We start from the raw sequence: 246871 nt of genomic DNA, 5'->3' as shown, positions 1-246871 counted from the left end.
TGGTTACACAGTACATTAACTACAAGTTGGGTTGATACATGGTGCATTTTCGTAATCATTCACATGTTCATACATTTAGGCATTAACTTGTATGGGTTAGTGCATCATGTAAACAGGTATTAACACATTCAACGCGGGCACAATTTTCATTAAATTTGTCAAAATCGGCCGTTAAAATAAGAAAAAAAATAGAGGGAGGTTTCCGCACCATAACTTCCGTTCAAATACTGCTTTTTGCAAACAGTGCACATGGTTCGAAAGACAGAAGCTTGCTGAAGGCCATACACACAATCGGAAGACTCTAAAGAGGATATTAATCACGTACAGAGGCAGAGAAAGGGCTCCCCGCCCGACCTGCAGAACACGTCAATTGGCATGCTCCGCACTGAATGTATTAAGCCTTTATGTAAATGACATCTGGGCATTTCTAAAAAAATCAATTTGAAATCCCAAGCCATTGAATGTCTTCTTCAACCCTAGTAATGCCACTGAATCTGGCGGTTGGTATCTTCCAGCCAGTTCCTTTTCGTGGACCACCTCGCACTTCAAGCATTTTGATGGGGGTGTCTTAAGGCTTTCGCGGAAATTTGAACTTGGGACCATTTTATCAGTAGCAAAATGCTCCTCTCACCCTCCATGCTCCCCCTTGTGTCAGATTATTGAGTTATCTACTTGCACATACTACCCCCCAAGCCACCTAAATAGGTATGTAGTTATGGGGTGTTAGGACACTAGCCATTTACTCATAGAAGGAAATGCCCAAATGATATTACGCCTAGCATTTATTGAAGTCCTTGCCGGGATAAAGTCAGTGCAGGGGAAACTAATTCCCATATCTATCCATTTGGCAAAATGCCTCTTTTAATTTATCATTTCTGTCAGACCTGGAAATTTAGTGTGGTTATGATATGATGTTTTCCGTGTCACCCTTAAAGATATACTCAATTACTCAAGCAGTCTCAGCCTAGCGTGCATCGTGATATCTAGGTGGAACTCTGAAAGGCAGAGTTTCACCAGAGGTGGGAACAGCCCACAAATCTTGTGTGTGCAAAAAGCATGTTTGTCTGAAATTTTATGACCTAATATTCTACACACGTTTGGAATTCAAAACAAATATTTTTCAATCTATCACCCTCTTCAAAAATTTTTCTAAAAACTCATTAAGATTTTAACTTTAACCGTCTCATAATCTCCATAGAAAACATTGTGATAATCTGAATTTCTCATACTTCAAAATGTCTCAATACAATTCGTATAAATATTACAAATTTGAGTGCAAGTACCTACTGTTAAAAGTACAAATACTTTTCTATTTGGACGTTAATTAACTGAATGAGGGTGCATATTTAATAGCATTAAATTTTAATTATGAATCTACCAAATGAACTTCATATGCTACTTTCGTAACTTATTTACGAATGGAGTAGAGACCCACATTATCAATCTGAGGACAATTAACTAATCAAAATGGTGACGCTATGCATGAACGAATATTTGGCTGTGAACAAATTTTCACTCATGAAATGATCTTTTGACATTTTGCAACTTGTAATAAAGTTTTAGGAGGGTAAAAATAATCAAGCCTCAGTTTCATTGTTGAAACAATGTAAAAAAATTGAAAATGGTTCTGACCGGACCCAATGGTGGGATGAGGAGTAGCAAGAATTGCAGTAGTTCTGGTTTTAAATTTCTATCATGAATGTGTATCTGCTATGGGGAATTCTCAGAAGTATGCTCATATTTTACCATGAATCATTGCGCGATAGTGCATCCACTTATAGAACCAGTTGGTAAAGCTTTGAGAGCAAATAATTTGAGTTAATGGTCAAAAGTACAAGTATAGCAAAGTGACTATATTTTTTTTTGCTCATAAAATCAAAACTGATCCATCATTAAGAATATCAGGAATGTAATAGCAATGATAGAAGCAGTATTTATGAATACAAAATATTTGGTGATCTGATTAATTGTATGTAAATGCAAATAAGAAGCTGGCTGGTCCTTCAAGAGGAAAGGAGAAGGATGACATAAAGCTGAAGGCATGCCTTATGTGAAAGAGGAGGATGATGGAGACTTTTTAGTACTTATAGATGTATAGAAAAATAAATTAAGTGGTATATAAGTTGGATGAGTTGAGAAAACTGCTGGGAGCCATAATGAAAAGAGTGGGTTCCATGGAGCATGTATCAAGGCAGCTGATGATGAAATTCATGTTCTAAGGAACAGAGGTTGATTAAGGTTGGGTGGGGGTAGCTCTCGAAAGTAAGTTTTACTTCACCAGCTTAGCAAACAATGTCGAAGTGAAAAAAATTCGTAAAATTTCCAATGTATGTTTAATGCAAAATGTCATGTCTTTGATATCACAGAGAAAAGTATTGAATTTACCTATCAATTTTAGAAAATATATTTTCCCAAATTTATTATAATAGTTGTATACATTAAAGCCACATCTCTATCCTCAGACGCACTATCACCAAGGGTATTGCATACCACAAAGGCATCATGAAAAGCAATCACCCACCTCTCCAAAACAACAACCTTAATTCGATAAGTCTGCCTGTGACTGCAGTTAGGGTGGCTCCTACGTTTTCCAACTGATGCTGGTCGTTTTTTCAAAGGAATAAGATCAGCATCAGACAGGAAATTTTGTGGTCATCCAAATCAGTAATGCAGAGATTTAAATATAATGACAAACACTAGCAAGTAGGCATGTAGCCAGAAATTGCTTTATGAGCGGCTTGGGTAGTGTGCAGCTGGCATACCGTATATAGTCCCCCCTTTTTTTCCAAAAATGCCTGTGATAAAAGTAAAGGGGGGGACTATATTCAAACGCATTTTTTTAATTTTTCCCGAAACTGAAGCCTCAAAATTAGGGGGGGGGACTATATGTGGAGAAATACGGTACATAGCAAACTCCCAAATATCTGGGCTTCCTTCTTCTTCTGCCTTCCTCCCCACTTTGAACTTAACTAGTCGCAGTATAAACATGCCTGAGTGCAACGAAATCTCCAGTTCCCTTGTGCTGTATTCAATGACATGCGGGACCCCGGCAGTAATTGTGCATTTGCAATATGAAAAATAAATTTAGAGATCGTAGATAACATTTTTCTTGATTTACAAATGGTTAACCATTATAGAGTATTCTAAAATATATCGAGAGTTTTTTCCCGCCACTCATTGTATACCACAATGCTAGAGCAGACTTCCAAGTAAACTTGAAACATTCTTTGTCAGCAATTACGTAAAATAATTAAGAATCGAATAGAAGAATAAGCCAGGTTTAGAGTTGCATTAAAAAGTGCTTTTTCCATCCAATTACATATTTTATAACGATCGCAAAAAACATCGAAACTGATGCATGGGTAATTTACAACACAAATGATCCGCAGCCGAATAATCAGGAATCTGCAGTACTCGTGTTGTCATTCACATGCACTGGAAAATCATGCATTTATTAAGTAAAGATTTTATTCCAATGAAGAATATAATCTCCTATAGTTGCATTAAAATGCAATTCTTGCACATCTATATACAGGCATGTAGCCAGAAATTTACTTAGGGGGAGCTTGTGTGTTATGCAGGTCGCCTATACTAATATATTTCTTTCAATTCGTACATTGAAAAACAATAAATTTCATTAAATCGGCTATACATTTTGCATACATAATACTGAGAATTAAATTCAGGGTTGGTTTGTGGCTGACTTTATGAAATGTATCGAAATATTGAAAATAATGGAGTGTCAGAGGATAGTTGCTCTTTGATTCAGAAGATGTATTGTGGGTTGTTATTGCAAGAGAAAAAATTGTGGGAGGCTGGAGGCCCCATTGCCAGTATCTAGTGCCTGCCTTCAAAACTTTGGACGAAGAGGCTTCGCCTCCATTACAAATGACATAAAAGGTAGAAGCACTTTCTGTGACAAAGATGCCTCCTGTGACAGAGAAAAAACGTTTGTCAACCATGGGAACCAAAACATCTTACGGCTTAGAAAAATCAACAATGATGCTCAGCAAATGCAGGGGAAGGCCTTCACTCCAAAACTAAATACATAGCCTAAAAAAGTTTTAAATGAATTACACATTATGGAGGAGGCAAAATGGCTTTCATCGAAGTAAAGGATGTTCAACTAACAAAGACTTAAATATAGGAGGAAATATCAGTATGTCTTCGATTCTTGCTTGCACATGACTTTTCAAGAATTATTTATCATTTTCCAAGACATTCCATAACTTTCCAGGCACAATTAAATTCAATGAATTTCCAGGTTTTTTCTGAATACAAGTCACCATGTCTACAATATATCTACTAAAGGAGATTCTAATCATTCAATGCAAGCGTAGGGATAATTTTACGTTTGTATCAGTGCTCTTTCAACTAGCATTCAAACTTCCTGGAAAGAATCATGAAGTCTCCGAAAAATAGGCAAAGTAGCAACAAATTTCTGATTTCAAGTAAACTTCCCCGATTTTTCTAAGGTGGCTTTCAAAAACTTTGGACACTTCAATTTAAAAAAAGCAAATAATAAAGTATAATTCGCTCTAGAAATTTGAGAGGGAATAATACTTTCTTGAGAAAGATATCCAGTTACTGAAGTATTAACCATGGGATAGAAAAATATCCCAACAAAGTTAGAGCCTTTTGGTCAGCTAGAGAACCCATTTCCATTCTAATGGCACATTATTCTAATGTCAATATCATGATGAAATAAATTCAAATGCATCATATAGCGTTCCTTAATCATTACACAACTCAAGAGTCACCAGGGATGCCAACTTACAAAAAATATTGGGGGGCCCAAACCGGGGATCTTGCCCCGGGAAATTTTATAAGTAGTGAGTTTTAAGTTTTCTAAGTATTTTAGTAGATTCATATGATCAACATTAGAACCCAGATAACTCAAATCTCGATAACTGGACACTCCGGAGAAAATCGACAATCCTGACACATTTTTTTCTTACACCCATAACGAATTTTTGAGGGGGCTCAGGCCCCATGGAGCAGGCATCACTGAGATTCACAATACCCATACCTTCCCTGCTCCAAGAATAATCAGCACTGGAAACAAGAATGGGAGTCTATTAAGTAATATTTATATGATGCCTTTGAAACATTATACATATTATGTATTTTAAGCCGTAGCAGAAATGTCCAGCAGTTATCTCCTTTATTATATTTTTCCTTTACTCTCTAGCAGGGTCCATATTTTCACTGACAACCTTGGAAGAGTCATCCTTGTAATTAGAAACCTAGGAACATTAAATTCAAAACATGAAAGGTGCTAGCGTTAATTGACGTTTCAGCATTCTGCTGATATTGCAGCTTTGACTTATACACTGAAATAAGATAGGATTATGCATTTTGTTACACTTTCCCTCATAGAGAATTCAGTCTCAGTATAAAATTCAACGAAACTTATTTTCTTGTAGGTAGATAATGTAGGCAAAAACTTATTCAGAATACATAACCTCATCCCCCCCCCCCCAATAGAACATCCATAAGGTCAAACAGACACAATAAAAGTGTGACAGTTGGATAAATGAATTAATGTGCTCACAAAAACAGAAAAAAAGTCATAGGTATTTAGTTTATGCATTTATGTATATGAAAATAAATTCCTGATAACAAGTGAGTGCACTAGCTTTCATGTCATCAACAAAATGTGCATTCTATACAATCTTCAACTCTATAGTATTTAATAAATAGTTTTCAAGTTGGTCAAAAGAATACTATCATTTATCACTAGTTTCATTTAGATAAAAATATTTCTATGAATGTTAAAAACTAGACACATAATTTATTTCGAAGTTGACGCTTCCATTCCATTTCTTGCAAATAAGTTTCGGCAGAAGGTATCGAGAGTTAGTTATGATATGTATTTCAAGAAGCTGGATTTCTCTTCTTAAATCTTGAATTTTCCAATCCATTATTTTCCTTAGAAGGGGAGTTCATAGGGTCTCTCTCCATTCCAAATCCAAAATGGATGTTAACACTTTGAAAAAGCTGTAGTGCATACCAAAAAAAATGTCAGCTTTATCATCAAGACTGTGCTTAAGCCTGAGCATCAATATCAGTAATTGTTTGTAACATGGGTCATGGAGTATTGTGAAAATCATTTTTTCAACCAGAGATTGACTTATCTCACTATGACACAGATTACAGAGCACTAGAGTCATCACTGTCATGCAAACTTGGTGAAAATTTATCTTCAGTAGGATCTTTGCATTCCTACCGATGTTAAAATCATTGATGAGATGATATTGTACTATTAAAAAAATCTTGTATACATTGAAACTGGACAATAGTTAAATTACCATTCTAGATAACATTGTTCAGGTCCAAATTTCTTTTTACAGAACCAAATCATATGTATACAATTCAATGTTTATTTGCAATGTTTTTAAAATTCATGGTTTTGTGTCCACCCTGCACAAAACACAACAGATATTTATCCTGGCATTTTCTTAAATAACTTAAGAGATATTCACGTCGCATGTCATGTAGAGGACCTTATCTACATCAAAAACATGTTGGAATCCAAGTGATTTGTGACAAAACAAATATCCATTATGAATGATCTTCTGATATCAACCTAGAACACTCATGCCCAAAATATGTTTTGAGTTCAACACATGTAACTTTCAAAATTCAATTTCTAACGTGAAATGGAAATAGGAATGTTTTCTGATAATTCTCTAGGACGTCGTGATGAATAAAGGTCTTTTTGAATGATTATTGATGAAAAGCTCACGGATAATTTTGGCTAGTACATCTTCCATCAACGGGTGATAATACAATAAGTGAATTTGCAAGTGTAGAAATTTATTATTCTTATACATTGCACCTTTTATTGAAAAGTCCCATGCAAGAATTATTTCCTTCCTGGGAAAATAAGAGAGTCGATAGAATTGGTACACCATCTATGTGAGGTGATTTGTATGAACAAATTATAGCACATACACACATTCACAAAATGCCTGAGACTTTTTTTGGGACTGAATAACTGTTTACTGTGACTATAATGAAAAATATTCAAGGAAATGAATTACCTAGTCAATTTTTTCACAGTTTAAAACAATAGTCAATGGTTACAATATATTTATGGTTAAGATTAACATTTTGGATGGAGGTAAATAGGCACAGATTAATATTTTAAGGTAACATTGGGGACACACTATACAATATCATGATCATATGTATGAAATGGAAAGTTATGGAAAAAGAGGAAATTTGCATGTCAGATAACATTTTCAGTTTTCATTTCTTGTGCACCAGAAACGGAAATGAAAAGTCAATTTACTCTGTATTTTAGCTCAGAATAATATCTATTTACAGTTAGTACACCACAGAGGATGCTAGTTAAGTGAAAACCAGCAATTTTAGTCCCTAACTCCACATGGCATACTAAAATATGTACTGGTGATTGACCTATCCTTTGTGTTTTACATATCTACTGTCACACACACATTTTTATCTTTAATTTACAACAATAATTTTTTAATGTTTTTTACATACGTCCAAATCCACATTCTTCAAAGCATGTGAATAACACTGACCATTTGAACTGTTATAACAGCGGCCACATCATCTGCCAAAACAGTGGTTCAAACTTGACAGAGATCAAATTCAGGGCCTATCTTCATTTTGAACCATAAAGACTTCCCATTCCACGGCTAATGCACACACACATGAGAGTGTTGTCTGACATAATCTACTTTCAGAAATAAATCTACAAACGGACAGGAAAAGAAAAGCTTGCCATGAACGTGAGATAAACTTAAAAAAAGTCGTAATGAGCAAGCACCACCCCATCTCAACAGGATTATGAGCACCATTAGTATAAAAGGAATGACATCACCCTGCAGATGCAGTATTTTACAACCATCTCGCAAGGTTTCAACAACACCTTAGAAAATCTGGAGAATATACATTAATGAACGGCAGTGTTTTTCTAATTTCAGTAGTTTTATAAACCATTTATTCTCTGTGAAACTTAGGAAAATGCCCTCTAACGATGAGCAAGTAATTTTGGCATCTTTGTAGCTGTATAGAACATAGCCAAGGTGTACAAAGGGGTGCACAAGGTAATATGGCAATCAAATAAATTGCCAATTATAATTTAGAAACACCTACAGATGCCCAAAGATGCATCTATTTTTTCTTTTGATCAACATAACGACAGAACATACAACAACAATATTAATGGTTTTTACTTGATCTGAAATAATTAACCATTTAATATTAGAATCATTATTGCATAGAGAATGTGACAATTATCAAAATAATAAATAACTAATGCATTTAAGCACACTTTGAGCAACCAAGTAGCCACTCATTAACAGTCACATTTTAGCAATCACTAATTTTCAAAGTACATATACGGAGACTCAACATAATTACAGTTGCATTACTGAGAAAAAACAAATCAGCAGAATGCTTTTGTCTTGAATACAAATTTTGTTTGAGAGAGAATTGGAGGACAAAAGGTAGTAAAAAACATGAAACAGTAACAAAAATAATAAAAAGTACAAGCCAACATGATTCAATCTAAAAAAAATAACCAAAATAGCCAAGTTTTATGGAAACAAGCTATATATAAAAATTTCACATGCACACCACTCATTAATTAAATTATTCCACTTTTTCCTCATTAAATATTTTAGCTTTGCATTTTCAATATATCCTAAGTCCTCATGCACCTATGGAAAAAATATTTGCATCCTATGAGTACTTCTGTACAGGTTCTTTTAATTGGATCCATAATACCAAGAACATGATAACAAAAAGTATCAATCAAACACTAATTTACAGTTTCAAAACATAACACCTTACTTAAAGGTGGCAAGAGGATAGGCCCACTTGCATGCCAGCCACTCTAAATTGCAGAAGAGCCAATACACATAGCATGGTAAGAAATGCAGTACAGGTCCAAGTTTACTAAATTATCCTCTTCATAAGAGAATTTTTTTCAATGGTATCCACCACATTCCTCATAGGCCGAAAGAAGTACCATGGAAAATAACTCAGCAACCAATGAATATATACATCGACCCATATGTGGGCCGAATAGGAAAGATTGTTACTTTGCTAAAATTGGGAGAAAATGACAAACTCAATTAGATACAAAAATATATATACGTAGATCCTTTTTAAAAGATAGATACAGTTGAGTATCCAACGGAAGTAGGTGGGATGAAATGAGAGTAACAATGGCAAATCTTTGAAATCATATTTCCTTAATAGAATTTCATATTGACCTAAAATATTTGGGATTTCTGTAAAATAAAAAAAAAACTTTGTGAAGGGAAGGTACAATAATGTATCTTGTCATAATAAATTACAGCCCTAACTATTATATACAAAAACAATTAACCATTCAAAGAGCACACCTATCACTTAATACACACTGGTAATGCTCAATTTCTCTTTCCCATAATTTTGTTGTCTCTAGTCAATTAAATTAAAAGGATAACCTGAGTCCTCCTTCAAGAGTCCACTTAATGAATTATACACAATCGAACTGTAATTCACCAACTTGACATCACCACTGCAGAATCACAACCAATGTACTTCAGAGTTCACTCCCATGAATGTCTTGTGAAATAACACGTAAAAGGACACCGTGACATCTACTAACAGCATCAGCAACATAGCTGATCACAAGTCCAGAGTCATTAATTTGAATTGCCAAAACACAATTTCAACTGGGTTACACCTTGGGAAATGGAGGAATCCATCTTCCCAATTTTCCCCAAACATTCAGGCCCCTCTCTCCTTTCACTTTCCACGTATTTTCTTAACATACTGACTCAATTTCCTTGTACGCTACTAGGCTTAAGCTAATGCAACAAATAGGCACCAGTATTCCAAATTGATACAGACACGGTTTTTAGGAATCAAATTGATGCAACTTGTACCATTAAAGAAACAAATAAACAGCAAAAACAATGTATGGAGAAGAGCCCAAAACCAAAAAATTAAATGAAAACTTAAAAATTACAGAAAACAAATGTGACTGCAAGGCCTCCACACCAAAATTGTATCTTACATTAATAGTGATGGACGTTCCTCGTTTGACAGGAGGGCTGGCACATAGTTTTGACTTGACCCCCCTTTTCTTCCTTCTCTCCAAATGCATTTCACCACACACTAGCCAAAATTTACACAAGCACTCATTCACGCACATTCACACGTCTTTTCTCTACAAAGCTTAGTCCCATGACTGGGCAAAAAGACGCCTACTTTCCCACTACCCTTGGCAGATAGCAGACCCACAGTTCATACACTTACAAAGGTCTCTGCTGGGGAAAAGTAAGGCTCATGACCATATTCACTTGTGATGGGAGGAACACTCGGGCAGGTACCAGGCTTGGGGTAAGGAGAGTGGTCAGTCTTTGAACCATTTACACTTTAATTATTTCCACGTGACCATTTAAGTCATTTTTACCGAAACAAAGGGCGCGATAACTATCTGACTTGAATGAAGGAGAAAAGAAGAATCCACTTTGTGCCACCAATATGGATGGCCTTTCTGCATCAAGAGAATCTAGTCCATCCATGACAGTAGAAAAATAAGTCTTAAGAGTCAACTGCACATGGTGATGAAGCTACAGGGATTCTTCAAAAGCAGCCATCAAGTCACTCTGCAAATTCATATCGATTTGGCTGGCCATCTGAAAAAAAGAGATAATTACTGGTAAGTTACGGGCATCATATTAATTATAGATGAACACCCTGGGTGGGTCTTCTGTATTTCTGAATAAAATTGACCACATTTGGCCATCAGTGGCCATCGTTGAATGTCTCATTTATTGCTCAAGGTTACAACCATGACATGATGGAAATCAACTGTTCCCGAAGAAGTGAGTCCTTTAAGTGAGCCACCACAAGCCGCCAACTTATTTGTACAATGTCAACATTGGGCTAAATTTGTGATGCCATCCAAATTTGAGCTCAAATTCGAAAATACAGATTAACCCCCTTGCTACCTTTAGGTAAAATTTCCTCACATTATTACTTGCTTAACCACTATGATCCAATACAAAAATTGTATCACCTGAATTAGAAGACATATACAGTAGAAGTCCGGTATAATGAGTGCTCATAATCCCTAGGATATAACTCTCTAAATAGAGCGTTTGTTATATCCCATGTTGAATTAACCCATCCAATATAAAAAACAATAGCTAATATTTACTCAGCAGTGCATCGCCCTCATGAGACATCTATCGTAATACTCAGTGTATGCCAAGGAAGGAACTTTTTGGCCTCACTGTATCTGATTTAATTTACATGTAAAACATAGGCCATTTGGTGGCACAAAGGCTAACACTTGCCATAACTTGATTCTTGCAATATGCTGTACTCCCTATACCAGACTTCCACTGTATCTCCAAGATTGATAGTTCAATTTTAGTAGTATAGCCAATAGTATAACCAAGTACATCAAATTAAAGCTCATTTATCTTTATGTTTCCTGATTGCATTAAAATTTGTTCAATGTTAATATTAGTTCCCTCAGAACCAGAATTTCAGTGTATTATTCTGGCTACCCATATGCATCAAATTGCATGAGTGGCAAAGACAATGAACAAGAAACAGTAAGAGGCTGACTCAAGTTTGTTTTTGATGCTAAAAATGTGCAATTTTTACATAAATCGGTACATAAATTATTATTCTGGGATGAAATCATTTACAAAAAAGTAATGACGCAATTCCATTTTATTTGCCAATTTCTCAGTTTAATCACATAACTGAAGTAGTCTTTAATATGGATTAAATAACAGCTTCAAGTAAAAATTATCTTATTGGGTCCCCTATTCATGTACAGGTATGATTACCATACCTGTACATGAATAGGGGTCTTTCACAAAACAACTTCTCAAATTAAAGTGCAATATAATACATAACAGGTATGGTTACCACAATTACAAAACCAAAAACAATTAACTCTTCCATATGCCATAGCACTGTATAGTCGCCGGTTTAATGAGTGAGTGCACTTTCACCAAGTGATCATAACATCATGATCAACAGATCATTTAAACTTGAATTGCACAATCCTTTTTGCCACCTCTTTCTAGCAGTAACGAGAAAAAAATATTATTTTTTTAGATGGGTGAAAGTATCTTCCTTCATCATTTCTGGCTGATCAGACCATAGTGTTACATTATAATAAGAACTTGTGAATATATATACGCAGCTGCTCCGGTCAGCAATGCCAACCATATGATAATTTTTTTATCAAGGCCAACACACAGATTTGATTGGGAGGCTGGATGAAATTATGTGTTGGGCTGGATGTGGCCTGCGAGTAGTTCTGTACGAGAGTCTCGTCTTGATATCTTGATCGTCAAGACGAGACTTGAATCTCTCAGCATTGCTGGGATAAGACTCTTGGCACGCCTAGAGTTTCGCCTAAGTCAGGAGCCTGGACAAGATTCAAGAAGTCTTACCCCTTCGACACTTCTTGACACCCCGACGAGACTCAATAGTCATATGAGCATATAATTTTGATATACAGATATTAAGGGGCTACATCAATGTTTCTTACTATAGTAATACAGTAGAACTTGTTTAGTACGTTTCTGAAGGGACCACAAAAAATGAACGTACTATCCAGGAAAATGTGCTAACCAGGCAAGTAGATAATAACAATTGGGGTAATTGGACTCCGTGGAAAAGTCGTCATAATTACTATTACTTCCCGAAGTTCTCGTAGGATCGCCTTCCTGAACTCTTTCCACATTAAAAATTAAGAAAATGAGCATCGCATTGCAAAAACAGTACCATGTGAATGAAAATAACAATATTTCATAGATTTCCCTGAGACACTTACATAAAAACAGCATCATTCTCCCGTGATTTGTCATTTCTATGTTTTAAGAGGACAAGTTAAGCTATGTAATTTCTTCTTTCTCACAGCTTACTCGAAAAATATGATGATAACTCAAGAGTATATCACATGGTTATTTTAAAACATCATAAAAATTGGCAAAACTTTATTTACCATAACTCCGGCCAACCACCTCTATAAGTACCTTGTGACAAAGGATTTAAGGTCTTGTGTGTTTCTAATAGATTGGCACAAAAACCTTCTTTACAGCACTTGAAAGTCATACTTACAGCTTCTCGTCTTCTCCTTTCCTGCTCCCTTAATCGCTGCCTTTCTCTCTCTGCCGCAGATTTGTCTGCCCCACCAGATGGTGTGTTTGGCATTGGAGGACCCACGGACCCAGGAACTGGAACTCCTGTAGCCCCAGGGATTCCAGTACCGGCCACAGACACAGGACTTGGAGCCTCCTGATTTGATGGTGTCAGAGATGGAACGGAACTGACAGAAGGAACAGTGGACAATGAAGATGGTCCTTTAGCACCTGACGACAGATCATCAGACCGGGATGCCTGCTGTTCGGCCACAGCTTTCCTGCGAATAGAATTTAAACTGTTGGGGGCCCAACAACATGTGCCCAAGCTTCTTTTAACAACAAAATTCATCACCCGTCCATTTTTTTCTTCCATGCAAATCTCAAAAAAATTACACGAATCCACCAGAAGTAACTCTGCTGAAACAACTTAAAATTACGAGGAGGAAATAAGAAATGCTAAAATTACACTGGTCAACAAAAACATATATTTTGGTAACATAAGTAAAAGACACTTTCCTGAATGTAATTTTTGCCACTGAATCCAAGTGTAACCATATAAACTGCAATTACTCATGCAGTTAAACTTACTAGAATAAACTTACAATACTCATGCAGACCCTTAATCAAGGAGCTAGGCCTTCTGCCACTGCCTTGCATTTATATAATGATTACTGTGTTGTACATCAAATCTAATATCATCAGCTTTCCCCTTAATAGTGACCATCACTCCCATCACACAAGATGCAAGCAGGACATACATTACACTACTACAAGGACAAACTTAAACAAACTGGGCCCGAGGGAAATGGGGGCACGACTTTATAATAAACTCCCTGCTGATGTAAAAAATATTAAAAAATTTAATGCTTTTAAAATACAATTAAAAAGGTTCCTTCTTTCAGGTTCAGATTACTCTTTGGAGGAATACTTACATGAGTTAAGGGCTTGATGGAATGTTATACAATGTGATTTTTTTTCCTTTCTTTGTAATGAGTGATTATTATATGTGATGTATATGTACACTGATTTTATGCTTTGTGAAGTAACTTATGTTTTTGATGGACGTGCCTTATACCTGTGCAAATGTACCTTGTCTTTTGGGCAAATAAAACATATTATTATTAAAGAATTAAGAAAGTTTTCCTCATTTGATTCCTTATTACTAACACAAAGTCAGAATTTCTTTTTTAATTCCAGAATGGCCGTGAGAATTTTCTTTCATTTATTGTTATCTTTTGCGGGTTGCTGACTTCTTTTTTTAAATATCAGCGGAAAATCTTGATCATACAAGGATCCTAGCAACCAAGAGGTATCAAAAATTAATACATTTTTATCTTTGTGAAACTTCTCCCTCTGCTCATTACTGCCCCAACTGCAAAGATTTTGGGCTTCCACATGCAGAATAATTTAACTGATCAGCTGTGGTAGATATACCACAAGCCTTCCACGCTGCGTGGGAAAGTTTGCCAAGGAGGCCTTAGCTTCTTTTCTCCTAGGGGGGTCAGAGTGGTTAAAAGACCCTTGCAATCCCCTCCCAACCATTTTACCATGGACCCACAGGGAGGACCCAACCCACTAAGGGAAGGATTAGAGGAATTTCAGATAATTTAGTGACATTATTTCATGGGCCATAATTTATACAACTAATATGAGGTGAGTTCAATAAGTAATGCAACACATTTTTTTACAACCACTGTTGGTTGAAAAAAATTTGGCATTTCTTGTGGAACATTTTCAAGCATTGCCGCTTCTTCTCGTATAGTTGCATTGACTTCCAATTGGTGACTGCACTATACGAAGCTGTTAAAATGCCGTCTGTAACCAAAATGCGTTCCAAACAATGTGCAGTGATTGAGTTTCTTCTGGCGGAAACCAGGGTAACTCACATATTCATAGGTGCTTGCAGTATGTCTAGAGTGATCTGGCAGTGAACGAAATCATGGTGAGTCATTGGGCAATGAACGATTCATCATCGCAGCTACAGGGATGATGAAGAAGTTATTGATGCAGAACAACGTTGGCTCTGGCATCGAACAGTCGAATCGATACCTCCACTACATAAATGCTCAACAATCGCCCACCGAATCAAATCCGCTCTTCTAGGAGCCCAACAATGAAAATCCGTACAGTTGGCAGTAGCCGGAGCAACAACACTCATCTCTGAAGCTTGAAGAATTGGAGGTGAGTGTTTGTGCTCTGGCTACTGCCAGCTGAGCAGATTCGTATTGTTGGGCTACTAGATGAGCGGATTTGATTCGGTGGGCGATTGTTGAGTGTTTCTGCAGTGGAGGTATCAAAAGGTACAGGCATGCAGGCCCAGCCTTCAAGGTGTCCTCAAGCCATAGCATTGAATGGAGATTATGTTGAAAAATAGCATCATGTAGCTAAATCACTGGGAAATAACATGGTGTATTTGAATGCTGAATAACACAATCCCCGTTTCAGAAAAAAATGTGCTGCATTACTTATTGAACTCCCCTTGTAATATTTGAAGTTTAATTGTAATCTTCTATTTACTTTGTAGCCAAGGAAAATCAAGAACATTAAATACCAAGGAAATCGTTAACATTTATTCATATTGCTCAAAAGATTTCTATGCACCTGGAAGGACAGGCTTGTACCGCCAATGGTATAGAATGCGGCCTTGTGAAGTGAAGTGAAGAAGTGAAGATCTAATTTGGGTAAGTGGGGAGGGTTGACAATAGCTCTTCTCATGAAAGAAGGTGAAAGATGTATGATGAGTTTAAGCAATACAGATAATAGGGGCCTGGGAGAAGAAAAGATGGCCAAAGATTCTTATGTGTTTTCCTATAGTCACCGGTACACTCCTAAATGTATGTTTCCCACAGCTGATGGGTTAAAAGAAGTACAGTGGAACCTCGATAAAAGGACACCCCACGGTGCACCAATAAACACTCGCTATAGCGAATTGTTGCTTTACCGGAGGTGGTGCAAATAATAGCCAATATACCTCATATTACTCCTTTATTTTTACTTTCTCGCTTGGACGTGTTTGGTGTTTTTTTGGACATGGTGTGTTCCATCAAATGCTTTCTATTCATGCAACTCATGGACGTGCGGGTATGCTGACAACTGCTTTCTGCCGCCCGAGGAACAAAAGAAGATCAAGCATTCGCGAATACTAATGCCACAATATTTTCACCAAAATTAACTACTTATTTATCGAACGACAGTTTACCACATAAATTTGAGACTGAGCACTCCATTAACTCCATTTCTAACAGATCGCTAGCGATTACAGAGATTAAGGAGTCTTGGTGTAAGTTTTTCCGGCGGTGAAACCCTCGCTATGGCGAGAGCCAACACCAAAAGGGCCTCGTAAAAACGAAATTTTTAACATGCTCATTATAGGATCAATTGACGGTGCATCGGCTATCTCTCGTAATAGCGGGGGTCTCGCTATAGCCCGTACTCGCTTTAACGAGGTTCCACTGTAATCGAATTTTGAAAAATAGATTTTTTATGATTGATGCTAGCTTTTAATTTAATAGTGAAAAAGATCTTAGAGAAAAATGGTATGTGGTGGCAACTTCATTTTTAAGTTGTTGACTACTTTAAAAAATAAATAATCCATTTATGCTACGAAAAATGTGTGAACTATTACATTTATGTATCAAAGGCACCTAGAGCACATTAAATAAACCTGACAACAGGAACAAGGTTATTAGTAGTGATGGGTCGGTTCGATTCCTCGATTCTCGGCCAAGAACCGGAATCGAAAACGAGTACTTGCCAAGGCGAAAAATCGATTCCGATTCCAGTAGTACTTCAAACAACAAAATAAACGACCGCGTTTCCAACAGTCATTTGAATTTTCGCGCCACGTAATCGTAATAACAAAACACATATCTTCTTGGGATGTGCGAGTACTCAAAAATTCAAGTCGATCGAGTAGTTAGTACTCGACTCGAGCGTTTCGAGTCGCATTACGAATGTCGAGTCGAGTAGTTAAGGTTACAGTGCTTTCGAGGCTAGTAAATCCAGCAATCTGCCGACAGGAAGCGCTATCATGAAACTCATGTAATAATGCAGTTTTTAAAGCCGATAAGTCATTCTAATGCCTTGGCCTGGTAGTTTCAGCTTGCCGAATACACTATAGTTGTCGACGTGGGCGCCGAATACCTTTACGCCAGCCGCGGCGGCCGATCGTCTTCCTACCCGGAGCACACTGGTCTGAAATCGGAAAAAGCTGGAATAAAGTCCAAAATGACCTTTTTGGGGATAGAGACTTGAAACTCAGCATAAATACTCATACATCATTACCAAATATTGCTTTATATGCCATTTCACATAAATACGAACCTTTAGTGAGATACAGAGGCCCAAGCATGACCAATTTTTCAATGCCACGCGAGATATCGTTTTTCCTCAAAAAATCTTTGAATTTATCCAAGTGGTTTTGCGTTGGTGTGAGTTTTATGGAATATAAAACGCAATATTCCTTTGATCTGGTGCTTTGCCTATACTTTCAATGACTTTCGAAGATTTTGGCTCTCATCTGTCGGGTTTTACAACGCAAAATGGCCGACCCGTTTTTCACGTGAAATTTGACATAAAGTAGACATTATCTTTCGTTTACGAAAAATATAACTCGGAAAATTTGAACCACAATATAAAGTAGAGATTTATAAAGAGTACTAATAAGAAATCTTGAAAAAAAAGTTTGCGACGAAGGAAATAAGAGCGATTTTTCAATCGCGCGTCAAGGCTGAGCTACACGTTGCGGAACTTTAAGGCTCGGTAACTGAGGCCGATTTTTCAAGTTTTTTAAAACATTAGTCTTGAAAATCGTCATTTAAAGCATAGATAATCGTCTTTATAGACTTAAAACACTAAACTGAGGATGTTAAAAAGGATTATATATAGATCGACTTGACCATTTAGCGCATTACTCGAGTGAAAATACTAAGGATTGGGTATTTTTTGGAACCATCCCACGCATAAGAAATATGCCTCGGGTATTGAAGTAAAGTGAAGAGATTAAGTCAGCATGCTTAAGAGAGAGAAAAAAGAACTATTTCCGTGAAAGGCAACAACCGATACCCTTTTTCCCTTTCCACCTTCGCCGAGGTGAGTCGCGCGGTAGGGGGAGTTTTCACACCACAAGGCTCTTTTAGCCTTTTTTATTACTGCGACCGTCCGATGTGATATTCATTTGTAGCGTTTAGTTTCTTTATTGAACTTAAAAAAAGCAAGAGATTTTAAGGTTGATTAAATGACGTGAGAAGTATAGCATTTTTTTTGGCTCTACAAAACTAAAGTTTAGTTCTATAGTTGTTCGCTTCGACCACTTGAATTCCATGAAGATTCAAGATCCAAAAAATCGTTGATATAATTTTTAATAAAAATTCCAAAGTCTCCGAAATCTTGCAATTTTGGTGGGAAAGTACTTGCCCAATAACACACATGTGTAGCAAAAGGCAATTTTCAGGCAGGCAGTAATACTGTAACATGGAGACGTCAAAACCTGCTGGCTGAGCATGTAGAATAATTGGTTTTTCTGCTTGAGAATTTGAAAGGGCCAAATATTACATGATTCATATACGTAGTATGTAATCTTTATTACAGCTATGAAAATTTCTGTACTCAGGTATGTTCTGTTTTGAAATTAAGCTATTAAATTTTAATTACATAGTGATTATTTGAAAGATGCTTTTGTCAACTGACTCTTTCACAGAGTAATATTTTTAGAAGTGGTTTTCTTGTTGCCTGGAATTAAGTGATATTTTTCTTGGAGCCTATGGCATCAGAATCGATGGAATCGGTATCGGTAGAACCGGAATCGAAATGTCAGAATCGGAATCGGGATCGGAATCGATAAAATTTTGGAATCGACCCATCACTAGTTATTAGGTTTTAAAAGCTTCAATTATCTCCTGATTTGTCTGGGATATCATGTCAAAATTATCCCAGGAAAGAGTTGTTCACTTCATCTCAGTAATATATTGTCCAACAGAAGGTTGAAAAAAAAAATTGCTCAACAGAAATAGAGAATTGAATATGTAAGTTTCTCATCAATTCATAAGGTTAATTTCATCTTTTCCAAGGACGACAGAATTATTGACATCACCCACCTTGCTTTCTCCAGGGCATCTTCCTCTTCTTTTTCACGTCTCCTTTCATTTTCCATCCTCAGTCTCTCTTTCTCCGCTTGTTCTTTCTGATGCCTTCGCAATTCCTGTTGCTCAATGAGGGCTCGTTGCTATAAAAATCAAAAAAGATCAAAATGGAATGCTGTCACACCTTAAAATTTTACTTAAATAAGGCACACAAATATTATTGGTAACTTCATTACAATAATCTCGAATGAATACAGGGAGGACTGAAAGAAGAAGAGAAATACATGATGAATGCATTTATAAAAGGGTTGAGGTTTTTTTGACAATTACAAATAAAAGTAACAAAACTACGGATTTCTCTAAGTTTGATACACGATTACTATTTGCAGTATAAATGCAGCGGGATGCCCACTCATAGCAGTTAATTTAGCGTGCCCTTTGGAGCGAAAAACCCCATGAAATCTTTTCCATGTTCACCTCTGAGGTACCAACGCCATGGCACGATGCTTAAGAGTAAGAAATGCAAACAGAGGCATTGTTAAAATACGTCACTAAGGAAGAAACTCCCCTGCCTTCCACTTAATTTGTGACCTGGGGTTTCAGATGACTGACTCACACTGAAAACCAATGCCATTCAGTTCCCCTTGGACTTACAACCGGGATAGAGGGGGGAGGAAGGGGGGCTGATGCTAACGCGTGTTGAAAAAAGAAAAATCCTGTGTTGCCTACATCCAGGTAACTGATCTATTCACTGGAAATATTGTTCATCCGGAATGCGTCTGGTCCAAAGCTTTCCAGATTATTGATCTTCTACATCAGAATGACTGCACATCTTATCATCAAAAGGAATGCAAGTGCTGGTCCAAATTGAAGAGGCCTTCAACTTCATAATACACTGTCAGCTGAGCTTCAGGCTCAAAGAAAAGCAGCTGCATTTCAGACTAATCTACCAAGGTATATCATATTAACATTATTTTATTCCACTGATGAATTTTTAAACATGTTTTTGCACTGTATCCACAATACGTATTTGGTTTCTTTCGCCTGACGTGTGGTATATCAGTGTAACTTTGTAGCTAATCTCTGAACAAATCTAGATCTCTGGACAAATAATCATCATTATTGTTATTACAAACAATGCATACACACCCTGTGAGCTTTCTCCTTGGCTTGCTTCTTGAACTGTTGAAAGCTTTCCATGGCAGATTTTAAGGTAGACGTAGGAGTGGGATTTGATGGGGAGTTAGGCCCCATTGGCGTAGAAGGGAGGGAGGGAGCAGACGATGCATTAGTGGATGATGATGTCACTGAGGAAGCTACTGCTGCTGCCAAGGCAGGAGCAGCCGCAGAGGAAGAGGATGCAGAAGTCGGCGCACCAGTGACAGAAGATGAAAGTGATGAGGCAGACCCTGTGCTGTTCGTTGATGCTTGGGCAAGCGATGACCAAGAACTGGCATTTCGTAGGTTCTGCAAGGAAAACAAACCATGGAAGGACATTTTGTGAGATTCGGAAAAAACAGGATCCACCAATAAAGTGTGAAATTAAAAATGTTAATAAACTAACCACCTTGTACAAATAAAGATTATGATTGGAAATGATGTTACAACTAAAGCATTGAATTTGCATTGAGTATTGTAAACTTTTACCAACAATATAAGGGTATTTACAACACTGACAAGGCAATCATTTTGCGAACATTTCATCTAGTTTGTACATGGTACTTCAATTTGTACACATAATTTCATAAACATAAAAATTATTCACAATAAGCCATCTAGTAATCTTTAGAGCAAGTAACATCAGCTAACCAGCAATTCATCCGCAGATGACAAAATTAGCCAAGGCTAAGGATTCCATTTTTATTAAAACATGACTAAGAGTTAAATGGACAAATAAAACTGGACCTAATGAAGCATTTAAAAAAAAAATAATTTTGTCAAGAAAAACTGTATTCACTTGGACCATCATTCTCCTTCCAGTCTCATTCTTAGCAATACTCGTATTTATAAGGATTGTAAAAAAAAAACTTGACTAAAACAGCTTGATAAGTACATAAAAACCACAGGAAGATCAACAGGAATCCTGCATAGCTCTCCATTATTCCCTATTATTAAAAATGATGATTTAATCATTTCAGTAAAGAGTAACTCGATTTTCTCCAACAAAATTCTAGAAGTTATAACATAAAAAAATCTGCTTACATAGCAATTAACAAGTGAACAAACTGGCAACATTAAAAAAGGAAAATTTAAACCTTTTGTTATAATTTTCTTCTGCTTACAGAATTAATTTCATTGAATACTTAAGAAAAAGTATACCTTATTTTTGAATGCTGATGCAAAATTAGCAGCTGGATTTGGCTTAGGAATCTCAGGTGTAGATGTGGGCTTTTTTTCAACCGCCACAGAGTTGTTCATTAGGCCTGAAAAATGTAAGAATAACATCCTTATTAGTCAAATTATGACAAGGTAATTATAACAATCATGCAACTTGGAGATAAGGAATCTAAATTTCACTTCCTCAGAAGGATTACTTCACATAAGGTCCAAGTAGGATATTTCCACAGCAGTCTAAAACATGTTATATCAGTCTAACAGTTTTTACAATTTCCAACATTTTTTTATTTCTGATGCATGTATCTATTTATTTTCAGAAAATAATGAAATTTCATACATATCAATCTTGAACACAGTGCAGATTTACTTGATAGATGACGAAGATAGTACCAAAAAGAAAATACACCCACTTACAGATAGCATTCACAAAATGCCAACAAATAAATAGATGACGAAATGACATGCCAATCCATAAATGTCGATGCAAAGTGAATGCAATGCTTAAGTATGAAAATTTGCCACTAAGAACCTGGAAATTTACTCAAATATAAACCTATACATCCTTAGCTTTTTTAAAGCTACTTTTGGATAGTTAAAAGCATGTGAATATATATTACTTTATCTTCGCAGATGAGAAAAATACTTTTATTCTCAATTATATATGCATACAAAAGCAAAGTAAACAAAATAATGATATCATATCAAATGGGTTGGTAAATTTGAATCCCCTAAGAGACCATTTAGAATGAGATGCTCAAATACCAAAAATACAAAAATGCATACGAAGGGTGAGGAAAAACCTCCATTTGACTCATGCAGTAAGGACAGCTTTCCCAGATTTATTTGACAGTTTCCCTTTTACAATCCTCAACAGTGGCCACCCAATGCAATGATTTCATGGAACTCTAAAGGAAATGCATCAAAAGAAAAACTAACCTTCAGTCTTCGGTGCCGAGGGAATGGGAGGTGGAGTGGGTAACGCAGGCCTATCTTCCTTTTTCACCAATGGAGCAGTGCTGTTGGTTCCTAAGGAGAGTCCAGTGGTTGGTGCTGATATTGCTGGAGAAGGGGCTTTAGGCAGTAGAGGTGCTGGTGATGATTTTGGGGGCAGAGACACAGGGGAGGACGTGGCAGGAGGGTCTGGCGGCTCCACTTTGATGGGATTCGTTGGTGCTACATGGTGTATGGAGTTGGCGGGGGGAGGTATGCTGCCCTGCGGAAGGGATGGAAGGGGTGCTGCTGCACCCACAGGAGGTGATGGCACCTGGTCACCAGCACCTGCCTTGCCAATTGGTGTGGGGGGAACTGTTGGAACGGACGCCACTGAGCCGACTGTTGCTGCTGCAACATGAGGCACAACTGGATCAACAGGTTCCTTCTTCATTGGAAGATCTTAAAGAAAAAAATTTTCATGGATTATATATTAAACAAGGTCAAGAAAAGGAAAAAAAAATAATAATAATTTTCATGGATTGCAATTAAGGCATATTGCTGTATTAAGAGGACACATGCCTCCAGCTTGATCAGTCTTTTTTGGTGACAAAATACTCGCTTAAAACTTACTCAATTACCATGAAAATTTCAGGGCATGTAAAGTATAAGTATAGGTATACATTTGCTGGTATCTCAAATTCGGTAATTTTAGTTTTTTATTATTTCATCAGGCAAAGATTAATATTTGAGATGCAGGAAAATATTGAAAGGGTCAACTCTGCTCACCCAGAAAATGTCAAGCTGATAGCTTAACTTTTACAAATGACAGAATCTGTAAACTAATAAACTGAGCCACCTGCATGTTAAACGATCCACGGTCCAGGGAATTTAACCCGCAATTATGGGTTTGGCAGGCAATCATCTCATAGCTTTACCAAACAGACACAGAGATAGAGATTCAACTCAGCTAAAGCACCTCCAGATATCCATTTCACATAACTTGACTTTATTTGGAAATGGGAAGAGCAATATTACACAGTGCATCAATATTTATAGCTAATACAAATCCAGCTGATTGTGCTCTAAAATACCAAAAAGAAACTTGAAAATGTATTGTTGCAGCATAAGTTTAATGCCTTCACATATGAGTTTCACTCTCCAAAGGATGGATATTGAGTAATCTCTGATATAGCATTATAATGTGATCCAATAGCTCCATATCTGCAGATAGATAGCCATCAATGCCATTAACTTTGAACAGATGGACAAAGCGTGAAAATAGTAAAACACAGTTTACTGCCTCACTTCACAGTCTTTTTCAGCAAAATCTGACACTAAAAAGGCTTTCGTAAAGCAACCTCAATACATAGCTTAAGGGCCGTATTCTTAGTCGACCCTGGATACGTCATCAGCCCCTACATAAACCGATCTCGCCCTACATACGCCACATCAAGCCTTACATATGGCCGTTTTTGGAACTAAACGGGCCCTACTTGATGTAGGGTAGATGAACCAGTCCTACACCCTACAAAAACAATATGCTCCGTCATAAATTTTCGGTCGTCTTTTCTTATTTCGTAGTTAGTTCCATTACACCACCAGAGTGTAAAATTAGCACTGCGCCATCATCTACGTCATCTCAGAGAATTTGACGACGGAATTACCCCCCACCACTTATGTAGGGTCGACTGAGAAACGCATGTAGGGGCCTTTTGTTATGTAGGGTCCACTAAGAATACGGCCCTAAGTCTTTTCTAGTTCAACTGCTAACTATAAGTGATTATAGTTTCACTAGAAACATCATTAAGATTTTATCAGAAACTAGGGATGGACGGATCCAGTATTTTTTTCGGATCCGGATTCGGATCGGATCCTTGATTTTGGAAGCGGGATCTTTCCGATCAGATATTTTCGGATCCAAATGCATTTTCAAATTCCTGCTATTAAAAGAAGTAATTATTCAAGTTTATTCTGGTTATATGAAATCAAATGAATGCTTTTAAGATTTTCATGCACATTTTAATATTTTTATAAATTAAAAATTATTTTTATAGGCTTTAAAGTTGTTTTTTTAGAAACATCTTTACATGCTCAGGACCTAAACTGTTACGCTTGGATTTGGAAATGAAAATAGGAAAAATCTGCTGATAAACCACTGACCAGTGGCGTAGCGAGAGGGGAAGTCTGGGGGCTCCGGAACCCCCAAAATATAAAAATGCAATTACTTTCCTTCGTAAAAGGAAACAAAATATTGAAAAATCATGAATTTAAAATAGAATTCTTTGAAAAATGAAGTTTTTTATTATTATTAAGGGTGTTAAAATTAGTTTGAAACCCTCTACTTTGTACCCTGTTGTTTAAAAATTTTCCCCCTGGTTTTGGACCCCCCTAATGAAATTCCTGGCTACCACACTGCCATCGACTGAATTCAAAATTTCCTCACGCATATTTCCCCGGAATTTTGTGTTTTTCTCATCGCAAACCGACTTGCGTTTCACCCGAAAATGCTTCAGTTGCGGTGAAGTGGATTTAGCACTTCCTTGCGATAATTTCATGCCACTGTGCACGCACATGGCATACATTGGTTCTCCTTATCTCAATAGAAATGTTTCTACACAATGAAAGACATTTTTACCAGTATATCATTAAATAAAATTGCAACTGCGCAAGCAGCAACACAATTAACAGTATTTAAAACAGCATAAACGTCATGTGCGATGAGGTGCTCAACCGCTCAGCATGAGGAAGGGGTGAGCAGCAGAAGCACGTAAAGGAAAGGTGGAGGGGAAGGAGCGTGTTCCCTCCGTATTTCAAGCAATGAGGCTACAAATGAGGGAGTCAAGGACGAATAAGTCAGATCTTGCTTCAGTGACGTCGTTGCCTTCAAAGCTAAGCCAGGCGAGCTACATGATATATGCAGTTGGCGTTTCCAATCCGTCTCTACTTGTTTGAGGGGCTAATGCTGCGCTTGTTTCTTTGAAAACTGCTGTTTGGACAATGTTGCATATAGTCTAGTCTAATTGTAAATAGAAAACTTAGTGGTAATAAATTAGAACTGAAAAATAAACAGAAATATTGCCAGGAATGTGTCGCGTGTGGTCCAATTCTTTTTTAAATCTTGTGAATGTCATCTAATTGTTGAAGATTTCGACACATCTTCGGGCCCAGAAAGTCACTCAACTTGCATTTGATGTCTAGAAACAGAATTGAAGCAGGTAGGCCAAAAAAAGGTCAGTAGTTGAGACAGGGTAGGAATGAAACAAGCTTTATTTGTTCTCGTGTAATTTGATATTTTCCTTAGAAGACAATGATTTATGGTCTGTGTGATTTCGGAAAAAAAAGGCACGGGCTGATGGACGGCCGAGGGTGGTTTTCTGAAATCTGCGACATAGTTACTTTTGACGTGGTTATTATCCTATTACGCTGAGATTCCCCCAATGATAGTTCAATCTCTTGGGAAGAGTCAAACTATGTGCCAGTCGTATTTTGCCTTTTGCTATTATTTAAAATTTCGGATCCAGATCCGATGCCTTCCGCAACTTTGAATCTGATGTATCCAATGAAGGGCAATATCCGTGGATATTTGGATCCGAGGTATCCGATCCGACCATCCCTATCAGTAACCAAAATAAAATACCACTAACTCTATCAAAACCACTCATACCCTAACATAATCACAGATAAAAGTTTGTATGGCCCACAGATTTTTTGTAAATTCAACAGTATACAGGGATAGTATGGCCATTCTCTCGTACATAGGTCATTATCTCCCAGTATCCTGTATTTGAACCTGACGATGTCTCTCAGTGATGAAACCATTTGTTACTAAAATCATAAGTGAAATTTACTTAAATTTTTATTTAACATGAAACAAGCCACGCTGCAAACCATCAATTTTATCCTGTCCTCGATAAACTGCTTACCTGTCGAATCTCCACTAACATTTCCAGGAGCCACACTGTTTTTATGGACTTGAGACGCAGGTAGGGTAGGATTAACATTTGGTTGCACAGGAGTTCTTTTAATTGGAGCAGCTGTCGCTAGATTCGACGGCCGAGCGGGTTGGGGAGGTAGTGCATGTCCACCAGGAATGGTCCCACCATTGGCTGAGGGCTCTTGAGCACTTGATTTCCGCCTAGTGACGGGAGCAGTGGGCAAAGAGGCAGCAGGTGCAGCGGCGATTGTTGTAACGGCTGGATTTTTGTTGATAATCTGTCCAGACGATGACACCGTTAGACTGGGAACTTGGTTATTTTGAGGCAGGACACCAGGAGGCAGTGATGACTGCTGAGGCAGGGAGGATTGGTGCTGGGCTGCTCCTCCAGGCAGACTCTGGATAAGTAACACCACCATAGGTTTACTTCAGAGCACAAATGTTTATGCAAGCTAAGAGTTTATCAAGAGGTAAAACAATCATGTTAGAAGAAGATTAGAAAGTAACCATGTTTGTTGAAGCCATGTACATGAGTACTAGGTGACTACTCAAATATGAGGCTAAAATTCCAAGACTTTTCTACCTAAACTTTTCCAAAAACTATATACATTGACCAAGACTATTTACATTAGGATGCCTTTGAAATGATGTTTGGCGATGCACAATATAACTTTCCTTTAAAGCTACCCAAAATCCACACTGGAAAGAAAGTCCACCATACCCTAAGTGCCTAAAACTCTACATTATTACACAATCATACTCTTAAGTTAATGCATCAAGAAATCCGGTTTAAGACAAATAAGAATTATTATAAAAAAAGGATCTGAAAATATTTTAAAGACAGGACTTGAAGTTACTCTGCTACTTTTCAATTTCAATGAGGACCAAAGAGTGAGAAATTACCAATCAATTAAATATTGTACTTCTCGGAATATAGTCTACCCCTTTCCCCAAATTCTCTGGGAAGAAGTAATTGAGGGACTATATTTGCCTGAAAGACGGTATTTTTTGCAAAATTATAATCACAAATATTAGGAGGGACTATACCGAGATAAATATAACCTTTTGGGAGGTAAAAGTCCTTAGTATTGCCAAAAGTAATATATTGTTCATCAGTTACTATAATTAAGAGAAAATTACCCTGACTTGAAGCCTGAGGATTTGGTAAGATGAGTTATGCCAGCCAAAGTCATCGTAAGCCCAGCAAACTTGATTAATCTTTAAGTTCCATGCACCATGTTAAGCAAATGTATGCTATAAAAATGGAAAACTAAATACCAAAAATCAGGGAAAAATTTGGACAATATAGTTTTTGGAAGAAAAAAACCAACAGGTCTACACATACTTGAATCAGGTAGTATTATCATCAATACACCATTCTCCTACAGACAATGCTAGCATTTGACAGCTCTTAAATTATTTCCTTTTTGGAAAATGAAGTTGCTTGTTTAGCGTTGTTAAAATACAAAATGTTCATAACAAACCAGATAAGGGCAGGAAAGCTACAGATTGCTCACATATTGTCACATTAAAGTGCAATTTTGAAAGCGCTATTTCATTTGTCAGTAATCAGTTCCATATAAATAGGAGTGAAATTTCCTAAAGTACTTAGTTACGCACAACTTAATATCCTCTACCATCCTATGAACTGTTATTTATGGCCACTCTTGTCGTTCTCATACGATTTTTTAAGCATTAATTTTAACATCACCTGAACTAAATTTATGTACAAATTATAATGGTTCCATAACTAAAGCAATTCAATGAAAGACCCTTAATTGTTAGTATGTCATCCAATCCATCAATTCTTTTACCCAGATTCAATGCAAAATAAGAGCTTTTTTTTATTGGATCATGTTAGAAAAATATAGTACAAGAATACTAGTTATTAGAATGCAGGAATACAACTACTTTGTTAAGGTAAACAAAATAGATTTCACAGATTAAGATTATTGATAGCTGAATTACATCATCAATGATAGTGCGATACTTTGTAAGACTAAAATGAGATTTTAAAAAAACTTTCATTTATGCAAGAAACAGTTTCTAGACAAAGTCAATGAACATGATACAAAATTTTGTGCTCCATGATAATTCAAAGTTAACAGTGTGAATGCCACACAAAATTTTTTTAAGATCAACTCAAAAATTTGCCTAATAAAAATACGTAAAAGGTTAACTTGTTTGGCCCTTTCAGCACCAGCAAAACCTATGTATGGGTAAGGGAAGGGTGATAGATCTTTTCAATGCCTTTCAGCATTTAGTGTCAAGGTAAGAAATTATCAGTAAGAAAAAACTTCCAACTAATCATAGATTTGTCATTAAAAATTCATGATAAAATGTAATAAACAAAAAAGTTAACAGGCAACTCCGTAAATGACTGAGTTCCAACAGAAATGTATAACATACATGAACAATTCAGTACAAAGACAGTCAATATCATTATTAATAACCAGATTATGACTTTAACTGCCTATATGTATCTATAATTGAGTCATTTAAGGCTAATCTAAAAATGGATTTACATATCTAAATTTCTGATGTGATCTGGTGTATTAATAGATGCCAGTACAAGTAGTCTTAACTAAATAGCTCATATTACTGATAAACCAACACTTATGATATAATTCCTGATTAAACTGAGTAATTAACTACTTCCTCCAGCACTAAAGCTAGCAAATCAAGATTGATTCACTATCAACCCAAGCATTTAAATGCGTTGATTAATATTGAGTCTTGGCCTTCCAAAGAGAACATGCCATTTTGGCATCTATGATGCTGAATATAAAGTATTTTATTGCTAGTAGCCACTTCGAGATGGATAAAAATATGGTCATGAAAGAAATTAGTCATGAGAACATTCTTCATTTCTACGAAGTAAGACTGTGTGGTAAATCTGTGACATGACAGGCTAGTATAACTAAAAATATTCCTTCTCCATGAAAGAGAGAATTCTTCAAACAACTAAACCAGTTTATATTTTTCATTTTATAGTTTATATTTTTCAGTTTATAGTTTACATTATTTCATCATCGCACTGTCAATAATATGTAATTCAACCAAATTTTATACTAACTTTAGCATGATATGATCGGCATCAAAGTTCTACAGGAGGTACAACGGGACTGAGCCAGCTAACTTAGGGGTTAATGATGCCTGTTCGGGCATCTGTGCCAATGAATGGACAGCTATCCACCACTGCTAATACAAAATTGGCATCACTAACTACTAACAAGCTCTGGATTCCAAAGTTAGAGAATAACCCCTATGGACAGATATTAAGCTAACAATGAAGGGGAGACAATTCCACAGATCAAGTTTAACTTTTTTTACTCCTTCTTTTCAAAAATATCACCACTCATTAATGATTTCTTCCAATAGTCCACAGATATCCAACCAATCTCATATACTACAAACCTGAGAATAATGAGATACAAGATCCTAGAGATATAATCCTCAGAAGCACTATTTCCAAATACAATGCAACACCAATTTTAACCCCCCTGACCACTTGGTATTCACTGCAAACATTACGATTGCCATTTTAGGATTCGATGTTACTTTAAAAGAATAAATTTTCAAGTAATTATATGTATTTGTTATATTTAATTGCATGCAACAGTATATTTACCTTTAGATTTGCTTGATATACTTTTTAAAACCTTGCTTTGTCATGCTACCCATTCACATCTAGATAATCTAACACAATTGGTTATATATTTGGCTAGAATATCATATTCTCAGGACTCCAGTAGACCATCAAGGACAGTCTTACATTGGATTCAATTTCATACTCCCAAAGAGTAAATTAAAATACATACACATACCCTGTTTTTCATACTTCCTAGTTAGGTTTCGATAATATAAGAACTGAACTGTTTCAAAGAAAAACTTCCCTTAAAAAAAGAGACCGTAAAAATAAATACATTAAATCATTGACCTTAAATGCTTTCTTCTCAAACCTTGTTAATTTGTACAGCACTACCATAAATTTACAAATGAATAACTACTCAGATGAAAATTCCTACATTGGTTCAACCAGGTTGACAAGTAACAGCAAAGGAACACACTTCACCAGACAAGACTGCCACCACAATAGCTCCCTACTTTTTATTGATAACCCACCTTTAAGGACCACTTAGATAGAATGAGAGAACCATAAGCCAACCTATAATACGGATATTATGGGTATATTTCTGTCTGACCAGCTTATAAGGCCAGACCTTATGTGCCCTAATGCCCCCTTACAAGATTCTAACATGATATTGACCCTGGTGACACCCATTAGCTAAAAATATGAGGTGGGAATGGGTTTTAAAACACCACTACAAGTGATTCGAGGAGACTAAAAAATAGAAAAAAATATGGAATAAAATTATACGGAGTTCATTTGAACTATCAAGATTTGCTTCAAGAGGAATTAAAAATAAAGAAAAAAAATTTATAACAGCTTCCAGCAATAAGACCATAGATTGACAGTCATAAGACAGCAAATTGCAAATTAGGGGTCTACATTTTTATTATTAGGAATTTTTACCTAATGATTACCTCATCACAATTCTTAGTCAAAACAAAATTAAAATAAAGACATTCTGTAATTTACAAAGGTCATTCAATAAGTCCTTACTATGTCAAGGAAATGGCTTTCTTAGAATAAAAAATTAATTTTTCTCAGTAGGCAGCAATTGTGAATAGTTAGCTCTTTTGAGTTTCAGCAGTGTCCATCTCGCAATTTCATAGTTGGAGTCAAATAAAATAAACAGCTTTCATTAGTTCATAAAATGGATGTGAGTTTCAAGACGTGATCAAACACTTGAAAGGGTTAACGCTGAAAGGAATCAAAGCTAAACTGAGTGAAGGCTATGGAATATTTGCTCCGCTGTTATCAACTATTTGCAATTGGGTAAAGGAGTTTAATCGTGACTGTACATCCAAAAAAGATAAACATTGTTCCAGATACCCTGAGGAAGTGTATTCCTTGAAATGATGGACAAAATCCAAGACAAGGTTTAAAGTGACAGACGAATTTATGTGTTCAAAATAGTTGAGACCACTGGCATATTGTGAGCCACAATCACTTGAATTTTGCATGAAACATTAGGACTGAAAAACTCTGCATGATGGGTGTCATGTTTGCTAAAAGAAGGAAAATAAATGCAACTGAGTATTCAACTCAGATGCGGTTTTGGCAAGGTGATCAGGCTCCAAAGCAGAAGAGGATGGTGAAATATGCCGTCTTTTACCAACATCAATTACATGGATAAGAGAAAAATGATAACAAGAGGTTATTAAGCATTGTTTTTGAACAGCTTGAGAAAAATTATCAAGGAAATCATCCTCATCCGAAATGGAAAAAAGAATCATTTTTAGGGAGGCCTAAGCATGGGTGCCCACCAGTGAAGTTGCAATGACCTAAATTATTGTTCTCATTCTTCAAACATTCATCGTATTGGGCCCCCAGTGACTATTTCTTATTTAACAACTTGAAGCAGTCCCGTGGTGGGCAAGGTTTTATTTCTGATAAGGTAATTGCCCAAACATTTGGAGCCTTGAGGAGCTTCAAAAATTATACTTTTTAGACTGCTTAAAATGCTTAGAAAAATGTTTACCATTGAATGAGAGATTACTATGAAAAATAAATCATCAAAAATAATTTTTTTCTAGACTTATTTAACAACCCTTGTAAATATCTTCTTCAGCTAAAAAGCATCAACAGTGGATATACTTGGGCAAGAAGAAAAAATTGATACTTGAGATATTTTCTTTCTCCAAGCAAGAGAGAGAAAGACCGATGGACTAATTTTTAATTTTATCCATGCTAGGAAAAAAGTGAGTAACTAGAACATCATGCGGTACTTTTTACTAAGGAGAGACTGACACAAGATACCATCACCTGAGAGACAGCCAAAAATTTTCTGAAATTACCTGAGCACCAGGAGTACGGTGATCCTTTTTCCCTTTCTTCCTCTGCGTTCTGCCACTACGACCTACAAATGAAACATCGAGCACATTTTGATATATCCCAGATTAAAATCTGGATACTCAATTCCAGCAGATTATTTAAAAATGCTATAACAATTCTACTTGCATGACTAGGGCAATTTGTTTCACCATTCATAATGGAAACTACTAGGAAAAAGAACTTAGAAGTTATTGCCTCAAAAGCTATTTAAATCAAAGGGTTTCCTATCTTGAAAGAGCAAAACAATAATTCAAACAATCAAGTTCATATTAGTGCAATAAAAAGCCTGCTGGAATGTGCTCATGGTGCTTCTCTTACCTTTCAATTCTTTCTCTTTATAATTGTCCTCCGTTATCAAAGCCCTTGTGAACAGTCAGTTAGGATTTTTTTCCTAGAGTGAATTCTAACCACATCTTTTATTCCATGAAGAAAAGTGACTTACTAACTAGAAAAGTTATCTACTGTGAAACAAGTCTAACACCACAGGATGAGAATGCTCCTGAATTCTTCTTTAAAAATGCAAAACAAAATACCAACAACAAGAGCCAAAACAACAAACAACATGAGAAAAACAATCGTCAAAAGGGCTATGACAACTACGGAACAACTTCAGTTGTTTAATATCCTTTTCAACTTTATTTTTATTAGTGCAGAATGTGTTTTGATGGGGTTTGGGGTACACAAAACCAGAATCAAAGAAATTTTAATGCAAAAACAAGGCATTTTTTACAATCGATTCTATTGATATATTTTATTCATAGAATTTCACTGTGTACAACAAAGTTTGTATTCATCAGTTTTGTATTTTTTCTTTAGATATTTCTATTTTATCAATAAAAAAAGTACAGAGGTGCGAGTTGTATGTGTGTGCGGGCACAAGACTTTTCAAGTTTGAGAAGGTAAGGATTTTATAGGTCAGGCCTGATGAGGTCAGAATAGATCACATCAATGCCACGAAAAAGGGACAATTAGGAATGCGCACACATAAACCCCACAGATGCACATTTAAATGCAGCAGCAGCAAAGAAATCTTTCTCCCCATTGTTTCAGTTCAGGAGTTGGGATGGGCAGAGGGAAAAGAGGAGGACTGGTAAAAGGAATTTACATGGCAATAAACATGGCTCCAAGATAAGGGGGGAATGAAAATAAAGAAATATCAAAACAAACAGAGTCTCAAATCATAGGGTATACTTGGAAGCCAACGAAGCAAAGTAAAAATATAAATTTTACGCAGCACACAAACACACAGTTACTCTTCTTTTGTTTATAAAAATTTCAATTTATATAATTTTCAATCAACAGTGTCCACTCACTCTCAAGGCATTGTTACCGTAATTTGAAAGACCTTAACCTGGCAATATAATGTCCACCAATTTCAGACCAGTGCCTAAGTCAATGTGCATATGAAGAGATAATAATGAAATAACATCAATGAATCCAATGGCTAATTTTTTTGAAATACAATTAAAGAGGGTGGTGTGACCGTGATGACTTCCATCAACATTACAGAGCAGAGATCAACACTTAAAAATGACATTCACCATCAAAATGCGCCTCTTTTTTTATTTCTGTTATATAGGCACTGTATGATTAGTATAAAAAATTATTCTAATTACATCATACAACCACAAATAGCTTTTCAATATGGGTTGCAATTTATGTTATTCTTTAATAAATTAACAAGCCTGCAGAAATGAGAATGCTTGAGAAAAATAAAAAGTTCTACAAATGCACAAAGACGTTATCTATATATTGAAACTTCATTTTGGACATTAAACTACAAATTAAACATCAAACTGTCGAAAGTCTATTCAATAATCAGTCACGAAACAATAATATATTGGACAAAACATTTAAATAATTCAATGGTTGCATCCTACACATGAGTTATTTTAAACTCTTAGGCAATTGGACTAGACTAAATGGAGCAAACCTGTCTTTGTGTATGTGGGTGTGTGTGTGTGCATAGCAGCTGCAGCAAAGAAAGCAAGACTATGAGGTAGCATATAGTATGGGATATAAGGTGGGATTTAGATTCAGGAAGATAAATATTTCCGAAGGTAAAAAATAAGCAAACCAGATCACATTTTCTTGAATAATCGCTTCAACATGTCTATCATCATTTTATTTTATACACAAAACCATTGGAATTGACTTTCTATTAAAAGAGATTTATATAAATAAATAAAATTTCATTGCAAAAGCCATGGAGTGCAAACAATGTGCTTGGAGGCCAGCGAGCCGAAAGTACGAACAAAAAAAGGAAAGAAAACAATACTGCTTTATTTCGCTTGGTAGAGAATTTTTAAGTACTTCTCAAGAACAATTCATCAGCCTTCGGTTCAACTTTGCTTCACAGCACATCGACCATCTTGCACTCTGGCAGGGATTATAAAATGTGGTCCATAATTAGTTAACTGCTTATTCATTTGCCTGAGAAGTATATTCTAGGAGTTCTAATTAGATGATTCACAATTCTCAATTTAGCCTATCTTACTGTGAAGTTTAAATAAATGCAAAATCAAATTTAAAAACAGACTTGAATTAGATTCAAGCTCTTACTTTCTTAAATAACATTAAGAAGCATCATTTCAATATATTAAAAAGATTATAACTTTCTTAACAATGCACATAGACTTGACTGCACAAAAAAGGTCAGAAAACCCCAGATCTATTCCCTTCCAATATATTTACAAGCCTGCCACCATTCACATTGTCTGCAATCAAACTTCATTACCTATTTTATCAATTCTCAATTAAATTATTAGAGAGAAAGTACTTTCAATACATTTCGTTCTTGAACAGATCATACTTGTATTTGCCAGCATATGGAACACTTTCAATTCAGTAAGATACATATATAAAATAGCTGACAAAATGAGTGTAATAGACCTGCTGACAAGAGATGATCAAGAATTAAGAGAAGGATGGCAAGGGTAGGGTAGCTCAGGAAAAACTGGGGAGAGGAGAAACTTCTGCCTATCAACTTTCATAAATATATATACACAAATAATGTATATAGATGTTTATATAATTTATATAATACATTAATAGGAATGGGACATGATTTGAACACACCAATGGCTGGCTGACCCCAAAAAAACACATTCTGCACTCTTGGCTAAGTGAAAAAGACAAAAATGTTCATATTTTTGCACACCCCAATCCATGAACATCAAGATTGTATGGGGCTTACCTCTTAACTTTTTACCATTCACACATTACATTCCAGGCTTATTTATAAATATATACACACTTCCATAACCCTTTCCTAAATTCAAACCATCACTGAAATACAAAATACCAGGGTGACACCATAACTCATGCTTCAAAGAACTGATGCAGTCTGTGGGTAGCACACATGGGAGAGGGAGCTGATAAGAAGATGAGGAATAGATCCTGTTACGACTGAAAACAATTTCTCGCATTGCCTACTTTCTCAACTTGAAGCTGTGCACACTTTACCACAAATGCCAGATGGAAAAGACGGCAAGATAATGCCTTTCTCTTTGATTAAGGGACAAAGAGGATAATGTTCCCCTTCCGTAGCACCTCCCAATTTAAATGACTGGTTTCAAGTGCCACATTTATAAGTCCTTGCTACACATTTTCAAAGTCAAAGAAGCAATCTGCTATAAAGTTCCTGACAGTTTCCCCATCATCTCTTTAATGCCTAACAACTAACATCACATTGCATGAATGACCCACAGCGATTTCCTTTAAGGGAATGACACACCTGGGCATTCTAATACTTCCCTCAACCTAAGACCATGTGAACCGCCTGAGATTGTTTATTTTTGTTACTGTAAAAAAGTGAAACAATTATTCACAGGCTAAAGAAGATATAAAGTAAATTTAAAAGAGGGATGCACAAACACTTCACAGAAACACACCACAACACTACACTTCAGCAACTGAGTTTATAGTTCCCTTCAGTGACAATGTAGTGGGCTCCTAATCTGACTCAATGCCACTGAATACTAAAAATTAAAAAGCTCACAACCGACGTGTTCTATCCTCTCAGCATACTACACAGTAGAGTTGAGGGTCTGAATTTCTCATCATCCCTCAAACACAAGCACCACATTTACACGCATAGTCCCACAGAGCTCCTCTCCTCAAGCTCATTGTTCAGCACAAGGAGGTCCCCCTCGATGGGGTAGCATGGGTCCAGGAGAGAAACGGGACCTCGTCACACGAGGAATGCATTAATATATATGTCCCCCATCCCCTCCTAATAAACAATTGCACACAACTTTTTCACTGTGTTTCGAGGAGCAATTTACAACGAAAGAGACCTGTACATTCTAAGCCCACATTCCTTCCTAACACACACACATCACAGTGCCTCTCTTCTGTTTAGAGTTCATGATTGCACCACACATCGGTGGGAATACTCATTTGTATAAAATTCAAATAAAAAAAGGGATAATTTTAATAAAAAATGGCAGACATTCATGGGGAAAGGTGAGGTCTGGTGGTTGAGCAGTAATTATACAAGGGATATAAGTTTCACAAATAATGTTCTTTTCATCCCTTATGGCTAATTATCAAAATAATGATGAAGGTTAAATTAACCAGCTTCTCAGGGGGAGAGTTTCAATGGATACATATTCAGGTAATCACCGAAGTAGGCTTAAGGGAGGTAAAAACAGCTGATGAAGCAATTGTCAAAACAAACCTAAATCTTACTGAAAATGTGATGGTTTCCAAAATACTGACTTAAATATCTTAAATATAAGAGATGAATTTAGGAAACATTATGATGATTGGGATCCCTGAAAATTTATTGAAGAAACCTTCAATAGTCAAGAAAGAGAGACAGTATAACGAGATGACAGTTTAACGTTTATAATAAAACCTAGGACTTGATCATGAAAAAAATTAAATACCAGCCAACAAAAATGTTTTGCATTACTGCCAATAATCAGGTAGTAAACGCTATCTCCTCACTCATAATTGAGTCCAAGAATAATAAATTTAAAATTCGACTAGCTACACTGGGATCTAATGTGACATGAGCTTTTGAAATGTTTTCACCAAAAAATTCTCCCCCTGATCTCTGCAAGAAATTCAGTGGCACATCATTTCCCATCAAATTTGGCATCCAAAAGATGGGTGAAAAAGTCACAAGAAGCATATATTTGGGGAAATGCAAAGCATCATGCCCCTACAAGTAGCATGGCAACTAGGCTGCCAAAAATCCCCTCAAGTTATTAAAATTTGCCTGCATTACACCCATAGCTCTCATGACTACTTCCATCCCATCCATCTTGAAATATCTCAAAAGATAAATGAAGCTTGACACGATCCCTTCAGAAAACACAGTAGATTCCTGCCCCTAACCTGCTTCCGAGTCACTGGAGTCAGTCGAACTAGAGGAGATGCTGGAACTGCTAGAATCAGAATCGGAGCTGCTTGAACTGGATGCAGAGAGCCTGGATGGACCACCCACAACATCAACACACTTGTTCTCTTCTGGAAAAGAAATAAATAAATGACTGTCGAGTGCGAATATCATTTCAAGAGAATTACAATAAATACATAAAAGAGAGTAACACAATATAATTCAACTCCCCTAAAATCCTCATGTCCATTCAAAATTAAGAAATTGTAAAAATAAATTAGATTAGGCTTTAATTTGTAAGGGATGGCTAAAAGAAATTTATGTGGAAAAACATCTTTTGCCGGGTCAGCTAGAAAGTATATACACCCATGCCTCGCTTAGTGCAAGGGATGCGTTCCTTCAGGTCTTTGCACTAATCAAATTTGCATTATTCAAGACCATTTTCACACAGGGAAGATAGGCATGCATTACTGGTAGCATACATGTTGGGTACCGAATTTCCTATAAACCATACATATTCCTAATAATTAGCCTTAGAAAACCTTATTCACAGAAACATTTATAGTTTAAATATCTTTAAAGATTGTAAGTAAGCATTCCCAAACGTTTTTTTCTGGTTAAAAAAAATTCGTACGTGCTTTTGAAATTTCCTTCTTGTAAGCGGGTGTGCTAACATCTAGGAAAATAACATGCTAGCTCAGGGGTTTGCAATGAATTACCGGCAGGTGACGAATTTTCGAACCAGTCTTAAAACAACCCTTGTGTAGGCTATTCTGTCTTGAAGCTTCCACGCATGTCTCGGAGCAATCACCACCCTTAACTTCTTTTATAAATTCAAATAAAGCCACAGATTTTGCACAAATAATTGCCTGCGATATGGGAACATCATTTGACCATTTATAATAAATCCAGGTAATTAGAAGTCTTTCTGTTTCATTCCAGTAAAGAACTTCGTGTACGTGCTGACCGCTTGGCTGCAGTTGGTGTGGCTAATCTCACTCACCTTTTAACTGAGTCTCTATTTGGAAAAATAGTGCGGACTGTCGTGATCATGAGCTTAAACTTACACGCAATATTGCTTTGACGCTCTCAGTTTAGAAAGCAATATATAACTTTTAATTTCTCCTCTTGGTTTATGCTTTTCCCTGATAACTTCTTTATTTTTCTACCCACATTTCTATTTTTTTGCCATTGTTCAATTGGTTTTCACTCCGTATGGCTCTATCAAAATCACCTTCTACAGCTGAACAACTGTAGCACTGTATTCCTGAGACGCAGAGGGCTTACGACCGCTGGAAGGGAAAGAAGCCAATGTGTTTGAGAATCTCCCTCGGACCCTTTTACGTGTTGACGCTATTCATATGCAACTCGGCCCCCGCTCCATATCTCTGCCGCAAATACCCATAATCTTGAAGACTTTCAGCTAGACCCTTTACGTGGAAGTCAATTCGCCCGTTAACGCAGGACAGTAAAAAATACATCTCAAACCGTATTGTTAAAAAAATCTCATTTCCACTAACTCTTTAACTTAAAAAAATTAATGATCTAAATTAACTAATGTAATTCAGTAAAGGAGACGAGATAAATTACTTCCGTTGGTCAGCTACTCGGACCACATGACGAATAATGTTTTCGGCCATTGCGCGGCAATGGATTTTTGACAAATATATAAACAAAGAATAAGATTTGAGGCAAGAAATGCTAACATGCGTAAAATGAGAGTAATATGATAGTAATGAGAGTGTACATAGTGCAGGTTCACGTTTTAATAAGAGAATGTTAAGGTTATTTGATTCGGCAGAGCAGCATTCGGAAGTTTCCCAGAGGAATGAATTTGCGCTGTATCAAAATTTTGCTAGTCGAAATTGCGCTAAGGGAGGCATTGGTGTAATTACATATCATAAATTTAGGACAGTTTTCCATTCATTGTTATGATTATCCAGGACCATTGAAGAGTAATGCTTTTATGATCTTAAATGCTGTTCATGCGGACTCAATCAGCCTAACACAAGTCAGATGTTGTCATAGAAGACCTAGGCCATTTAAAAGGAGGCAATTTTTCAGCAAAAGAAAGTTACCTTTATCACAAATGACTACCTCAATTTTACCGAAGGACATGAGAGAGCTAGTACAGACTATCATTATTGGGATCCTTCCAAATAAATGGAGGATATGATTCTGAAAATTAGCATGATACTTTTTAAAATCTTCCATTTCATGGCCTTGAATATGAGAATTTAAATCAAGAGAGGGATACACTTTCAGCATTGCATGTTGCAAAAACTCAATATTTTTCTGCCTTCCACAAACTTTCCCATGGGCTACTTTCTTGGAAATATTTACATGACTGCAGTCCAGGAATTCACCTTAAGAGACTTCCCTGCTACCCTCCCATGCAGTGGGCACGAGAGTCGCTGGACAATGTCCACTGCTTGATGAGTGATACTAAAAAAAGGTTAAACTCCTGAAGGAGACTAATTTCCGCAGAAGGATTGAGTTTTCTCTGGGATACATTTGGTCTTGCCAGATAAGTGAGCTTTTTTCATTACAATGAGAAAAGTCATCCAAATAAATTGAACTTAAAAAGCAACGGTAACTTTTCATCAAAATTTATTTACTTAACAGAGGAAGGTTTAATCCCCTAGTGCCATTATCAAAATACAAATATAAAATTTCAATTTTTATGACCAATATGAATAATATTTTAAAAGTAAATATGATTAACTGCTCCATGCTATAGGATCAACCAGGGCTCATACGGTTATGTAATCTGACGAGTGAGAAAAGAACTAACCTTTTTTTGGCGCTTTCTTGGCTGACCCTAACTGCCCGGTAACATCCTGTAACCTCTTCTCCAGCTCTTGCTTTTTCTCTGCCATCTGCTCATCCTTTGATTTACCAGATAGTTTTTTATCTTCAAGTCGGAAGGTCATCATCAAGGCCATAGTAAAAAAAAATGATAAATTGAAAATCAAAGTTAAATTATGACATTAATTGAGATCTAGACACTAAAAATTATCATAATACATATATCCAATCAACTAGCTCAGTGTCACTTAACTAACATATCAACACCGGATGAAATGAATCATTGATTCAACAAAAAGAATGGCCAGGTATTAGAATAACTAATTGCCAACACCATATTTTTTTCATCCAATTACAATTAATCATCCTGAATCACCTCAATCAAATTTTTAGGCCTTCACATAACTTCACGGGCAGATTTTCCATTAATTGTAATAATTGAATTCCAGGAGGAATAGAGTATCAGCTACTCCTAAGAAAAATAGTGAGCCTTTGATAAAAAAAATACAGATTTCTAAAGAAGATATAATCATTCCAAAAAGATACACTCACCATAGTGTAGTGATAAGATTATTAAATTCTTTATTTTTTGACATTATCACAATTCTCTCCTAACACAGGTAATGCTTTCGGAATAAATTTTATTCCAAAGGCATGTTAAAAAATGAAAACAATATTAACTGGAGTTTGAAGCTGAAAATATCTGAAGTAGTGACTTCTTTATACACAGTGCAGAAAGCAGAAATTAGCGAAACACCATTTTTCATTAACTTTGTATTCCGACTTTGCAAAAAAAGTGAACAGATCTGGCTGTTTAGCAAGAAATAAGAGGGAACATAAAACAGAGAAAATTGAACACATGGAAGGCGATATTACAGGGGAATTTGATAAGGGAATAATATTGAGTTCATTACTCTTTATGTGGCCCACCATCGAATCACAGTAATTCATGGTGGAAGTAATTCAAGTTAACAGATGATAATTTTAGAATATAAATAACTATGACAAGATAAGATTTAGGAAAGTATATATGGATGCAAAAAATGAAAGATAAACGAGGCATTTGCAACCAGCAACCATTTATTACCGTGGATCTAGCGAGGAAAGAGGAATGATTTGAAACATATTGCCTAAGGATTTCAAGTCAAGTTTAAATCAATATCGAATGGTGATGAATTAATTTAATTCAAAGGTGGAACAATTTGTCCTGACTATCAGCCACACAATGATTGATTCCATTAATTAAGCGACATTTAAATCCTCATTATGGATCGGTTGAAAAATTTTCCCACTTTCAACTAATTTAAGAGACAACTAATACAGCTAACTTGAGTATTTTTCCAGATATCAACAGAAAAATAGGTCAAGGAACACAGTCATCACTAGATTATTGCATTTTCCTGAGAGATCTGAAGACAGGCTCAAGATGAGGCAATTATGAACCCCTTCACCTACCTACACAAGGAAGGCAAATTTGCTAATGGTTCATACCGTATATTGATCAATTTTAATTCCAATATTCATAGCTCAGAGGCTCAACAAATTATTCGGCACATTTCAAAGGGTTGTCTTCTTCAAAAACACAAGTACTGATAAAACAAATGAAGTTGATATCCCTCGCACCTAGTAATGTGTCCATTACCACTTAATATGGAAATTATCATCTACATAAAATGGGTTCTAAAAGAGTTGACTTGAATAAACTTTAGTAGACATGAAAATAATTCTTACTTAAGTTAATCAAGAATAACTACTATGAAATTATCTGAAAGCATATAGCTTCTTAAAGGACAGGGAATGACAAGAGCAGCAACGACCATGGATAATCTAAAAGTAACTATGCACCAAAACTGTGTATTTGATTTTAGTCTTTCCCAAAGAAACAATAACTTAGCATTTGCTGTGAACACTTTCAGAGAGCCACCTGCTTCAAGTTAAAATTAAATTAAACGAGAGGTTAGTTAAATGGCTGACATAAAATGACATAAGGTAGCATTAAGCAAACTAAGCACCTCATCACAAAATACCGTGATTGGTGAAATTACATTATTAGAAACATACAAAAAAGTTATTAATGAGAACTAAACATTAAATTGATTAAGGTAAATCACAGAATTTAAATGTTACACTACGGAATAAGACTCAATACAACTAATACACAGCACCTACAAGAGGCTAGGCAATTGTGACACAATGACAGCGGTAAATAATACCCACGTTTAAAGTAGAAGCTACTTCACACTCAAGGTCAGCAAGCTGATACTTGGAAACCAACACAAAACACTAATGAAATCCAAATTAATAGACACCTGGAGACTTACAGTAGGGCTTACGTGGCTTTTTCCGAAGACAGGAGGCCACATATGACTCCAGTTCCCTAAGTGTGGAAGGCTTGAGCGTCTCAAAATCGATTTCGATCTCATCTGGATTAGAGTCCCTTAAAGAAGGCTCCCTTGACTGGATAATGTGAACAACCCTACCCAGTTTGTCACCTAAAAATGAATAAAAAACATTAACATTAGATTCAAATTAAATAGAAAGACACATTTTACACACTTTTATTTCCTTTGCAAATGGGTACACAGCTTTTGACCACATGAATATCATGAGCATAGAAAAAATTCATTTGAGGCATAAGAAAAATACCTTGTGATGAACCAAAAATATTCTCCCAATAAGTCAAAATAAAATAATACAGTAAAACCTCACCTTAACGAACTCCCGCTAAATGAAGAACTCCGTTCAACGAACAAATGCTATTGGTCCGGCCAATTGCCTATGTAAACACATTAGTGAAAAATCCCGATGAACGAACTCCTTTTTTACGAAAACTCCCGATCAACGAAATGAAATTTCGGCACGATCGAGTGAAATTCACCTCCCAATAACCAATTTTTCCGGTTAAATTTTTATTTTCATATGAATAATTTAATATTCGTAGCGTTGGAGGGCAAATCAGACACTTCCACTGAATAAGCCAATCAGAATCGTCATTATTAACCGTAACCATAGCCTTCCGTCGTGTGTTTCCGCCGACCCCAACTCGCGGCGAATTGCGAAAAATGTTAATGCTGACTTTCGTAAATAACTCAATGTTCCAATATTTACACGCTCAAAGATATGATATCTAGAGCTATGTACTTCGATCGCATTCTTTTGACGGTTGTTTAAGATACTTTACAGAATTACAACGCGTAAATTCCGAGAAGCATTTTTTTTCACTCGCCGCCATCTTGGATAACTTCTTTAAAATTTAACTAAATTACGGAAGATACAATGTGCGCGCTATAAGATGAAAGCCAAAATTTGCATCTCTTAATTATCTTGAATATATGACTCAGTAGTTACTCTTGTTTCATTCACATTGTTTATTTCAACATCATCTAAAAAATAGGAGAAACTTTTGCATTTGCCGCAATCTTGGATAAAAAATATTCTCACTTAAGACACGAAAGCCAACATTTCCCATTGATCTAGACGTTACTTGAATTGAGTGCTTTATACTAAAGGTCAGTTTCTGTCTGTCGGCGATTGTAGCGATGTCCTAACGTGATGTGAAGCGGTGTTGATTTTCTCCTGAGAAAAAGGTTTGCGACGGCCGTCAATTGTTGCATGAAGAAGACGACACTGTCTAAACATGCCATGTTTAGACTGGGCCAATGGTGATGCCTCACCCCTGTGGTAGCAGCAAAAATCCATGAATGACAGCGGGATTAATTCAGCGGTGGTTGGCGGGAGTTGATGCACTCACGGGGAAAGTAGATTTCTTCCTCGATCGCTGCACAGGCCCAAACATAGGACTAACAATAAAAAATGTGCGTGTTACTTTCTTCCCCCCAACTGCAATAGCTAAGTTGCGACCTCTCGACCGAGGGGTCATTTCTGCGGCAAAGCGGCATTACCGTCGGATTTTAGTGGAGTTTTTGGTTTGTCGAATGGATGTATAAGGGATCGGCGAAATTGAAGAGGACCATTTTGCAGGTAATGCAAGGGCTTTGCAAAGCTTGGAAGCGTGTCGCACCTGTCACCATATTTAGTTATTTTGCAATAACCGGGTTTGCAGTCAACAGCATCATTATCGTGACTTATTTTACTTCAAGAACTCCTGCATGAGGCCTTCCAAGCTGTTTTCTTATCGGGAGTTGTCAATCCGGTTTGCAGTCAATCTGCGACCACGCGATGGAGAGTGATGACGAAAGCCGTGAATCCTGGCAGGGTCCGTCAAAAGTCATGAATATTGAAGGGTCGTTTGATGAGTTCACTAGAATAGACTCAAATTTCGTAATCCGCGAAGCCAGCGAACTGAGGGTTGCAGAATATAATTTCTCGAAAACTCATTTTTCAAAATCGTGACGTATTTTACTTCGAGAACTCCTGCATAGGGCCTTTCAAGATGTTTTCTTATTGGCAGTTGTCTATCCGGAATGCGATGGAAATGATGCTAGTACAATGAATTATTTACGAAGCCTGCGACCGCAAATATTGCTATTGAGTATTCTAGATTCGACTACTATAAAGAAATGCTGCCACCCACTGCACTTTAATGGGTCGACGAAAGTCGCACTCGCACCGTTATGGTAGAGCGATCTTAATTTCATGATGAAGCTATAATTGGCGCTGTTACTTTAACTTTATATTAGTAATGGTCAAATCTATCGAATTCTTAATTTTTCAGTGTAAACTTCGCGAATACATGTACTCTATTTCAAATATTGAGAATAAAGGGATGGCCTCGCACTCACCGCTACGTTGCATACTTTTTTGAAAACCGATGAAAAAGCACGCGAAGTGATTGAATAATACGAACTGAGGCTTCCTAAATGTGGTCTATTGCCCGCGATTTGCATTGCAGCTGAAGAAATACGCACTGTTTTGAAGTATGCGAAGGTAGAATGAAGATAACGCATGCAGACTTGCTTCAATTTCAGAGCCCCTAGAATGATGCAACGTGCGCATCACCTCTGGGGAACGAACTCCCGATCAACAAAACGGCAAAATTTCGGTCCCTTGAGTTTCGTTTAAGAGAGGTTTTACTGTAACTATAAAATAATTAAATCAACGAGAACTACTATGCAGCCACACTAGCTGAAGAACTAACATAGAATTCACGTTGTGCCCAATCTAAATTACCAGTAAAATAGGATATGTCAAATTGGCCAGCACGAAGGAGAAAATTTGTATGATAACAATACCTGGGAGTTTATTGATGTCCAAGCTCAACTGCCGCTTTTCATCGTACGACATAGGCTTTGCACTATCTTCATCCTCGGAATCAATGCCACTATAAACCGACGGCAATGTTCCTGCGGCAGCCGCTGCCGCACTACCAGCACCAACACCACTGGCGTTTCCAACGCCTCCCACCACACCACTAGCAGCAGCAGCAGCTGCTGCATTCGCAGCTGCACCAGCTTTCCGCCTTCCACCGGCAGACGACCGAGAATTAACTTTGGCTCTCTTAGCAGGGGCTGCTCCAGCATTTCCAGCACTATTTGATCTCGTTGCTTTCCCACCTTTACTCCTACCACCCGCCCCTTTCCCAGTTCCTGACGCTCCTCCTGAAAATAAAAATAAGACAACATGAAGTACCTGGCACAGAAAAGCTTAAGCTTGGAAATATAGGAAAGGCAAAAAAAATATCGTGAAATGCAATACCATGTCAGGTCACTCAATAATATTTATCTCCACTATTGCGCAGCAGGCTTTAAGAAATTTTTGGTCCTTCTCTGGCTACGGAAATAAACAGTTAATTGAGCTCATTATTGCATCTTCACAAAAATTTGGTGCCACCAACTGGGATTGTTACAAGAAGTAAATTCCGGCACAGGAGTACAATGAATAGGTACCCATAATGATGTTAAACAGACAATGAAGTAACAGATCCAATATACTCAAAAATTTTAATTTATAAATGTCATTACTGTTTCATGATTACCTCCTTTGCATCATTTTACTTCATTGGTAAGACTACCACAATACAACAGAAATTCAAAATTTCAACCCCAGAGGATAAGTACGTAATGTGACTAATGGAATGACACACAAATACTACACCTGAATATAAAATATGAGCTCAAATCTATCCTGAATACTTTTCATTTCAAAAGTAACAGTCCTAAGGACATAATAATATAAGAAACTTACATTGAGTAAGATATGGCTACATATGAATATATATTCACCAATACAATAAAGGTTTTACAATTATTAAATGCTTGTCAGGGCCAAGGTGAAAGGGAGGGGCAAGAAACCACCATCAATAAAAATTTATTATAATTTTTAACATCACTATCAACTACATTGAATACATAGAACTAAAACGTTTCAAACAGTTTGCCAGAGCATCCAATTTTTATTCCAGTTTTAAGTTTATCACTAGCCATTCATAAATTTTAACAGGGTCTTACCAGCAGAAACAGCAGCTGCAACAAGTGGTTTCGAGTCCACAAGACCCATAGGTGGTTTCACATCCATCGCCGCAGCTGCATTAACTCCTGGCATCATAACATGAAGCATCCCCATTGCACCCATCCCGTCCGAAAGGCCAGCCATACCAACACCACTTTTGCCAGGATCCTTATCCTTATCACCTTTCTTCTTTTTGTCTTTCTTCTTCTTTTTCTTCTTAGTTTCATCAACTAATTTCTTCATTTCTTCTTGCATAGCTTTGAGCTTGAATGATATAAACAATATACTTCTTAGAGCTACTATTTTAAATTTAAATTGATGTGAAGCATGGGTCATGTTTGTAAAAAGATGACACTTGAACTCCCAAAAGGTTTGGTGAACTAAATTTGAAAGAAAATCTCATCCTTCAATAAACCATCACGGAGGGCATAATTACTTTTTTGTTGGAATTTTGTTAGTCTAATAAACTTGGGAAAGGTATAATCAAGGAAAGACTACTTCAAATGAACATGAGGTACCAAAATGAAAAAAAACTAATAGCAAGTATCAAGGGTATTCAAACAATGATTGACTTCGTAACTATTTAACTAACTTATTCTGACCTTAAAACATTCCACAACATAGGAAGTTGAATATTTAGCAAGATTATTCCTCCAATATTCCATACTATAAAAAATTAGGAGAGCAATTCAAATAAAACCAAGGTTACGCACACCTTACGTTTCTCAGATTGCATTTCTTTTAAGGTATTTTCTACCATTTGGATGGATTGTGGTAGCAGCTTTTGAAAATACTGCCAATATATTCCTAATACACACAAATGTAATTTCCAAATTCCCAAGCCAACAAATAAGGTTAGCCAGATTAACAAGTGAAATTTAAACTTACACTAAATGAAAATTCAGGGCAACTTCAAATAACAAGAGATATACAAGGGGGTGACCAAGGAAAATCAAGAAAGAATACTTCTACAGAAGTACTTTAGACAATTTTACAGTATTTTTTCCAGAAGCGCTTTCAAGTCCCTTTGCTTACCAAATGGCAAAGTTTTGTGAGAGAGGTAACTGCCTTGTATGTACCTTGAAATTAATTACATTTAATACTCCAAACACATCTCTACATTTAACAGAATATAAGACATGGTATGAATATACACAAAGGCTTGAGAAGTTCAGACAGTAAGGGCATGTGAGGACAGAATATTGGGTAATGTTTTCAACCATAAATCCTATCTGTTAGTTGCAAAATATATTGCCAATTGTTAATTGACTTCAAGATTTTTTCCCGATTGCCATCCCCGAAAATTTAAATCAACCCTTCACTTGAGCTTCACTCAATATTGGAGACTCCAAAATTCCAAGGAAACTAAGTTTACCTGCTCCTGAAGGAAAATAAGCTTTCGTTCTCGTTCTTCCTCAGAATCCTCAGACTCTGATGAAGAGCTTGGGCTTGAACCAGACTCTGAATCACTGGATGACGTTTTGGTGGTTCCCTCAACCAATGCTCCAGCACTAGCTCCGGCACCACCAACAATGGCTCCATCTCCAACCATTGGAATGGGCTCATCAGGAATTTTAGCATACCTTATAAGCATAAATAAGTCATCATTAAAACAACAAAATCCAATCACATAAAAATAAAGTAAAATACATGCCAATAATAACGCAAAAAAGATTGAGACACTACTCTCAAAAGTACTATAGAAAATACTTACTCCATGTGCCATTTCAAATTTATCTATCATGGACTAATATCTGGCAATTTGAACAACAAGAACCAAGTCATCAACGATCTTGTACTATAAACATAACCACCATCCAGCATAAAGAGTACTGATGACCAAATAAAAGCATTGCGCAAAGTACCAAATTTTACACAGCCTTCTAGTCAAAGAGAAAAATCAGGAATTCATTTCCATACATGAGGGGCCGATGAGTTACATTAGGAATGAAAATGAAAGTTGATGGATGTGGCATTAGTGGAATTTATTTGAAGATGCTGCAATAACCTACCAAAAATTGCTAATTTGACTCATGTTGCTAAACAGAGAGCAAGAGTGGCACTGCCATGCATGACAGTATGAAGTATTTGAGAATCGATATGCCCATTCCTTTCACCAGCGAACAAAATTTGTATTCGCTCTACCCCCAGGTCAATGTGGAATAGAAGGTTTGCAGAATAATGCCATAGGATGAGATAGGTTCTGGGATCTCCTTACCCTCTGTGGTGGCAAAGCATTATAAAAAATGCAGTGATTACTAAAATCTACTATTCAGGTCAATACTTGTCAAAACCCAAACTTCTAGGAACATACAGAACACAGACAGCTAAAATTGCCTCAACAGTGTAATAGTACAAAACGATCTAGCTGCCATTGAAATTTCACCAATTACTTCTCCTATACACAACAGAGGATGCAAATGAAACTCATGTTCGACAGTTTTGAATTGGAATGCATCAGCTGTTTTCCTTTGTATATCATTTGGATACAAAAAAATATGAATGATGGAGAAAAAAGGGAAGATTCTTGAATCTAGAATCCTTCTTTAAGAAGAGAGGAATTAAGAGATTTGAATTCCCTACCTATAATAAAAATTAAATAACAGATTTTAACCTCTAATAGTAAATGACATGAGAGGTATTTGACAAACAGATCAAATCATATAATCAACCATTCCAAGAAGCCTTAGTGATTAGCATTCCAATATATGAGATATTAAGTATTTGTCAACTCCAAAACCTCGAAAATCACCCTCAGGGAATGAATGGTAATATAGAACGAAAGCATAACAGTGAGCATGGACACTTTGCTTTAATTACAATTTTATAGAAATAAACCCACAAGAATATTAATCAATATTTACTACAGTGGAACCTCGTTAAAGCGAGTAGGGGCTATAGCGACACCCCCGCTATTACGAGAGATAGCCGATACACCGTCAATTGACCCTATAATAAACGTGTTAAAAATTCGTTTTTACGAGACCCTTTCGGTGTTGGCTCTCGCCATAGCGAGGGTTTCACCGCCGGAAGACTTTCATGAAGACTCCTTAACCTCTGTAATTGCTAGCGATCTGTTAGAAATGAAGTTAATGGAGTGCTCAGTCTCAAATTTATGTGGTAAACTGTCGTTCGATAAATATAATGATGACGAAACAATGCTTTGTTTTTTGAACAATGCATGATTTTTATTCAGTGCGGCGCTTATAAATTGTTTGAATAGTTAGTCATTATTTGAGTAAGGAAATTTAGTGATGCAAAAAACGCTTTATGCTTACGTTTATCAGATAGATGTTTATCTGTCGCCGCACCACTCCTGTTCCTGTATATCTGTTTGCAACAGGTATATTGGCTATTATTTGCTCCACCTCCGGTAAAGCAACAATTCGCTATAGCGAGTGTTTATTAGTGCACCGTGGGGTGTCGTTATATCGAGGTTTCACTGTATAACATAAGCCCTTATTACATCCACCCCATAATTACTCAAGGAAATAAATGCAGACTAGCTAACGGTAAACCATTATTGGAGCCAGTCGCAAGAACCTACTTCAACCTAGTGCATACACCAACACATCATCAATACCACAAATAACAGGGTAATCCAGAAAGTACTACTATTTTGAAATAAATTTTAAACCAGTGAAGATAGAAACATTTCGATTCAAGCACTTGTTGTATCTTTTAACAGTCTTCATCAACCCCTAATCATAAAAATCTGCCACCTGTGAATAGAGCCAACCTGTCACGGTGTTTCAAAGCTCTTCATCATTGCTGAACTGCTGAGATGCATTGTGAATTGACGATTCTCACAAACCATTTAATTCACTTTTTTCCATGGGTGTTCACTGACAAGAGAAGGCCTACCACATCTTTCTTTGTCGTGAATGTTTGTTCTTCCATTAAAAAAAAATGTACCCACTAACGGAACACACCCTCACTCATAATGTATGGTTCATAAACCACACACAATTCACGGTGAATTTTGGCTGCTGAGTGATTTTTTACCCAAAGAAATCGTGTTACACAATGCACTTCACACTTGGCGGTATTTTATAAAATGGTTCTCTTTTTTTTAGGCTATAACTGGACATGTGAACGTATGATGCTCTGCCAAGCACAGCTAGAAACGTACTGATCTACTGTGAACGTCAATGTCAATATGGCAGCTCTACCCCTGCTATTTCTCACGCAACACACAAACAGTGGTAACTTTCTGGATTACCCTCGTATATTAACCTCAAAACCAGTAGATAGCATGCAAAAACTAGAAACAAGCATACGGAAGTAATAATTAAAATGACTTTCCCCAGTTAGTATTTAAGTTTGGGCAAAGACAAAATTCTAAGGCAAGAAAGCCAAGAGATAATCATGCAAAAATTTAGATGGACTTGAGACTCCAGCCACCACAATCACAATCCTAAAGGCCGTTTTACACGTTACACGGAATTGCACAATCTGACGTGCGAAGGCACAATCAAAATTGCATTGTGTAAAGCAGTGAATTGCTAGAACACATACGAGAATGAGTGGATGTGAGACGGCAAAATAGCCCCTGTTCTGATTTGGTTCATGCATTCGCGCAATTCCACACCATTTTAGAAATTAATGCAGCTCTAACCTGCGCAATTCCGTGCCCCGTGTAAAACGGCCTTAAAAATGACCTGGAGTAACCAAACGTACATGACCTTACAACAGATCAGGGATAAATTATAAATTGGATGTGTGTCTGCCATACACAAAGATATGAATGATTACAAGCCACTGCATTCATTCTACATCACATGATACCCAATGTACCAACACAAGTGATAGTTCAAGCACAACTTCACAACAGTTTAACACTCCAACCAAATTTCTCAAGTCACATCTCATCAATTTCTCTTCAAGAGTAAGTTTAATTAAGAAGTCAGGATTAAACTTTACTTTGCCCTAGGTAAATGCAATAAATAATTATTAGCATGTGAGTAATATGAAGTATTTCACAAGAAACTAAAGAGAAGTAATGAAACAATTTTTCCTCACCATGTCACCCACCTCATCTCAAACACATCTTGTAACTTTCTTGCCATTGCCACAACATCATGGTCTGGAGGATTATACTTGTAGCAATTGGTAAAAATGAGTCTCACATCAGCGGCAAATTCAGAACCTGTCCTGTACTCGCGGTTGTCCATTTTTTGCTAAAATATGTAAGCAAAATTAGTTTTGCGTTATAGGAACCTAGGGAAATGCATAAAAATAATATACCAACATCAAGGTAACAGATGCCACCACCTATTACCATGCCTTAATGAGTCTTCAAGTTATTTTTGTTACTTCAGGTACCAAAACAAATCAGGTTTTCAACTAGCTCAAAGCTTACTTCTTTTTCAGCGGAGTTAGCATGACTACTGGATCATTTATTTACAATCCCAGGTTGTGCTGTAGTTAAATGTTGACATCACAATAGATTATTGGACAATACAACATATAGATACGATTTTCAATTTTCAGTAGCAGCTAGGCTTATTGCAGAAAATGCTCAAAACACCAATATATTTTTATCAAGAGATTTATGATAACAGTAAATATTTAATTTTTATCAAAAATAGTCATAAATTTGACATAATTTTAAAATACTTCTCTAAAAATTAATCTCTGGGACACAACCTGAACCTGACAATGGGTGCATGGCTACGAGACATGGCAAATGCATGTCAACTAATCATAGTACGGGACTCGGCATTTCTCATGGTGGCATCAATCCTTTGATGTTAGAATAAAATAACACAAGCAATTGACTTAAATCTAGCTTACCTTTACAGTACCCAAGTCCATGGGCTTTTTGATTATGTCATGGTAATCATGCAAACCCAGAAGTTCTGCATCCACTGGTTTATAAAATGGCCATGCATATCCCTAGAAATATAAAAAAATAATAAGCATTATAACATTGCTGGGCAGCATTATAATCTTTTTCAATTGACAAGCAAAATTTATAATCCACACACACACACCTATCTTCAGAGACTTCAAACCCTCCCACAAGAAATCCTTGTAAACTAAGAGTATACTTCTCATTACCCACATATGACCAAAATAGGATAGCATTAGGTTTCAATGTGTTTACCTCACAGCAGTGTGGTGGAATAGCTCTTACATATTCCTCATGACAATGTTGTCTACATCTTCTATGATGGTTATGTATAGCATTTCACATCTTTATGCAACATTCCAAAAACAATGCTGACTTTCACATCTGTCAACTTACCGAATGCTTTTTAGAGAAGAGTTCCTTGAGAATTTCATTACATGCTTTCAATGACTCTGAGAGCTTTTCTTTGGGCTTGCCACTGTGCTGAGGCTAAAGGGAGTGAAATAAAGGAAGTCCATTAAAAAACCCTTCATACAAATCTCATTCAAGTAAATTTAATTATTAAGAAATACTTCATTTTTCTAATCCATTATTAATCTTTATTACCATCAATTACACCTTATAAGTTCTAACACTGCTGATATTCAATACATTCACTGGTACTTATAACAAAAAATGAAATGAATGCTAAGATATGCAGCATACCTGAGATGCCATTCCACCGGCTACGAGAGGAAGTTGTGCTTGGCCAAAAGCATGGTGAGCATCCTCTGGTACACGCTGCAACTGAAATGAAGTGGGTGGAGGTTACACCCAGAAAACCTCCTGAAAACACTATCCAGCATCAATTCACATTTTTAAATCATCTCTAATCTAGAAAACTCAACTTTAACGAATCCACAGCAAAAATTCGCTGTGAAAAAAATTAAAAGGAAAGCTCCTTCTGGTCCCCAGTAATACCTAATTTGGAAAATATTCCTCTATTTAACTTCTTTCCCAGGTTCACCATAGGAGTAACTTAGAAGTTTCATTATATTTGCATAATATATCAGATGAGATAAGATCTGCATTTCTTCTGAATATTAAACTACACACAGAAAGTGATGATAAAAGGTGTTTTACCTGTGAGTCAGGGAGATCCTTCACGACCTTCTTTATTTGACGCCCCGACTCCCTCCTAGTTGAGATCTTGGCAACCTTTGAAGATGGGGCTCCGCCACTGGGGTCTTGAGATAAGAGAGGTGAGGGTGAGGCTGTGTGGTATCCTCCTGGGACTGAACCTGACGACGATGAGGGGTGATGCGGAGGGTGATGGTGGTGGTGAGGGGGTGGCATTGGCGGAGGAGGGGGGTCAAATGCAGTCGCAGTTGGGGTTGTAGTATCAGCCTTTCTCTTGACTCCTTTTTTGACCTGCACAAATGAGCAAAAAATTAAGATTAAGAACACTACTTGAAGTGTTACACATTCACCATAATTATACAGCTTAGCCAGTTTCTGTCACTAAACTTATCAACACCTCAAAACTACACCATGCCTGAGTTTCGCCAGGTGCACATGAGCACTGCATTTCAGCATTGATATAGTATCAACCTACAGCACTATAACAATTTTTTATGCACTTCTATACACAATATGCAGTTGCTGTTAACTTGGCAGGTAAATTTTGACCAAAAGCCACCACTATACCATGACATGTCCTGGAAATGTTTTTTTAATAAACAATAAAGATCCATTTTCAGTAATGAACTTCAATCCTTCCAGTTGGCATCAATGTCCTTCGGATGCAGCCATAATGAATCAGTTCGTACCTATCAGGATTTTCATTTGACAATTTCCTGACCGCTAGGAACCCTCTGAAAACCACAAGAATATCTACCACTTATGGCAGAAACCTTTGCAAGAAGAACTCATAGCAATTTTACATTTTCAATTTCTCTGACTTTTCTTAGATTTCCAGTACAAATTCTTTACATCCTGTTGACATCATATCAACAGTAAAGCTGTGGTACATTTAATATTTCAGACAGATTTCATCAAACGGAGTGATATATATATATTTTTAAATGGATTTCATCTAAAAGTATATAGTGAAACCAAGTGAAGTAGCACCAAGTCAGTTCGACTCCCTTTGGTCAGGACAGCAATAAAACACAGACTCACTCCTCAAACAAAGCAACACAACAACCAAAGCAATGCTAAACCAAGATTTTCATCTTTTTTGCTATGTCTCTGGAATCAGACCATATTCTCATTTCTCTGACTATTCCATGAGTTTCCTGACCGCTAGGAACCCTCTGAATCAATGCAGTTTGAACACATTGCCCTGAATCACCCCGTACACTTGGCCTCACTTTAAATGAAGGTGTTTACCTTGGCAGGTTGTGCAGGAGGCATGACTGGAGGTGGGGTTTGCTGGAGGCTTTGACCAAGCAGTCCTGCTGAAGGAAGGCCACCAGGTGGCTGGGCTTGGGGAAGAGATGAGGCTGGATGGCCAGGTGGCTGAGACACCCCTTGAGGACCCAACCCAGGGCCTCCGAGGGCAGAAGAGGCTGTAGTTGAGGCAGCTGGATGGCCATCCAGGCCAGCACCCAACGCAGGTTGAGCATGGTAGCCACCACTTGAAGGAGGAACCACCTGAAAAGAATAATTAAGGATGTCAAACTCCTACATTTTTCACTCCTCAACAAATGACAAAACAAAGCACTCAAATCAATACATAGGAGTGCAATAAAGACATTACCATCACCTCAATATGGTGACATATTCAACTTAACGTAACCATCACTTGCCGTTAAAGAAATTACCCAAATATACATGGCAACTGAGCATATGTTACAGTCTTGAGATTCTGCTCAGTTGAATTTCAAGGAAAAAAAAACGGATTGACAGCACGTTCTTGCTGATAGATAAGCAGACATAAATTAATGGTAACCACATCACTGAGTGCACACACTAAAAGAATATGGTAGTGAAAAGACAACAAATTCAAACGAAGAGAGTAATAAAAAAATTACAGGAATGGCTAATAACAATGGAGCAGTAAATCATATATTTTGATGCGACAATATATCATTAAGTCATTGGATGCAGCAGTTATGGCTGATTTAGCAAAAACTGACAATTCTTGTCTTTTCCTAAGTTCACTTCTCCATTCCATATTATATCCACATTAGTTATCATTCCAAAATGTCTCCTACTATGATACACTTTGAATTGATGAGAAACGGGTAAAATATAAACAGAATTTTTAAATATCTTAGACACTAGGCATTCCTAAAGTTTCATGCTAATTTTCCCATTAATTCAAGATCAACCAAATGGCTAATTTTGGCACCGATTTCACCAGGTTCAGGGAAAATTTTTTTCTATAGACATATGAGCACTGGAATCTCGCACCAAAAGCCACATACAGATAATTCATTGCAAATCTTGTTCTAAAAATTGGCCGCAAGAAAATTTTATGAAATAATTCCTTCAGCAATGGGAGGATTTTTTTCTTAAGTGGGGCTAATAAAACAAGGAAAACATTGAGCTGGCCAGAGAAATGCCAATGCAAAACATAAATTCATAATTTGCAGCACCACAGTTTGTTGTGTACTCAATGTTTTCAAGCAATATGATAATGTAATTATTTGTCCTCTTCACTCATACGAATACGTTCAATCACAGCTAACCTCACACTCATTATTAAAAGAGAAACAACTGTTGCTCTCAGGGCAATTTTTGAGACCAACAATGCTAACTTTCTTACTTCCTTGAGTTCACCTGACATAGTAGATATGGGAAATAAAATATTACACCAAGTATCTTTTGGTGCAAACAATTTTGAGGACTGGAAATGGAGAAAATACTTCAACATTACTTCAAGCTGTAGCATCTAATGTGTATTCAGCTCACACTATTAACAGCCAATAGTCTTTGAAAGGGAAGGAAGGAGAGATCATGTCTTGCCCTTCTGTTTCTCCCACCTCCACCAAACAAAACAACCAACGCTTTAGATAGAGGAATTCTGCAATAATGAATTACAATTTGCTTTTCCCTATGATTGGGTTGACTGCTTTCTGTCCAAAACAAATCAGAATTGAACTCTTTCCCTTCCAAATACATAGTATAGTTCCCAATCTTGTACAATGAACCCTTCTAAATCTGCCACAGCAGCCTTGCTGTAAACATAGTTAGGTTGGCAAAGGCAAACCTTGAATTAGTGGGTTTCACTTCTGCACACTCAGCGGGTTTGATTTTGCACTAATCTAAAGCTCATACATATCTTGCATTCGCCATTGCATTTTAAGTAATTGGAAAATTAATAATGATGATGTAGGTGAAGCTATAGTTAGAGATATGTTTGTCCACACATTATTAATACACTTTGATCATTTCTCACATCACTTCTGTATTGGCTCACGTTAATTAAGAAATTTTTGCTTGTTTGACTGATCCTGGATTGCATATTCAGGACTAAGGCGACACCACCTAGATTGCCATTCTCTAGCCAGAAGAAACGAACTGAAATTACTGTTATCATATTAAGAATAGGTAATAAAAAAATAACAAAGTTTGGTTTGGCTATTTACAGTTATATTTCTGATTTATGACGAGCACTAATACTTCACTAGTTTTAGAGAAGTATTTTTGAAGAGTAAACACTACATCTAATAGGCTATGAAAGCATTATTTGAGTTTGCACAAAGAAATATTTTAAGGATATCAGTATTCCAATAACTGACATTGCATCATGTTTCATTATTTCCCCTTGCTGAGGGCCGAGCCTTCTGTGCTTCAGTGAAAGCAATGGATGCATATTACATGTTCTTCCTAGCAAGCATATGGGTAATAGAAAATTAATTCAGAGGATATCTATGCCCTTCCGACCTAGCGAAATCTGACCTATTCGTCATAGCATTTCATGATTATGATGAGTTGATTCATAGTACAATGCATCACAAGAAATTGAATCCCTACATTAACTTATAACCAGAAATGCTTATAATGATGATAAGTTTTGCATCTGGATGGACAATAAAATCACCAGTCCATAAACTTTTCCCTGAATTTCTTACTACACAACAATGCGCTCAATTTTTAACATTATATCCCTCATCTCCAGGGGCGTATAGCGTACATAGTGCTTTTCAGATGTTGAATATTCATGATAATTAACTCACATGAAACCCAATAACATATGACATGACCATGGAAATTTTTCTTTCTGCTTTTAAGCCTTCTTTAGGCTTTTTTTTAAATAAATTTAAAGTGTATGTGACTAACTGCGCATGTTCATATAAATAACTTCTAATTACTACGTCAAGATACATTGTATAAAACTAGCATAGGAAAGCAAAAAAAATCACAATGGAACCATCCTAGAAAGAATGTAAGTTCCATAGAGCAAATGATTATTCTGGAACTGTCGCTACATTGATCTCCCAAAAGAAAAAATTAAATGCACAAACTGAATTCCATCCAGAATTTATTCTTTTTTATTTAAATATTAAGTTCTTATTGAATTTACAAGTCCTTTGTTGCTCAGGGAAAAAATGAATACCTGCAACCATCCATACAGCAAAATCTCTAAAAGTCAATATTCTTAATTGCTCAAGCCATTTAAGCCTCACACACAGCAACTGAGTCTCTAGCAGCTCCCAACCTTCAACTGCTGTCAACAATTAACTGTAATTCAAATTTAAAAACTTGACCTTTGATAAAATACCAAGGTAGCTCATGAGACTTTACGATTAGTTTTTATGTAGAGATAGAGAGAGAGATATTTTTCAATAAAAAAATAAAAGCTGGAGTGAATAACAACAAAAGATTCTTTCCAACAGATGAAGATATTATTATTGCAGTATAAACTATCTGTAAATTACCCATCCCTGAATTTGTTAACAGAGGAGAGCAAAAGTTTGTTGACTGAACCGCAACCAATGTGGTCAAAACTTGGTGGCCCCTGAATGCGCAGAAATCCAGCGAGAGGATAGGAAAGTGGCTGAGGATAGGTAATTTCGAAGAGGTGACAAAGCACTTTGGACCGAGTCATGCATAGCCATCAAATGGAGACTATTGTAAAACATAAATGGAAATTTTAACCTGCATCCCAGTGTGATGGTACTTCATCAAAATTAAACTTGCCCATTCCCAAGGCAGTCATTCACTTAGGGGCCACCAAATGGTCTATACACCTAGTCACATTCAGTGAAATGTAAACTTGGATACTCATATCTTTCTGCAATGCATGCCTCCATATGTAAAATTCCTTCAATATGAAGTTCCACCGTATAAACTCATTAACAATACACATATTATGTGGGGTTACAAATGAAGCTGAGAATAAATTATCGATGAAAACAAAACATTTTGCAATATATCTGTCTCATCTCATGTTGGATACATTGTAATATCGATATTTTAGAAAATTTCCCATTAGTGTTGAATCATTTAAATAAATTAGAGGTGGTCATGAGTATTACCTTGAAGTTCAGGCTAATTATCAGCACTATTTTTTCATTCCCCAAACAGTGTCTTTGGCAATAGTTTAAACTCTCCATAACAATCAGCAGAAAAGCTAAATCGAACTTCCACAAAGTTTAGCTAGGCACCACAGCATAAATGACTTCTATGCAAGCTTAAGTAACATAAATCTCAACTGTAACCTGATTTTAAAAAATCCTTGCTCAGTGTTGATGAATTAATAAATTTTTGTAAAGAAAATAATTACATTTGTAAACTTATTCAATGAGCATTGCCTGTGTCTGAAATGTTATGCTGTGACTAATTGACTTTGAAAATGTCTATTTCTTTTAAGTGAATAATACCTGATATACCAGCCATTCCATGCTATTCATCAGTGTATTGTATTGACGAAGCCTATGCCAATTACAAGCCTGAATTGGTTCTCTTGGCTAATGAAACTATTATTATTATTATAAACATATATTTCCTGACAGGGTTTCCTTTTAATGCTGTGGCAGGTTTGATACCTGGCAAGTATATAGAATCTAATCTATTTATCAACCGAATAAGCTGCCTTGCTTGCATCCTTGTCATCACAGGAACCAAACAGACTATTAATTAATATCTCCCATATTGCACTACCTATTGGACTCATTTTCTCACAAAGCTAAGTAAAATGAACTTATGTGGCTGTGTAAATAATAGAAACATCTAACATAATCAACTGGATGAACTTTTAGTATATATCTTCATTTTACATTTGAGTTAAATTGATTATTTTAAAAGCCATTTGTACCAAATAATGGAGCTGACTACTTAAAAAATTATTTTTCTCATGGCAACAATCAAAATAACTTGAATAAGCTCATATTTGTTTCATGAAATCCATAGCATACACACATTCTACAAGAGCAAAAAAGTATTAAAATAGCAGTGGATAGGCAATTTCATGATAGCAACTTGATGTGCATCACGTGAAAATGGTGAGAAAAGCAGCAATGAATTCCATTGGTTTGTGAACATCTTTTCTCACTTTTTGAAATCTACCAGCAGTTTTTTCAACTTTTATTTCATATTTATCTTGAACTACATTGAATATTTTCCATAAACTTCTCCTTTTTAATTTACTTGAGGCACTTAAAAAAAACAGCTTTTTCATTTTTACCTTCCACAAAAGTAATGGACTTTTCATTTCAAATGAAATCTCATGTATAACTGAAATAATGCCATACCAACTACACAGAAAGCATTACATTACTTACGGGCTCATAATATTTTCAGCCTTTTTTTTCACGAATTGAATTTCATATGAAATAACCTCCTCTGATAGTAATAGAATAAGATCATCAAAAAATAATTCTTAAGAAAAGTTACATTGTGTGTGTCCACATTGATGTCATACTATGAACTCAAAAGTATTTTGCTCTTCATGATTAGAAATCGATTTTGAAATAAAACTGACATTAAGAAAGCCGACTAAGTAAATGTACTAAGTTGGTAAAACTTATTAAAAATACATTTTAAAGGCTTTAATACTTCATCATTTTAAACAAAAAATCTAGCTCCCTATCTAATTTGAACTTTTGGAAAAAAAATTGCTAATATGAGAATGTATGTTATTCTTCTTAAGTACAGAATCATAAAAAACTCATTTCGACCTCATCAGTCAAGCTTACAATAAAAATGTTTTCAAGTTAATACTGCACCATGTAACTGTAAGGAACTGACCACTGATATCTGAATCTAAATTTACTGATTCATTAACTCATTGCAACATGACTTGCATCTCATTAATGATAATCACAGCACACAGAGAGAGGGATGAGAGGTTCTTAAAAAAAAAGGACTTTTGAAAATCAATTCATAAGTATGCAAAGTTCATTCTACTACTCTCTATTTGAAGTCATCCAATCAAAGGTCTTAGGCCCTTCAAATAAATTATATTTAGAGAAAAAGTTTCAATAACTGACTGTTACAATAGCCAAACCTCCCTATGATGAGTTCTCATATTCACTCTAGATAGGAAAACGACTACTTATTAGTGTTTTAATTGTAAAATTATTTCTCAGAGCATTTTGTTACTGAGAAACAATTACACAATTCATTTATATCGAATATGATTTTAAAATACCACATCATCCAAACAGTTTTCTCTTCAGAGCAACCTAGAGCTTTGTATCACATATCTGATTGGGCGTTGCCACAAGCTGAGTAGCTTGCTAGAGGCAGGAATGCCAGTTTGGCCTAGGATACCTTATCACCCCCCATTTTTCAGCTTATGGTTATTGAATATGGTCGGGAGTTAACAGGGTGTTATGAGATACTTATTTACTTTAAATCCCTCAATATTTGGGTAGAGGGAATATAATCTGAATATGCCAAAATGGTCAATACAGAAATCTTGTTGCTCTAATGCAAAGAAATGCCCAAGCCTGACACTGCACATATATAAACCATTATCGCCTGTAGACCATAGCTACGCACCAAAATACGGGAATGCATTATGAATATTTTCTCATGGAAGGAGGTGGATATTCAATATTTTCCCAAAAAGAACATCCAATTGGCAGTATATAAGCAAAATTCCGGTGGAATCAAAAGTTATCCGAAAAATTTCCATTGTTTTGTCAATTGGATTGCACACGCCCATAACATGTTAAGGTGGCCCGTGAAAGTTTAGATTTAAACGATTGATTCACCAGATTCTCAGAATCAACACAGAAAGGTACATTATCCAAAGCACCAATTCTCCCCGTATCCGAATAATTAACAAAGGCTAAGGTCACTCCAGGCATTGGAAGCAATTAACTTGAGGAGGGCATGGGAAAATCGAAATTTGTGTCATATTGAATATTTTGGGGGATGGGGTTCAGAAAGCTGAGATTTTCAGCACTTAATTTAATTTTCTGTTCCCATATACCAGCCAAATTTCAGCTCTTGTCGACATCATGCAAGGGGATCCATTCGTATGCAATGGATATGGATTATTTGTTACCATGGTCAGAATTACTCGTTCCTTCATATAATATCTAAATAGGAGTCCACTGCAGCTGCTTTATTAACGACATTTTACACGGAGTCATAGCTCATCCTGACAATGCAACCCACATAATCCCTCAATAAACAGAACTACCGAACAACTAAGTCTCCATTTTCCTGGTCCCTTTGAATTACCTATACAGAGGTTTTTCTGTACTACTTTAACCACTACAAAATTAATTCGTCAAAGATGATTACCACAGGTAAAGAAAACAGGATAATCTCATGCTAACTGAAGGCATTAACAAGAATAACAATGCGACATAAGAATGTTAGTCATTAAATAAGAATATTTCAAGAGATATGTATTCATGTAATTATCTATAAAAAAGTACAAATATATTAAACAGGAAACTTTATCTTGTAACAAAACAAATGAAAAAGATCAACAATAAAGGTTAACAATGATGCCAATGCATAACAATTCACCTTGGTTTAACTTTAACTTCAGAGAGGAAAATAAATAAAGCACCATTTTTCTTTTAGTGACGAATGCCACTATTAATCACTGTCACATCTCTCATCACGGAATATTTTGGAACTAATCAAGCTTCATTAATTCATGGCTTTAAATACATCAATTTCACCATAATTCTACAAATCCAAAGTTATTCGCCAGAAAAATCATAGCAAGGGAAAACTTATATCGCTTCCTTTAAAATAAATCAAAGAGTTATTCTTCATTTCTTCTCAAATACAATAAATACATATTTGAAATATTGTATGTATAGACAAATGAATTAATAAGGAAATGTTCTTAAAAGCTGAAGTCTATGAAAAGATTACAATGCAAACCCCAGCAAAATGCATTCCCTGACAAGATACTGGAAAGAGTACAATAACAAAAATTTAAACTTTTACTCAAGCCTGCTGAAACTTTTGGAACAATTCTAAGAAGATATGATAGATGTACTAATGGAATGGATCAAAAAATACATGTAAATAATAAATGACAATGGTCCAAAACATATTCATGGGGGACCCAAAAGTTATATTTTTAACCGATATTTGCACTTGCACATTGCTCCGAAGTTCTATGTGAGAAGGTTTCACGTTCCACAAAATTCATTTCTACAGTGTCTATCACACCACTATCCATGTTGGGAATGATGATACACGTCACCATTATAATCCCATTAGGAACCAGAATTTCTCCGCATGAAATATGCTTCCAAAGAGCTGAAATTGTACACTTTCCATGATCAAGGCCATAGGAATGGTATATTGAAAAAAATACCTATGGGCTGTCTACAAAAATTATTTGCAGCTCAAATTTTCATTTCAGGTAAAAACAAATAAAGATAGGCAACAAGCAATAAAATTCTGTCATAAATCAATATCACACCGAATAAAAAGATGTCATCAAACAAATGCAAATTAGGATTCAGAAGTAATAAAATGCTTGCACCTACAAAAACCCTATTATAGGAGATTGGACAAAGCTAATAAGAATGATCCTGCAGGCCAAAAAAACTAAAAATCTCCCATCTGAACACTTTCATGCTCACTTTTGCCATAGAACAAGCATTGGCAGAAGACAAGTATTTGTCACTCTGAAATAAGTCCAGAGAAACATGTTGATATAGCCTGAGGATCTCCATAACTTTATAACTTTGCTGTTAAAAACTGTTGCCCAGTATAAATTCTCAAGTCTGGTCACATAACTTCTTGTAGCGCCCACATGAAAAAGAAGGTGAGAAGTCCTCCATTGCTTCTTGCTCTTCACTGGGTGGGAAGAATGCCGAAGATATCAACGCACATGGCAAACTTTGCATGCGACAAACTCCTCGAAAGAATATCTGCATAAAAATGTCAAATAGGTAATGATTACTTATATGCAAAGATACGATTGTACCTGCGCTTGAAGACAACTTATTTTATTGCAATCAACTGATTCTAGCGATGACAACTAAAACATTGACTTTCAAAAGTCATATTCACGCATTCAATGACGATCCTCAATAATGAGATACAGTCACAAAAAGCCACAATAAAGTAGCAGCAAGAGAATTTTGCAGAAAAACATTGTCTCTTGTGCATCTCGGCAGTTCTACTTCAAACAAAAACAATGAAGCTCAAATGTGTAAGTACTTGAATTACAGACGGCAGAACACACAACAATGATAAAAAAAACACTAAACAGCATTTCTGAAATACATAGCCACGCAGTTATTGATGAATATGGTAGAACATTACTACATCATAAGTACATACGTCTTTACAGAAAAATAGGAGTAAATTTTATTCAAGTAGATGCCTAGTCCATATTAACAAAAAGCACCACCTTTCTTCATCCCCATTAACTTTTAATTATAGACATGAGAACATACAACCAAATAAAATATATCCACATTGCACTTACGGCAAATAAAGCTGTAAATTAAAAGATGTAAAAAAGTGAGCATTGCTGTTGAAGCAGAGAAGAAAGATAAAAGATATGTTTTAAATTAGTAATTTACAACAAGATCCTTAAAGTTATGACACAAAATCACGTGGAAAACCTATTAAGAAATTTAGATGCGGAGTAACTGTAACTATTACAGGGTGAAACAAATAATGGATAGAAGCATAATTTTCAGCTTCATTCCTGAGTATTCCCAGATATGAAAATTAACTAATCATGCCTGCACTGAGATTATCATAATCAAAAGCTCAGCTAGCACCCTAGACTTAACATTACAGAACCTCCCAACCCATAGCATAGGGGTTCAGTCATACAGGTTTCACCATAAACAATGTAATTGCAAGGAAAGGGCTTGTTGAAGGTTCAGAATATTTGCAATTCCGAGGGCATTTTCTTTGTGAAAAAGAATTTAATGATGAATACTTACAGCTTGTAAAAAAATGCAAGACAATTTTAAGGAGCTCTATAGTCTACACAAAGCTACCAATTTCAATGGGACCAAAAGCATTAGATCTATCGCTCATATCTACATAGGGTCATATACTAAAAAAAATTCAGCTCCACGAAATTTCAGGCAAATTCCTTTTTCTCAAAGAAAGTGCCCTCTTTTTACGCTTGAGATCATGTTGTCCAACTTTGAGCGCTTGAGATTTCCATAGTTCTTCTTCCCAAAACTTTCAGTTTTCATAAAAAATAAAGCTACATTTATTCCAAATCATTTGCAGTTTTTGCAAAACGAATTGTTAATTGTAACATATTTAGAGAAACTGTTGTACAAAAACACATGCCTATGCTAACTTCAAAACCAATGGCTCAATAAAATATAGTTAGGTACTTCCATGTTGCAAGCAAAGATAGGTTTGACTGTTGTATGAGTCATTTTCCAGTGACTTGATGCCTGCACAAAGTTATGGACATTTAAATATTAACACAATACACCCTGTTCTCTAAATTTGCTTTATTATACCTATCTTCGAGAAGAATATTACAATAAGTAAGCGCATACCAAGTAAAAAATTTATATTCAAAGAAATTACTACGACTAAGTTTATTATTTAATAAGACCATTGCTAGGAGTTTCCACTTGATTCAGCTAGGACAAGAAATATATTTGCTTTGTGACTGATCGAAAAATCTAGCCTTACACGCAGGAGCTGACACTGTCAGAGTTCCCACTCTACCTAAATAATCTGATAATAATATAAAATTCATGGTTTTTTCCAGGTTTTCACATTTTTTTTCCAAGTTTTCACATTTTTTTCTAAGTTTTCACGTTTTTTCCCCAGGTTTTCACGGTCTCAATGTCGGCAAATTCATGGTCCGTTAATAAGCCAACAATAGGACAATCACTGGCCGCATATTAACTAAATATTAACGTACACGACATACGCCGTGAATGCAAACGCAGCAATGTAGAGTGATCAATCTGTTATGACATCAACGTTTGGAAAATTCAGGGCCAACTAAAGGCCCAACCCAACCGCGCTCTTGCCCGGACGCCGAATACCATGGCCTACTTTAATATGCGAATGCCCTAAGGACCTTCTTCCGTCTGAACACTGGAAGTCCTTCTTTAATTCTTCGACGAGTGATTGTTTTTTGCGCACGTAGTTATTACCGCACAGGAACCACATTTCCCTTACCCAATCTTTCTGAGATCGATGGAAATATTTATTAAAATTGTTTATAGAATGTAATAAATCAAAAAAATCAATTTCATATAATTATGTATAATGCACTTGGTTTTAAATACATATATATAGACAAAATAAATACCTGCTGAAACACACACGTTATTTTCACATTTACTTTATTATTCACATAAATTTAAACTAGGTGAGTGTAGCCTATTGAGAGCTATTGCCATAAATTGAAAGCCTATTTGCCGTGAAATGTTTCCTTAAGTAAAATTCCAATGGCAAACTCATATTTCGAAGCATATGGCATGTGCCCTAATTTTGCATGGGAACTGAACTTCAAGTTACAAATCAGATAATTTTCGTAAATGGTTCATTCTGGGTCCATTAGAAATGCAAGTTATTTCATTCGTCCTTTTTCTAATACAAGTCCATCCCAAGCTATCACTGAAATTGAAACGCTCAGACAAAATAACAGACTTCCGCCATTAAAATGGAAAATATCGGTCAATGTGTCGTCATATAGTACGGACCAATTACTATACTTCGAATATTCGTGTGTAGAGAATTGCGTAGACTAAGAGTTTGTGCGTGCCTGACCATGAAACATGATTAACATATCGAATTTGATCAGTCAATCATAGTATTATTATCAAGATTGAGATACTTTTTACGGTTTCATGGCGAAATTCATGGCTTTTTCCAGGTTTTATCACGGTAGATGAAATTCACGGCTTATTCACGGTTTTAAGGTTTTCACGGTTGTGTGGGAACCCTGACTATATTGTTTGCTAGGGACGAGCTGCGGTCATGTTTTGCATTAACAAACTGTCATTAAGGTGAGTAACAGAAAGTCACATTCGGTTAGTGTTGGCACAAGAGAGGACTTTCATTAACAACTCATTACTGACAATAGTTTCTTAAGCTGAAGAAAACCCTATTAAGACAAGAAAGTGTGCAACCTTAAAAATTACAATGGAGTTTTAGGGATTAACATTGGTTATTTATACAACTGGATTGCATTTTTTCTTCAGTGACAGGAAGGAAAAAAAAGTTATGCCATGTTTTTGGCAGTTATTCTTTGAAATAATAATTAGCCTATCTGAAGATGAAAATTGTGAAATTAAGTATTTGATGTGTAGAAATTAGTGAGTAAAAAGTTCGCTTAACTCACAAGTTAATTTAAACTGTAGGCATAAAAGCATACTTTGGTCGTTACATTTGCCAGCTGGAATGCACGCACAATAGCTTTTTCCTTCCATATACTACTTAGTTGCATAAACTCATGATACAACACATTCTACTTCCTTGATTTATTACAATGATGCTTTTGACATAAAATTAACAAATTGGAAAATCTCAATGAACTAAGACTTCCAAGGATTGATGTAATTAGTTGCAATTATGGGAAAAATTAATAATTGGTTTAAATTAAAAAAGAAGAACTCTGTGCTTTCACATTAATATTTATTCACGACCATGGTTTCAACGTTAGACGTCATCATCAGGTGATGATGACGTCTGTGGTCACTGATGATGACGTCTAACGTTGAAACCATGGTCGTGAATAAATATTAATGTGAAAGCACAAAGTTCTTCTTTTTTAATTTAATTATGAATCGCTTTCACCAAGTTACGCCTCAAACAATCAATAATTGGTTTAAAAACTAATTACTGAGCAAAGTCTGCTATACAAGTATTAAAATCAAGTAAAATTGCTTACTTTGATTACAGGTCAAAATAGTTCCGCCATGGTTATGCAATGCTTCAATTCTGTATTTCAAACTCAGGATATTAATAGCAACAACTAATTTCAGTTGTAATAAAAAGTTGCATAAATAATAAGACATTTTTAATGAATAATCCATAACCCCACCAGGAACCGTGGTTTTCCTATACCATTTTTCTGAACTGAAGGCGGCTGGGTGGAAAATAGCAAGTAGCCAATCAGAAGCGCTGCCCCTTCCACCTCTCCGTTCCTCTCCATCCCCTTCCCTTTTCCCCTACGCTCCCCTCCATCCGGCTGACTGGCGTTGCCAGCCTTGGGAGTAACGGTACTTTCGGGGGCGGCAGAATGAGCGCCAAAGCGATCTCCAAAGATTCGGCTTGGCAACACTGCCAGCTGGAGAGCCATGTGCACTGCTCGGAGTTCGGAGAGAGACTGCGGGCTCTTCCACACATTCTCCTGTCGCTCTTCTGTGATTGGCTAGAAGAGTGGGTGGGTTGCGAGCACGCTCAAGGTCAGCCGCCTTCAGTTCAGAAAAATGGTATAGGGTTGTACGTGTTCAGAATGAGAATTCTGTGTTCTCCAGTGACTCATAGGGGCACCAGTAACCCATCACCCACGTGAATTAGGAGGCTGTACCTCACGCAAAAGTGGAGTAAATAAATTATTTAAAGTCAGTGTATCGGTGGTGTGCTTTATGCCATGAGAAATCATATGCCATCATTGAAGTCTCCGAACTAGAGCCCTCTGCATACACCTTCAATTTTATAGAAAATTTCATCCTTTTTCGGCATCGATGAGTCACTGTGGAGCCGCAGTACAGTACATAGAAATTAAACTAACATCAGGCGAAAGCCTCATCTTTCTAGCATTAGAATAAGTTTCAAATATTTGCTCAAGTGGAATGGTTGAGGAGCAGTAGCCAATTGCACGATAAAAGGTACCCGAAAAGTCCCGCTATTTTCAATTTTATTGGAGTTTCAGGGGGAATCCAGGGGTTTTAGGGATTTTTCCACCGAATCATTTTTCATTCCCAAGGTCCAAACGATATTTCAATTCTCCAGCTCTTCTAGTGGTTGGTGTGTGGGAAGTAGTTGGGAATTTGTATCTATGAGTGAGTCAGTCACACATCAGGCTGTATAAACTATTAGGGATATGAAGATTTTCTTCACCATTAATCTTTGCCTTGATTTCACTTTAATTTTACTGAAAATGCTCATATATAGCAATATTGCAAATTTACAATGACCCAATAAATATAACAAAGAGAATGGGAACTATCACTAAAAAGATATATATTGGAAATGATGCTATTGATGATATCAGAGAGGTGAGATAGCCAAGTTTGTGAACATTGTCCAGGAGAGAGGAAAGGGATCAACATTCAGAGGAAGGGAATTGCAAAAATGGGGGAGGCAAAAAAAAAGGGCAATGAATGATTGATAATCTGGGAACTGGTTGCGGAACAGTGAGTGGGTTTGCATAGGGGAGGATGGCGCTCAGATATGAAACAAAAGGAGTTCAGGGCAGTCTGTGACAGAGTTGAGGATGTTGTAGATTTATTAAAGGTGACTTTTACAGGGTTCCCACTCTAACTAAATTATAAAATTCACGGTTTTTCCAGGTTTTCATGGTCTAAATTGGGCCAAATTCACGGTTTGTTTGATAAGCCATTTTAGGAAGAAATATTGATCTCATAAAAATCACTGGCCGCACGTTAACTAAAAATATAGCAACCGCGATACAAGCCGGGAATGCAAAACGCAGCAATGAAAAAGCTCTAATGACTTCGCCTATCGTTAGTAAAATTTAGGGCCGGCTAAAGGTTGTGAGTGAGAAAATGGAGGGTGACAGGGAAGTGAAGAGGTGTCTGATTTCTCACCAGGGTTAATGATCACTTTTGTTAAATGTCCAATCACAGCCTTAAGGTCTGTGTGTCGTCACGGCACACGGACCAATATTTGCGCTTTGAATATACGTGTGCAGATAAATGCGTGGACAGTATCTGCGAGTGACTGACCTATTTTTCTTTTGATCCGTCAATCGTAGATCTAAAATCAAGTATGAGAGTTTTTTTAAAGTTTCATGACGAATTTCACCGCTATTTCCAGGTATTTTCACGGTAGACGAAATTCACGGCTTATTCACGGTTTTAAGGTTTTCACGGTTGAGTGGGAACACCGCTTTTAAGGCATAGGAATGGAAGATTCTGAACGATGCAATACGGTAGTTTCCTTCATCGAAGAAAACAAAAAGCATTGATTGCAATTCCTTCGAATTTAACAATTTGGATGTGCTCAGAGAAATTTAACATGAACAAATGATACACCAAGACCTTGACACTAACGATTAGTGGTTCATGGGTATTGAACTTAAGGAGTAATTGAAGTTACGAGGGAATTTTTTTAAGGTAAAAAGTTATGGCATTACACTTATTTTCATTAAATTTCAGTTCCCAGGTGAAGCACCAGTGAGATGCACTAGGTTTTGAATATTTTGCAGTTGTCATCATAAAATAGCATGTAAACTAGGGAGGCTAAGTCGTTAAGCATACTCAACTTATTTCCCCTTCAGCATTTTCTGCAATCACAGTAACTGCAAATATTAATTTTTTGGGACCTTAATTGATGTTTTTACACGTCAAACTACCCATCTTCAAGCACTCTCGCAGTCATTTAAGACAGCAAAATATTTCCTGCTCAGTTTGTATATTCCATGCCATTTTGCAGAGGCTTCAGCCTCAATGCATCCTGGAACAATTATTACGATGTCACAGGCTGATGATCATCATTCATAATTTAGAACTGAGCCAATTTCTGACAGTTACCTTCAATATCTTCACAATAAATAAACCAACAATTTTTTCAACAAGAGAAGAAAGGTGGTATTGCACATGGATCCAAGATAATTGAAATCAGTTCTAGAAAGTACACATTCTGGAGAAACGACAATTTCAATTACATGTTAAAATATTTCTTGGTGTGTAGATCAACGTTACCTACACTTCAAGAAATATTTTAACATGTATTAAACAAGGTCAAGATAAGGAGAAAAAAAATTTCAATTACTTGAAATTTATTATGCACATTGCTCCTTTGCTCTTTACTGCCTGGAAACTTCAATCTATGCCCGAATATAATTTCAAGTCATCCATAATTTTAATGCTTTCAAAGTGGTATCTGACTTCTAGCGACTGATTGGCAGGGCTCCAGGAGACTCAAATTTTAACGATTTGAGTGAGACAGAGGTACTATGTACTAGACTCAAGACCCATTCAAAGATTAATATGCTTGAAAAAAAGTCTAGAACTTCCTTAGAGACATCTCTCACTGTGGAAATTTTTCTGGACCGAGACATATTATGCTATCAGGTAACATTAATTCCCTTGCATGAATATTTCATAATGTTCATTTCACAAAACACCAAAAAATCTCTTCCTCCTAAGTCTAGAATCAAGAAATTAGCACGCTCTTGGAAACACAAGTACCCACTAACAATGGACACAAAAAGCATATAATCATAAATATACAGCAGACTCCCGATTAAGCGGCTGCAGCTTATCCGCGTTGCAGATTATCTCTGCATGATTTTCACTCTCATTCAATGTTTTCCGCGATCTTCACAAAAAATTAAAATCTGACGCAAAATTATCACAATTACTGCATTTTAATGCTAGGCTACATTGGGCTCAATATATACATTAGAATCCCCTTCGTAAAATGGATTATTTTATTTGCTAGCACACAAGTAATGTTTTAAGATTACTTGGATGTATTCTCTGGTATTCTGGTATAAAAGACGATAAGCGGCGGCAAAAAAATTCTTCATTAATTTTAAAAGATTTTTCAACTGTTTACCAATCGTAAGTCAAGAAAAATGTTATCGATAATCTTTTAAGAGATTTTGCTAGCCAGGAGAAGGAAAGCCGTATATATACGTTTTCTAGCTCTCCCCCTTTTAGGACGCTCGCAGGTTTACGACGTCTTTGAATCTGGGAGCAGGTACCTGACCCCTCGTCCTTTATAACCCCTCTTACCCGTTAGGGACAGCGGTCATTCAATTGTTTATCCAGTCAGGTTTTGAAATAAGTATTTGTTCATTTCTCAAGAAAAATAAACTAAGAATTGAATTATTTGTCTTTTGGGCAGCATTTACAATTTTTAAACGAAATTCTACGATAAATATTAACTTATATCTCAAGTTATGTATAAACATCAACATGGAAATTGTTGCTGCATTAAATGCGTTAATAATGGCCTTATAACTTCGTTTAAAATTTGACAATGTTCCTATAAAAATGACGAATTCAATTCAACGTCTGCAATGTACGTGAAAGCAACAATTATCCATTTGCTAATTACATATAAGCAATACAAAAGTTGACTGCGAACCAATGCTGCAGGTATCGTCGTAAACCCGGAAAGGAGGGAGCACAACTACTCTTGGAGTCCCAGATAATGCGAAGTCAAAGCCGAGATGATGCGAAGGTTCAGCCAGACCCTTCTTAACGAATGCCCTCCAAAAATGCTCCATACCACGAGAAAGAAGAGTCTCTTGGGGCTCAGTACAACAGTCATGCTAAGACGAAAACTCCGCCGTTTCGAAAGGGTTAAAGCATATATCATTTTGCAAATGCGCAACTATTGCCTTGGTCTTGCATGCGGTTGAATACAGCCCAAGGAAATCGAAGATTTCGTCGAACTCAGGCATGTTTATGCCGTGAAAATTCAAGGTTAAACTGGAGAGGAAGGGATCGCTAGGACTTTAGAGCGTTCCACATTTAGTTGACAGTATGGGCTCTTATGGAGAATTGTTCCCCATGTTAATCTCCATAAGGCCAGGAGCACGGTGTTGTCAATAACAGCACGAAAATTAATGTTGCGTTATGCACTGATTAAAATTGCATTCGAATGTAGAAAGAGATGCTGCATTCATTGGTGCCAATACTTTTCCAATAAAAATTATAACAAAAGCTATAAAAAACATTTCCTTAAATTTCCGTCAGAAAATTGTATCTTTTTCTCTACATTCTCTACAAAGTTATTTTTGATGAAAAAATAATTAACTTACATCAACTCTGAAGCGAGTTACAAGGTTTTGATCTTAAGAAAATATATTACGGCGACGCTGGGACGGGCTTCTTACTTTTTCTTGCGCGCAGAGGGAAAATTCTCGGGCGGAAAAGGAGTTTTTGTCAATGCATAATATGAAATGTATTTATCTATTCATTTGATATCCTAAACAGAGAATACTCATACGTCGAAACAGCAGTGTTTTTATCAGAATACATTTATACACAAAAGTAAGCAAGTGGCTTGGAAATAAGACGCTTTCGCCTTGGGTATTTCGGTCCTATCGCGGAAACCAAGAAAGAGAATATCTCAATCTATGCGAAACACTACCCCATTCAGTGCACGCCTTTTCTTAGAGGGGGCTAGGGTTTTTTCGGAGTTCCTTTCATAGGGTACCATAAAACCTTCACCAGAATCGACCCTAGCCGAAGGGGCCGTGGTTGTGTGGTCTGCTGAATTTGAGAATTGTGAAGTGTGTTTTATACTTAACACTGCTGTAACACGCCCGATCAATATGTCCGATGGAAGAGGAGAAAAGGTCAGAAGCTCATAAGCCGCGAAAGACAGTTGGCGCTCAAAGTCTTCTCGTACTTCAGGAAATCTCTCAGCATTAGTGAGGCCTACCGAGAAACTTCGAAGGCTACTGGGTGCTCGGAGTCTACTGTTTGCGGAGTGAGAAAGGAAAGCTCCCGTGATCCATTGGTAATTCCTTCAAAAACTAAAGAAATTAGACAGCCTTACAAAAATTCGAGAGCAGTGATTTTCGACGATTTTGTGATATCGGGAATTAGAAGGAAGGTACATGAATCCTTCGTGAAAAATATTCCTCCGACTTTAAATCCATCTCAAACTCGGTAAATATGGATAGTATTCTCCCAGATTACAAAAGGACAACAATATATCGTCTTCTTTTGGAGATAGGCTTCGTGTACGAACGCAGGGGGTAAAGAATCATCCTTATCAAAAGGGATGATATTATTCGTTGGTGGCACAATTAATTATTTAATGCACCTAAAAAATATCGTTGCTAACACAGGACGAGTGTATTTACAGGCGAAAGTTGGATTAATGTTGGACAAATAGTGAACATTAGTTTGCGAAACAAACAATTAGAAAATTCGCGTCAAGCTTTCCTTGCTGGACTAAATACTGGGCTTGGCCTCCACTTCCAGAGGAGAACGATCTGCAATTATACACGCAGGAACGGAAAATGGGTTCATAAAAGGAGCATTCCATGTGTTTCTGTACAAAAAGAACTCAATGGATGAGCATGAGGGAAGTGGGTGGCGAGTGTTACGAGAGATGGTTTGAGCACTCACTTCTTGAAAACTTACCCGAAGGATCAATTATAGCGGTAGATAATGCCTCTTATTACCCAAGGAAATTGGAATCCTTGCCTACTACAAGGAGGGAAAAGAACATTAAGGAAATTAGCCTTGAAGATCATCATCATCATTAGTCAACAATCCTAAGATTGGTTTGACGCAGCTCTCCATTTCTCTCTCCTATCCGCTAATCTCTTCATAGCTACATATTTATCCTCTATTACATCCTTTATAACCTGTCCTATATAACTCATTCGGGGCCGTCCCTTGCCTTTTTTCCCTTCCACTTGTCCTTCAACGATTGCCTTCATGAGACCATCGTGCCTCAAAATTGGCCAACTAAGTTGTCCCTTCTTCTGCTTAATGTTTTTAGGAGGCTTCTCTTTTCTCCCACTCTCCTTAGCACTTCCTGATTACTCACACGGTCAATCCATTTTATCTTCATCATTCTTCGGTAGCACCGCATTTCGAATGCTACCACTCTTGACTTCTCTGCTGCTGTCAAGTCCAAGCCTCGCTTCCATAGAGAAACATACTCCATATGATGAATTGTTATTCCTACTCCATACCCCATCTGATGAATTGTTTCCTTACTTCTATGCTGGTATTTTCAGCTGTAAGATTCTTCTTTTTGTAGAAAGCCCTCTTTGCCTGCGCTATTCTACTGTGTATTTCTTTCTTGCTCCGTCCATCGCTGGTAGTTCGGCTTCCCAGGTAAGAGAACTCATTCACCTCTTCAAGCTTATGCTTTCCTAGGTTGATGTTTGTTTTAGCCTCCTCTCTTTTGCTGCAAACTAATATCTAAGTCTTCTTTTTGTTGATTTTCAACTGATATCTGGCCATTGTCCTTTCCATGTTTGTCAACGTCTTCTTCAAATCCTTCTCTGTCTCGGCTATCACTGCTATGTTGTCAGCAAATCACAGCATACTAATTTTTTCTCCGTGGATATTGACACCCGAAGCTTTCTGCTTGATTTCGTTGATGGCTTTTCTTATTCTTGCTTCTGCTTTGGTCCACATTTGATCACAGCTACTTGGTTTTTATACAAACTATGAACAATTCTACGATCATTGTAGAGTACACCTATTTCTTTCAAGATTCTAAGCATTGAATTCCATTCCATGTTATCAAAGGCCTTCTCTAAATCGACAAATGCTATGAAGGTTGGTTTGTTTTTCTCCATTCTCTCCTCTATGATCATCCTAAGAGCCAAAATGCTTCCCTTGTGCCCCTGCTTTTCCTGAATCCGAATTGGTCCTCATCCAGGAATTCTTCTGCTCTTAGTTCAATTCTCCTGCAAATGATTCTTGTCAGAATCTTCGACGCATGTGTTGTCAGGCTTATGGTCCTAAATTCTTCGCACTTCTCAGCTCTCTTCTTTTTGGGTATGAGAATGATGATGTTCTTCTCGAAGTCACTAGGTAAATCTCCTGTTGAGTACATATCGCAGATAGTTTTATACAGTTGAGTTAAGACCTTTTCTCCTGCATTTTTTAATGCAACCACTAATTTGTGTTCTGTGCAGAACTCAAACAGCCTTTCTCCTCTTTCATTTCTATTTCCTAATCCATATTTTCCGGTTATTCTTCCATTCTGGCCTTCGCTGACGACTTTGACGCAGAGGTTTGAAGATGTCAGTTTGAAAAGAGATCTTTAACTTACAATAAACCAAGTACGGGAAAATTTAAAAAAATTAAAGATTGATGATGTCTTATACAACATCGCCTTTCATGTAATACTAGCCAGAGCCAAAAAATATTGCATAATATGGGAGGAATAGAAATTTTGTCTTATTCAGCAGTGGCGATAATTTTTATTATCCTTCAATTTATTGTTATTTTTTACATTATAGATTATTCATTATTCAGCTTGTGCATTGAATATGTACATACATAAAATAACAGAAGACTTTTCCTTTTATATTGCAGCAAAGGTATTGTAATTTACGCTAAAAAATTCCTTAATTTACGCCGTCTTTTGTGCGATCCCTAACTCCTTTTTGAACTAAACCATTTTGGTGCCATATTATGTGTGGTTGCATATGCTGTTAGGATGCCTCCTGGCGGAGCAGAAGCTTGGCAACACTGTTATCCATAAGGCCCGTAATGTCAACTAAATGTGGAACGCTCTATACCTGCATTCACGGGATCTCAGTGTTCCTGTTTTCTAAGCCTAACAGTGCACGACTGTGCTCCGTGATAACAGATCCCGCAGCCACGGATGCATGGTTTTCGAAACCAGGTCTAATGTTATTGCCGCTAAAAAAGATCACGGTCTGGCAAAGAAAGCTATCATTACAGCGAAAGTTCGGGTTATCCGTGTTTCCCGATTATTCATGCCGTCTCTCCCCATCATTAGCCTGGATTAAGGATGAGTCAGTTCTTAAATTTTTTTTAGTTCTCGGTAGCGGTCCAGTTTTTCCTCATCGGTTTTCGATACTCCGTTCCAAGGATGCACTCTTACAATCTGAATTAATCGCAAATTTAAATGAACAACCACAAGAAATAAATGAAAATAATTTCACTTAAGATGGAAATAGCAGGAAAGCTCTGTAAAAAAAACTTAAGATTGTCTCCATAATTTTATTTGCCAAATAAAAGTTTGAATGACATATTGTTAAAGATTGCATGATGGACCAATATGTCACATTACATCAGAGAGCCACTGGTTCTTTCTCAAGGTTTTGATTTTAAAAAGTCAAAATGTTTACCCTATTTGGATCTAATCTATTCTATTTTTGGCAGAAACATTGCCTGCAGTACTACCTCAGGCGTTCACTGAAAACAGTAGTGGTTGATTGTTAATTTGAAGGGAAGCGCTTATGCACAGTTTACATACTGCATAGCATCAGGATCAATAGTGAAACTCCCCCAACTTCGGACAATATCATTTGATAATTTGTCGTTACGTGTGAGTCAGTTCAAAATATATTCTGCATTCTGAGATGCATCTAAAATTGTTACTCTAATTTACAACTTATTCACATGCTTCTCTGTCCCAGGTCTTATAGCCTCAACAATAAACTCTGCTCAGCACGCTGGTACAGTGACACCATGGAAAAACTGAGTGGCCATAAGCTAACGCAAATTGTTGTGCAGTGTTGCATTCTGCAGGATAACAACACTTTCCGATGCCTTGCATAGGTTTAACAACTTTTGAACAAGTTCTCGGAATTTATCTTGCTCGTATGTTGAAGAATTACTGCACACGTATATGATTCAATCCTAAGACCACTTTCACACGAGACTATTTTCTGCTGGCCGCCGTTCACAGCACGGAACACGGCGTTGCAGAGTCATCTCGCCTGAAAGCTGCCTGAATTTCAAGTGAACGGTGCCCCGCAAAAGGTCGTTCCGTCGGAAAGTGGTCTCAATGTGGCCTAAATGTGTGTGTGTATCTCTCGCCGTAGACGGCCCATAGCACGACCGGGTTGAAATGGGTGCAGTGCTCTCAAGAGTGCAATTTGACTTGTTTGAAGTCATCCATAGAGACCAATGGAAAGTTGAAAGAATGGCACCATGCTGTGGACTGCGGCAGGCGAAAAGTCAGCTCCTTGGAAAGCATCCTAAGCGGCCACGGCTAAGGAAATGCTACAATATTGGCACGTGCGATAACTGATGAACCCTTAAATACGCGTGTTTGCCAGCAACTCTCAAAAGAAAAAAAAACGTGGACACCACGCAATTGGTAAGTAATATATGCGTTTAAATTTTTTTTCACTTTATGGCCTTGAATAGACTGCAGACCATTTCGGCTTGGCGTACCAAATTCAAATCCTCGTGATGGTTCTGAGCCGGTTCTAAAGTACCAACATTATGCGCTCGGTTCTTGATATCAGTTCCACAGGCAAGAATCGGCAGAACCAAGAACCAGGAATCGGAACCGACCCATCTCTAGCCTCGATAATCGGGAGTGTGCAGTACCTTAAGCGATAAGATTTTTAAAATATGAAGAAATGGGAGGGAAAAAATTAACCATATCCAAATCCCTAGGTTTCAAATCAACATTACCTACCACCATGCTAAGAGAATGGAATGAAATCTACAATGAAACCGTAATATTTTACAAAATGAACTTTGAACAGAGAAGAATACCACAGGCCACATATTTTACATCATCAATGAATACAGGAGTTTCTATTTGAAAACAAAATTCACATACCTGTGGTGGCAATGAGTTGTGAGTCCCATGAGGAAGACCTGCAGCAGAAGGAACATTAGTAGTGCCAGTTGCAGTGCTTCCGGGTACAGCTCCTGGTGCCAGTGGATGCACTCCTGGAGTTGCGCCATGATGGTGATGGTGGTGAGGTGGCAGGCCACCTGGGGTGGCCGTTGAGTTTGTGGTGGTTGGCGAAGAGGATGAAACGGCAGCCCCACTTGGGGGCCTTCCTCTGCCACCACCACCACCTCCCGAGGGCACACCACCACCTGGTGTCCCAGGGCCTGGCACCCTCCCAGCAGATCCTTTTTTACCCTTAGGACCTTTTGAAGGAGCAGGTGGCGGTTCCACCTCTACCTCATCCTTGGGCATGTGGGCCACCTGTGAGAGACATTTGAGAAACACAATGAGCAAATAGATTTACAAAAAGTATTCAATGAAATATTATTAATTGGGATACATGGATTAACATAGATGCCATACTTCCTGGCAAAATTTTCACGAAAAACCTACATTTTGAAATATATTCAGCTGTGTTTTTAGAATTTTGCAATAAGGTCCTATTGAATCTTTAATATGAAGCTAAAACAAGCACAAAAATTTTCATGAACATTGAGGGGTCTGGGGATAACTCATTCTGAACTGGCCCTTGCCTAGGCATATCACAGAATGGCCTTATAACAAGAAAATGTGAAGTACTAACCTTGGTCAAGAAGAGCTTTTCTAAAGCTTGAGCCATAACCACAACATCCTCCCCTGGCTTGTTGTATACATAGCAGTTGGAGAACATGGTATTGAAATCCTGGATGCATTCCTTAGCACTCCAGTAATAGTTCTGTTCCAAGCGCTTCTTTATTGTACCAAGGTCCATGGGATGCTTGATGATTTTATGGTAATCCTGGAAAAGGTAAAAATTCATTATGATGAGAGACAATTTAAATGTTAAAAAATATTTTGCAGGCACAATTTTAATCTAAATACAAACTATGAATTGACTATGATTCCTAAGGTTTTCAAAGTTATCACTATATTGTAGAGGAGAAGAATAAACGAGGCAACTGAGGTGAAAAAGAAGATACTAGATAGTGTGTGTTCATTTAATGCCCACGGAAAGCTATTTTCTTGAGGTTCAAAGTAAACCCTACTAGAGGCACCTGCAACTGATAACATAAGTTTTCTATGTCAGAGATTCTGATGACAATTTTTGTGATTATAGATTAAGGATTTTTATTAAAATGATGGCCATTGGATAGAGGTAGCTTGGGAAACACTAATGTAGAGTGGAAATTGTCCCTATGTAATTAATACTTAGGTTAAATAGTAAAAACAAGAGAATTTCTTCTAAAGGAGAATATCCACAATGAATGGAAACATTGAAATTGATTTTTTTGTGGAAGAGCACTACAGGATTATGAGGACATAACACTCCTTAGTAATATGCCAAAAACGGCACGAGATAGTAGTTACAAAAGGCATTCTGATGAAGTCAAAAAAATGTAATGCTAGCAGGCATAATTGTATGCACAGTTCCATATATGACAGAACATATAAATCATCAAAAGCTGCAGATACCACAAAATTAAATGATGACTCCATGCTTCTGGGTTTCACCTCGTGGATTTTCTTTGCGATGACAGTTTCTCCGGTATTCCAACCGGCATCTTCAGGTTGAAAGACATCGACCTGAAGATGCCAGTTGGAATACCGGAGAAACTGTTGTTGCAAAGAAAATCCACGCTGTGAAACCCAGAAGCATGGAGACATCATCTGAACAACGCCACGGAAAACTACGCATCAACCACAAAATTAAACTTACAGGTAAGTTGAGCTTCTTTGCATCCACTGGTTGCTGGAATGGCCAAGCGAATTGATGTTTCCATACTGCCTTGAGGACTTGCCTCAGCAGAAATGCAAGTTGGTTGGTATTGCGGCCAGGCCTGCCTGGGGGAGGCACACAAGGGGGCTGTACAACACCATTAATAGGCTCAACAACTGGTTCTTCGCGTGGTCCACCAGGTGGCCCAATGGAGTGCTGATGATGATGGCCCCCATGATGGGGATTTTGTGAGGATGGCGTGGTTGCAGATGGGGGGCCTCCGGCGCCCCCCACTGACACAGGGGGTGGAGCCACGGCTGCAGTAGCCCCACCCCCACCACCAGTAGCCCCCACTGCGCTGCCCCCCTCCTTGTTTGAGTCTAGTGAAGATGGCACCTTGCCTTGGTGCTGGTCCTGCAGAAGAATAAATCAAAGATTTCCCATTTTAGGAAAGAACAACCTTGCCAACAAAGAGACTATCACATTAACCTGCGTTATAGGGCACACTCCTCTTCTAACCCACAAAAAATTTCTGAGCTTTCCTCAATTGTATCAGGAAGTGTTCATCTACATCTATAAAATACCCCGCAAGCCGCCTAAAAGGCGTGTGGCAGGGGGTGTTAGGACACCAGCCGTTTACAGCTAAAAAAAATGAAGTACTCTAACGAGGGTGGTACTGGCGTTTATTTAAGTCCTTTATGGTTCGGGGGAAAAACGAATTCCCATATCTATCCGTTCGGCAAAACATCTCTTTTAATTTATCGCTTCTATCGGACCTGGAAATATAGTGTGGCTCTAATATTATGTTCTCTGTGTCGCTCTTAAAGATATCCATTCTCAATTGTTCAAGCAATCTAAGCCTAGCGCGCAGCCTCCGAGTCTCCAATGGCTCCCAGCCTACTTCGCTTAACATCTGGGTAACGCTGTCTGTACGCCCGTAGCAGTTTTTGACGAAACGCGCAGCCTTCCTTTGTATTTTATTCAGTTCGCGGATTAAGTCTTTCTGCACCGGATCCCATACGCTCGCTGCATATTCAAGGTGCAGTCGGACGAGAGCGAAATAGCACCTTTCTTTCACTTTCTCATCCGAAAATCTTCCCACAATACGCTTGACGAATCCTAATTTCTTCAGGGCTATGCCGCAAATATTCTTTATATGTGTTCCCCACGTGAGGTTCGAGGTTATCGTAACTCCCAGGTATTTCACTTCGTCTGTTGCCTTAATGTTAATACCATCCACCGCATAAACATGGTTAGAATTGGACGAATTCCGCAAGAAATGTAACGCCATGCATTTGCTCAGATTAAGTTCGAGTCCCCACTCTTGGCTCCACAAATGAACGTTGTTTAGGTCAGATGATAGAATTTCATAGTCGGAGTGATCACTAATTTTGCGATAGATGACAGGGATATTGGGAATGAAAAGAGGAAAAATAATAAAAAATTTCATTAATGCTTTCATAAACGTGTGAGCCATATTTTCTTTCCTGCAGTAAATAATGCAATTGTTCAATGTATTCAGGTGAGCACCTGGTCCTTGGTTAGTTTTATCAGATTTTTAAGTACCCCAAACAATTTTGGAAGACAATAGGACCACAAGAAAGAAAATAAAACATCAGAAGTAAGGAACATTCAGGATGGTTATGCCATGATAGATAACAGCATCAAGTAATTTTATTAGCCACAAAATCGGGTCAAAATGATAGATACGACGTTCAAATTCCATTTTATAATCTACCACAAAAATTTTGAATATAACCTGAAACCCTACGCAATTTCCGTTACAAATTTGCAATGGATTCAAGACTTCAACCTTGTGAGATGTGTGCATGGTCACTTTATGTATACCCTTGATTTACAGTGATGTACACATGATTTACTTTGATGAGTGCTTGAAGAACCCCACAGAGGCAAGTATTCAGCGCAATTATTTGATTTCAAAGCGTGTGATTTTGTAAGCCTTAATAAATACTTGCAGCCAACATTAATTGGCCCCAAATACTCTTTAATCAACACATTGATGATGCAGCCAACTATTTTCAGAGTCCTCCTAAATGCTAACCAACTGTAGGCATGCTCCTATCATGGATATCCAAAGTGATGGGTTTCCAGAATGGTTCTCAGCTGAACCAGCTATTTGTCTTAAAGAATGCATCATCAAACATAGAAAAGTACTGGTAATCACTACAGCGATAGTGATTACCTGTTTTCAATGCTAATGTTCAATTCTCAATTATAATTACACCATGTAAAATTTTCTGAAATCAGAAGGAAGTGCAAAATTTTATCTGAAGAGTGGTATTCTAAGTATATGGACAATGTCCAATGATCCCTTTCGCAAAATACATGTTGTGATTCAGGTTTCTTATGGACTCAGAACAGTTAAATATGTACCTTTTCCAAAAAATCAGACCCAGAACCTCTTTTTGATAAGAGAACAGAAGTACAGTAGCTGTTGCCACAAAACATGTTGTTGCTATTTATAACTTAACTTTATTCAAACCTACTTCTATGAGACAAAGGTTTATTGCAGGTTGAGTAAGCTGATGACAAGGAGTGTATGTGCTCTGCTAATTTATAAGCCACTCTATTTCTTAAAGTAAACCTTCTTGCTTCCGCTTCCCCACCCTCGCTTCCACACACTGACACATTTTCTTCATTACTCTCTAGCCACATAAGCAATGCATCCAAATACTTTTAGATGACTAAGGTCAATTTTTCCTTCAGACCATCTCTGCCCAGGTAATGCATTCCATAGTGCTTTGGCTGGTGCTATTTTTGAGATATACAGCTGCTCTACAGGCTTCAACCCAGTTATATTTTGGCAAATTGCTGCCAGATAGCATGCACCTAGCTATCTCTACGATGGTTCTCTTTGCTCTTTCAGCTAATCCATTCTGCTTGGGGATTGAGGAATTGTAGTTTTATTTTTAATCCCACATGCCTGTAACTCCACCTGTAGTGTCTGACCCATATATTCACACCCATTATCTGTATGCAGGCATTTCATATTATTCTTGCTGCCTCATTCTCTACGCTGACCGTAAAATTTTAATATCATTATAGGACTACATGAGGCTCCTTACTTTTAATAAAGAAAACAAAAATCTTTCTTGAAAAATCATCAATGAATGTGAGCACATATTTTGCAAAGCATACATATATTTTTCACCTATGATTCCATCAGACTACACAATTCTCAGTGGATCAGACTTAATAGAAACCACATCCATTCTAGCACTTTTGATGAACATGAAGAATATGTCAAGATGAAATTAAATATTCTGTTTTTTACCAATTATTTTTTGTAATTTTACAGATATATAATAATTATAAGCTACTGCACAACAACTTACGCTTGCAACATAGGATCATACTTGATCAAACCTTTTGTCCCACAAGCAAAATAATGAATGGAATCACTTATGTGAAAATTGTATTTAGGTTTTAAGTATTTGCTCCCGATTTTTGTGAATAATTGTTTTCTTGTAGTATCTCCCTGGAAAACCACAAATTGATATTTAGCAGCTAAATCAATGCAATATTGATCATAAAAATCATCTATTCGAAACAATTTTAACGTAAAACTCACAGATGGCTGTGATATGCAATACACTATGCTTCTCTGTTGAGTTTTTGGAGTTAGCTGCACAAATTCCCATCAATCTGCTCAGTCTCTCACTGATTGAGTAAATAAGAGTTACAACTTACGACTTGGAATTAACGTATACAGATTCAAGCTTAAGTATTATTATACTCATCAATTAATCGTTTTTCGCCATCATAGTAACAATACATATTAATTTCGGTATGTTAATCCACGTTTTATCACTTCGCCCTGAACTATCTTCCAGCACTAATCCCTGCAGATATTTTGAACGGCGGAATATTTCCCACTCGCATCGCATCAAGCCATTCCGAATAATACATCAGCATCTTGATGCATTTCAGAACAGCTGCATCAAGGTTATGCGTTGATGAGGATGATGCGTGATTAGGAATGCACCCCACTACGCACGCAACACAACATAATTAGCTTCATCCTTGCAAATCATGGTGACCCACTCGTTGCCATTGGTAAATTGGATGCACAGTCCTCATTCAAAGCACATTGGATTGAGGAAGTTTCAGAAATGTGAACATTCGAAAAATTCTAGAGTGTTCAAAATTTCAAATTTGGCACCTTTCAAGTTGGCCTATGTGATGTGGTGTAGAGGAACTCGTACATTGCGCATTATATGAACAAAATATTATTTAATCCATAGAGAAGTCAGAAAATTTTCAGCATTTTGCTCGTTCCTCCTTCCTGCGCATAGCGAATTTCTTCGGCTAAGGCTGCATCACACGCAGAGTTCGTCAGAGTTGCGAGTTAGCGCACAATTGTGATACAGTGTTTCATTCTGCAGGATAACCGCAGTCCTTGATGCCTTGCTTAGGTTTATCAACTTACGAGCATGGTGTCGGAACGCATCTAGTTCGTATATCAAGGACTAACTGTATTAGGGAAGATATCAACCCTCGTCATACTGCATTCTTCTAATGAGAAAATCAAACGAACGTGCTGGTTTTCATAAATTTGCTCGTAATTTAATTGTGTATATTATACACTCGACTCTGAAGCTATTTTGCAGTGCGACTATAAATACGGGAGATTGAGGGGACAAGAAATTTTGACAAAGTGTGTTTTTCAGTCCTGTGAATTCGTAATAACGAAAGTCTACTGTATTCACTGTCTTGATACCTGCTATGGACCAGGATTTGATTTCTGTTGTGTAGAATCTACTCACTGACATGCTAATAATATGTACTCCCTAATAATGCCAAATATGTCACAATGGGTTTTGTACCAGTAATGATGACTAGATGAGCTTGACAGCACACTTCGTTTCATCGGATTTTCAGCAAAGGCACATGCGCCTCAAAGTAGCTGTTTTTGGAGATAAGCCATTCAGGCAAAAACATTCATAATTATATACATCAAGCACTGGCAAACTGGGACCTAGTTGACAGTGTTCACTCTTGTGAGTGGCGATGCTAAAAATATTACAGCTGCTATAAAAAATTCACAATACAGTAGACTCTCATTACTATGAACAGCATTATTACGAAGTTCTCGTTTTTACGAAGCCCTCCGTTTCTGTCCCAGGAAATATAAAGTGAACTTTATTATGAAGTTCCACAGATAGGCAACAGTGTTTTTTTAAACAAACTTACGGCATTTTTTAATGTGGACATACATTACGCTACATCATAATCATTTATTATGTTCTCCTCGTACACAAAGCCCAAGAGCGTCAATTATAGTTCTTTTTTCAGCAGGAGATACTTCAGTATTCACACAATATCATGTAATAAGCTTCATCCCTGTGGAATCATGGTGACCAACTCATTCTGCTCGTAAATTACAATCAGTATGTCCTCTTCTAACGACATTACTTCTACGAACATAATAAAAATTCAAGCGTGCCCAAAATTTCAAATTTGGCAACTTTGGAGTTAGCCTATGCGATGCAGTGCGGCGTAAAGGAATTCGCACGGTGGACAAAGTCTGAACAAAGTATTCATGAAATCCGTTGTGAAGTCTGGAACTGTTCCGCGTTTCCCCGTTCTTCCTTTCACCGATAATGCAATTTATTCGGCTCCATCCACGTCGCACGAGCAGCCAGATCAGTTCGTCACATTTGTGACATAACCCAAAAGTGTAATGCGGTGTTGCATTGTGCAGGATAAACACGCTTTTCAATTCCATGCATAGGTTTATAAACTCGCAAATACGCTCTCAGAACGCATCTTACTCGTATGTCAAAGGCTTATTGTGTTTATTCATAATTTCATCGTGTATATCACACTCAGAAGCTATTCCGCAGGGCGAGTATAAGAAGGGGAGATTAAGAGACAAGGAATTTTGGCAAGGCAGGCTTTCTTTGCCATGTAGTCTGAAACAAACGCTCGTACAAAGTTCTTTACTACGAACCTCCGGTTTTTCGGTTCCATGAACTTCTCACAATAACAAGAGTTTCCTGTATTCACATGAGCCAAGTTTGGCCCATACATAACAGTTGGTTATCAGAGATGGTCTTCTAAATTGCAGTGAAGCGTCCACCACGGCAGATGTTAGTGATTGGATAGTTGTGCATTTCAAACTCTCTACTCATGCAATGAAAGAGCTCAAATGTTCTCAACAAACAGTGGGTGTTAAGTCAAGTAGATTGGTGCAAGATGACCCGACGATACAGAATTCTGAGCTGCACATGAAGGCTCACTTGAAAGAACAACGACAAGCAGTAGTTGTGGCAGCTTCTGAAACTTGTTAGAGAACGTAATTGACGCACGACCAAAAGGACCTTCTTGGTGGTAGATCCAAATGGGATGAAGTGTTAGTTATTTTTAACTAAGAACTAATCGTGACATAATTTCCTGGGTAAAATTTGTAATTTTTACTTGAGAGTGACGATAAAAAAGGTCAAATGTACTCGTATGTAAGGTAGGATAAGTGCTCATGTAAAAGGTAGGATATTCAATGGAGATGGTGACATTATTACATTGGTTGGATTATAAAAATGAAAGTGCTTAAATAAAAGGTCAAAGTGGAGAGGAAGGGAATAGTAGAAGTGAAGGCAGAGGGGGAGGTGAAAGTAGAGATAGCATAAATCTTGAAAGAACAATGACAAGCAGTAGTTGTGGCAGCTTCTGAAACTTGTTAGAGAATGGAATTGATGTGCGACCAAAAGGACCTTCTTGATGGTAGATCCAAATAGGATGAAAGTGTTAGTTATAGCCGGGCACTCGCCTGCGTAGACAATTTGCCTTACGTCCCTGGTTTCCTTTAATGTGCGCACCCATTGTCTTCACAGGAGTTCCGTGCTCCTCTTTTCTAAGCATCACTGTGCGGGATCGGGCTCAGTGATTATGGATTTGTGTTCCGCAGCAGTTGCATCCAGGGCAACTTGTGCGAGATGAGACTACTCGGCACGGTGCCTGTCAGTGTAGTTTCCGACGTCGCAAAGTGGTTTCAAAGCATTCGTGCAAACCTCTTTTCAGAATCCATGACCCTGCAGCCACAGGTTGTTTTCAGAAACCAGATATTACTTGTAGCAGTGGGAATAAGAGTACAATCACGTTATCACCACAAAATAGATCGCGGGCAGGGAGAGAAAGCTCTTAATGATTCTGGAAAGCAATCTAAAATTATTGACTATGTGCGGAAGTAATAATATATTGTTTGATTTATGTAAATTATGAAAATTACAAGAAATCATAGTAAAGATAGGATAATGCGTGTTTTCCGATTATTCGTGCCTCCCCTCCCAATCATTAGCCTAGATAATCAGGAGTGTACCGTACTTAGGAATATTTATTGACTGTTCAATTAAGTTTGCCAATTAGCTTATGTTTCTTTATTTAAAACTTGAAATTGGTGGAAAAATGCCCCTGCAGTTTTCGATAATCAAAAGCGATATTCGAAAAAAATTAGGCAAGCAACTCAAGAAAAAAGCTATTCAACTGACCTATTTAAGAACACTTGATTTTCATCTCATCATCAACCCATTGGATCAGGAAAATGGAAATTCTGAAATCCACTACGGAAAAAATCTTTTAAATTCATTTACTTTCTCATTTTTGTGGATAACTTCCAATAATTTTGCATTCTATAACCTTAGCCGAGCCTTGTCTGGTTTCTCTTGCAGTAAGTGTCCTCACTCATTAATACCAACAAAATGTGAATGTAATTCAGGAATGAACCTCTTAAAAGTTATGCATGAATAAAGCAATTTTTAATTTCTTGTTCAAGTAACACATCTACATTGAAGAGAGTTTTGCTTTAGGTATTCATCTCCTTGCATCCCATAATCCTTACAAGTGCTGAAATGCCACAATAACAATTGAAGTCCACAAACAAATATGGAGAATGGAAACGACTACTAATATCAACTCCTGGTGATCATTGCTTAAGCCGTGTCCCAACTCGTTAGCCATTAGGCATCATGTATTTAGCCAGCCAGATTCTGGGCAGCCAACCACAAGGGAGCATCAATTGGGACATCCTTACGCAGGTGCTGCCACCTACTGGGAACTAGGCCAATGCAAAACAAGAGACAATCGGAATGATTTGAACAAATGATGAACAAAACCCACCCTAAATTGTTAAAATGTGATGTGTCAAGTGATTTTGAGTATTAGATGTCGGAGAAGAGTATTGAATCATAATTTTAGTATCTTAGACAAATTTTTTGTAATAGTAAAGTAGGGGTATACTTTCAAATTCGTATTTTTAGTTCCGTATGGTTTTGTTAAAGAGGTTTTAGCTAAGTTTGTGGCGATATGTTAGCGTATATTCCTCTTAATTGGTTTGTAATATTTCAGTCGTCTCTCAACCAAGTACTTTTTCGAATTCCTTATATTTTAGCAATTTAATTTCTAGTTTTGTATTATTAAGAACAGGTCTATTTAGTCTATTCAAACTGTTACCGTCTGACTTGGGAATTATTTTCAAAATTTATTTAAAGTATGGTTTACGTACATAAATCAGGTTTCGGTATCATATCTTATAATCACTATAGACTTTAAATGTTGTTACTTATTCCGATTCCAATTTCGGGACATTGTCCAATAACATATAATAATAATTGTTTATTCTTACGGGTGTTAACCTAATGTACAAAAAGTGTTAAATAAGAATTTAGACATAGTGTTACATAATTAAGCATTATTTAACACGTTAAAAAAGTAAACGGTAGCAAAAGATAGCATGTGATCGGTATAAAAAGTTATAAAATAACATATACATATATATGAAGCATACAAACATTAATTCGCATTAAAATTAACGCCGCCTTCTCATTAACTAATTTCTCCGTTATTCTTACACTTCCATTAACGCAATTTCATTATTATAAACAAAATAAAAATTAATAATTATTCGAACAAGTCTCAAAATATCAACACTACTTGCAAACAAGTACTATCCCTTGTTGACAGCCATGATGCCCTTTCTCCTGAAGACGCTTTGCACGCTTAGAATCATGGGAAAAGTCGGGCGAAGGATGCACTCCTCGATGCCTAAATCTGGCGGCCGCGTTAGCTGCCTAAATTCCCTCCCTTATGCTGGCTAACGAGTTGGGACATCCTTCCAAGATGGCGTCATGGCTAAATCCTGGAATTGGCATAGCCAAATGGCCAATTGGGACACGGCTTTAACCTTTTCATCAATATATCTTATTTCTCTCCACAAGGGAGTATTCTGAATCCTCCTACATGCTCTTCCACAAATTACCAGCCACATAAGCCCCTTATGAATTCTATGGGCTGATGCTGGAATCCACTAACTTGAATGTCCACCTCTCAGAAATAACTATGAAACTCCATCCACTTTTTCATTCTCTCTCCTCAAGTGAATTCCTTCCACACTAAGTTGAAAAGCTGAAGAAGGATGAGCTGAGCTCAAGAGATTCAGGGTTTGAAAGCTGAGTGACATTCCAGGATGCTCAGAGCCAACGCAACAGTGAGGGATTTTCAAGGGAAGAGATGAAAAAAGGAGGGGTATTGGTTGAGGGACCCACCTTTGGATGTCTTCCGGTAAGTCAATGTAATATGGAAAGTCATTGCTAAGCTGCATTAGAAACAACTTCATTTTCAATGCCTTGACATGACTCTTACAATACCTAGGCGAAGCGCAATTATAAACTCACAACTGCTTAAAAATGGAGGCAATTGCAAAAATCATGATAGTATCCTATTATGGCTACTTAAGATTATTGACAGGTTGTACCTCAACCATTGTGAATGCAGAATTTTTCGTACAATTTTTATTTTACAAGGCCAAAAATTTCCAACTCATACATATTAGTAAATGTTCAAAACTTTGCTAAGCATATGCCACAATACACAGTAAATTCCGGTTATTACGTGCCGTACTTTACCGCAGGTCTCACCATGTCTCCCGAAATGATTACATTGACCTTTTTTTTTGAGGTAGGTAACTTTATGGCGTATTTTATCTCGGTGTGACTACCGACACATCGCATCAGCGCTACTTCAAGCGACTGTATTAACGTGGTTGGCAACGTATTCCATACATTGTTTCGTAGACATAAAAAAACATAAAAAATGATTGACGAGGGTGAGTACACTGAAGAGCAATTGTATAACTGCGAAGAAACCGCTCTCTACTACAGATTGCTTCCAACAAAATCACTTGATATTAAGAAGTCCGCAAATAAATCCGGAATGAAAATGAGCAAAGAAAGAGTGACTTAATTACTGTGCGCGAACAAATCAGGAAGTGACAAGTTAAAACCTCTGTGTATAGGTAAAAATCGAAGTCCTCGGTGCTTCAAGCACGTTAATATGACAGCACTACCCATAAATTACAAAAAGTCAGAATGCCTGGATGACTCAAGACATTTTTTTATCTTGGTTCAATGAAGATTTTGTTCCATCGGTTAAGAGCCAATTAAGATCAAAAAAGTTAGAAGAGAAGGCACTACTTCTGTTAGATAACTGTCCGGCCCATCCGTCTTCTGAGCTCTTGATATCGAGGGATGGCAAAATAGTGGCTTCGTTTTTACCAAAAAATACGACAGCTCTTATTCAGCCCATGGATCAAGGGATAATCAGAGCATTTAAAGCCCATTATCGGTGGGAATTGCTCGCTAGTGTCATAAATTCAGAACTGCAGGTACAAGAATATCTGAAAACAGTCACCCTGAAGAATATGGCTAATAATATTGGATTGGCATGGAAGAAAATAACTTCAGCTACAATTCTAAATTGCTGGTCAAAGTGCGAGTATACAGCGGGCGATAGCATGGAAGACGAAGATGAGTTTTTGGGTTTTACGGAAGAGGACGCACGTGAAGCTTCAGATGTTCTTTCCAATAAACTATTTGTGAGTGATCTCGAGGCCTGGGTTCGCGAAGACGAGGAAACTCCTGCATCTGCTTATAAGAGTGACAAAGAAATTGTGGCTGCAGTCCAGAGCCGCGCAAAAACAGCTGCATCATCGGAAGATGAGAGCGAGAATGAAGAAGACGAATGTGAGGTCGAGATGCCAAAAATTGGCCTTTTATTACATAATATAAGTGAATTGATGAATTGGTTGGAGGGACAAAGTGTTGCGATAGTATTCATCAGTTGCACTTGCAAAGCATAAAAAATTACGTGTCAAAGAAACGCCATCAACTATCGCGGCAAAAGAAAATTTCCGAGTATTTTAGCAACTCCCGTTAAAGTAGTGCGTCTAAGTCATAAAATAAATATTTTAATAATGTATCACGCAAATAAATTGGCTACAAGAATTACCTTTAAGGGTTTTTTTATTGCTCCCCACGCAGTTTCCCATAATAACCCGGTTGTCCCATAATGCGGGTGTAAACTATCAGTACCAGTAAAGTACCAATCAATTTTCAATTGACTCACTGGTTTCGAAGTTAGCAGAGGTTTGCGTTGTTCACAACAACTCCATTAATTTTTGTGGTATAAACAATTTGTTTTCGGCAAACTGCTAGTAATAGATGTGGCTTCTTTATATCAAAATTGCAAGTTATAGGAACGAAAACTACGGGAATACCAAGTGCTCAAAGTTGGGCACCTTGATTTTACGCGCAAAAAACGGGTACTTTTTTGAGAAAAAATTAAGTACAGGAAATACTATTGAGCCGAAGAATTTTTAAAGTACATGATATAACGTAGAACTAAATTCTCTTTCATACGCTTTTTATTGCATTGAAATCGATTGCTTCGTTTGGACCCTAGAGCTCCTCAAACTCGAGTATCTTGCTTTTTTTTACAGACAGTAGACCCGCGTTAAAACCGAATTTTACTGTACTTTTAAATTATCTTTTGTAAAGTAAGAAGGTATGAATTTTGTTCTTGTAACCTAATTTTCACAATTAATAGTCTGTTGATTGCAATTGCAGCTGCAACATATTTGACGCATTTAAAATAACATAATAATAATCTGGGGAAATAAGAATACACGTGCAATAACCTTAGCTCTAAGCCACTGAGTGTGTACACTGGTTTGATGATTCAACCTGTACGAGAGAGTGAGCTGTGAAGATGCCGTAACTAGTCAATATTAGGCAGCAGTCAACTATTATACTTCTCATCATGCCGGAGCCGCAGACTGTATCTTCTTCATACATCTAAAGACCACAGTGGTTGGTACCACAGTCACATATCTCACTGAAGGCATGGTACCATTTACTGTAACAACTTATGCACTGCAGTATGGAGGGAAAGAGGAAACCACCACAATATTATCTTAGAAGTCACACTTGACTCATTTTTATATCATAACAACTTATGAAAGTTAGGAAGGCGAAGAAATGTAATGTAGAAGCCGTGAAGGGAAGTATGAGGAGAGAATATCAGGAACTAGTGGACGTTAGTATACTGGAGATTGAAAATACGAAGACTGTTGAGGAAAGATGGGATAATATTAAAACTGGAACAGTCAAAGCGGCTGAGAAGTCAATTGGTAACGTTGACAGTAGAAGGATAAAGGCTTGATGGAAAAGACAGTGTGAGGAAATGAAAAAAATTTTAGAAGGAAGGAGAGGTAGGCGCATTATACGCCAAAGTTAAGTCGCTATCAGGCGGCAAAAGAGGGCAAACCATGCCTAAAATTATGACTAAAGATGGTAGGATGCTGACTGAGTGAGAAGAGGTACAGAGTAGATGGAAGGAATGCGTGGAGGATCTCTATGAAGGAAGGAACAGGCAGGAGAGATTGACTTTAGAGGATGAAAGTGAAGTTTAGGAGGATAATCTTAGACCAGGGATATTAGATTTGGTAATAGAGAAAGCACTTCGTGATATGAAGGTCAGGAAAGCAGTAGGTGCGGACAATATCCCATGTGAGCTTCTGAAGAATCTAGGGAAGGACAGTGTGAAAAGGTTTTTTGAACTACTACAAAGAATCTATGAGGAGGGATGTTGGGCGGAGGATTTCGTGAAGACGGTTTTAATTCCGCTTCCGAAAAATAAGAAAGCTGTGGAATGTGGAGATTATAGGACTACAGTGGAACTTGGTTCGAACGTTCCTCCTTAGTACGTTTTCCTCTTTAGCACGGCGATTTCCCTCGGTCCCGGTACCATCCGAACAAAATACAGGTAAAAGAATTTGGTTAGTACGTTTGAAACAATTGCGCTTTCCTGGTTAGTACGCTCAATTGCTTGCCGTGACGCAACCCACAATTCGTTCTTAAGTGTCTTCTTAAGGGTCGCAAACGTCTGAATTCATGATTTAATTTATTATTATTAGCCATTAACATTCTTCCATTCATTCCACATCTCTTTCTTCTACCGTAATTTATCCAAATGCATTTCTGAATTCTTGTGACGTGCTGAATAATAAAATGCGGCCATTTTTCGGGAATGTCTGACTATGAAAAACTACAGCCAATAAGAAGCCCCAATTTTCCCCACCCCGAGCTCCTCACCTTCTGTTGCCTTTGGAGCGCTTGGGAGTGCCCACTGCTGCGCACAAAGTTCGTGAGTGGGCAATTTTTGCTATTGCACGAGTTATCATGATGAAGAAATGAGTCTTAACGGTATTAGACAATTCCCACATTATCTAAAACAGCACTGCTCCATAAACTCGACGTCGTACGTGTTTACTTGACTACTGTTGCGGGAGCAGACGATCCTCTGGATCTCCACGCGAAGCTTAGCTTAAAAATACTTGATCTCGGAACGAAAGCAGACGACATTAGACAAATTTTGAAAGTAAATTTCAACTGTTTAATATAAAATTTTCTTGTAATTACGTCGTAATCTAATAATCTTGCGTGTCATCAGTCGATATATCGATCGATTTTACAATCGAAATGGTATCATTCCAGAAGCGAATGTCTACGGCTGTTGCCGTAATTTGAAAGTCAATTTAATTTTGCCCAATTTTTATGATGTTTAAAAAACCAGTTGACTTACTCCGGGTTGTTGTTATATTCTCCGAGTACGCTGTGAGAAAGAAAAATGACATGTCTGAGCTTCACTCGTCCTCGTTCTGTAAATATATATAGGATAAATCACGGGAGATAGACGCCATAATCATGAAATCGTTCCCGGGATGTCCATGAAAAATTGCGATTTTTATTCACATGGTATTGTTTTTCATGGTAGCGCTCATTTTCTTGATTTTAAATGTGAAAAGAGTTCAGGAAGGCGATCCTATGAGAACTACGGATAGTAATTGTAATTATGACGACTTTTTCACTGATTGCAATAACCCCGACTGCTATTATTTACTTTCCTCGTTAGTACGTTTTCCTGGTTAGTACGTTCATTGTTTGTGGTCCCTTCAGAAACGTACTAACCAAGTTCCACTGTATTAACCTAATATCGCACACGGCAAAGGTGGTACTGAGGATATTTAGCAGACGAATGGAGGCGAGGGCAAACGAGTATTTGGGCGATGATCAGTTTGGTTTTAGAAAAGAGAAGTCGACTCATGATGCATTAGCGATGATGAGGTCACTGGTGGAAAGGAACCGAGAATATGACCAGGATGTGTATGCATGCTTTGTGGATTTTGAAAAAGCATTTGATAGAATGAACTGGGTCAAGTTAATGGATATTCTCAAGAAAATAGGTGTAGATTGGAGGGATAGGCGAGTGATTCGTAATCTGTATATGGCCCAGACTGCGCAAGTGAGGGTAGCAGACGGAGAATCTGGGGGGGCAAGCATGGGCCGAGGAGGAGGCAAGGCTGTCCTCTATCGCCGCTGCTCTTTAACGTGTACGCTTAAGAGATGGTAAGGGAAGCATGGGATGAGTTAGAAGCTGGAATAAAAGTGGGAGGAATGATATTCAAATCAGCGAGATCCGCAGATGATCAGGCGTTGATTAGCCAGTCAGCGTGGGGCTTCAGGCTCTGGTGAATACATTATGCGAGCATTGCGAGGAGTATGGGATGAGGATTAATCACAAGAGGACCACGGTTATGCAGTTTTGTAAAGCATCAAGAGTGAGGAATGTCAGACTTAAGATAAAAGTGGGAGGTGAAAAACAGGTAGAGCAGTTCAACTATTTAGCCAGTACGTTAGAGGAAAATGGATACAGTAGTGAGGACATTAAGAAGAAAATTTCTGTAGCAAAGGAGTCATTCATGAACAGGAAGGAGCTTCTGAGAGGATCATTATGTAAGAGTTTAATGAAAAGGTTAGTTAAGAGTTTGATCTTGAGTGTAGCTCTCTACGGTGTGGGAACGTGGACACTGAGGAAAGAAGACAAGAGAAGATTGGAGGCATTTGAGATGTGGGTATGGAGAAGAATGGAGAAGGTGAAATGGATGGAGAGAGAAAGGAACGACTAAGTGCTGGATATGGTTGGCGAGGAGAGGCAGCTCTTATATGAGGTATGGAGGAGACGATGTATGGATGGGAGGAGTACTTAGTGGGGAGGGGATATTGAAAATGGTGTTAGAGGGTAGAGAAACGAAGGAGGGGAAGGAAAAGAATAGGATATTTTTAGATAGATTGAAAAGGAGTAGGCCTTACAGTGGAGTGACAAAGGCAGCGCTGGAAGGAAAAGGAGGTTCCCATATCACTTCTTTAGTACTCCATGGAAACCTACCTTAATTGTTAGAACACTATAATAATAATATCATAACAAGATGATATTCTTTGTAGTAAAACATTCCATATAGAGGAGTTACACTCAGATCTCTGCGCAGGAATAGCAGAGAGATTACAATTTAAGTCTCATGTGAGAAAATGATAAGGACATGAACTGGCAGAAGACTTGGAAATGCTAAGAGTTAACCTCCAAACTTACATTAGGAATCAGCTAAATGAAGTGTCTCCAAATTGACCACATTATAGTGTCACAAATACCAGGTGAAAACTGGCAAAGATATTGATAGTGAACTTCATTATGATAAAATTACACCTAAAATTAAAAAAACTTAAGAAATCAGTGAAAAAATGTTAACAACTGGAAAAATTGAAGGGGCATAACATAAATTGGCATTTCAAGAAGCAGTGGAGAAAAGTACAGGAATGATACGATTGAGAAATCAGCGGAAGAGAGCTGGAACAACATAATAAATGGACTACAGGCAACAGCTGACGAAGTTCTAGGGTTAATTCTCAAGAGAACTGTTGACCATGCAGGAAATCTTTCATTAAATTGAAAAAAACTAATAAGAAAGCACAAGAATGTAAAACCTGAGGACAGCTTCGTTACAAGAGAGTAAGAAACAAGAATTTTGATAAGTGAGGAAGGCCAAGGGTGGTTTCCTATTATTTTTTTATTGCTTTAATCGAAAGATTATTACTCCTGGAGTACGTATTTCACGCTTTTAGATTTTTAAATGACAACATCTATTTTTCGCGATTAAATGAAAAGTGAAAATTTTCAAGCGCGCGAAAACGCGACGCTCAAGTATGAATGCCGGGAAATATCTCCGTACGTCGTATTTCTGGTTCCCCCTCCCACCCGGTGTGGTGACCTTGAGGCGAGACTTAGCGCTGATACGTCGCAGGATGCTAGCGGATAGCCGAGTACCTTGCTGGATGGTAGCGCTTGGCTTAAAAAAGGTTTATTAATACCTTATCAAACGAGGAAAACTTTCCGACCTTAGCCAGTTTCAATAAGTGTTTATTAAGACATGTTTCCCTGAGCTCTGTGCCTCATGCATGCATTGGTAACCTCAGACGATGTATAACTCCTATCCTCTCGTGTAGAAACTAGGTCCCTGTGACGTCATGCGGAGTGGAATCGTATGGGCGCCAATCTGGCCTTTTTCAAATGAGGATAAAATTTGACCCTTGCCATTCGTCTAAACCGGTATTTCAAAAACCAAACAATTTGTGTATTATGAATACACTAATGGTGGGTAACGAATCGCAATCAATGCCTTTGGTTTTCTTTGATGAACGAAACTACCTTAATGTGGACGAAGAATACCTGTGAAGAAATATAGAACAATCTTGGACATGGAGAAGAACCTGCCTATGAGTAAGGCATCTAGAATTGACTATATTCCAACAGACTTAATCACAAATGGATGAGACATTGAACCACCTGGACAAAACAAGTGAAATGCACACTACAGGTGAGATACCAGGAACTTTAGAAGAACTTTATCATTCTTGAGTGGAGGACTGAAAATTTTAGGACCATAAGCCTGGCATCACATGTAATGAAGATACTGACCAGGATCATTTCCAGAAGGATAGAACAAAGAGGAAACCTGCATAAGCAGAAATTCAAGTTTAAAACATGCAAAGGTACTAAAGCTGCCCTTATTGGCCTAAGGGCTGCTCATTGGGAAGAGAATGAAGGATAACAAGGCTATGTTCATTGCATTTATAAACTTAGTGAAGACTTCTGACGTGGACTGGAATTTCTTGTTTGAAATACAGGGAGAAAATAATGTGCTTCACAAAGATGGAAGAATAATCCAGAGTCAGAGCAAGTAGCAGTGATAAAATCAAGTCCCAGCAGCAAAGAAGCAAGAATGTTTTGTTTTCAGTGATTTTAAACGTTTACATTCAGAAATACATTAATGAGATCAATTAAATGACATAGCTTTCATACCAGGGACAGAGAAGAATTTAAAGAAGCTTCTGGTAAATATGGTTAGGAAAATGGGCAGGTATCAGCTGAAAATATGCACAAAGAAAACTAAGATGATAGTATGCAGATGAGATTAATGGGCCTTCTGAAACCAGGCAGATAGTGCTAAGTCATATCATGTCATATCAGGTGACCATCACTTATTTCTCTGAAATTATTTATAGTAAAACTGATTTTATGCACTTTGATTTTACATCGAGTCTTGATTTTACGCAGCAACATTCAAGTCCGGCCAGAAAGCATAGGGAATTGCAATGGTGAAACTTCAATTTGACATCTTTTCTTGATTTTATGCAGTTTTTTTACTTAGTGCCGCATAACCTAAGCCCCAAAGAGCCAGTTAATCTTGACTTCATTCAGTTGTCTTCTGGCTTGGCATGGAACAAATTCAGTATTGAAGATAATTTTGATCTCGATTTCATATACCGTATAAGCTTGTGTAAGAGGCGCACCTTTTTTCCCAGACATTGCACCCGAAAATGGGGGTGCGCCTCTTACACAAACTTCTTATCTCCTCCCCTCCCCTTCACCGGTCGCAAGTCCAAGGGGAACTGAGTGGCCTTGGTTTTCAGCGTGAGTCAGTCATCTGAAACCCTGGGTCAAAATCAAACGGCAGGCAGGGGAGTTTATCCCTTAGTGACGTATTTTTAAAATGCTCCTGTTTGAATTTCTTGCAAGCAACGCGCCGTCACGTCGGTACCCCAGAGGTGAACATTGAAAAGATCGCGCGGGGTGATTCGCTCCGGAGCGCGCACTAAATTTACTGCCACGAGTGGGCATCCCGCGGCATTTATACTGCATAGTGTAATCGCTTATCAAACGTATAGAAACGCGTCGTTTTGAAGGACATACCTGGTTAATAGTCAGCATCTGTCTTGCCGAGCAATTTCCATTACGTTGAGCACCTGATTTTTCAAAAATCATCTTCAGACGCTAATATGAGGATTTTTGCAACTGAAAATTATATTGGTGTCTAAACCTGCAGTTTAAAAAATTCGAACGAGTGTGTTCATTGTTGGACTAAATGGTGGATAGAAGAAATCGGAAATGCTTATAAGTGAAGAGCGCTGAAGGCGAGGTCGAGGGGAAGGAGCACGCTCCCTCCCCTCCGTATTTCAAGCTACGAGGCTATGAGCGAAGGAGCAAGGGAAGAACACGTCCGATCTTGCATGTGACGTCGTTGCCTTTAATGCGAAGGGGCGAAGGCACAGCAATGTGATATACGCAGTTTGCGTTGCCTGAAGTTTCCAGTCCGTCTCGTCTTGTTTGAATGCGCTTATGCTACGCTTGTTTCTTCCGAAATTGTGCTGTTTGGACTATGTTGAATTTTAGTAGCCTTGTTTTAGCAATAAATCTTTGTGTCAATCAATTAGAGCTCAAAAAACTTAAATGCTGTCAGATATACATCGCGTTCGGTCAAATTCTTTTTAGAACCTCCTGCGTGTCTTACGATTGCTGAAAGATATCGAGATATCTCCGAGCTCAGAAGGTGACTCACCTAGCATTTGACCTCCAGAAACTCGGAAAATTGAACCTGGTAGACCGAAAAAGGTCAGTTGGTGAGATGGGGTAGGGATGAAACACGTTTCAATTGTTCCCCTGTAACTTGAAATTTTCCTATTTTCCTGTGGAGTCTCGGAAAGGAAAAAAACGGCAGAGGCATTGGCTGATGGAGGGCCGAGTGTAGTTCCGTTAGGCCCCTTGCACGCACACCGAATTTGGAAAGCCGGTAAAATATCGGCCGATATTTTACCGGCGAAGCGATGCTTGCACACACGCCAGATTTTTACCGGTCAAACGATAAGTTGCTATGTTTTTTAGCCGGCGCCGGCGATCCACAGTGACAATGGCCGGCTGCTAACCGGCATTTTGCCGGTGCCGGCGCGTGGTCGGTACGTGTGCAAGCTCCAATGCTCTCCCATTGTTCACTATTGGAATGTGGACGGCCGATATTTTACCCGCCGTCCAAAATCAGTGTGTGTGCAAGGGGCCTTAAATCTACGAAGTGGTTATTATCCTACGGCGCTGAGATTTCCCAGATTGTTGTCCAATCTCTTGGGAAGGTTCATGCTATGTGCCTGTGGTGTTTTGCCTTAAAATTTTCTACGGCTGCAATTCTATTGCAATACTTCTGCGAGAGCTTTTAAACAAAATTGTTCGTGAGTAGGACAAGCAACGTAGAGCGATGGCGTATGCGAAGAGAGGATCGGAACTCTTTCTACTCCCTCTTATGCCGCTATCACCGCCGCAGTTATCAAAATTTCCTCTTTCAAATAGTACTGAAAGAGGAAATTTCGATTACTGTCGAAATTCCAGGCATACATCTGCAACACCGCATGATAGGATTTAAAAAAATGCCGCAAAATTTTTTCTTTACAGCTTCGATCCTCAAAATAGGGGTGCGCCTCTTACACAAGCTTATACGGTACATATTGTCAAGTTTCTCAAAAACAGGTATCGCATTACAATCCATGCCGAACACAGCTAGATAGATAACAGCAAATGTAGTAGTAGTCCACTACTTTAAATATAGAAGAGTCTCAGTCACAATTTTTTTGAGATATTTTTATGTGTATATGCAGAACATTCTGTAAAAGTTTCACTTGATTTCATTCAGCCCCTTTTAAGATATTGACCTGTTAAAGATTGACGTTAAAAGGCTTTCGGCACTGTTTGACAAGCTCTAGAAAATGAAGGAGTGCATTATCAGTACTAAAACTTATACTGCAAGTAGTGTGTAGATAACGTTTTGTAAGCGAGTCTTGTTTCCTTCACAAAAGATTTATGGTGTTAAAAAGTTAGTATTGACAAATTTTTCATGAGTTTTTATGGAAAGATTTTGGCTGTCTCTTTAATGAATGAAATTTTAAAAAAATGGTTTCCTAAAAGTTCTTTTCATGATGAACACACTGGTTTTTTCATTATACTGATACATCTTAAAATAGTGTTGAAATTAAACCTTATGCAAACCACGTTTTTCATCAAAATATACCCCCCCTCCCCTTTAAAAATGGCTGCCAAAAAAATATGCCTAGTAAATAAGGGTTTTGTGATTGTCTACTTGTAGGGAACCGATGATAAAATAATCAGCATGTTTAAAAATATTGAGCAACATCACATGGGTGATTAGAAATGGACTGACCCGTGACTTACCTCAATTTCTTGGAAGCAACCATTATTTAAGTAAAACTGTGAAGGCTTAAGCTGATTACTGCACAAGCAACTGCATGAGTAGCTTTTAACAGAATTTAATTCAATACCCAAAACATTAATGACAAATGAAATCCTTGATGTAATGAATGCACATGCTTATTCTAATGATAATCACCCAGTACAGTAGAAGATCAATAACTTCAGTAGGTAAATAACAGAATTCAATAATCTATAATTATCTATACAACAGAAGGTTGTCTGGCATTATTCAAAATTTTTATTTTTTTTACGTTGCATAGCTGAGAATACTAGAGATGGGTTGAATAGCAGATTTCTAGAACTCGAATATTGAATTCGAATATTAAATCATTGCTCGAATATTCAAATACCTCGAATACTAGAATTGCGCAAAGCATATTAAACGTATGCTTCCTCTTCTATTTCACTTGATGAATGTATAAATAAAAAGGTACTAAGTGAAACGTCGATCTATCGTTTTTTCAAGGGGATGGACAAAAAAACGATGAATGTGGGAATGTTTTACTAGGTTGCCTAAGAAGCAGGAAACCAAAGATTTAGGCGAGTAATTGTGATTTCCAGTATAGGATTCAAACAGGAATTTAGCTGATTACTGGAATATTTTGATTTTATGGAAATATGGATTTGGGCATATAGTTGATTCAACTAACATCTCTTTCAAATATCCTAAGGGGACACACCACCTCGCAAAAAAATGATTGCATGCCGTCTCGGCATTTACACTGCTACGATGGATTTCTGTCTGATGTATACATTCGTATCTACCAAATGCCATGTCAGTGGCACGCCCATCTGATACTCTGCTTCTTCCTACTTCTTATTTTCAACAGGTAGCTCACTTTACCCTCACTCCTGCTGTCAAGTGCTAGCAGCAATCCCAGGGGTTTTGCAAAATACACGCGCATCTCCACCGGATTTTCTTCAATTATTTTCAGACCATCTTTGGAAGTTCTCACGAGATAGCAGATGAATTCGAATTGCTAGCAGGGAGAAATAAAATATCCTGAGAAAATATCCCTTCGTCTGTGACTGTGACAATAGAGATTTATAGCATAACTAATGAACTGTAACTTGATATATGTTTTCGGAAAAAATACAGCATCAACTTCCGAGTAGCTCAGCTGCGAGGATATCGAGTTTCACCAGGATGCTAATTGTAAGTCTCCGTCATATTTTGACATTTATTTCCTGCATGAAATGCTTAAATGATGTCAGAAATACCTTGGTCTCATAATTTTTCAAATTACGGACACATTACTAATATTTCAATCCAATGAGGTAGCGAATTTTGGGAATTGTGCTATGTAGTTACAGACCCACAGCACTATGGTTCTCCTGGTGAGTGAAACCTGGGATTTTCGGATTTTTTCACCTGATCATTTTCGGTTCTCCATGTCGAACTCTTTTCACCGCTCTAATCTGCAAATTTGATGTAGTTCGACGCCTTGCCTATGATGGCGCTGCATGCCATCAAGGACTAGAGTTCTCTACATTTTTCCGAGTCAACTAACAACGACGTGCGTGCGACAGTGTACGGGGCGAAATTCAAAGTATTCGAGAGCGCACCTTTAGCATACTTATTCGAGATCTCGAATATCGAAGGAATGGAAATTTATAATTGACATATTTCAAAGAGGAATGGAAATAAGTTAAAGTTAACATTGTGCTGCTAAATATTCTGGCATTAACATTCGCGAATGCTTCATCTTCTTTTGTTCCTCAGGCAGCAGAAAGCAGTCGGCAGCATACCCGCACGTCCGTGAGTTGTGTGAATAGAAAGCATTTGATAGTAGACACTATGGCCAAATAACACCAATACGTCCAAGCAAGAAAATAAAAATAATAGAGTAATATGAGAGTGGCGTAATTAATTTATCTTCCTATTTGCTCTTCACAATAAAATAAAACAAAAGTGCCCAAGGAATGCAGACCATGAAGAGTTAGAAGGAGCTTTGCTCGGGTGGTTGTGCCCACTTTGCGGGAACTTCTGAGAAAGGGGCTATGCCTAAGTCTAAAGCGGAGTATTTCAGGGATAGATTGCGAATCGAGAACTTCAAGAGTTCGGAGGGTTGGTTATACTAATTCAAAGCACCAAAGCGTAATATCCCGTCATAATTGCTGGTGATGCCTGCGGTGTAGACCTGAAGTCATGAAAGAAAGGACTCCAATACTAATAACATAGACGAAACTGAAATCTTTTACAACCAACTCCCTGCCAAAACGTTTGCAGTACGAGGTATTTCTTGCAATGATGCTTTTGAGGTAGGTAGTGCGCCTTAGCGATGGTGTAGGATGTACGATACAATGATACTCAGCGTGAATTGTCCGGATGGAGGTACTTATTCCCTGTTGCGTTCACAAGTAAAAGTCACGATCACAATGCACTATTCACAAGGGTGAACTATTTGCGTCAGTGGTAGGAGTGGTACTGGTGCTCTCTTCCGTCACCCGGGTGGCCAAGCATCCCCTGGTGGCTGCTGGAAGAACTCAGAGAAGAACTGACTCTCGTTTGGCACCATGTCTTATGCATTCGGCACAGCCACAGATGGCATATGTGAAGAGCTTATGCTACGCTTTTAGTTTCTATAATTTAAAAAAAATCTGCATTCCTTTTTCATGTTTCTCAGTCATTATTGAGAATGTTAAATCAATAAATTCATACTCGTACGTTTTTTTGGCCTTAGGGTCCATCAGATGTGTACGCCTTTCTGTTTTTTTCTCGCAAATACTACCCATGTGAGCTATGTTCGTCGCTGTTTCTTGCATCTTGCTTTTGTTTTGACTAAGTGACATCAGCATTATATCTGCTTTATATTTTTCGTGAAATAATATCCCGTTAATATCATTTCTTGTATTGACAATAGGGTGGTTTCCTATTATTTTTTTATTGCTTTAATCGAAAGATTATTGCTCCTGGAGTACGTATTTCACGCTTTTAGATTTTTAAATGACATCATCTATTTTTCGCGATTAAATGAAAAGTGAAAATTTTCAAGCGCGCGAAATCGCGACGCTTGAGTATGAATGCTGGGAAATATCTCCGTACGTCGTATTTCTGGTTCCCCCTCCCACCCGGTGAGGTGACCTTGAGGCGAGGCTTAGCGCTGATACGTCGCAGGCTGCCAGCGGGTAGCTGAGTGCCTTGCTGAATGGTAGCGCTTGGCTTAAAAAAGGTTTATTAATACCTTATCAAACGAAGAAAACTTTCCGACCTTAGCCAGTTTTAATAATTGATTATTAAGACATGTTTCCCTAAGCTCTGTGCCTCATGCATGCATTGGTAACCTCAGACGATGTATAACTCCTATCCTCTCGTGTAGAAACTAGGTCCCTGTGACGTCATGCGGAGTGGAATCGCATGGGTGCCAATCTGGCCTTTTTCAAATGAGGATAAAATTTGACCCTTGCAATTCGTCAAAACCGGTATTTCAAAAACCAAATAATTTGTGCATTATGAATACACTAATGGTGGGTAACGAATCGCAATCAATGCCTTTCGTTTTCTTTGATGAAGGAAACTACCCTATTTTAATTAAAAATGCTTGTATATCAGTGCCGTGGTAAACTCAGTGTATTATTTCAAGTACGTCGCGAGCACAACACCCAAAAAGGAACTTTTTATTAACAGCAATTTTAATCACATCATTTTGCACGATTAGCAAAATTTTTACCGTAGCTAATGAAGATATTACATTATATGATAGAAAAAGTTTTCCAAGGCAGGATCGTTATACAACCTTCCACTGTTTTCGTCTGCAGAAACAAATGCGATACGTTATTTCACTTAACTGCTGGACGGGAACAATAAAAATACACCAATGGAAGCATTTGAGGCATTAAATAACCGTGATACAGTTTTATCAGTTATTTTTTGAATTTTCAGTGGAAAATACCAAAATAATAGAATAATCATGTAAATGCACTACTTAACTGCATAGAAAAATGGCTTCGTCGGTTGTGTATTGGCCAAATGTTTGACAAAGTAATCATGATTTTTATTCAGTAAGGCACTTATAAATTGTTTGAATGGTTATTTGTTGTTTAAGTAAGGGAATTTAGTGATGCAAAGACACATCGCCTTTCGTCTGGATGTATGCTTACGTTTAATGGATATAAATTTATCTGTCGCCGCACCACTCCTTTTCCTTTATAACTGTTTGCAATAGGTATATTGGCTATTATTTGCTCCACCTCCGGTAAAGCGACAATTCACTATAGCGAGTGTTAATATGAGCACTGTGAGGTCTCGTTTTATCGAGGTTGCACTGTTGTCGGTTGCTTCAACCACAGGAGCCTAGCAGCAGTTTGAAAATGGTATGTGTCCATCTCTTTTCACAAGGAGGCGTACTTGAAACACTTTTATCCCTTCCTAATGGCACGTACTTGAAACCTGGGATTACGATAAGCAGTTCCATGAGAAGAGTGAAAGGCCACACTGCATTACATTCTCAATAGGGTGGTTTCCTAAATTTTTTATTGCCTAAACTGAAAGAATATTACTCCTGGAGTACAAATTTAATGCTTTTAGATTTTCAAATGACGATATCTATTTTTCACAATTAAATGAAAAGTGAAAAATTTCAAGCGTGCGAAAACACGACGGCTAAATATGAATGCTGGGAGAAGCCCTTGTGATGTCATTCTGGTCATATTTTTTCCCCTGATTGGTATCAAAGGAAATGATGCATTTTTATGTGATAAAAACAAAATCAGTCTAATCCATAAAATTTATTGCTATGAATAATTAAAAAGGATTTAAAACTTTTGCAAATGTTCTTCGTTCATAAATCGCAATGGTAGATATGTCATGGCACAACATTATTACAATGTGACAAGAACGCCAATATTTTCCCCACCATAAAATGTGAACCTGTCGCAAACTGCATTTCATTTTCACTACTACTAACTACCTTATCCTTAATTAAGGATAATGCTGATTGGTGGTAATCCCACTTAGTGTAGGTTACTGTAAATAATACTGTGTGAAGTTAAACTTTTAAACTTTATATTATTAGTCACAATAAATCTTTGAAGTTTGACAGCAAGAGGGCAAAAAATTCCTACACTTTCATTTTTGGTGTTAAGGATGAACAGCACAAACTGATTATTTTACATCACACATTTTTCAACATCATATGTAGAAAACCCTTACGCTAAATTGAAAACAGGATCGGAAATGTATGCAGCGCAAAGGAAAAAAAAAGAAATAAAAAAGCCATTCATTGGAGACTATGCAAAGGTCACTTACATAGAATATTCCAACATCTCTTCGCACAACATCAATTAAAATATATAGCAGAATTGATTAAATTTAACCAGTTTACAGTATTTGCCCCTAGGATGCTGTGAATAAGAAACCTAACACTACAAAAAATCCTTCTTGATAACATGTAGGTACAATTTTTACACAAATTAGAAAAATTTATCTAGTATTAATCACATTACAAATTCCGAATAAAAGTAAAGCTACACAGAAGATATAGTTAAACTGGGGGTCCATTTATTTTAGATTTTTCAGGATGCTATCCCATTCAAAGCAAACATATTTTTAGCAAATTATACCTCAGAAGGTGGAAATTGGTGACCATGGAATAGCTGTCAAACAATTTATATGTCATGTGTAACAACTTAAGAACCCTATCTACACATGCAAGTAGATCATTGATCCCCAGTAGATGAGGTTCAATAAACCTATATATTCTACAAGACTTCACTCCACACATGAGGAAAAAAAACAACATGAATTATCATATCGCTCTAGCCTAAACAAATGACACAGTGGAGGGCACTCTTTATTACTTCCTAATAATGATATCTACGTTAAAAGCTCTCAACATAAGAGTAAATTTATATCCATGAAATGCTCCATAAAAACTTCAGTGATCTAGAACTGAAGCCCAGTAACGAAACAGTTCTACTAATAAGTGTCCAAATACAAGCTGAAAACATGTGAAAGTGGCCAAGTATACATCCACGCAACCAAAATTCTTAAGGAAAGTAATAAATGGAAAAGCTTCCGGTGAACGGAGTTAGATGTCTGAGAAAAAATGTATCAAAATTTCAATAAAATATATCAACTTCCCACTTTGCTTTAGGAGTTTTCTCGGGGCAAGTAGTGAGAATCAAATGCGTGTGAGTATTTTTGCCAGAGCGGAACGTTTCCAAGGACCAAAATTCTTCAGAGTATTAGAGGTTTCCCAGGTTAGCGAACACCCTGTTTGAGCAGCTACCAAGACACAAGACTACTATATGTATATGATAGAAAAAATTGAAAAAAAGAACGACACTTACTTTGCTAACCTTATTAATGGTTCCCAGTCTGCTCTCTCGATCCTTGGATGACGACTAAAAAAATCAAAAAACAGACAATATAATATCATCTCAGAGTATTCAACTCAAGCAATGATGGTAAATGATCAATACTTACTGTGCTATTCTGATTTAAAGACTCAACTTGCTGCATTTCCTCTTCAGTCCTGGAATATAAAAAAATGTAATTACCTCCCTTTGCAAGACAAAAACAATTTTAGTCTGGTTTTGTTAACAAAAATACACCAAGAAGGAATGTGCACAATTTATTAAAATCAACAAACCACGTCAACAAAAAATATAGCAAGCAATGTCGACTACCTTTAACTCTCAATTAACTCCAAAAAGCGGCAAGCCAACAGGAGTCATTTCAATAAGACATTTTTCAAACAGACACAAAGAAATTAAATTAAAAAAGTAACCACTTCCCCTCTCTGAAGCATTATGCAAAGATGGGATTTCTTAATTTTATTTCTTGTGTTGAAAATATGTAGCACACCCGTTTAAGTCCCAAAGGTAAGTCTAAATAAGGCATCATAATTACAAAGATTACAATATTTCCTTCTTCCCAAGAGTAAAAAAGCAACAACACTAATTGCAACTTCAGTTTCTCATAAACTAAGAGCCATTGGCATTAAAATTGCCAGAGCGTAGAACTGAAATAAAAAGTATTTGACACTAATTTTCCATGAGGCAACTCTTTTGCAGCTTGACCAGTGCTCACTAATCTGACATTTGGGAGTAAAAAAACTGTCATAAGCTAGTTGCTATACCGAATAAATAAGACAACAGTCCAAGTGCTATTTAATGCCGATTTTAAATCATAACTTATATACCTGAGAATTTCCAAAGACTTCATGCTTGTTCCCAACCCACCACTCACAATAACTAACTCAAATACTTTTTTATGTTACATCATCCTGCTGATCTTGTTATAAATCACAAGGAGCAGGCATGGATGAGCTGAGCAATTAGATTTTGATATAAAAATGAAGATATGAACTTGACCTAACCAACCTAAATTACCATAGAGCTCAATGCCAAGAAGATAGATGGCTTTATTTTAATTACTTAAGGATTAACACATGATCCCCAGGACCTCAGAAATACACACTTGACAAAATATAGCATCTTTGGAATTAATGTTTCAATTTAGTTAAAAGGAAAAGAATGGGCTTCAAGGATGATGATAAAGTAGTACCATACATGCCAAGGAGAAGAAACAGTTTAACAGTCAAGAGTTTCCAATATGCTATTTGGAGGGACAATTTAAAATTCTTTTTGGTGATGGTACAGATTCTACTTATTGCTGTTGATAACTGCTGAATTCTGAGACAATCAGGTGAAAGCATTTTCACAGAGGTATATGTAAATTCAAATGAATAATTTGAACAAATAAGTAAGTCAGATAACAAATAAACTTCTCAGAGATCCATGAATGAAGAGTATCGATGAATAAATACCAAAAGTCAAACCAAGGCTTTGGACATTCACACACTGATACACCTTTTCAAAAATTTTAATCCTCTGAGTTAAATGTACACAATATGTGAAGTACAGCAATAATCAGAGCCTTAACAAGCACGAAATTTCTTCTTCATCAGCATAAACCAAGTGATTTTATTGCCCGCTACATGTCAAACAGCAATGATGCTAAATCAATATAAAATGCTTTTTATTTAATTAATCACTGTGGGTTGAAGACAAATGCTAATGAGGCAACTAAAGACTTACAATTGAAATTCATGAATAGAACTGTGTCAATGTAAGGGAACCATATGTTATGACAAGAAAATTATCTTCCCTATTCAGCCAATCTCTCATAAGAATAAAATAAGAAGATGTGAAAGCAGCTGCCTACTTATTTTAGCAGGTGACACCATAATGGTTCATGATCAATCCCCGGGAAAACCTTACACTGCGGGAAGGAATTGCTCACAAGATTGAAAACAACAATGAATCAGGAAGCTATGTCCTGCTGGACGTGAGCTAATTACACAATCTACTTATGTGCACAAGGGTTAAGGCCTTTTCTGGTTGCTAGTAGCGTGAGGATTAGGCCAAAAATGTAAAAAATACTATACTTGTTACTTTTCCTATCTTTATGGCAATGGTAAGACACCTCACCTTCACCCAAGCATATGTCAAGATTCATATCTATCACCCTCCTCATTGAACTCCTCTCCCCTCGATAGGTAAAAATCTTCAGAGTAATATGACCATATTACGTTGTTAAGCGTAAAAAATCAGGTGCACTGGAGCCGGGCATTACACAGCATACACAGACACTAGGACAAGCTGCTAGGACCTAGGGAGGCCGCAAAACCTCACCATTCGTCCTTTCCTACATAACTTGACCGTAACTGACAACAAAAAAATAACTAATGAATAAGCCTAATGCTTAAATGGGATTATTTACTTGACAAGAAGCATTATTTTCCATTGAATTGCAGACATTTTCCACTCCACGTAACTAATTCTAATCCCTTCTACAACCAGCACAGGAGTAACAGATGCATGACAGCAATTCTAATATTACTGCTTTACAGTTACCTAATCTGTCTTCTACGAAGACATTCCATAGAGTTGTCTCAGTTAATCATCATTGTAATTATCCACCCTTAACCAGTTTGACAATTATCAGGTTCGTAACAGTACACCTAACAACTCCAATGGTCATTTATAATAATATTTTTAAGCCTGAATTTATAGCTTGGTATTGAAACTTAAATGACAATATATAATGACTAAGGTTATATACAAGTTTTAGATGCTACAGGTTTGAAAAGTGTATTCAATTACTCCATCTGACCCCTCTAACTCCCCCAGTCCACATTCCTTCATAGAGTATGTTTCTGCCTAGCCAATGACAGCATCCATATTAAGCATTTAGCTAAGCTGTCCTTTATATTTCGAGAACAGTCCTCCAATCAACTTTTTGCATTAATGAACACCTTCTATGAAGTGTATGTTTCAATAACTCCTAGCATCAAAGTCTGATACTAAATGGCTCACAGAATGCGGGCGTGCCAGGAGACAAAACATTGGAAGAATTTTCCTACTAGCCCAGCACAACGCTTCTGCATTCAAAAATGCACCTGCTTTTCCTCTCCCATCTTCCACACACCTGATTTTTTATTATCAAACAAACTAAAAGCAATCTCATTACTCTGAAAAATTCACTATTTAACGAAAACAGGGTTGTGAGAAATAACTCAATCAAGTGGATCCTAATGAGCTATGATTTTAATAACATCATAAAATGATCACCAAATAAAGAAATTTTCACATTAGAAAATTAGTTGAAAGAGTTAACACAAAGGAGTAAACAGAAAGGTTTACGTGGGAAACAATTCCATACAACAGTAAATCATAGGAATTGAACTAAGGGCACATTACTTATTCAAATATAGAAAAGAATTCTTTAACACCTGCTAAAGAATAAACCCCAATTATCAATCACAAAAGTAATCTGAATACTTATAGCTCACTTAAGTGCAAGGCAAAAAAATCTGCCATACATCCATGAATATCACTATTATCTGCTATGAGCTTAGAATCCAAAAGCATGCAACAACCTTTTGTACACAATTACTTGTACTTCAACAACCAAAGTAGCCACCAGTAATTAACATATAAAATTAGGGCCCCAACCTCCCAGTGTGATCCTACTACTTAACTGCCACTGGATCACCTGTATATCATGTTTTACATAGAAGAATTTTCTTGCCCTGTGGCAAATTCTCTCTTAATGCATCTCACCCCAATTATCTACATATATAAGCCAACCTGCATCATGGACCTTATAAAAACTCCCCTCCCAATCCATATTTGGCATCAGCATATATAACACAATGGATCTAAAAACTTCAACCACATAGTTGCATAAGAAGGCCAACTGCAAAAGCATGTGCCAGGGAGACGTGAAACATGTAATTAAGGAATAAAAGCAGCGCAGCAAGTTTCTAAATTGTTGTATCATATCATAACAGACAGATAAGCTGAAATAGCGAAAGAAGTCTATGTCTAAGTTACGAATTAATATGCAATCTGACACAAGAATTTAAGAACCTAAAAAGAAAGACATACCAATAGCTTTGGTAACATTAAATCTTTCCACCAGGTATAACCAGTAAATGACAGAAAAGAATGCCCAAGATAGCATGCTTAGGAAAACAATGGATTGTCAATGGAAGATGATACATTGAAATAAATAGGGGAAAAAGATAATTTACAAGCAATTAAGGCGTAACCCTAGAATATATAAGTAAATAAATGCAATCATGCCGCAGTATAAAGAAAAAAAAAACCAGACCAAATTTTCTTCAATGCCAATTCTTGACTAATGTAAGATATTGTGTACAATCAATACATTTAATGGAGAATAATAGTTATGTAAACATGAACAGTAGATCTTCTTGCTCTCTAAACTGATGTATTATATACAAAATATAAAAACTCTTATGATTTCTTCCTATTCATAAGCAACATAATTTTCTGAAGCTTCATAAAATGACATTCGGTGACGAATTGAAGTTTTTTAAAAATATTATAGCTAACATGCATGGCACAAACACAAAATGAAGATCAAGAAAGAAAAATGTGATTTAAGATGTACAGAAAGAAGAACGAACTTGATATGAAGCATAAATTATGACGATGTCGTTGTTCAGCTCAATTCCCTCTCCCAAATACAAACACTGAAATATTATGTCAATATTGACTGAGATCATGAGGGTCTAGCACTGCATCAAATTAAGGATAAAACAAACCACTTCCCAGCAATTAGTAATACACTAGAAGGCCCAAGTCATGGATTTCGACACTTCACTTCACAAGTAATTTTGAGGTAATTTTTCCGTACTCATAAGCAATCATTATCTGACACATGTTGTTGATGAAAATAGATGCTGAAGAGGTAAAATCCAAAACCATTCGCAATAGAAATAAGACTGCAAATTATTTTGGTGATACGTCATGGATACCATTGCGTGTGAAGCAGCTTACACCCAGGATCACCCTTGAGGACTCAGAATTAAAACCCCTAACTCATTCATGCGAACAATAATGGGCCAAAAATGTAATCATAAAACACATTAAACATTACTCAACTCCTGGAGGGAGATAGATCATGCAGGCAGGATGTTGAAACTGAAATTGCAACTAGGATGTGTGCGGAAGGGCTACCCATATTGCATTTATGTTCACTCAAGCACATCTATTCCTTTTCAATGCAACAGTAGATTGGGGTAAAATAAAAAATATACATAAACAACTGATATGCATGCGAAACCCTTCAAAACATAATTTAAGTAGAGGATAACTCTACTCTGGCGAGATCACGATTTACTGCGGTTAAATATTTGAAATATCGTGATAAAATAGCAACTAAAACAAGAACACGAAGATTTACATGACCTAATTTTCTTGGGAGTCACATCAATAGCATGAACACCGAGATACGCCCACTTCTAACAGGCACTACTCTACACTACCATTCAAGAAGTTAATTCTTTGAACCCAATATACTTTACCTTTCAGACCAAATATGAATGCTGACAAGTCTTCGGTCAAAAATGTATCCGCAACACCATTTGCCCTCGCTTTGCTACCCCCTCACCTCCGTTGATGTCGCTGTGCATCCCGCGATCAAAATCTGAGAACGTCAGAAAAGAAAATGTTCCCTCACTACCATGAAGAACCTTTAGATTCCTTGGGCCTCCCAATATCGCATCCAAAGGAATGCCCCCATGCAATTTATAACCCTCGTTAAATACCAGGAAATTAGAAAATATCTATGTGTTAAACAAATTTTCATTCTGAACGTCGCACGCCAATGTCACAACCACAAAAGCCATAACAACTACCATCGCCCAACTCTTCAAACACCAAGGCGACACAACTGAACTTAATAGCGTGAGGAATATTCTCATTGATTTTTTTAAGGGTTAGGGAATTCTGCCAATGGCAACTTAAATGTAAAACAACGACCACAATTTTCTAATAAATACCTTTATTATCAAATATCTCTTAGTTGTATCATGTTTTTCAGCTATAAATATTCAATTCAAAGATAAAATAAACATAAGACCAGTAGTTATGAAGGCCGAGGTGGCCAAGGTATATTCTACGCCAGGGCTTCGGTAAAGCCGTGTAGTAGGTGTGTGTATACAAACTGTAAACGCGGGAAAACTTAAGGATCACAATATTTTGCACGAAATTTACGCGATTTTCACCGGATAAAATGCACTAAATTGATAGAAATAGATATTTCTTATTTTTGGTCAAAAGCTCTTCAACATGGCGGGCTTCCCACTCGAGGACGAAAGCCGAATATGCAACCGCCGAAAAACCCGACACATTTATCTTTAAAGAACATAATTATTAGCTCAGTTCCTTCAAAGGGCACCTAGTGCCAACTTAATAAACCTACCTTACACTTATTGATGAAATATAAACAGTATTTCAAACAAAACAATACACTACGCCTTGAATGTCGCTTCCCCTGGATGTTATGGCCGCCTTCCCTAGGATTGGAACCCACTCACTCACGTACGCTTCCCAACCGCACATTTATTGTTCTAATATTGTAAATATTATTTCAGTACCCTGAACTGGAGTCAGAAGACGATTGCTGGTTCCCTCGCGGAGTAGGATGATTCTTGATACCCATGATGAATATGGATCTTAATTCTAACGAGCAGCAAGAACTCAAACAGCAATGGCTACGCAGCTCCACAACGGGTTGCTTGAGTGGTGAAAAATCCTTTGAAATTTCCAATACTCTGATTGGTCCATTCCGGTCACATGACCTCAGTAGCTTATGATTTCCCATAAAATAGCGTTTTTACTCGCAAATATCTTGACATATTGTTCCCTCTGCGTTAACACACACATTTTAATTCATCGGCGGCGAACATTTTCAAGGAAATTGGCGAAAATCCGCGAAAAACGTGGCCATAGTGATGGAGCGTCACTTCTCCACCAACACAAGCTATGATGGTCACGTGACAAGAAGCAGGAATTATGGGAAAGAACTAAGCGGTTTCACATGGGTGTTTTTTATTGTGTCCATTCGTTTTAGAGATAATACCCTGTAGTCTAAAGCCTTGTCTTTTAATAATTTCTCTGGTTTGAGATCTTTTTGGAATTATATTGATTAAGCAATTATCGACAGTTTCTGTCTGAAACAAAAGAGCGGTGTGTACAAGTGAAAACAGGTAAAGCGATTTGAAGTACTAATGTTTATTTTTGTGTTCGACTTTTACTAGTATTTACTCGTTCGCATTGAGTATATAACCTACCTTTGGGCTAGTTGTCATGACCGTAATTTTTTGTTCATGAAGATTAGCAATAGCTTCTATGATTATTGTGACAGCTCCATGGAGCGCAATTAGATAATCGGACCTATATAATTTCAGGAATTTGGAATGAGTGAGCTCCGTACCTAAATTATTTTAGAATTCATCGCAATGGTGCCCTTAGGACAGCCTTCTTCATCTCACCCCTGCAATAATCCCCCGTCTGCAGTACCAAATTCTGGTGGGCAAGCAACTGGCACAACAAAATCATCTAGTTCGGGCCTGGTGTGTATCTAGGTAGTTCCAGGGATTCCAGTTACTGTTGAATAATATTTCTTATTTCATAATATACCTTTTACAGAAGCCAAACTACACGTTGAAATTCACGCTTGCTGGACACACCAAAGCAGTTTCTTCTGTGAAATTCAGTCCAAACGGAGAATGGCTTGCAAGTTCATGTAAGTATCGGATTCATTGTGATTGATATATTATCTTAAAACTGCTAATATTCACTGTGGCACATCAGGGGATAACTTGTGCCTTGGTTGATATTCTGTGTTTGTCCTTGTTAAATAAACCAACATTTTGATTGAATTAATCCTACTAATCGCCAGATTTTCATGGAACTTCCCATGGATTTTATTTTGGAATGAATGTGAAAAAACGTGTAATTATATTAATGAATTGTAACAAAATACAGCCATTTGAAATTTGGGAATAGTTGTCACACAATGCATGATGATATTTGTTTTATCTGTAACTCTATTCCTGTTGGGTGGAAATGCATATTTTTCCTGCAGCTGTGAAATCCAAAATGATCACATCACTATGACTAAGTATTCCATTCTTGATATAGCTCAGTTGCAAACATTTGAAATTGATGAAAAATTCAACTTGTACCATTTTCAACTGCCTGTATTCAAAAAGGTTATGAAAAAACAGACTTATGATTCAGTGTTTAATAATCACCAATAAATAACCAAGGGTCCTGAGAAAAATTATCATGAGTTCAGCATTGCTTTTCTTGATGATAACTACTTATGGTTGCTGGAAAAATGGCATTCTTCTCAAGGCATTAGGAGCAAATTAAATGACATGACGTGAAAGGTGGATAAGGTTCAACTTATGTGATTAAACAATATTGATTATGAATTATCTCTCTATGATCCATGATAATACCTGTAGCACCCAGAGTGAGAAATACATAAGCATTATCTTCCAAATGTGAGTCATTGTACATACCATTAATTTCATGCTATCATGAGTATTTGAGCTGAAAGAGCATTACTTTTTAAGACAGTTATGTGATCCATAGTATGCCATTACTGTCTGCTTTCCTTTTAATTTTGAGTCGCAAATGGTATATTTTAGAACTAGAGGTATAAGCATAGCAGTAATGAGCACTTAAAACTTTAGCGGGAATCTTCATCAAATCAATCGAATGGAGTAAATTTCTTATACAATTCATATTTATCCTTATTTTCCATGTTTCATTTTATTCTTCTGCATGATTATAAACTTTGCTTGCCTTAATTAAATATAATTCACCTTATTGATTGATTAGAAAGGAACCTTCTCTTTTAACATACAGGCCAATCTCTAAAGTGTTAGTTTTGTTTCATAGTGTTACTATATTTTTTATGTTAGCCACTTACTCCCTTAAAAAGCAGTATGACTAGCCTGGAGTAAAAGCTTGCTGTTGGAAGAGAATTTATCATATACAGTTACAATAGACTCTCGTTTATACAAAATACCATTTGACGAATTTCTCGTTTTTACAAAGTAAATCGTTGGTCCTGACCAAAAGGCGAATCCAATATGTAGCAAAAGAAATGTTATCACGAACATCAGCCCCTGTCCCGGCAGTTATAGAAAGAACTTTATTACGACGTTCCATTGGTAAGCAACAGCATTTAGGTAGATATTCACTATGCTTCGTCATTATCATTGCGCTGTGTTTAAGATCTATTCATGTGCCCAAGAGCGTCAATTATGTTCCTTTCTTCATTAGGGGATTCATCAGTATCCATGCAGCGTCATACAATAAGTTTCATTCGTAGGGAACCATGGTGACCTACTCAATACCGCTTGTCAGTTGGCCATACAGTAAGTCCTTTTCTTACAAACATTCAAATTACGAACTTTTGAAAAATTCAAGTGTGCCCGAAATTTGAAATTTGATACGTTAGGAGTTGGTGGATGTGACGTGGTGTGGCGGAGAGGAACTCAGGCTTAGGGCACAGTCTGAACAAAGTATTAGGTGCTCAACTAAGTTCTCGCTGTTTTTATTAATGAAAGTACAACTTCATTGTAAAAAAATTGTTACAAATGAATCATTCATATAGTATCTACCGCTAGCCTCAGCTTTCTCCCATCTTTTTGGCAGAGCTCGAATACCGTTCCGGTAAAGGCATTAATCTTTTGAGGCTATCCACGAATCAAGCCATTTTTTAAGCTCTTCATGTGAGTGGAACTTTGGTCCAGCCTATATCATATCTAACGGAACAAGTTATAATCGGATGGCGCAATATCTAGGGAATATAGTGGGTGGCTTAGGACTTCCTTCGGAGTGTTTTCTGGTAGGTTTTAATGGATTGGGCAACATAAAGACGAGCATTATAATCCTGTAGAATTACCTTGTCGTGCATCTGCTCAGAGTGTGGCTGTTTAGCAGTACTCGGCTCAATCGCATCAATTGACTTACCGTTTCCCAGTCATGGTTCAACAGTTCATAATAAATAATACCGACCTGGTCCCATTAAATACACAGTATAACCTTTGCAGCATGAATATTGGTCTAGTTGATGACTTAGAGGTTGACTAGGCAATCTCGAAGAAGAATCCCTCTTTAAGTTTCTGTAAAAAATCCATTTTTCGTCACCCGTCACTATGAGATGAAGAAAACCCTTGCCACTGGAGCTGTTGTTCACAGGCGACAAAGCGACGCTCAACGTCCCTTGGCTTCAAATCATAAGTAATCCAAATTCCTTGCTTTTGAATCATTCCTAACGCATGCAATTGTTTGGGAATGGCTAGACAGGTAACTAGCAACAATACGGATATGACGCCAAAACAAACTCACCATTATTGTCAAGCGGTTTGTTTACCAAATGTCTGAGCTTGATTCTTAAGGTTTCTAATACGTCAAAATCGACCTACACCTGCAATCACTGCCAGGGCCATCTAATAACAAATAGCGGGATCTTAGTTGCACACCTACGGCTGTATTAATAGATTTCCGCTAAAACACGCTAGTAGGGCGACTAACTTAGTCGGCTACTAAGACGTTTTAGTCGCCTACTAAGATATGGTATTTATGGATTCTATTAAGTGAGCTACTAAGAGCTACTAACTTAGTATGCTAATAGCCAGCTCGGCACCCGATACTCGGTAGCAATTTGGGTTCAACCCGCTAGGCTACGCTTGACAACACTGCATCTGACTCCTTCGCGGCATGGAAAAATCGTAAAACTATCAAACAAAAGAAATTGATTCAGCAAAATGCATTGAAATTTTTACTTCATAATGGATAATTTGATGTGATATGGCACCGCAGACATATTTTTTGATTGCTGTGCACAGAAATTATGCAATACCATTGGGAAAGGGTAGATTTATGAGTAATACCAAAGCATTTGTATGTTTGAGATCCAGTTATTGTTGTACAAATGGCCGTGTATTCATTGATCATATACATTGCATATTTTTTGCACTTCCAATATTTGTTTCCATTAATGTATGCGTGATTAGTATGAAAAAACATAATTAGCAACGTCAGTCTTATACACATTTGTATTCGGAAAGCAGATATACACCTCAATGTCAGAGTAGAAACGAAAAATCTTGTAATGCAGAAATGAATCGTTAAGAAAATAACGTTAAGATAAATGTGTGAATGATACACATTTATTACGTTACAAACACCTACGTGCGAGCAATTAGTAACATATGTTTGTAACTCCTAAAATGTTAGTCAAGGAAACAGCAATCTGCTTCGCTACTTTTAAATATTTCAAATATTGACAGCGTGCGGAAATATACGGCATATAGTTTACTAGAGGTGGTTAATGTAAAAAACAAAGCATAATTAACTAACTTGTTTTACTTATTTATTGCTGATCATATCACAAATAGCACTACAACGCACACAACATTTCACTTCACATTTCACGAGCTGTCTTTATGACACTTATAATCCGTACATTCCGAATCAACTGGTTCTATGTAAAACTTGACTCACACTTAATTTAAAGCACTATAACGTAACTCAAGTAAAGCATGATAATCGGTTTTCCAATCACTCTGCACACACCTAAAGAACTTGCACTCGTTGACGTTCGAAAGAATTCTTCACATCTCACTTCCCACTCATCACTAATGATTTAGAATCAGTTGATGTTATTTCACATTACCATTACGTAGAAAATGAAATAAATAGGCTGAAACAAATTTCTAAACCAGAAATTGTAGCATCAACAACCTTCCAATCTCACTCTCCACTATCACTCGTACAGTAACCAAGACAAAAACAACAGCGCAACGAAATACGCGAAATGTAAACACTGGCGAAAGCTCACGATGAAGTGACTAGAATAAGTAATAAAATGAAACACAACTTATAAGCGTACAAACGAATGAAAATTTATAAGCATTTGCTGTATCCCTAAAGAACAACTGCTTCAAATATGAAACATATCCCCTTCGCAACAGCTAGTAGATACCTTTGATCGAAATGATTAAACCAGTATGGAAGAAATAAATAATTTTGTCGAAGCTCATACACTCACCAATCACTTCACTTGTCGCTTCACTCTTTACTTCATCGTCTATATGCAATCAATTCACTTAGGGGCGCATTGAATATACAAACTGTGTTCACTTACAATAGAGGCACAAGTTCACCACAAGTCGTAGCTTCCTCGCAGCTACAAAAAACTTTCAATTCCTGTCAACAATTACACTACATACGTTGCCTGCCTTACTTGAAGAAGGGATTCTCGTATTTCATTTTGGCACAAATGCGCAAAATATCCATAACAGTATACAAATAAAACCGGAGTTCGATCATCCACAACGGTCCGCCATATTTAGTAGCTCCCTTAGACAAGGCCGGAGGGCGACTAAGAACCGGCTACTAAGATAGTAGCATACTAAGCTTAGTAGCCCTTACTAACAATCTATGAATACCATTTTGCTAGTATGCTACTACTTAGAACGCTACTTAGGCGTTAGTAGCTTACTAAGGAAACTATGAATACGGCTGCTAATGTCAATTAATCTGTTGTTAGTCAGGAACTGTTAAGCATTTTGTCCATTATTCCTTTTTTTTGTTGAGCTCACAGCTAGGTCAGTTTGCCACATTGGCGAGTTTATGAAAAATTGTAATGCAGTGTTGCTTTCTGCAGGCTAACCAAACTTTTCAATGCCAGGCTTAGGTTAATCAACTTGATGTCTCCGAATGCATCTTGTTCCTTTGTGGAGGACGTGCTGTATTTGGGAAGATACCAACCTTCGATTGTGTCATGCTGATTGTTATGCAAGTGTGATGGGCATTGTTTATGTTAATGTTTATTCTTAATCAATAATATTAGAAACTGACCAACAATCATTGCTCTCAACAATCAAATCAAATATCCTCCTGGAACACATAAATGCAAATGACAGAAAGCAGTTATTCGTGTTTTTGACCCTGTTCCACCAATTTTAAAAAACTGAAAAAAATTAGGATTATACTTTAAGATAGGGGTAACAAAATATATTTTTTTCGGCATGTCTATTGTTTCCTAAAATTTTTAATTTAATTTTGAAAATTTCAAACTTATGTAAAAGTTTAGTTTTCAAATAAAAATTTTTGAAAAAATCAGGATGATAGACCATAATAGTATACACAATTTAAAATTAAGAAAACGATTTTACAAACATAAAAACTGGAGATATGGTGAAAAAAACTAAAAATCGTGCTTCAATTTTTTCTGGGGTTATTTTCAATTGTTGAGACCTGAAACTTTGGGTAAACACATAATTTTGGATGTACTTTAAGTGTATATTTTTTATTTCTCAAAATATCGGGGGGCACTTTTCACCATCTTAACCTGCTAGACCCTTTATTTCCCCAATACAGCCAGAAACTCATCCTTTTAAAAAGTCTTTTTTTTGTTATTTTATAAACTCATTCAAAAAGTATTATCCAGTGTTGTCTGAAAAGTACAGCTTTAGGCATTTGGAAAAAGGTAGCTCCACTGAGAGTGATTTTTTTTTTAGAAATTTCTAGAAATCCTCCATCTATTGACAGAAAAGCCCATAAAATTGATGACCAATCTCCAATTAGTGCATGATGTGGAGAAGAACTTTGCAATAATTGCATTAGCATCAAATATTGTTACTAAAGAAAACTTAGCATTTTTTTAAATTTTTCTATGCTGGTTGTTTGGTTTTATCTTACAGTAAATTATTTTTACTTAGTAATAATTTAATGCATATTTATTTCAGCTGCTGACAAACTCATCAAAATTTGGGGAGCTTATGATGGAAAATTTGAGAAGACCATTTCAGGGCACAAGATGGGTATATCAGATGTTGCTTGGTCCAGTGATAGTCGGTTGCTTGTCTCTGCTTCTGATGACAAGACATTGAAGATATGGGAACTTAGTTCGGTAGGTGATTTTTTTTATGTCAAATTTTTCCTTGACTACTCATAGTTTTAATGATTACAGGATATGCTTAAGCTATGCAACGGTTTAACGAATATACATGTAAATAGAAGTACAGCAGACTCCCGATTATCCAGATGTGGTTTATCCGGGTTGCGGATTATCCGTGCTTGATTTTCACCCTCGCTCAATTTTTTGCGCTATCTTTATGAAAAAATCCGACACTAAATCATCGGAATTACGGCATTAATGCTAGGATATACAGAGCTTATTATTTCCGTTAGAATCCCTTTCGTAAAACGGAAGTAATCACCCGCTAGCTGCATTCATGGGAGCACGTGTGTTCCTGTTTTCCAAGCTTCGCAGTGCACGACCGTGCTCCTTGATCACCGATACACGGCGCACAGCAGTTGCGACCCGACCAACTTGTGCGAGACGCGACTACGTGGTGTGGTGCCTGATGGTGTAGTTTCCGACGTCGAGCTGTGGTTTCGAAGCATTCGTGCAAACCACTTTTCTGTATCCGTGATCACACAGCCACGGATGTGTGGCCAGGCCTTACATGGAGCATTAATAATACGTGTGCAACCATGTTACCATGCTAAAAAGATCGCGAACTGGCGAAGAAAGCTCTCAAGGAGTCCGGGAAGCACCCCTAAATAACACAATGACTGCATAAATAATAATATATTGTTTGTTTTAGGTAAATTATGAACATTACAAGACATATAAGTGAAAGTTTGGATTATCCGTGCTTTCTGATTATTCGTGCCGTCTATCCCCATCATTAGCCCAGATAATCGGGAGTGTACTTTAATTCCATTTAGATGATTTAGTAGATAAAATTTTCCACCTCATTGCATGCTCCTAACACATTTGTAAGCATTAGGTTATTCTTATAATATTTCATCTGATCTTTTTGATTTTTATGAGAGCAGAAATAATTGATACATTATTTTAAAATATTGTGTCCACAACCATAGTGCAGGGGTTGAAAGAAGACAACAGTTTTAGCTCACTGCTGTCATTTAAAGTGTGCAAAAGTTTTGTGTCTTCATTGTGGGCATAACTTTGTAGAAATTCTTTAACATAGGAATGGAAGAAGTAAGTAAGAAGTAAAAAATTGGCTATTTACACTTTGTTGTAATACCATGTTGAAATAGGTAAATTTTCCTTTCTTCTATTCCTACGATAATCCTTTAATCTCTGAAGAAAAAAAAAACAAAAATTCAAATTTGTGCTTAATTGTATTCACTGCAGAGTACCCACTAAAATCATCTGTAAATATTTCAAAGTATCTTCCTCCACCTATACTTTCTGGCTTAACGTCATAAGCATCAGAAAAAACCACATCAAGAGTATGCTCTGACATACTGTTGCTTTTACAAAAAGATTTTTTCATTTTTCTAATGGTGCACACATTACAGTTTACATCTTTACCTTCTGGGATAGCTACAACATCTGGCAGTGATTTGAGTGGCTAAACATTTAATACCATGTCTCACAATACAATGCCTCTCTAGATTTCTACTACCACTTTTCATCCTTTCTTGTTTCTGTAAATCAGGTATGTACAATACTCCTCCAATTTGAAACAAAATATTCCATATTTATGTCTCAATCTCAATGTGACACTTCCTTTCCACAAATTTTAAACCCATACCCATTGGTCCCATCAACTATTCCCCTTGTATACCTATCAAAATTTTTGAGAATCTCCCTACTAGGGGTTATGTTCTCACTTGCATCTTATGTATAAACTACTTTATCACTTCTTCACATTTCCTTTACTGTAGCCATCAAGGCTTTCACATGGACAAAAATAGTTTTGCCATCTCCATTTTTCATTCTTTATGATCTTCTGACAAATCTTTAGCTTCCCTTGTTCTTGGATTTGTAGTCAAGCAGCTTTTCCCTCTCTTAAATTATGAGCAATTGTCAGCAATTTTCCTATCTCCCTATACACAAAACACACCACAGCACCTTTGCTTTTAGCTTCAAACACACGAGAGCAAAATCTCAATGTGTGTCCTTGTTGCGTACAAGTAAACCAGATTTGAGATTCCAATCAGGAATTCTCGTCTTTCTTTGCCTGTAGTATTCCCTTAGATGCCTTCCTTTGTTGTCCTTTCAAGGCCTTTGGATATGTGGCATCTCATCAATCTTCTCTTTATAGTATTTTCTCCTCTTTTATTTCCATCTTTGATTTTAAGTACATTGGAACCCCGATCTATCGTTCCCCCATTGATCGTTTTCCAGCATTCATCGTTTGCCGTTCCTGGTCCCAAAAAAAGTTCCCATAAAGGCAACGTAATTTTTTCCCGCATCCGTCGTTTCCCGAAGTATAATTTTCCCGCATCCATCGTTTGACTAAAATGAGACGAAGTGTTTACAAATTGCTATTTGTGGCTAATAACTACAGACACCCTCAGGAGATTGAACTACTATTAGGAGAAGCTGAGTGCCACGGGATAGTTACATTAGCGCATTTCCCAAGGTCCGCTATCCCCCTCCATTCAGCACTCGCCTCACCCCCTCTGAAGCTTTCCTCTTCTCCGAGATAAAAAAAGGTCCCAGCTCGCGCAGGGATCGTAATACGAAGCTTGGTATTACGATCCTTACTTCCTTATACCTTAGCTTCGAAAAAAATATCAAGCTACATGAGAACAATAGAAACATGTTTCGCACCACCCCCTTTTCTCACCCACTGACCTTTTTCAGCCTACCTGCTTCAAAGTTCCCAGTTTCTGGGTGTCAACTGCTGCATGAATCACCTATTACCCCAATAGGTGTCTAACAATGAATTTTGGCAGTTGTCATTATACTTTTATTACATTGAAATATTTGTAAAGTGCACGTAATTTAAAAAAGAATAAGACCAAACACGACATATTTCTAACGTTATTTAAGCAATTAAATTAAGGAAATAGTTGGAAAAATATAATGGTGATTTCTGGCAAAACTCGATATCGTCGTAGCTGAGCTTCTCAGCAGTTAATGTGGCATTTTTCCGAAAACAGGATATCAGGTTATTATCAGTTATCAATTTACGAGTTATACCGAGTCTCAGTTGTAAGAGTTACTGAGGAAGGGATATCTTCTCAGGATATTGTGTTTCTCCCTACTAACAATCCAAATTCATCTACTCATCTGGCGCTATGCTAATTAGAAAAGAATGTGCAAGTTGCCTTCTCTTTAGGACAAAAAATTTCATGGCGCAATCATATATGTATGCTTCACCCTCTCCAGTATGTTCTGCCTAAGACGTGCACGATAGCATCAGTTCCGAAATTCACCTCGCACGAGTGGTTCCGTACTTTCCAGGGTGGGTTGACTTTAAACTAGGGCTCAGGCTCTCGGGCTGTCCGCTAGCACATGATGGTAGGGGTGGGGTAGAGCGAGCCACCTGGTGAAAACAAGAAGTGGGATGAAGCCGAGGCTCAGGTGGGCGTGCCGCTGACGATTCAAGCAACATTGTTCATGCTTTGCACATTGCCTAAATTACTTGAAAAATATATTTATTAGACAGGAACATAACAAATAATTGACTATTTTTGGCCTATATGATCCATCTCACAACCAATCACTGCACCGGTGAAATCGGTTGTTTTAGGCATAACATGCACATGGCTCTCGTGAATACATGTACTGGAAATGGCATTTCATGGATTTTTACATCAGAGAGAAATCCATAATAGCAGGGTAAATGCCAACTGGAGAGCAAACATTTTTTAGCGAGGTGGCATGTTCCGTTAGGATATTTGAAAGGGATATTATTCGATTCAATATGACCTAAGTGTCTTAATAAAGTTCTAGTATTCCTGTAATTGGCTAAAATCTTGTTTGAATCCTTTAACGAATATCATAATTACGCACTAAAATCCTGTGTTTCGTGGGATATAGGCAACCGTGCCAAACATTCCCGCATGGATCGTTTTCCCGCATTCATCGTTTTTTTAGTCCATCCCCCTGAAAAACGATAGATCGAGGTTCCACTGTATAACACAGCATTTTTTTGTACTTGTACTGACTGATTACATGAATATTTCACATTTGTCCCTTGGGAGACCCTGGAACACAAATATGGTGTAGTGGCTTGTCAATCCCACATACACTCTCATCGTCATACGATCCCTCTTTGTAGTGGTTGTCAGTTCCTCCAAAAACTCATGGTTATAGAAAATTTATCTTTCATGCATGTTTTTTAAAACTTAACATGCCTTTTTTGCCATCACGCACTCCCGGATATGGTTAACATAACCTATCACTCGCCGATAGAAAAGTGATTCTTCTTTCTTTAGCATAATTGTAACCTTTCTCTGAATCTTCAATGGAGAAATCGGGTTTGACCTCATCCCAGCAAACCTGGTGCATCACATATGCCTTGCTCTTTACCAACTGCTTCAAGTAATTTTTGTCTATCAGCATGATACACGTATCTACATTCCTATTTTCCACCATCTTTCCTGTCAAAAATTTTGTATCACTCTCAAAGTAACCCTACAAACGCCAATGCAGACACTCCAAGAAAATGTGCTCACTCAACACACATTACTGTTATCACAGCAACCAATAAATACAACTTGTTTCAGTTAATAATTTCCATTACTCAAAATTAGTCATTGGGCAATTGATAGAAATTGGTTTCGCATTTTGGCTTTCTGCTGCACACAATGGCCCTCAAAATTGCGTCAGCCATGATGGGCAACCCATGTAACTTCTTCCATTTCATTGCTCAATGATCTCTGTCAATCATAAACAAGACCCTTGGTTGAGTAATTGAGTAATGTAGGATAATGGCAATCCTTGTGGACTCTTGGTATGGATTGAATGTATTAGTGGTCATGCGGGAGTGCAATCATTCACCCATCCTTCATTTTTAACATAACGCTGTCCTCTCACTGGGTTTTTCCATCTCTCACTGCAGCTGTCACCCATTGCCTCTCCCCGTTTTCCCCCCCTCCTAATCTAACACCTACCTCTCCCCTCCAACCTTCTGAAGTCCCTTTTGGGTATAAATTTACAAGACATGCCAATAAATTTTTGTGCTTGAAAATGACATCTTGAGATTGAAACATGTCGTAACAAGAAAATTAATCCGTGGAAGAAAACAAAGTCGTTTTGTCATTTTTGGGGATTAACAGTTCATACAGTCTCCCACAGAAAAGTCTTCCCTTCCAGAAGACAAAGTTTTTTTTAAAGTCGGCGGAAAAACATCAGTGCTACCGAACCACACACCCAGTGCAGATAATAAAAGATCCTGGTGATGAGGTTCCCTTGGGCGAGTCGCTGTATCGGCTCCTCAAAGCAGTCAAGCAGAGGTCATTCCAGTGCAAGAGAAGAAGGGTACAGGGAAGGGAAAAAAAGGAAGGGGCCTGCTCACTTTCCGATATGGAGTTGGCTGGAGCATCCTTTCACCATTGTTTTGGCTATCTTAATGCTTGCTACTTCCCAATGTCTGTTAGCTAGTATAAATCCCTAAGGCCACTAATGCTCTCAAGACATCTCTTGGGAAATAATGTGCAGTGCCAGTTAAAGGTTTATCAGTACCTAAATTAGTCACCTCTGAGGATTAAAAATTGTTGAACTATAGTTACAGCGGAATAATAGAGATAGTGACAGTCATGGGTCAGAGTCAGTGGTTTGCCACATGACTTATGGAATTTAGGCAATACCGTATATGTCTGAATATAGTCCCCCCTTTTTTTTCCAAAAATACCCTTGATAAAAGTTAAGGGGGGACTATATTCAAACCCATTTTTTTAATTTTTTTCCCGAAACTCAAACCTCAAAATTAGGGGGGGGGGCTATATTCAGAGGAATATGGTATGTTGTGCGCATTGAGTGTATCTGTAATTTGTGGTACCGCTTTGAACCTCTTAACTCAGCTCTAATTTTATTAACTATAAATACTATGCTGTAACTGGAGCTTTGGTGTATTGGACTTAAAATTATGCTGCTGGTTACGCTTAAGGAAAACTTTTTATAAGTTTTTGATGACTTTTTTGATGTTTAGAATCCCTTAGTGTACCTTGATGTCAGTTTTTCAAGTAATTTTTTTTTTTTCAGGGGAAATGCCTGAAAACTCTGAAAGGACATAGCAACTATGTTTTTTGCTGCAATTTTAATCCACAGTCCAATTTGATTGTGTCCGGCTCTGTAAGTTCAATTGTGTTACCCTTCAGTTTTTCTGCACTTATTTCTTCAATTGAAAATCAAAGTTTGCTTTTTTATGTGAGGCATTTATGGTGTTGAGGTAAACAATGACTGGAGAATGATTTTTTTTCCAGTTTGATGAAAGTGTTAGGATTTGGGATGTCCGTTCTGGTAAATGTTTGAAAACATTACCTGCACATTCAGATCCAGTGAGTGCTGTTCATTTTAATCGGGATGGATCACTTATTGTTTCTAGTAGTTATGATGGGCTATGGTAAGTATAAAAATCATTTATATCTATTAATTCTTTTCTTGTAAATACCTAAGAATCAATGGTCATTATTCAGGATTTAGATCAATAAAGGCTGTGATGTTTACATAACAAGGAGTACCTAATGGTGTTATTATGCTGTCTATATTGATTGGATATTTGAGTGTTAAAAATAGTGTGTCGTTAGAAATTAACCTTCCTTGCAAGAAACCTGTCATAAAATATAAGTTGGCTTGATATGTATAATTATCAATCAATTTTATGACCTATTTTCTCTTATTGAAATAATTTTTCTATTACAATACTCCAGTAAATATAATAGGGTAGTTTCCAAATTTATTTTGTTGTCTCTATTAAAAGTTTGTAATCCTGGAGAATTTTTCAGTATTAAATAGTATAATCATGATTACTATTTATTTTAGTAAATTAAAATTTCATTCCCACAAATGAAGAGTCATTTGCAAATCACCAAGCTTTTCCAACCATCCTATCTTTAATAGTCTGAGGGTTAGTTAACATCAGATAGACATTGCTGTCCAATGTATCCTTCTTCATTTATTTCATGTTCTACACTCATATCAATAATTTGAATTCAATCATAAAGATGAGTCCCAAGCTTTTTCTCAATAATTATCATTGCATGTAGAATTATAGTCAACATATGATCATGTATGTTTGGATTTTGGCCCAATTGTACTCAAAGACTAGCCTTGAATGTCAGTAGGGTCAGCTTTTTTTAGAGCTATCACTTGCTTTCTAACTGTCGTTCGATAAATATAATGATTGACGAAACAATGCTTTGCATCATTTTTATTCAGTGCGGCGCTTATAAATTGTTTGAATAGTTAGTCGTTATTTGAGTAAGGAAATTTAGTGATGCAAAAAAACATCGCCTTTTGTCTGGATTTATGCTTACGTTTATCGGATAGATGTTTATCTGTCGCCGCACCACTCCTGTTCCTGTATATCTGTTCGCAACAGGTATATTGGCTATTATTTGCTCCACTTCCGGTAAAGCGACAATTCGCTATAGCGAGTGTTTATTAGTGCACCGTGGGGTGTCGTTATATCGAGGTTGCACTGTACCATTCTAATTTAGCCTAAAAGCTTCTTATGATTTTTGTGGGTATTGCATTATTGCTTGAATAAATTGCACTATTTATGATTGAGGACCCAAAAATAACCGGATGAAATTTTTAAAAAATTTAAAATATGTCTTTTTGATTTACAAACATTAGTTAGCTTCAAAGTACTCTCCATTTACACTGATACATGGCTTCAAACATTTTTTTTTTGCTGTGCGAAACACCTTTGGTACTCATCCTTTCTGATGTCTTGTAGCACCGTCTTCGATTCTCTTCTCACCTTCGGAATGTCAGTAAAATGTTTTCTGCTTTTCATCCGGGGGAATAGAAATCTCAAGGTGCAAGATCTGGTGCGTAGGGTGGGTGATGGTGCATTGTCATGCAGTTTTTTTTGCCAAAAACTCAAATCGTGGCAAGCAGCAAGTGCTGCTTTTTGATCAGGAGTCAACAGGTGGGGTTTAAATTTTGGCACGTTTTGTTGCATTTGCTAATTATAAGCTAAATTTGCTGTGCTGGACTCCATGAAAGACCAGGTTGTTCAGTGGGTTCATCAACAGTATGCCTTCTATCCTCGTACACAAGGACACGAGTTTTTTTTTTTTTTTTTATCATCAGTTGTGGATCTGGAAGACCAGCCTGGGCGTAGAATGCCTTCGATCGACAAGTTGCTGAGTTGGAATTGCAAATACAACTCATGCACTTGAGTTCTTTTTAAGGCATGTTCTCATAAGCTTTAGACAACATTTCAACCGCGAATGACTGACTTTTTCTAAGCAGAAAATTAAATTTCAATGCTGCATGCTTTTCTCAAATATCAGCCATTTCCAAAATCGAAGAGGTCAAAAAACTCTTCGAATTTTAATTGTCACTTGGCCTCACTATAACTGTCCGAAGCCACGCTGGATCGTATATTGACTCAAAAATGATAAAATTACACTCATTTAGTGGGAGAAGCCCAAGCTATAAGAGCAATGCACGCAGCAATTTCTGTCCTGTTACTTTTGGGTCCCTCCTCATTTGTGTTAAAATTTAAGTAATTTTTCATCTCGTTAACAAAATTTTTACATTCTTTAAAAGGAATATAGCATCTAATAATTTAGTGCAACAATGCCTCTGTCTGAGAGTTATTTTGTGTGTATTTACTTTTCATAGCCGAATTTGGGACACCTCATCTGGCCAGTGTCTGAAGACTTTGATTGACGATGATAATCCTCCAGTGTCTTTTGTCAAGTTTTCCCCGAATGGAAAGTATATATTGGCAGCAACACTTGATAACACACTGAAATTGTGGGACTATAGCAAGGGAAAATGTCTTAAAACTTATGCTGGACATCGGAACGAGAAGTATTGTATCTTCGGGAATTTTTCAGTTACTGGTGGAAAGGTAATTTCTTTAGATTAAGTCATTGTGTTAACAATGTCGCTTTTTATTTTCCATCTTTTTTATGAGTATATCTTGGAGGAAGAGATTCTGCAAGCTTATTTTTTGAATCAATTGGATTCAGCTTGCTAATTTCCGTCACTGAGTTTAAAAAGTTATAAATGCATATGCCTTTTCATTTATTTTCCCTGTATCAATCATGCAATCCTTGTTTGAACTGAATCATTGTTGTGATTGGTTAATAATATATAATTACATTAACCATTTTATTTTTAATTTTTATTGTTGCAGTTAGTTATTATTTTCTTTGTTGTAAATGTATTCTCCGTTTAACCACGTCAAAATATGTACAATTTCCAATAATAAATTGAAGGGCTTTGATTGTACCCGAGTTATCCAATATTATGATTTCACTTTGTCTTGCCATTTAAAGATTCTAGAAGTGTTGGCATCATCTTATCACTTTGCTCTTGAAACTAGTAGAAATAGGAGGGATTTGTATTGATTTTAAAGAATCAGTGTTTCACTTGAGTTATGCTCCTTTAATTATTCTAATGGTACTAAAAATCAGGGTTCATACTGGCCAGGGAAATTAAGATCGAAGATGAAAGTTAGGTAAACTAGATTATGGTTTGTGAAAAACTCCTGGTCATAGCAAAAAGACAAAAAAGTCTTGGTACTACTTGTTTTATTTTGTGGAAAACATTTTCTCTCTGGATGAGAAAGAATTTATCTTTGAACGTATTTTAGTACAAAGGAAAGGCATTCAATTTATCATAAACTGCTTAGAGATTAGTCTGAGAGCTGCGAGAGTCTCAGAGGCTACATGCTAGGCTTTGTTGCTTATGCTATTGAGAACAAATATCCTTCAGAGCTACACAAAGAGAATCATCTTAGAATCTCGTTATGCTTTCAAATTCAACAGAAACAATAAAGGTATGTTGCCTAATGGATAGGTACAGGAATTTTTTGTTTCTCTCCTTAGCAATAAAGGAATGAAAGAAAGGAAATTAAATAAATGCTTGACAGGACTCAGTATTCAATACTTCAATGCTTGCATTCTTTTCTTCTAATTACTTGGTAAAATTCTTGTGTCCTAACATCCGCACCTCAAGCCTATTTAAGGGGCTTGCGTGGTAGCATATAGATACACTCAGTGCTGCAATTTTTACTTAAATCCTTGGGTATGACTGCTTTGCCTTTGATGTAAAGTCAGGGAAGTTTTGAAAAGTTGGATTGGGAGTCAGGGAAATTGGAAACGAAAACTCTGTATGAACCTTGGAAAATAGGACTCATAAGTTACTTGTAATGTAATGTAATGTATAATGTAATTAAATTGCATTCTTGCTTGTTAGATAGTTTCTTACCCATTTAGCTGTTGTGCCTTTTAGAGGATCTTTTTTTTTTCTCCTTATAAGTTACCCGCAAGTGATATAAAATTAATCAAAAATTAACTCTGGTTTCTCAACTGGCAAAATTCCATCAAATATAATCAAAGTTATCAGGACTGTTCTCTTTATTAGTAATTCAGTCAACATTGGGAATTCTGTATTTTTAGATGTTTAATGTTATTTGTGCTGTATTATTTACCGTTTAAATAGGTGATTATGTGTTTTCTTCATTTATTACTGATAACTCTTTGTATTCTCTTCCAGTGGATTGTATCTGGTTCGGAAGATAATATGGTCTACATTTGGAATCTTCAAACAAAAGAAATAGTTCAAAAATTACAAGGGCATACAGGTATGATATTTTTGTTGTGATATTAGTTGCTACTTTTGGCTTCAAGTTTGTTTTTCTTGTTTATGTTCTTTCTTAAAATTTGATATCATTCCCATTTCATCTTTTTCAAAAGTATTTTTTCCTTGCAAGTCATTATGTGTAATTTGTCATTTCCTTTGTTATCACCCGCTACATATTCCTTTTCTTCCAACTAACCCTAAACTTAGTCACCAGTAGCCTGGTCTCATCTTAACTTCTTAGGATCCATGTTATTCTACTCCAAACTACACTGCAGGCCATTTTAGGATGACATTCTGTCTATGAGGATTCTGTAGGTACACGTGTCAGTTGCATTTTATTTTCAAAGAAACCTTGCTTACATTTTTTTTCTTCAAGCAGTACTAGGGTGGTTTCCTATTAATTTTTTTATTGCCTAAATCGAAAGATTATTACTCCTGGAGTACGTATTTCACGCTTTTATATTTTTAAATAGCGATATCTATTTTTTGCGATTAAATGAAAATTTTCAAGTGCGCGAAAACGCGACAGCTAAGTATGAATGATGGGAAAACTCCGTGTGACGTCGTTCTGGTTCCCACTGCCGCAAGTGAGGTGACCTTGGGCCGATGCTTTGAGAGCTGAAACGACGCAGGATGCTAGCAGGTAGCAGAGTACCCTGCTAGCTGGTAGCACTTGGCTTAAATAATGATTATTAATACCTTATCAAACGAAGAAAACTTTCCGACCTTAGCCAGTTTTAATAGGTGATTATTAAGACATGTTTCCCTTAGCTCTGTGCCTCATGCATGCATTGGTAATCTCAGACAAAGTAAAACTCCTATCTACTCGTGTAGAAACTAGGTCCCTGTGATGTCACGTGGAGTGGCATCACATGGGTGCCAATCTGGCCTTTTTCAAATGAGGATAAAATTGGCCATTGCCATTCGTCTGAACCAGTATTTCTGAAACCAAATAATTTTTATATTATGAATACACTAATGGTGGGTAACGAATCGCAATCAATGTCTTTGATGAAGGAAACTACCCTATTCTTTATGATCCTTTTCCAGTTCATCAACCATTAGTTCAATATTATGTATTTGTGTAATATGTATGAAAGGCCTATTCTCAGCAAAGAATGAAGTAATACATTACCAGTTTTTTTTCCTGGAACTCGTACTGCAGAAGATATTCTTTTATATGGCCCAAAATTTCATTTAATTGTCATCCCTATAAAATTATAGTTCCGCTGGAAATTTACCACTGCATTACATTGACAAGTCTTTTACTTCCCAATGACCTCTGTAAGCATACCTTATCATTTACTCTGCAGTTTTTAAAATAAGCCATTCTACTGTGTTTCTATTTAGTGGAATTGTTTACCAGCAATTAGGTAGTTAATTAAGCTGATAACAGAGCAAACACTGAAGGAGAGAGGTTGAGGTGAATACTGTTGCGATGAATGTTATCTAGCAACATTCAAATTAGGTAGTTATTCCTAGTGTACCTTATACAAATACCGCAGGTAAGTAAAATCAAATCATATTTGTATGCTGGAATACGTTCATAGCTGGACCATTTATGCCTACCATGGAAAATGATTGTTTGAAGCAATGGTTGAAAAGCTAGTGTAAAATAAACTGATTAGAGAAAAACGTAGATAAAAAATGTGGTGTTGAAAGTTCTTAGTATCAGTGCTGTTTTGCCACAGCTGTAGCAGTAAATTTTTGAATGTGCCCTAAGTAAGAGGTGGTACAGTTAACGTTGTTTCTAACTTATTGTGATCTCTTCCTGCTTTTTCATCTGTGAACAAATTATATCATGGTTTGTGTTTCTTCTAATTTTATCTCTTTAGATGTTGTGCTGAGTACAACTTGTCATCCAACGGAGAATATTATAGCATCTGCTGCGTTGGAGAAGGATAAGACAATTAAGCTGTGGAAGAGTGATACTTAAAACATCTCCGTTGCCGTGGTACTCCTGCTCAGTCAGTGAGATGCACTTGTGGGAGTTTTGAGGTGCTTTATTCCTAGATGTGCTCCCTTATTCATGCCCTCTGAGGTGGATCACAAACAGTACAGAGATTTTGGCGTGAGTGCTTTGATTTGTATATTTTTATGTGAGTTGAATCTCCTAGAATCAGTGTGTGACTTTTGATGACCACTTATGAACGATAAATGGCCCATAGAAAATTGTGTACCAGACTTGAAGCAGAGGTTTTGATTCTTCGAAAGACATCCGAAGTTGTGGAAGTGCAGTCCTGGTTGTATTAGTGATAAACATAACATGGTTCAAGTGCTTTCCTTTTGGTACAGAGAAGCTGAGTATTTGTGGTACCTGCTGCACATCGCCCATCCCTTGTTGTGGTGCAGCTATTTTCAATGGCAGGGGCCCTCAGTTTAATGGCAATACACTGTAATATGTAAATATTACTATTACAAAATGCATTTTGTTTCTTGTTTATGTAACACATTGTGGCTAGGAAGTTTTATTAAACATATTCTATGACGAGAATGTAACATGTTTACGTTTTTTACATATGGGTAAATTGTGGTTGATTTTTACAGTTCAGAGAAGTAGCATTGCTTTCTTGTGTGCTCAATTTCTATCTTCTTTTTCAGAAACACCGTATCCATATTCGAATGGTTAAATGGAGTGTTTAATTTTGTTTATATTTTCTGTAAATAATAAAATATTATGCACCTATATAAAGCACATAGGCTCTTGATAACCTTATAGACATGATATCCATATTATCAGTGGTCTCCAAATTGTCATAATGCAGTGATGTTTTAAGAGCCAGTTTTGGCCTCATTTAAAGGGTTCAAAAGATTAAACTTATTTGCCTTCTTGCCTTGGGAGTAGTTTTTTGTGGAGTTACTTTTTTTTGGCAATATGTAACCGTCTGCATATCATAATTTAGTGTACATGGTGTAGACTCATAATGTGAATCTTGTTACTCCCTGAAATGCCAGATATTCTTGTAAAGTCATATCACAAATTTCTCATTGAATTACTAGGTTCTTATACATTTGTGGCAAGATATCAGTGATCTCTTGTGAATGTGTTAAATTCTAAGATTTGAAAAATTGCATTGGAAGACAGTTAATAAATGTGGACATGTGCCAAAGGTGATATTGCATTTTTCCTTGAATATTCTTGAGCTGGGAACATGATTTAATGACTGTGATCAGGTTTGTAATGAATGGAGTTGTAAATGGAAGTCATTTAAGCTGTACATTTGAGCTGAGGCAACTGTTGCCATGTTGTGGTACAGTGGTGCCAACTCCATGGGGCCTGAGTGGGCCCGAGCCCCCTCAAAAATTTGTTGTGGGTGTGAGGAAAAAGTGTCAGGCTTGGCGATTTTCCGCGGAGTGTCTAGATATCGAGATTCGAGTTATCAGGGTTCTAATGTTGATCATATGAATCTTCTAAAATGCTTAAAAAACTAATAACTCACTACTTATAAAATTTCCCGGGGCAGGATCCCCGGTTTGGACCCCCCCAATATTTTTTGTGAGTTGGCATCCCTGGTGGTATACCTTTCTCCTTGTGAATAGGAGAATCAGATGTCCTCTTTTCCTAGAAATGACTTGCATTCAAACATCCTGAAAATGGTTCAATTAGGAGTACAGTTGTATGTATATATGGCAGCATTGTATTGTGGTGAGCCACATAAATTATGCTCATTATTTTCATGGCTCATGCAAGTGACTTCCGATGGCTTTGGTGGCAATTTTATTCATGAGGATTTTTGTGGAGCCTTAATTCACATTGTGCTGATGTTTCGATTTGCTGGTGGAACAAGCATCAATTGTAAAAATCTAGAATTTCAACCCTGAAAGAAAGCCTTAATTTCTCTAAATGACAATAATTGAATGTTTTTATGACAGTATTTTGTGAGCAATTGGAAATTTTAGAAACAATTGGTATATTTTCTATCATATTTGGAGCTAAATATCCACAAAATGACTTGTCCTGCTACTGAAATTGTAATTAAATGTGAAAGTAAAGTTAATGAGGAGTAATTAGTTTACTGGACAATGATTTTACATCCAGTGAAACTTCTGTGATGAATTCAAAGGGTCTGGAAAAAGTGATTTCTTATAATGGGTTTTCGTTTTGTTGAGGTGATGTATAGGTTACCATATGATAGGATGAGTAAAGAGATGTCATGAAGTATCTTGTAACTTCCTTGCAGGAAATGGTGTGTGGAAAACATTTTTCATTCCACATTTCACGCATACTGGGACTGTTTTCAAGAGAATGAGAGGACCATTCTCGTTGTGAACGTATATAGGATATGTTACCCCATTGTTGGCCTACTTTGAATTTCCCATATAAGGCGATAGCCATTGGGCATTAGATTGGGCCAGGAGCTCTTTCCATGCCCGGCTGAGGTTATAACCATCCTCCCTATTGAAATTATTTGGTCTTTTCGCTATTTCAACGGCTCTGAGTTGAAGGCATGGATAGTAATCTTTCGCCAACTCTTGTTTATGGTTAAACATTATTTTTTGCCCAGGGTTGGAGGCATGGTATTCAGTGACTGAAAAAAGAGGTCATGAAGGTTGAACGAAGATACAAACAACAGCCGTGATTTCATCTCTACATTTTTTTCAAAGAGATGAGACATTCTGAATTTGTTTGCGAGGAAAATACATGACACACAAGTGAAATAGCCTTTCCTCCAATCATTAAGTATGCTTTTAAAAGCCTTTAGTTTTAGACTGAATATTTTATTATTTCTTTGAATATTCAATTCTTTTATTAACTATATTTTAATTTAATATATTTCAAAGTTAACTAAGGTTACGCTTCATTATGAGAATTATTTCACTATAAAGGATACATCAGACTTAAAAAAGGATAAAAAGTAGTTAACCCTTTCACCTCTGTTCAATCTCCGAAAACCTTCTCCTCACATGCGGGAAAGGGTTAAAATGTGTTTCATGGGGGCATGGAGCAGGTACCTCCAGGATGGGCATAGTACACTCTCCGAGGGTCGCTAATCCGGGACCCTTTCCTTGACGAGGTCACCCTCGCTGGCCCCTCTTTTCGACCCTCCCAGTGGGGGGCCACCCTCTCCAAAAGTGACCGCTCTGACTTCATTTTGAAAATATATCAATCAATCGGATCATCAAAAAATGATTGTTTGCATTGCACTCCAGCCAATCAAGCAATCAAGTACGTCTATGAACTGTGTTTCTGCGATAAAAAGTTAACGATTTTGTTAACTTTGCTAAAATGGCCATTTTCCGGTGGTCCGCAGCCATGTTTTTAGCAAAGTGTTTGAGGATTGATTGATAAATTTTCAAAATGCAGTCAGAGCAGTCACTTTTGAGGAGGGAGGCCCCCTGCTCGGAGAGTCGATGGGAGGGGCCAGCAAGGGTGAGCTCGTCGAGGAAAGGGTCCCGGATTAGCGAACCTTCAGAGTGCTTCGGCTGAGCGCATGGCAGGGAGGAAGAAAAAGTACGTTCACAGCAGCCTACCGTGCGAACGTACCAGGTATGTTCACAGCAGTGAAAGGGTTAATTTACTGCAAACTCACCTTCCAAAAGTCAAAATGTTAAGTTGTGCCATGCACTGCAAGACATTTTGTGGTATGTGGGTTGCATACACTCAAGATTTGAAGTTCAGAAGTAACAGAAATAGGCGTTATGCAGTGGAATGACATTCTAAGTTTTTTAAGAAATAACACAAAGATGGCAATATTCCACAGGTTTAATTTTCCATACAACGCGTTTCGACCGTTAGGTCATTATCAAGTACAATAATGACTATCATTATTGTACTATGACTATCACTATCATTATTGTACTTGATAATGACCTAACGGTCGAAACGCGTTGTACAGAAAATTAAACCTGTGGAATATTGCCATCTTTTGTGTTATTTCTTAAAAAACTTAAATTTGAAGTTCATTGTGAAGCCATGAAATTCTTACACTAACTTTTAACTAAGTCAATATAATATTGAATGCTTTATTCATCTTTATTTGTCTCCAAAACGGGCCTAGTGATTTATTCTCTATACGTGTTCGTCTTCAAAGTCAGCCTGAATTTTTGCAAACTTTACACTTTAGGGCTCAAGCAGCAGTGGCTAATATCATCTGATCGTGAAAAAATTTTGGATCTGAGACCCTGGTGGTGGCAACTTTCCTGTATGGGGCTAATTTGGTCCTTATAAAAAGTCATTTTTAAGCCCAGCCTAATGTACACATTACAATCCCTAGGCTAAAGCCAGAGTTTGAAGGCTTAGGTGTTCACCATACAATTAAAGGAATTGTCTTTGACCACAAATATACTGAGGAATTGTATGTCTTGCAGAATACATTATCTTATCCCCTAAAGCTAATATTTTTTTCTGCGTAGAAAATGCTCTGTTACTAATTTTAAGTGCTAGGTAAACTGGCAGAAATTTTGTTAGATCTACCTTGCATCCTGGTCAAAGCAATGGTTTTTTTCTATATGGAGTCTCACAGACATTCACTGAAGCAGTTGCAATGCACATAATTGATGCAGTATAGTCTGTCATAACAGGGAAGGTGGGTAAGAGATTAAGACACCACTCGAGAGCCCAACAATTGCCGTCCACCGAACAGTAGCCGGGTTCTGATCGACCAATTTCTTAGATATCTACACAGCATCTAATGAGGAGATAATAGGTGTGTGTATTATGGTTATTGGCAATCCCAATTTTTTTAATATCACTGATATTACATCTTTAATGTCTATGTAACATTATGAATGCAACTCATCGTGGATGTTACAAATAGGATATCTATATAATGTTGTCAAAATATCCATTTTGTAATAATGTGTTTTGGATGTATCAGCCTTATTTAGATATCTATCTGATGGATATCGTCTGCTGCTTGGGAATAGATCCTATGGCACAGAAATTTACTCTACACTTCATAGGTGTACATACTTATGAAGTTAATGATGAAATCAAATAGTCATATACATATGAGTATCAGGCATTCCTGGAGTATTAGGCAGGCCTGGGGTGCAGAGGTAGAGAGCTTCAGAGCCCTCACCCCAAACTTTTTTTCCTTTCGGGATAACTACCTGCCATACATCTGCTGAGGATACCACATGCCCAAGGGCATCTATCCTCCAACGAATACGAGGGTTGCCCTGGAAGTAATGCACCAAATTTTTTCTCAGCCGACAACAATGGTGCGAATGTGAAACATAACATATGCATTACCAGAAGTTTCATTAGTGCGCAGGCAAAATTTCTGACTTTTCCGGCAGATAGCTTAGCTGCAGGACCGTTTGAAAATGGTATCTGTAAGACATGTATGTTACAAGCAGCTTGCTGGCATTGAATTTCTTACTTCAGAGAAAGAAACTGTGGAGAATATTCACAAACGTTTGTGCAAAGCCTATGGATCATCTGCTGTCAACAGGAGTACTACTGATAATCACTGTTCTCAACAAAGGAGCACATTCGAAGTTGGTCTGGTGGTGTTCCTACATTTGCAGCGGTTGGGGGACCAACCATGCCTGTCACACCTGACATGTTGCAGCGAGCTAATGTTGTCATTGCCATATCATTGATGCCAAGAGGTGGAACCATTTTCAGAAGCAAATGTGAACACATTAATAAACTTCAAAGCGCACTGCCAGCGACTTCTGCACCATACCAACAGAAAAGATGTTTTGATTTAACAGATAACCCTTGACCCCTCACAAGTTTGAGGACTCCTGAACACGTGGCGAAATAGGGGTGGACAGTGCTACCCCATCCACCCTACAGCCCTGATCTAGCTCCCTAGGACTTCCACTTGTTTGGGGCATTACAGGATGCCATTCATTGAAGACATTTTGAGGACGACGAGGGCATGATTCTCTTATTGAAGAAATGGTTCCGTGGCCAGAACAAGGATTGGTACCAACATACATGCCCTCGTTTCGCGCTGGAGGAAGGCCATAAAACTGGATGGAGATCACATGAAAAAATAGGGTGTGTAGTAGAAATGTCATTCTTTCTTGTGTGTAATTTTAATAATGTGCAGTAAATAAATGTGGAAGAAAAAAAACATGGTGCATCTTAACTTTCTGGGCAACCCTCGTTCATGTAAGGCAGTTGTATTTATAATTAAATATCAGTATATGCAACCCGCACACCACCCAAGCTCCTTCCTGGTGAAGATTTATGGCTAAGTCCCTGATGAGTATTTTATTTCATAGTAAATTTTACCTTGCATCATAACACTTCACATCACTTTATGTTAGGTGCAATCTATTTTAACTTCACTAAGCGAAGTCTTTAAACATTCCCATGCAACTTTCTTTGATAAACAATAGGCCATGGTGATAGAATTTAGGACATTGGTAGGTAGGTAGAACAACGAAACTCCTGCTTTTTATGCAAGTTCTATTGATATAGCTTCTACACTTCAACTGATCTATTATCAGTGACTCCGCTGGGAGTCATTGATATCCCTCCGGTGCAATTTTATGGGTCATTGGAATACCCAAGCCTTTCCTCCCTGGAAGTACCAATTAGCACTTCGGAAGGACAACAGTTTAAATACCTAGTCATGCAATTTGAGTTAATATGGAGATGATCAAATCTCAAGTTTTAGTCAGAATGAAATTAGTGTTTCTTTCCAAGACAATGCTCGTGACACTAAATATTTACTAGAATGTTCAATTTGATGTCATCATCTTGGAGGAAGTGGGTTCAAAGCATTTGCCTGCCAATGCATAGGATTTGAGTTTGAGTCCTGCCTAAGCCTTTCTTGTCTCAGAGGGCATAAGTGTCTTGTAACCTTATGGTGCTGCTAGCCACAATGATTTTTGGTTGTAATGATTGGCTTTTTTGGATATTCTATGGTAAGGATCATCAGAATACTGCACAGTACAAAATCTATGAAAGATTCTCGGTTACTGATACAATTTAATTTATATTACACCTCTACTTTTTGTATTTTACGGCCAATATTTAGCAGTTACCATAAATCTAAAAAATACCTTTGCTCTCTGTTCCATATAGTAACCTGTTTTTCAGTTTATTAATATTTTAGAGGTGCAGGATAAAAGAGATATTGTTCTTCGATGATTTAGGGTCTTTAAAGGTTATTTCGTGCTAAATAACAATGCCCTATATAACTATGAACTATGTATCAATTTATTGCATCACAAATACAATTGAGTCGCACTCAGAGAATCGCGATGGCCGCGGATTCAGTCACAGTTTTGCGCTACAGCTGGCAGGTCTCATTCGCATGGGCTCTAGGACGCTACTCTCGGAGAAGGGCGCCAAATCCCTAGGGTACCGTCACCCTGCCGGTGCCAAGGGTCCTCCGCCTGTTTTTCTCCAGGCGGTGCTGCCTTTTGGTGGTAGAGCGCCATGATTTGAACACTACAGATGGTAACTGTCTTCTGTTACTTTCCCATTCTTTTGTGAGACCACAATACTGCAGACCCTCACTTGATGATATTAAGCCATTCCTGAGGACTGATAGTAAAGTGGAGTTCATTGTATGTTGAATCTGCATTTTTTCTGACAAGGAGTCAATTTTAGGACCATTAGCAAGTGTAACTGTTGCTATGTTAAAATTGCATTTCATTTAAAAATATGGCAAGAATAAAATAAGGTATATTTTGCAAGTAGAAGTATAACCAGCAAAATTTGAAATTATTTGAACCATTATAGAAAATAAGGAAATTTAGGAAAAACAAGGGCACCAGAGAAGCAATTTTGGCTCTTAGGCTGCTAGTAGAGAAGTGTTGACATTTGTAATTTTCAGTTGTGTTTTGTCTCTGTTGGTTGGTTACCAAGATTGTTTTATTGATCTGTATTTGTTAACAATCCTTATGTGTGTGAAGTTAAAATACGGTACTACTAAAACTTTTAAAATATGAAGAGTTATTGCATTTAATTCATTTACAACTACCAGTGCTTTCCAATAAAATACCAACAGAGGTTATGGGCCCAGCACTGGTAAATTATAAGAAGTAAGTGAAGTCTTCATAATGTCGTCTGACGCATCCGGTATATCGTCTCACATTAAGCCGTTGTGTGGGCGTGAAGGATATCCAACTTGGAAATTTAAGCTGAAGGCGTATTTAATAGATCAAAACTTGTGGCATGCTGTTGATGGATACCCAAATGATGATCATACTGATGCTGCTTCAAAGTCCAGGAAGGATGAGCGTGCCCTAGCTAAGATTTGTTTGTGCGTGGACGATTCCGCTATCATACATGTAAGAAGATGCAAAACAGCTGCTGAAGCATGGAAAGTTCTTGCCGATGCATATGAAGATAAGGGTTTTGCCCGGAGACTTAACCTTCAAAAGACTTTGTACCGGTTATCCCTCGGAGATTATACGTCCATTGAAGAGTACCTAACTGCCGTAATGGATACCGCTCAGAAGCTTGCTGATATTGGGAAGGAGATTCCTGATGAGGATTTAGTTGCTATTTTGCTTGGAGGTCTTCCTTCACATTACGACCCCCTAGTAATGGCACTCGAGAATTCAGGAGTTGAAGTAACGGTGAACATGGTGAAAACTAAACTCTTAAATGAAATGTCCAAAAATGATGGTGCAACTGAGACTGCATTTGCATCCAATGCGTCTCGAACTATTCCGAAGAAAAAGAAGTTCCCGAAACGCAACAACTCTCAAGATGGTATCGTCTGCTATGGATGCAACCAACCCGGCCATAAAAAACCAGACTGTCCAAACAAGACCAAGAAAACGGCACAGACATCGAGTTCAACCCACAAGCAGCTACACAAGAAACAATACACTTTATTCTCGGATTTAGGTGTTGGTGGTTGTGCTCAAAGCAATAAAAATGATTGGTTTGTGGATTCCGGGGCAACTGCCCATATGACTCCTCATAAAGATATTCTGTTCAATGTTAAAAGTAACTCTGGTTTGGAGATTGTGTGTGCTGATAAACGTAAGTTGCAGAGTGACAGTATAGGTGATGTCATGATTCACAAAAGTAATAACAACAACAGTATTAGTAGTATTTCTGAAGTTGTTCATGTGCCTAATCTTGCTACAAATCTTATATCTGTGTCAAAATGTGTTTCAAAAGGTTTTATTGTAGTATTTACGAAAGAAGGTGCTAAATTTTTTCATGATAATGATTGTAGTATTTCAGGGAATGTTTTAATGACTGCTCTTCCCAGTAACGGGTTATATAAGATAGAGTCACAGGTATCAGAAAAGTCCCTGGCTGCTACAACTAACCCTTCTCAGCAAACTCTTTGGCATTGGAGGTTGGGACATCTCTGCCGCTATGGTATGAATGTACTGAGAAATGGATTAGCTGATGGAGTTGATTACGCCCCTGAGGAAAATAGAACTGTATGTACTGCATGTCTAGAAGGGAAACAGAGTCGAGAACCTTTTCTTAAAATCAAAAGTAAAAGGGCGACTAAATGCCTAGAGTTGATTCATTCTGACCTCTGTGGACCATTCAGTGTAAAATCATTAGAAGGAAATAAGTATTTACTTGTATTTATAGACGATTACTCTAGAATGATATTTACCTATTTCATTAAAACAAAAGATCAAGTTAGAGTAAAGTTTCAAGAGTTTAAAAACCTCATGGAAAAGCAAACTGGCCAGAAAATTAAAATTTTACGATCAGATAATGGTTCTGAGTATGTTAATAGGGAATTCTCAGATTATCTTAAGTCAGAAGGAATTATTCACCAGACTTCCATACCCCGTACTCCTCAGCAAAATGGTGTTGCTGAAAGGGGAAACAGAAGCATTGTGGAGAAGGCTCGTTCCATGTTGCATAGTGCCAGACTACCTAAGTCATTTTGGGAAGAAGCTGTGAGAACTGCTACGTATCTCAAGAATAAATCACCTCATAGATCCGTTACAGGAATGACTCCAGAAGAAAAATGGACAGGTGAGCGTCCCAACTTGACACACTTAAGAGTATTTGGCTGCCGAGCTTTTGTACATATTCCAAAGGAGGAACGCAAGAAGTGGGATAGCAAAAGCAAGGAACATATATTTGTAGGATATAGTGAGAATAAGAAAGCTTACAAATTTAGGGATCTTTCTAATTATATGAAGGTAGTCCATGCTAGAGATGTTGTGTTTTTAGAAAATAATTTTTCCGGTGAGAGCAGTACTGATGCTCAAATTCCTTTGGATTCTTACAATGAAAATGCAGATTCAACAAAAGATGAAGCTGCGGCTGCTGTTAAAATTCTTTTGGATTCTCCTTGTGAAAATGCAGACTCAACAGAAGATAAAGCTGGGACTAATGTTCAAGAAACTGCTAAGAGTCCTAGATATCCTCAAAGGGTACGTAACAAGAAACAATTTCCTGATCATGTTGTTTTACAAGCAAAAAATTTCTTTGACAAAGAACCTACCACATTTGAAGAGGCTATGCAAAGTGAAGACAAAGAGCATTGGATGAAAGCAATGATGGAGGAATTAGAGTGTCTTAGAAAAAATGAAACTTGGAAGCTAGTGCGAGTTGCAAATAAAAGTGTAATACCATGTAAATGGGTTTACAAATTGAAAAGAGACAATGGTGGTAAGATCATCAAGTACAAAGCTCGTTTAGTTGCTAAAGGTTTTGCTCAAACTCATGGTATAGACTTTGAAGAAACTTTTTCTCCGGTAGTCAGAGGTTCAACTATCCGTTTGCTGTTGGCTATGGCAGCAGAACTGAATCTTGATGTTGAACATCTGGATGTCGAAACTGCTTTTTTAAATGCCACTTTAGATGAAACCATCTATATGACACAACCAGAAGGTTTCATAGCTGTAGGTGAAGAGAAGAAGGTTTGTCTATTACAGAAGTCTATTTATGGACTCAAGCAGGCTAGTCGTGCTTGGAACAAAACAGTTCACAAGTTATTGTATGAGATAGGGTATATTAAATCAAAACATGAACCCTGTGTCTACTTTAAACATATTGGAACTAAAATAGTTATTATTACATTATATGTTGATGATTTCTTTATATTCTCCAATGATGAGAAAGAAAAGAAGAAATTGAAGGAAGAATTGAAGAAGAGATTTGTCATTAAGGATCTTGGCAAGATCAAACATGCCCTGGGAATGAATTTTACAAGAGATGAGAAGAGGGGAGTATTCAAGATAGACCAGAAACAATACATTAAAGATGCTTTAAAGAGTTTTGGCATGGAAGATTGTAAGATTGTTTCGACCCCAGTTGACGTTAGTCAAATGAAAGAGAAGGGTAAGGATATCATAGATGTCCCGTACCAGTCATTAATTGGAACTCTCATGTATCTCTCCGTCAACACGCGGCCAGATATTTCCTTCATTACTAGCTATCTCTCCCAGTTTAATAAGAAGCATACAGATATACACTGGAAGATGGCCAAGCGGGTACTTCGTTATCTAAAAGGTACTATGGAAATGGGACTCACATACAAATGCACTGGGAAGCCTATTTTTGGTTTTTCTGATGCAGATTTTGCAAATGATCTAAATGATAGGCATTCATACTCTGGATATGTTTTCACTTGTGCAGGTGGACCAGTCTCCTGGAGTAGTAGAAAACAAAAATGTGTTGCCCAATCGTCTTGTGAGGCAGAATATATTGCTCTTTCCGAGGCTACTAGAGAGGCTATTCATCTAAAACATCTTATTTCCGAATTATTTCAGGAACAAGAAATTATTACTATTTTTGAGGACAATCAGAGCGCTCTCAAGTTAGCAGAAAATCCTGTTTTCCATGATAGAATGAAGCATGTAGATGTGAAATACCATTTTGTTAGAGAACAAGTAGAAAACGGTAATATAAACGTAGATTTTCTCTCCACTGAGGAAATGACAGCTGACATACTTACCAAGGGCTTAAATCGTATAAAACATGAAAAATGTATGAGAGGTTTAGGCATGGTTTAAAAATAATTAAAAAAAAAAAAAAAAATTTGTAATTCATTTGATGGAAATGCTAAAGAGCTGTTTCAGCACATCTTCAATTACGGGGGGGTGTTGACATTTGTAATTTTCAGTTGTGTTTTGTCTCTGTTGGTTGGTTACCAAGATTGTTTATTGATCTGTATTTGTTAACAATCCTTATGTGTGTGAAGTTAAAATACGGTACTACTAAAACTTTTAAAATATGAAGAGTTATTGCATTTAATTCATTTACAACTACCAGTGCTTTCCAATAAAATACCAACAAGAAGGGACTGGAGAAGGACAAACGGACTTTCATAGCATTTGATAACGTGGAATGGAATTCAATATGTACTTGGAATTCTGAAAGAAATTGGAGTGCTCTATAATGATCATAGAATTGTTCACAGTGTGTATAAAACCAAGTAGCTGTGATAAAATGTGGACCTAACTTTGTAGAAGTAAGAATAGGAAAAGTAGTGAGACAAGGGTGTGACTGTCCCCTGTAATTTTTAATGTTTACATCGAGAAAGCATCAATGAAATCAAAGAGAGGCTTTGAAGAAGATTGACAAACATTGAAAGTACAATGGCCAGATATCAACAAAAAGAACACTAAGATAATAGTATGCAGGAAAAGAGAGGAAACATTAACCTAAGAAATCATAAGCTTGAAGAGGTTTCCTCTCCTGGGAAGCAGAATTACCAATGATGGATGAAACAAGAAAGAAATAGTCAGTAGAATAGTGCAGGCGAAGAGGGCCTTCTACAAAAAGAATTCTTGCAGCTGACAGTAGAAGCATAGAGGTAAGGAAGCAATGCATTAGATGCTACATATGGAGCATTTTTCTCTCTAGAAGCGAGGATTGCATGTTGACAGCAGCAGAGAAGTCAAAAGTGGAAGCTTTCGAAATGTGGTGCAACCAAAGAACGATGAAGATAAAATGGATCGACCATGTGAGTAATGAGGAAGTTCTGAGAAGTCTTCTTAAAACCTTAACCAGAAGGCACGACAACTTAGTTGCCCACATTATGAGACACGATGGCCTGCAGATGAAAACAATCGTAGAAGGACAATGAATTAGGGCCCAAGGGGGCCCTTTGAAGGATACAACACACCGGGGCCAGGACCCAATAATTCAAATGATACGCTCTGTCACCTAGGGAGGGGAAGGAAAAAGGAAGGAGGCGCTGTAGAGATAGGTGCTCGACGAAGCCTCCGGGGAGAAGATAGGAGTGGAGAGGAGGGAATAGGGACAACCCACATTGCCATTTAGTACAGGGCCCACTACCAGTGAAACCATTACTTGATATACCAATGAAATTGGCAATTTTTTCCATGAGAAGAAAAATCCATTGATCATTCGTAGGACAGCTGGAATGGAAGAAGGGCAAGGGACGACCCCGAATGAGTTACGTAGGACAGGTTATAAAGGATATAAAAGAGAAGAGGTACGTTGTTATGAAAAGGCCTGTGGATAGGAGGGAGGAATGGAGAGCTGCATCAAACCAATCCTAGGATTGTTGACTAATGATGATGATGGTATACTTGGCTCAAATCGTATTCTGAATCCATCATAAGTCGCACCCAATGTATAGCAAGGGTCTGCTGTAATGCTTCCAGTAAAATCCACCTGCAATCTATCTTTATGATAAAATTTTCTAATTGTACTAAAAAGTGGCTTTAGAGGCCATGGTCAGAAATATTGTTTAGTGGTTCACCAGGGGAGGGCTGCTTATTGGGGGATTTCTAAGAGGGGATTTACTTAAATCTGTATCTTCTAGGCATTTCGAGGGGGTGTGAGCCCTTAGACCCCTCAACTCAGTGTGGCGTTACGTCTTTAAACATTCCAGATTGTGAACGTAAGCCCCAGACACCGGGAACTCCGATCGTCTGTCCCTAGCTGGTTGAAGGAAAGACTCCACAAACAAAAATAATCAGCACTCAAGGAACTGTCACAAAATTATGAGTCATTTTCAATCAATATCTATTAGAAGTAGAAATATTCAAAATCAGAATTATTACAGAAAACAACAATGATAACTAATGATCTCATATGAAGCATTACCAAACACTAAGTACAAGCTGTATGATTTTGCAGAAATCACCCATCTCAGCCGAGCAATCTGTCCACCACCAGCGCCGAAGCAAAAGAGAGCTAGCGACCTCCGAATCGTGTCAGGGCAGAGGGGAGGGAATTTGCAAAGGAGTGGAGGGGTAATAGGGCAATGTTCAAGTTAGCTGCATCGGTTTAAATCTGCCGGTAGGCACCCCTGTTGACTGGCACTACTGCAAAACGTCCGTCAACCAAGCCGAGGTTGGGGGAGAACCGCATACCGCCAGGTTTTCTCTCCTCTATCTCCAGGTGGTGTGATAGATGGTAGAGGCAAGTCATTGGAATTCAAGGAGGGGAAAGACATAGTGGGATGAGGTGTTGGAGGGAGAGAGAATTGTGATAGGACAAGTGGAGTACTTCTCACTCCAAACTGCATTCTTATGCCTCAGCACCCACTTCCCCTTGATTGCCAAGGAGTAGGTATTCCTCCGCCGTACCACCTATTTAAGTCTTGCAACGTACGAAATGGTTTCGTAGTCGCTCAAATTCGAACTGACTAGGTTGGGGAGACAGACGGGGTCAGAATTAAATGAATACAAGACAGCCATTCAGAATTACCACATTGTCCCACAAGGGAACGCATATATTGAACTAAGAATAGAATACATAGTGCCCTTAGGCGAAATACCGTAATACAATCATTGGAATCTTGCGGCCGTAGACGGGTTGAGACAGGAAAAGTTCGTCACTGCAGAGCTCCTAGTCGGTGCGTGTCCGAGAGAGAAGAGAGGGTGTCCGCCCACCTGCCAAACTGCCGGCACGAATTGAGGGGAAGTCCCTAGCTAGCGTAGGGAGGGGGGAGAGAGGGGAAATGCAGAAGCGTAGAAGATGACAGCGATTGGCTGACGGGATTTTAAATTGGAGTTTCTCTGCGAACATGAGTCGCTCGGAGAACAAGAGTGGCGAGGGGACATTATGGGGGGAAAATATTTTTCACTATTTTGAGGCAAAATTTTGGCACAGTCTTGATCTCCAGGTATGGCTGGTTCGGTAGGCTGATTTCCGAGGGCAGAGTTCGGAGACATGAGTCCCGAGACTTAGTCTCCGAGCCTTTGAGTCGAAGGGCCTTTGTGTGAAAATCCTTTGAGCGAAAAACCTTAGTGCGAAAAATCCTTAGCGGGAGAAGTTCGGAGGAATGCAGAGGAATTTCTGGGGGGGATACCAGAAATTTTGGGGGAGGGTACACTAAAAAATGCCACTTCAGTACGACCTTAGTTTCTTCTTAGGTTTCCCTTTTAAATTCTTAAGCAGATCTGCTGTCATCTCATCCACCTCTAATGTCTGCTGGTAGTCAAATAGCAGTAAATTCTTCTTTCTTCCTCGCATTTTCTTCATTATGGTGCGGAAACATGGACACTTAGGAAGGAGGATGAGGGAAGAGTAGAGGTATCTGAGATGTGGGTGTGGAGAAGAATGGATATATGGTGATGTGGACGGAGAGTAGGAGGAACGAAGAAGCGTTGGACATGATGGGTTAGGTGAAGCAACATCTAGATGAGGTAGGTAGGAGATAGAAGGTATATGGATGGAGAGAGTACTTGGTGGGGTGGGGAAGTTGAAAACAGCAATAGAGGGTAGAATGTTAGGTAAACGAGGGAGAGGAAGGAAGAGAATAGGATTTTTTTAATTATAATGAAAGGGAGTTGGCCTTATTGCGAATTGGGAAGTTTCTTTCATCAAATACAGCGAAAGGCATAGATTGCGATTCGTTACTCGCTATTAGTGTATTCACAATATACAAATTATTTGGTCTTAGAAATCTCAGTTTAGACGAATGTTAATGGTCAATTTTCACCTCATTAAAAAAAGGCCAGATTGGTGCCCATATGATGCCATTCCTCGTGACATCACAGGGACCTAGATGCTTTACGAGCAGTCTGGAGTTTTGCATTGTCTGATATTACCAATGCATACATGAGGCAGAGAGATCAGGGAAACATCTCTTAATAATCACCTATTAAAAAATGCCTAAGGTCACAAAGTTTCCTTCGTTTGATAGGGTATTAATAATCCTTATTTCAGCCAAGCACTACCTGCTAGCTGGGCACTCTGCTACCTGCTGGCAGCCTGCATTGTAGCAGTGCTCAGAGTCTTGCACCAAGGTGGCCTCATACAGCAGCAGCTGAAGCCAGAATGACGTCACACAGGCTTTTTCCTGCATTCATACTTAGCCGTCGGGTTTTCGCACACTTGAAAATTTTCACTTTTCATTTAATCGCGAAAAATGGATATCGTCATTTAAAAATCTAAAAGCGTGAAATACGTACTCCTGGAGTTATAATCCTTTAATTTAGGCAATAAAAAAATAATAGGAAACCATCCTATTGAAGAGGAAAGTACATGAAGGAAAGGGAGGGTATCAGAATGCTTCATATGTACTCAATGAAAACCTACCATAATTGTTGGAATACTTTAATAATAATATTTTATGCATTAACAGTCTGTCAATTGCATGGAATGTGCTGCAGATAGTTAATATTCATTTAGTAATAACTATGGTAACAACCTATATCTTGCTCTTTTTATCCAGCTCCATGAATGATTCTGTATTCCTGGCTCATTAAGTGACTATTCCCTTGCCATCATATTCCTCAAATGTCTAGATGTTGGAATAAGTTGTACTTTATTTCTTTCAGTTTGCATTCTTGTTCTCTATGTGCCTATCCTTGTATTTTGATAGGGGTTTCTAAGGATGATTTGGGAAGCCTTGTTGCTTACCCTACCAGATCTTGATCTCTCTCCGAGATTGTCGCAGAAGTAGAATCTGCCACGATTGATGAAATACTCATAATGATGGAGTGGTATACATGGCCTTTTCCATCGTCATACTGCTCGCTGTAATGAGTATATGAACTCTTGAATTTGAGGGCAGTTTTCCAACCTCTACACAAGAAAGTGTCCTCATCCTTAACCCATCTATCTCTGGAGAAAGTAGACCACTTATATTTACGGGACCAGCACTCGAATCTGCAGAGCTTAGTTAGCTGCCTTCAGTCATTGTCCATTCCCCATCTTGAGATGTTGCAGTTGGATATTTCCTGTTCATGAATAGCCACACCTATGAGCATTATGCTTATTCTCTGGCATTAAGAGGGTTCATGGGGATAGGTTGAGGTCCAAATCCCTTGGGTTTGGACCCATATCAAATTGATAATAGGGTACAGAAGGGCACTATAGTGCCTACAGAGGAACATTGTCAATTGGATATGTTATGATACAGTACTAATATGGAGAGTATAATGAAGGAAAAAGTTCCCCTCAGAAGACAAAAGGCACGTACATTTGGGGACCTTAAATCCGGAAAGCTTGGAACCGAAGGGTTTCCAGATTTCTGGTCTTCAAGGCATATTTCGTTAATATATTGTGCTCAATATTTGAGATCCCTACGTGTGATCCCTGCCTAGGTTGTTAGCGTATATTCATAGTGTGTGCTAACTTCCTAATCGTCCCAGAACAAAGCTAGGAGAGTGGTGCCATGAGGTGGCTAGTCGAAACACTACACAAGAGGAATTTTCAAACGTTCCGGATTTCAGGTTTCCTGGAGTTGGGGTGGACATGAAAGGAGTTGAAAAAAGCATCATAGGGAAGTGAAATAACTGGCATCAGATAGGTAGGGTTGCTCTCTTAACAATCTTAATAATGAGGTATCTCCTCCAGCTCTTCAAGATCCATTGTGTACATACTCATTGATATGCTTACTCAAGCAGATAAATTTTGACTATTCTACATGAGGATCCCATTTTTATTGTGCTTTCTCGATGGAAAGAAGCCGTGATGTATCCCCATAAAACCACAACTTATCCGCAATTTTTTACCTATTACACGATTCCAAGTTAGGTATTTTAAAACATAAATTACTTCTTTTAAAAATAATTCGAGACTGAAATGACTAGGAGAGTGAACTTAACTCAAATATACAAAATAAATAAATTTAATTTCCACAATCTATACTGTCAAAAACAAGTAACATAATCAAACGCAAAGTACACAAAAATATTTTCAGTCACGCCAGCGATGATTACACTGCAGATTACAGCATTTATAAAACGTAGTCATTGGCTCGTCCGCTGATCTCGTCTGGATTTGCATAAAATATGCTCTTGGATGACTACATTTTGGACAGGTCTCCTCCGTCGAATCCACATTCGCCCAAGCTTCTGCACCGCCTAAGACGTCGTCACACTCCTGAAGAAAAGAGTTCCGAAGGTAAAAACATCCCACACAAAAATAAGAAATGAAACAATGATGTGACGATGTGACATACCTTTGGCTTCGTATACAAACGACGAGAGAACTTCTCCGTTATGTTGTAGATGTATGGACATGAGAAGCAGAAGTATCTGAGCGAATTCGTTCCTTCTTCTATTCGCAATAAATTGGCACACAAAGGGCAGAACAACAACATAATTTAAAACGACGTTAAACCAAAATCTCAGCGTTACCCTCCGGCCCAGAGAGATAGGAAGTGTGACTTTAAATGAGGGAAATAGATAATCCACAGCTCTATTAGGGGAAAGGTTGTTTTCTGTGACTTAACAATGTTCACTATTCTCACGCTCAAGGCATGGTATCTTTAGCGTCCGTAAAACAAATACTTGCAGTATATAAGCATGCTGGTAAATTCTAGACCAAATATGAAATAAGCGGCACCGGTTCAAATTTTTTAACGACCATAAATGTTTGCCATGAAAACCACAAAAATTCACACTTTGAACATCCCATGAAGAAGAAAACACAGCCAAAAATTGGGGATGGGGAAACAGTCGACATACGAATTGACATGTAGCGAATAATTGGGAAATAGTCGAAATCGTCAGCAGGAATATAGATATAGATATTTAGCACGTTCGTTTCAATATGTATCGCACAATGTATTGCCTTTTTATTATATAGTTCGAGTTTCAAGTGAAGGTGAAATAGTGGGTGATACTTCTTCTTTGAGGGGCAAGAAGGTGGCGGCATTGAGATCAAAGTGCTTGTGTGTATGTAAGCGGTATATTCATGTCGCTTTCCAATTAAGTCATTCAACTACCGATGATGTTTCAATCGCATCAATGTATAAAATTTTTGAACCGTAGTGTGGGAAACGTAAACGTTTAGATGTTTATTGATTCAAGAGGACAATCTGTTGTTATCGACATGGTTGTGCTAGAAGGTATATACTCAGACTTTTTACCACTTGTGGAGGCTGTGGTGTCAAGTAGTGTTTTCGGTAAGTTTATTTTGATGTTTTTTATTCGTTGTTGTTTTTTATTCCATTAAATTGAATTATTATGCTTTAATAGGATGTGAGTCCAAAGTGACCATCAGTGATGTGCAAACGGGATTGGCTGAGGAAGGAAAAGAACCATATGGCGACCGTTTCAAACTTGTCATTCCATTTGCTGGCCAGCAAATTTCATGGAGCGTTGTCCTCGACGCCCTCAACCCGCATTTTCCCCCAGATTTCTGCTTTGATGATCCTTCATTTCTGTCTAGCACTAATCCGGAGTTCTTGGAGGAGCATGTTCCTAGTTTGCTGAACTGGAATCCTGAAAATCCCAATGCTTTGCTCCAGGTGGTGGAAGAACTGTTAACTCTCTACAGAAAGCATCAGGTAAATTTTTACCTTAATTTTGTCTGCATGTGTCCGGATATGTGTCAGACTTCATAGGCCCATATTGTTACTTTGATGTGATTTGCATTTGGGGATTAGAATAATTTGTAATCTCAGAATGAAATGATGGAAGATGATTACTATCGGTATTGGAAACGGTTATTTGCACTTATTCTTGTGTTTCATATCTGGGTCCATAACTTGGTAGACTTCTCGATATATGTAAATTGTTAAATATTAGCTATTGTGACAGCTCTCAATTCTTTGGTGTAACATTCTGGAGGCAGGAAGTGACATAATTTCAATCTGCAGAAAAATTAAGGCTGCCACTTAGTCCTGCCAGTGTAGATCGTTTTTTTATTTACAATATGTGAAAACACCTCTATCTCGTGAGCTCTGAGTCAAATCAAATCCCTTTATTTCCAACCTTTCTATAAATTAAAATATTCTATAATTTTGTTGATAGAATAAAAAAATCCATTATTTTTACTTCTGAAGATGTTACTAATACTTGAGATGATTAAATGACTGAAAATTTATTTAATTGATGGATACCCTTTTGGTGATTATTGGGATTCATAGATATCTATGTTTTTGTTTGAAAAATATTGTTGATTAAGAGTTAAGAAATTTGGATGGGGCTAATACTTTAATGAATGGGATAATGTCATTAAAAAAAATTATATTTCCACCTTTGTTGTAATAGATGAAAATTTTTGAAGGAAACAATGTGCAAAAAATAATTTTTTGAGTAAAAAATGTCCCTTGAGAAGCACGCTCTGAGATTAAGAAGCCTCCTAAAGATTTGGAGCCTGCGACCATAGGTGTATCTAGCGAGGGGCAGGAGGGGGCAGTCTCCCCCACGTCCCCGGTAGAAGCAAAAATCGCAAATGTGTTTAAGGAAAATAATATTTTTTTTCAAGTAAATTATTTATGACTAATAAAGAGCTGTTACAATTTCCTTAAAATTTTGATTTCATCACCTTTTCCACGCTTAAGTCTTACCTATAACTTGAACAACCATGGGCTTGCCTCCCCCTCCCCCTAGTATTGATCCTGGGTACGCCCTTGCCTGCGACCAAAACACTATTGAAGCTAGGAAAAACACATTGAGGCTTATTCATGCCTTAGTGAAAGAATGAAATGTTTTTTTCAAAATCTGAGTCGGTGGGTGCTAAGTCCTCATTTTTTAGGTTGAATTGATAAAGAATGACCCTCATGTCATTTGTTGTTGTTTACTCTCGTCAGTAATTATTTCCTTCCCTTTCCATTCTATCTAATTCTTGTATTGAATTGTGATATTCGGGTTTGATTGAAAAACTAGAACATTCGTAACTTTCGGCAGTGTCTGAGAAAAGAAGAAATCAGATTGATTATTAACAGATTTGACTAAAGGCCTGTTTACACGGTATATTAACACGTACGGGTTAATGTATAAATGTATGAACGCGAGAATGAATGCCAAAATGCACCGTGTAACCACCCAACTTGTGCAAATGCATGCACAGAAAATAGATCCTGTTCGAATTTGGTTCATGCATTCGTACATGTTCCGTTCCGGTCCACAAAAATCATTCACGCAAACGTACATTAACTCGTACATGTCAATGTATCATGTAAACAGGCCTTAAAAATTTTCTGGTTCTTGTTTTTAATATGTATTTGTATTTTTTTGGAAGCCCTAAGTATCTGCTGCTCACTGGGGATTATATGTGCAAACTAGCAGTGATCCTGCAATAAAAAAAAAAATGGGAATATGTACTGTGAAATTGTTGCATTAAGAAGTACAATGTTATTGACTCTTTATTTTTGAAAATGATTAGCTGTCAAGACAACTTGTGTATTCTGAAGGGGTGAATGTTGCAAAATGGGTCCCCTAATTGTCAAACCAATCATTGGTGTTTGGCCATGAGAAAATGTTCATGGACTTATGATTTTGCTTCAATTTTAACTAATAAGTTGAACTCTATATGGTGGCAGTACATATTACCTTAGAGAAGCAGTGAGTTAACGTATTCGAATTTTTGTGATTCTCCTGTTGCTTCTGGCTATCATGTAGAAAAGGTGTAGTTTTAAGGGGGAAATAGGAGTATCTATTTTTGCGATGCATAATTTTATGTTTCAGTGACATATTTTAATGGCAGCAGATTTCCTAATCTACTGCTGTTAATGTCTTTAGTATTGAATATGGATTAGATATATGGATACAACATCTTAGATGTTGTACATTCTTTTGCTTGTAACATATCAGTAGGACTAATTGTATGTCTTGCATCTTGATTCACAGGTGGACCAATTGAAAAACTACTCACGTTTGCAATTTGAGTATACATCAGTTATTAGTCAAGATGGCATATCTGAGGATGATGTTGAGGTATTAGTGCAGTGCAAAGACAGAAAGCAATTGGACCAGGAAGGCCCTCCACCTGTTCATTTCTCAATACGCCTCCCAGTGGACTACACATGTTTACCTCCTGAGAATGATACATCACCCGATCTTGGTCCGAAAGAAGCTCTTCTGTACGTAACTTTCCCTGCATCGAATGACATTGGCCTGCACCCCAAAATAGGTGGACCGTTAATGAGTAGATTTTCCCCAAAGCTGCAACTGTCTTGTCAGTTGGAACGAAGTCTTTACTACCCTTGCCTCCGTGTTCCATGTTTTCCTCCCGGCCGCTGCCTTGTTGATTATGTCCCTGCAGTGATAGAGTTATTAGATTCTGAGGTAAAATCTGTTTCCAATAGTTTCAACTTGAGGAAGGATTTTTTGGCTGCACTTTTGGTGGAGTTCGGCTCTTCTGTTCTTGAGTATGATGCTCTGACATTTTCAAAAGCATGCATTCTATACGATGATGGAGTACTTCTTTGTTTGGTTTATGTTGCTCTTCCTCCAAAATTTCCTAAGGACAAGCCTTTATACCTTTGGCAGTCAGTCCGCTGCTTGCCATATGGGAAACCGTATACATGTAAGGTGGAGGATTATCCATACAGTCCACGTTGGAGTATGACTGAGATGATGTATAGGCTGAAAGTGTTTATGAAGGAGTATGCTGTTGATTTCTTTCGCCAGTGCTCTTAAATAGTGACTGGAGCTGAGAGAAAGTGCGCAGAAAGTGAATAATATTTGTAGTTTTTGAAGTGTATGACTATGAAACACCAGCTTTTTGCAATGCCAGTAAAGAAATTACCTTTTAGAAATGTGATTGCTGGTCTCTTAGGGTTGGATATTTATACCTGCTTCGTGGTTATACATGTGTCGCATTTCTCAATGTTACTATATTATCAGTGGTCATAAAAATCTCATCTGTGATGATGCAATTTATGGGTAATATTGGCTTGAATTTTTTGGCTCCCTCAAGGCATCACTATCAAACACTGCAGATTTTATTTGAGAAAGTTTATAAACAAACTTGGCTCATGCTTCTTGATAATTTTGATTAGTTTTCATCCATGGGAGCTTGATATTATTGCATTATTCTCAAGTAAGAGTTTCATCTATTTTATGTGTACCATTGTGTTTTAACGATAAAATAGTGAAATGTGGTCATTTTTTGCCACAGATAAATATTTTATTGGGGATTTCAAAATAGTAAATTATTTTTTCATTCATTTTCATATTTTTTTATATTTGAGTTTTACACACTTAATGCTTTAATGCTGAATATACCAGTGCCAGTCTTTGAATGATTCTGCGGTGGAACTCCATGGTGTGTGATTTGAGATTCATTGAATGCTCCTTTCAGAATATCATTCCAAAGTTTGTGAATGTCATTGTTAATTTCTACGTTCATTTGTTATTTACTGTTGGGAATCAAGAAATTTCCTGGTGGTTGACAGTTGATGTAAAAAATACAGTTGAGGACATCAAATACGGAATCCTGAAACCCGGAAGACCAGAAATCTGGAACGGCTCACGGCTTACTTTGCTACATAAGCATCTACGTAGAGGTGTCACAGGTGACCACATGTACACTCTTCACTATGGAAAAATACGAGTGATGAAACAAGTCATCAGCTTCACTCTTTTCAATTATATGACTTAGAGAAATGGAGAATTCACCTGTCCTACTTTAAATCAAAGAGAAGTTATTAAAAATTGGAAATATCTTTGGGAAGGCCCTCAAGACCAGAAATCCAGAAAAACCAGTAATCTAGAAACCCTTTGGTCCCAAGCTTTCCGGATTTGAGGTCCTCAACTGTAAGTCAAAAGGAGTGCCTACTAGAGTGTAACATTTTATGGTTGGACGGAGATTTTCATCAGCTGTCTAATGCAGTGAAACTTTGATTTTATGCACCTTGATTTTATGCTGTGGCACTCAAGTTGTGACAGGAACCTCATTCTCAAAGAGAAAAATGATCTAAACTTGACCTAATTATTCAAGTTTGTCAAAGAATAATTAAAGCATATCTATTTTCAGGCTTAGTCAGCTGTATCAAAACATATGTATCACATTGCATTGGTTGATATCAAAGTAACTCATGCTTTGCAATTACAACCACAGTCAACTTGACTATTGTTGAGTTATCAAATGATGTTACCAAATGTGGCTTTTCACGTATGGACAGAATATTCAAAGAAATTATTATTTTGTGCTTGAATATGTGCCAATGTGCTCTGTAGATCAGAATCATGTTCCTTTACAAGTAAAATGTTCATATTATGTGTCGTAATCCCATGGCCAGGAGTTTATAGAGGCAACAGTGTATACAGTCTCCGTTTGATGGTGAAGATGCAGCTTCTGCAGCGGTCCAATGTCCATCCCTTCCTTTACCCTTCTCCTTTGTCCTGGAAATGACTCTGCTCTATATATCTTCACGAATCTAGCCAGCATTGCATCAATTAGTTTCAAAAATGGGAAAATCCCGGCTGGAGTAGTATGAATTCATGTTCTTTTATCTCCTGAATTGTAAACTTAAACACGAGGATGGATGAAAGGGCATCTTAATAACTAGCATGAAATTAAGTCATTCATTTTTGGTTAAATTAGGCACGTCCATGCCTTCCACAGTACTGCTTTTCCTGCCACCTCCAAGGTCAAGGACTCTGCTGGAATTCAATTCTTGCAACTCCCTTGCTTTCTTCCAGCATATTTTACCTTCCTTGACACTGGTACTTGCAATTTGATCTTAGTTCATGTTAGCCATATCAGGATATTGAATGCACAAGTGTATGCCCATTACCTTCTATGACTTTACTTTTGATTTTTCTGCAGATGTTAATGTGGACATGTCAGGCCCATGCTTACAGTGACAGCATCTATTGATTTTTCTTTGTTTTACTCTGCAAAGCAATAATCTACCAATAGACAATTATTATTCTGGATTTAAGGCACTGTAGCATTGTAATGATATCCAATTATTGCTAAAAATTGAAAATGTACTAGGGAGAAATTTTTGTTTGGTGAGGTAGGATTGATATTTTCATTCATGGGTTCATCATTTTTTTATTTTTGCCTCAAAATTGTATTAATAATAATTATCAAAAATATGTGCTTGGTAGCACTCAAATTCATACACCTGTGTTGCTGGCTGGTCATCTGGACTGAGGGTAAGGAAAGGGATAGATTTTCAAGAATTAAAAAATATTTTCTTTATTATTCCTTGTATCTTGTTGCTTAAATAAAGTGCAGTGGTAGATCGTTAATTCGAAAAATCTAGTGTGGAATATTTTTTCACAAAAGGTTTTCTAGAATTTTGCCAATCTGATATTTTGTTGCCCCACCAAGTGATGGCCATATGTGCAATTAAAAAGCCACTAATGTGTAATGTGTAGGCTACCAACGTCATCTGAAAAAGAGAATCTTATTTTTATTGTACAGATAAGTTGATGGTGATTCTAATTGATGGAAAAAGGAAAGCATTTTCTTATTCTTCCATCTCCTTGTGCTGGTTTCGTGAAAGGACACCTATGAAGAAGACCAAGTAGATTCAATAAATTCTTTCTGCAAATTATAAGAATATTTCCATTGATGAGCATAAATTCAAAGTGGAGAGATTGTTCAAGGATATATTTTTGTTCATCCATCGCCTTAGTTGCATGGTTAGTTAAATTTGTCTAAACACTTTTCTGAACGCCCTCTTAACTCCATAGGAAAGTGATCTTAAGTCTTCCTCAAAAATCTTGTTCCCTGGACCTGGGTTCTGAATTATCGATATTCTATTATTAATGTCATAAGTTGGCAGAAAATGTACTGAAATGTGTATCCTGGAAGTTATACACATATCACAATCCCCTAATTTTACTCACTTTTATTCAGAAGCAGATTAAGGTGGGGGTGTTAGGCAGGGGGGGTCTGGCCAGGTTGGCTGGTCGGCAATTGCTGTGGGCCCCGAGCTTAGGGACACACAATATTCGCATCTATCGTGAAGCATAAATAATATGTGCAATGAAAATGGCTCGGAATTACTTGAACCAAATTTTTTTGCAATTATAAAATTGTAGGTTTTCATTAGTTACTTTATTTAAAACATTCTCAGCATAATAAGATTGCATACAAATAATAAAAGTTAAGGTGTCAAAAGATAAAAGAGAACCCTGATGTTTTTTGAAAGGATTGTTCTTAAATGTTATTTTATTGATAGAGGTTTTTTTTCAGATTTCCGTGCAGTTTCAAAGAACAAATTCATTAAATAGATAATGGAACCATATTAAATTATTAAATTTTACATGCTGTGAAATTCTCACTTCTCATTGTAATTTTTCTAACGAAATGGCTATTTTTTTATTAACTTCTATCTAGTTTTTAACCCTTAAACTGTGCAAACAAGCTGAAATAGGCTACTGAGGGTTCCTGGCGGCTACTGAAGGGCAATATAAATAAGAGGAGTAAAAGATGTCCGCATGACATCTACTAACAAAGGAAGAACTTCTAAGCTCCTATGAACTCGGAGAGTAGAAGCATAGTTCAAATCGTTAATAGACGATGGGAGCAGTCTGCTAAGGCGATCGCTTATACACGATGGGAGCAGGTTAAGGGTTAATAGCCAGAATAGCGTTGAAGTCCATTTCCAGGCTCGCAATTTCCGAGAAATTTGGGGGGGGAGGAGGGGGGACATTGTGAGCCCTAGCCAAGGGCCCCCAATCGCCCCAGACTGCCCCTGGTTTTAGGGGGGGTGAGGTAAGGGTTAGCTGCTTCCCCCGCAATTTCTGGAAAATTTGAAAAGATAGTAATTTTTACGGTGGCTCTTTAATTTAACTTTTTTTATTCTTAAACTTAGTAGAAAATGCTTTAAATAAATCATGGATATCTGAAAGCATAGCCCTACCTATGCATATCAGACCTTGGACACATTAATGCAGTAAGGTATGTATTGCATTTCACCAAGGTGCCCTGTAAGTAATGATCCCCTCTCCCACAAAACAATGACCTCAATCTGCCCCTGCTTAGATTTTATACAATGCCCATATTTTGCTCCTCCCAACTACATAAAATCAAGGTTTTATTGTATGAATTTTTCGTAAATAAACTAGTAATTTCATCACATATTATTTCATGCATTACTTTTGGGTAAATATAATATAATATGCATGCAATTAATGTCATCTACTCTCAGTGGCGCCAACTCCAAGGGAGCCCGAGCCCCCCCAAAAATTCATTATGGGGTTATGGGGGAGGAGGAAAAGATGTGTCATGCTTGCCAATTTCCCTGGAGTGTTGAGGTAACGAGAGTCGAGTTTTCATGGTTCTAATGTTGATCATATGACTCTTGCTTAAAAGACTTTAAAACTCACTATTTATAAAATTTCCCGGGGCAAGACCCCAGTATGAGCCCCCTAATATTTTTTATTAGTCGGCAGCCCTGTCAAATCTACATCCTTTTTGACTAAAATGAATTATTTTCATTCCTTGATGACATGTTATTGTTAGAACTTAACCTCGCGTGCTAAAAAAATTCATTTTTTCTTATTGCATATTATGATTGAGGGTTTATTACATTCCAAGGAGTTTCATTGTTACTTATATTTAGTGTTCAAATGCTATATTATGTTGTGGATTTTAATGTATTTCCTTTTATATCTTACTTCTTCACATACCCTGAGCTGAATACATAGTGATGTTTTATCTTCATATATTGATTTTGGGACATCAACGTATGAATTAATCCAAACATGGCGAATTATCAAGTGATAAATTGAGAATCACTTACTGAGATGAGCTACAAGAAATAAAATCATCATTGCATTAACTGCATTAGCATGTTATAATGCTTGATAGTGTAACCAATGGGGATACATGCTCTCAACCTGGGTTCTACATCAGATATGGAATGTGCCCATCTTGTGCTATAAATGTGTTGCCCCACTATAATGCTAATTTTTCAAGCAGGTGACCAATCTGTAGAACAAGTATCCCTTTGTTATTGCATTTTTTTGTCTTATTAGACACCCTTGTAACCTTTGAAAATACCCTAGTTTCAACCTGCCATGCATGTGATCATTTGTTCACATTGGAAAAATAATATGCTTGATTCACCTGAGAAAGGGGTTCCATAAAAACGTATAAAACTGATTTTTTAAGATGATGATACCCGCTGTTCACTTCTTTTCATCTAAGGGTATTTGTTTTAAGGGTCATGTCTGACTTTAACATGCACCAAATCAGGGGGGTAAAATAGTGGATCCGGCAGTAGTTAACTTCCAAGCAAATGCAGCAGCAATGGTGGGTAGGAATCCTCCCCAATCTCTTCAGGCTGAGGATTAGGATATCAAAATGTTGCAGGCAGGGTGGTTGAGTAATTGAGGGCCCCCTGCTGGGGCCTTTCCTATGGGGTAATTTGGGGGTCCTCCTATGGAAAATTTTAGGAAATTGCCTGCCTAGTAGTGGATTTTGATGCTATTCTGGCTCTAAAAAAAGCTAGATAAAATTAAATAAAAATGGCAATTTCCAATAAAATACCATGAAAAGTGAGATTTCACAGCTTGTAAGGTTTAATTATGTATTATGGTTCAATTAGATAATTTTTAAATTTGCTCCTTGAAACTGTACTGAAATCTAAAAAAGAATCTAAAATAACCTTATGAAAACCCCTTTCAAACAAGTGTCAGGTTCACCTTTATTTTGTATATAATCCTTTTACGTTGAGTATGTTGTAAAGAAAGTAACTAGTGAAAACATAGAATTTTATAATTGCAAAATAACTTATGCTCAAGCAATCCAAGTCTTTTTATTCCACCTATCACATACTCTTTACAATAAACGCAAGTGTTGTGGGGGTCCCATAAGCTTGGGGCCGCCGGCAATTGCTGACCAGCTGACCTGACTAGACTGCCAAAATCAGCTCCCCAGTTTGCTGTCAGTAGGTACTGACTTTCTGCTCTCCAACCAATTCTGCCCCCCCTATGTGCAAAGTCCAAAGCAAAGGGGCAAAGAAAAAGGAACGTAGATGTTAAGAAAGGGTGTAAGAAAGTGTATGCCAGGTACTGTTAAGATATATTGCATGAAAGAAATGGGACATTAAGACAGAGGAAGTGGGGTGGAAATGAGTTAACAAAGAATAGTGTTAGTGGGGGAGTTGTTAAGTGAAGAACAGGAGGATTCCCACAGATTCCTACTCTTTTAACCCTTTCCTGTTGGCACGTACGAGAGGAGAACATTTTCTATGCTACAATTGGCGTACGAATACTTTAAACCTCTCTGTACAGAGCTCTTTTTTTTGGGTGGGGTTACCCCGGCCACTGGACTAGATCCTCTAATCCTGTCTTAGCATGAGTCCACGGCCAGTGGATTTCTAGCGTTGATAACAACAAAGTTAGTGAATACAGGTACTAAGACTATTAGTCCAGAAGTCCATTACTTTTAAAGCTAAAATTTTGTTCAAAAATTTTTTACGCACAGAACAAAACGAAAAATTAATTTCGAAATATAAAAAAATGAAGCATGCAACAAAATAAAGATGGTTAAAGAAACCTTTGACAGCATAATTACTTCACAACAGATTCCTACAGTGAGGATGATCATAAATGAGGGTCAGATTTAATTGTAGAGGGGTCACCATAAGGTCTTGCTAAGCTGTGTCTCAGGCCCGGCCTGAATACATCCAACAATTGCTACCTCAGCAGTCAGTTCCCTTCCACCACATCGGCTATAGTCGATGTCAGGTTGTTTGCGATGAAAAATCCACAACAGCTCTACCCGACATTCTGCAGATGAAAATGCTCTGACATTTGGCGTGAAAGGGTTAACTCCACTTTTGAAAACTGCTCCAAATGAAAAGACAGCCAATAGCAATAATTGAGTCCCACTTGATTAAGAACAAAATACTTGTTCAGCACCTCTGATCCTAATTCCTACATAAATGGTGCAAAATGACAGAGCATTCATTCTCCATTGCTTGGTGTTTATGTGACAGCTAAATGATTTCACTCTTGGAATGGGTACATGATTATCAGAACTTCATGCATAGGGAATATCAGAAAAGCATTACACAACTACATATGTATTGGAAACAAAACATTTTATTCATTCTTTTTACATCATTTCTTCTTTTTCAGTTTTTTAGAGCGCATGTGTGCCTTTAGATGACTTTTAGCTTTAGAACTGGCGATAATTTCCTTAAATTTCCTCTTATTATACCTGAAAATAAACAAGCACCTGAATTAATTCACAACTAACACACAAACAACTGTTCGTAAGTATGTACTAAGATGTGGTTAATTAATGCCATTTATGTTATGAAATTGAAACCAAGGATTTAAAGTGACACATGAAAATTCATAGGCAATCAAATCACTTCTGCTTCATCAGTATGGCCAAAAGATATCTATCCTTGGCAAGCCTTCTCAATGATAGCTACTAAAGCAGAATTAGTAAAAAAAATCACCTCCTAAACTCTTGATACTTACACCAAGAAGCACTGATAGGTATTTAGTTATAAATTCTTCATTAACAATCAATTGTCCACAGTAAAATTAACAACTTAAATGCATATTCTTCAAACACACAAGAAGAGACAACAAAAAATTTAAAATCTACACACATAATTGATTAAATACAACGTGACATTAAAAGATTAGATAACATTAAGTCAACTTCTGTGAAATTAACAAAAAGTAAAACCTAAAGGTCAATTTTTACACCTAAGATGTTATTTGGAATGAAAGAAATCCAGCTTTAAAGGTGAATTCTAAGATAAGAAAAATGTTACCTTTTAAATTCTGCATCAGCCATTAGTTCTTCCACTATTGTTTGCTTTCTCTGCTTCTTGGGAACTCTACTATTATAAAAGTCAGCAGGCCCTTCAACAATACGCCCCACCTAAAAAAGAAAATGAAATTAATGGAAGAAAGAATTTTTACAATTAGAAATCCTGTGGATTTTTTAAGCATCAAATGATGCACAGAAATCTAGATACAGAATAAAGTGACAAAATTGACAATAAATAATTATGTTGCACTTAGTTGAAAATGCTTATATTAATTCATATTACATATATAAGTGGAGGAGATAACCAATAAAATTCAATTTTATTATAACTATTCAAGGGCGTACCCTGGATTAAAAGTAGGGGAGGGGGAAGCCATGGTCATTCAAGCTGTAAAATTTTAGCTGGGAAAAAGGTGAGTGAAACCAATAGTTTTAGAAAATTATAACAGCGCTTTATATGTTTTTCAAATTATTTGCTAAAAATTTTAATTTTAATTATACGTCTCACACTAATGCCATTTTTCGTGGATTTAAGGAAAGTTTGTTGAAAACTTTTGAGTCAATCCAGTCCTGATTTTCATAAAGACTTGAGATTATTGCTTCTAGGGGAGGGGGGGGGGGGGAGAGGGCTGTCTCTCCTCCCCCCGCTGGGTACGCCCATGTACCTATTCCAATAAAATATCTACTAAAGAATGACTCAACCTCAAATTATTAAACTGAATACAGCATACAATACAAGAGGAAGGGGTCAATGCACATGTTTCAAAGTAATAAAAACATAAACAACTTACCTGGAAGTACTTAGGCAGCACTTTCAGGTCATTTTTCTTATAAAAGTGCTTTGGATCTAACACAGAACGCATCCGAAGAACTTCCAGGTCATGTTTCATTTCCTCTGTCACATCAGGGGCTGGAAGATTGAACCAATCCTTTCCTTTGGTCTTAGCTCGCTCCTCCTAAATAGAGAGAAACAATTAACAACAATTAGGCAAACTCAATTTCAACTTTTTTGAATCTGTTCCAAGTAAAATTTAATTTGCAATACATAATATTTTTTCTTTTAAGGACATGCATTAAAATGCTACCTTAATCTATGGTTACCCTTCCTTACTTAACTATTGAAGGAAATGCCTCAATTAAGAGTAAATTTAAGTTAAGGGTTATATAGAGGAGCATAGTTCATAAGTGTAATACTAGGTTTTTCATAATGAATAGCTGGGTTTTAACGCATTATATTATTTGTTACACTTACACCTATAACTGATACAATAAATGAAAGAGCAACTCAAACAGTTTTCTTTGTTGGCAACAAAGCACATGTGCACCCGATATTTCTGCCATCCGTTGGAAAGTACTATACCATTTTTCTGAACTGATGGCGGCTGACCTTGAGCGTGCTTGAAAACCACCCACTCTTCTAGCCAATCACAGAAGAGCGACAGGAGAAAGTGTGGAAGAGCCCGCAGTCTCTCTCCGACCTCCGTGCAGCGCACATCGCTCTCAAGCTAGCAGTGTTGCAGAGCCGAATCTTATGAGATCGTACAGCGATCGTTCTGCCGCCCCCGAAAGTACCGTTATTCCCAAGGCTGACAACGCCGCTCGGCCGGATGGAGGGGAAATGGGAAGGGGATGGAGGGGAACGGAGAGGTGGAAGGGGCAGCGCTTCTCATTGGCTAGTTTATATTTTCCACCCAGCCGCCGTCAGTTCGGAAAAATGGCATAGTAGCAAAGATGATGACTAGTGAACAAAAAGCTTTTTCTTTTTTGTTTGATAGTTTGCTAAGATGGAATCTGTAGTTATCGTGAAACGTACATTTCGTACTAAGTTCGGTTGTGATCCTCCAAGTTATAACAACATCCGTGCCTTTATTACTAGATGACCTTTCCTAAGTACAAAAAAGAATTGAAGCAGCTGTTGCTGCAATTACTTGAGAGACACTGACCAACATTTCTAAGAACACATATTGCTCGCTTTGAGCAATGCTACAGATTGTGGGGAATTAAGTGCTTTGTTAGGTTTAATGAAAAGATGTTGGGATCAATTCCTGCCTATTTACCAAATGGAGACTTTAAAAGTCGGTAATTTTGACTAAAGCATCTAATTTTACCTGTTGTCATACCCTTATTTGGTCCAGTGGTTGGTGTTCGACTGCTTTACCAAGGACCCAAGATCAAAACTCATCTGTGACATTTTTTTGATTACTTCTTTCTACTTATTCCTTCACTATACATTTTACTTTTATGCAAGGAAATTTTTTAAGAACATGCATCGTCTGATGTTTTCCATTTTTCACAAGAAGCCACCTTTGAGTTGTGTATGGCCTTGTTGCAACATGATACAATTTTATGACATTCATTTTCTTTGTTTCTTATTATTTTGCAATTTGATATTATAGACTCTTTTTCCTACAATTCAAACCAACTTTATGAATCGAATTGCTTTATTAATTAAAATTTCAGCACCCCACGGAGTAGGAAAGGAAACACGTAACTAGGAAGCCGTATGTTTCCCCTGTAAGAATGGATAATTCTTGCTGAGAGAAGTAAAAGCAAAATTTATTCGCAAGATGCTTCCTAGGAACCTCTTTTTACACATTTGACATTGCTTGAGTGACCACTACTGAAAAGATGGTTTACTGCCCCCAAATCTGGAAGGAAGGACCATTTCCTGACCTACTAGCCCTCTCTAGATTTCAATGGTTCTTTTCCCAAAATTTTCATTGTCTCTGTAAGCATCCAACATTCTATTCCCTTCCACCACTTCATCACCTTTGAACTGCATCTTAGGGAACTAGGAAGTGCATTTGCAATAAAATAATCATTTTCAGTTATTAGGTTGATAACTTTTCATTACATTACATTTACTGCCTAATTTTTCACATTTCTTGGGATGGTACTCAACAACATAACATAAAAAAACATATAGTAGCACTACCAACATCTTGCGAAGCTAACCTCCCTACAGTAGCATTTTGTTTTTAAAATGTCATCAGGAGAAACAATTTGTTTCACATTTAAAAAAATCTGGCAGTCACATATGCATGCATATGTATAGGGTGACTCGATGGCACTGACAATTGTCTATGAGTGAGTGCATGCATTTTTATCATATACTTGCAGTTAGTTACATTGCATTTCTCTCTCAGCGGTGCAGTACTATTCTGCATTTGCAAAATTAATATTTTTATTGGTCTACAAAAAGCTTAAATCACAAGGTTGGCAGATACGGGTACTTTTCAGAGATATATGTAATTCAAATTGTGCACATTAGGTCATTATTAGAGCCGCCAATTCGCTCATCATAGAGGGCTTGACTTGCTTGACCATCTGAAGAAAAATATAAAAAAAGAAATTTTTTCCTCCATATAATGCGGCTTTAAAACTTTCATCAAGTACAGCTCAAATTTACAATTAAAAGTTTCCTGACTTTGAGCAAATCATAAAAACATTTTTAAATTGGTTCATTGCTTCTTCTACCTCGAGTTTCACTCTTGGGCCAAACTACCCAAATTCCTTCTCGAGGCAGATGAACATCACCACCTCATTTGAGCACAGTACCCATACTCCGTCTAATCAGTATTTGTCCCTTGGGAGGTTGAGTAGCAGTATTAATTTTCGGCTCTGCTCCAGGAGAGATGTAGAAGAGCTACCTTTAAGATTTCCTGTATGGAGGCCTTTTCTTCCTCCTCAAATAACCTGTGACCTTACCCTTGGAAATTCAGTGCTTTAAAAGTGTTTGTTTCATTTCAATGACCCACTAAATTAAAAGTCACCATTAAAAAATTGGAATGCAGCTTCCACAGCTCACTGCTGAAGCATTCTTGTGGTGACACAATCACCATTAGCCCAGCTCTTGCAGAACCTAACGTTGGTGCGTTTGTAGACCATGTCACATTGTCACATTTTTCCCTCCTGGTTCCACACAAATTAATGCTTTTCTCCCAAGAAGACAAGGGTCACATAGGAGCAAAATTTAAGTAAATGAAAGGTCGTAGCACTTTTCCACAAGAATTTTTAATTCGTACAACGCGTTTCAGCTCACTGAGCCATCATCTGGTACAAGACCTGTACCAGATGATGGCTCAGTGAGCTGAAACGCGTTGTACGAATTAAAAATTCTTGTGGAAAAGTGCTACGACCTTTCATTTACTTAAATATGTCTAACTTCCACCAATTGAAGCCTGAATCTGTTGAACTTATTAGGAGCAAAATGATTTTATTGATCATGTGGGATGGAGTTTAGCCACTGACACTGCATCGACTTCTATCTTCAATGGGACCCTGATTCTTTGGGGAAGGTTTGATGTTCACCTCACTGGAAGATGACTTTCCATCAACACTATTATCATCACCTGTAGTAGAAGAGACCTCCAAATACATATCTCTACACTCGTTTCATTTTCTTCCAACAAATCATCAGCTGCCACAGACTTCATTTTGTCCACTATCCAGGGATGTGATCCGATACAAAACTTTACGTTTCGTGCCCGATCCGAAAAGGCACAAAACAATCCGATTCATTTCGGACCAGACTGGCACGAAACTTTTCACTTTTAAAAGTTTAGGATCCCATACACTATATTTTGGGCATCGTATAGTTTCATGCAGTGTGGCATGAAATTATCCACTAAAGTGGTTAAAGTGCCTGACTGTGTGTATGTGCCACGTGGGGTTTAGGAAAGGGACCGCCACAGACACAAAAGACCAGCTTAGTGTATGTCCCTTGAGCCTAGGCCCTTTCTCGAACTGAACCACCCTTTTCTATCCCCTCCGCACGATCATCCACTGCTATTTGTGGTGTTTTTTCCAAAAATAATACTCGTAGCTTACCTTATATATCTGAAGTTAGACGTGCATTCTTCGTTTTTTGCTTATCACATGGAAATTTTAATCGGAGTTCTAGCGTTAATATCAACGGAGTTCAGTTCAGTTCCAAATCAGCCGATATGGAATAGAAATAGTCTAAATCCGTCAATATGATCGTTAAAACTTCGCTTAAAATTTCTTCACGCTCAGACAAACACAAGGAATTCATTTTCTAAAATAAACAATCAATGGGAACAACAAATATTTGATTATATATAACACGGCTATTTCAGTCAATTGACGGAGGACTAGCACTGTGAGGGTCTTAATCCTTCAAGGGTCTGGGACAGCAGCCGAGGAAAAGGATCGGCATCCCAATGAGTTGGGTCCCAGCCTTAGGACGGGTGCAAACTTCTGCTTTCTTTCCACGTGAGAGAGCTTCATACAGGGGGTGCAAAAAATTTTCAAGGGACTCCTGATGTGGAAGAATTTCCCTCCACGAGGTTCCGGCGCGAAAGTGTACACAAATAATCCCAAATTGTAATTTGTTCTGAAAATATTATTATAATATGCATTAATATTATTTCATCTTATTTTATAATATACATGCATTTTTAACCATACGGAAATCACAAAAGGATTCATTTCTCCCTGCAAAACACCTGATAAAATCTTACTCCACTGCAAAGTCACATGGATGGTAAAATTCTATGCATTAGAGGTAATTCTCTGGAGATAAAGGAAAAAAAGATGAAAATTATATTGTACAGTCTCATAAACTTAACTTATTAAATGGTCAACTTTTTGCAAACCAGGCACGTCTCCTCAACATTCCATTCTCAAATAAACCCTAAACCATTCTCAAACTTCCCCAGACCCTTCCCTTCCGAAATATTGTCCAATCTCAATTCCCATACTTGGTTTATTTATCCATAGCCGCTCACTTCTCGCGTTGGAAACCCCAACCCCTTCTCACCTTTTTTACTTCTTCCTCTTCCCTTTTCGTCTCTCCTTAACCCCTTGGATTTTCCCTCTCATTAGCTCTAGATGTCCCAAACTCTTGACCACTTCACATTATCTCTTTAACTATGTCTTCACCCGATGCCCAAACCTTCTCAAACAACTCCTTGGCCCTTTCTTTAAGAGTGGACAACCCCAGCATATGCCGTATAATCCCTCAATTGAGTCCCGAAAACAGATGTTCTCCCACGTGCAATTCCCCAGCGTGCCACCTCATTTGAGTAGCCAATAACCTTTCCTTCTCTTTCCCTCCATTCCCTCTTTCCTTGAATTTTTATAGATAAATGTTCGTCCTCTCCAGCCCTTCTTCACCTTTGAGTGAGTGAGATGTAAGATCCAAAACTATATTCCACTTTATGGTATGAAACTATCGTGCCTTTTCGGATCAGCAATTTTTTCCTTAAAGTGCCCTTTCGGATTTGAGGAGGTTTCATGCCATCCCATTTCGTGCAATTTCGGTTTAGTGCCTTAAAGTGACAGCGGTCCGAAACTATTGAAATTTCGTGCTTTTAAGTGCTTTTTCATATCGGATCACATCTCTGCCACTATCTCCATAATCCATGAAAACATCTTTTAGCCAACTGCAGGAGCATGTGAGGATGGCACTTAATTTGTTGGCTACGAAAAAAAGGCACCTTCATGCAAAGGAGCCACATCATGATAAAGGGCTGCAGCATATAAAGTTGCCTTCACCGCAGTATCTTAAATTTGTAGTGAGTTACTCCTATCCGAAGAGATCCCCAGATGAGGTTCTATTGGATTAACCCAAAATCATCTGGACATTTTACAAATATATTTTTAATCTCTTTCTGACTACACATAGAGATAGTTTAAATTTTAATTATTTGAATAAAATCAAAATATACATGCTTGAGGAAGCATAAATAAAGTCCACCACAGGCAGATGCACAACTCCGATTAGCATAAGCCTAGCCACACTGAAAACTCAAAATTTGCATGATTCAAAAGACAGCAGAGAACTAATACTGTCGTCCCCATCCTCTACGGTAGGATTGTAGATGCAAGAGCAAATTTTTGGAAAAGAACAGTTGAAATCTGAAGATGGCTACCCTTGGAGGTGGTCAACCATCTTTTCAGCTAGTGATCACTCAAGCCATCTGTAATAAGAAGCTCCTGAGAAGCATCTCGTTGGTAAATTATGATTCTACTCATCCCAGAAAGTGAATGGTTAGGGAAGGGAAATTATTATGGGCAAAACATATAGCTTCCCAGTTATGATTCTCCTTTCCTACTCCACAGAGTGATGAAAATTTGACAAATAAAGCAATCTGATTTGAAAAGTAGGCTTGAATTATAAAAATATGAGTCCATTATATCATACAGAATTATAAATGGAAACCAATTACATACACATATAAATGGTAAAATTTCATTGCGTTGCAATGAGGACATGACATAGTCCAAAGGTGGCTTGTGTGAAAAAAATGGGAAAACATCAGATTCTGCATGTGCATTAACAAATTTCTGCACATAAAAATATCTCAGAGAAAATCAAGGTGAAAAACAGTTCAAATACTGTGACCACTAGACTACATCAGGCTATGAGGAGAAGCAGTTCTGAAGGGAATACATGAGACCTGTAAACCTTTAAAATATTGGTTATAAAATCCCATACGGAGGGTGAATCAAGGATAGCACCTGATGGACCAGGGGCATAACTAGGAATATGCTTTGGGGAGTGATTGGGGGGGGGGGGGGGGGCATGGTGGCAAGTGTCGTCTCCTTAGTCACCGTTCGGTATGCAGTAACTCATCACACTGCCATGATATTAATAAATGACATTTATCTTTAAGCAGACGCAGTTATTATATTTAAAAACTAAAAGATAGTTAATAATATCCTTTTTATTTCTCTGAGGACGTGGGGGGGATCCACTTCGCTCTTTCCTCTCATACTGTGATGGACTACATCCCTGAAATGTTTGATTATATTAATAGCCCCGGATTTATTCCCCTTGCAAGCTTTTTACGGATATTGTACTCAACAGAAAAATAGAAGTTTGATTACCCTTCTCTTTTTCACCAACTGCCGCTTCGATTCCTCGTATGGTGGTATTGCATCCAGTTTCTCAAATCCAGGAGTAATGACACTCTTTTTCATAATTTCCTCAATTCGAGTGGAAGACCCCTGAGCGAGACCAGTAAGTTGGTTAGTTTTTCCAAATCCCACATCAAGATAAGTATCCGTATCGAGGTCCAACTCAGAGTCCTTTGTGCGATTGCTAACAAAAAAATTTAGGTGTTAAACAGTGAGTGCAGACGGCAAATGTTTACTCGAAAAATAAGTAGGATACTACAGCACTTACCCAGTTCCTTTATCTGAAACCGATGTCCTGTAGGGAACCATGAAAGACTCTGAAGCGAAAATAAACACATAATTTTAATTCTAATGCACCATACCAAGGGCTACTGGTATGGATTGCAGAACTAAGACTAGCAATATGAGGATTTATATACAAAAGTTAAGATTGAAATCACACATGATGTAAGTGGCAAAATATGGAAAACACAAATAATCAACAAAGTATGTTCTTACCACATTCTTCATCAGTTTCAGATTCACTTTCTTCTTCTTCACTGCTGCTACCACTACTACTCTCTAAAACGTCAAATTCACCTTTAGTGTCAATTACAATATCCATGTTGAGGGATATGCACGAACGGCTCAAATCCTGAATCACACCTTTTTCACCGAGGTAATAATAAATTGCTACTGATGAAAGAGTTTCCTCACTATCGTGGGCTTACTTCTTTTTCAAAGGTTGTCCATAACATATATCACCTAGTTCTAAGCCAAAACTCATTTATCTTTCTTACTTGACTTCACTTCCCTTCGTTATTGTTAACATGTCAATTACTCACTCCACGCCTTTTCACACATGTGCGGATTTGTTATGACAACCCTCATTTGTTCATATTGCGCGTTGCGCTCTACGAACCGCTTCGAACGCAGCAGACCGCACAATTCGACAGCCCCCGCTTCCCTCGTTTATGTTGAAGCAGTATCTTACTTTTGGTAAAATAATTTTTAATCAATTTTGTGGAGTAAATACTGATGAAAAAAATATTTTTTGCTTGTGAAATTTTCGACTTGTTTTGTCTTTTTCTTCTATTCGAAAGTGTACTACATCCGGTGTATTCGCGCCACCGCACGCGGGCGCCATGGCCAATTTTCAAAACTCTCATTGTGCCAAGGTAGTTGATAAAGTTTTGTAAATCCTTAATTGCTAACTTTGAATTTACTATAGTAGAGATTAATTTACTAAATAATAGACTTTAGAAGTGCTTGCTCACCAAGCGCCTTTAATCTTTTGAATATTGGTGCATTTTCTAAGGAAATTGCACTTTCAATCACCATTGTTCATGTACTAAAGCTGGGTCATATTTCGGTACCTACCGGATCGCAAGGTATGATAAACCTACAATAGGTATGTTAACCTATATGCCTCATGATAAGAGTTATAGCCTTGTTACAAGCTTTATTTAAAATCTTAAATATTGCGAAAAGTTCTTTGATTTTATTAATAAGGTGCGCAGTAACCTCAACTTTATCATTAATGCCCTCAACATGTATGTTTGTAATTTCTGTCGTATTTTTTATATTTATTGCAGTAAACTTCATTCCATGCGAATTTGCTCAGTTATAATGAATGAATAATAAGGATAAGAACTTCAATCTAATTTCTCTCCCGCATTGGTAGAAATTCCCGAACTATCTACTCTCACCTTCATCTCAGTATAGAGGTTAAAAATCTAGGTCTACAGCTGACAGCCTAGTCAATTACCTTTCTCAATAATTTTTTACCCTGATAAGTTATTGGCCAACTTATTTTATGCGCTATGAACTACATATGTGCAGATTTTGAATGAATCGTTTGTCAATCCCACATCTCTTTTTTATTACATTGATAACCTTTACCAAGCAACAATTCTTTAATTTCGTGAAGCTAGGTAAACGCTCTTTTTATACAATAAGTTCCGTGCAGCTCGAGTCTTTATATTAGTCCTATCACATCACAGGTTGTCTTTCCTGAATCTGAACTTTCTCATCAATGTATCTATGTATTCTTCCTTCCCTCCATTTTTCAGTAAATAATCCTCTGAACTTCGTGTATTGCATTGGGTGTCCGGTAGATTGGTCTTCCACACTTAATATAAGTCTCTGCACTCTATGGCTTTCTTTTTACCTTCACAATATCCTCAGCCAACACTCCTCTGGATATATTCTATAGATAAAATTGAAAAACTTGAACATCCCTTTGATGTTTTTCCCACATTTCTCCTTCCTTATTAGTACTGTGGTGTTGTCTTTGTCAGGTGGGAGTAATATGAGGCCTTCTTTCTGCTGAAGATGCACTAGTGCTTTTCTCCCCACTTATGCAACACTTAGTTTTGGTCCTCATTAGGACCTGCTGCAGCTGGTTCACCAGGGAATTCAACTCACTTGCTTCTTCTGCCTTGCATCTTGGGAGTTGTTTCACTGCTTCTTCAACTTCCATGATGAATCCTAAAGGAATTTTGTAGGAGGAGAAAATGGAGCCCCTTGGGTAGCACTTTGGAGATGTCATCAACTAGGATAAAGTCGATGAGATGGATAATGGTTCAATCTGGCTGAGAGATATCTCCTCTAGATGGATGCTAGGGCTTGCGAAATTTCTTACGAACTTTTCAATTTTTTATTTGGTGCCAGAGAAGGTAGTTGCAGCCAACTCAAAAGTGATGCTCTCCATCATCTCCTAGCCAACGATGTTGCGGTGACAATTGAGTTTCAGGTGGAGGTTGAACAGTTAGAGGGACACTTCATATAGTCTCGTCTTGTGTGCTGCTCTCTTACTCTGATCGGATGTCGGCTGGTTGGGTGCAGAATCTTACGTACTTTCTCCGTCTTCAAGTAATGTTTGACTGCTATATAGGTGGGGATGGTACTCATCTCTAAACATCTTGAGAAGCATCGTGGAGGATTTGAGTTTTGCTCTTTTTTGTGTATTTTCTGAAAGGCAAATGTACAGTCCGGCCGTCGAGAGTTGTCCGATGACAGTTCAAAAGGAGGGGCGGAGAACCCTGCACCTGCACGGTTTGCAGCCAATTGCTGTCCCCCAAACGCACCTCATACCCTCGCCCAGTCATACAACGTTGTCTCATGGATATGAAGCACTGAAACAAGCCTGAGCCACCCAAAACAAGCCCTTTCTGCGAATCGCCAAAACAAAGGAATCTTCCTTTGGGTCCTTCACGCTCGTCGTCCCTTCTGGTTCCTTTCTTAAGGGAACCCTTTTGTGTACGTGTGGTGTGGGCGTTTCCATTTCTTACCTGGCAACCTTGCCCCCTACTCCTTTTAGCTGTCATCGGACAACTCTCGGCGGCCGGACTGTAGTTCTGTTGTAGGTTTCTGTAGGGCTTAAATCAAAGATCTTCTTTTTGGGGTTCCTTCCATGCTGTTGCATTTTTGTGGACAATGTTTGGCTTACTATCCTGCAAGGTTTTTTATTTAATAGTTCATGTCTGGGTGATACCGTCATATACAGGCTGCTTTGAATATTGTTTTTAGCTCCACATTCTGTGCTGGTTGGCTGAATGCTTTCTTGGAATTGGGTCTTTACTTGTCTTGGACAGTTGGTTGCCATCATCCTGGATTAAGGTTTTGCGTTCCTGGGTCATTTCAATTAGTTCTATTTGTTTTTGAAATAATGTTCAGAAAAATCGATGGATAGAGTGGAAACTTAAAAGCTAAAAGATCTAAAATGACGGTTACTTTACTGGGATCTGAATTCTAATTCTATCCTGCATAATCTATAGAGAGGAAGAAAGGCAAGCTAAAAAATAAACTTACAAGATATGAATAAGCTTTATTGACATAATATAATCCAAGAGCAGCAAATAAATATAAATTTTCTGCTAATTTAAACTTTGTATTTCTCCTAACACAGTGGCTGTAAACCTGTGTTCTTTTTTACAAGGATTGTCATGAGAAAAAATTCCTGTGGACCAAGAATCGAACCATGGAGCTTTGGTTTTCCAGGCCACTGTGCAGGCTACTGCTCTATCCAGGTTCCTGAATTCCTATGACAGTTGTACGGACGCCCATGGCACCAAATGTTAGACCCTTGTGGACCATGAAGGATGGCAATGGAAGGGAGGAAGGAGTTCAATGAAGCCACTACCAACCATAATAGTTAGGTAAATCTTTGGTTACAGTTGGGTGGAATTGAGTGATTTTTATTCAATCCCTCATGAAGAAGCCAGCTGCAATGGGAGACAATGGAGATCCAATGACCGTATTGTGTACCATTTTGAAGTACTTTCTGTCATATTGGTAATAGGTCTAAGTCAGAGCATGGTGGAAGAACTTCTCCATGTTATTGTTGAATTTGGCACAACCTGGGAGTGTCTGCCAAGGGTATGCTTGAGAATGGAGTTATGACATAAAGGCTAAACATCATGTATCTTGTTGTCATCTAGCTTTATGCTGTTTGTTCAAGGTTTTCTTCTGTGTTAAAAGCCAACTGGGTTCTTTTATGACTTAAGATTTGTTGACTAAAAAGTAACAACACTGCCTAGCATTTTAATAAGACTACAAAAAATTATTTACTAAGTATAGCTGCGTTATCCAAATAAACTGAATGAATAAGTGGGATTCATAGAGTTTTTGAGTCACATATCTGACAAATCTAGGACACAATCTTTAATTTTTCTTATGCATGAGGCTGGTAATTAGGCAGCTATTTATTCCAATATCAAGTTGGTAAAGTTGAATTAATTTTGTGGTTGAGAAGGAGAGATTAAAAGAAAAAGAGAAGGCTTTTGATAACATGAATTGGATGTTTTCAAGCCTGAAATATTGTCCTCCTGAAAATTGCTGAAATCTATTTCAAATTTTGGATAATAATCCCAAATTTTTATGGAGAAAACAATAATTTAATTGTGATTGAAGGGGTTGTGGGTACTCTGGTAACTAACCTCACTTCAATAAAGTAAACGAAAGTAAATTTGACCACGGTTATTGCGATGGTAAGCGATACACTTGCTCAATGTCTCTCTCGCGCGATAGTCCTTCTCGGTTGCCGTTTTGTCAGCGTCTCTCTCTCACGGTGCCTTCCTGGCGCTACGTTCTGCGTACCCTGGTGGCGGCAGCAGGGACCTCAGGGTCCCAGGGCAACGACCTCAGCCAGGTGGCTGGCCTTGGTGACGGCGTTTGAAATTAAGAGCTCTGCCACAGTGATTAAATCTAGAGCCAGCTACTAAGAGGCAAGCATATGGAAAGGAATGAGACAAGTTTTTGGCCTACCCCCTGTAATTTATAATATTTTCAGCTAATGGGGGACGTGTACCTGAGATCACAGCATTTGCTTTAGAACACTATTCTCTCATACTAACTTGCTCATTTAAGTGTTGATTTTAAAATTAGTCTGCATCTTAATCTATGACATTGTAACCAGTGCTTAAATGGAGGCAGGAAGAACAGATATGTCCAGTGGCTTACTTCAGTATTACATCTGGGCTTAAGTTGAGGTATTAGAGGAGAAATTTAAGAGGCCTTTGTGATTACCTAGAGAAAGACGGAGCATGTTCATATGATTTCCACACCATTAAAGTGAGGTATTCTGGAAATCTATCATGCAAATAATGTGATTTTGAAATTTTATACTCAATGTGAAGGTCACCAGGTGCATAGTGTTAGGTACATGAATATCACCCATTCATGGTTGTTGGCCAGTTCTTTTTTTTGAGGCTACCTTGTACATCAAGGATTTTATCTGGGGGTGTCTGAAGGCTTCTACCTGGGATTTGAACTGATGCCCATCACTGCCAAGCCCTTTACCCACCAGGCTACTACTCTTCCCTATACAGTTAATAGGAGTAAGAAATCATCATAATATACTAGTAGATGAGCTTCTGCAGAGAATCTTGACCAGAGGGTTAGGAACATAACACACAAGTGAATATAAATATCAACTGAATAGTAAACTAAGGAGAATCAATTTCATTTGTCTCTTTGATCAGATCGGCTTCAACTTTGTCGGGCTTAAGCCCAATTATAATTTTATCTCGTATCTGCTTCAATTATGAATAAGATATGTGCTGTAAGGCATTGAGTCGGCAATTAGATACTCAAGTCACATCGGCCTAAGTTTCACCATTCAAATTTCACTGTTTTCAGGTAGTTAGAAGTTTTACTGAAACTCATAAACTCCCTCTCTTGCAGTAACAACATCCCCTTGACAACTTGCCCCACCCTGACCTTCCCTTCATTGGTATTTCCCAAAATGTAATATGTACGTTAGGGTGTCCCAAGACATAATAGAAAATTTTTTTTTCGCGAAATCAAATATGCATACCCTCTGTTTTTTTTCTGTTTGGCCTAAAAAACTTACATAATAAATATTATTGCGATTGAATTATGATAACACATGAGAGACTTGATCCCAAACATGAGAAATGAAATTTTGTCCTGTCAGGATAAATCTTCCGGTGTTCTTGTACGCAACGTATCAAAAATTGCTTTTGTTCCTCCTCCACTGTGATTACACCGTGAAAGTCTTGGATCAACTTGACCACTCTTTCAGCTGCATCGTTGACTGCCCTCAGCGTTGAAACCTTCTTTCTGGCTTCTTGAAACGAAGCATTACTTGACCACGTAGCAGGACATTCGTGGAGAAAACTGTCATCAATTTTGAGGCGATTTGTACGTACCATATTAATTTCTGTGTGTTGTCTGCTGCCCATTTTTTCTTTGGCAAAAATGTTTTAATGTAATTTCCTACCATATTGGAGCCATAATTCCTAAGGCAGTAAAAGTTATTTCTATTCCAACCCCTATTGTTTAATTAATATGCATAAACCTTTCTTCCCTAATAATGACTTTATTCCCTAAACTGATAGTATAAACTTATGTACATATAGAATTATGGAAGTTAGAAAAATATATTCGTTGCATTATGAAGCCTATCCACTATGTTAAAGCTTCTAGTTTCAATATTATTTGGAATTTTTCTAAGGAAGCATAATAGCAGAAGCTAATTCAAGAAGGAATAAAATCTCTTTTATTTTCTTTCAATAGGGTGGTTTCCTATTATTTTTTTATTGCCTAAATCGAAAGATTATTACTCCTGGAGTACGTATTTCACGCTTTTAGATTTTTAATTGACGATATCTATTTTTCGCGATTAAATGAAAAGTGAAAATTTTCAAGCGCGCGAAAACGCGACGCGTAAGTAGGAATGATGGGAAAAAGTCCGTGCGATGCATTTCTGGTTCCCCCTCCCGCCTTGTGAGGTGACCTTGATCGAGGCTCTGAGCGCTGATAGGACGCAGGATGCTAGCGGGTAGCTGAGTACCTTGCTGGCTGGTAGCGCTTGGCTTAAAAAAGGTTTATTAATACCTTATCAAACGAAGAAAACTTTCCGACCTTAGCCAGTTTTAATAGGTGATTATTAAGACATGTTTGCCTGAGCTCTGTGTCTCATGCATGCATTGGTAACCTCAGACGATGTATAACTCCTATCCTCTCGTGTAGAAACTAGGTCCCTGTGACGTCACGTGGAGTGGCATCGCATGGGCGCCAATCTGGCCTTTTTCAAATGAGGATAAAATTTGACCCTTGCCATTCGTCTAAACCGGTATTTCAAAAACCAAATAATTTGTGTATTATGAATACACTAATGGTGGGTAACGAATCGCAATCAATGCCTTTGGTTTTATTTGATGAAGGAAACTACCCTATTGGATTAAAGGATTGTCCTTTCTTCTCATTCATTGACTTAGTGTAGGTTGACTAGTAGTTTTTGGCGGCATTATTTAGATGACAGTTTTTTTTTATAGGTTTCACTGTATTAATTTATTCAGCAACAACAGTTTCTCTGTAATTGAAGATGCTAGTTAGAGAACCATCAAAATTGTTAATGGGACTAATACTGACTTAATAATTTTCCACACAACATTTCTTTAACCCAGCCGGTTTCAAAACTCGCTGTGTCATTATACACGTTGCGGACCTATCACGGATATCTCTGTGTTTTGCTTGGTGAATGTTGAGGATCGGTCTCTTAGATTTCCATGTTTTCACATCTGATAACAAAACTTATTATGCGTATTTTAATATTGGTTACTTATGTTCCCAATTGCTTTTGGTGTAATTGAGAATGTGCTTTCAATGATTTAGATAAGTTTTTTCCATTCAAAATTTGAAATTTCATGAGTACACCTACTTTTACTGCAAGTTCAAAATGTCTCGGGTTTAATAAATGCTGTGTGGTAAATTGATAATTTATGAATGATGCACAAAGGTTAAGAAAAGACTTAGCTGTTTCACAAAATAAAATATATTTGCGACCGGTTTCGATACAGCGTATCATCATCAGGCCAGATGATGATACGCTGTATCGAAACCGGTCGCAAATATATTTTATTTTGTGAAACAGCTAAGTCTTTTCTTAACCTTTGTGCATCATGAAGGATTTTCACTATGTTACGCCAACCACCATCGAATTTATGAATGGTTTTTTCTCCCATTAACATAGTGATATTCCTCAAAGTAGAGGCAGGAGTGATTGAAACACTATCAAAACTGTTTTCATTGAATAAGTTATCCGTATTGAAACCGAGATGAATGGAGTCACCCTTAAAGTTGGTTTCTAGGTAGGTCAGGGAAATTCTTAGCCCATATGAAACATCTTGGGCAAGAAATTCACCAATTCAGAGTGGAGAAAAAGGCACTATTTATCCGGTCCAAAGCCCTCATTCAGGACCTAATGTGAGTCATCCTAACCATAGAATACATCTCTGAAGTGCAGAATAACCCAGGATGGGTGTAAAGGAAGAATCCACTGACAGCTGATGATACATGTTGAGAAGCATATGACAGATGATTGTAAAAACTGATGTATGGAGTTTACTTCTTCGTGGTAGTGAGGCATGGGCTATGATCAGTGGCGTAGCGAGGGGGGAGGTCTGGACCCACCCCGAAATATTAAAACACAATCACTTTACTTCATAAAAGAAAACAAAGTATTGAAAAATCATGGATTTTCAAAAGATTTCTTTTACAAATGAAGTTTTTGTCGATTATGGAAAGTGTTAAAATTAGTTTAAAACCCTAGACTTAGTATGTACCTTGTTTTTCAAAAATTTTCCCCCCTGGTTTTGGATCCCCCTGAACGAAATTCGTAGCTACTCCACATGCATAGAGAAGTAAAGAGTGGAATCATTCAAAGTAAGGTGCTACGGAAGAATGACAAAGATAAAATGAATCGATTGAATGAGCAATGAGGAAGTAATATAAAGAGAGGGACAAAAGATGTCTTCCGAAAGCCAAAAGAAAAAGATGGGTCGGCATCATTGGCTATTATTATAAGATAATTAATAAAAAATTAAGATGGTTAGTTGAAGGCAAATGAGAAGAATGGCAAAGGAAGGCATCTCACAAGAAAGACTCATGGGCAGGGCCGGATTTACCGTAAGGCAAAATAGGTACATTGCTAGGGGCATCGCAGTCCAAGGGGCGCCCTCAAGGGTAGCATTTCATTCAGTTACAGCAGTATGTAATGTTTTTTTTTGAAGTTACTCTTCTTTTATGGTGGATGAATTAAGGCTAGAAATTATTTTTGGAAAGGGTGTTGTGAAAGGGATGAAGTGTTTTTGTTGCATAAAAGTTAAACTGTTTCATGTAGTTTTACTCCAAGCTGTTTTTCTTTAATTGAATTGTCTATGTTTTCCATGTGTAAAAGTCAAGCATAAACTTATGCTGTCTGCCATGTATCTGTTTATTCCTTTTTACTGAATCTTACCTTATGTGAGTGGCTATACCTTATGGTGCGAAAGATCCACAGAGAAAAAAATCATTCGCCTTGACCGGGATTCGAACCCGGATCCCCCGATTTCCGGTCGAGTGCTTTAGCCAGTTGAGCTATCGAGGCGTCATTCTTCCCTGTGGATATTTTTCGGAAACCACAGGGAAGAATGACGCCTCGGTAGCTCAACTGGCTAAAGCACTCGACCGAAAATCGGGGGATCCGGGTTCGAATCCCGGTCAAGGCGAATGATTTTTTCTCTGTGGATCTTTCGCACGATTGTGCATTGCGGGTGACTCCCGTAAAAGTTATCACCGCGGCTAGTCCCGGTATACTTTAAACTGGGCTATGCCTTATCATAAAAATCGGGGAGAAGGGGGGGGGGCTCAAGTGAGGAGGGCCGCTCAATGGAGAGGTGCCTATAGCGTAACTTTGGGTAAATCCGGCCCTGATCATGGGTGGGGTTCAAACCCCTCTCTTGCATGGTTTTGAAGATTATCTTAGGTGTATCCACTCAAAATAATCCCCCTTACAAGGTCATATCCAGAAAAAATTGGGGAAAGGGTATTTTTTGGGAAATTCAGAATAAAGGGGGTACATTAAGACCGTATTTCCCAAGCATTTTGAGGGAGGGTTGAAATCCATTGACCGGGGTTCTCCCCACCCTCTACAGCCTTGGCACCCCCCTGAAATGTATGCCTTCTCTGAACAAAATCCCACAAAAATTATATTTGGCCTTGAGCATTATTTGAATAGAGCAAGTGATTAAGGATGCAGAAGAGACAAATTACTTAAATATGAAAATGTTATCTGATTGTGGAATCTAGTGGAGAGATGCATCAAATGCTGACTGGTGATGATAAGGAATCGGGTTATATTTTTACTCGTTTAGAACTGGCGTCAAGTTATATTTGTATTCCTTGATGACTGCGATTTTCTGCTTTACTTTGGAGTCCTATGGAGAGCAATATTTCATCCAACGGATGGCACATGAACATTGTAACCCTGAGCGCCTTCATTCAAATGTAACTCAATGTCGAAGCGGACCCTATCTTCCTCCTTTCACTAATATCCCATCTCCAAAAAGTCCACGCATTAGTCATCTTTGAATAAAATGACCTCAGCTGTCGGCCTCCCTCCAGGATAACCAATCCAAAAGAATTAATCGTTTTTTGTAGAAAATCGCATTTTTTCTGCTGAAAGTGACCATCTCTTGACCTTGCCTCCTTCGCGGAAATCAATCACAGAAATTCAGGGTGAACAAAGCGTCATTAAGACCTCATTCTCGCGAAATTTACTGCAAAAAAGAAAACGAACGAGATTGAATTTAGGAAAAACTTTTTAAGAGGGAAGCCAAAATGAACCAGGAAAACTTATACGCATTTCGCCGTCTCCGAGACGTAATATCATCGGTATGTCCGGGCAGTATGCATCAGTGTATGTCCAGTTTTGAATTTGGGGTAGCAAAGAATTCCCCCAAGGTCTGTACATCCCTCGGGAAAAGGGTTTGGCAAAAAAAATACTTTCTACGGCTACGACCCGTGATATTTTCATGGAGCCAGCATAGCTTTACTTCGATATAAAATTAGAGATAGTGAGAGTGCTTATATAAGGTTATAACATAAATTTAGGGATTTAACTACTTGTTTAAAGTATACCGGGACTAGCCGCGGTGATAACTTTTACGGGAGTCACCCGCAATGCACAGTCGTGCGAAAGATCCACAGAGAAAAAAATCATTCGCCTTGACCGGGATTCGAACCCGGATACCCCGATTTCCGGTCGAGTGCTTTAGCCAGTTAAGCTATCGAGGCGTCATATAAGAAACTCTTGTCCGGTAGTGTCCGAAAATATCCACTGGGAAGAATGACGCCTCGATAGCTTAACTGGCCAAAGGACTCGACCGGAAATCGGGGGATCCGGGTTCGAATCTCGGTCAAGGCGAATGATTTTTTCTCTGTGGATCTTTCGATTTAACTACTTATTTGAAAAACATCTCGTGAAAAAGATGCGCATTTTCGTGGGGATTTTTATCTTGATAATCCGGCGCGCAGAGTGGCGTAACTAGGAATATGCTTTGGGGGAGGGGGTGGGATGACCTGGAGTGGCGACCCCTCCCCCATCAGGCAACTTTTTCGGGAAAATTTTTGAAAAATGACACGCCTGGATATACATTCTTCATTGTTTTCGCACTAAAACTTTAACTTTAATCAGATGCAGTTATTAAAGTTCAAAACTATTCAATAGTTTTAAATAACTTTTTTTTATTTCTCAGAGGATTTTGGGGGGAGGGATCTATCCCCTCATCCCCCCCATAGTTACGCGACTGGTCACGCACGTATTAAAAGGTCGCAGACTCTTGCCCTTGATCAGTCAACGTTAATCACACGATTACGGTAATTTGTCGTGGCAAAGAAGAGGATAGACAATTTCGGAGTTGCATTGCAAATCCCGTTTATACATGCGGCTATATTGATGAGAGGAATGGACTCGCAGGTTCATGTGGATCAGCTTGGAAAATGTATCTAAAAATCTATCAAATCGCGATGTATGAAATTATCGGGAATCTAATAGTGACCATAGACATACATGGTTTACCGACAAAAATCGTGTTTTAAAGCCCGATATCAAGAACCAAATATCGCGTCCGGTAAAAATGTCCGGTAATAAAAAAGATATCATCCGATGACGAATCGCCGCTAGATTAAATATCAATTTATATCATCCGACACAATCCGATATGGGGTGATATTTTTTGGAGGTGATTTTTTAATCGGGTGATTCGTCACGACATATCATTGCGATATTTTCATTAGGGCCGATAAGATAATGCTTAACGTCCCGATATTTTTTGCCGTAATCGCCAATTATCGATGGGCAAAAATCGGTCGATATTGAATTTTCAATACGGTCCAGGTCCAGGCCCTTTGAATAAATACTCTGCAAAGACTGCGACAAATGAAATTGAACACTCATGTGACCTTAAGCTCCTCGCTTGTGGCACCGCATGTCGTCCTTCTTTTGGGAAAGTAGGGCACAGCGGCCGGCCGGCCACACAAGGGGGCGTTGTCGTCTGAGGTGCGTTTTGGCATTGAAAAAAGTCGCGCAGTAAGCGACTTTGAGTGTGGAATATGGGTCAAATGAGGATTCTGGTTCCGTGCCGACCAAGTCCCCAACCATGGCCATAGGACCCAGTCCCCACCCTTGCCTGCATACGGTCATTTGTTATACACCTCAACCTCGCAGTCTTGCGCTAATTACAATGCACCGAATGCAGAGCCAAGCAAAGGATCCAGGTGTACTGAAGGTGAACTCTCAACAGCATATTGGCTGATTCTCCAAAGTCAGGGAAACTTCAAGGAGATTGATTTCATGTATGTGCGTAATATTCCAGTCAAAATTTAGCTTCTAAACCTGGGACGTTTTTGGGTACTATTGATTTCTTTCCGGCTCAATGTTTTGGCGCTCTGAACTAGGACCAGGGTATTTTCAAAATATGATTTCGCTACGCATAATTGCAAAAAATCCAGAAATGGTTATTTGTGGATTTTTGTTAATAACTTTGAAGCTTTTCACTAGTAGCGTTTCAGTTCAAAATTCAAGTTTCTTACAAATGTGACCTGTTAGTTTTTTTCATTCCAACGAGCAGTTTAGACTACTGCGCCATAAGCCTTTTTCGTCCGTCTCCGCAAAAACCAGTTTCCTCAGTAGCCTATGCTTTGGGAAGCCTTTGATGGCTGTTTTTTTTACTGTTTTTGATGATTGATTCCTACGTAATTTTCACTGCTAAATACGAGAATGGCCTTCATTTTCTTCTATCACGCCAGATATTTATATTTAACTGTTGGAAAAAAATATTAAGAAGCAACAAAAAGCCATATATGACGCGACTTTTAATAAACAACCACAACGTATTGCGTAATATTACTTTATTCGGGTCTTACCCTGCGTACACCGTATTGTCGCAAAATAGTCGGACAGTCGGAAGAGAGCGGGTTAGGGGTGGCTCTTTGAATCTGTAATTACGAATTAAATATCAAATATTAACAAAAACTTTATATTAGTGCTATTTTAAAATCGAAGTTTATTTGGTCCACTCATTTTCTGCTTCGCGCTGTTTATTACGTATTCCTTATGGAGGGCATCGGAACTATTTCGACGCAACATATCATTGGTTACCTATCTTCACTACCCGCTGTGGTACAGTGGGTTGATAGTTCGACTACTGTTAAATTCCGAATATTCAAGCGTGATGGAGTGGAATTTTTTTATACTGAAATAAATTCTTGCAATTTTCAAAGATAATAAAATATTTCTACTATTATATTATTTATTACTATTAGATAATGTAGTAATAAATTTAGATGATGTTTTAACATTGAAACCTAGGTCGTAATAAATTTATAATCGTGGAAAATTGCAAGTATTTATTTCACGTTCGACCTCTGTTCAAAGGGCCTCGGGTTCAAATCTCGTCTGAGGCCTTCTGATGTCCAAATTCAGAGATCTTCAATGTCCAATGTGGCTTAGGGCAAGAATCTCTCCCTTTTCGAACGTTAAGTTGATTTCAGTCGCCTTTGGCTTAGTCCGTTGTGAGAAAAACCCTCGCATATAAAAAAACCAAACATCGGGATGAGTCACACAGTGAGGGGAGGTTTAAAATGGGATAAGGAGAAGTAATCCATGGCATTTCTGGGATGATAGTAACTTGTTTCGGCGGAGGGCCATAAAAGGATTGAATGTTTAGGGTGGAAATCATTTGCAATAAAGTATTCATGTATCAGTACAAAATTTTAACTGCTTTATCCTTAAAGAATTAACTATCAAAGAAAAATGCTTCAGCGTTTCCATTTTATCAATGGCTCTCACCCTTTTCCCCTTCCCACTGACCTTGATGACCTTACACCTTTCATTTAGCTAGCTTGACTTTGGCGGTTGGAGTATAAAGTTTGGAAGGCAAATAACTGGCATGACGTCCTTATTTTTCGGAAGACCTGACTTAGATGGGGAGGAATGCTTGTGACCATGCTCCGTTTTTGTCAAAGAAATCACTATGACCTCTTAAATTTCGCCTCGAATACCGCGACTAAAGCCTTGACATTAAGCGAATTAAGCTACTGGACATATCCACCCTTCACTATCTCCATATCGGCACCGGTTTCAACGCCGTCGATCAAGGAAGATGTAGATTAAAACTGTGACCAATAATTGAACGATCTTAACAGTGGAAGTAAAGAGTCCATTATGTTGGTTGAGCGACATAATTATCTATAAAGTAACCGTACTGAGGTCTTAGCGTGGGATTCCTTTACTCTTACAATGGCAATAGATTCATTCACATGACAAGCGTTAAATGTGATTAAATTCACGGGAAAAATTAGCGTGGGATTTGGTCATTGTGGATTTGGCCAGAAAATTAGCGAACGGATTTATTTTTTCATGCTATTTTCAACTGTGCTTTGTTAACTTAACACATGTGTTGAGAGTGTGTAAATATGGGGAGGAAAATAACATGGCAATAAAAATATGCATCTACATCTACATAATACCCTGCGAGCCACCTCTAGGGTGTTTGGCAGGGGGTGATCAATCACCAGTATGCAGCATGCATTTGGACTCCCACATGCACACCACACCGTCCAAAAAACGTCCCGTATACTAACAAACTATACTACTGCAATTGAAATATAAGTTCCGAATAAGGCATCTAGGCAGCTGAAGGAGTAACTAAACTCAATTTTAATTCATTGCATGCGGCGGTTTTGTGTCATATGTTAGAGGAATGACAAGTAGCATTCGGTTGGTGCGCGTTAATTTTTATCATAATCGCCCCAGTAAGCCATGAAGATAGCTTTTCGTTTCATTTAATTTTTCGATAATTGTTTATGTTAATTACCATTTTAATTGTCCACTACTTGGCGCTGAAGGCCGTTTTACACGGGGCACGTAATTGCGCAAATTATAACAGTATTAAATCTCATTACGGCGTGCAATTGCGCGAATGCATGAATTAGAAGGAGCTATTTTGCCATCTCAAGTCATTGCATTCTTTCAATATAGTTGAATTCAATATAGTGATTTTTTTCAATATAGTTGAAGTATTACTCTTCACACAATGATAGAACGTTTTAAAATTCTGAATAACTTCGTAATTCTCATGTAACCGCTATTGACTCTACCACGTCAATTCGCTTTCAAGTGAATCAAGTTTAGTATTCCAAGAATGTATCTTAGAAACGGGCTCGGGCCATTGTTGCGGAATTAGCACGGATAATGAAGCTTTGAAACCTAGTAGAGCGCTCCGGTTTAGTTTACGCGTGCTTTTATGCTTAATATTGCTTTTTTTCCGTGAAAAATTGATTTTTTGTTATAAAATTGTGATGCATTGTATATTATGTGGATTCGGATTGTGTTTTAGTCAAATCGCGATTTGCATATTTTATCTTACTCGAAATTTACGAAGTAAAAATTTAGCTGTTTTGAGCCTACCGATTATATATTTGACTAATTAATTCTTTGGTAGACTTATTCTCTATAGAATAAATGCAAAAAATCTCTCGGAGTAGTTAAATCTCAGCTCAAACTGTTTGTGCTATTTTCCAATTATATTTAGGCTCATTTAGTGATAGTTAAATGTTCAGGGTTGAATATTAAATTCTAGATACAACATAATTTAGCCTGTGATTTTAACGATGCTAACACCATGCAGAATAAGCAGGGCCGGATTTACCCAAAGTTACGCTATAGGCACCTCTTTATTGAGCGCCCCTCCTCATTTGAGTCCCCCCTTCCCCGATTTTTATGATAATGCATAGCCACTCGCATGAGTTGACAGAAGGCGCCCCTTGGACTGCCACGCCCCTATGCCTATTTTGCCTTACGGTAAATCTGGCCCTGAGAATAAGGGAATGTTTAGGGTTTTTAAGGGCGCTGCGAGAAAATTTTTATGGAGGGGAGGGGTCCTCATTTTGAGAGTTTCTGGGAATTCATAAAAATTTCGGAATGGTTCATATAAGATTTTGCCCCCCAAAATATTGGATTAGAGTCTTAAACCCCGAATCTTCTGATCGATTCTGCATTCGTGTTTTTTCATTTAATCTCTTAATTTTAGATATGAGTTTTTTAATAGGAATAAATATGAATCCAAGAAAAAATTATTAAAGCTCACGGTGCGGAAACGTGGACACTGAGGAAAGAAGACGAGAGAAGATTGGAGGCATTCGAGATGTGGGTGTGGAGAAGAATAGAGAGGGTGAAATGGACGGAGAGGAAAAGGAATGACGAAGTGCTGGATATGGTTGGCGAAGAGAGGCAGCTTTTAGATGAGATACGGAGGAGACAGAAGGTATGGATGGAGCGAGTACTTAACGGGGAGGGGATGTTGAAAATGGTGTTAGAGGGTAGAATGTTAGGGAAACGAGGGAGGGGAAGGAAAAGAATAGGATTTTTAGATAGATTGAAAGAGAGTAGGCCTTACAGTGAATTAAAGAAGGTAGTGCTAGAAGGAAAGGGAGGCTCCCAGCTCACTTTTTGAATACTCCATGAAAACCTACCTTAATCGGTAGAATACTAATAATAATAATCAAACTAATATATTTGAATCATATACTTGTAATAATGTCATTGATTCCATTTATGCAAAATTTCTAGTCTATGGCAATCTGTCATTATATGTTCGGAAAAAAATTGATGCGGTTCAATCAATTCACGAAGTGTCATATTTCCGGTTTTAGAACGCTCATTGAAAATTAATCACCACTTTATTATAGTTAGTTTTTCTGTTCATTTTCCCATTGATATTTCGGTGCTGGTTGCTTAATGTTGGACAAAGTGATCGCAAGCTTACTCAGGATATACATGACCTCATTTTGTAAAAGTAATTTAAAACTTTTTGATACGACTTGACTTACATTTATTAATATTGCGTTAGGTGAGGCGAGAACTCCTCAAGCCCAAGTGCTGCGTCCTAATTTTCGGCTTAAAACTCATCATCAACACCTGATGTGAAACCTTGGTCTTTCAGTGAATTTTCTTAGGAATGACTTTGTAAATCTTATCATTTCAAAATTATGACCCAGTTCTGAAAAAGTGTTTCTAATCTGAGTACATACTATCTGAAAAAAGATCGATGTTAATGATCCGGTATCGGCATCGTTCGTTTCATTGCCTTGGCTTACCTTTTGGTATTGAAGGTCGATAAAATTACCATAGTTATTCACTCGAAAGAGGAGAACCAGTAGGTGTCCATAGTGTTGGGTAGAACTTATTAAGACAGGAAAAATAATGCAAGCAAATTATTCACAAGAGTATCAGTAAGCACGGTCAAGGATAGATGTCTCATAGTGGGTGAAAGGAAATAATTCCGCCGTCCAAATCATCGCTTCCGTCTTTCAATGAGCAACGACCGCAGCTCTTGAAGGTTAGCGTGGACGGCGCGCAATTCATAAATTTTATTTGCGATTCAGAATCGGCGAGGAAACTCGGGGTTTGTCCTTTGTGGAAGGAAAGTTGGACGTTGAACATTTATAAAGAGACGGAAAGGCTGTTTGGTGAACTCTCATGAACGCTACGCGTGAGGATACGGAGAGATTTTCACCCCTAATTTTAGTACAGTACTTACCGGTTCATTGGGGAACATTGGAAAAGGCACATTTTTCCCATAAGGTGACCAAAGGCAAATGGTAACATATTTTTTGAAATATCGTGAGAGCAAATCGTTTTAAATACGCATGAAGTGGACTATTTGTATGATTTATAGTCTGTATACCGTAGGGTTACGGACGGGCCCGCCAGCTACTGGAGTCGGTCGTCGGTCCTTCCCTCCCCCCGGCGCTCACATAAATAGGAAAGCCGTGATCGCCGGGGGATGAGGGACCGAATCAGGTAGCTGGCGGGCCCGTGCGCCACCCTACGGCATACAGACTATAACTATCTTTTTTATTGACTTCAACGAACTTCCCCATTTATCCGAAGCATCTCTATAAATGCATATATCGACGATAAAATTTAACGAGGAAGACTATTTGATAATTAAAAAATTATTTTTGTTTTGTTCTCTATTAGTTCAAATATCATCATTAAACAATATGTGAATAACTAAATCTTTAAAATTTGTTGGAAATTCTGAGATAAGATTTTAAACTGGGGATAAATTTTGATCTCAGCCTCCATTCGTCAGAACGTGTGTTGGTTTCTTAAGCAGTGGTAAAATAAACGTTGAAAGAGATGATGTGCATAAAATTAGTTCATTGAAGAGGGGAAATGTAAAAAAATATGACAAATGACGAGCAATTTGATGAAATAGCGCGAGAGAAAATCATATTAAATATGAATGAAGTGGACTATTTACATGATTTGACTATCTTTTTTTATTGACTTCAACCGTCGACGTGGTACAGGTCTAGATCGATGAATGTAGTAGCGCTTTCTCAATTCGGCAGAAGGGGGTTCTTTCCTTATATCCTTATATTCACCCCTGAGGGGACTACCATTAACTACTCAAAACATTAATTTGGTCCCAATGCAGAGCGTATCATCGGTGACAAGTGGTGATCGCTCCAGTCCGGACACTTCTGGAATATTCGTTAAATTCAGGCGATTTGGTTCTTTGAAGTTGCCCCTTACCATCTCTCACGCTTGGTAATAACTTAGGATGATGGATCGGTAAAAGAGAGCATACGTGAATTTAAATAATTTTAATTAAGGAGACCCCATGGTATTTTATATTGAAATGTGCGAAAATATATACTCTAAAAGGGTATAATAAACATACTATAACTCATTTTCGACCACTCACTGAACTTATAAAAATTTTCAAAACACTACATTTTCTATCTATTGCAGTCTTGCCAACCACTTTTATGCCTCTAATTTTTGGGAGAATTTGGGGGTCAAAAATCGATTTCTCAAAAATGTCATTTTTCGATTGTAGACCACGTGATACGTCGAGAAATCAATTTTCAGACAGATCGGAGTACGTATAATTTTGGCTAAATCGTGCAATTTGCAATCTCGTGTGTTACTACCTCTATAACGAAGGGATATTCGTGGTTATGTCATATGATTCAATAAAAATTGTGAGAACTGGCAGTGTGACCCGGCCTATTCCGGGTTTGGGGGGGGTGGGAGGGTCTGCAGAGCCCCCTCAGCGTGCGAAGGCAATCAATTATAATATACTGGGTATTTAAAAAGAATATACGTATTTAGAATGCATGTATTTATTAAACGTTAAGACATACGTATTTGAAACTTTGCACAAATATTTACGAACCTCTCAAGTTCAGAAAACAGATGTTCAATGTATTCTCCATGAGCGACAAGAACAATATCACATCGATACTCTTAAGTCCTTCCATACTCGGGCAAGAATGGCCTTCGTCACTGATGTTTTAGCAGTATGGATCCGGTTCTTCACCTCTTCCAGGTTCTGTGAAAGTTATTGTGCATAAACATTGTCTTTAACGAAATCCCCCAGGAAGAAGTCACAGGATGTCAAATCCGGTGACCGTAGCCCAGCTGACAATGAGACTTGCTAAGTCGCCAGCTCCTTGACGACCAATCCGATGGTTCGGAAGAGTTTCATTCGTGAGCCGAAAAATGACTTTTTTGGGACAATTTTTCTTTGTGCGGGAAAGTTGTCTGCTCACCTCATTGTCAGATCCGAATTTTTTTCTAAATCGGATTATATTAACCGCTGCCGCCAGGGCCTTAACGTTTAAAAATTTGCGAAAATTTAAGTTTGCTGTTAAGTAACACTACATTGCAAAATGAAAATTATTCACACTTAGTGATTCAATTCCTGAAATTAATTTGGATAGGTGAGGTTAGAGGAGGGTATTTGGGGAAGGCGACCGGCAGCTAAGGTCATTTGCGTGGGGAGAGATATTCTCGCTCTTGGCGACCCCAGGGAAGGGGTGACCCGTCTTGTTGAACAATCAAGTTATCATCGTGCCGCCTCGGAAACAAACGAGGTGCGACGATCGGTAGTTTGGGAAAAATAATACTTTGTAATGCGTATATTCTTTTTGAAAAACTTTGTATTTGGGGGAGTATCACTGCATGCCGCTGCTGTGCCATCGCGTATAATTCATTGTAATAATTCATACTATGGTATGTAGATTTTCCTCATTACGGGTGGGGGGCTGGTCCCTTGGGCCCCTGGAATTTGCCTTCGCTATCCTCCAGTTAACCCTGAAATCTTTCATTCATCTGTTGTATTTCGTCTTTCTTTTTCTTCTTTTGTGCAGCTCACCATATCCGTTTTCCTCCATAACCACATCTCGAACGCCCAACTCAATGTATTCACGTCTATTCTCATCCTCTCAAGGACCGCGTCTCCTAACCGCACAACGCTGGACACCGTTTTACTCTCCTCTTTTCACTTTTCTTAAAGTATGTGTGTGTGTGGAATATCTGTAGTGCATAACTTATGGAATCAAGAGGAAGGGTGAGTAGCATATCTCGGAAATATGCGAACATCGTTGTTATGGTCCATTCATGCGACGCGACGTTCCCAAGGCTGTCTTGCGTCATAATAGTCAATTCTCACTACGATAAGCACCATTAACCACAATAACTAGTGTCAAGAATTCCATTGATAATTATGCTCTCTCTCTCCGTGATGCGTAGAAGAATGTCGGAAATTCTTCAAGGAAAATAGATTTCCGGTGTCAAGAGGGATGAAATCACGGATCTACATTCTCGTGGGTTAATGCGCGAACCATATTTTATACCCTTCATGATGAGTTCCCAAATTAATCATGGGTGGTCTATCGCAAATGGACCGGCTTTCTAACAATACGTATGCACATGCAGGAGCAGTCTGGGGTAATTAGGGGCTCTCGGCTGGGGCTGGTGAAGGGGCTCCCCAAACCGGAGGAATCGGGGGGTTTAGGAAATTGCATGTCCGGAAATGGATTATGACGCTATTCTCGCTCATAAAAACTAGATAGTAGCTAATACAAATAGCAATTTCGCAAGAAAAAATACAATGGAAAGAGGGATTTTCACAGGTAATTAAATTTAATAATAAATTACGGTTCAATTAACTATTTAGTGAATTTGTTCCGTGAAATTGCACGAAAATCTAAAAGCCTCTAATATAGGTTCGAAGATTTTCGCGAGGTTGATTAGATGATCTCTGCATTCCCTTCGGGTTTTCACCGCGTCCGTTGTGTTTTGGCGACTACAGTTTCGCTGACATTGCAGTCAGCTGTTGTCGCCCTGAAGACTGCTATGTCAGCGAAACTGTTGTCGCCCAAACACAACGGACGCGGTGAAAACCCGAAGATAATGCAGAGATCAGCCTCTAATATAACCCTTTCAAAAATCAGCAGATTCTCATTTATCTCCTGACATCTTTATCTTATTTACTTTTTACGTACAACTTAGCACTGAGCATGCTGTAAATAAAGCAGCTAATGAAAACTTAGAATCTTATAATTGCAAAAAAAACTTTGGTTCGAGTAATCAGTCTTTTTTTATTACACATTTCATTCTCGCTGCACGATGGACGCATGAGTTGTGGGGGCCCCTAAGCTCGGGACCTTCGGCGATTGCCGACCAGCCGACCTGTATACGCGCTTGTGGGGGGGTTTTCGAGATCATATTTGATTTTGGGACGGAATTTGGGACCCCGAGTCACAAAATGTGGTGTTTTTTCGAGTATTTTAGATAATCAAAGCATGTCAGTCGGATGTTAATGACGTACTCGATTTTAAAATGAATATCAGCCCTTCCAAAATTTCGTTTAATTCACCATATAATTTATTTGAGGCGCTAAATTTAACCGTAATTTTTAGGTCAGTGCTTTAGAATGGTGAGTGGATTAAAATTCCTTATCTGAGACTTCCAGGTTCTTGGTAGCCCAGATTTGGGTGAGGCCCGAGTTCTTTTAATGTTTTTTTTTCTTTCAAAGGACATTAATGTATTCGAAATAATGATGTTACATCGTTAAACAGGCAATGAAAGGCGCCGATTCCGCTCATATTGTAGCTGTGAGCATTAATGACTGTGAAGTTCAGCTGCCATTCAGTTTAATTAAGCTTGATGCTATGTTTTACAGTATTTCCTTCAGTAGATGCTTTTTATTGTACAATATTCGTAGTTGTTCTGTAGTATGAAATGCAGTGAGCTGTTTTGTTAAAAATATAACTCTCGAGTTCGGTGTCATTTTTCATTATTGGCATGAGCTGATTCTGAATTTTGAAAATAGCCATCAAAATATGGCTTGACTAAAACAGGGTGATCTCTTTGATGTTTAACGAGTAGATGACTTCATCCTGTATTGGGGAAATATTTTGTCGTCAAAATCATTGCTTTTTGGAAAGCTATGATGCATGCTGTTCATGCATGCATGCTATCATTGATAGTAAAATGACAGAGATGTCGCTGATATAAAAGTTTTGCTACACTTCGTACAAGGTAAGTTATTTATTTTTCATTCTTCTGATTGACATTTCATGTGAAGGAGATTATATTTACATAGTACTTTCAGTGACACTTTTCCAATCAGAATAATCGTTTTCTCGCATATTTTAATCCATCCTCCACCCTCTACCCTTCAACCTAAGCAGTACCTAAGTACTTGACCAGTGAGGAATGTTATATCCCACCGCATCTCTTTAGTCTCTACCTTGCACAGTGTGTATGCACATGCATGCATTGCACACTCCAACCACCCATTACCCGCCTTAGGGTTGGAAAAAGGTCCTTGTTTTGGGGCGAGGGGCGGTTAACTTTCCGCGGCGCCTTGGTGGTATGAAATACCTCGCATCGATAATGCTTCTCAGGTCTGATGTGCGTGGACAAGTAGCTTTTAGATATTCTTAATTATTTTAATCATTGCTAATTGTTACCGTAATTTCCATATTTTCAGATTTTACCTATACAGATATTCAGAGTACAGGCGGCAGCCGTATGAAATCTTAATTTAAAAAAATATAAATTTCTAGAAATTATTCCTAAAGGAGTAGGACAACGTTGACAGGGATGTTTTAAAACTAATGAAGTCTTTGATAAACAATCCAGTTCACTACATTGCCGATTGTCCACGCTTTGGCATTTGGATGGTGTAACAAATCATTTTGAGCAAATATTAGCGCGGCTCTATTTACGATTTTCTTTTCTTTTTTTTAGTGAGCTGTGAGCTATTGTTATGTATGTCAATTTTCTAGCTCTAAAAAATGCTTCTTTGGTTTCGGCTTTCACTTTGGTTTTTATCTTACATGTTAAAAGAAGCCTTAAATTGTGTTTGCCGTGGTCCACTAGCTACTGGAGTGGTGTAATCTGTGGTATCGGGCAGGGCTGGGCAGTATTTCAAATAAAAGTATTTTAAAACACTTATTTGAAATACATTTGTAATTTGTATTTGGTATTTCACAAACACGACCAGAATGTATCTTGTATTTTGTATTTCAAATACAGATGTTGTTTTTTCCCATTTTAAAATAAAAATACATTTGCAAAATACTCTTGAAGTAGCTATGATAACACTTCTGTAACATTATGCTTCAGAGATTACTCCGTATTCGTTGGAATCGTTTTCTTCATGTTTGCAGCTATCCATAACGAGCAAAGGCATGTTATATATTTTTTAAGATTTAGTTTCAATACAAATGTATTTTGTATTTTACAAGGCATTAAAAATACTATTTTTTAGTTTGTTAATCAAATACGTCAAAGGTACGAGGGTCGTTCAATAAATCCTTAGAATCTCCAAGAAAACGTTTTATTAGCATTAGAAATTAATGTTAACCAGAAAGTAGCACTCGTGACTAGTCAGCTGTTAAAGTTTCAGCTGTATACATCTCGTAGTTTCATTGTTGTTGCCGATTGTAGTGAACAGCTTTCATTTGTTTATAAAAATGAATAAAATTGAGTTATTTGCGGTGATCAAACACTTGTTTTTGGAATGGTTAACGCCTAACGATATGAAAGCAAACATGAATGAAGCCAGCGGAAGATCTGTTCATGTGTTTGAAAATATTTACAATAAATGAGTGAAAAAGTGGCCTCACATCCAAAAAATGAATGCTGTCCCGGACGCTCTATGGAAGTGTCTACCCCCACAAATAATTGACAAAAAACTCGATATGGTTTTAAGTGGTAGACGAATCAAGGTGCGCGATATAGGTAAGGCTTCAGGCACATCGCAATTCACAAATGCTTTAATTTTTCACGAAAATTTGGGTGCGAAAAAAAATATCGGCATGATCGGCTGCCGCATTTTCTTATATTGGAGAACAAACGCAATCCTGTGGTCAACTCAAAGCCTGTTTTGACGCTTTTACTTCGCAATCCTGTAAATTTTTCGCATTAATTCATACTTTTTAATGAAATATGGATTCATACTGCACCACAGAGGCAAATTAAAAGGTAAAAGAATGAAATTTTTAAGATAAACGGGCTCCAAAGCAGGCGAAGATGTTGAAATGGGCCGGTAAAGTCTTGGCAACGATATTTTGGAATGCATGCGGAATTATCTACATCAAATACTTCGAAAAGAGAAAAATGATAACAAGAGGGTATAATGCATCGTTTTTGGATCCGTTGATGGTATAAATCAAGAAGAGCGCCCTCGTTTGTAACAGAAAAATTTCTTCCTTCAACAAGACGATGCACGATTGCGCAACTGTTCAGAGTCGATAGCCTAAATCACAGAATTACAGTTTCAATTATTACTAAATTCACCGCAAGCACCAGATTTGGGCTCCGGTGACTCTTTCAAATTTCACAACTTCAAGAAATGGCTTCGTGGACAAAGATTTACGTGTAAGGAGGAGGTAATCGCCCAAACCAATGCCAATTTTGAGGAGACCCCAAAATTCTTCTTTTTAGACGGCTTAAAATGCGTGGAAAAATTTATACTAAGTCGTATGTGGCTGAAAGAGGGCTATAATGAAAAAGATAAAAAAATGACCCAATGTAATTTTTTATACCATTTTCTAAAGACTTATTGAACGACCCTTGTATTTTGTATTTCAAATACATTTGGAGCGGTATTTTGTATTTAATACTTCAAATACTCCTTTATTTTGCCCAGCCCTGGTGGTATACAGCAGGGGTGTCAAACTCATTCACCTTGGCGGGCCACATTAGCCAACTCATACAGCTCGAGGGCCGCATATGTATTTCAGGACCAATAACAGGAGAATTATATAAAATACAGGAATAATTTAAGAAGTCGTGCCTCGACAAGTATTGGCCAGAAAATACCGCTAGATTTTGAGGCCAAGATGATAAAATGTAGACAATTTGTGAAAGAAAGCATTTTCGGAGTAGAAGGAATGCATGTGGATAATATGGATGAAGTGCCAGGAATTTTGATATTCCAACTGCAAGAGCTGTAAGTCTTAAAGGAACAAAGGAAGTGTCGATTGCGATTGAAGAAGTCTTGGTGCCGCGGGCCGCGTGTTTGACACCCCTGGTATACAGGGTATGTGTGTCCGAGAAAGTTTTGTTTATCTCATCCATCATCTATCTATCTCCCACTCAGTTTCACTCTCGTTTGTCGGGTAGGGGTGCTCTCTTCCACCTATCATTGGAGCGGCTTCGCGACTGGAGCGCAGTGCGTCAGGTGCGTGCGTGCGTGCGTTGGCTTAGAGCGGAGGCAAGGCCGATGGGGGAAAGCGGCGTCGATCTCACCTGCCCTTGCCACGCCCCGTCATATCCGATGCTTCCGCCGACCGCGCCTATCTTCCTCCCCTGTTTGTCCCTCCTTCATTCCCCTCTCTTCCTCTGATACCCTCCTCTTATGTTAGAGAACGGTGCGTCAGCTTCAGGAATCGTCGCAGGCAGCGTCAACTTTTTTTTGCGGCGGGAAAGGCGCTGTGGTATTTTAATCTTCATGCGCGTACTCATGGACGTATCCAGGATCAAAACTAGGGGGGGGGGGGGGGGGAGGGGAACAAGCCGTGGTCGTTCAAGTTGTAACATTTTAGCAGAGAAGAGGTTGATGAAACCAAAATCTTAAGAAAATAATGGGAGCGCTTTTTTATTTTTAAGATTATTTGCTTGAGGAAAGTAATGATTTTTATTTTAGTTCCATGCCGTATACTAATATAATTTTCGTCCAATGAAAATTTGTTCAAAACTTTCGTTTTGAAATAAAGTGATTTTCGCTTCTAGGGGGGGGGGGTGCTGCTGCCCCCTCTTGCCCCTCACTGTGTACCCATATTATTACTAACAGTTCCTCGATTGAAAAATTTAGTTTAAAATTTTTCTTAGATGTATATTTTTTCTTAAGAAGAGTGTGAGGGAAGACTCCATTCCATTAACTCCATTCCACGCCCGACTCATTTTGCGCGATCTTTTCTATGGTCTTGGTCATACCCTCTATCGTGTCATGACTCAGTACCATAAATTGCTAAAATCGTGCTTCTTAGTCGCAGAGACCGGACTTGAAGCTCATAATGTTGCAGGCTAAGTATGCGAGTAATTTGAGGAGAGCAGGGAACAGTAGCGCAGATAATTAGATAATTAATCAAAGAAGGTTTTCTAAGAGTATACTAGCGATTGGAGAACCAAGAAAGATATTACCAGCAGTATGGCTCAGGCGAAGAGAGCATTCCACCAAAAGAAAGATCTCCTCAGAGCGGGAAATTTAAATTACAGGGCTCCCGCTCAACCGTGAAAACCGTGAATAAGACGTGAGTTTCGTCTACCGTGAAAATGGCCTGGAAATAGCCGTGAATTTCTTCATAAAACCTTAGAAATCTCTCAAACTTGATTGTAGGACTACGATAGACAGATTAAAAGAAAAATCGATCATGTTTCAAGGCCGAGTCACGTGCAGATAATGTCCACACATTTATCTGCACACGTATATTCGAAACGCAATTATGTATTGGTCCGTGTGCCATGACAGTACATTGACCTTAAGCCTGTGTTTGGAAGACATTAACCCTGGCAAAAAATCAGGCACACCTTCACTTCCCTGCCACCCTGCTCTCTCCATTTTCCCACTCACACCCTTCAGCCGGATCTGAATTTTGCTAACGATTGGTGACTTCATGAGAGATAGCACTTTCATTGCTGCGTTTGCATTCAAGGCATCTGTTGGGTTGGTTACATTTTTAGTTTATGTGCGGCCGATGATTGTTACGTGATCAATATTTCTGCCTAAAATGCCTTATCTACAAACCGTGCATTTGATGGCATTTAGACCGTGAAAACCTGGAAAAAACCGTGAATTTTATAATGTAGTTGGAGTGGGAACCCTGAATTAGGAGTAAGGAAGTGTATGTATCAGAACTTACATGTGGAATATGCTTCCCTACGGAAGTGAGGCATGCACAATGACAGCAGCGCAGAAATCAAGGGTCGCGGCCTTCGCAATGTGGTGCTACAGAAGAATGATGAGGATTAAATGGATCGACCGAGTTAGTAATGAGGAAGTCCTAAGAAGATTAGGAGAAAAAAGAGGCCTCTTGAAAACATTGATAAGAGGACGAAACAATCTCATAGGCATTATCTTGAGACATGATGGATTGATGAAGACAATCCTCGAGGGACAAGTAGATAGAAAGAACGGAAAAGGAAGACCTTGAATGAAATATATGGAACAGGTGAAGAAGAATGTGAGAGAGAAGAAAAAATAAATGTGTGAATAGAGTAGCTGTTAGGAGAATTGAGTGGAGAGCTGCGTCAAACCAATCTTACGGTTGTTGACCAGTGGCGATGACGATATTTTTTTCTAATATGTTGAACTCATGATTTTTCTAAAATCGACCACTCTATTTCATATCTTTTACCCTTCCTTGTTTCAGGCCTTTTCCACTTTCCCTTCTTCGATTAAAACTCATCAGGTCTTACTAGCTGGTGTGTTTTCCGTTCACGCTTTGGCTTATGATAGTTTTTGAATATGTTAAGTTTGTTCCGCGCGTCACTTATTTTAGTCTAAAAATACTCTTTTTGGGGAGTATTTAAGTTCTGTTGAATTCAAGCGGTTAGTAGGAACCCAATTACCTGGAAAATACATCTATTTAATGAAATTTAGCATGAGAATTACGTGATGGTGGCAGGAGTAACTTGATGGAATTCCTCGCTAGAGAAAATAATTCAAATTACTTTGGTTTATATAATTAAATGACCGTTTTACAGTCGGAAGAAAATGAATTCCCCAAGGCCGAGGCTAAGTCTTGAAGGGGTAGCTATAAAAATGGTTTCACCTACTGCCGAGGTTAAGGCTGTGCTACTATCGGAATAAGTCGAAGTGTAGAATTTTACTCATCTCTTGAAATATATTTCTTTGTGTGAGACTATTCTATAATAAAATAGTATAAATGGAACTGTGGGTGAACGGTTTTGACTGCAAAGATAGGCCTCGAATTTGGCATGTGGAAGAGATGATCGAGGATGAAGAAAAGAAGTACGCAAGCAAAAAAAGCATTGGCGGATAGGGGAATCAAATGGAAAGCTGAGTCATATCAGGATTGTCCACTGATGTTCATGACGATGATAAATATAGTCAACTAGTCGGGGGCAGTGGCGGATACAGAAAAAACTCAAGGGGGGGGGGGGGCGCAACATATCTTGAGTTGTCTTTACTTTTATCCTAATAAAAGTTGATCAAGTCACAGGCAAAGTATATGAAAAATTTATTTAAAGTGATTATAAACATGTAAAAGACAATGCCATCTTATGATATAAAAAGTTACAATTGTGGTTTTGCAATGTTCGGCAATACAGGCGGACCCGCAAGAGGGGGGGGGGGGCGCCCCCTGCGCCCGAGTCTTAGAGAATGGAGAAAGAGTCAACCTCACGTTATACCCGACGGCAGCACCACGTACGGCTAATATTGGTACTGCTTCCACTTTCTAATTGCCGTTTTCGCAATAAATAAGACGTTTTTGATGAAATCTTGTAATCTTTTGAATACACACTGAGGAATTGATGAAATCTTGAAGTCTACCAAAAAGGTTGACTCTTTCTGTGGCATTGTTATGATTACATAAGAAGTAATGGATTAAACCTAGTAGTCTACCAAAAAGGTTGACTCTTTCTGTAGATTTGTTATCATTACATGATGTGGAATTGATGAAAGGTAGTAGTCTACCAAAAAGGTTGACTCTTTCTGTGGCATTGTTTTGATTACATACTGAGGAATTGATGAAATCTAGTCGTCTACCAAAAAGGTTGACTCTTTCTGTGGATTAGTTTTGAATACACACTGAGGAATTGATGAAATCTTGAAGTCTACCAAAAAGGTTACTCTTTCTGTGGAGTAGTTTTGAATACACACTGAGGAATTGATGAAATCTTGTAGTCTACCAAGAAGGTTGACTCTTTCTGTGGCATTGTTATGATTACATAGTAAGTAATGGATTAAATCTAGTCGTCTACCAAAAAGGTTGACTCTTTCTGTGGATTAGTTTTGAATACACACTGAGGAATTGATGAAATCTTGAAGTCTACCAAAAAGGTTGACTCTTTCTGGGGCATTGTTATGATTACACAAGAAGTAATGGATTAAATCTAGTAGTCTACCAAAAAGGTTGACTCTTTCTGTAGATTTGTTATTATTACTTGCTGAGGAATTGATGAAATCTAGTAGTCTACCAAAAAGGTTGATTCTTTCTGCGGATTAGTTTTGAATACACACTGAAGAATTGATGAAATCTTGAAGTCTACCAAAAAGGTTGACTCTTTCTGTGGATTAGTTTTGAATGCACACTGAGGAATTGATGAAATCTTGAAGTCTACCAAAAAGGTTGACTCTTTCTGGGGCATTGTTATGATTACACAAGAAGTAATGGATTAAATCTAGTAGTCTACCAAAAAGGTTGACTCTTTCTGTAGATTTCTTATTATTACATGCTGTGGAATTGATGAAATCTAATAGTCTACGAAAAAGGTGGACTCTTTCTGTGGCATTGTTATGATTACATAAGAAGTTAATCTAGTAGTCTACTGAAAAGGTTGACTCTTTCTTTGGATTTTTTATTACATGCTGTGGAATTGATGAAAGGTAGTAGTCTACCAAAAAGGTGGACTCTTTCTGTGGCATTGTTTTGATTACATACTGAGGAATTGATGAAATCTAGTCGTCTACCAAAAAGGTTGACTCTTTCTGTGGATTAGTTTTGAATACACACTGAGGAATAGGGTGGTTTCCTTCATCAAAGAAAACGAAAGGCATTGATTGCGATTCGTTACCCACCATTAGTGTATTCATAATATACAAATTATTTTGTTTTAGAAATACCGGGTTAGACGAATGGCAATGGTCCATTTTTATCCTCATTTGAAAAGGGCCAGATTGGCGCCCATGCGATGCCACTCCACGTGACGTCACAGGGACCTAGTTTCTATACGAGGAGATAGGAGTTATACGTCGTCTGAGGTTACCATTGCATGCATGAGGCGCAGAGCTCAGGGAAACATGTCTTAACAATCACTTATTAAAACTGGCTAAGGTCGGAAAGTTTTCCTCGTTTGATAAGTTATTAATAATCCTTATTTAAGCCAAGCGCTACCAGTCAGCAGGGTACTAGGCTAGCCGCTAGCAGCCGGCGTCGTATCACCGCTAAGCCTCGCCTCAAGGTCACCTCGCAGGGCGGGAGGGGGAACCAGAAATACGTCACGCGGAGAGACTTCCCGACATTCATACTTAAGCGTCGCGTTTTCGCGCGCTTGAAAATTTTCACTTTTCATTTAATCGCGAAAAATAGATATCGTCATTTAAAAATCTAAAAGCGTGAAATACGTACTCCAGGAGTAATAATCTTTCGATTTAGGCAATAAAAAAATAATAGGAAACCACCCTATTGATGAAATCTTGAAGTCTACCAAAAAGGTTGACTCTTTCTGTGGCATTGTTATGATTACATAAGAAGAAATGGATTAAACCTAGTAGTCTACCAAAAAGGTTGACTTTTTCTGGGGCATTGTTATGATTACATAGTAAGTAATGGATTAAATCTAGTCGTCTACCAAAAAGGTTGACTCTTTCTGTGGATTAGTTTTGAATACACACTGAGGAATTGATGAAATCTAATAGTCTTCCAAAAAGGTTGACTCTTTCTGTGGCATTGTTGTGATTACATCAGAAGTAATGGATTAAATCTAGTAGTCTACCAAAAAGGTTGACCCTTTCTGTGGATTTCTTTTGATTACATGCTGTGAATCCCTCCCAGGATTCATGTTTTTTCATGGGGCCTGCTTTTCTCAGCTTTTTTTGGTTTTGTGCCGTTTTATTGGTTCGTTAAATGATTGTCTTGGAATTCGCCGGGCTAGCTGTCCCGCTCGCTTTTCGCTGATGTGAAGTCATTGGGAATCGGCTCTCTTAGGCTTTTGGAGTAGTGCATTATATTTATGTTTCATTGGTCCGATTATTATTCTTCTTTGTTTCTAGAATTTCTGCCAATTATTCCTTCGCGTATTTTAGAATTGTTGCATGCACCTCATATTTTCTGTTTAGGTTTACGTTAATTTTTTTATAATTAGTTGTTTCAGGCGTAACTTTATGGAATCTACTCGACATGATGAAAAGTAAATAAAACTTTGTTATTCCTCATAATATTTTTATGTGGAATATTTATGTAGAATAACAAAGTTTTATTTCATTCTTTTTAATTCATTTTTTTGTCGTCTTCTCATTATTTCGAATGCCTCGCACTCAGCCAGCGGATGCAATGCGGTCTCAGGATTAAATGTTACCAAATGTGCATATATCTGAGAGTATCTCTCCAAATTACCTTACCTTGCGTTAGTCTTCCTGTCCTGTGTAAAATTTACTGTCTTAAAGTCCAATTCCTGAGCTTCCTCACAATATCTCTCTTGTAGTCATGGAAAAATGTCGGTCAAGAACTTGCGTTAGTCTCCGTGTCCTTTGTAAAATTTAACTGTCTCAAAGTCCAAATCCTGAGCTTCCTTACAAAACCTCTCTTGTAGTCCTGGAAAAATTTCGGTCCAAATCGGTTTTTCCATAAATCGACTTTCAATCGAGATGGAAAGCTCGACTTTTCTGCAAAAATCGAAATTTGATCCAAAAGATCGATTAATCGAAAAAATCGACGGTTCTTTAAAAAAAATGTTTATACGAAAATATAGTTACTATTAATTCGAAAGACACTCAGAATACACATTTGAGTTGCAGAAAAAAGTGTACTTAGAATACATGCTTGAGTTTAGTGGAAAAAATTTTAAATGCACGTACAGTAGTTTTGGATTAACCGTTTGGAACCATTTGGCTTCACTAAAATTTTTAAGGGAGAGCAACTGATTTAGATGCTTTCTTGATAATCGAGGGCATACATTTCCAATCTAACCGGCCTCAAAGAAAATTCTTTCTCATTGGACGGATGACGTGATCATAATCTGGTAGTGGCGATGCTGATGCCTCGTTCAGATTACGATTGTGCCAGCAATCGTCGGAACAATCGTGCATTCACACGACGATGGTTTAAACCTGTGCTGCCCTCTGGTGCTGACATCTAAAGTGAACGAGAAATAGACGGTTAGCAAAGCTGTTGAGGTATGCAGGGTCAAGATATTACTGTGTTCAACGTGTATTTACCGAATAATTTTTCTTCCGCCCATATTCTTCCTTCCTAGGACAAATCCATAAAACAAATAGAGCGAAGAGAGCTTCACGAGCCTTTCGTCTTTCTCTTGCCGCTTCCTTTTCCGGTCTCCCAGCGCCTAACCATCGTAAAGTGGCAATGTTCGGAAATACGTGAACTATTGTCAGGACATGCATTCACACGGCTATTCGGCCAACTATCGTTAGGACGATCGCTCGGACAATCGTAATGTGAACGAGGCATGTTACCAAACGATATGTTCAATATCGAAGTTGAAGAATCGAGTTTGAATTGAAACTCGAAGATATAGGCTCGATATCGATTTCCTCTATCTTCGGCTATTGGAACTCGATTTTCAATTTTATTGGAAATAGATTTTTCGATCGCTAATCTCTTGCACGTAAGCAAATTAAAATTCGTTTATCGTCCTGTAGCGGATTTATCACATCTTTATTGCCATTAATAACTAGAATCAATATACAATAAGTCTTCTACTTACGAACTGTCTGAGAAACGAACGTTCAGAAAACTTGAAGTGTGCCCGAAATTTCAAATTTGGCGCCTTTGGGATTTTCCTACGCAAAACGGTGTGGCGTAGAGGAACTCGTTTTTTGGGCACGATCAAAACGAAGTATCAATGAAACCGTTGTGAATTCAGGAACTGTTCAGCGTTTCGCACGTTTTCCCTTCCCACGGGCAGTGAAATTTTTTGGGCTTCATCCGCGTCGCAAGATAAATTCCCCATAACTCACCATCGTGAGCTAACGAAAATTTGTATTGCAGTGTTGCATTCTGCAGGACACTTTTCGTTACCTTTTTATTATTATTTAAGTATTCTACCGATTTAGGTAGGTTTGCATGTAGCTTCACGAAGCATTCCGGCAATCTACCGTCCCTCACGGACTTCTGTCTTTAATTCAAAACAAGGCCCACCCCCTTTCATTCTATCTAAAAATCCTATCCTATTCCTTCCTCTCCTTCGTCTACCCAACATTTTACCCTCTAACTCTGCTTTCAACATTCCCTCCCCGCTAAGTACTCGCTCCAACCACAAGGTCTCCGATCGCATCTTGTTCGGATGTCGAGGACTTAGCGGGGACTTACTTTACCCGTCATGGAACGCTTTATAAGTGACGCAACGGAATAAAGAAACCAACCGAAAGTAGTTCGGGTGGGCGCAACCCTTCCGCCAACTTGCAGCAAACAAACCCGGGGGCGACAATGACACGGAGGAAGGAAAACAATGAAGAGAGCTTTGGCCGGAGGTGCGGCAAGGGTGCGGTGGCGAGGTACCGAGAGTGTGAGGGCCCTATCTCGAAGGATTACTACGGAGAGGGGAAATCGAGGAGGGGACGCAGGGACCGCGTATCTGCGTGAGGTGAAGAGGCGTATTTATGGGGAAGAGGAATACTGATAGGGAATGAGAGAAAAACGGGGTCATTTAACCCCTGCCCACAACAGAAAGAAAATAGTCGAGTATGAGAGTGAAGAGCACCAAAGATTCTTCGTTAAAACTTTCGCGGGTGCTCGTCATTGTGATTAAAAACTTTTAGGTTATGTCGCCGCGTCAATTCTTGGGTGGCCGAAAAGCGACCAGCATCGGTCGGGAAACGTTGGGGCCACCCAAGAATTGACACGGCGACATAGCCTAAAAGTTTTTAATCATAAGCACCAAAGATGATGAATGGCGTCTCCAATCGCTCACAATCACCTAACCATCATCACAGTGGCCTCGGTAGTGGCGTGGTGAAGTCCTCGCCTGCCAAACAAGAGGTCGCGGGTCCGAGTCCCGCATGGATAACTTTCGTCTATCCAGGGCATCGGCATCGTTGAGGTACAGTACAAGTCACTGCCAGAGGGTGTGGCACGGGGTGATTCCTCTCCAAGTAGGCAACATTCATCCTAGCATTAATCAGAAACGTGCTCGCTTGTCGGACACAGGTCAAGCACACAGGACAGCGAGATGCGGTCAGACCAGAAACTAGGGGAATGCAAGGACAAGGACAATCAAGGACACGAACATACCACCATGTAAAATAAAACTATAACGTAATAATAAAAGCGAAAAGTTTGCGTATTAAGTGATTCATGCATGCCAAAAAATGCAGGCATGGTTGTTTATGATCGTGTCATTGTTAACTTGTTGAAAAACCCCGATTTAGAAGGCAGATATGTGCTGTTTTCGATGGTATGGGAATTCAATAGAATAAAAAAATAAAAAAAGATAAAAAACTGAAACCTATCTACCCTCCTGACGAACTTCAACGTATGCATGAAACAGCGTTGGAGCATCGAAAATATAGAAAATATTGTCATGTAATTATGCTTTAAAACGTCATTTTAAGGGAAGTCCCGCAGAAATTTTAACGAGTAGGCCTTAATTTTGTTTTCGGCAATTATGGTATATTTGCGAAAATTACACTGGGGAAAATTGTCTCATTTGCCTCAACCAGGATTCGAGCCCGATTCCTGAGGTAAATCAATATTTTCCAATGAAATCTCCGCCCACACTACTATGGACAGAGTAATATACTTTTTATAATTTTATAATTTTGATACTTCGATAATCGAGTGAAAGTTCATTCAAATATACAGAAAACATAGAAAACACTTTGATAATGTCGAATATGATGCTTAAATCTAATATGATTTAATCTTCACCCGTTGTAATGTAACGTGATGTCAAAAGCAGAAAAATTAGTTGTTTTAGTCGCAAGAGTTGACGACTAGGCTGAGCTAGTATTAGTGGAAGGACTATATCGTTAATTCACCTTTGACCCGTTCGACAATATAGTTTCACTACTGCGTATGATTGAATTGTAACAATGAAGACGCTTCCAAATTTTATTTGTTGCTTTTCTTCGAGGCTATTGGCGTGAAACTCCGTAGTTTGTAAATCTATATTAATAAGGGCCCCGGGAAGGTTTTTACTTCATTCTGCTCTCTTTCTAATTCCACGGACGCTCTAACTTAATATTCTTTTATGCTCCCCCAGTCTCGCATTCAAATGGAGAAAGTAAGGCAAATATCCAGAGACACCACGAACTTTTCTGGTGGACTTGTCGCACACTTTGCATTTGATTTGCTTTTGACTGGAAGTTTTTTTTTCCTGAAGACCTATTTGCAGATTCATCTTCCGGATACATTTGTCGGCCTCGTTGGCGACGTGGTAAAGCCCTCGTCAGCCAACCCTGTGGTTGGGGGTTCGAATCGCCTGGGTAGGTTTCCCTCATCCAGGGCTTTCATATACTTTGATGCATGTGAGTATCTTGAGGACACTCGCATATATCAAAGTACAGGAATCATCATCACATACCGAGTTTTCCTAAATTAGGTTGATTAATAAAGAAAAAAATATTAATGTTCATGCTTTAATTAGGACATTTAGGTTAGAGTAAACGATCCAAATTGGTAATTAAAATGCTAACCGTTATTTAATGAAAAAGAGAGATGGCAATTGCCCACAACTTTATTAATAATGTATGACTCGTTTGAGAATGACCTGACGGTCGAAACCTGTCGTACATTGTACATTGATTTGTGGAAAAATAGTCGCTTCCCTTTTTCATTAAATCAGGATGTCATTCCACTACTAGTTGCCGGCCTCAGTTACTTTATTGCTCACCGTTTTTGCAATATGAATAAAAAACACTTTCTTCATCGAGAAAAATGTCTCCGAGAGTTGCGACCGAGAGTGTCTTCTTGAGTTTTGCATGGAAGTGTTGAAAAGGTCTTTTCGATTGAGGTTAGGAAATTAGCATCCATTCGCGTAGTTGATAAAACTTCGTCACTCTTCTCTCGCTCTCCCTTTACTCACACTTTTACCTTGAAAGGGGTCAAAGAAGCACGTACTCAAGAAATGAGAACCAGAACCAGGCACGATTATTTTGGTGTTAAGTATACCGGGACTATCCACGGTGATAACTTTACAGGAGGCACCCGCAATGCTCAAATTGTGCGAAAAATTTAAGGAGAAGAAATCATTCGTCTCGACCGGGATTCGAACCCGGATCCCGATTTCCGGTCGAGTGCTTTAGCCAATTAAGCTGCCGAGGCGTCATTCCTTCCGATGGATATTTGTGGATCCGGGTTTGAATCCCGGTCAAGGCGAATGATTTTTTTCTCTGTGGATTTTTCGCACAATTTGTGCATTGCGGGTGACTCCCGTAAAGTTAACACCGTGGCTATTATCTGTATACTTAAAATTAGTGAAAAGCGAATACCTCTATGTTTTCCATATCCGGACCATGCTCTCCGGCTGTGGCGCTTTGCGCACGATTTGTACTACTTGTGGCAACACATTCTCAGCAGGTCATACCTCCTTGTCCGGTGTAGTCCTCGAATTTCCACAGGGGAGAGTGACGCCTCCGTACCTTACTTGGCTGAATCACTCACTGGAAATCGGGGGATCCGGGTTCGAATCCCGGTCAAGACGAATGATTTTTTTTCTCTGTAGATTTTTCGCAGGACTATTTTGATTCAACAAGCATTTTTATAATCGATTTGACGAAGTGACTATGAAAATCCATAAAAAATTCAGACCTCCTCTTAACTTTCTCGTCCACTGGATTCCCTTTTAAAATTCTTTTGGAGTAAAACTTTTCAATAATGACAACCAATGTATCGCTAATGTGAATAGTTAGTTTCGATATGGAGACGGTACTCTCTGCTATTGAGAAGTGACTAACCCTTAGCTTGACTCCTTCCTTACTCAGTAAACTACCTTACCTCAGTAAACTCCATCCCATTCGAATTCATCGTTGGAAAAGATATCCGCGGTGCAATATATTTCCTTATTTTATCAATCACCGTAACAAAAAAGAAACACGATGTATCATTAATACCACATACATCATTAACATGCAGTCTTTTACTCATAATTCAGCGTCTCTTAGCATTCCACTCTCAGTCGAATATTTTATCAAAGAACTCCAACTACTAATGAATATATGTGAGATGATGCAATAACTTACTTTTCTTAAGTCAAAGGTCTTCAATCCGCGGCCCGCCGGCTAATTTATTGAGGCCCCAGAGGCTAAAGAAAATATTGTATCGCGAACCAAACATCGACACACTCGTCAAAAGTAAAAAACAATGTCAAAAGTCATGTCAAATGTCAAAAATAGCATTGATTGGCTGAATTTTTTTACTAATAAAGATTACCACTTTGAAATTGTTTTTTTTTTTTTTTAATTTTAATGATGTGGTGGTAAAGTGACATGGAGCATTGTGGCTCTCCGGACGATATGAAATCGATTTGTGGCCCTTGAATTAAAAAAAAGGTTGAAGACCTCTGTCTTAAGTACTTATATTCGTATAAATCCATTATAATTCTTTTATGAATTTGAGTAGTGTATCCTCAAATTAGTTGCAAGATTTGACCCGTACAAGGTGACAATCGAAAAAGCGAGTCAATAAAAACGGTGTAAAATGATGAAAGGCGGAATACTTCATCGGCAGTAACGCCCAGAGAAGTCTGGCCCTCTGTCTTTGTCAGCCAAGTTTCTTTCAGGAGTTATGTTCTTCCTTTGGATGAAATCTCGGATTTCTGCGAACAACAAAACAAATTCCTAACTTTCACCCATAGCCGGGTGAAGCCGTTGTCTAATTTTGGACTTTCTCGACTGATTCAGCAGCGGCGGACAAAGTGTTCATCCTACTCACATTTGAGCAGCTTTGACTGCAGGTATATCTTTTGAAGTTTGAATTTTTATCAGAGTTTTGAACCGTTGTTCCCTGAGGTGAATCACGGACACAAAATTCTAGTTAACTGACTGTGTTCGGTTACACGGTTGATATCAAGTAAAGTTTGCTTGATAGAGCTACAGCATTATATAGCTGAAATATACGCAATGCAATAATGTGACGTTCTTCAGCCTTTCTTTTCCCTTTAACAGTTGTGTTAGGTAAATACGGTAAAGGATTTTAACTTAATTGAAAAACTGAACAGCAACTAAATTTACCTATTAAGAGGGGCAATTGAATTATTACCTGTGAATGTTAAAATTCTAGTTAACTGCCAGTGTGTCCTGTCTTTAATTAAAGTAAAGGCTTATCTTAATTGAAGTTTGCTAGACAGAGCTACATCATTATACAGCTGAAATACAGGCAATACAATTATTTTATATTACTCAGCCTTTGTTATTCCTTTAAAATTCGTAATAGGTAATTAGGTAAAATTCGTAAGGGAAATGCTTATAACTTGGTTGAAAAACTGATTGGCAACTAGATTTACTTATTATATATAACTATGCGTTATGGAATTTTTATCTTGAAGAGGCCATCTACAATCTCATATTTTAGCTATTGATATTTTTTTTACATAAAATATTCAGATGTCAATATATTTTTTTTAAAATTTCAATTGTTTGATACCTTTTACGTTTTATGTTTACGAAAAGCTTAATGCGACCGTGTACAAGATCATATAACTCACTCACTTATAAGACTACACAATAAAAATATCTTTTCCATACAAATTCTTAATTGGCGTTAACTTCGAAATGTGTTTTAGGTGCTGACTAATGCTAAGGTGTATTATTTTATCATCCGCCTCAGAAAAATAATCAGCTGTGTGCTGCCGCTGATTCAAGCGCTGCGAATAAAATTTTCTTATTTTGAATAGCTGGTAAAGAGAGATGTATTCTATTTGCCTTCTTGGCGGAAAGGTTACTTTCATTTCGATTTTTATTTTCATATCCTTTCAGCTTAAATTAAATATGCAGCTGAGATGCGATTCAAATAAAGTGAAACAGGACGGACTAGTTGTAACTACGCAGCGTAAACAGCTGGATCATAAAAGTGATACTTTGAATGTTTGTGAAAACTCTTTTCCCATCTAATTTCACTTCACTTTCGCCCATTTCAGTCTGAGATATATTTCGTCACAGATTGAAATAATCTCTTTCCAAGCTTTTAGTTCCATTCTGTGTTCAGAATAATATACCTTCTAGCCCTTAGTATAGAGCTAATATTCTCTGAGATGATAATTTGAGGAGAGAGGATTGGGTTATGTTTCCAAGTTACTCTAATTATATTTAGATTTTCCTCAGTTAAATGTTTAGTCTGGCTCAATTAAACTTTTTCTGATGGAACATATTGCTCAGCTCTCTTCTCTTGAACCAAGTTAAAAGAGTCTAACATCTTCATCGCTCTTCTTTAGAATTATCTATGTAAGAAGTGATAGGGATTGCTGCCAATAATCCTGTGAAAGGTCATTTCACAGTCGATTGAGTAGCTCAAGCTTGAGAATTTATGCTGCGTAATGCGAGGTTTCCTAAATGGTACTTAGTTAAAGGTATTACATTTTGTTAAATAAATAGATTATGGAAAGTTAAAAGCTTTTAGACTATTTTTCATGAAGTAGATACATATTCGGAAATGTTTTTTTTCTTCATTTATTTCGATTTCATTTTCAGATTTTATTTTTAACCAATGATTTGCGGAATTTATTTTCCTCTGAGCCATGTTAAAATCTATATAGGACGTGAGAAGTCCCTCAGATATATTCAATATTAATGTCACTCAGTGGTTTGCCACCCATAGAAATCTGTGGACCACTCAGCCTGAATTTACATTACCTACTGACCACCTCGGGGAGCGTGGTAGCCTAACATACTAGTTGGTAGAGCCTTTTGCTGCTGACCAGAGGGTGAAGCCCTTCGACACCTCAAACCAAAATTCCTTCTAATGAGTGTTTGGCCCCGGGAAAGGAACCCCTCTCTACTCTGTATGTGTGACATTCACACGCCTATGGCTAAGTCTGGGGTGAGCTCTACCCTAACTTATTTAAACCAACCTTCGGGTTGAATAACCGAGTGAGTAAGAATGTAAAACTCTCACCCTCACCCATGTAAAACCAACTTTCTGGCATTGTTATTCGTGCACGTGTAATTCTTATATTTTTTGAGCACCCCGATGTAGAATGGCCAATATTTGCTGTATTCGATGCTACGGGTATAGATAAAAATAAAATAAAAAATCACGGAGAGCCTGCCAACCCCCGCCGTACCCCCTATCATTTTTATTATGTCAAGAATCACCATTTACTCTACCCCTTTTACGCGACCATGCTCGAAGATGAATGAAGATACACGACATTTTTAAATTTTCACAGATTTTTTTAAGTACAAATACCTAAATTTAGGAAGGTTGTGTATCTTCATTCAGCCTGAATTTTCACCAAGTGAAAGCCGAATCAATCGATTTCATGATCGAGGGTGATTTTATTAGATAGTTTTTGTACTCATTGTACCACATCTCCCTCAACACTCATCGTTTCAAGATTTTAATATAGTGTATACCTTATAACGAATACTGAGTACTTGCGCTTAAGAACCATTGCTGAATCTAAACTCTCAATGTTATTTATTCTTCAGTGGCCGTTGTGTTTCCATTTGTTAATTATATGATTGGAGGTTTTTAGATTTAAGTGAGGCAAAAGGAACACAACTTTAACGAAGCGAGCGTACATGTTCAAAAATCTGCTCTAATAATGTTCATTCTCCCTTAAATAAGATAATGTACCTGAGAGCAAAATATAATGATATTCACCTAAACATGAAACTCTCACCAGTATGGCTCTCTCCTTCTATTTGATTTTTACTTTCTCTTTCTAATGCAATAGGAGTTCATCCATGTTTAGTTGTATTATGAATTAAATCAGGAATAAATGACTGAATTGGACAATTGAAGTTTTGCCTCAATTGTTAAGGATGGAGAAGAGATTTCTTGGAGTTATTTTGAAGTAGAGATTTAGACGTATAATTGTGATGACGAGATTTTTGAAAAAAAAGAAGCACTAGAACAAGCTTTGGAGACATACTGTGCCACTTTGTAACCGTTTTGATCTATTTTTTATCTTAATTTAATGCAAACTAAGAAATTATATTTGTTAAGTGGATTTTAGAGTTTTATTTTCGATCGTTGGCTACTTTGGGAAATACGTGCATGCAATACCGTTTTATGGTTATACGCACACCTAACGCTTCATGTTACCGATTGTATACATTGTATGTACTTGCATTAGTTATATCGTAAGTTTCCAAGTTCCGGATGGAAATTTCTTTTCAGCTAATTTTTTATTGGTTCAAATATCGTGAGAATGGTAATTCTCTTCTCGCTGGCTGAACGAATCCATATGGATGGTCCATAATATTGGCTGCGAGGTTCGCCAGAAGCTCTTTACAGCTTTATAAATTTATACATCCCAGTTTCGTGATAGTGCTGTAATTTTCGATCATTTCCCGCAATTACTATCATGTAAATATAGCGTAGCCTTCGGTGAAAAATTTGCCTTGACCTAAGATTCAGGGTCGACAGATCGGAAGTGTGCCAAGTTCTGAGCTATTTCGCCATTCTCCGTTGGAGAAAAAGTGGATTGCTTTATGCTAAAATAGTCATGATTGCTCTACATATCAAGGTTATTATCACGAGCATTTGAATAATTCAAAATTATGCGATTCTAATTTTGTGTCTATATATTTTACTCGATATTAAATTCTTATAATTGAAATACCCTTCTCATGTCATAGTGTGTGAGGTTGTAGAAATTGAATGGTTTTTTTGGGAGATCCCTTAGCATTCCCTCAGAAAATGATCATGAAGGCATTTATATTTTCAATTGATCATAAAGGTTATCTAATTATTCTCCATGCGGATAAATATTAGGTAGCATGCCTTGTGCAACTTCATAGTGAATATTTCACTTATACTTGTGGACACTTTGTTGACATATCCTAAAATATGAGTATCTTCCTTTGCATAACTTAAAAAATCTTCGCGCAAGATATTTTTAAGACGTTGCTGGATACATACCCTAGATGTTCAGGACTTACGTATCACCACCATCATACGCCAGCTATCCTAAAATTGGTTTGACGCAGCTCTCCATTCTTCTCTCCTATCCGCTAGCTTTTTCATAGCGACTTATTTCTTCTCTTTTAGATCCTTTGTAACCTGTCCTGTGAAATTCATTCGGAGCCGTCCCCTACCCTTATTCCCTTCCACCTATCCTTTTACGATTGTTTTCATCAGGCCATCATGTTTCATCATGGCCAACTAAGTTGTTTCGTCTTCTCCTCAAAGTTTTTACTAGAGTTCTTTTTCACTCACTCTTCTAAGCACTCAAGATCACGTATTACAAGAAGTAAAAGCTTTTTGTGATGTTCTTTCGGATACTTTTGTGATGTTTTTTTCGGATAAGTTGTTTCGTCTTCTCCTTAACGTTTTTACTAGAGTTCTTTTTCACTCACTCTTCTAAGCACACAAGATCACGTATTACAAGAAGTAAAAGCTTTTTGTGATGTTTTTTCGTATACTTTTTCTTAGGGAATGCGGAAAAAACTATCCTCATTCCCTAAGAAAAAGTGACCAGCAACGGCCACGAAACGTCGGGCAACAAACCGAAGAAGTACGCGGGCAGACCCGAAAAAAACATCACCAACATCACATAAGGACCTGCGAGAGCTTAAACGAGGAGACATGATATAAAAATGAAAATAAAATTTTAAATTCATGGTATTTTTGAACTGAACAAATGGTAAAAATCTTGGTACCATGACAGAGTTACATAAATTGCTACCTGTTTCAATTTCCTAATTTATGGGAAAATAAACCTCATATGTTCAGCTCTTACTATCCTTATAGTCTAGGTGGGACAAAAACTGCAAAGCGAAAAAATTTCAGCTCTTGCCAACGTTTGAGATATTTTGAATACTAATTAATGAGCTAAGTGTCTCAAGATTTTGAACACATGTTCGCAGCCATATGTTATTTTTAATTTTTTTTCTGAACCCGCTGGCGTAGTTTGAATATCTTTATACTGGGTGAAATATCAACGGCGTTACGGTTGTTAAAATGAAAGCGGAATATCAATGGGGTGAAGTGTGTCCATTATTCGCTACTTGGTGGCGTGAAAAAGCTGTGCATAGCGATATCAAAATCACTTCGAGTTCAAGGCTAATTTTTCCTCTGCAAACCCGTCAAGGTCGTATTCGCATAATTCTTTTACACTTTTGCACAAAAAAATGAAACTTGTCCTCCAGGATAATGAGTTATACTCTATATGGGTTCGAATAGGCTCTACCGAATTTAGTGAAAGTTTTACTGACAATGAGAAAATCTTGGATGGATATTCAAGCATTTTATTGGCGTGGAAAGCTGGTGTGAGGTCAAGTGCGCTCCTTGAAACCTCTCCAAATGGAGTCATTAGCTATTACATATATTATTTACTTCTTACCTTCGTATGCATGAAAATGTTTATCTTTCTGCTTAATAAATGATGAATGATTTCGATCGATTTCGCGGAGCAGAAAGGTTTCATTTCGTTCCGCTAACTATTCGCTTCAATAGAAAATAGGTGCCTTTTATCCAAGCCTTAATTTAGAATTTTGCCCCATCATCAAGGTTATTTCTCATATAATACATCCACTTAAGGTCGGGATTACTAGTACGGAAACGAAATTAACCAATTACTCAATCGTAAAACTCATATTTTTTCATTGCAAAATTCTGCGCATAAATTTTCGTTGGAATAAAGTTTACAACCCCTAACAAAAATGAGGTCCTCTTAGGTGATTCCACGGGTAATGCCTTCAGTTACCTCTAAATTAAATCCTTGAAGTACGAAGTGACCCCGGAAAGTAACTGGCACTTCTACTTTAAATATATGAATTCGTACGCTTTTGGATTAGTATGGGGTGAGCTCTACGCTCACCTATTAAGACCAACCAATGGGTTGAATCTCAGAGTGAATGAATTAGTATAGGAGCAAGGAATATGGCAGCATACACAGATAAGTTGGGCTCAGCTTTACACCGCCAAATGGAGAGCTACGTTTACCTTTATTTTTTAATTTTCGCGTCCACCGCATTTTTAAATTTTGGTCCATCATGTAGCGCGGGGAAAATAACGATCGCACAGATACTCGTCGGGTAAAAAGAGAGCCGAAATTGTTATGGATAGAGGGAAGGGTCTGCTACAAAATATGTGGAAACAGGGTATACATGCCATCAACTAGCTATTGCCGGCCTCGGTGGCGGCGGGGTAACGTCCTCGCCTGCCAAACAATACTTGTAGGTCGCGGTTTCGAGTCCCGCCGAGTTGTTCCTGTATGTTGACTTTTTAAAGTTCTTGAATACCCCGATGGAAAATGGCCATCATGAGCTGTATTCGGTGGTTCGAGAATTAAAAAAAAAGAAAATGATACTTGTAAGTTTACACCCTATCGCATGAAAGGTTGTGCTTTTTAAATAATGAACGAAATCGTTGATGTTTTAATAAGTCAATTATTTAATGAGTTAAAAAATAATACAAAGATGAACCAGGTGGGGATCATCATCGTCACTGGTCAACAATCCTAAGATTGGTAAGACTCAGCTCTCCACTCAGTTCTCCTATCAGCTAATCATTTCACACCTACGAATTTCTTCTCTTTCACATGCTTCTTTACCCATTCCATATATTTCATTTTTTGGCCTTCATTTTCCGTTCGTGCCTTCCACTTGTCCCTCAACGATGGTCTTAATCAGGTCATTATGTCTCAATATATTTCTTATAAGGTTGTTCCGTCTTCTTATCAATGTTTTCATAAGGCCTCTCTTCTCTCTTACTCTTCTTAGGACTTCCTCATTACTAACTCGGTCGATCCATTTGATCCTCATCATTCTTCTGTAGCGTCACATTTCGAAGCCCTCTACCCTTGATTTATCCGCTTCTTTCATTGTCCAATGCCTCACTTCCTTAGAGTTGGAAGTGTTCATAGAAATTCCATTTTATGATGGTTTCAATGTAAGCCTCAGCTTTCAGTTGCTGCGTCGCCAAGTCTGGTGCTATCATTGCATTTACTTTTCGCGTTTAGAAGTGCATCATGTTGCGCGAAGAAAGTGACGATCCCACACGTTTTCGCCGGGCACAATGAGATCCGAAATGGTTCCCACAAGAAGGGACGTTCTGCGGCAAAATGAACGTGAACGCGTCCGACAAAAACGCTTCACTGCCATAAAAAGGTATCTTAAGGTTAGCACCCTTTTATGGTTAAGTCTGGAGAGTTTTTTCTCTTTTTATGAAAAAGAAAAAAAATTACTAAACGAGCGAAAAGTTAGGAGAAAATATCTTCAGTTTAAGATACTTTCTTTTAAGGTGGTTTCAATAGCTGCCTCGGTTATCGCTTACGGGATTGCCAAATCGATTGCTCTTGTTGAATTTACTTTTTGCGTTACTTGCGCTCATAAAATGCTCTCAGCAAACATTTTTCATGCTAAAAAATTGTAGCTGCAGGTTGACCCCGAGTGAAGATAAGGTCCGGAGAGTTTATGCTATTGAAATGATAAACAAAACCATTAAATTTTTATGCTAATGAGTCATTGAACGAGAAAAAAAATGCGGCAAAAATCAGTTGAAGCAATTGCAGAAATGCCTTTCAAGATTATTGCAAAGTTAGGCTTGGCTTTCGGTTATCTTATATTTCCAAGTGTACAATCTAGTTCTCATTTTACGCTTACTTTTGGCGTCCAGAAGAGCGTCGTGTTGCATGGAGAAAGTAACTATCACACATCTCTTCGCCGGGCACAGAGAAAGCCGAAATGGTCCCAAGTAGAGGATAGGGTCTGCAACAATATATCGAATGAAAGAACTTCTTCATGCCAAAAAACTGTACCTGTAAGTTGATTTCCTTTTGGACCTAAGGCTAGAAGGCTGTGATCTTTAAATATCAAGCGAAAACAAAGTCATTATTAAACGCATTAAATAAGGCGAAAATATATTTAGTTAGAGGCGTTTTCTTTTAAGATGGTTACAGCGTTGCCCTTAGATTTCGGTTACTGCACTGCCAAGTCGAGATCTCTTGTAATGTTTACTTTTTGCGTTACGGACCTGCAACAAAATTTATCTAGGTACTTACTACAGCACTTTTTCATGATAAATAATGATGCCTTAAGGTTGAAACCAAAGTCTGGAGAGCTTTTACTCTTAATATAATTAATGAAAACGCTGACATTTATAAACAATTATTTATTTAACGAGCATAAAAAAGAACAAAAATATCTCAGGTGGAGAATATCCTTTTGAAATGATTGCAGTGTTAGCATCAGCTTTCAATTACTGTCCCGCCAATTATTGTGCTTTTGTTGCATTTAATTTTGGCGTCTAGAAGTGCATTATGTAGCTCGGAGAAAGAGACGATTCCACATGTCTTGCAGGCACCAAAGCCTGGAGTGGTTGTTATCTTAATATAAAAAATAAAAACACTGAATCTTATCTTCTATATTATTTCTACTGTATAGATACCTTTTTCTCAACTTATACGCAACCAAACTCTACAAATGAGGTACCAAAATGCACAGAATTTATCAGAGAACATGCGACGGCATATCTTACTTCCTAAATATTGCTATTGTTTTCTAAAATTGGTTTTTAAATAAATAAAAAAAAACAAAAATAACAAAAAAAAACGGTAAATATTCCTGACGTTAACGGCGCACAAACTGATACATTATGTTCATTTGCAACAATATCTCGCATTCTTTAAATGACTTTTATCAAAATGCGGCTGATTCCACATTCAAGTCTCCTGTTGATACGTAAGTGTGAGTCATAATGAGCGTTTAACAGAGGATAGTGTAATTACTTCCAATGTTGTGTTTAAAGAGGTCCTCTGACCTCAATTTGTACATGAACATTCCAATTAAATTTGTACATAAGACCCTGCCTTTTTTTCTACATTTTAAAATTAGAAACGCGCCTATCCCTCGGTGGACCTGCATTGAAAAGAGCAGGGGAAGCCCACTGGGAGCGGGCGCAGCACGCTCGTACAAATTAATTACTTAACGATTTATAGAAAAACAAAAAAAGTCTCGGGTGGAGAACGTTCTTCTAAGGTGGTTTCAGAGTTAGCATCAGTTTTCCATTACTATCCCGCCAAGTATGTTGCTTTTGTTGCATTTACTTTTAGCGTCCAGGAGTGCATCATGTAGCACGGAGAAAGTATCGATCCCACAGATCTTCGGCGTGCACAAAGAAAACCGAAATGGTTCCAAGCAGAGGGGAGGGTCTGGCGATGGGAGGAGTGTTGAGCGCGTGTCTCTCCACTTGGCATTGGCACTTGGGAGGAGTCTCTCTTGTTGGCGGTGCAGTCGCTTTGGCGGAGGAGGAAATCTCGCGGGAGGGAGGCATTGAAAGTGGGGAAAGGAATGCGAATGAATTGTAGAGGGGGAAAGTGTTGCAGACGGCGGCAGGCGTCGGCCGTCCGGCCGCGTGCCCCAGGTATGCTGCTGTTCGTCGATCAAGGTGGCCACGAATCAGGAGAGCCTGGAAAGTCAGGGAATTTCACTGTGTCGTATAAGTCGTGGGATGTCTGTGAGGACGATACAACACCTGGAAAAACCATATTCGGTGTACAAGACAATTCTCATCATTATTTAACTAATAACTTCAGGCTTTACTTTGTGAAACCTCTCCATATTGGAATTAAGCAAAGTTTTATTTCCTTAATTCTCATCATTATTATCGATTCTTAAGATAAATTGAGTTTTTTTTCTCTTGACCTCTATGTTTAACGTTGATTCAGTGTCTTGGAGAATAATCTTGAAAGATTTTAGATGCAAATTTTTGTCAACGTTTCCTTATATGTATTTATACACCATCATCAGGGCAATGAGTGAATATGAGTACATAGTTTTGATATATATATTGCGTCAAAATTCTGGGTTCTTCTTTTTTATTAATTTAAAACTTAATGCTTTTTGTTTTATTAGTTTAAAAAACATTTTTATAACCTTTTTGTATTAAAATTATATTCTAATATTCATTCATAGTCCTGATGAAGGTGTATTAATATACCGAAAGTTTTCAAAAAATTTTTATTCTTCAAGACCTATACTCCAAGACACTGGAACAACATTCTTAAGATAGTTAATTTTTTATTACCATTCATACGAAAGGTGTAATTCAGTGAGGTAGTCCTCAAGAAAGAAGACATTATCATTGTTGCTTAACGATTTTTTCAATGACAAGCTCTTAGATGGATCACTTGTGTTCGCGCATTTACTCCTAAGTGTAAAAAAATTGACTTACTCTCATAGGTTAAATTTTTACGCTAATGAGCATTTGAAAACATTTACCGAGACAGCGTATTGTGAGGACCTTAGCTGACTAGAATATATTCGCGTACAGTGCTGGTTGAGATTCTTCATCAGAAAGCCTGGATACCCAGGAAAACCCGTTTTCATGGTGACTTCGAAGTGCATCCATATAATTTTTGTGTTGTATTAGCTCAGTAACAAAGGAGTTACGATCCCACGTTAATGGACAAAAAATGCTTAAAATTGTCTTTCCTACCATCTTCTGAAGTATCGCCAATTCTTGCCTCTGGGAATTTATTTCCCTTATTGAAAAATTACTTTGTTGTGCAGCTTTTAAAACGGTATATCATTTCCTCCAACAAAGGCTGTGATTTCATTTTCCGTTGAGCACGTAAATGAAGGAACAGTGACTCTATAGCGAGGGAACAATTCACCTAGACGACAGCCTTGAGCGGGTCTGATTTACAGTTAATCACGTCTGGCGGCGTCACGCACTGAAATGACTATACGGAAACTGAACTGAGGGAGATGTTAGCCGCGCGGTGTGCATGCTTTCAAATTCCTCAAGTCTGTCGGAGGTTAAGACACGCATTAGTCTTACGCTTAAGAATGCCAAGCAATAAAAATTCCTCTATGTGCGGGTTGATTTAAAATCCCCACAGAAATTCATTTGCCTCGTGGGAGACTTGTCTGTTCCATGGTTTCAGACTCTATTATCTGGATGTTGTTTTGCTCCAATGAAATAGTAGTGTGGTTTTCTTTCACGAATTATTTTTCTTGGTTGTAAATGTGTATGCTCCAACATATATCGCCGTGTTAACTGATGATCACTCCGAAATGTCGAAACGAATCACAAATTCTCCACAGTCTCTTTAGTTCTTATTACCATTCTGCGAGAATGGTGTGGTTCACTATGACCCTAAATTTCAATTTATTATAAGGAGTAAAAACTCTTCTCGGGATACCGCACGGGTAAGACTATATAAGAGCGCCAACGTTTCTGTGGCCGTGGGAATGGGGTGCGAGACGGTACCCGAAACGTCGCGACGTTTCGGGTACGCGTCGGCGCTCTTTTATATTCTTACTCGTGCGGTATCCCGAGAAGAGTTTTTACATGTTGTTCGACGGGAAAGAGTAAAATCATACAATATTATAAGGATTCGGATGATGGATCATTAACATAAGTTACGGAGAAAAATTCTTGCTCGTGTAGGCTTTATCTCTTGAGATTACAATTAAAAAAAAGGAACGCGAAAGTTTCCACCCACTTTTTATGAGTTAGTGACGTCATGTGAGGCCTGATTCATCAGCTCGTTCATGGAAAACCGATAGTTGAGGGAAGGAATCGCTCCCAAGAGTGTAAACAACAAGGTACCACGCGAAAGTGATGCACAAGGCCGTGGAGCTGATGAAAAGCGGTTGGTTATCCGCTTGGCTGGAGCTCTTGACGTCATCAAATTATCTACGGAAGGGTTTCGATAGTCCATTTTTTGCCGCGAATGGCTCGAGAAGTTGGTGGAAGATCGAAAAACAAAAAAATAGTCTCTTTATTTTTGCAAATCTATAACAAAATAAAATAAAATGGCGAACGAGCCCCATTCCAGGGGGCTTGATGCTACAATCTCAGGACTCGCTTTTCTATTCTCGTTCCTTGTGGATTTTTTATCTTACCATGTGTGTAAATTGAATTGGCGTTAGTATGGCTTATCAATGATGTTTTATGCCGGAAATATATCACTTTAGCTAAATATTTTGGGTATTTATGCGGGCAAATCACCGCAATTTATTTATATGCTGATAGTAATGACTTACTGGATGACACTTACCAACACCAAAGATGTTTGGGGCTAAAAAATAGTTTATTGCGAAGCATTTTGTCTTTTTGTCAACACGAAAATCATCTTAAAAATTTGTGATTAGCTTTTCTTTACAAGATAAAACATAAATGGGTATTAATACAGGTGAGGCTATGCATGAGGTGATTTCAAAATTACAAAATTTCGAAATACTAAGAGGCTTATTTTGGTTATTTCAATACACCCAGAATTAAAACACGATAAAAAATTGGCTTTATTAGACGGTATTTAGAGGTCTGCCATCGGCTTCAAATTATGAAAATTTGCTATATTTCCGGGGAAAAACACGTTTGTTTACCTAACGTGTGTGACGCTAGTTTGGGTGAGCTATCCTCTTCTAACATGATTGTACTGTTTTTCAGCCGTTGTATCACCCTGATTACATCTTCTTCCAATCCACCATGTTCTAGATATGGTGTGGTATTTTGAGAGGCGACCGACAGCTGAGGTCATTTGCGCCATGAAGTAAGGGTATGGAAGGAAGGGTGGCGAGAAATCCGGCGTCGGCATTAGCCTGCTCTTAAAGAAAGGCGCCACCTGTAGGATGGAGTGTTGCGCTTGATACGTCATCCACTCAACGTTCAAGCAGGGATGGGGCAGTCTCTGAAAATTCTCGGCCACCGTTGGTGTTTGAACCTGAGCCGACGGGAAATGAAGTCAATACTTTAGCCACCACACCAACGCAATCCCCACCGTGATATTCTTCGGCGTACAGTTCCCTGCATGCCGTCCTTTCTTCGCCTATTCTTCTACATACCTCTTCGTTTCTCACACAATACGTCCATTTTATAATTTTATCTTCAGTATCCTCCTTCAATTATTGCAGTAGTTGTCTAGTGAAATCGGGAAATCGGCTAGGCTATGGTGGCTAGCTTCCCATCCAGACGGTCTAATCCCGGCGATGGCTGAGATTTCTCAGAAGCTGCCCGACCCCTACCTAGGCGCTTTGTGGAGGGCACTTCAAGTACAGCATTCCGTCCATCGGATGGGATGTTAAGCCGTGGTCCGCTCGGTGCTTTTAGTTAAGAGTAGGCTAATGCCGACGCCGGGTTTCTCTCCACATCTCCCTCCCTATTCTTCCCTCCTGGCGCAAATGACTTTAGCTGTCGGTCGCCTTCCTCTAAATGGGCAATTGCATTGGTGACGGAATTACCTTTAGAGAAAATTATGCAACAGGATATTTCGATTGATTTGTAAAATACAAAAAAATTGTAAAACTTTTAACTGTGCATGATCAAAAACATTTATGAAGGTGATTTTCATGTACATAAACAAAATTAATTACCGAAATACCTTCTAAACAAGCCCATAATTAAAACGTGACGGAATTACTGCGAGGTCAACCTCCCAAGTGTAATGATTTTAAACATCTTCGAAGCTCTGTTAATCGAAGTATAGTTTGAAAACTTTTAGCAAGGCTGTGAATAATATTTCAAACATTGATTTCTTGAAATTCAATCAATTAGCTGTTGATTTATAAAGATAAAATATTTCCAGCCTAAATTTTAATTTGTGAGAGAAAGTTGACATTTTCATGGGAATGCCCAAATACTACACATACCTAGTAAAATCAAAATTGCGACGTGTTCTTTTCTTCTAGTGACCACGAAACGAGCCTGTTGGGGATCAGTCGGTGACCGCATGACGGATTTGAGGGCCGCGGCCTACTTTATTTTTGATCGGAATTCGATTGGATGGAAGGGAGTCAAAAAGAATTTTCCCTCTCAGAAAGTATCCTCCCTCTCCTCCTCTGGCTCACTCGCTTTTTTTTGCTGGAACCAAGGCCAGTGAGCCGAACTCTTGTGTGACCGGAATAATGATGTGTGATCAAATGGAGCATAGGATAATGATTTGAGTAAATTAACGCGTGCCGGGAATGCCTAGCGGGAGCAATGAGAAAGAATTAGGAGCAGTTCAGGCTAAGGTATTTTTACCCCTCACTCGACGTTTTAACTCGGAGGTTGGTTTGGGTAAGGTGATGATAGAGCTCGCCCCGGACTAAGCCATAGGCGTGCGATGGTAACATACTGAGGAGGTTGGTGCGAAAATCGAACTATATGCCCTTATGAACTCAGCTGAAGTTCGACATATTGAAAAAAGTGAGTTGCACTTTTCCAAGATTATTTTAATGCGATCACGACGCCTTTCGGCTCACAAAACCATCATCTGGTACGAATGTATTTATGTGATATATGTCTGTGTATTTTAAAATAAATACAGAGATCATTCATAAGCCTTTGTTCGAAAAGATATTTTTATCAATCACTAGAGGGTTGAAACTTTGTTGGACCTGTTGAGCATACTGGAGATAATGACGATGGCTAGAAAACATTTTCCCAAAGTTAAATACTATTGACACATAATCACCCTTTTATGTGCCTCACAGTCGATTTTATGATTTTAATATAGCCATGTGAGGCGGTGAGGGACTTTGCAGATTTAGTGGGTTGAACTGAGTAGGTTTTTTTAGTTTTACCTGCGTTATTCAAATCGAAAATAGCGCATGTGAAACAAAATAAATTGGAAAATATTTCGAAAAACATTCAAATGGAACTCGGTTATTCACCTTACTCAATGGCCGAGTATTTGTTAAAATATAGGCTAGTCAAAATAGGAATATTTAATTAGGTTGTTCAAGGAAAAAGACGGGAAGCTAAGTTTCCGTTCCGTTTGTTAAATGCCATAATAATCTTTCCCTAATGATATCAGAAGGAATTAAATAAACTCTCATTGATCTTCGAGTAGCAGGAAGAGTGTTTCTCCTGGTAAACGGTGGGATATATGCCACGAAGAGAAATTAAGTTGAGTGCACTTGGAAAGCTATCTTTGGCGTTGTTTGTTTTGAAAACTTTCACTGGGAAGGTAATTGCGCTGCCTTACTCGTAAGAAATTGTGTGGTAGCCTTTGCTGCTAAGTGTAATTACTGAGGACTACTTTTGGAATCGTAATTCCCTTTACTTATCCAGTGCGTAATCAGTATTCGTCGAGTAATATTCAGTTAATGTGGGCGATTCGATTGACGTAACCTCGGAAGAAGCTAAGCTGGGGGATATACATTCATGTGATAATAATACGTAATTACGTAAAACTGCGTAATGAATATGACTCTTTAAAAATTTTGTGTCTTTAAAAATAAACTATTGCCCTTTGTTAAATTCAAATCATTAAAAAATTTTCACCTAATTATTTCTTTTAATCTAATAAATTGCGTTCTTTGTTATTATGTTCTGAGTAGTGGTGAAATTCAGAAAAGTGGCCTTCCTTGATTTTTATTTTCCAAAGGTAATATTTTTTCTTATTAACTTCGTTTTTGAAAATAGATGCCTATATCTCTGAATGATCTGGAATCCTGCCAAAATAGCTCCTCTATGTGGAATATTTTTCAATAACCAAATATAACCGTTATACGATGTTAAACAATACACAGAATCTGCATAAGAGTAACTAGTCATTAGTACACTTTCACTCTGTGAAATATCTCTAAGGTTGGTTTGGGTATGAGAATTTAAAACTCCCTCCAATAAAAATAATTCACGTGGAGACAATGTTAAATTTCACATTTTAAGGTTACGAGGGCCAGTTATTTTCCTCGGGCCCCCTGCTTGCTTGCTTGCAGTTTGTGGTGTCCGAATTCTTCACTCGAGATTTGAACCAGGAACTCTTCGATCAGTTGCCCAACGACACCACGCTCCCTTTAATAGTTTATAACTATATGATATAAAAATAATGATTTATTTATTTTCAATGATATTTGTCGCTCAAACTGGTGACAGCAAAATAGAGGGACGTGCCTTCATTTCGGTTGTTAGAGTTCAAATTTCGGAAGCGGTCTCTAGACCATGGTATGTATTGCCTTAGACTCTATAGGATATGAAAAAGTAATGCTACAAGTGAGGTATCAATAGTTGTCCTAGTATATTTTGCTCTATTTATTGTAAGGTGGTCTTCAAGGTCATGAGAGCAGAATTGAGTCAAATTACAAAACTGTGTTCCATAAAAATAAACGCAGTAATTGGTACAAAGGTACTGGTACATTGAATTAAAATCATAACAAATTTTCAAATTTTTCTCGAGGAAAAAACCAGTTCTTGGAAATTTTAAACAATTATTTGAGAATTTACTTTTTTTAAATTTCAGCGGACAGTAAATTAAATATCTTTGCCCCCATTTAGAGTAAGCAACGTTAAGATAAAGTTAATCTTGGTCTGATAAATAAATTGTTTGACTCATTCCTTAATTAATTATATTTACATTTATCAGATACACTCGGCATATTGCCACTTCTGGCGTAAAACAATTTTTAAGGCTTTAAGTAAATACATACAAATGCCTTATTGCTTAAAATTTGAGGGCAACGGACAACGGAAATGAAAGTTCATAGAAATTTTCGTAATATTCATGAGAACTAGGAAATTAATCAATGCCAAGGATCAGTGTATGATTGAGAGCATTCGTCTCGAGTAAAGTTATTGAATTGAGCCACCAGAAAATTACAAAAATGTATGCCATAAAAATAAACTCAGTAACTGTGAAGTACTTTTGATTACAACGAAATACCATCGAAATAAATTTTCAATTTTTTCTTGAGAAAAAAATCCATCCAGTATGGAATAGAGATAAATAATTTTGACCTGCTCCTTTGGAATATTCTCAGTGCGGCATTACTCAGGATCAGGACAGTTAACACAGTAATTTTGTCTCACTCACTCACTTAGTGTTTTGGCTAGGGATGGACGAATCCAGGATTTTTTACGGATACGGATCGGATCCTTGATTTTCGGAGCCGGATCTTTCGGATCGGATATTTTCGGATACAAATCCATTTTCAAATTCCTGACGCTGAGATTCCTCCGATGATTGTTCAATTTCTTGGGAAGGGTCCGACCATCCCTAGTTTTGACCCAAAAGTTAGTTTGTAGGTGAGGGTAAAACTAACTCCAGATTCAGCCACGGGCGAGTGAATTTCACACATTCAGGTTAGGGATCCTGTTCTTTTCTCTGGGCCACATCTCACTTCGAGGATTTTGATTGAGGGTGTCACAAGGCTGAAGGAAGGACCAAGGTTCTGAACTCAGTATCCTTCGATCAGCAGCCGAGCGCGCTCCATCCACTAGGTTGCCACATTCCCCAATAGGGTAGTTTCCTTCATCAAAGAAAACGAAAGGCATTGATTGCGATTCGTTACACACCATTAGTGTGTTCGTAATATACAAATTATTTGGTTTAAGAAATACCGGTTTAGATGAATGGCAATGGTCAATTTTATCCTCATTTGAAAAAGGCCAGATTGGCGCCCATGCGATGCCACTCCACGTGACGTCACAGGGCCCTAGTTTCTATACGAGTAGATAGGAGTTTTACATCGTCTGAGATTACCATTGCATGCATGAGGCACAGAGATCAGGGAAACATGTCTTAATAATCACTTATTAAAACTGGCTAAAGCCAAAAAGTTTTCTTCGTTTGATGAGATATCAATAATCCTTATTTAAGCCAAGAGCTACCAGCTAGTAGGGTACTCTGCTACCTGCTAGCATCCTGCGTCGTATCAGCGCTCAAAGCCTCGCCCCAAGGTCACCTCACCTGCGGCAGCGGGAACCAGAACGACGTCATACGGAGTTTTCCCATCATTCATACTTACCGTCGCGTTTTCACGCGCTTGAAAATTTTCACTTTTCATTTAATCGCGAAAAATAGATATCGTCATTTAAAAATCTAAAAGCGTGAAATGCGTACTCCAGGAGGGCAACGGAAGTCTTTCGATTTAAACAATGAAAAAATAATAGGAGACCACCCTGTTAATGCTGAGTATTCAGGTCAAATGAAGCCATTTCACCGGGTTTAACAGGCTTCAACGTGCCTTACGGAGTTATGGAATGTATATTCCGAGAAATTTAGTTTTTATACCTCAAGGCAACAGGTTTGATGTCTGTTGTAAGAGTTCGAAGTCCCATTCCAAGTGGAAGAATGATCGTCTCAAATTTCTCCTCTCTCCTATCGGCCGACTCATGTTGAATCAACTTTTTTTCGGAAGCGGAGACTAGACCATGGTGAGTATTTACTGAGACTAAACAGGAAATAAAAAAATGACGCAAGTGAGGTATTGATAGCGGTCCTAATGTATTTAGTTCTTTTTATTGCCAATCCGGGAATTTTTGGATTAACATTTTACGCATTAATTAGTGATCTTACGAGACGAATAGCTTCAGTAAGTATGTATGAAGTTGTAACATCTTTTTTTTTTCCAAAACTCAATTACTTTCACCGGCTTCTTTGGAAAATTCTCATTGCGGCATTAATCAATGCCTGATCCATCATGGCTTTATTGTTTTAATTTTTTAACTCTCTCCTTTATCTTCTTGGTTAACTGATGTATTTAAACACAGTGTCATCATCTGACCAATTAGAGTATACGAATCAATTGAATCGCATCATCAGCAATGGAATACATTAGGAAATGAAAATATTTCTCATTAGGGAATTATTTAAGTTTCATCATCAATTTTCCAGTCAGAATCTTATTAGCAATTCCCTTAGTAGACAAATATTTAATTTCCTGTGTTTTAGTACGCAGCCAACTAATGTTCCCGAATTGTATATGAATAACTGTTTCTTCCCACGCAACGTAATGAATGTTTCTTCGAGGAGCGAAAAAAATCTGCATATTTTGAGGAATTTCACGGAATATTTATTTGGATATTTTTCGCACGCAACGAAACATTCATGACGTCGCGTCGGAAGTAAGAGTTCGAATTCCTCGCGGAGAGAAGGGAGGGTGTGGGGGGGTAATTTTTCTCCTCGATCGGGCGACTCGTGTCGAAACGGGTAAAAATTTTCGGAAGTGGACGCGGTGTGCGTTCTTCTGAAACGAGACAGGAAATAAAAAGAGACGCAACAGGTGAGATGAGGGGCGGGGAAAGGGAATGGATTGAGGGTGGGGTTGGGAGAAGCTTTTGGGCGGAATGCTTCTTGTCGAAGTAGGGTGGGGTTTGCGATGGGGCCAATAGGACTTTCTCTCACGTTTGGAATGAGGGGGGAACACGGAGCACTGTCGCGTTGAGGTGAAACTTTCAGTTCATTTCGATGATTAGCTCATGTGATTTCGTTCATGGCAATGATTCGGTTCTTCAGATTTCTTTGCCGGCCTCGGTGGCGGCGGGGTAACGTTCTCGCCTGCCAAACAAGAGGTCGCGGGTTGGAGTCCCGCCTGGGTAGGTTTCCCCGGTCCAGGGCATGGTTGTTTGTGTACGTTTACTTGTTACATTTGTTGAACACCCCGGTGTAAAATGGCCTATAAGAGCTGTATCCGGTGGTTTGAGAATAAAATTTTAAAAAAGTAAAACGCATAGGATATCTAGCGACAGGGAAAATTACGATTTTTCGTGAATTTTTAGTCCCTGGAATTATGCATGAATTATTCATGAACTTTTGTTCCAACCGTGAATTTCAAAATCTTTATTTCCGATTCATTTCACGTACAATTTTTGCAGTTCAAAATCCATTTTCTGAGCTAAATGTGTTTGTCGTAATTTTAAGTGCAGTATCTTAAAAGAGATTATATCTTATAGTATCTTAGAATCTATATATTTAAGTACCTATAGTTCGAATATACCTAATAGTATAGTGGATTATATCTTGTTAGTAGAATTTTTACAGCCCCATCGAAACGTGGAATGTAAGGCAAGGCAACAGAATCGAAATGCCTAGTACTCCTGACTGCTTGACTTTAAATGCAATATATGCTAACAAACCTATTCCTTGTTCTTGTAAAAATATATAATTGTAATATTATTTAAACATATTGAAGTAATTTTGGGCGTTTTAAAATTTTTATATGTCTCAGTAATCACGTAACGTGAAGCTGGAATTTTGTAAAATTTCCCTGGAAATCCGGGAATTATGCATGAATTTTTCTGCTTTGATTGGGTCGACACATGTCGTATTAAAGACTATTAAAATGAAAGGTAATTCCACTTTTCCACAAAAATTCTCGTAAATGAAAGGTAATTTCACTTTTACACAATAATTTAATTCATGCGACGCGTTTTAATTCGTGCATAGAGCCATCATCTGGTACAAGACACTGTAGTACATACGAACATCATACTTACACCACTGGGAAAGGGATTGAGAAGGATTTGACAAGGTCGAGGAAGGGGTGGGAAACAGAGGTACAGTTTGGAGACATCTGAAAACATATGACTACAGAGTCATTCAAGTGCAGGGCGATGAGCTGCACTTGAAGTGCTCCCATGCAACATTCAAGAAAACATATGACTAAAGAGTCAAATGTTTTCTGAAGAGTCATCATTTTTCGTCGAACAATTCTCTAGATCTCCGAAATCACTACGGATATCTTACTCATGAAATGATTTCTCCGTGTGATAAGTGTTGCATAAATTATTTTCAGAATACAAACCTCTTTAATGATCCCAAACACTTTTGAATGAATTTACATCAGTTTTCTTTTTTTCGAATTTGAAGTAAACTTTATACCTTTATTCGGGAAAAACATCAGAGAACATCTGTTGAATAGCGAGTTTACAAGTAGCATAACCAAAAATAGATCCATGCATGTATTTTATTCCATTCACAGTCAAATCGATGTTGTGAAAGCGATGCAACACAACTGTAACTTATGGCGAATGGTGTATTGTTAACGTGAATTATAATAACCGTACTTTTCGGCAACCAATCCGCCACCTTTTTGAGTTCAGCTTTCAATCTACTAAGTCGAAAATCAATTAGTTTGTAACTCTCATTAGATCCCATAATCAACACTCACTTGCAGGAACAGGTGACGGCGGGATAAAATCCTCGCCTGCCAAACAAGAGGTCGCGGGTTCGAATCCTGCATCGGTAGGTTGCCCTTATCTAGGCCATGATTGTCATAGCACGTAAAGTTGTTTACTAGTTGAATAAACACCGCTGTAAAAGGTCGGTATGTGCTGTTTTCAGTGATACGAGGGAAAAATGTTGCAAATACTTCATTGCCGACGATTTGGATTCGGACGCGTGTGAAATCATCACACAAGCCGTTCATTTTGAACGATTTGATTTGAAAACTGTATATCAGTTCATTCGGATTAAACTTATGAATCGTTACTGTTGAACGACTCATTCATGAACGCCGCAGCTCTGGTGTGGTGTGTGTGGATAAGAGAAGTGCTGCCCGCAAGTAGGTAGGACATGGCCAAGGAGTGTGAGGAGTCTGCCTGAGAGATGTGTGCTGGGAGTTGGAGGTGGCGTGGGAGGTATTGGAATGGTGTGGACAAAGGCGTCGTTTTTAAGAGGCTTTTCGATTTCCTTCTGTTATTTTTTTTTAAACCTCTCTCTCTCTCTCTCGGAGGCGATGCAGTGTGATGGATTGGGAGATATGCTTTTGGAGGTTAGTAGTGGTGTAGATGAAAGGCTTGAAAATATCCTCGAGAAGGAAAGTTGTTTGGTAGGGATACTTCTCTTTCTTTTTTTTAAGGTGGTCAAAAATTTATCAAGGTAGATGGCATGATAGCCCTACGTGCTCTTAAAAGATGATTAGCTTGGTTGGTATCTGAGATCAAAGATGGTTACGATTGGCGTCTGACTTAAGATTTAAGAGGAGAGATATAAAATCGGTTGTCCTTTAAAAAATGGTGTAGAGAATCAGTAGAAAATTGTTATCAGAATAACGAATCATTTCGGCTAATCAGAAAGTTGAACTGTATATCTAAGACTTTGAGAATGAAATAATCTTTTGACACTAAGAGGTGTGAGTAAGCAGTAAATTTTAACATTGAACTAATTAAGATTGCGTGATGGGGGTCTTCAGACTATCTTAACTTCCTTGCCAACCACTTTTGAACTAGTAGCATTCAAGTCATTCCGTAATGATTTACTCATTAAATACGGGGAAATTTGATGATGATCTTGGTTTGATTTAGTGCGGTATTTTGCTGAAATCTCTCTTCATACTCTCAATTGACTTTCGTTGTATCTGTGACCTCTTTAGTGCAAAGGAATGAAACAGGTTACAGGAAACGATGTGACGTGTTTGGTGAGGCTGTGTTTCAAGGAAAGTGCATCGTGTTTACGGCTTTTAGACACCGCTTTTATTCATAGTCCTTAATTTTTAAAGACGTTGTGATCACGAAATAAAATAGCTAGTGGTATTTACTGTTATCTAAAATAATCATTGCACCTCAAGCAGGTTATCTATTATCGTCCGCTATTTTTAACTTATGTTTTCTGAAAAATATTCACGTTTCATGGCGAGAAGATTGAATTTTAATATTGAAAGAAACTTGGATAGTTATATTACCCTCTGATTAGAGATTATTTATTCATGATCCAGTCTTTACTTCAAGCAATAGGAGGCTGAAATTTTTGGTTTTCTGCGTTATATGCACCTGACGGTCATTTTCCGTGAAATAAAGTAGCGGGGTGATTTGGACCTTGGATCATAGTGCTTTAGCATTCAAATATATTGGATTAATATTTACTGCAACTGGACTATTTCGTACTTTTTCTCATTGATGTTGAAGTACGCCGAGGAAAAATATCTCTTACACCCTTCTGACATCCCATGAGCGAAATCCTCAATATGTGTGGTGGCCCAGGGGAAAAAACCCCTCCTAAGGTGGTTCAATCTTGAAGGTGGGTGAACTTCAGCTTAGTCTGAGTTGTGCTCTACCCTCACCTATCCAAAGCAACCTACAGATTGAATCACTGAAAGAGGGAGTTGTCGAGTAGCAGTTATCGTGGAAGTGAAGATGAAAAATTACTTACACTAGATTCCTATTCTTCCAACCTTATCGAGGGGCTTCCACTATTAATGCTTTTTAACTGTTCTAGCAGCCATTAGAAAAAGATGACCAGGGTCCTACGTCCAGGTAATTCAAATAAAATGTTAGTGTTTGTCCATCGCAGCAAGTGTTTGATCATTTAGTTTCCATCCGTTTAGTTTTTAACACTGATCATACGGATATTCTTTCCTATTACGTCATTTGAAATATTTTTCTCCTAGAGATTTATAGTACCCAAAACTAAATTCAAGTTGGAGCACAAATCTTTAACCGTGTAATCCCGCTCATATTATATCGTCTTTAAGAACAATTGGGCTCACTCAATGATTCAGCCTAAAGGTTGATTTGGTTAGGATGGTGAAGTCACTGCCGTGTGAACGATACACATTCAGGGCAGGGAGTCAGTACCCCTCCACATCTGTGCTGTCTCGCACTTAAAGGAATGAATAGTAATTAAATGAAATCATTTTACTGTTCGCGTCTGCTGTGGACAGAAGATCTGAATGCCTTTTCAATGTGGGCGGCAATGAGCTTCTGCATGTGTCTCAATACTACCATGTTTTTGGAGTTTATTGATACTTTCGTTTCCATTGAATTCCATTGAATTTCCATATTGAAGATTTCTCCGGTCTCACATAGCGTGAGGTCTTCCATATCTCCTTCCCACGTTTTGATGTGCAATTCGCCCATCGTCCTCAGGGATTCGGGAATCCAATGAATGATTTTGTGCAATCCAATGATTGAATTTGGATTCCTGAATTCCTGAGGACTACGGGTGAGTTGCTCATCGAAACGTTGTAAGTAGGTATGGACGACCTTACCCGGTGTGAGATCCGAGAAAGCTTCATTGCTATTTTTAGCCCGAAAAAAAAACAAACTTTACATCTTTCGTTTTCGTTTCTATACTATTAACCACGTGCATAAATCATATCGTCTTTAGTCACTTGATTTTGCTCTTTCCACGAGGAACGAAGGTGCCCAAATCTCGGTTCAAGTTGGGTCGAGAGTGGTGGCGCAGCTATCCTCTTGCGGTCACTCTCCGAGTGAAAGGATTCCCGCGTAGTACCTCAATGGACGGATGAGATGGTTCATTAACCGGATGGGCGAAGAATTCAGGTCGCTCTCATTCAGCGGGCGCTGAGAAATGCTTAAGCAATGCAAGTGTAGTAATCGAGTCTGCAGTTGACTGGCGACCTTAATTTCGCGATCTGGATCACTTTTGGAGAAGTGTTTCGTTTTTATGGTATTCCTTTTAACACCTCTATCTATATTATTAAAGCAAATAAATCAGTCCTTTCCCCATAAAATAATTCTGCAGTATTAGAATGAAGGCAATTAGTAGAACTTTTGTTTATTTACTACTTGCAAAGATTTTTCTTTTGTCTTTAAAATTAAATTTAATGATAATAATTTTTCAGTAATTCACGAGCCCGTTTTAATTGATTTAGATTTTCACATCCAAATTTGGTGGAACTTTGAGAATCGTGTTATAAAGTTGTATTTTTTAAGCGTTATTTACAAATATTTATTTGAAAATAAATTATAAGCAGTAATGCTACAACTTTGCTAAGGTCTTTCTCCTAAGTATTAAATATTTATGATTTTTATGCTATGATTCATATATTAACTAATATTTTATAACAGGACCACTACTGGCTCTCCCAGTCTCGGTATCTAATATATAATTTTAACGATTAAACGCTTCTATTTTCAGTAAATTAAGTTGTTTATTTATTATTCCTACAGTGTGTGACTCAATAAGGCCCGGGTGTTTAAACAGTAGCATTTGATAACTAGGATAACACTTATCTGATCTTAATTAGTTTAGTTAATGACGTGTTTCTTCAAAAAAACCACCGGACATCTGCATAGGAAACAACTGATTTCGATGAATCCTGTGTCCGATGTCTCCCCAATGTAATGGAGGCATTGCAATTTTCTCGAGGCTTGGTAAAAAGGTTGTCTCAAGTATTATTCGTCCTTTGGTAGTAAAATATTTTGGTGAAAAAACTTGGCCGACGGCACACCTTCTAATGAAGTATGTATGCAGTCGATATATTGAGCTATTTCCTTGTATTGCCGGCCTCGGTGGCGGCGGGGTAACGTTCTCGCCTGCCAAACAAGAGGTCGCGGGTTCGAGTCCCGCCTGGGTAGGTTTCCCCAGTCCAGGGCATGGTCGTTTGTGTACGTTTACTTGTTACATTTGTTGAACACCCCGGTGTAAAATGGCCAATAAGAGCTGTATCCGGTGGTTTGAGAATAAAATAAAATAAAATAAAAATAATCACCCATCGAAGTAGATTTTCGGTGAAAGAATTCATTGCAATCATACTACTCATCCTAAAATGTAATATATAATATATAAGCAAGTTTTGACAGCAAATACATATAAAATATTTGCTGTAAAAACTTGCTGAGGTTTATTTACGCATTGTGCAATGAAAACTATCGTAATGAGGGTTAGTAAAATCACTCGTTGTGGTCATTAGCCATCATTATACATAAAGCATTTAAGATTATTGATTAAAAGTATGGTCATAATTTTAGTAAACATGATTTCCATTGACATATCAACAATAATTTCTGTTATTATTACAATAATAATTCTAAAACGACTCATTAATAAAATATTTGCTAAATAAGATATGTAAATAATCCATTTCGTGTGTTTTTTTATTAGTTTTTAGGATATACTCTTTACGCCTTACGTATTTGACTCATCGATAAAAAGATTTAATAAGTAAAAATTTGAATTCGACGATGTTTGATGAATTAAGTTGTATTGGAAAACCTGCTCTAGGTTTTTTTGTGAATCCCTTATCAAATTTATGACTTACAATTAGTGTAACAATTTAAATACCACCAAAAATCAAGAGGACCATTTATTACTCTCTAGATGGTAGATTTTGCAAAGTGCTGAAATTCGCTACAGCCTTCTTTCGCAACGAAGTATTGAATTGAGGTCGCAGTGTCTTCGTAAACTTTGAGCTCGTCACCAAGGGATGAATGCCACTATCCCTTTCTTTGACCTTTGAGTGGCACCCATTGATGATTATTTTGCCATCTTTTTTGCCGTGATGCTTGCTCGGCTCCAATGCTTCCAGACCAGTTCTGTGTGGCGCGTTGACATTTTCTCAAGATGGCATGCATGCCCAGAAAATTGGTGATATCAAATCTTTTGGTCCGAGATCATTTGTTTTGATGATTCCCGCGAGGTCAACTTCTGAATCTGATTATGAAATTTGGATTCGGATTCTTTAATTCCTAGTCTCTTTGACCTGTTTATTTGATGTTTGGAAACTGCCTTCTTCTTAATATTTAACGTATTTCGTGATTATTAACGCATCACACTCATGGCGGAATGGCCACATCAGTTTTTCTGGCAATGAGGTTACAAAATTAGTTAAAATCTCGGTATGTAATGTGATGCATAGCTACGCGATTCCTCTACCGAGTGATTCCAGTGAATTTAATTACTGCAACATTCCTAAATCTAACGTTAAATATGATGTTATATTTACTGGCAATGAGTTGGTGTGAATACTCTTTGTTTCATGGAAATAGGTAGGCAACCTTCGATATATACCCCCAGCATAAATTATATGGATTTTCATGTACAATTCGTACTTAAGTAACTGTATCAGAAATATTACCCCGCAATTGACGTTTACATGCTTTCTGTTCGTGCTTCTGGTTCGTGAACCATTTTCCCTATCTGTGCATGTTGTAAAATAAGAATTACTGTATTTTCATCCTTGTTTGTTTTGCATTAGTTCGTAGACCTCCAAATCATAAAAATGATTCTACATATTAATTTTTGGACTTAAATAGAGCCCGTTACCTAATCGTTCTCCGAGAATCTCATGCAATATAATTTTTAGTTTTTTTTTGTTTTAAATATTGTCACATCGACCTAGGGACATTAATACCGCTTGAGTACGTGAAAAAATTATGGTGGTAATGTTGAAAGCGACAATTGCCCCACCAGTTATTCATATCCCTTCTTGCGAAAATTACGATAGGCGAGTCTTCCATCGTCCATATAGCATAATAATCAACCTTAACGTCATTGGATATCCCTATTATCGTAAATCGACAGTACTGAACTAGTTAACCCGTTGAAGAACTAGAATAATCTTCAATCATGGCATCATTGTTCATCTATTAGCCTATCAATTTTTGTAATAGTCAACTCGATCACGTTCTCGAAAGTTCACGAAAAAGACAAAAGACAAAGTGAGCTAACAAGATAACGAACGTTCTCTCTGTTCGAGAACGTTTAAAATTCTTCTTAGATTTTACTTTTTAATATTTTTGCCTACTTATGTTACGTTTCTTTGGTTTATTTATGGATTTAACAGGTTTTTTAACATTTTTTGAAGTTTAGAATAAAAAAATATTCAGTCGATATACCTCAAGAGATCGACATGAAAAAAATCGAAAATTTAAAGTCAAATTTATGGATAACTGATGAAATTCGAGATTAAAACAGTATTTTTCGTCGGAAGCCGATGATTCAGCTTTTGAAATGACACCTCATTTATCACTGTTGGTGCAATATTAACGGTGCATATACGGAATGACACAAAAAGACTAATATATGTGTAATATACTAGACTTCTGTAATAATATTTGTGATCGTCGGGAAATATAAATTTGTCTGTAATTTGCGAAGTGAATTTAAATTTCCTCTTTCGTAAATCCAGGAAGTAAATACTCTTATGTTAAAGAGAGGGATCATAAGTTGTAAATTGCGTAGCTCGAAAGAGAGATTGCGTGGGAGCAGCGTGAATAATGGAAATTATCGCGTGCACTTTGGCCGTTATATTTTTCTTCCTGATCTCTTCCTTTCTCTTGGAGAATGTGTGTTTATTTGCCAAAGTATTCATGGGAATCCATCTCTTGTGGCGCCATCATGAAGCGAGGTTGACATTTTTACGCCACGGAATTTGAAGATGTCTCACCCTTTCCGTGTGAAGTTATTTTCCTGCTCATAGCATTGTTTTTCTATTCATAATTGCATGATAAATCTCTCTGTGACTAACATTGCCATGTCTATATCAAGTATGGGCTGCTATTCTGGATGGAATAGCATTATGCTTTTCGCCGATATTGCTACCGAAGTTGTCATAATATAGCGTATTGCAACCCAGATGCAATACGGTATTCAGAACGGTTGCACTTCGTGTTTTTACTACACCGGAAGACGTAATTCTCAAAATAGCTATAGCGCGTTGCAATTCACTATTCTGAACGGCGAATTGCAACCGATAGGGTTGCAATAATATTACACGGACTTCAAGGCCGAGCTATTCAGTATTGCAACCCAGAAAACGTGCGCATTGCGATCTTGAATTGTTGTTCTGAGGCTAAAGTAACCTAATCAAGTATTGAAAAATGGAATAATAGCCAAAAATAAAATGATATCTACTTTATTTTAATTGAATAATCGTAGCATAAGTGATGAATATTTAACTAGTTAAGTGAATTGGTTAGAAACTAACATTCGAGCTTAATATATGTGAAGCACAAGCTTGCTTCATCGACGGTACGAAAACCATAACAATTCATGCAAAGAATTTCTACGATTAGCCCAAATTTTCCGTGTTTTATTCATATTTACAATTCATAATTTTATTTCAACACTTGACGTGCGACGAAAAATTCCTCAATGTAGGCTATCAGGTCGATTCTTGAAAAATTTCAAGCTTGTGTTAACACACACAAGCTTGCGTCGAGTGGTTAACTCGCCAAGTATAATAATAGTTGTAGCTTTCAATGAAAACCATATATTACCATAATAATACCATATATTTTGGTCAGCCGTTCATTTCCTCAATTGGACGGTATATACAAATACATGCTACGAGTCGAAATTATTTTCCCCACTATTCGCCTCCTTCTACAATTAAAACTTAAAATTTACTAAATTATAACACGGGCAGTCGACTTGAATTACTTCCTTGAAAACAAAGGATTTCTCCGTGCACCAATAAAGTTTCCGAACAAATATGATTCACCACAAACGTTAAATGGAATATCCATGAACAACATTAATGCACTATATATCATGTGGAATTCAATACAAATTGTTTCCTCTATAGGCAAGTAAGTTCACAATTAAGATTCAGTATATCGGCACAGTTCAGGATCTATCAAAAATTTCAGTGAGCATAGTAAAATCAGCTGATACGAAAATAATAATAAGTGACACAACACCACTTTCCACACGATTCGCTATTGTTAGATTTACTTTTTCACAGCTGTTCCATCCATTCTCAAATTCACCATCACCTCCCTCTGCTTTTTTCACATCTGCAGCTGAAATATCAATACTATTCCATCATAATATATGAAAGCACAGCTGTAACGTTGCCACCTACTTTATTTCCTAGACAGAGAATGAATACTAAAATTAGGGAGTCATATAATACAAACGTAGCATTATAAACGTAAGCTTCTAGTTCATACAGTAATTCGATATCGTCACGAGCAATACAATAAAAGTTGATACACATTTATTTTGACATGGAACAAACAAACAGACTTCGAAGCCAATTACGGAGAAAATCAAACATATTTAGCTTGCAATGATTACTTAGCATAGTATATATCTCACGTTAAACAACCGATCGGATTCAGGTAATCGATTTAATATTTATGCCCGATAAATCATCATTATCATAATCAAATTATGATCTAACCCACCTGTCTGAAGCCATTGTGAAATCTATCCCAGCCACAGCAAACAGCTGATTTCCTAAATGATATTTTCAAAGCGTATTATATACATCCAAGATTTTAATATAATTTTTTGAATGCAAGTAAAGCAATTGTTTATAATTGCAAGTCAATATTCCGTAAAATAAAGAAAAATGTATAAAATCTTCTCCCTCATTGGTTGCGAAAAATGTTCAGAAAGTTTTTCGTGCGGGAAGAGGCGGAGCTTCCAAATAGCTCGCGCATGAGATAGCATGATGGTATTCCGAACAATATTATTTCTACGCCTCATTCAGAATACGGGGTCGTTGCAATAATGACCCGCGGAATAGCATATGCTATTTATTGCAACGCTTATCCAGAATAGCAGCCATGATCTCTTCGTTTCCCGGCGAATGATGTCTTGTGGTTGAACTCGGACTGTCCACCGGGTGAAAGTCTCCATGAATGGCGACGTTTCGAAATGCAAGTCGATTTTCGTTTCATCTCGGGGTTCGAGAAGGGCAAATAAATTTTCCAAAATTAAGGGAAAGCAAAACTAAACTTCATCTCTATCGTTTACCGTGCCAGAAGTTTGTTATTGTGGATCCAGTCAAAATTCGGGTCTAGGATTGAATTGAAATGGAGTTATAAAGACTTATCCGAACGTAGGGGTGTAGTGAAGTATCCATATTTCATCCGTTATTGCTATTATCACTATGCATTTAATAATTTAGCCGTTGTTAATAGGGAGACATAACTTGGGAAAATCCTAATATCTGTTACATTTAGCTAGGGTTAAAGAAATTGGAGTAAAATATTTAAAAAAAGCTTCATCAACCAAAACCATTTTAAGGCTAGCCATACAACATGTTAACATAAAAAACCTGCAAGAATCTTTACAATAGAAATCGAAGTGATCCTAGTAGAACGTACATACCGTAAATCACGTTCGCAAATTCCTAATAAAAACTAATTCAAGCTTCAGTCTACCACTTACCTTACCCTGAGAATATGTAATGATGATCCTGAAAAAATTACTGACGCTACTTGCTAAAGTACATTAATCAAAATTAAAAATGTTTCGAAATTTGCGTGTGAAAGTATTATTTTTGCCTCATTATAAATCTATTGCTGTCTTGAATATGTATTAGTATTATTTCGTAATATTGATGGTTAATATTATTGTAACATGCGTCATGCAAAACATCAATGTTTCATAAGTTTGTGAATAGTATGATATTTTTTTCTTTTTCACCAGTCTCCTGTATTGTTTTATATGGTGATGTAGTGCGGGCCAGCATCGTGGAATAATATTTGTATGAATGTAAGGAAAAAAAAAACAAATGGCTCATAGTGGCTCAAGTGACAGAAAGGAAGGGGACTGAACTACAAAAGTATCTCATTCGTTTAATTTTTCGTATCTGGCATGATATCTTAATTTTTATTCGTGAAATTTTAGGGAAATTGGTGATAGTTGTGTTACCGAAGAAAATAGGGAATCTATTGTTAATACCATTATTTATATCACAAATTTTAGCTTAGCAAAGCTATTATATAACACAGTATCACGGTTTTTTGCTAATACATTATATTAATGCCACAGTTAAGGAACTAACCACGTATCACATGTATTCCGTTCATGCACAATTGAATTCTTTTTAAGTATTTTATTATTTGTAAGAAATACATTGTAACAATCTTTCATGCCTACAATTATTAATTTATTGTAATCATTATGATTCATATCCATGAAGAAGACATAAGAAATATATCTAAACGACGGAAAAGAATTTTTCATATTATTCTCTTTGTCGGAACTATGCTCCAAGAACTTATTTATCATTAAATAGTGGAGGTAAAAAAATAAATCGATTTATAATGAATAATGAGCGGTACCTGTGACCTAGATTTCGGCGTACTTAGAATGCTAAAATTTGAAGTTTTTTCATTATCCGTTCCTTCTAAAGCAGTCGCGAGGGTAACTAGGCACGTATTTTACCCTGTGATGCTGCAATTACGCAATACTTCGCGAGACCGCCGAATGCGGAGATGATTTGGGTCGATGTTCTACGGTTAATACCGATGCCCCCTTCTCTTTCTGCCACCCCATACCATTCCACAATAAGGTTTTTCTTCTTACGCCGTCTCACTATCTCTTCCAGGCGAGGGAGGCTCGTCTTCAGCTGCCGCGCCGGAGGGAAATCGGGATCTGCAAAGGTTGCGAGGCACGACGTGACGCAACTTCCTGCTCAGGGCGGCGCATCATAAGGTACGTGGTCGCCTGACAACTCCTTGTGTGCTGGCAACAATAATGAAGAGCGTACGAGTCGTTGCGAATCATTGTAAGTAATCGATAGAGGAATTTTCGGCTTCACCGCAGCGGTGAGGGAGTCTTGAAACTTATAAGGCCGTTTTACACGCGACGCGTAATTCCGCAGCATGAAGTGTTGTACGAAGGCGCAGTCAAAATTGAGCCGTGTAAAGCGGTGAATTGCTAGAATGCATCCGAGAATGCATAGCCGGGGGATGGCAAAATAGCCCCTGTTCTAAATTCAAGGAATATTAAATTGTCACTTGCACTGAATAGCTGAGATTTAATTATTAGATGGAGAAGTCTTCGGTTTCGCCGCAGCGGTGAGACAGTCTTGAAGCTCAAAAGGCCGTTTTACACGAGGCATTTATTCCTCAACAAGACGTGTGTACGGATGCGCAGTGAAAATTGCGTCGTGTAAAGCGGTGAATTGCTAGAACGCATGCCAGAATGCATGGACGTGGGATGGAAAAATAGTACTGTAGTGATGTTATAATCAACATGACGTTGATAATTATCAAGGCAAAGGGTTTCGTGGCTTTAAAAGTGATAGAAATCTTTTTTCATTATTGGGAATATATATATATTTTTTTATATCACGAGATGTGGGTCAAATGTAAATATTATTTATTTTTTCAAACTTTGCCTACGTTATATGATAACGTTGCCAATATCGAGGAATGATTTATATAAATGGATTATCAGAACAAATTACCAAAGTATTCAAAAAAAAAATTTTAAAATAGCACATAAAAACTATAAAACCCAACATAAACTCATATATTCTAAACTTAAGTCAAATACCCCTATGCAGCTTAGAAGCAATATCATTTATTCAATTCCATGTAAAGACTGTGATAAAAATTATATAGGCCAAACATGTCAATATTTAAAAAATAGGATCTCACAACATAAGACATCAATTAAGACCAAAATTCAAATTTGTGCATTAGCAGATCATGCAATTACAAACAGTCACTCATTTCGTTTCGAAGAGGCCAAAATTTTAGATACAGAACCAGTTTTATCAAAAAGATTATTCAAAGAAATGTACCACATATCCAGAAATAAAAAAAGCTGCAATAAAAGAACAGACATTACTTACCTTAGCAAAATTTATCATAATTTAATAAATGACATAACCAACAAAGAAAGAAATCCAAGCAACCAAATTGTAAATAAATAAAAACAACATCAGACTTAAAGGTAAATTTTGAATATGTATTTCCATGTATTTTAATGTATAACAACTGTAAAATTGCCTGTATTTAACTAATTTTGTATCATACATTATCATTCTTATAGCCCTGAGGATGGACAAATATAATGTCCGAAACGTAGGCAAAGTTTGAAAAAATAAATAATATTTACATTTGACCCACATCTCATCGTGATATAAAAATATATATATATATATTCAATGTTTTGCAGAAAAAGTTTAAATTATTGGGAATTATTTACCCCAATTCTGTGCTTTGTTTTGTACCATGTTCAGTTTTATTGTGTACTTTAATGAACAAATTAATACTTTTTTGGCAATTACATTAATGATTGTGTCACCTAACTGGCCTTTTTGAAGCGTTCGAACTGAAAGGAACTATCTTAAGTTGGTGGGGCGTAGCGCGGACATTAATTGTGCGTGCCATGCTGAAATGAGGATGCGTCTTATATGCTGTCTATTACTGTAGCCGGAAATTAATGTGTAGGTGTCTCACAGCAGCGTATTAGGCAGCGGCCCAACTCCCTAAATGAGGAAAATAAGAAAAAAATTAAGTACCGCAGTCTGCATTAGTTTTAATGAATCATGCGCGAGGCATGGCCGCGGCATGTGGTGACACTCCTTAAATGTTATAATTCGTGTAAATATATTAATTTAAAATATAATTAGGTTTCCCTAATTAAAACGAGTTCACCTACCCTTACATTGCTCTTCCCTCCCACTATCACTGATCCATCATTTTAAGTAATTGGTGTTAGCTCTATTAGTCCGAGCGGGGCCGTAACTAAGGTGGGGCAGAGGGGGCACGGGTGCCCCCCTGCCCCACCCTAGTTACGGGACCGCGGATTTCAGTGGGCGATAAAATTTGAAATTGTTATTAGAAAATCGTCGAAGGACAAGTGGAAGGCAAGAATGGAAAAGGAAGACCCCGAACAAAATATATGGAACAAGTAAAGAGAGATGTGAAAGAGAAGAAATACGTAGGTGTGAAAAGATTAGCTGATAAGAGAACTGAGTGGAGAGCTGCGTCAAACCAATCCTAGGATTGTTGACCAGTGATGATGATTAGAAAATTATTTAAAATTTCAAACCAAATTATTTGGTAATAATTATTAATTTGTAAATTATTAAACAATGATATCAATAAAACTTCTTAGTGGCAAACAAAAGCTGTGTAATTTCAACTACCGCATCTCAAAAAAGTAGCTTACGAACGTATCATATTTTAGTGGTGGGGGAAGGGAGAGGGAGGGAATAAGGGGGGGATTTGGGAAGTGGGAGAGGCAAACTGATATTTACCGCCTCCCACACGAGACTCTTAGTTCCGGCCCTGAGTCCGAGAATCGAAACCATTTAATTGAATTTGTCGTATGTTCCTGTGGTGTCCTGATATACGCGATCGACTCTCGTCACCGTCGCTCTACACGGGAACCAAACCAATGCTTTTAGTTGCTAATGGTAGTCCCCTCAGGCGTGAAATAAGGGTTAGGGCCGTTCCCCGCCCACTCGGCCTCAGATACGACGCTGGTGTGTAATAAGAAATGCTATAGATTGAGTTCTGTCTCAATTTATTCTCTTCCCCGTACTACACTTTCCTGCGGTTGCATCTTCGTTTTGTTTCAAAACCACCCATGACATAATAGCATGGCAAAGTCGTCACGCTAGAGTGGTCAGCAGGCGCCCATCCGATTACTCATTGCGTCACATTGACCTTGACCTCCCAACGGAGCCTTAAGTTGTGCATTAAAAGTAACCCGACTATTTTCATCGATAAAATCCAAGATTTTGCTCGACACTCCTTCATTTTAGGGTAAATAAGATCTCTATGCCGGTACGAGAGAAATCGTATTGCGTATGCGAGAGCTTTTACTCTTATGGGTGTATTCTCGGAAAAAGGTCATAGCATGGTGATCAGAAATGCAATGCCAATTTCGCAAGCCT

At 37.7% G+C, this 246871-nt stretch overlaps 5 protein-coding genes and 1 non-coding gene across 14 annotated transcripts; 3 read left to right on the top strand and 3 right to left on the bottom strand.

Moving 5' to 3' along the window:
- Positions 1-6798: 6798 nt before the first annotated feature.
- LOC124169672 (homeotic protein female sterile-like) lies at positions 6799-114510 on the bottom strand. Of its 8 annotated transcripts, none has more exons than XM_046548337.1 (27): positions 114132-114507; positions 113058-113179; positions 107642-107690; positions 107506-107559; positions 80437-80850; positions 79324-79518; positions 78624-79001; positions 55179-55442; positions 53931-54218; positions 53514-53594; positions 53205-53297; positions 52751-52852; positions 51977-52134; positions 48330-48537; positions 46954-47218; positions 45739-46104; positions 42868-43038; positions 40533-40652; positions 37738-37869; positions 32355-32416; positions 26419-26827; positions 22499-22954; positions 21545-21648; positions 20375-20692; positions 19241-19368; positions 13123-13441; positions 6799-10670 (listed from the first exon to the last, which is right to left on the bottom strand). In XM_046548337.1, exons 3-27 carry the CDS (start codon positions 107675-107677, stop codon positions 10605-10607), a joined length of 5187 nt encoding a protein of 1728 aa, XP_046404293.1. In that variant the 5' UTR covers positions 107678-107690; positions 113058-113179; positions 114132-114507; the 3' UTR covers positions 6799-10604. The 8 variants fall into 8 exon arrangements, with proteins under 8 accessions (XP_046404293.1, XP_046404294.1, XP_046404291.1 ...); XM_046548338.1 differs by lacking the exon at positions 114132-114507 and adding an exon at positions 113957-114114; XM_046548335.1 differs by lacking the exon at positions 113058-113179 and having other exon boundaries at positions 42880-43038; positions 114132-114510.
- Positions 114511-114567: 57 nt separating this feature from the next.
- On the top strand, positions 114568-135224 carry LOC124169674 (WD repeat-containing protein 5). 2 transcript variants are annotated; one of them, XM_046548341.1, is made up of 9 exons: positions 114568-114743; positions 114945-115109; positions 115186-115282; positions 121314-121477; positions 127544-127633; positions 127765-127904; positions 130139-130370; positions 132023-132110; positions 133945-135224. In XM_046548341.1, exons 2-9 carry the CDS (start codon positions 114996-114998, stop codon positions 134043-134045), a joined length of 1026 nt encoding a protein of 341 aa, XP_046404297.1. In that variant the 5' UTR covers positions 114568-114743; positions 114945-114995; the 3' UTR covers positions 134046-135224. The 2 variants fall into 2 exon arrangements, with proteins under 2 accessions (XP_046404297.1, XP_046404298.1); XM_046548342.1 differs by lacking the exon at positions 114568-114743 and adding an exon at positions 114763-114849.
- Positions 135225-152000: 16776 nt separating this feature from the next.
- Positions 152001-152838, bottom strand: LOC124168955 (DNA-directed RNA polymerase III subunit RPC10). Its single transcript, XM_046547372.1, has 2 exons — positions 152350-152838; positions 152001-152270 (listed from the first exon to the last, which is right to left on the bottom strand). The coding sequence occupies exons 1-2, from the start codon at positions 152488-152490 to the stop codon at positions 152085-152087; spliced, it is 327 nt and encodes a 108-aa protein (XP_046403328.1). The 5' UTR covers positions 152491-152838; the 3' UTR covers positions 152001-152084.
- A 66-nt stretch (positions 152839-152904) lies between these two features.
- On the top strand, positions 152905-157655 carry LOC124168954 (BRISC and BRCA1-A complex member 2-like). The gene is made up of 3 exons (XM_046547371.1): positions 152905-153297; positions 153371-153681; positions 155969-157655. Exons 1-3 carry the CDS (start codon positions 153186-153188, stop codon positions 156758-156760), a joined length of 1215 nt encoding a protein of 404 aa, XP_046403327.1. The 5' UTR covers positions 152905-153185; the 3' UTR covers positions 156761-157655.
- A 6464-nt stretch (positions 157656-164119) lies between these two features.
- LOC124169461 (deoxynucleotidyltransferase terminal-interacting protein 2) lies at positions 164120-173575 on the bottom strand. The gene is made up of 6 exons (XM_046548076.1): positions 173208-173575; positions 172978-173026; positions 172680-172893; positions 165617-165781; positions 164827-164936; positions 164120-164255 (listed from the first exon to the last, which is right to left on the bottom strand). Exons 1-6 carry the CDS (start codon positions 173311-173313, stop codon positions 164156-164158), a joined length of 744 nt encoding a protein of 247 aa, XP_046404032.1. The 5' UTR covers positions 173314-173575; the 3' UTR covers positions 164120-164155.
- Positions 173576-182631: 9056 nt separating this feature from the next.
- Trnaf-gaa lies at positions 182632-182704 on the top strand. Its single transcript has one exon. It is a non-coding gene; the product is annotated as a tRNA-Phe (tRNA).
- Positions 182705-246871: the final 64167 nt, after the last annotated feature.

Source organism: Ischnura elegans, chromosome 12 (assembly GCF_921293095.1).
Source record: "Ischnura elegans chromosome 12, ioIscEleg1.1, whole genome shotgun sequence".
NCBI classification, from domain to species: Eukaryota; Metazoa; Arthropoda; class Insecta; order Odonata; family Coenagrionidae; genus Ischnura; species Ischnura elegans.
Note: the sequence above shows the minus strand (reverse complement) of the source record. Positions and strands in the feature narration are given on the sequence as shown.

What these genes read in the sequence shown, in the direction of transcription:
- LOC124169674 (XM_046548341.1), top strand. Translation starts at nt 114,996, where the DNA reads ATGGTGCCCTTAGGACAGCCTTCTTCATCTCACCCCTGCAATAATCCC. An exon ending in AGAATGGCTTGCAAGTTCAT is followed by an intron (nt 115,283 to 121,313) that starts GTAAGTATCGGA and finishes TATTTATTTCAG; the next exon opens with CTGCTGACAAACTCATCAAA. An exon ending in ATTTGATTGTGTCCGGCTCT is followed by an intron (nt 127,634 to 127,764) that starts GTAAGTTCAATT and finishes TTTTTTTTCCAG; the next exon opens with TTTGATGAAAGTGTTAGGAT.
- LOC124169672 (XM_046548332.1), bottom strand. Translation starts at nt 114,358, where the DNA reads ATGGGAAATCATAAGCTACTGAGGTCATGTGACCGGAATGGACCAATC. An exon ending in AGGATCTCCCTGACTCACAG is followed by an intron (nt 53,595 to 53,930) that starts GTAAAACACCTT and finishes ACTTCATTTCAG; the next exon opens with TTGCAGCGTGTACCAGAGGA. An exon ending in AAAGCCACGTAAGCCCTACT is followed by an intron (nt 40,653 to 42,867) that starts GTAAGTCTCCAG and finishes TCCGACTTGAAG; the next exon opens with ATAAAAAACTATCTGGTAAA.
- LOC124168955 (XM_046547372.1), bottom strand. Translation starts at nt 152,490, where the DNA reads ATGTTGTTGTTCTGCCCTTTGTGTGCCAATTTATTGCGAATAGAAGAA. An exon ending in GTTTGTATACGAAGCCAAAG is followed by an intron (nt 152,271 to 152,349) that starts GTATGTCACATC and finishes TCTTTTCTTCAG; the next exon opens with GAGTGTGACGACGTCTTAGG.
- LOC124168954 (XM_046547371.1), top strand. Translation starts at nt 153,186, where the DNA reads ATGTTTATTGATTCAAGAGGACAATCTGTTGTTATCGACATGGTTGTG. An exon ending in GGTGTCAAGTAGTGTTTTCG is followed by an intron (nt 153,298 to 153,370) that starts GTAAGTTTATTT and finishes ATGCTTTAATAG; the next exon opens with GATGTGAGTCCAAAGTGACC. An exon ending in CTCTCTACAGAAAGCATCAG is followed by an intron (nt 153,682 to 155,968) that starts GTAAATTTTTAC and finishes CTTGATTCACAG; the next exon opens with GTGGACCAATTGAAAAACTA.
- LOC124169461 (XM_046548076.1), bottom strand. Translation starts at nt 173,313, where the DNA reads ATGGATATTGTAATTGACACTAAAGGTGAATTTGACGTTTTAGAGAGT. An exon ending in TGAAACTGATGAAGAATGTG is followed by an intron (nt 173,027 to 173,207) that starts GTAAGAACATAC and finishes TTTTCGCTTCAG; the next exon opens with AGTCTTTCATGGTTCCCTAC. An exon ending in GCTGATGCAGAATTTAAAAG is followed by an intron (nt 164,256 to 164,826) that starts GTAACATTTTTC and finishes GTTTATTTTCAG; the next exon opens with GTATAATAAGAGGAAATTTA.